Source organism: Natrix helvetica, assembly GCF_964273705.1.
Source record: "Natrix helvetica genome assembly, chromosome: 2".
NCBI classification, from domain to species: Eukaryota; Metazoa; Chordata; class Lepidosauria; order Squamata; family Natricidae; genus Natrix; species Natrix helvetica.
In genome coordinates, this window is record NC_138552.1 from 113,250,286 (window position 1) to 113,466,447 (window position 216,162).

At 39.7% G+C, this 216,162-nt stretch overlaps 5 protein-coding genes across 9 annotated transcripts; 3 read left to right on the forward strand and 2 right to left on the reverse strand.

The window, feature by feature from the left end:
- Positions 1-3,085: 3,085 nt before the first annotated feature.
- NAA50 (N-alpha-acetyltransferase 50, NatE catalytic subunit) lies at positions 3,086-14,045 on the reverse strand. 2 transcript variants are annotated; one of them, XM_081940521.1, is made up of 5 exons: positions 13,862-14,045; positions 6,478-6,611; positions 5,287-5,406; positions 4,812-4,878; positions 3,086-3,407 (listed from the first exon to the last, which is right to left on the reverse strand). In XM_081940521.1, exons 1-5 carry the CDS (start codon positions 13,867-13,869, stop codon positions 3,227-3,229), a joined length of 510 nt encoding a protein of 169 aa, XP_081796647.1. In that variant the 5' UTR covers positions 13,870-14,045; the 3' UTR covers positions 3,086-3,226. The 2 variants fall into 2 exon arrangements, with proteins under 2 accessions (XP_081796647.1, XP_081796646.1); XM_081940520.1 differs by having other exon boundaries at positions 6,478-6,614; positions 13,862-14,042.
- Positions 14,046-14,199: 154 nt separating this feature from the next.
- Positions 14,200-57,527, forward strand: ATP6V1A (ATPase H+ transporting V1 subunit A). 2 transcript variants are annotated; one of them, XM_081940518.1, is made up of 16 exons: positions 14,200-14,219; positions 15,067-15,226; positions 26,108-26,206; positions 28,265-28,393; positions 28,733-28,947; positions 37,336-37,473; positions 38,579-38,730; positions 39,831-39,993; positions 44,919-45,027; positions 46,979-47,101; positions 47,210-47,324; positions 47,953-48,016; positions 49,348-49,551; positions 52,754-52,848; positions 53,858-54,029; positions 55,839-57,527. In XM_081940518.1, the coding sequence occupies exons 3-16, from the start codon at positions 26,125-26,127 to the stop codon at positions 55,929-55,931; spliced, it is 1,854 nt and encodes a 617-aa protein (XP_081796644.1). In that variant the 5' UTR covers positions 14,200-14,219; positions 15,067-15,226; positions 26,108-26,124; the 3' UTR covers positions 55,932-57,527. The 2 variants fall into 2 exon arrangements, with proteins under 2 accessions (XP_081796644.1, XP_081796643.1); XM_081940517.1 differs by lacking the exons at positions 14,200-14,219; positions 15,067-15,226 and adding an exon at positions 16,190-16,445.
- An 824-nt stretch (positions 57,528-58,351) lies between these two features.
- On the reverse strand, positions 58,352-93,144 carry CTC1 (CST telomere replication complex component 1). Of its 2 annotated transcripts, none has more exons than XM_081940514.1 (23): positions 93,052-93,144; positions 90,378-90,621; positions 89,499-89,698; positions 86,166-86,310; positions 85,070-85,372; positions 84,819-84,947; positions 84,275-84,498; positions 81,060-81,234; positions 80,782-80,985; positions 73,193-73,316; positions 68,754-68,865; positions 67,706-68,165; positions 66,984-67,073; positions 66,674-66,799; positions 66,417-66,481; positions 64,809-64,915; positions 64,459-64,624; positions 61,553-61,630; positions 61,301-61,457; positions 61,025-61,089; positions 60,143-60,308; positions 59,923-60,037; positions 58,352-58,621 (listed from the first exon to the last, which is right to left on the reverse strand). In XM_081940514.1, the coding sequence occupies exons 2-23, from the start codon at positions 90,477-90,479 to the stop codon at positions 58,518-58,520; spliced, it is 3,417 nt and encodes a 1,138-aa protein (XP_081796640.1). In that variant the 5' UTR covers positions 90,480-90,621; positions 93,052-93,144; the 3' UTR covers positions 58,352-58,517. The 2 variants fall into 2 exon arrangements, with proteins under 2 accessions (XP_081796640.1, XP_081796639.1); XM_081940513.1 differs by lacking the exon at positions 93,052-93,144 and adding an exon at positions 91,946-92,449.
- Positions 93,145-94,617: 1,473 nt separating this feature from the next.
- LOC309385796 (tumor necrosis factor receptor superfamily member 1A-like) lies at positions 94,618-145,107 on the forward strand. The gene is made up of 10 exons (XM_081940519.1): positions 94,618-94,852; positions 104,810-105,011; positions 121,281-121,409; positions 126,789-126,935; positions 128,196-128,280; positions 129,676-129,746; positions 129,905-130,018; positions 131,557-131,594; positions 141,817-141,961; positions 144,151-145,107. Exons 1-10 carry the CDS (start codon positions 94,640-94,642, stop codon positions 144,414-144,416), a joined length of 1,410 nt encoding a protein of 469 aa, XP_081796645.1. The 5' UTR covers positions 94,618-94,639; the 3' UTR covers positions 144,417-145,107.
- A 12,397-nt stretch (positions 145,108-157,504) lies between these two features.
- On the forward strand, positions 157,505-212,700 carry POLQ (DNA polymerase theta). 2 transcript variants are annotated; one of them, XM_081941356.1, is made up of 30 exons: positions 157,505-157,718; positions 159,279-159,461; positions 161,202-161,332; positions 161,682-161,838; positions 164,228-164,336; positions 166,688-166,904; positions 168,643-168,784; positions 168,863-169,009; positions 170,521-170,733; positions 172,473-172,615; positions 173,378-173,576; positions 176,376-176,515; positions 177,296-177,489; positions 177,803-177,927; positions 178,751-178,994; positions 180,211-182,525; positions 185,858-186,004; positions 186,482-186,675; positions 188,953-189,193; positions 189,746-189,939; positions 194,785-194,922; positions 196,101-196,275; positions 196,624-196,744; positions 200,535-200,650; positions 203,179-203,363; positions 205,990-206,101; positions 207,185-207,309; positions 208,582-208,735; positions 210,768-210,883; positions 211,779-212,700. In XM_081941356.1, exons 1-30 carry the CDS (start codon positions 157,562-157,564, stop codon positions 211,890-211,892), a joined length of 6,948 nt encoding a protein of 2,315 aa, XP_081797482.1. In that variant the 5' UTR covers positions 157,505-157,561; the 3' UTR covers positions 211,893-212,700. The 2 variants fall into 2 exon arrangements, with proteins under 2 accessions (XP_081797482.1, XP_081797483.1); XM_081941357.1 differs by lacking the exons at positions 157,505-157,718; positions 159,279-159,461; positions 161,202-161,332; positions 164,228-164,336 and having other exon boundaries at positions 161,736-161,838; positions 211,779-212,699.
- Positions 212,701-216,162: the final 3,462 nt, after the last annotated feature.

Consider the following 216,162-nt stretch of genomic DNA (forward strand, 5'->3'; position numbering starts at 1 on the left):
TATATATTCATTAAATTTATAATCCACCCATCTCACTATCAAAGGGATTTTTTTTAAAAAAATAGTATCTAAAATTAACACTCTACAAATGTTTGCAAGGGCTAAGAAGAAATGTTAAGGGCAATGCTTAAGTTTAAAGAGAATTCAAAAACACATTAAACTTTGTTCCTATGCTCAATTCCAGGCTGGAATCATTGCATCAGATGGAGAGAGCAGCCCAAATGGAACAGACCGGGATAAACCACAGCTGGTTCTTTCAGCAATGTCAATGCTGGAGGGTTCTTTCCCACAGAAGGACCTAAAGACGTGAAGATTGTTCTGCTGGGTCTTCTTGGTGAATCTTAGTAGATGAGGGTGATCTTTAGCGAGGCACAAGAGGAAATATCCATTTGCAGACAGCAATTTAATTCCGTAGTTTGAATGCTGTGTTTATAAATCTTGAAGCCTGACACAGTAACAAGGAAAAGGAACAGGTGTTGCAGAGAGATTATGACAAGGAAGACTGCCTTCTGATACCACAGGGCAGGGTCTTTCCCAGACTAGCAGATCTCCTATGCTCAAAGTATAATTTTAAAAGGCCATTAAGGCATCTTAAAGATAAACGCTTTTATGGTTATTGTGGAGAAGACAACAGATTTCCTCCAAGGCCAAAGTCTTTTTATAAATTTAATTAATTCAAATTTATAATAAAGAAACTGGACTGGAAGATGTTTTAGATAAATCTTGCAATTCAGATGAAAAGTTACCCATGTAAAGTGGGTGGATTGTTCAAATTTAGTAGGCATCACAGGGCCAAGTTAATTAAAACATAGCTAGAATTTATTTAGGCTGTAATAGCATGTCATCTTTAATGGACATAATTAACGAAATACTTTTTATCTATACAAAAATATTCCCTTTCCTGACATGTACAGATGCTTTCTTCCTTCTTCCATGCCATGGTTATCCATATATCAAAATGTATTTTTATGAAGTTCACTTTCACAGTTGTGCTATCTATGAGAAACTATTCTGTGCTAAACTCCTTTAAGGTCATCCAGCTATAGCTATGAATTAATGTCACATATATTCCTTACACATGTCTAAATAGAAGTGAAGATGATTGAACGGTATTCCCCAACTGATTAGTATAACTGTACATATGCTGAAAGGCAAGAGTGGAAAATTTCCTGCTTACCCTGTGAGGTATTAAAAAGCATCTATTCCTTAGATACTCCCACATTTGATTATTTCAAAAGGCAAGGCATTTCCCATAATTGGCAAATTTCTGCAGCATACCAAGATAATCAAGCAATCTGCTACTCTTTGCTATAGTTAGGCAGGGAGAAAACAATTCAGGGAGCTAGGAACTCAATCCTCTGTTTTTCTAAGTAAGGACCAGCCAATGATTGGCAGAACTAAGTCACTGAAGTATAATTTCATTTTCTGATTTCTTTCAGCTTCTACAGCGCATAGTTACTGCATAAATGAATTATCTCCAAGAAATACTGAAAAATACATTTACAGAATGACAGTGACTGAAAACATGTTTTAAAAATTGGATTTTCTTGAAATTACAAAGGTAAACTGCCTGAAAAACAAGCAATTCATAGATCAAGAGAACCATTTCAAATCTCAACTTTCAATTCTGGAATAGGGATATACCTTTTCCTTAGCACCAGAAGGCAGTTATGAACTAATACTAATTTGTCTCCAACCTTCTTCAAACGATTTGCCTTACCTACCACTAATAAGGGAAGATGTGCTGGCACATAAGCTCAAGATGCACTTCAACCTCTTTGTAAAAGGAAGACAATTTCTGAGAAACTAAAATATAAAACTTTGTAAACTATGACCAAAACATCAGTATGAAAATCTTTCCAATTCAAGGCCTCTACAGGAAAATCTTAATATTTGTTTTAACTGGAATTATGTAGCTTGGAGAAAGTTTGTTTGTAATGTATTGATCTCATTCGGGATCTTCTGCTAGGATTGTAAGGAATGATGAAAGATTCTAGTTTTTCCAGTTCCTTTGCAGTTAAATGCTTCATAATGCAACTTAATTGAATTTTCCCAATTTTGATTTCCTTTGCTTCCAATTCAATATCACAATGAAATTAAAACATCCAATCACAAGATTACACTATAACCACACAATCCCCAAAAAATCTTTTTCAAAGCAGAAAAAATCAAAATACAGCTCAGGTTCAAAAACAGAAAAGAAATACATTTTAATATTGATTTAAGTGATAGGGTAGAATCTTCCCACTGCCACTGGCTACATTTCCCCAAATGAAAAGAATAAACTGAATCTGACATTGTAGTACTGAATGCCAGCTAAAATTGAAGTTGCAAACAAGAGCATAACAAAATACAAAGCAAGAGCTCAGCAAAGTAGGCTACAGTTCTCATATGTTGTTAGGAGAAAGCCAGGTATTTGCTGAATCTTTACAATGCTCCCCCAATAAGCCATGCTTCTTGGTGTTTTACAACACTCCTTTTTTAAAGATGAAAGTCATATCTTTAAATGTGTAAGAAAAATACAGTTTTAACCATCTTCTGTCTTAAGTAACTAATTTCAGCAAACCAGCAGAGCCGTTTTCAGAACAAAGCTTATTTTTTTTAAATAGTCACCTTCTTTAACAACATTAAATGTTTTGTTCCTCCACTATGCCAGAGCCAAGGCATGTTCACCTTTCCCCATGAAATGTATATAATCAGAGGATGAGAGAAAGATGGTATAATCCATTTGGATTGTCACCTACACCTGTCAAGGAACATCAGCTGGCCAAACTTAGTACAAATAAACCACTTTTTCATAAGACTGATGTCTGTGTACGTTCCAAAGATCAACAAGGCCAAACCTACTAAATCAAGTTCAGAACTAGAGAGAAATAACCTCCAAATTGGAAAAGCAATATGGCACTGATGCAAGGTATTGCTTAAACTTTGTCCTTCATCAGAAAAGCAAAAGGATCACACATGCTGAAGAAAATTTTGACCTTTGGAAGACCATATGAAGCCTCCTCTCCCTCCCTCCATTAAAACAGAGTACTAGTTTCATCCCAAAGAATGCAAAGTAGAGATATAAAATAAAAACACACAATTTGACAATCCTTAGGAAGTTATTAATTTGTTGGACAGGTACAGCATGTATTAGGAAAAAGGAAACAAAAAACCAAAACTCCAGGCCTTCTTTCCTTATTTGGTGACAAGAAAGTGCAAGAAAGGGTTTCCTGGGTTTTGCTCAGTTGTCAGATTTTTGCATATCTGTGTTCTGGCCAAGACAGGGGACTTTGAGGCTTTTCTGCAGCACATGCGCATCTGCTGGTTCTATCCTTTTGTAGTAGTTCTTCTTTGTTTCGATGATTTCAAATCCAAATTTTCGGTAGAAATCAATTGCTGACTCATTGCTAATCTGAACATGCCTAGGATAGAAAAAGAAACAAGATACTAGAATTTGGTTCCACACATTAGCAAAATATACATTTAGGCATCAGAAAAAATAAATGAAAAGACCGATATAGAAAATAGGTATTACCAAACAGGTTATGCCAATACTCTGGTAAATATAATGAATAAAAAGCTTTTTTCCCCAACACTAAAACCGCATAACAAAAAAGTAGATCTTTTTGACAGTTGATGGTGATATCTGTCTTGTCTGCAATGGCAATTTTGGAAGAAGAATGATTAGACAACAATCTCTGTCCAGCAGTAGAGGAGGAAAGTTCCTGCTTTGCCTCCATAGTTGGTCTTTGTCTTCTTGCTCTCACTGACACATGCCCAGCCTGACTGCTGAGGTGGCTGGGGCTAGGCTGAGCTGGGCTTTTTGCAGCCCCTGAGATGCAACGTACCAAAAAGCCCCTTTGTGCCATGCTCCTGGGCCAGGCTGGGGCTGGCCTTCATGCTGGGGGGGGGGGGGGGGGAGGGGACGACACAAAAAGAAGTCCCAGAGCTAAGACTTGACAAAGTCTTGGCATTTTGCTTTTCTCCTCCAAATGTGGTCCGGGAGTATAGCACAAGAGGGTCTGGGCCTGCTTTTTTCTTTTCTTTTTGCAGCCAAAGGACAGCCCTGGCTTGAACCTGCAGCTAAGACAGGTGTGCCTCATTACAATTTGTTGTCAAGGACTACCTGCAAGCCTACAAAGGAAAGGAAATTTATCAGTTAGGCTCAATCCTCCCCTTTCTTTGATTCCTAACCATGACCAAACTGACAATGGATCTTTCTTTGCAGCATCCCCATGATCAAAATTCAGTGGGTTGGCAACTGTTTCATACTTATGACCATTGCAGTGTCCTGGGGTCATGTAATCACCTTTTGTGACCTTCTGACAAGCAATGGGGAAGTCAGATTCACTTAACCATTGCGTTACTAATTTAATAACCAGTGACAAGAAAAGTCATAAAATGGGGCATAACTCACTTAACAAATTTCTCACTTAGCAACATAAATTTGAGACTCAATTGTGGTGGTAAGTCAAGGATTACCTGTTTAGCTATTTCTATGGAAAGCCCGCAGATAATAATGGTAATCAAAATAATAGGTAATCAATGTATAAGTGGGCCATGTTGACACCAGAGGTGGAAGAAGACTAGAACAATGCCTACGCTAATGGCTGCAATAGTCTTTGGCCTATAGATGTGCCAAGTGTACCTACAGAGGAAGGTGGGAATCTGTCCCTTTACAGAAAAAGTTGGGTAACTCTTGATCTAAGTTTATTGTTCTTTGAACAATTGATTTTTTATGTCTCAGTATTAAATAGAATTAAAAATGAACACAAATAATTAAATCCCCTATGCTTAAATTGAATAAATCAACAATATTTACTTACAGATAGATATTATCAAAGGTGCCATCTTTTTCACAGATATTTAACACATGATTCAACATTTTAGTTCCTGAAAAAGAATTGAGGGGAAAAAATGTTATTTCTAGTCTTTTTCAAGTTTTGTAAGTTCATATCCCAAGACCAGCAACACTGCCTCTGAAATCAAAATCTCAACTCCAATATTTGAGATTGGGCTCATTAGTTTAATGAAAAAATTAAGAATGCTTTTAGAAAATAGCATCGTATGGAAATGCATTGTTAAATTACTGAATTTATTAGCTAAGTTGATAGTTTGATAAATAACCCTAATAAGTAACTGCTTCCATTCTAAAAGCTTATTCTCCACAAGATATATGAAGTTTGACTTTTCACTGTATGCCGCGTACTATTTTATTCTTGGAACGAGTACAGCAATAAGTACACTTTAAAGCTCAAGAGTCAAATAAAGGCCACTGAGTATTTGCTGCCTATTCCTTACCTATTCCTAACCGTCGATAAGGGGCCAGACATCCAAGTGTCATGATGTACAGTCTTTTCTGATTCTGAGAATGATCTACTCTACAGCACACTGCGCCCACAGCAATATCATTGAAATAGGCTGTCAAAAAGAGATGGGAACAGAAAGAAAGCATATTTATTTTAGTTTCATGTGTATACATTATTCCTTTATTCTTTGCAACAGATCCTGATTTTAAAAAATGTGCATGAATAAGATACAAGACTTTTTAAATTTTCATATATTACATTTTAAATCAATTCAAATTTTGATTTGAATCAGTTCAAACAAGGCCTAAAACTCAATGAAACATATGCTAGTTAGAAAGGTGGCATAGTTATTTTGAGGGAAAAAATCAATTCTGGACATCAAAAACAAGCAGATTAAATGAATACTAGGATAGATTTCCATAACAGCTTTTTATGTGCAGAAAATACATTTTGTAAAGGAGGATTCAAGAGCATCAACATAGAGCACAGTGGTATAATCAATGGGACAATTTCCAAAGATATAGACAGAGATACAGATATTCGTTTGTATGTGTGTGTGTGTGCCTTTGACCCAATGTTGATGGCAGGTGAACCCCTGGACAAAGTTCCTGAAGAAGGCAAGATTTAATTAGATGTTTGCTCTGGCCTCCTTCCTAGAGTTGAGAGACAGCTACTGACCTAAAGTCACCCAGCTAAGATAGGAGCTCCTGGTTTATATGTTTTCAGTTTAATATACTAAAAATCAATCAAAAATATGTGATGAAAAGCTAAACATGGAATGATGTTTTCAATCATTTGAATGTTAGCTGGACTAGTCAATCATAGCAACTGAGAGTATATTGCAATAGTCTACCTTAGAGATTGTAAAGGCTTGGGTGGAATCTAATTACTCGCTATGGCTTCAAAAGAGTACCTGAAGAGATATTGAAGACGACAGGAGAAGGGTATTACATATTCTCGAATTGTTCGAGTCCAGGACATGGAATAACAGTCTCAGGTTAAATGAAATACAGATTCCAAAGATTGGGAAAACAGTTCAAAAATATAAAGTATCACATGCACCAATATTGTGTCCAGCTCACGTGATATACAACTAAGAAATACATGAAAAATATGTTCAATAACATACATAGCTTTAGATTATTTAGCACCAACACACTAAATAAAGATCAAGAAATTATACCTAGTTTGGCAAGCTCGCCGACCTCTAACACATCCTTGTAGAACTTGTCGTTGTAGCTGACAGGAAAGATGACTTGGTTTAACCTCTTCAACTGCTTAATGTTGTGTGGTGTCACATCACCCAGCTCAATCCGGCTACTGGAACAAATCAAAACATGCTCAATACCTCTAGGAATTCCATTTTTATTAAATTACACATGATTTAATAGGAAAGACCACTTCAACATACCTCAAATGTTAAATTCTCAGTTCAAATACTTTGCAATTTTATATAGAACAAATCTGAACTATTATTCAGCAAACAATTGTGGCAATTCTGATTAGCAAGAACAGAACCTAGTTACTCACAGTTACTGTTATTTATTTGACTTTTATCTGGTCTTTATTACTTTATAAATAACTCAAGGTGGCAAACCTATCTAAATACTCCTTTTTTCTTCTACTTGCCCCATAACAACAACTCTGTGAGGTGAGTTGCATTGAGAGAGTGACTGGCCCAAAGCTACCCAGCCGGCTTTCATATCTAAGGCAAGATAATACTGTTAATTCTTGTGACATTTACCATTAACACATTAAAAAGAATCCAACTATCCCATTTCTAGCTCACTAGTTCCAAGTTTCTTTTCATTTGGCAAATACGTAAGTCCCCCAATCCTAAACGGCTTTGGAGCCTATTAACATCATGATCAGCTTGCTATAAACTATCAACAGCATAACAATTCTGGCTAAAAAAAAATCACTCTTCCTGCACTATATTAATGCCTCAATTCCAATGACAGTTTGTTCTACAATAAAGGATCTGCAATAGAAATGGTAGATGTTTTTAAATAAATGTATGCATTCTGCCATCAGAGTTGCAAAAGATCCCAACATAAGCGTAACTTTTTGTGCATGTCCAGCATCATCCCAGGAGGACCCTTGAACTGTGAACCTGTTCCTTTTAGGGCCATGAACCTCATGCAGAAGTCATCTATTCAATGAAGTTCAGCTATCAGAATAAACCTTAATAAACCTTGTCCCAAATCAGCTTCAACTTATATTCCTCAATCATGTCCTTTAATAGTCAGGAAACATCCAGAAGTTGCTGAGACATTCAATTCTGAGCTTTCAGAAAGAGTAAGTTCTTCAAACCCATACATGATCATTTCTTGTTGCATTAATATAGGTATTCAATTACATGGAACACAAGCTGCAACTTTGAGGAACACCCCACTACCTCTGTAAATTAAACAAATAATCTTCATTTCCCAAAAGCATTAGGAGAAATAACAGTAGAATCAGAATAAAACATTTTTTTCAATGCTCAGCTATTCAAATACACTAAAGGTATACCATGGATGATAGCAGCAAAGGTAGTGAAGGATTCTACAGTATCACTAGAATTACATTAGTCCTTTGACAATTTTGGATCTGAACCCAGTTCTCTAAACTGAAAAACAGAGATAGTGACCTGATTTTCATCAGTTCAGAAGAGTAAACCAAGATCCAGCTCCTCTTTCCCAACCTTCTCTGAAACAAAATTAAAGATTCTGTTCCACCACAATTGGATGGCATGCACACAAATTTCACTTTGAAGAAAATTTATTGCTAACCAAAATAATAATAAAATGTCACTTTACAAAGAAAGCTAAATACTTTTCAGAATAATATGAAGCAATATTAACAGTATTTTATGGAACTGCTGATTGAATTAAATGTCTAAGTTTACATGATAAATTTTAATCATTATACAAACCCCATTAGAGATGAAGTTCTTTAATGGGGGGGGGGGGGAGTTTGGTACAAAATCTAGTATGTCTAGGATAGATCATCTAGATTCTGTGAGCACTCAGAAGTGTTTATGCCTTTCTGAAGTCTCCCGCTTCCATCCTCATCATTCAGCCTGCCTTTTCTGTTAATATCATCATATTATTGCAGCACTTGGGGAATGCAGCACTTGGCGAGATTAATATCTGTTCCTTCCAATGACACGCACTGCTATTTTATTTAGTAGAATATTATCCAGTAAGTCAGAATCAAGTTTACAATTGATTTGTAAAAACACAAAATAAAAAGTTGGGATGAAACAATGTGACTATACGTCATTAAATATTATTTATGATAATTATATTTGCCCTTAAGTTGTTGTAAGATCATTTGCTGGTTTTGTTTCAACAGGCTTCTATCTCTCTGAAAGCTGTTACACTGAAAATCAACGAAGACAAATTTCTAGATCATATTACACTTTCAGCTAAAAATGGAAGTCAGCAACATAAATGGTAAGATGAAGAAATGATACACGCTGAACATTTTTCCTTTCACCCAATAATACACCCCTCTTTCCCTCCCTGAAAACCTCCTATCCTCAGGGAAAAGCAGGGATTCTAATTTCTGATAAGCAGCTGATTTCCGGTAATATTCAGAAGTTTCTGACTGCAGCTCTCTAAAGGATTTCTTTTTTAAAAAAATATATTTTTATTATTTTTACATTTAAAACAATGCAGTACTGTGAAGTCGAAGTGACCATACATTCACATTATATACAGCTAGTCTCAACCATTAACAATTAGCCTACTTAATACATTGTCTATCCTTCTGTCCAATCACAATATATACAGTTTGTTCCAGTCTTGTCACCTTGTCTTATACCAATCATAAAATCTGTTCCAGACTTCAAAATATTCAGATTCCCTTTAAGTTCAAGAGTGAGCCTATCTGCTTCCGCACAGGCCAACACTTTTCTGATTATATCTAGCTCTGATGGTGTATTTTCTTTTTACCAATATTGTGCATAAGTTATGCACGCCGTAGTTAGTACATGTAAAATTAGATAAAGTGTATCTTTCTTAAACCCCTCCGGTATTATACTGAGGAGAAAAATTTCTGGTTTAAACAAGATTTGGTCTCCCACCATTTGTTCTAACCATGATTGAATCATTTCCCAATATTTTTGCCTCATTGCACGTCCGCCACATATGATAAAAAGTGCCTGGTGTTTTTTTACACTTCCAACAATTTGGGGCCAGATTTTTAAACATTTTGGAGAGCCGTGCTGGGGGGAGAGGCCATCTGTAAAACATCTTATAAAGATTTTATTTATATGCCGTAGCCAGTTAGTTTCTGATTAAGTATCCAAAGTTTTCCCCACTTAACCAATTCCACATTATAACCGAATTTTTTCGCCCAGGCCACCAGTTTCTTTGACATGTTCCTCCTCTAGCTTATATTCCAACAAAAATCTATACAACACTTTGATCAGCCTGTTTTCTGTCTGTATCAAAAGTTTATCTAATATTGTGTAATCTTTGGCAATTCCTTCCTTCTTCCTATCCTGTGCAAACCTTGATTGTATCTGTAAGTAGGACCACCATTCTACTTGTACCCCCTGTGATGCCAATTCTAATCTAGTTTTGATCTCCCCCTTTCTGTTCAATAACTCTTTATATGTAACTATATTTTCCATATTAATTAAATTTGGGTGTATATATGCTTCCATCGTAGATAGCCAAATGGGTGTTTTGGTATAGAGGTCGTGTTTAATTTTGTTCCATATTAATAACAGGGACTGTCTGATGTAGTGTCTATTGAAATATTTGTGTGCAGCTTATTTCAGGTAATATTCAGAAGTTTCTGACTGCAACTCTCTAAAGGATTTCTTAAAGTTATAGTAGACTAAACTCTTTTACTTAAAAATATATTGAAGGACCTATAGATAGGGTGTGGCCCTATTCCCAGTGCAATCTTCTTTGCCTCCAAAGTACAGCCACCCAAACATTGCCCACTTCATGAGGCATCAAAGGACTTTTGGAAATGAGTATTATTCTGGACACTAATTCTCTCACCCCCTCCCAGCTTACTATGTCCTTTTTAAAACTGAATTTTAAAAAAGTAGACAGACTCAAGAGTTCTGAAAAGTGTTAAGGAAGAAGTGCTTATGGGCCAAGTGGTCCCCAGAACGCTATGTCAGGGATCATACCTCTGCTGGGTATCACTTTATAGCTAGGATAGGCAGTTTCTGGGGGTTGTATCTCTGCCAGCATATACAATAACAAATCTGCATCTATAATCTCCTTTCAGATGCTTAAAAAATACAAGTACAGATACATATGCACACATGGAAGCAAGTATAGCACTAAATACTACGTAGTATGGAACAGAACTATACTTTTCAATAAAAATCAATAATTAGTGGATTTCTTCCATATGTAATTGTACAGTGTTAAACTACAGCTTTTAAAATCTCATTTCAAATACCAATAATAATAATAATTGTAAGACAAAAGATAGAACAGAAGAAATAAAAAGTATGAAGAAAGATAAAATGCATTAAAAAGCCTACTTTTCATTTCTCACTCAAAAATAATTTATAAATTGAGGAGTCCTTGATACTCTTGAGCTTGGTTGTTTTCTTGCAGATGTTTCATTATTCAAACTAGTTAACATCATCAAACAACCAAGCTCAGAGATCATCAAGGACCCCTCATTTCAACCCTGAGTTACAAATATTTTCATTTATTGGCAACTTATAAATTACATATGCCAGATACAGTACAATGCTGGTGTACCTAACTATAGCCTACTTTCATTGCAGTAATCATATTCATTACAAAATATCGCAGAACATAGCATCTTCCCCATACAGACATGGAAATTTCCATCAGTAATGGAACATGTTATCAATGACATGTTCATTAGACATGCAAGGACCACAATGAATGGTGAAACACCTACATGAACTAGCCAGACATACTATCCTCACTAAATCAATCACTATGTTGCAGACAGCAGGAATAGATACCTGAAAACAAAGAAGATAATCTAATCATGTAAGTGACATATGAAATTTGTAATTATTGTTTACTGCCTAGGATTCTATACAACGAAAGTTTGAAGCTTCAACAGATCTTATGAAATTAATTGAAAACTGTGGATAAGGAAGTCAGCTTGCAGAACAGTATTTCATGAAAGCACTGTATATGAATTTGAAAGGCAGTATTGAAAAAGGTTTTAATTTACAAAATGATCAGTATTTTTGTAGCTATTTAATCCATGAACTTTTAAACAATTTCTATAGTCTGATGTGATACAATAATATACCATGTTTGTTGTTGTCAAAATTTATATCATAACATCTGTATACATATCATCGGATAATATACATTAGAATAAAAACCTTTTCTTTGCAACCTGTTATTCCCTTAAGAAACCAGAGTTCAAATACCATATTTATTTATGAATATTTACATATGTATGTAAGACAGAATAAAAATAGCTAAATAAGATTAGAAATGACATCTTAATTATAATAGTTACTTCTAGATCCACCATAATCTCAAACTTCTGAATGGTCAAGCCCTTCTGGGCATGATTTCTTCTGATCATGCACACCTATCACTTTTCCAGATCAAAATTAGCAGGTCTGGCTATTATTCAGATAAAAAGCTATTTTCTGCTAGGTTCAATTTCCATAAATATTTGGTGCATTTTCTCCTCAGATCAGGGTCTCTCTTGTGTTGTAAGATCCAGTATCATTATAATTTATGAAAAATTATTTGGAAAGTGCAGATAAAATTGAATTATTTGGTATGCATTATAGTGCCATGAAGTCAATACATGCTGTCCTCTTTGAGCAAATCCTGTGCCAAATTTAAATGTCCCTTCCTTATCTAGTTTTTTTCACATTAAAACTGTAATCTCTCAAAAATTCTGTATTTATAAGCTACTTCAGAAACATCTGAGCTGAATTTTCTCATCCAAATATGTCAGTAACTTCCAGTTTGAGAACTGTATTTTACTCAGTATTCAACAAAACTTTAAAAGCTGTATTTGTTACTTTCTTATTCAAATAAGGGACATTAATCATTGCTCAGACACAGTTCTATAAAAAAAGGATCTTTGATTTAATGCCCCAGGGACTATGCTCACCTGACAAATTGAATAAATCAAGCCAATTTAGCCCATGTCCTTACGTTGCAGCTTACTGTTAAAAAAATAAACTACAGCTAAGATAAGTAAGCATGGTGTGTAATCTCAGTGATGATGTCAGTTTTTGAAGTATGACATAAAGCTGAAGGTAGGTGCTATCCACCTACACGTTGTTTATTCTTTTGCACTGCTGCTGGAAAGTGCCAGAAGCCTGTGTCAATATAACATGAAAGCTCTGCCAAATGAATCTTCATCTATCTCAATTTTTTTTTTACCAAAGTTTCAAGGAATGTAGTTAGTTTCTTCTCAAGGATATGATTCCAAAAGATGCCTTTTGAAAGAAAGAAAAGACCAGCTTCTTCTCTACTTGTTGTGATACCAGACTGAGCTTTAAAGATTTAACCTTTGAATTGTTGGAAAGACTAGTAACCTCTTTTCAACCATCTGGCCTTGATGACTTGAAAATGAAATAGCTGGATGGTACCAAAAGATTCTATCGCAAAGATCTATTTGGCCATATAACTCAGGGGAAATGACACATTTTTCTCAGGTTTTGAATGAGGTCTACACTATTATACCCGTTGAAACAGGACGATTGTTTAAATTATGAAGTTGGTGGGGGAGGGTGGCTGTAGAATCAAAACTGAGTGTTCAAGATAAATAAAGTTCAAACATTTGAGAGGTGCCCTGATTTCCAATCTGAAGATATAATATGCACACAAAACCTTAATTTGCCTTATGAATTAAAGTTGCCTCCCTAGGAAACACTGGTGCTCTGGATATTGTTTAAGCCACAACAAGCCAAAGTAAAAGAAGAGATACACACAGAGGCATTCCACCAAACCAATTTTATTTCCATAATATTTCAACTTACTTTCAATCTTTATCCCCTTTTTATCTCATATTATGATCTTAAGCTTCTCTCCAGGGCAGCCAAATACAAAGAGGACTATGTTATATAACTAAAAATAGCTACACAGATTATTGAAAACTGACTGCTCAGCACCTGGGATGGCACAACATTATTTGAAGTACAGGGACTCTGCGTTTTCAGGGCTTTCTTTGGACCTACCATCGTTGTTAAAGGAGGCTATGATTTCATTTGTACTGGTGCGATACACCTTTAATTGGGAAGTGATTCACTTTATGGTGCAATTCCGCGCGCACTTCCTCGGGGCCGAATTTAAAAAAACTCGCCTTCCCCTCCCCCGCCACAGCGCCTCACTTCTCTCCCAGAATCTAAGGTTACATACTCTCTGAGCCAAGACCAGCTACACGGCCCGCTTCGTTTTCATTCCCCTAAGAAGGCAGGTGAACGACTCCCAGCAGTTGCTAGGCCATAGAAACAAAGAGATGCCGCCGCCGCCGCCAAAAGCCCGAGATAATAAGCCGGGGATCCCCCATTCGCTTACAGACGATCCCTCGAAGCCACCCCACGGATGTCAGAGAGGAAGAAGACGCGGCGCCGGTCCCGCACTCACCCCTTCATAGCTGCTGAGGGCCCAAGATCTCGATCCAGACGTGGCAGTCAGGCTGCTTCTGCTGCCACTCCACATGGGCCTCAGACCGTTCCGACCGTCCGCGCGAGTGTGCGCGTAGCCCCACCTCTTTTCCTGGCTCAACCTTTCACCCAACCGACGTACGGTGACGCAACGTGACGTGCGAGGGCCACCCGCTTCAGACGTAGACCAGCTCTGCTTCTACGCTAGGCGTCACGCAGGCGCGGGACCGCCCCTAAAAGTGCGAATCGCGTTCATTCACCTGGTTCGCTTCCGGGTTCAATATGCGATAGGTCCCTTCTGGCGAAATAGAGCATATTCTTTTCTCTTTTTCGAAAGGGTAAGCAAAAAGATAAAAACCAAAATGGGTTTTTCATTAAAAAAAAGGTTTTAATGAAGTAGATGTACCATAATTATTCTATAAATATTCGGCCACGAACCCGTACTTTAGTTTAATGTGTGTTGTTGTATTTGTACAGTAAGAAATCAATCTCTGTGATATTTTACGATGTTTAGGCTGACTTTTTGAATTTAAGGCAGGGGTATCCAAACTTGGAAACTTTAAGACTTGTGGACTTCAACTCCCAGAATTCCCCAGCCAGGCTGGCTGGGGAATTCTGGGAGTTGAAGTCCACAAGTCTTAAAGTTCCCAAGTTTGGACACCCCTGATTTAAGGCATCGTCTGAACCTGAAGTACTGGCTATTTTGGATTTATAGAAAATCATTTGTAGCTTATAATAAAGTTTACAAATTTATACAAAAGTATTGTAGTTTTCCAGACTTGCTAATCTAGCATGTGACTAGGTCATGATTTACAAACCATAGTGAATGAGCAATATATTAAAGAAACATACTTAGGCCTGAATCCAGGCATATTTTAAATTAAACATATGCCTTATCCATTATTTGTATCCATGGTTTCTTAAAATAATCTTAAACCCTGGATACAAATTAGATCGCTGTATATTTAATAAACAAATAAGATTGCTGTACAATCAAGCCAGGAATGTATTAACAAGAGAGATCAGGACAGCAAAGAAAAGCTACTCTAAAAAGCTGAGGAATCAGCTATCAACAAATGAACCAGCAAATGTGTGGAACAGTCTTAAAAATATTACTGGTTTCAGCAAACCTTCCCTTGCTGAAGGGAATCAACTGACAGATGACCTGAATGTGTTTTACTGTAGGTTTGAGAGGAATTCACTGCCAGATACACCGACAACAGCCAAGTCGCTTACACCTGACTCGGCATTCAACACCATCATTCCAGAAAGCCTCTCTAAACTGACTCAACAAGCTGTGCCTGACCACACTTACAGATGGATTATAACTGATAGGAAGCAGCAGGTATAGCTAAGTAAAATCACATTGAATGCCTGTTTAATTAGCATAAGAACCCCCCAAGGCTGTGTGCTCTCTCCATTCCTTTTTTCTCTATATATTAATGACTGTATTTCAAAGGATTCCTCTGTTAAAGTACTGAAGTTTGCAGAAGACACAACAGTTATTGGTCTCATTCAGAACAATAATGAGTCTGCATATAGAGGGAGGTAGATCAACTGGCCCTGTGGTTCAGCTGGAACAATCTGGAGCTGAACAATCTTAAAACTGTAAAGATAGTAGATTTTAGAAGAAGCTCTCGTATTCTACTACCTTTTACAATATTAGGCACACAGCAGCGGTGAGTTCCGGATTCCATTGCAACCGGTAAGGTGCAATGGGGCCCAGCGTCCACCACATGAATACTCCACTATAATGCAACGAATGAATAACACCATATATAAACACAATGCATGTTATAATTGCAGACATTACAGCCACAACATGCAAACTGTAGACTTATTTGCCGCCCTTGATTTTTCTTAAAACAAAGAATTCTGGACACATTGTACCTTTTGTGACATTTGGATTAATTAAACGATTGTCCACCTCTGCACTGTCATTCGTTTTCTTTGTAGGACTAAATTGCATTCACGCGATATTTTAAGCCACACGCTGCTTTAATTTGAGCCTTGCTACGATTTGCAAATCAAATTTAGCGTGCTGTACAGAGTCATGGAATTCCGGTTTATTTTATTTTTTAAAAAAGGGTGCACGCGGGAACTCTTCTCACTCTTTTCCATTCCTGTGCTCTGCCTGTCGACAAGGGACGATGGTAACGATGTACCGGCGTTAACAGCTTTGTCGTTATTATGCAAAACACGGGCGCAACCTACAGGCTCCGCAGACCAAAGCAAACGAAAAGTACGCGACGTCACTTCCTGTGGCGCAAGCGCGTTGGGCTTACCAGGAAAGGTCGTTCTTAAGGGTGGGGGAAGTGGGAGGTCGCTGCGATTGGTTGGCGCGTCGATCAGCTGCTGCCGGCGCTGCGGAACGGGCGTGTGTCTTGGCGGGGGCTGTGCTTTCTTCCCCGGAGGGCAATTCCGTCGAGGGAGGGGAGCTTTCTTGGCGCAGCAGGTTTCTCTTCCTTCCATTCACTCTTTGGTCTGCCGTCTCCGGGCGGAGCTGACATCTGCGCTCGGCCGAAAGATTTCCCCCCCTCCTCGGAGAGCAAATTGCTGTTTCGGTGAGCCTCTTGGTGATCAAAAGGGTTCTGGTTCATTCATCCCTTTAAGCCCGTTCCTCCGCAGTGTGTCGTTGCCTTTGCAATCAAAGATGGGGAATAATGCCGGCTAGTTCCTTCCTTTCCCATTGATTCCGTTGGTTTCTGTGTTGTGTTATTTCAGCTTTATTCATATTAACCCAAGCGACGTTCAACTGATTCTATTAAGCTTTCTGTGTGTTTTCCTAAGGCTACAATTACAAAAATATGTATATCGTTAATAGTCTTGAGATTTATTCATTGGCTGTTCTTGCCTTTAATTTAGAATAAAGCTGCATTTAGATATTTATATTCTGTCCAGGAAATTTTTCCTTGATAATTTTTTTAATTGCTGAGATTTATCTGTCATTATAATAAGAGAGAAACAAAAAGAGAGATTAAATGGTCAAAGGAGCGATTCAGATAGTCTATTTTGTTCTTGTCCTTTAAGTTTCCTTTGCGTCAAGTTCTGTTTTGCCTCTTTTGGCTTTAATATGGGTAATCTTGACATGCAGATTTTCTACCATTTTGTTCAGATTTCCAATTAAGGTTTTCCACAATGATTTGTTGAAAATATTTGTGTGTGGTGTTAACCTATCTTAAAAAGTAATAAATATAAAATTCATCAGTGTGAGGCTCAGATTTGGAGGTGATTGGGCAAATCAGAGTACATGTTGGGTGGGATACCATATGAGGACATGAGCAAGAGTTTCTACCTCACTGCATCAATAAGGGCAAAGTCTCTGCAAATAGAGTCCCATGAAATTTTCCCGCCAGTTGATTTACCAGATTACTGAGTGATACAATCAAATGAACAGAATGCTGTCCTTGTGAGACTGGAGATGGCTCTGTCAAATAGGATCTGAGTCACTTGAATAATTGAGCAGGTTTGAAATGATAGTTTATATTAAAATGCTTATCTTTTATTAGGTAACCCATTTTCATACTGTTACCAGGTTTCCAAACAGTACTCCTTCTTCCCAAACCCCATATGTTTTTTGGCATGTTCTTAGTGTAGTTGCTGTAAGTACAGGAACAGAAAGCGGGAACTAAAACTAACCAAGTCACATCATGACAAAGCATGCCGTATGAGCAAGACCAATAATTCTTTTTCTGTATCTTAGAACCTTTCTGTCTGGGTTCCCATATCATACATTTTTAACAGGACAAAGACCAAGCTCCAAAGTATAGGATGCTTTTTATTTTTTCCTTAACTATATTTTCACATATTATGCATTAATATTTTATTAGTTTCCTAGAATAGAAAAATTAATTCCCTGCCAAAAATAAAACCTAATTCTACCTCTTTGTTTTTTCCTTCATAATCATGATACAGGGTTTTTTTCAGCATTTTATTCATTTAGTAGCCATTTGAAGTTACAACAGTATTGAAAAAAGTGACTTATGACTTGTCTTATGACTATTGTAGCATCCCTATATTCAAAATTCGGACGCTTGGCAACTGGCATAGATTTATGATAGTTGTAGTGTCCTGAAGTCATGTGATCTTTTGCAACCCCCTTTTCCTTCCTGCTTAACTTGAAAGTCTAGATCAGTATTTGCATAATTGTAAAACTAAGCCAAGATTTATTATAACACACTGTTATTGAACAAGTCTGTGAGATTTAGCTTTACAGTGCTATGTGTATCAACCAACTGGAGTCAATTTACTCAATCATTTAATAAACCATGAGTCCAGAGGCTCACTTCACAGAACATCTTAAGCTAAAATGTGGTTTATTAATATGTATAAATCTAGATAATTAATTTATATTCCATATTCTGTGCAAACCTCAGCGTTACCTCTAAAGTAGTAAACAATGGCTATATTAACCATTGGGTAGTCACTGGTGTTATAATGTGTTGCGTAACCCTTGTAGATGACTATAATCATCTTACAAATTCAAAAAATCAATTCTAGGTTTATTTTATTTTAGTTTATTTTGTTAATATCCAGAGGATATCCTCTCAAATCCAGCATTGTCAAAATACATTTTTTTTGTATTTGTGAGTGTGCTTTTGGTTTGTTGAGGGATTTGTTGAGCTTTGTAAACAATACTGTATGGCTTAGTATGCTTTATGAATTAAGCCATTTATATTCTTTCAGTAAACCATGACTTAGCATGGTATATCAACATTGTTTAGAATTTCTGAGTTTCTTTAATGGACTGGGAGTTCGGGTTTATCATTTTTGTTTATGTGCAGTATTGTGTTCATGTCTTTTTGGTGGAGACTGTACTTATATAAATGTCCTTATGAAGAGTCATGTTATCCATATGTTGGTTTTAATGGGCTGTATATTCTTGATTCTTTAAAATGCCGACATATAAAGCTGGCTTTTTCTGCACGTTTATTGTGCACAGAGATGGTTATATGTTTCAACAGTTTTTGTATTGAACTTTCATAGTGTCTGTGGGTTAATAAAGATCCATGTTTTGCCCGTGTTGAATATTTTTGAGCATCAGTGGTTTCCTTTCTGTGACTTGGGTATTTTGTTACCTTTTGTGGAATATTTGGAAATTCCAAATGCCATTGAAATCTAAGGAGCAGCAATTTTCATCCTTTCTAGTTTTTAAGATATGTGGACTTCAGCATGCTGGCTGGGGAAATCTGGAAGTTGGTCCACACATCTTACACTTGCTTAAGTTGAAACTATGGAGTACCAGGTAGCTTTGTTGAATATCAGAGAGGCTGTTGCTGGGTTTAGAAATGGCAACTTCACTTCCATGTTCCGCTTATTTAATTTAGTTCCAAAGATACTGGTACTTATTAGATTATGGACAATTTTGTTATAAAATCCATAAACTCTTCTTTTAATTTAGCTTTGGAAAACTGACCTTGATGGTAGTTTATCATTTAGTGGAATGGAACAATTCAGTCACAGCATCAGACTGATCGAGATCATGCATGGATGTTTCACTATTAATCATTTTGCCTCTTTTAACTAATTTGTCTGTGTCAGAGGTGGGAAGAATGAATAAATCAACATGATTATTTCTGTTCTCTTGAGAGACAGCTGTTAAGTATCTAATACTGTACTGTAAATGTTTTTTTAATGTGAACATTAGAATTTCAGCAATACACATGGTATGAAATTCAAACAATCCATTGCACTAGAAAAAAATAATTCTGAAGAAATTCTAGTATAGTAAAACATATTTAACCCATATCTTTACTAAACACAGTGCATATCAAAACTGTGTCATCCAAAATGCCCAAAACACAGCAGTACCAATTTTGTTTTTTTTTTTGTTTTTTTCCCCCAGAGGAGCACAGTATATTCCAGGATCACCAAAGTTATATTTAGCAAAGGCTCATGCATAATAACTCTGTGGTGTTCAGCTGGGACTTTACTCCTCTGGAAAGGGTGCAATCCAACTTCCTAATAAGAGCTATATTTCACTGTGTCCCAAATGTAATACTAAGGAAAGAGGCAAGACTAGCCAAAATTGAAACAGGTACATTGATTTAAACTATTCTTTTTTGAGGTTTTTCCTTATAGAAGACAATTTTGAATCAACCTGAACCACGGACCATCTCAAACAAACTCCAGGATCTTGGTTTCTCCAGGCAAGTGCTTTTGATGATGGGATATGAGGGTACACTTAGCGTACTTAAACGAAGTATTAAAGATCTGGAAATCCAACAAGATTGGGCTGTTCTTCCCACAAATGTTTATTTGAGCAAATTCCCCCTTTAAAGCAGTGAGATATTTATATCAAACTGTCCCCAAAATACAAAGGGCATTAACCTTAGCGTGCTGCAACACCTTTCTCACAGCAGTTTGGGAGGGCCAGTACAAAAAGAATACCATATGAGCTGCCCCTGTGCCCCTGTGGACAAGAAGCCATTGAAACTACAGCTCACATCCGGCTATACTGCATTTTCCCTTAGGGGCTCAGGAACATCTTACCTAATAAAATATCCAGGAAATACTGATCTTTTTTACAGGGCAACTACTGTTATAAGATCAGTATGAAGTAGTTTCTCGGAATGTGGCCAAATTCTGTTATGCTGTATGTAAAATTAGACAAACTTTAACTGCCTACTGTTAAACCATCACCAAAAGCAATACATTATTCTGCCTGTCTTTTATTTTTATTTTTTACTATTAGTATTGTTTTAATGCTTTGATTTGTAATGCTAGTCTGTGACTGTGGCCGTAATAAAAATTGATTGATCTCCTTTAAACATGCCAGGTAATCCGCTTTTTAATCTTTTTGATGGATGTCTGGTATTTCAAAGTATTTCTCATTTCTATTTAATATAAGATGATTTTTGAAAGAAGTTTCTAAATTTGAATTTTGCTGCAATTATTTTAAGTAGCAACAATCCACAGTTACCTTCTAACAACTTTAAAAAGTTCATATCACATGACTGTCAGAAAACTGGATTTTTTTTACAATTGTAAATTTTAATAAAGAAATAGTATAAAATATACTGTGTCAATGTATTCTAAACACATAGAATTACCAATAAGTAAAATTCTGAGAGAATGAAGCCAAGACCCAAGAACTTGAAATGGAAAAAAATGCTTATATATTTTTATATTGCAGTTCCTAAGCTTAAACTTTTGTTTCAGTTTTAACAGTACATTATATAGATTTCCTATATCAAAGCAAGGATTTATATTAATTACAAAATTTTAATTTATAAATATCAGTATTTAAATGGAAAGCTTATCAAATATCATCTATATGGCATTTAAAAATCCCTGATGGGCATTCTGGTCCATTGAACACAAGCATTATGTAAGCATATAACATCTGTTGCAAATTTCAGTTCTATGTTCTAAAGAATTGAGCAGCATGATTAGTGAAATATCAGCACATACCAGTAGTTGTTTCCCAGAGGTAGCAACTTTAGAACAGAATTTCATAATTTTAGCTCTATCATATTGAAAACTAGAATGGCAACATCTGCGAGAGTAGGCTGAATTAGTTTATAACAATTGACTTTGAATTTTCAAAATCCGTGCAAAAACACACTTGATTCCAGGTATGTCCAAAAGCATGGAATATTGCTAATCATTTGGTCTTACTTGATATAGTGTCATTTGCTACAATGTTCATATCTCTTGTGCACCTGAAATATATTTTCTTATGTGAAAATGTGGGTCTAATTTTATCATAGCTGGATTACCATTTTATACTGATGTCATTGGACCATCCCAACATAACTAAATACAGTAAGCATTGCTAAGAAGTAGATAGATGCCTTCTCAAAGTGAAAAAATTATCTTATTCAGCTATTAACTCTTACCTGTGAAGAAGAAAGGTTCAGCAAATAACTTTGTATGATCTGAAAACCTCTTTGTACTCTAATCAAGGTAACAAAAGATGTGGCCTGTATAGTAAAACACTTATTAAATTCTTATTGAGTTTATGACAGATGTATCCTGTTTTTGATAGGTAGATCTTATTAGTGTACAGATAGTCCTAGGCTTACAACTGGTCGGTTAGTGACCATTGAGAGATATGACAGACTTCCTAAAAGGTATTTACGACTCTGTTTCAAAGTTATGGCTGTTGCCATGCCCCGGTGATCATTCACTTTTACAACCAATTGCAGGGATGTAACAGTGACCCACCACTTACTTTCTTCTACCATCCTGCTCTGCCGGGTCCCTACAAGCATTGTGCCTGCTGTTCCCTCCCACTGGGTCCCCATCCCCTTACACCCATCGTGTACTTATCTTCTAAAGATCTCCAGAGCTGCCAATCTCATATTGAGGAAGGAAGGCCATTCCATCTCTTAGTGTCCCTAAACCTTACAGCCCAGGAATGGAATAATCTACTCTGCTTCCCTAAGACTGTGTTATTGCAATGGTATTGGGGCGGGCAGGGCAGGGGGCCCAAGCCCTGTGAGGACCTGGTGCAGGAGGAAGTCTTTCAGTGATCTATTGAGAGGAAAACAGACCCAAGACCTATGGGGAGCCTGAGGGGAGGGAAGTGGAGTATTTCAGGGGTTGGGAGAGGCCTTGAGAGGGTAGAGGAAGGTGGGTCTGTGCCTGTGCTAGGCCACCTGGGACTTCCTCCACCTCTAAAGCATCCCAAGCTGTGCTTCACAGCTCACACAGTGTTTAACAACCAGATCAGAGAGAGGGGGTCAGGCTCCATTAAGGTTGTAGGTTGAGGACTACATACTGTATAATGTACTGAAAATCTTACAAACCTTGAAGCTAGTTGTTTTCTAACAATATATTTGCAACTGCAACAGTCTAGTGGAGAATTGATGAGTCATCGTCAAGTGATTATTTCTCAGCTGCATGTGTGTAAACTCTTTTTTGACATATTTGTGAGAGTTTCAGACAAAGCAAATTATTTCCATTTTCTAATTACTTAAGGGGCTCTTTTTATAACTTTATAATCTTGGTGGATATTTTTTTCATTATTTAAGGTAAGATCCAGCTTGTATTTTTACTGTAAAATTCTTTGGAAGAGATTGATTTTGAAGTGAATTATAATTGAGAAATATAATTTCACTACTATAAAAGCTTCAGTCTCTTAAAATATCAGATCAAATGATGTTAGGTATCACAATATTATCCCACAATAATATCTAAACGAAGTGATACTTTTAACCTTGAGATAGGAAAATCCTAAATAGAGAATAGTTTATATTGGTATGCTTCTTAGAGCATTGCATTATAAATTGGTTATTTAATATACTTAAAATAGACCTGGAGCAATCAGCATGTCATGTTATACATTGCATTCTCTGAATGTAAAATTTCTAGTTTCTTTTTTCTGTCTCCTTCACAACCACCCTTTAAACTTCTTTTTCGTGGCTTGCGTGGTTTTTCCCCACCATCCCTTCACCTTTTCATTGCCTCTTGATCCTTTCTCCCCCATTCAGAACCTCTGTGCCTTGTCTTCCTTCTGTCCTTGAACACCATTCTAATCAACAAGAACTATTTTCCATTTCCCTTTTCTCTTTCCTTGATTGGCTGAGAATGTTACATACGGTATATGTTATATTTACTATAATGTGGAAATTAAGCTGCTTAATTTCTTCAGCATCAGTCTGAAATAATTCCGGTTGCTGGAAGGTTTTTGAGGTTTTTAAAAAATTCATAGATGTTAGGTATTTTAACTGGTGCAGTACAAATTTGTGGGAAGATACCGATGCCAGTAATCAACATCTTGCCATCCTCTAGTCTACTAAATAGTGCAGAAATGTGTTTAAAAACTAGCAGTTCTTTTAATGTTGAATTGTCATTATTCAAAATAATGGGGAGTGTACTTTTATGGCTGTTCAGAGTTGAACAAATTCAAATACAAGATACTGAACACTTGTTTATGGCAGATTAGTAGTTGGCAATTGAAATCTAGAAATCAGGCAGAATGTTCTGGCTCAGTGTAAATAATACTTCAGAAACTACATGTGTAATGTTATCCATGATATATATGTATTTCAGGGTGGAATTCACTTACCTTCCCTACTGGTTCGCAAATGTGAGCACGCATTTATTATGTATGAGATTGAGATTGGATGGTGTGTGATATGGAATGGCGGAAAGATTGCAGAAGGTGTTAAATTACTCTATAGATAGAATACCTTGTTACAAACAATCAATTTAATTCTTAATTGTTTTTAGTACTGGCCTTGTTCTTTTTTGGAATGTAGCTTTTTGTATGGGAAGAGAAAATTGTGTAGAATTGGTTGGATTTGACAAGCATATGTTGACAGGGAATCTGGATATCCAAGAATACTTGTTTGTTTTATCTTTTTCCGGGGGAGCATCTTAAATTTAGGATCATCTTCCTGTATTTCTGCCTTTTATTTTTTTTCCAGGTGCAGGACGTTATTAGTACTTCTTTCTTCAAATATGTTTGATTCTTTGATTCTTTTTCTAGGGCTTCATTCGCATTTCCCTTACTGATGCCTCACAAAGGACTAGGACATGGGTGTCAAACTCAATCGCGTTACATGACGGATTGAGACATATTCCAACATTTTTTGCCCTTGTGGAGCCAGCGTGGGCGTGGCCTGCACATGATGCATCTGCCCACAGGCCGCCAGTTTTACAGGCCTGGACTAGGATGTCCCCTGTGGCATTTTTCACATAAGGGGCTAGTAGCATGATGCCAGAGCCATTTCATAGCAGAATTCTAGATTTGTGGCTCCTTTCAAAGTTCTTCAAGGATTCAGAATACTGCTTCAAGGACATACAATTCAAATAATTGCAAACAACACAAAAGAGAATCTGTTTCCTCATATTTCTTGATCAGTAATTGAACATTTGAAATTGATGCACCTGCTTGTATAGATAGTCCTTGACTAGCACCAAAAATTGAGCCCAAAATTTTGTTTAAGTGGGACAGTTGTTAAGTGAGTTTTGCCCCATTTTACAGCCTTTCTTGCCACAGTTGTTAAGTGAATCACTGCAGTTGATAAGTTAGTTATACAGTTGTTAAGCGAATCTGGTTTCCCCACTGACTTTGCTTGCCAGAAGGTCACAAAAGCTGATCACCTGACCTTCCACCTGATTTTCCATCAGAAGATAGTCAGATGCTGACCTATTTATAGGGCTGTGCAAACAATGGAAAAGGAATGTTTTGCAGAATCTGTTCAGATAGTTAAAGCATCATCATCATTTTAAGGCTTGCATCAGACAATGCAGTCTTTTCTGGTTGTCAGCAGTAATACTATGTCTGTGATGGCGAACCTATGGCATGGGTTCCACGCAGAGCCATAGTTACCGGCACGGCAGCCCACATGTGCGCACCAGGCTGCTGATTTTTGGTCTTCCAGAGGGCCAGGGGAGACCATTTTCACCCTCCCCAGGCTTCAGGAAAGCCTCCAGAGCCTAAAGAGTGCAAAAAAACAGGCACAACGGCCCAAGTGAGTTAGGGAACAAACTTCCAGTTGGCCTGTGGGCCTGTTGTTTGCCCTCCCCAGGCTCCGGAGGCTTTCCTGAAGCCTGGGGAGGGTGGAAAATGGCCCAATGGGCAAACTGGAAGTTTGTTCCCGAATTTCCGATTGGGCTGTTTTCTACCCACCCCAGGCTTCAGGAAAGCCTCCAGAACCTAGGGAGGGTGAATATCCCCCCCACCGTGCACGGGAGTGGCTCGTGCATGCACAGGTGGGTGGGCACGTGCACGCAATACACAGTTTTGCCACACCTTTATAAAAAGTTTAGCCATCACTGCCCTATGCATTTGCTTTCTCCACTTCTGAGAAGGGTAATTGCTGTGGTTCAGAAATAAATGCTAATAATTCGTTGAGGGCCTCAACAGATATATGTCCATAGGCAATGCTATAATTGGTTATCTATACTTTCATCTATTTTGTTAGGATGCATTGCCTCACACTTCATATAATACTCAGATGTGTAATTTGTAAGACTGCAGATCTGAGAGGATGCAGGTACAGATATAAATACTTTTGCATTTAAATAGTCATATCGTATTCCATACATGTCAAGGAGAACATAGGAAAAGAATGCAAATTCATTAATTTACAGTATCACAAATAAGGAAAGTAACATTTGTTGCAACACAAGTAAGTTATGCTCAGAAACTCTAATGGTGGTAATGATTAATGGTATTCATTCTGCTTTGTTAGATACTGACCAAGATAATTTGATTTAATTTGACTTTCTCTTCCTCCCCCGTGTCCTATTATCTGCATTCATTTTCCAGATTATTGAAGATTTAAGATGGATTTCTCTAAACTCCCCAAAATCCGTGATGAAGATAGAGAAGACTTGTTTGGCTTTGTCTATGGAGTCTCGGGACCCGGTAAGTGGTGCTTTGTTCTCTTTGAGAAATCTCTGCCTTCCTCTTTTACATAGCAAACATTATGAGAGTTTCTCACTATGATGGAGAGATTTTTAAATTTGGTACTATTAACTCTGTGGACATGAACAGAATAAAACACAATTCTGTCCTAAATGTTTGCCTTTTGCTGTTCTGAGCCTTCTAGAATGATGGTGTTCACAAGTGTTTTTGCCAGATTTGAGGTCCATTCCTCCAGCACATGGGAAGATTTTCCTTCCCTACATGGAAGGAAAGGGGAATTCCTTGGTGCACTTGGCCACAAATCCAACATCGCCTCTATTTGCAATCTTCCCTGCCAACTTCCCCATTGACTTTCGGATAAAGCTGGCAGAAAAGATTGCAAATGAATAAATGATTGGAATCAGTTGGCAATCACATAATTATAAGGCACTGGGCAACAATTTTAAATGTGAACAGATTGTCAAGCACTCAAAATGGGATAATGTGATGGGGAGGTGCAACATTTTATGATTACATTTACATTAAACGACCGGTCATAAATTGAGGACTACTTATATGCTTCAGAGCATGTGTAAAATCCTGATTCCTATCCTATGCATACATAAAATACACTTGCATAAAATTCTTTTTCAGATTATTAGATATTTGCTTTAATGGGTATCTCCTAGTCTCAGTACTGGTATTTCATTTGTAGGCCTTACCTTTCCCAGAAGTTCTTCGTTCCTTCTTCCAATTAAAGACTCATTTGCTGCTTCCAAGCTACAGTACAGCACAACCTTTCTTCCCATCCTGTTATGATGACGTAATTCCTTTTGAACTGTTATTGGAACAGAACTGAGAACTTACATTGTTCTATGTGAAAATATACAAATTATATAGGGAGTTCAGTTTTGAAACCTTCTGGCATAATGATCTGGTAAAGCAGATTCACAAATGGCAGCAAACCAATGTTACAGATAGAGTATATTGTTCTAAAGAGACTAATACCGTTCTACGCATGTTTACTCATGTTCATATTAATATGTATAGGATAACAGCTTAGCAAATTATTTTCATCAATATTACAATAATTGGAAGTGAGAAGATAGTGGTGATGTACTAAATAAAATATAAAATTTGAAACATAGGATGTTTCAGAAAGCAACATCAAAGAACTGTCACGTAAACTGAGATATATATTTATTTTATTGTTTAGTGTAGTTTACTCTAGCCATACATTTCTCAGATTAAAAAAACATTATTTTTTTTCTTACTGTTACTAGTTCTTTTCCTCCTTTTCTTTCACCTGCTTTTAATTATCTCAGGTAGTTGTGATTTTGTTGTATGGCTGGTGTACCTTATCTTTGTCGATCACTTGTTTATATTATACTATTGAAGAAAAAGAATATGGAAATATTCTTGGTAGTTCTCTCCAGAATTTTTAGGTACAATGATGCATGTTACTAAAGCTCATACTGATGTATTTTCATGAAAGTTTTTTAGTATACTCTCTCTCAAACATGCATCATTCAAGTCCTTGGCTACAAAAGCAAGCCAGTCAGGATCCAGTCTGACACGTTTCAGAAGTTCTTCTCTTCACTGAAGGATTCTATCCAATTTCTATGATAAATGACAAATAAATGACTTTATCAGTTCAGAAGATAGATGTGGTTCCCTTAGTAGCCCATTTAGATCTATCTTGTGGAAAGTTGCATTACTGTAAAGAGTTCAATAGGGCTCTTAGTGAGCTTAATTGAACTTAATTAAATAATTGAGCTAGCCGCTGAGCAGAGAGGTGAAATTTCTTGTCCATTACTGTTCCAAAGGAAGAACACTAGAGTTTCTGTACTTCAATGTGACTTCATCTTTTTTCTGACATTATTATTTTTGCATGTCTAATAATATTAGTTGAGCTCATGTTCAGAAAACACTAGATGTGAATCCTATCCTCACATTTATTAAAAATAATGCTTAGTTCTTTCAGGCCAAATGATAAAATTTATAGTTAAGAAAATACAAAGCTACTATCAGCTAGAATCATAATTCAACCTATATAATCCTTTTCTTTGTTTTTCTTAGTGGTCATTGCTTGCAACATGGCAGGAGCTGCTATGTATGAACTGGTACGAGTTGGCAATAGTGAGCTTGTAGGAGAGATTATCCGGTTGGAGGGTGACATGGCTACTATCCAGGTGTATGAGGAAACCTGTATCCTTTTAGCTGATATGCAACTTATATATTTTTAGCTTAAACTATGAGTTTAGAGTGTATAAAGTAATGGAAAGATAAAATATGGTGTGGTTTAGCAATTACAGTTAAGCGACAAGCATTTAATAATATTCTTATGTATAATATCAATTAACAAAAATTAAAATTCTTTAGCTGGAGAATTTAGAAAAGTATAAGTGCAAACATGAATTATGTATGAAATGTTTGGTTTAGATTGTTAATAATGAATCTTTGACTCATCATCAGACTAAAATTTACACCAACGCAGGTTGTATTTGGCACTGTTTTCCAGAGTAATTTCCTCAACAAATTTTTTAGCTGGTGTTTCAGTTGGAGATCCTGTGCTTCGCACTGGCAAACCTCTCTCTGTGGAACTTGGCCCAGGTATCATGGGAGCCATTTTTGATGGTATCCAAAGACCTTTGACAGACATTAGTAATCGGACTCAAAGTATATACATTCCCAGAGGAGTAAATGTCACAGCTTTGAGTAGAGATATCAAATGGGATTTCACTCCTATAAAAAACCTGCGGGTAAGTTATGTTGGGTTCTTTGAAATATTTCAGTAGATGTTTGGCACATATTTGAACAAGGATTTTCCACCAAAATGGAAAACAAGATACTAGCATCCATCAGCTGTTATATTTCTTGATTACGTTAAGTTAAACATTGCATCTTGAGTTTGAAATACTTTCAAAATCATCAGTGACTGTTCTGAATTTCAAACCGGATGGTTCAAATCTACATGGTTTGGATTCAAATATTTTGCACATTCCTATACGACTTCAACAAATTAGCTTCAGATGAGATGGGAAATTCCCCAAACTCATTCAGGAAACATTTGGATCTATCTGTTCATTTTAACTGATCTTTCACCCTTTGCAAGTTTGTAACTGAGACTGAGTTTCCATGTCAATCCAATCGAAAAGAACTCCCCTCATCTTCAGACTATCGCATTTAGCATGTGGCATGTTTTCTGGTAGACTTGAGGGAGGGGCAACTCCTGGGATATTCTCACAGCCTAATTGGTCCAGAAGACTGAGGGAAATCTCTTTTAACCTCCTTCTTTCCCTATGGTTCCCAGTTCCTCAGTCTTTGGTCCAAGCACTGTATGAGTTCCCAGAGTGAGTAAAAATTTATATTAATTAGATATATATTGGCTATTCTAAATTCCAAATTGTCTGAGCTGCCACTTGCAGGGACAGGGTCCTCCGTCTCGCAGCAAGCCGGGGGGGGGGGGGGGGAAGAGAACAAAATTGGCTCCGCTCTCCTCTTGTGGTCTTCAGGAGCTCTGACCGATCCATGGAACTATGGGGGGGGGTTCAGGCTCTCCTTTCGCAGCTCCGTGGGAAGGGCTGCTGGCTAGAGGCTACGATCAGGCTGCGGGCTATTAATTTCAGCTTTGCAAAGCCGCGCCAGGTCGCAGCGAGCTGCGGCAAGCCTTTTCAAGCTGCGGCTAAAGAAAAAAAGCCATTTGCAGCACGCGGAGTCCTCCGTCAACCAATTTGGCTGCGCGCATGTGGGGGCGGCCATTTTGGAGTCACGCATGTGGAAGAGGCCATTTGTAAGCCCCAAAAATTACTACTTGCATCGTGGCCAGTATCCAGCCGGCAAGTTTAGCCTCAGCAGCCCAATCCTTCCTCCCGCAAGGTCCTTGCACCAGCTGTGACTTTGGGCAGCAGTACCCTCAGGACACGTGAGTGGCTTCAATGGCGGAGAGCAGGCAGACCACTTCGATGGGCCCATGGGGGCGCCCAGAACGTGCCTGAGGAGAGGGAAGGGCCTAGAACCAGGGCAGCAGCGGTCAAACCTACAATGACCCTGCAGAACTACCCAGAGGGATGAGACCAGGTGCCAGAAGGCTCTGGAAAAAGTAGTTGCTAGGGCAGAACAACAAGCCAACAAGCCCTCTTTTCCGTCCAGATCTAGGTCTACATTAAAGCTGGTATCTGCTCATTCAGCTTCTCCCCCCAGGGGATTCAGTCCTCCTTCCCCTTCTATCTCTCCTGTTGGGGCACGCAGGCAATCAAGCCTGGATATTTTCCCCTCTCCTCCTGTCTCACCCCATGGCTCGAGGGAGGTGGTTGAGGATCAATTGGAGGGTTCATCTAGGGGATTTCTTCCTCCCTGCACCCTAGCTCCACAGGGCCCCGATCTGGGACACTCTGAGGATGAGTTTGAGGATCTGGAATTGCTCCCTGAGAGCATTAAGAGGCTTATTTCCTCTGCAATTTCAAAAGGGGTTGCCTCTGCAGTTTCCTTGAGGGATCGGCAATCCTATAGGGAGCCTAGGCCCCAGGGGCCTCCTCAGGCCAGAAGCTGATCTTAGACTCCAGTCTGTGAGGCCTTCTCCCTCAGTAGTTAGTGAGGGTCCAGTGCTAGGGGAGGATCCGCACCAGAACATGGGGTTCTCAGAGAATGAGGACACTGTTCTCCTGGATCTTCCGGCCTTCCCCAATCTCTTTGATCCCCCCATGTTTAATCTTTTATTGCACAAGGCAAAGAAGACCACTAAGGTCGGTACAGGGGATCCTGCCATTACCCTCCCAGAGACCCTAACTTAGTCATGTTCCCTAATAAAGCGGCCAATAAGGAGGAGGTTCCTGCTCCTCCCCTTTTTCTAGATGTGGTAAAGAATCAGTGGGCTCGCCCCTCTACCTTTCCCAATCCCGGGAGCAACGACCGCCGCTTCTACAATATGGAGAAGGCCTTCTCCCAGTTGCCTAACGTCGACCCTCCTATAGCCTCCCTCGCTAATGCTTCCTCAGTAGTGACAGGGGATGTGGCTGATAAGTTGAAACCGGAGGACAAGCGGGCAGAACTTACACTTTGTAAAAATTTCAACGCCTCTGCATGGGCAATAAAGTCCGCTGCAGCTGCCTCCTATTTCAACTGATCAGCTGTCATGTGGCTTCGTCAGTTGCAGGATCGCATTCTGATCCAGGATGAGAGACTTCATCAGGATATTACAAAGATCATTGCTGCCATGCAGTTCTCTGCAGATGCCACCCTAGACACTGTAAAGTACTCATCCTGAGCCCTGGCCACCTCGGTGACTTCTAGGCGGTTGTTATGGTTGCGCAATTGACAGATGGACAATAAGTCCAAGTGGGGCTTAGCGGCTGCGCCCTACTCTGAACCCAATCTTTTTGGTGAATGTTTGGATCCCCTTCTCATAGAGAATAGGGACAAAAAAAAGGTCTTGCCAACCAACACCAAGAAGACGGACAATTGTCCGTCCTCGTACTGCAGGCAGTCCTTCAGGGCCCCTGAACCAGAGAATCAATAACAGAGATATGCCCCTTATAGATCAGATAGGTTTTTCCAGAGACCCTACTACCAGGACAGAGGCAGGTTCCAGGTCATTCCAGACAGCCCAATCTGAGCATTCCCATAGGAGGCCGCCTGGAACTGTTTGCCGATCTGTGGGATTGCGTGACTTCAGATGCCTGGGTTCGGTCCACTATCCGGAACAGACTCCGCTTGGAATTCCTTTCCATGCCCCCGACCTTCTTCAAAACCTTTCCGCCACCCCAGTATCCGGAATGTCGTCGTCAGATTTCCCTAGCCATCCAACATCTGCTGGACATCTGGGCAGTGGAACCGGTCCCAGTAGGGGAAAATGGACAGGGTTACTATCCCAACCTTTTTCTTGTTCCAAAGAGCTCGGGGGGCTGGAGAGTGATACTGGACCTCAAGCGTCTCAACCATTTTCTGGTGTACAGGCGCTTCAAGATGTCCTCCCTCAGATCCATTCTGCAGGGCATCAGGCAGGGGGACTTCCTAGCATCAGTGGACCTGACAGAAGCCTATCTCCACATCCCTATCCTTCCCGCTCAATGCAGGTTCGTTCGTTCTCCCACAACAGGCTCCACATTCCAATACAGGGCCCTCCCCTTCGGGTTGTCCTTGGCCTCACGCACGTTTGCGAAGGTCCTGGTGGCATTGGCAGCTCACCTGCGCTTGGTTCTGGTGAGACTACAATGTTACCTCAACGATATGCTCGTGCAAGCCCCCTCTTACGCTCAGGCTTTTCTAGACCTAAAGCTAACCATCCGAACACTGCAGACCCTGGGGTTTTCTGTCAACTTTCCCAAAAGCCACCTCTCACCCACAACAAAGATCTTACATCTGGAGGCGGTGATAGATTCCATAGAGGGCATGGTTCATCTATCCTCAGACCGGCTGGTCAACCTCCAGGCCCTGGCAAGACAGGTTCGTGCAAGGTGGTCAGTTTCCATCCTGACCTTATCCTGCCTTTTGGGCAAGATGGTGTCGTGCATAGGGATTGTCCCCTAGGCACGGCTTCATTCACGGACTCTGCAGTGGGCCCTCATCCCGTTCCAGCGAAAACGCCTGAGCAACTCCCCGTGCCTCATCCATCTGTCAGTGGATGTGCGGCTATCTCTGTGGTGGTGGCTGTCCCCGGCCCTTCAATGCGGATCAGAGTTCTGGGAGCCAGATCGAGTGACTATTACTACAGATGCAAGCCTGTTCGGTTGGGGAGCGCTCATGGACTCCGAGATGGCGCAGGGCCATTCGACCCGGTCAGACCCTCACCACAATATAAACTGGCTGGAGCTGAAGGCCGCCAGACTGGCTCTCCACCAGTTCAGAGACACAATAGAGGGCTGTCACATTTTTCTGCTGACAGATAATGTGGCCACAAAGGCCCACATAAACCGCCAAGGTGGGACTCACTCCAGAGCCCTTTGGCTGGAGGCACTGAAATTAGGCTCCTGGGCGGAGAGACATCTTGCGTCAGTGGTGTCAGAGCACATTTTGGGCACGGCCAACCACCAGGCTGATTGGTTGAGCCGTGTGACTGTCGACCATGGGGAGTGGGAGCTTCTACCAGACCTTTTCCAGAGGATTTGCCAGAGATTCGACGATCCGTTGGTGGACTTGTTAGCGACCCTGTCGAATGCCCAGCTTCCGAGATTCTTCACCCATTTTCCAGCCCGGGCCACAGAAGGGATGGACGCTCTCCGGAGCAGATGGCCTCTGGGCCTGTTGTATGTCTTCCCCCCTCTCCCTCTGATCCCGGGGACCCTGAGGAAGGTAGTGGTAGAGAGGGCAGACATTATTCTGATCGCCCCTTACTGGCCCAGACGGCCTTGGTTTGTGGACCTCGTCCAGCTCTCCAGCTTTCCCCCATGGAGGATTCGCTGGGAGGAGCTTTCCCTACGCCAGGGGGTCTTAATCCATCCGGAGCCCCAGTGGCTCCACTTGACGGCTTGGCGCTTGAGCAGGGCCTCCTGAAAAGTACCAACTTTTCCTCCCGAGTTATAGCAACTATCGAGGTGTCAAGACGCCCCTCCACCACTCGGATATACAACTCCACGTGGGCTGTGTTTGTTAAGTGGTGCGGCCCATTCAGCATTTGTCCAACGGAGTGGTGTGGCCCATTCAGCATTTGTCCAACGGAGGCCTCAGTCGCCCAAATTCTGGATTTCCTACAAAAAGGCCTGGATGGGGGTGATCTCCCATAACACTCTACGGCGGCAGGTAGCGGACCTGGCCTCAATCCTGCCGGGGGAAGGTCACTCATCTTTGCCTCAACACCCCTTTGTCAAGAGGTTCCTAATTTACGGCCTCCCCCTGTTCATAGGTTCCCAATCTGGGACATGCCTCTTGTACTTAGGGTCCTGACGGGGGCTCCCTTTGAGCCCTTGCGCACAGTTCACCTTAGGTTTCTATCTCTCAAGGTGGCGTTCCTGGTCGCCGTGACCTCGGCCAGATGTATCTCCGAGTTAGGGGCCCTGTCATCTAGGGACGACCTCTGCCAGTTCCACCAGGCTAGAGTAGTTCTGTGATTGGATCCTACTTTTCTCCCTAAAGTCAATTCGCACTTCCATCTAGCGCAGGAGGTCATCCTACCCAATTTTTGCCCGACTCCCTCCCGTGAGAGGGAGCGACTTTGGCACAGGCTGGGCGTGTGTCGCGCCTTGCTCATTTATATCCAACGCACGTCTTCCTTCCGTAGATCTGAGACTCTCTTCATTTCATTCCATCCGGGCTCCTTGGGTGCCAGGGTTTCCTCGGCCACCATTGGCAGGTGGTTACGACAGGCCATCTCTATGGCCATTCCTCGAGCTGGCCTCCCCCCTCAGGGATTACGGCCCACTCCACACGGAGTGCCGCTACTACAGCAGCGTGGGCCACGAGAGCTCCATTCAAAGACATTTGCCGGGTGGCCACTTGGGCCTCCCCAACTCTGTTTATCCGCCACTACCGGCTGGATGCCTTTGCATCGGCTGAGACGTCCTTCGGGCGTAGGGTCCTACAATGGGTAGCGACAGTCCTTTCCCCTGAGTCTTAGTTTCCTTCCCAGGGATTGAGCTTGGGTACGTCCCAGGAGTCGCCCCTCCCTCTCGTCTACCGAAAAAAAACGTTCAGGTAAGGACCAACGTTCTTTCTATTTGAATGGATGAAAACTATATTTAGGCAGATCTATGGTCACCAGAATGGCCATGCAATTCTGAGTTGCTCATGACTGAGCAATCTCAGTAGACATATTTGTGATACACACCATCCCTACATTGTCGTCACCATCCAGACATTACAGTAACATACAATGCCAGACCCTTGGATGGAACTCCTAGTCAACAAGATGGAATTTGTATAAATCATTGTCATCATCTTCCTGCCTTCTGCTACACCAATGACAGATAGAACTGGAAGAGACAAATTTTCTCTCTTTTATCAACAAGCCTGATTGGTGCTTTCATCCAGAATTAATTTTAGAAGCTAAACATTTCACTATGAATTAATTTCATTAAAAGTATAACCTTTATGTCAGAAGAACTACCTTCTTTGTCATAATGTAATTGCATAGAGTACAACCTGAAATGAAGGAAGGCCAAAGAACATCCTGATCTTCTTTCCCTGCAAGCTCTTATTTACAACAGCCTATAACAGTGACGGCTAACCTTTTCGGCACCGAGTGCCAAAATTGGTGTGCACGCATGTGCGCACGCTGAAGCACTGGAACCTGGAAGAGAGCAGCTAGCTAGTGCACATGTGCACTGTTGCCAACTGCTCTTCTGGGTTCCAGTGCGCGTGTCTGCACTGGACAGCTGGTCCAGCGCACTTGTGTGCTAGCTAGCTGCTCTCTTCCAGGTTCCGCCATGTGCATACGCGCCAGCCAGCTGGTCTTCATGCGACGTGCATGCGAAGGCTGGCACACATGCATGCAACGGAACCCGGAAGAGCAGCTGGCCGATGGCGCACGTGCCCACAGAGAGTGCTCTGCATGCCACCTCTGGCACACGTGCTATAGGTTTGCCATCATGGCCCTATAACTTTAATGCTCTTTCCCATGCCATGGCCATTCCTCCCTGTCCTCCATCACTTCATAGAAGTCTTGAACTAACAAATATGTCCCTTTAAAAAAAAATCCCCCTCCTTATGACTCAATTGCACATAAACAGACATATCAGAAGGGACATACTGTTGTCTCTCAAAATTATAAACCATTTTGGTAATGAACAATCTAAGGGACTTCTCTTTAAACTGCACCTGCTTCAGGAAATTTGTTCAAGGTCTTGGGGTAGCCAGCATCTAATGGAGAATATGTCAGGTTGTGTGTTCAGGGATACCAAGAACATCATATGGTAGAAATTGTAAGTCAAGAATAAACAAACAAGAAGCACGATGATAATAGTGCACTGTGTTTCTCCCAGTTTACTTGTGATTGCAGTTTTCACCCAGTGTCAGAAATTTATCAGAACTGTAGTGTGGGACATGTTCCTGAAAGCCTCATGCTGTTCTGAGGGAGGCTGAACCTTCAGAGCCCTAAAAGATTTTTGATGTAACTATCTGAGGTTTCAGCTGACCCACAAATATCTCTCAGGCATCCTAAGATCTAGAAGAGTAGCCCTTCTGCCAAAAACCTATCCTCTGATATACTATAGGACAGGGTCTTCTCCTGTGCAGCTCCCAGTTGTTTGGGAGTTTTATTGCCCCCTTCTTTGTTTTAGAGCATTAATGACTTTAATTTTATTTATGCTTTACTTTGATCTCAAATGCTTTTTGTTTATTATGAAGAAGTCTGATTGTGTTATAATCATTTATTACTGGAACAGGAGATTATTGTTTTGTTTATTGAACTTATATTGAAATACTAAGATATTTCTTGATATATAAGGTAACTTTACCATTAGTGTAAGTCAAAGCTATGTATCACCAAAACAAGGATTTGTCTTAATGGATTATAGAGCTACATTAGCATATGTTCAGTATTGTGTGTATGTTTTCACTGTTTATATATGTACTATATATTCTTTATATTATATCTCCACACTTGTGATGATACATTTTTAAGATATTCATCATCTGTATTAAGGGAATGCTCTATGTCAGGGGTGTCAAACAAGATTTCATTGAGGGCCACATCTGGGTTATGTTTGACCTTGGGGGGTGGGAGATAGACATGGCTGGGGTGGGCATGGCCAGTTCAACATCACTCATGTTGGGGGTACTCCTGAGCTCTATTTTTGATGGCAGAGAGCTGCAGGAGGCCATCACGGCCAAAAATTGGGACCATCAGCAGTCCACCTGAGCTCCATTTTCTCTGTAGAGGGTTAGCAAAACAAACAAAACAAAAGGAGAAACTCCATTTTCACTGGCAGAGGCACTGCGGGTTAGTCGTTTGCTGTTTCCAGGGCAGCCCCATGGGCCAGATCTAAGTATCCCATGGGCTGGATCCAGCTCGCAGGCCTTGAGTTTGACACCCCTGCTCTACATTGTGTTATTAGAGAAAGAGAAACAGCATTTGCTGATTCTGTCAATATAAGGTTCTCAATCACTTTTTCCAAAGGAATGTGGTGTTTGACTTTCAATGTGTCACTCATCTTTATAGTAGACATTCATATACATAGAGCATGTATTTGTAATTTAAGTATTTCTTTTAATTGCAGGTTGGTAGCCACATTACAGGTGGCGATATCTATGGCCTAGTGAATGAGAATTCCCTTATCAAACACAAAATCATGTTGCCTCCAAGAAACAGAGGTACAATAACGTACATCGCTCCACCTGGAAATTATGATGCATCTGTAAGTTTTTCTTTTAATTAAGTTTGCTAGTCTGTTGCCTGTTCTAAATAATATGTGGGTTTTGTTGCTTTAGACTGGTGCCAAATTGGAGGAAAACACCTCCCATTATTTGCATTTTCTCATTATAAATCCTTGCTTAAATTGTAGGGTTGCTACAAGTTTGAGATAGAAAGAATTAGAGAAATGTATAGATAACAACCTTCCTCTCTAATTTCCCTGACAGTCATGTGTGTGTTTGTGTGTGTGTATCTGTATCTGTTTCTATCTATAAACCCCAATTCTGAGGAGAAACAACATGACTGTGAGGAATCCTACAGTATTAATGAGCCAATAGCTTTAAATTATTTGTACTTTATAGATAGCCTTCATGGTGCCCTGAATTGCTATGGTGAACATAGCTTTATGAAAATATACCATATTTTTCGGTGTATAAGATGCACCCAAGTATAAGACGCACCAAGGTTTTGAAGAGGCAAATTAAAAAAAAAGTTTTTGCACTCTGCAAACCTCCCAAAAACAGCCCGGGTTTTTTTTTCCCAAAAAGGGGCATGAATAGCCTTTAGGAGGCTTGTAGAGTCCGGGGGGGGGGGGGGGGGGATGAGCAAAAAACAGCCCATTTTTCACAAAAACAGGCCCGGTTTTTGTCAAATGAAAGGGCATGGGTAGCCTTTAGGAGGCTTATAAAGTGCTCCTGGGGGCAGGGGGGGGGGAAACGAGCAAAGAATGGCCCATTTTTTGCTCATTTCTGCCCTTCCCACCCCCCAGAGTACTCTGAAAGCCTCCTAAAACCTATGCACGGCCATTTTGGTGAAGGGGCAGGGTTTTGGGAGGCAAAAAATGCTGTATGCAGTGTATAAGACGCACCCAGATTTTCAGCCTCTTTTTTTTTTTTGAGGGAAAAAGGTGCGACTTATAATCCGAAAAATATGGTACATCTTTGTTTCTGTGCCCTCCTACCTCTGCTCAACATAAATTCTTGACTACCCATTTTACTAACATAGTTCTCATTTGACTAGTGAAGTTAGCTTTAGTCTTGTATTTACAAGGTTTGTTTGTTTCAGTCACTGTCATTTGCATTGATCTTTATTTTGCTGCTTTCATTTAGGATATTGTATTGGAGCTGGAGTTTGAGGATGTGAAGGAGAAATTTTCAATGGTCCAGGTCTGGCCTGTACGTCAGGTCCGTCCTGTCACAGAAAAGTTACCTGCAAATCACCCTCTTTTAACTGGTCAGAGAGTCCTTGATGCACTGTTTCCGTAAGTGCCCCTTGTTTCTGGCTGCTTTTTTTGTTGAAAGTGATCATTAGTGCTTCTTCTTTTTCATAAATCACACTTATTTTATAACACAATGTGATTTCTTCTCAGACTGAAAGCTCACTGAGTAAGCTATTTCTCAGAGCCATTTCTCATTTCCAGGCTGCCTCACACTGTAGTTGCAGTGAAAAAAGGAAGCACAAACTGATGAGGCAGGAAAAACAATGAGCAAGCCAAAAATAAACAGGCATATTCTTTCAGCATTGAAATATGAAACAAATTCCCACTGTAGAATTGGCATCTTGGTAAATTTTAGTTTCAGAGAAAACATTGACTTTCAGAGAAAAGGGTGACTTTATGTTTTAAATGGAGTGTATTTCTTTCTTTTTACCCCAGACCAATATAGAGCAAAGAATTTTCTGGGTTTTTTTCTCTAAGCACTCTGTCACTAAGTATTCAGCTGATATGTGAAATCTTTTATAGATTTACAAATAGCAATAGTACTTAGACTTTTATATTGCTTCATAGTGCTTTACAGCACTCTCTGAATTGTTTACAAATGTAGCATATTGCCCCCAACAAAATCCGAGTCCTCATTTTACCAACTTGGGAAAGATAAGAACTTCTTAAACACATATACATGCATATAGAAAGATGTAATACTTCTTTTATTCAATATCTTATTTGCATCTGCCCTCAGGGCTGTAATAAATTTCAATTTTCGGGAACTCCCCTATCCAGAAGTAAGGGTTCCCTTCCAACTTTCTTCTGAACCCAAATAAAAGGAATTTAGGAGTGTGTTAAGCTCCTTACATTGACAAAGATAGAATTTGCTCACTTTTTATAGGCCCAGGTTATTTATCTTCTATCCTGGAGAGAGAAGATTTTTGGGATGGAGTGGACTCAGTTGAGTCACTACAGCAGTTTTCTCTGGAATGGGAAGAACTAGAATGTCTTCCAAAACATGGGAAAGAAATGGGCTGGAATGAGATTATAGAGTTGCTGATTGTTTTACAAAGCTCTCTGTTACACAGCACATCCATGATGTTTTCATCCATGATGTTTTCTTCTGATTTAATATGAACTTTGTTTTTAAAATCTAGGTGTGTTCAAGGAGGTACTACTGCTATTCCTGGGGCGTTTGGTTGTGGAAAGACTGTTATTTCCCAATCCCTTTCCAAGTATTCCAATAGTGATGTTATTGTCTATGTAGGCTGTGGTGAACGGGGAAATGAAATGTCAGAAGTGCTCAGAGATTTTCCAGAGGTTGGTACTGGGAGTTGGTAATACTGTGCAAATTAGAGTTCAGGAGGGAGGTTTTGGCTCCATGTTGCAATTTAATTGTGTGGATTTCCTGGGGGAAAAAATCAAAAACATTTTTGAAAGCTTCCCAAAAATATATTGGGGTTTTAGTTCCCTTAAAAAGATAATTGAAATATCCATATTTGTTTTATGAGCTGTACAAACATGTTTGTTTCTGGTACTTGAAGTTGGTTGATTAAATAATAAGACTTGGTGAAAAATTAAATAAAAAAATTAACCCAAAATATTCTATTTAAAATCTTTTAAATAGACAAATTCCTGGATGTATCTAATCAGACTTGACCAAATAAAGCTATTCTATTCTATTCCATTCCACTCCACTCCACTCCATACTATTCTTATCTTATTCTACCCTATCCCATTTTAGCAGATTTAGAATGTAAAAATTTTAACTGTATTTCATTACTGTTTTTATGGAGCTATTGCTACCCACTTAATATGAGCAGAGTTGCCTTAAGAACCTGTTTTCACAGAAACATTTTTTTAAGAATTTTTTTTATTGTTTTAATTAAACAAAAATACAAAAAAAACATTCATTACATCTTGTAGAAAGCATGTCGATTGGTTACAAATGAATTTTATGCGTTACTATACATCCTTCATATTTTTAATTTACATTTTAAAATCGAAGATCTTTATGTATTTTACCATCAATGTACCATCATTCTCATTTAGCTATAATTATTTAGATATGCTTTTTTCTAGAATCATTTGCACTTGAAGACACAACCACCTACTGGCATTCATTAGCTATTCCTATAAACCTCCAATAATTACCCTTTTATAGCATATTCCCTTTTTTCCCCCAACTCACTATCTAAGGCTTATATCTAATTGCTTTTACCAATGCCAAGACATATAAAAATCATTAAACATTATCCATTAACATTTTCTTATTGTTATTATAGTTATCTAAAGAAAAAAAAACAGAATTTTTTTTGGTCATTTATATCACATCTTCTCCCCACCGACCCAAGAAAAATTACATCTTTATAATAAAGTCTAAACAAAAGTTTATTAGTAAAGTTTATAAGTGCCCAAGAAAAATTAATCTTTATAATAAAATCTAAACAAAAATATATTAGTGAAATTGATACATCTTTTCCCCAGGTCGCAATTTACAGTTTATATCCAAATTATTTTTACTAATTGAGATTATTACTTCATTATTATTATCATAATGAGTTATTAATTAACAAATAAACTTTTTAAAGAAAACATTCTAAAAGTGTCTAAGAAATCCTACTTATTAATCACCAAAGGTTAACTAAGTTTTGAGTTATCAGCCTGTGTCTTTCCAGGATCAAAACTGTCTTATCTATTTAGCCAGTTGTTGTGTCAATTCTCTTATAAACTTCTTTATAAAGTTTTTAAAAACTTCTCTCCGCACTTTTTTGCTTGAAAGATCTCTCATATAGTCTTGTTGCCCTTGAACTGGTATTAAAATTAACATGTCTTTAATTATCCGATGTCTTTCTAAAGCTGTTTCTCTTCTTAATTCCATCGTCAAATCCATATCTTGACAGGAGGGGTAGAGCTCCAGATCATCAAGTATATAATAATAATCAGATTCACTTTTCCATGTTCCCTCCTTTCCACTTTCACTCATAGGTGCTCCATTATTAGGTTCATCTGTTATCTTGTCTTTATCTTCTATATCTTCACTCTCTTCTTTAATTTTTGTGGCTCCAGTCCCTTCATCTTTTATTGAGCCAGACAATAATCTATCTAACTTCTTATCAAACCTCTCAAATCCTTCCAATATCTTTAGAATTTCATCCAAAAAATCCTGGTAGCTTAGGGTTTCTTCATCTGTATATGAATGCATATTTCCCAGAAGAAAAAAAAAGTTTAAAATCTACTGCCACCCTCGCCTTCAATATCTCTTTTATGTATAAAAAAATTTTTGTTTTAAGTTTGCTTAAACATAAGATCCTTTTAATTTTTTCAAAAGAAAAATGAGGGTTCTATCTTTTCTTTTCTTTCCCTTCCCTTATCCAAAATATTCCACAAAGACACCTGCAAGAAAACAGTTCGTGTCCTTGAGCCAGTATCAGTCTCTACAGACAAGCTGCAAACCCTCTAGTTACAATGTCAACAAACTCAGAGAAAATAGAGCAAATGATACTTTATTTCAAAAAGAGACAAAAACCAAGTTCTGGCTTTTGAATGGCAGATTCAACTTTCCCTTATTCGTATCAAGCTTAAGGAAAACAAAAATCTCTAAGTGTCTTTAATAAAATTTAATAATCAGTAAGAGGAAGGATTATTAAAGTGAAAAAAGTTTTAGATCAGCCAAAAAATAAAAGTAGCACAGATTAGGAGAAAAAATCAATTCATTCACTTAAGAGGAGAAACAGGAAGCATTCTAATCACTTCAATCCACAAAACGCTGTTACATAGAAGAGGAAAAAAAAACCTTTCTAAGGCAGTCCAATAAAGATAAATTTTGCCCCTTTATTCTTTTGCTTAAAGGACTAATTTATCTTTTTTTAAAAAATTCTTTGGGCAATCATTCTCAAAGAAAAAAAAATCTCACCAGCTGGACTCACTTTCACTGCCTTCTTTCTGGAGCCGTCTCCAACCTTGTTAGCCTGGGGGCTGTCTGTTTACTGCCTGCTTGGAGAACTTCCCTTGGGTCAATCAGGGACTTTGCGGTGTCCCTGAGACCAGCAAGGATTTGTCTCTCTATTACCGTCTCGGTTTAGGTCCATATGGACTGTGCAGCTGGTAAAAGAATCAACGGCTGTCTCGGACTATCGAGACCGCACGTTGTGTCGTTGCAACGTCTGGCTCGTTCTCCCCTTTACAGAAACATTTTAATGGGCAATCTGTAGGCTAGCTAGATGTAATCCCACCTTATTTTAGTGGAGCCCCCAACCCAATTTTAATGGCTCTTGGATACCACCACATTCACTCCCATCCTCTATAGTTGCATGGTTGTATACTTTATAATCTTTATAAATCCAAAACTGTTAAGCAGATGTGCAGTCCCCAGGTCCAGGAAAAGTTCCCAACTTGATTCAAAATGTGACAGTTTTAAAAATGGCTGGTTTAAAAAAATGGTAAAAAATACAGAATCATTTTGGTGTATTTTTGTTTTTTTAATTTTTCTGCTTTGTATCTCGACTTGAGATTATTGATAAAAGGAGGGTTAAATATTAAAATCTAGTAGTCATCTAAATTTACAGAAATTCAGAAACAGAAGCAGCAGTTCTGTTCTTAGAATTGAATTTAAATGAAATTAATTTAAAGATAATTACTAATCTTATTGCATTCTTTGACAAAGTGACAAAATTAGTGGACCAGAGGAATGCTGTCGATATAGTTTACTTGGACTTCAGTAAGGCATTTGATAAGGTAGACAATAACCTACTACTAGATAAAGTAGAAGAATGTGGGTTGGACAGCATCACCACCAGATGGATTCATAACTGGCTGACTAACCGCACTCAATGTGTAGTCCTCAATGGAACTGCATCTACATGGAGGGAGGTATGCAGTGGAGTACCCCAAGGCTCTGTTTTAGACCCAGTACTCTTCAACATCTTCATCAATGATTTGGATGAGGGAATAAATGGGGAACTCATCAAATTTGCAGATGACACCAAGCTGGCAGGAATAGCCAACATTCCAGAAGATAGGCTAAAGATACAGAAGGATTCATTAATAAAATGAAATTCAATGGTGAAAAGTGTAAGGTTCTACATTTAGGCAACAAAAACGAAATGCACAGGTACAGTATAGGTGGTACCTTGCTCAACGGTAGTAACTGTGAAAGGGATCTTGGAGTCCTAGTGGACAACCATTTAAATATGAGCCAGCAGTGTGCAGCACCTGCCAAAAAAGCCAACACAGTTCTAGGCTGCATCAACAGAGGGATAGAATCAAGATCCCGTGAAGTGTTAATACCATTTATAATGCCTTGGTAAGGCCACACTTGGAATACTGCATTCAGTTTTGGTCACCACGATGTGGAAAAGATGTGGAGACTCTAGAAAGAGTGCAGAGAAGAGCAACAAAGATGATTAGGGGTCTGGAGACTGAAACATATGAAGAACGGTTGCAGGAACTGGGTATGTCTAGTTTAATAGAAAGAAGGACTGGGGAGACATGATAGCAGTGTTCCAATAACTCAGGGGTTGCCACAAAGAAGAGGGAGTCAAACTATTTTCCAAGGCACTTGAGGGTAGAACAAGAAGCAATGGGTGGAAACTAATCAAGGAGAGAAGCAACTTAGAACTGAGGAGAAATTTCCTGAGTTAGAACAATTAATCAGTGGAACAGCTTGCCTCCAGAAGTTGTGAATGCCCCAACACTGGAAGTCTTTAAGAAGATGTTGGATAGCCATTTGTCTGAAACGGTATAGGGTTTCCTGCCTAGGCAGGGGGTTGGACTAAAGACCTCCAAGGTCCCTTCCAACTCTGCTATTGTATTGTATTATAACTCTTATTTAAGAAAAGAAAGAGTGTTATTACACCTTAAATGCTAACAAACTCATTTTAACAGAATCTTAAATAGACTATGGTTCATTTCATGTAGTTCCTCTGAATTTCTATACATCCTGCATTGAAATTTTAGGCAGTTATCAAAATGGTTTTAGGGCTATTTGGCTGAGTTCAGTTTTTGAGGATAGATTCACTATTATCATAATTGAACCTGCTATATTTCCATGATTCAGGATCTTAAATTTGGCATATCAACCCTTTTTAAAAAAAATCTGTGCAAAAATATTGTAGCTTTTGCATTGTAATAGGATAATGATATTGTTTGGGGGTCAAAATTTGTGAATCATTCCAGTATCTACTTTTATTTTTCCTTCACAAAACTAATACCCTTTTGTTTCCATTTTTCTTTTGTCTTTGTAGCTGACTATGGAAGTTGATGGTAAGATAGAAAGTATAATGAAGAGAACAGCTCTAGTAGCAAACACTTCCAATATGCCTGTTGCTGCCAGAGAAGCCTCTATCTACACAGGTAAGAAATGTGGAAACAAAGGTGGTATTGACTTAATGCTTGTTTCTTGGTCTTTTAGCCATTGTTGGCTTTCTCCAATTCAAAAGGTGCTTATAACAATTTGCCTGTAAATTTACCTTTGACCTGTGTCACTAAAGATTACAATCAAGAACTGCCATTAATGTAGAATAAAAACAGAACTGTAATAATAGTGTCTTGCTGCCAAGTGAAGTTGATTGGGCAAGCAAGGGAACCTTATAGAGATCTAATTTGCTATCTCTCTTGTAGCGGCCCCTAAAGACACTGAGATCATTAGTTATAGATTTGACAGCCTTACCAGGTAGACCAGACAGGAAAAGCAAGCAGAAAATTCTTCTTTATTGTAAACCAATTTCGTTGTATTTAAGTACAATGACAATAAAGATTATACTTACACTTTAAAAAAAACTACCTTAATAGAATCTTGCAAGTCTGAAAGTATAATTCTCCTCCTGTCACCTTTACAGCCCAAGACTTAAGGAAGGTCACTTCTGGACTTCTTGCTCTGCCCATTTTATAGCTGTGGACTATGCTGTCTCTTTTCTGCCTGTTCCCTAGGCAGCATCTCTTTGCCCTGTCTCCCACAGACTTTCCCGCATACCATTATAATAGATACTGAGTCAGATTTAAATTGTTTGTTATTGCGTATAAATCCCTTATAGGGATTTTTTTTTCACTCAAAGCCAAACCTAAGCGAATAGGCATCTAAAAATCATGACTAAAGAGGACCTCTTTAAGAGTTTTTGTGTTGTACAAAACAATACAAAGGAAAATCAAGGAAAATGCAAACTAAGGAAAGCTAATTCTAAGATACAGTGCAATGGTTGGTGAGAAGACGTAAATCATGAAACATCCCCAAGCACTACAGTATTTTAGACAAAATGAGGGCAGCCAGCAGATCACATGTCACCTTCAGATCCAATATACCAGTGATGGCGAACCTATGGCACACGTGCCATAGGTGGCACACGGAGCCATTTGTCAGGGCACGCGAGGCCAGCATGTGTGCGCTGGCCAGCTGAGTGCACCCTTTTTAAAAGCCATTTTTCGCCCTCCCCAGGCTCCAGAGTCTTTATAGGAGCCTGGGGAGGGCGAAAAAAGCCTCCCCTGCCCCCCCCCCCGAAGACCCTCCGGAGGCTTCATGAGCTTCCCTGAAGCCTCCGAAGCGCAAAAACCCCGCCCTATGGGCAAACCGGAAGTTCGGAAACGGACTTCTGGTTTGCTCGGAGGGTCGTTTTGACTGCTCCGGAGGCTTCAGGGAAGCGTCCTGAAGGTCCCTCAAGCCTTCAGAGCGCTCAAAATGACCCTCCGAGCAAACTGGAAGTCACTTCCGGTTTGCTCGGAGGTTCGTTTTCACTGCTCCGGAGGCTTCAGGGAAGCGTCCTGAAGGTCCCTCAAGCCTCCGGAGGGCTTTCGGGGGGGCAGGGGAGGCTGTTTTCGCCCTCCCCAGGCTCCTATAAAGACTCTGGAGCCTGGGGAGGGCAAAAAAAAGCATGCAAAAAATGGTGGGGAGCACCACAACCCCCCCCCCAGTGTGCACATGCACACTGGGGGGGTTGTGCATTGCATTATGGGTGCGGCACGCCCGCACACTACCCCCCTGCGCTCCCCCCCACTTATGGCACGCGAGCCAAAAAAGGTTCACCAACGCTGCAATATACGGTCCCAGGGTCTTCTGCAAACTTGACCCTTTTCTGGTTTTGAGTATGTGCAACAAAATGGGAAACACATACTTTGTTTCTAGCATTTAATTAAAATGAAGAAAAGGAAGAACTCAAAGGAGCAATTGAATATTCTTCTTATGCCTAACAATTAATTGTACATTGTGATACAAATCTTAGATTCTGGAATTCTTCTGAAAGATTTCTCATAAGTCATTACAGGTGAAGCACTGTCTATGTAATATTTGACTTGTAATTGTTATTGATCATAGGGATTACCCTATCTGAGTACTTTCGTGACATGGGCTATCATGTCAGTATGATGGCTGACTCAACTTCCCGATGGGCAGAGGCACTTCGAGAAATTTCAGGGCGGCTGGCTGAAATGCCTGCTGGTATGCATTTTCTTCTTTGTAACTTTTGAAAAAAAAAACCCTGATTCAAAAGTTTTGAATTTTCTTGTCATTAGAGAAGCTAACTTGCATTTTATTGGGTGATTGCAGATAGTGGTTATCCAGCCTACCTTGGTGCTCGCCTAGCTTCTTTCTATGAACGGGCTGGTAGAGTGAAGTGTCTGGGGAATCCAGAGAGAGAAGGAAGTGTTAGCATAGTTGGAGCGTGAGTAAATTAATGACAAGATGTTGTTTTTCTGTACGTTGTATATTATTTTGTACTATGGCCTGATATCTGACCATCTCGTATATAGAAAACATTCCCTGAAATTAAAAATGCTTGTTCATAAAGTGAAACTCAAAGAAATAATGGGGAGCATTACATAAATAAAATAAATAAGACCTGTCTTGTTTCAAGACAGCAAAATAGGCAACGGTCTGCAAATTTGTTAAGGTTGTAATTTTCTTGATACTGTACATAGTTTTTCACATTTCTGTGAATACTATACAATGTCTCTGATATACACTATATTGCCAAAAGTATTCGCTCACAACTGAGTCTGATTATGTGGATGGGTGAGCGAATACCTTTGGCAATATAGTGTATTGAGGAACTACAGTCATAAATCAAATTGTTCAAGTATTTTCTCTGCCCATTGCAATGGAACATTCTCAACATTAAACTGGCAGCTCAGAGTTCTGCTTGAAAAAATGCATTTAATTAGGAAATCCAAGCCTAAAGAGTGAATTGTAAACATACTGTACAACTGATGGTCCTTCTCAGTTTGATGTAAGTATTACTACTAATTGTGATTTCCCCCTTTCTGTCTTTTCTCTCTCCTATCTCTATTCAGTGTATCTCCTCCTGGTGGTGACTTCTCTGACCCAGTTACCTCTGCTACTCTGGGTATTGTTCAGGTAGGCAATAATTCTGCTCTCTGACTAGAATGTAAGCATTAATAAAAGATTCTTGAATCTAGCTGGTGAGTCTGTTACTATGAAAAACGCGGTGTTGTTTGTCACTCTTAATCAGTTTATAAATATTTAGGCACATGAGCTTGAGTGGCCAGCCTGCAGCAAATGCATTAATTCTCTATTTGCCTTAATTAGAGGCTACTATTCTGGTTCTGAGGTACTTAGTTTGTTGTTCAGCTTTCCAGGGACTTCTTATTCCCAGCATCTGATGATTAATCCATCTAACATAGCAATGCTTCTTCTGACAATGGTCCTGTAATATTCTGGCCATCTTTTGTACCAGTTTATACTGAGACAACTAATACTCATTTTTTTAAAATTTTGGTTTAACAGACCAGATCTTATGGTAAGAATAGCACTGAGGAAAGGTGTTTTCTTCATCTTCACTTAATGGCAGAAGTTTTTGATATCGCTTATACTTAATCTGACACAATTCAATATTTATCTCAAATGCTTATTTCCTTTTTGGGGGGAGAGGGGTCAATTACTGTTCTAAACAAGTTGTGATAATTCACTCAATCTGATGACACAGCTTCATGCCTGTGCAAAAACAACTGAACTCTAATATAAATGTGAATTATGATACTTGATAATAGCTTTTTTTAAAAAAAAACATAATGCATATCATCACCTAATATGGTACACTTATACTGGGGAAGTGTAAAAAACTATGCATTTGTGAAAATGATAGAAAAGTGCTAGCTAAATAGTTTTTATTTTTTTAAAAAATATGCAGAAAGAATGGATATGGCTAACATTGGCAAAATGAAGAAGTGAACAAAACGAAATTGATATGCTTGCCAATCCTTAGCTGTAAGGAATGTGCCAAAAGAGAGGTCTGGTTTATTCAGAATGAAGTTGTTATTCGATATATCAAGCTTGAAGAACATGGAATCATTTGAAGAATTCTTGGTTTACTTGGATCTCAACCACAGAAGACAACTTGTAATAACTGAGTTTTAATTTGAGAGCTTGTCATGCAACCTTTTATGCTATGTCCTTAATGTAAAAAAAATCTTAGCTATTAGACACAAGTTAATGGTCTGCACAGAACAAAATATTCACTTTCCTTTTCAGTTTTGGCTACTCATTGGCTATTCTTAGTCAAACTGCGCTCTGAGAGTTTAACTTACAATGTCCATAGATGGCTTTTAAGGTTCAAGTGTGAAACCCTGTCCTTCTTGTGGCCTTGTCCTTCTTGAAGAAGTACTCCAAGGCAAATGCAGTTCTGTTCATTAAGGATGCTCATTGACATTTTGGTACTTTTGTGGCAGGTGTTCTGGGGCTTGGATAAGAAGCTTGCTCAACGGAAACATTTTCCATCTGTGAATTGGCTCATTAGCTACAGCAAATACACACGTGCTTTGGATGAATACTATGACAAGCATTTCCCTGAGTTTGTTCCCTTGAGGACTAAAGCAAAAGAGATACTGCAGGAAGAGGAGGATCTTGCAGAGATTGTACAGTTGGTGGGGAAGGTGAGTGAAAGAACATTGCTCTTAAAATCCTGGCACGATGCTAAAATTAGGCTGAATTCAGCATCAGAGTAACTATTTTGGGATATTTAAGAATACATATCATAGCAATCCCATTCTTTCTTAAATGTTAAATTTAAAAATACACCACCAATATTGGCCACTTCGTTGCTGAATTTCAATACAGTAGCATACTCTTACGCAACTGGAGGAGGGGGTAACAAGCAGATACCGTATTTTTCGCCCTATAAGACGCTCCGGAATGTAAGACGCACCCAATTTTAAAGGAGGAAAATCTAGAAAAAAAAGATTCTGAACCAAATACTATAGTAAAATATTTTATATCAACTGTATAAAGTTAACAGCAGTTTAAGAACAATTTTATGTCAACCATGTAACACAGGGGTGTCCAAACTTTTTTCAAAGAGGGCCAGATTGGATGAAGTGAACATGCTGGAGGGCCGAACATTTTTCCGAACATTCTTTGAACAATAACAATTAAATGCAAATGAATTATTTTATGCCAAGTTAATTGCAAATGGCATACTTTTCATTTCATAACATTAAGATCAACTGACAGCTGAGTTTTCACAATGTATCCATCTTTTCGCTGAAGACTCGTGTTTAGTACATTCAGATGCTTTCTTTCCTCTTTCCCTCTTACTTGTCTATCCTTCCTTACACCCTCCCTTCCTCCTTCCCTTCCTTCCTGCCTCCCTTCCAGTTCCCTCCTTCCTCTTTCCTCCTGCCTGCCTGCCTTCTTTCCCTCCTGCTTATCTATGCTTCCTTCCTTCCTTGCACCTCCCTGCCTTCTGCCTGCCTGCCTTCTTTCCTCTTTCCCTATCCTCCTATCCTTCCTTTCTCCCTCCCTCCTTCCCTGCCTCCCTTCCAGTTCCATCCTTCCCTCCTTCCTTCTGCCTCCTTCCTGCCTGCTTGCCTTCTTTCCTCTTTCCCTCCAGCGTGTCTGCTTTTCTTTCCTTCCTTCCACCTCCCTTCTGCCCTCCTGCTTTCTTTCCTCTTTCCCTCTTACTTATCTATCCTTCCTTCCACCCTCCCTTCCTCCTTCCCTTCCTTCCTGCCTCCCTTCCAGTTCCCTCCTTCCTCTTTCCTCCTGCCTGCCTGCCTTCTTTCCCTCCTGCTTATCTATGCTTCCTTCCTTCCTTGCACCTCCCTCCCTTCTGCCTGCCTGCCTTCTTTCCCCTTTCCCTATCCTCCTATCCTTCCTTTCTCCCTCCCTCCTTCCCTGCCTCCCTTCCAGTTCCATCCTTCCCTCCTTCCTTCTGCCTCCTTCCTGCCTGCTTGCCTTCTTTCCTCTTTCCCTCCAGCGTGTCTGCTTTTCTTTCCTTCCTTCCACCTCCCTTCTGCCCTCCTGCTTTCTTTCCTCTTTTCCTCTTACTTGTCTATCCTCACTCCCTCCACCCCTCCTTCCCTCCTTCCCTGCCTGAGCGGGCTTCTTGCATGGCCCCAGCCCTCCAGCCGGTGGCTCATCTAAAACTTTTAACTTCCCAATCTAGCGTTCTCCACCCACCCACCCCCAATCCGCCCGGATCTGTCATGCAGCAAAGAGATACAGTAGCTGGGCGCAATAGCAGCAATAGCAATAAGCAGATCCGGAGAGATTTGGGGTTGGGGGTGGAGAACGCTAGATGGGACACAATCAAACTTGATTCAAAGGCTTTGGCTCCTGAGATCGGTGCGCTGCCATCCAAAATGCTGGTACCACGATCGCTGCAGCACCCACTTTACCTGCCGCTTCCCGGGCGGTTCCAGGCGGCAGAGATCGTAGTAATAGCATTTTGGATGGCAGCGCACCGATCTCAGGAGCCAAAGCCTTTGAATCAAGTTTGATTGTGTCCCATCTAGCGTTCTCCACCCCCAACCCCAAATCTCTCCGGATCTGCTTATTGCTATTGCTGCTATTGCGCCCAGCTACTGTATCTCTTTGCCCGGATCTGTCATGCAGCAAAGAGATACAGTAGCTGGGCGCAATAGCAGCAAAGAGATACAGTAGCTGGGCGCAATAGCAGCAATAGCAATAAGCAGATCCGGAGAGATTTGGGGTTGGGGGTGGAGAACGCTAGATGGGACACAATCAAACTTGATTCAAAGGCTTTGGCTCCTGAGATCGGTGCGCTGCCATCCAAAATGCTATTACTATGATCTCTGCCGCCTGGAACCGCCCGAGAAGCGGCAGGTAAAGCGGGCGCTGCAGCGATCATGGTACCAGCATTTTGGATGGCAGCGCACCGATCTCAGGAGCCAAAGCCTTGAGGCACCTTTCGTTTGCAGGAGGAGGGCAGCTTAAAGCAGCGCCCCAGCAATGTGAGGAGCCACTGCCACCACCGCCTAAGCCCTCTCGGGAGCCCAGCCGAGCGGGAGCTCTGAAAGCGAAACCTCTCTCTTTTCCAGCCATCACGATCTCTGCAGCCCCCTCTTTGCCTGCCCCATTTTCAGATGACCCAGTGGCTACATTCGGCTTACAAGACGCACTCAGATTTTTACCCTCTTTTTTGGAGTAAAAAAGTGCGTCTTATAAGGTGAAAAATACGGTAATTAATTGCTCATTAATGATAATTAAAGAGAAGTAGTAAAGAACAGAAAGGACTGGAGACACAATTATTAGAGGCAAGAGTAATAATAAAGGTAGTCCTTGACTTACTACTACAATTGAACTCAGAATTTCTGTTACTAAGTGTGAAATTTGTTAAGTGAGTTTTTCCCCATTTTACAACTTTTCTTGTCACAGTTGTTAAGTAAATCGCTGCAGTTGTTAAATTACTAACACAGTTAATGAATCTGGCTTCCCTATTGACTGCTTGTCAAAAGACACTGCAAACGTAAATATGAGTCAGTTGCCAAACACCTGAATGTAAATCACATGACCATGGGGATGCTGCAGCAGTCAAGTGTGAAAAATGGTCATAAGTAACATTTTTCAGTGCCAAATGGTCACTAAATGAACTGTTGTAAGTTGAGGACTGCCTGTAGCATGGTTGATAAAAGTGATTTTCAGAGTTAATATTAGAGCAGCTTTTCTTCTCATGCCAACTGGAAGAGATGTCTAAGTAAGTAAAAAGCTAAGAAAATGTTTTTCTGTGAAGATATCCATGAAGTATTTATAAATAACCAATTCTTAAATTTTGATTGGCTAGTTATCTGGATCAGATCACTCTTTTAAAAGACTTTTTCTTCTCTTTCACTTTAGGCTTCTTTGGCAGAAACAGACAAAATTACACTGGAAGTTGCCAAGCTCATTAAAGATGATTTCCTGCAACAGAATGGTTATACCCCATATGACAGGTATGGCCATGGGGAATTGGATTTTTTCTGTGGGAAATTCTGTCTGCAGAGACTGCTTGGGTAGAACTTCTTCTGCCAACACTGTTTCATAGATATCAAACTCACATTTCACATGAGTAGGAGCTGATTTTTCTGTCCTAAATATTATATCAAACAGTGCTTTGATGGACAAATGCTGAAGATCCAGCTTTCTTCATCAGTTTTGCCTTCCAATTAGCTGCATTATTGAGGGTAAGAAAGGGAAAGTCCTCAATTGGTGCCATGAACACCTTGTATGTTCTCGAAGTTGCTGCTACAACATTTATATTAAAGTAACTAAGGGGAAAGAACCAAGTAGAACTAAGGGCAAAGATACAGCTTTGTTCATCCTCAATATTTATACCAAGTAGTGTGTTCATATTTCATATTTTCTGAGAATTGGCCTTTCGTTAAACTGTTTCAGTTGTAGGCTACAATCTCTTCCATTTCTTTCAGATGTTAGAACATTGTGCCTTTCTTTCTCTTTTTTTGTCAGTGGGTTCCTTTGTGCTCATTCAGGATATTATACTAGATTCATATTCTGATGATAGTCAGGAGCCGGAACATGAATTCAAACACTAATTATGGGGAAGTAACTGCTAGTCTATTCCTTCGGAAGCCTCTTCTGTTAAAAGTGTCTGAGTAGTTCCTCTACAGCTAAAGAATTACTTACAAGTAAACGAATTGTTCAATAACCTGGGTGTGCTATTCAGATTTGGGTAATTGCTGGACTAAAGATACCATGATAAAAAAACAACTATGGAAGTTGCTTATTCAGCCCATAGAAAAATCCTCTGCTTCACCTTCTGTTTCCGTATATGCATTGTCCATTATAGAAAGCGGAATTATATAGCCAACTGCTTTGCATCTGTCAATTCTTCCATACAGGTTAATCATCAAATATAAATATTTGCTAACCTGTTTATACAATTTAGTCATTAAAAAGTTCCTTAATTCTGAGAAAGATAAATTTTGCTTCTGTTTTCACTAGGTTCTGCCCATTTTATAAGACTGTGGGGGTGCTATCCAACATGATTGCATTTTATGATATGGCACGTCGAGCAGTTGAGACTACTGCCCAAAGTGACAATAAAATTACATGGTCCATTATCAAAGAGAACATGAGTGAAATCCTCTACCGACTTACCTCTATGAAATTCAAGGTATGTACCTTGCATTAGGATTATAATAAAACAATATATACAAGGGGTCCTCAATGTACGACCACAATTGGCATCGTAATTTTCATTGTTAAGTCGTTGTGACTGTAAGTTGAGTCATCATTTGATTGGATCCGATTTTAAGATCCTTTTATTGTGTCTATAAGTTGAGTCATGTGGTCTTGTGTATCCAGCTTAACCAACAATGTATTTTGCTGAAAACCGACAAAAGATGTTTCAGATTGTGATCATACGATCGTGGGACACTGCAACTAGTCATAAATATGAGCGATCATTAATTCAAACCATCAATAAGCAAAACAGTTGTAAGTTGAGGACTACCTTTGGTAAGTATATAAATTGCAAACAAAATAAAACAGTGCGAGGAAAGTGGGTGGTTTGTTTCTGATTCCCTTTTTGTGTATTTGTATTTGAACAAATGCAGAAAGTTACTGTCTACAGCTATGGTTTCTGTTCAGTACAATCAAAATAAGTGCTTTGGCATGGGCATGAGTGCAGATACAGCACCTACTAAAAACAGAATAACAATTGGAAGGGACCTTGGAGGTCTTCTAATCCAATCCCCTGCTCAGGCAGGAAGCCCTATACCATTTCAGACAAATGGTATAGGTCTCTTCTTAAAAATTTCCAGTGTTGGAGCATTCACAACTTCTGAAGGCAAGCTGTTCCACTGGTTAATTCTCAGTCAGGAAATTTCTCCTCCTAGGTTCTCGTTCTAGGTTGCCTCTCTCCTTGATTAGTTTCTATCCCTTGCTTCTTGTCCTACCCTCGGGTGCTTTGGAGAATAAGTTGACCCCCTAGTCTTTGTGACAGCTCCTCAAATATTGGAGCACTGTTATCATGTCACTCCTAGTCTTTCTTTTCACTAGATTAGACATACCCAATTGCAGCAATGAGGTGACTGATTTCAAGACTTGTGCAACAGCTAAACTTGTGTGGAGACCTGATCATGTTTTAGATCATATTTAGACAGAAATATTTAAAATTAATTGGGGTTCACAAACTATATATCAAGCAATTTCTTAATCTTTTAGATTGCCCTTGTTCATATCCCAAATCAAACAAATATAAGATTGTTGTTCCTTTAATATTCTGTTAATCTAACTGCTGTTTATAAAAAAGCATGGTTGACAAGTGTTTAATCTAGCAATGAGGTGACTGATTTCAAGACTGTGTTAGGGATAATCACATTGATATATTAATACAGGGGTGTCCAAACTTGGGAACTTTAAGACTTGTGGACTTCAACTCCCAGAATTGGCTGGCTGGGGAATTCTGGGAGTTGAAGTCCACAAGTCTTAAAGTTCCCAAGTTTGGACACCCCTGTATTAATAGGAAGCAAGAGGTAAGTCTAAGTAGTTCCAATCTTATAATGTTGATTTAGCAAGAATTGTAGAACACACCTGCTTTTCTATAACTTGAGCTGCTGATAAAAAAAAGTGGATGGCTTTGGTCTCTTATCATGGATGGAGCATTTCACAATTCCAATTTCTTTTTGAATATGAAGCTTAGTACACATGCAGATTGCTATTTGATGTTACTGTTGTAGCAGGAGTGAAAGAGAAAATAGTAACTCTGGTGCATGATGCAGTATTTATCAGTCGGGGGTATCTGTTCTATTTTGTTCTACAACATGGAACAGGTGGATCTCATCAGGCCTATCAAAGGACCAGTTCCCTCTGCACCATTAGGAGGAATTCTGCAATGTTAAGATATTCATGACATCTTCTGACGTATTGCTCATTCTAAACCTTTTGAGTGATTATCCAGTTTTGCTCTGTTGAATTTCAGGACCCAGTGAAAGATGGAGAGGCAAAGATCAAAGCAGACTATGCCCAGCTGTTTGAAGACATGCAGAATGCATTCCGCAGTTTGGAGGACTAGAAATTCCCATTTCAGTGTTTCTCATTTCAATCTTCTCTTTTTCTAGTAGAAGATGAAGATATACATTGTGAAGAAGATTACTTATAACTGGAAAAACATTCCAATTTAGTTTGATAGTTGCGTGTGTCTTTGTGCAAAAGTAAAGCAGACTTTGCTTAGGTGCCAGTAAGGCTTGAAGTCTTCTCACCAAATTTAACCCTTCAACTGTTTCTTTTTCTGGAAGAGGATTAAGGTTGTCAAAGTATAGATTTATTCAGGGAGGAAAAAGGCAGTTAAATCAGTTTTCTACTGCATGTGGTCATGCATGATGCTTCAAAGATAGTTTTGCTTATTCTTTAATGCTGCTGTTGTGTCTATAATCAATAGGGTTGATCAGAATTATAGATCACAATATTTTGATGCAAAAGTTCTTCCCCATTCTTCTTAATGTGCTGAAAAATCTTCAGGATTAGAATTGATGGGCAAAAATGATTCCCAATAGCAGTCTATCTCAGCCATTATTATTTGAGGAAATGTATGCTTTTTGAATGTACATGCAACTTGTTAAATTATTTTTCTATGCTTTTTATGCTTGGAAATTATGGACCAGAAAAGATCAACCCTTCTTTTATTTCTGGCAATGTTTGCTATTTTCTTGAGCAAATGTAACACTATAAACTTATAAAAATGAAAAACCATATAACAGTTGTACAAAAGTTTCTAAATTTGCTGAAGAAGAGAATATTAAGAACCCTAAGTTTTAATTATTAAAAAGCTGCTAATCCTTTCTCTCACCTCCCCTTGTAAAGTCCATTATGTCTAGTGCTTTCTTATAGCATGTTAACAGCAGGCCTTGATGCTCATACATAATTACAATTTAAATAATGTGAAAGATAATCTTAATAGGTTTTCTTGATTGAACTTCCTAATGTCATTGTGACATTACTGCAAAATTTGTGTAAATCCGCTCTGGAATTCTGTTTCCTTGCACATTTGTAAATGTATTATAATATGAAGTATGATTATAAATATGATACAATGAAAACTGGAAACAAGGTTGCTAAATACTATAATCAAGTAATAACGTATTTCCTCTTCCTGACTACTTTAACTATAGAGATCACCCTTCTGTTTCTGGTGTGTCACTCAATATCAGTTTGAACCTTTCAGAAACGTGCTTTTTCCTCATTTAGGCAATGCTAATTAAATTTAATAACTGCATTTTCAATTCTTTTGAGTTCTATATTCAGAAAGCTAATTTCATTTATGCTGTGTTTGCAGAACATAATATTTGATTAGCACAAAGCAGTTTTGATTCTTTTGCTGAAATCCTTATTGACTATTATGTTGTAGCATTCTATGCCTAGGAAACTGATTAACTACTATAACTTTACATACAGTGTATTATGCTGCTTTGTTCTGTATTTCCCTCACTGTGCAATTTATTTTTGGATAAAAATAAAAAATTCTCTTTGTGTCAGTGTTAGAAAAATGATGTTCATGTCATGATATTACAAACTCAATGGTTCCAAAAGAGGAATTGATGAGAAGAACGGATTGTATCTAAGGCTTTGTGTATATTTGTTCAAATCTTAAAGAATAAAATTATGTTGATAATATGGTATTCTTGTCTATCATAGAGTAAACGTTTCTAGCCTTTTAACAGGTGCTTTGGGTCAATAAGACATTACAGAATTTAGTAATATAAAATGAGTAAACTTACGTTACTTAATCACTTCAACACACTATATTCAACCAATGTCTTAAAGCTGATTGGAAATAATAGATATTGAGATTCAGGATTATATATATTTAAATACATGCTTCTAAATATTCAGAAGTGTCTACTCTCAAGCTTTAGGATATTGTTAGTCTATATAACTTGGAATTGGAATCTGCGGGACTATTGGAAATGCTTTTTTATTGAGTGATTAGGGCCAGCATTTTTCTAATTCCCTTCTCTAGAATGAAAGCTTTTTTTCTTCTTGAAAGTTCATTCTATAGTGATGGCCTCACGAAACTACCATACAAATTAGGCTGTATTTGGTCCTAACTTCTGTGAACTGGGATGTAATAAACCTAGATGGATTCCTGGCTGTCCTGGGGAATTTTATTAATAATATAGTGCAAGAAATAGCGCATTAGGAAAACATTACTGCAAAGGCAATTGGAATAAATGCTTATTTGGTGTAAGCAGATGTGAAATGATGAATGGAAAATTATCTGTCTCTTGTTTGATCATCTGTTATACCTTTCCTAAATTCTAGTATGTGCAAAAAGTAGTCATTGTTTTATATTAAGATGCACTTTTCTCAGTACAGAAAGAATAAAATCATGGCAACAAAATATGCTTTAATCAAATGTTAAAATAACAAAACCTTTAGTTATAAGACAACACTGATTTGTATTTTACTGAAAAGAATGAAAGAAGCAAAAAAATGAGATTGATTTTTTTTATATAAAAATATTTTCACATTTTAATGTTTGTAACAATACTCTTCACATTTGGGCTTATGAATGATAATATATCAAAATCTGAAATATGTACACAAATTGGAATTACACAAATTCCTCCAGAGTAATTAGACTTTCTCCTCCTCCTGTTCTTCAGATTGTTTCTTGGATATTAAGACATACCAAGTTTGGTCGATTCCTCATTCGGCTTAAGAACTCTAATTCATTACAGAAAAACCTCCTCAATTGTCCTGACCCTATTAAAAAATAGAGAACTTTATAATCCATCTCTTTCACACTAAAAATAACACCAACACACTGTATATCTCAGCCGGTTCCTAGGTATGTCTTTTCTAATTTAGGGAGAAGGGTGCAGAGAAGCTATGATGGAGAGACTCTTTTCATTTTTAAAACGAGTCATTACTGTCACAAGGAAGTCAGTACAAGTTGAGGAACAATCAAGTGCAGTAGTTGGCATATTTATATTTCATATTTCTTAGCCCATCTCCCTCGTATTTATGCTTGCCCAATTAAGAAGATGTGCAATGGAATTCCATTTATCATTGCCTTTATTAAAATATCTTTTTAAGAAAAATCTGGAAATGTGTTTGCCTACATCTGAACAGAAGCATACAGTATTTTTTACAATATACCAGTAGTCCCCATTTGCATAAATCAGCCTTCTGCCCTTCATCAGATTAGATTTCAACTCCATAAAACTCAAAACACAGTGATCAATATTCTCCACCTCTAACTGCTGATGTTCCAATTAATATAAGAACAATTTTCTTGAGCCATTTTGTAATACAGATCAGCCTCTCAGGTTCCTAGAATTTTTCTTTAGAAATTTGCTCTCAATTTAATTGCTAGCAGGTATCTGCTTTAGGTATGGAACATCTGGCATACTGAAGTAAATTTAGCACCTTCATTGGGTGTTTTATTCATCTATTTTGAAGCTTCTGGGATTTGTAAGCAGTAAGTTAAGGAATATAGTGAGGCATCAGGATCACTATATTGTTAACAAGTAATTTCTGTATTGATTATAGCAAAGCAACATATCACAGGAATAGTAAGTTGAATAGCTGCCATCGTTTTAAAAGTTTCTTTAGCACTGAAAGTGTTGTGAGGTTGAAGGCATATACCATATTTTTCAGAGTATAAGACGCACCTTTTTCCCTCAAAAAAGAGGGTGAAAATCTGGGTGCGTCTTATACACTGAATACAGCATTTTTTAGCCTCCCGAAACCCCTCCCCCTTTGCAAAAACGGCCATGCATAGCCTTTAGGAGGCTCCAGAGTGCTTCTGGGGGCTGGGGAGGGGAAGAACGAGTGAAAAACTGGCCTTTTTTTGGCTCGTTTTAGCGCCCCCCCCCCGCCCTCAGGAGCACTCTACAAACCTCCTAAAGGCTATGCATGCCCTTTTTATTGACAAAAAAAGGCCAATTTTCTCAAAAAACGGGCTGTTTTTGGAAGGTCTGACGAGTGCAAAAACTTTTTTTTTTAATTTGCCTCTTCAAAATCTTGGTGCATCTTATACTCCAAAAAATATGGTAACATACCTGTCTTAAAAGATTTTCTATCCATTCTGAAGGCCAACACTATGGATCGACAGACAACTGGACTTCTGCATAAGTTTCTCAAATACTGTGTGAGCAGATCTTGTTCTTCCAGTATCTGTCAAAATCGGATAAATTAGCCTTGATCTACCCTCAAAATCATTAGGTAAAATTCCTAATTCAAGTAATTAGCAAATATCCTAATTCAATATAAGCCACTTACCCTAGCTCCTGTGCTAATTTCATTATGCTGAATGCTGATACTTCCCTTAATCCGAATATGATTTTGTATGACCTCCCATTCCTTGGGGCTCAAACCCAACACTTGTTGCACCTGTTGGTTTTTGCAAAATACCATAACCTCGCTTGTTCCATCTTCTACTAGGATTCTGTGATAATGTGGGGTTTGAAATAAATATATCACATTCTCATTCAGAATAATGGATATCTGTAATTCTATTCTGTATGTCATAAAATAATTTCAGTAGTGGGTAGTCCTTGAATTACAATTGGATACTTAGCAACTGTTCAAAATTATGACAGAGGCCCCTCCCACAGCTACTTATGGCTCAGTTGCAATAGCCATCCCTCCTCCAGTCATGTGACCACATCAGGCGCACAACCTGCATTTATGGCTGCTTAGAGTCCCTTGCAGGCATGTGAAGATTTTGTGAAGATTTTGCTAAAATCCAGCATTTACTTCTAATTTTCGGCAAAATCCTCCCATTGTAAACAATGGGTTCAATTTACGGCCACAGAGGTTGCTTTACATGGCAGCCTTTTTTATAACCATCATGACTTATGATTAAGTTGAGGATTACCCTGTACTCATTTTGATTTTAAATATATTTGATCAAAAAATAATTTTAGTTCAGCAAAACATTGTCAGATTGAGGATTAAATACGTACTGGTATGGACAAAATGAGCAAACTATTCAACATTCTATATTATATAATTTTAACATTCATTATTGCTTTTTCCTGTATGCTATTCATATAGGGACAATAAAAATGTATTATTAGCAGTTATAGATAACATTCTTTTTATGATCAGTTGAGATGCTTTTTTCCTAGATAAATGTATACATTTTTTCCAAGCACTTACTTAGCTGTAGCTTTAATCATTCCTGTACGTGACGAGCAAGAATTGTTACATTCGTTGGGCCTTCCCTGGGAAGGGAAGAAATATGTTGATAAAATCGTGCTAGTTATCATGTTTAGTATAAAAATTTATACGGCACTGTTATTTCAGATTACAGGTGTGAAGTTTGAATGACCATATGTTATTTCATACAAAATAATAAAACAATACAATACAGCAATTATGACACAAGGAAAGGAGATTAGGGATTCCCACATTCAAGTATGACTGACTAGATACCTCTGTGGAGATGTTGCAGAGATCACAGAACCATTGCATGGATAAAGATAAGATACATGTCAAATGGCAAGTGACTTGTGCTTGGCCCAGATTAAGAGGATGAAGTAGTATATTGGATAAATAACCTATTGAAAATTTAGCAGTGGAATCCATATGTCTGCAAATAAAAAAGAAAAAAGGAGCTTTCATCAAATTCTATAGTTGGATGAAAGGCAAAAAAATTTCAAGTTAACTCCTGAGGTTGATACTCACTTTGGAGAATTGTGAGGTGGGGGAGTCAGAATACACACATCACTAGAGGCAATAAAAACACAATAGATATTCCCAAATCTGTAATGAAAAAAGATGGCTTTTGGATACTAGTGCAGTTAAATGAGATAAAGAGCTAATGAGAATGGTCGTGGAGAAGCAAAAAAAAAAGTATGTACAAATAGTACTGAGCTAACAACAGGTTTGCTTCCCTAACTCTGTCTTTAATTCATACTTACAAACAGGCTGCCTATTAAAAATGACAGATGGCATTGTCCTTCCTTGAGCCACCAAGAGCTGAAGTTATGCATTATTTTTAGGAACTGATGAAAATGGTGCATATTAAAAATGTGTGGCTCAGTGGTTCCTGAAAATACTGTGTGGCTTCAGTGTTTTGGCAGTTCAAGGAAAACACCATTTTTAGTAACCGGCAGCCCATTCATATCTTATCAGTAATGTAATCAATAATCCAGGGACCTTCCAGTGATATTAACAAAGTGTCACTGAGAAGGGCAGAGAAAGGAGCTGTGGCCTGGCATTTTGGTACACTGCACCTGAAGAAGCATGGCAGTTCTGGAGAAGAAATGGGCTGAGAAGACTGCCAAGGGGAGCAAGTGAGAAGATCAGGCACACCACACTTAAATGAGAGAATGATAATGGCAGCCAAGAGAAGATAGGCAGGAGGAAGGAAGGAGTCCTGATAGGTTTGGACAGAGTAGAGCAGACTGTGAAAGGAAGGGAGAAAAAGATGAAATGCATTAGTCTTGCTTGATTCATCCTGTAAGACCTCTCCAGACTGTCTCTTTGCTTTATCTTAACTAGATTTCTAAGTCAAAGTATATTTTGTGTGTGAAACAAAACACATTTTCTATTCTGTGGATATCCCAAATGGTGGCCAATACAAGACATTAGTAAAAACTGCAGCATGACAGTCACCAAAAACCAAAGCCTTTTCGCTAATAGCAGTGAAGCAAATCCTATAAATTTGCTTTCTATACTCCCTTGTTCATCACTGGTATCATTTTGAACAGTTGCTGAACAAATTGTCACCTTCTTGCCACATTGCTAGGAGAAAGTGGCAAGAAGGTGACAAGCAACAGGGAGAAAGCAGAACTATTTAACTCATGTTTTGCATCTGTCTTTACACAAAGGGATAAAACAGTCCAACCTATCAAAAGCAGCACCACAAAATTAGGAACACAAATTGAAATAGGGAAGAAAATGGTAAGTGAGCACCTGTCTACCCTAGATGAGTTCAAATCACCAGGACCGGATGGATTACACCCCAGAGTTCTGAAGGAACTAGCAGACGAGATCTCAGAACCACTGAATTATATCTTTCAGAGATCCTGGAACACCGGGGAACTACCAGAGGACTGGAAAAGAGCTGATGTGGTTCCCATCTTCAAAAAAGGGAAAAAATTAGATCCAGGAAACTACAGACCTATCAGCCTAACCTCAATACCAGGAAAGATTCTGGAAAAAATAATCAAGCAACGAATTTGCGAACACCTAGAAGCAAACAAAGTAATAGCCAAAAGCCAACACGGATTTGTCAAAAACAGATCATGCCAGACTAATCTTATTGCATTCTTTGATAATGTGACAAAATTAGTGGACCAGAGGAATGCCGTTGATATAGTTTACTTGGACTTCAGTAAGGCTTTTGATAAGGTAGACCATAACCTACTACTAGATAAAGTAGAAGAATGTGGGTTAGACAGCATCACCACCAGATGGATTGGTAACTGGCTGACCAACCGCACTCAACGTGTAGTTCTCAATGGAACTGCATCTACATGGAGGGAAGTATGCAGTGGAGTACCCCAAGGCTCTGTTTTAGGCCCAGTACTCTTCAACATCTTCATCAATGATTTGGATGAGGGTATAAATGGGGAACTCATCAAATTTGCAGATGATACCAAGCTGGCAGGAATAGCCAACACTCCAGAAGATAGGCTTAAGATACAGAAGGATCTTGACAAACTTGAACATTGGGCACTATCTAATAAAATGAAATTCAATGGTGAAAAGAGTAAGGTTCTACATTTAGGCAACAAAAACGGAATGCACAGGTACAGTATAGGTGATACCATACTCAGTAGTAGTAACTGTGAAAGGGATCTTGGAGTCCTAGTGGACAACCATTTAAATATGAGCCAGCAGTGTGCAGCAGCTGCCAAAAAAGCCAACACAGTTCTAGGCTGCATCAACAGAGGGATAGAATCAAGATCACGTGAAGTGTTAATACCACTTTATAATGCCTTGGTAAGGCCACACTTGGAATACTGCATTCAGTTCTGGTCGCCACGATGTAAAAAAGATGTGGAGACTCTAGAAAGAGTGCAGAGAAGAGCAACAAAGATGATTAGGGGACTGGAGACTAAAACATATGAAGAACGGTTGCAGGAACTGGGTATGTTTAGCTTAAGAGAAAGAAGGACTAGGGGAGACATGATAGCATTATTCCAATATCTCAGAGGTTGCCACAAAGAAGAGGGAGTCAAACTATTCTCCAAAGCACCTGAGGGTAGAACAAGAAGCAATGGGTGGAAACTAATCAAGGAGAGAAGCAATTTAGAACTGAGGAGGAATTTCCTGACAGTGAGAACAATTAATCAGTGGAACAGCTTGCCTCCAGAAGTTGTGAATGCCCCAACACTGGAAGTCTTTAAGAAGATGTTGGATAGCCATTTGTCTGGAACGGTATAGGGTTTCCTGCCTAGGCAGGGGGTTGGACTAGAAGACCTCCAAGGTCCCTTCCAACTCTACTATTGTATTGTATTGTATTGTAAATGATTGTAAGTTGAAAACTACCTGCATTAGCACAGGCAAGCAGATATCAATAATGCCATGATATACGATGAATAATAACATGATGCTTCAGTATTTCTGGGCTCAAGGCGTACCTGGAAAGTTTGCACTGTAGATCCCGAAACAAAATCCTAGCTCCAGGCAACAAACCCCAAAGATATGGCACAAAAGCGGCTTGAATATAGACATCCAGAAGAATTGAAGAATCATGTGCAGGTGCTATGCTCAGTTTCACAGTATAATTCCAGGGCAAGAGGCCACCTAAATAGGTAGAAGACAGTTTGCTCTCAAGTTGATCCTAACACCATTTTAGCTCTAGGTTATAAAAAAATCATTTTTCCTCTTGCAGAATAATTCTCACTAATATATTCTGAATAGTCTGACTAATGTACGCATGTTGTCTCAGCAATGCTTATAAATGCTTATACATTTTCCAAATAGTTACCTTTTTTCTGAGCACAGGCATCTGTTTCCGTCTTCTTTCCAGAATGAGAGTCACACAAAGTTCTTTCTCTTATTTCCCCAGAAAAAGAGACCAGGGAACCTTTGGAGCTGATGAGAAACATTTAATTTACCACATTTCCTGCTTTTCATCCAAAACAGAGATTAAGGTAATCTGGTCAATTTAAACTTTAGTTTTAAACATAACTCTAGATTAAAAACACTAACCCTAGATTAAAAATAACAAATAAAATCAGTAAGATAGCAGCATCTTCTAAATTAAAATTCAGTTCAACAACAAATTTAAAAGATTTTTCAAGGTACTGTCTGCATTCAGTGTTTTAAACACTGAAAAAAGAACAGATACAGTTAAATAATTGATACATTAAGTTTAAATTTGCTGCCAATCTCATTCATTCACTAGAAGTGCTAAATTTTGGCTTCTTAAATACTAGCACTATCTGAAGAAAAGTGACTGCCTGCCAAATGTTTACCTGATGCCCGTACATTTAAAATCATTTTCATCATTTCTATTGCAAAACTATGTTTTAAAAGGGGAGATCTGCAGCGATTTCTGGAATCAACTTGTTAGTAAGAGATCCCTCAGCAGCCAATTGCAAAATCCAGAAATACACAGTGAAAATGCCTGCTCTTTTCCCAGCAAGCAGATCTCAATTGTTACCAGACACAACACAGCCTCCGAAAACAGCCTCAATAATTAGACATGTTCATTAAACAAGTAGATTTTTAAATACTGTTAGCAAAACTATCGGGAACTTTGAAGATTCTAAACAGAAACAGTTTTTTTTCCTGAAAGGAGCACAAACTCAAGCCTCCTCTAAGGAAAGCCATAATAAATGCAAATGAAATGCATACTCAAATGGAAACCCATCCTGGAGATACTATTTCCTTATCCAATATATTTTTTAATGTCATATGTATATGCATGTTTATGTATGCGTTAGAAGCCACACACCAAGAAAAGACAGGATCCAAGAAATAGTAACTTAAAAACTACCATATTTTTTGCACTAAGACACACTTAATTCCCTGTAAAATAAGAAAACGGGTGCATATTCTCTCATATACACAGATCACACTCACATGAAAACATGTGCATGTATGCACGCATTCAAAGAGTCTTCTCTCCTTCCAGCCGAAACAATAAAAAGAAAGGGAAAATGGTTGGGAGTAGGCTAGCACTTAATTTGGGTTTGCTTATTTTTAGCTGAGTGTTTCAGTTGTAGTCTTTGCAAAGACTTCATTTGTCTGTCAGAATACACAAGAATCCCATTATGTCCTAGCTGTAAATGATAGCTAAATCTTAAATTATGATTTTATGCACTCAAAAAGAAAGAAAAATTTTGCTTTAAAGCAAACTAGGTTTAGTGTGAACAAGCAGCCTGGATATGCCTTGTGTCTCTCTCCAACTCTTTTCTATCTTGTGCTTCAAAATTAGTTTATATTGTATTGTTAGCCAAGATAACAATGCAGACCAGAAGAATATGATTTTTTTTAAATGGATACCTGTATGCCATTTCATTTCCCTAAAGACCATAATTACAATTTCCACAGTAAATCTCTCAGTAAACAAAAAGAAAATACATTTTACCTCAAATTGAGTATTTCTGCAATGGAAAACATTTTTTGTTCCCTTTTTAACATGTCTGACATGGGCTGAAAAAGAAAAAAGAAATATATTCATTCATTGCTCTTCCCCTTCACATCGTGAACCTACTGTACTGTCATTACAATTGTTCACTTCTACTCACACATAGGACTCTCTGTATTAGCCTTTTAGTTCATTTTCTTCCCAAATCAAAATAGAAACACGACTGGTAGAAACTCAAAAGTAGCAGATTAACTTACCTGAGAAATTTGTCTCACATGATGCACATAGGCCCCATCTGGGAAGGGCAGAAAAAAGGAACAGCTCAAGTTTGATTTGTTTCCTGGAGCCAGTGAGGAGCACTTTTTATCAAAAATATCCAAATCCTGAAAAAAACATAGTGAACTGTGACCTACCATAGAATCAAACAGTATTCAGACACCTCCACTACAAGAATCTTGAAATTTGAAAGACAAAAAATTGGACTAGAAGGCCCAATCACTGATTTTTATTCTTCCTGAGTAAATCAGCAAAAGTCCAACAATAAATTTTAGTTCCGGTTAGTCTTACCGTGCACTGAGGTAGAATGAGCTGATACAAATGGTCAACATGTAGAAATGGGAACCAGTGCAGAGAGTTCTTCAGAAACAGTAACAATACCTGAAGAATAATTTGAGAAGTTCTTAACAATAGAAACCCAAATTTTACCATAAGAGTGTTGGTGGTGAGATATAAGCCACAGTATGCTGTTTGGCAAGATTAAGTTCTAGAGTTCCTAGCTTGCATAGAGCAGCATGTACGGTCTTGGGGGTAAAACTGGGCTTGTGTTATAGTGGCCAAATTGTGCCAAAACTGATTGGCACTATTTTTACTATTCGTAGGGAATGCTGTATGGGCACAACAAAGGCTGATAACTTAGTATTTAACTAAAACACCTTTTGTGAAACCATGACAAGCAGCAAAGGATAATGTCCATGGGTCCATTTAAGGACAACCACAATATATGACTTAAAACAGATAATTTAAAAAATGATAAAGAAGGTAAATTATTATACATTTCCGGAACTAAGAGCAAGAGCAAATTAATAGATCTGACTGAAGATAGTCCGATCGTGAGCTAATTAATAAGTATAAAAGAAAAAGCATGAATTGATGTCATTCAGTTTGTTCTGGATCTCACGAACTGATGATAACTACACATTACACAATTATGATTATGGAAGAACAACAGAAATACAACATTCTCAATGAATGCAATCATGTGCCATTTCTCCACTTTGCTTTACCCTTACTTTCTGCTGGGCTTCTCTGGTCTCTTCAAAAGCAATAATCTTGAGCTCCTCCTGTTCTTCACTTTCTCCAAGACTGTGGCATAGCTTAGGTTTGCCCATCCACAAAACTGTGGTCTGAAAGCAGAGTTGCATTGCCTGCCCATTTTCAGACATGCTTTTTGAACTATGGAGGTAGTTGCGCCATGCAAGTCCTTCCTTTTGAATCAGCAAAAACAGACGAGATACACAGGTGATCTTCTCGGTACTATTCCTGAAATGTTCTGGCTCTCTGGTATTTGGTTCTTCTACTTCCTCTCCTTTCCTTTTAGCTTTCCTTACTGGGACCCTCAGATCAGTTGTTGAACTGCCACTGTCTTTAACATCACAGGTTGTCTGTTGATAGATAGGAGGACTTTTTTTGGCTCTCTTTTCAGGAATATGAAGAACTTTCACATCTTCAAAATAAAACTGTGCATAAAGTCTGAGAAGATAAGAGCAGAAAAGTGCAGCTGTAGAGATGTTATAGGGAGAAAGAAATACAAACTGCAGAATTAGGACACTAATTATAATGATTTTTCTCTAATGGACAGTGTTTCCTATAATGGGTTGCTCCTCCATTTTCATTCTCGGTTCTACTGTAAAACACCTGCAATGTGTTGGGCCTTCAAGGTAGACCAGACTAGAAAACCAGAGTTATGAATCTAATACTACTTTCATTAAAAAGTTAAGAGAAACAGAATGGGTGGAAGTTCGTCAGATGGAGATCCAGTTGAGAATGGAACTTCGGTGCTAAGAGATTCACTCATAAGATGCAATGTCACATGACCACACCAAACTCCAAACATAGAGAGAATAACTGGTATGGAACTTTTATTTTAATCAAGAGAAAATCAGAGTAAAGGAAAATATTCAAAATTCTAAACATGAGTCATAGTACAACATTTTCATATTAGACTTCTTCATAGTTCTAAAACAATATTTTACATTTGGCTTTTTCATCTGCATCTTTGACTTGTTCTATGAGTCTGCTGTTCTTAAACTTTGTAAGTTTAAACAAATGGATACCTGCCTTTTCTTTTTCTTTATATGATTGGCTGTAATTGGCTGTTGTGAAGAAGAAAAGTCATTTTGAGGAAATTGCTCTGTAATAAGCTGAAAAATATTCACCTGGAGGAGGCACCCTGTAGTTGAAAAAAATGAAATCAGTTAATAAGCAAAGTTGACTACTATACAAAACATAGCAGAGAAAGCAAAAGAAACAATTTCTCCTCAAGACCCACCTTAGCAAAAGTGATATAGGACATGACCGGGTCAAATGCATCATCCGTCATGAGTTCCTTCATGCCCACAAGGGATCTAAGTCCAGTCCACGTTGAATTCCGCCTACTCTTATATCCTCTAATTTCCCTCAGCCGTTAATAGTTCAGTTTCTTGTAGCAAACTTAAGCTTGCAATAAATCTTTTTATCCATTTGAACCATCTGGATCTCCGGATTTGTTTGGTACTTAACAGGTGCCTCTGACCAATTCTAGCTTCAGGTATAATGAGATACTAAGCTTCAATTCCTTATTTTTCTCTCATTACACCTGAAACTAGAATTGATCATAGGCATCTCTGCTAAAGTAAAAAAGAAGAAAAATAGTTTGTTCCTCGCAAATAATGAATAATTTACTTATTACTTTTCTTGCTATTTCTTTAATACACACTATTATAAGCTCTGCAATCTCCCTATCTCCACTGAAGATAAAGACAGACATCTGTTTTCTAAAGGACAGAATGGTATAAAGGATAAGTATAAATACTCTCATTTAAAAGAAATGAGGAGTTGGAGGATAGAAGAGTCATCATCCATATTAGAAAGGATGAACACTTCACTGAACTTCAGATCCAAACAGTCAAGGGTTATTTATCAAATTTATATTCCAACTTTCTCAAGATAATGCGCAGCACTTCCTTTCTCTAATATTTTCCTTACATCTCTATCGCTATGATAGATGTGGCTAAAAAATACATCCTATTTCAGGAACAACTTGCACCTAAACTAGCAAATGTATTGTGTTACAAGTGTTTCAAATTTGTTCAAATTTCTTTTAAAAAATCACTTTGTTTATGTAGTTTATTTCTGAATTACACTGTTTAAAGATATTGAAACCAATTAAAATATTTCTGACCATTTTAGGGAAAAAGTCTCAAAAGATCTTATTTTTAATAAATGTTAAATTTCCCCATACTTTTAATAGGCTATTTATAATTGAATGGGATTTTTATGCCATAGAAACAATTCTACTTATGTCACACCAGAAATATTTATGCTGAGAGTCCTGCTCCTTTCATTGTAGCCTGATCATATGGTGACACAATACAATCTGTATTTCAGATCATACAGCTAGCTTGATAGTATAATTTAACACAACCAGTATATTCTGCCAATAGGTTTCCAAGCGCAACTCAAGATGCTGATTATTACCTTTAAAGTCCTTCATGGCATAGGGCATGATTATCTGAAGAAATGCCTACCTCCTATTATTTCTGCCTATCCAGAGTTAATATGGGTATGATCTATTGGTGGACCTTTTGTATTTTTCTATGTGTGATTCTAATTTTTCTACTGTGTCTCATTCTAGTTGTTTTAGACAGGGCTATGTTTCAATAGTTTTAAATGTTTTACTTTTTGTGGATTTTCTAAGCACAATAGTTTTTTTGAAGTGGGTGGTAATATCAAATCAAATAAATTAAATTAAATGTTGTATCTTTCAGAATTGTGAGTTTGATTCTAGGATTTTAATTTGAGCATCTAAAGTTATTTATCTTTGTCACTCATCAATATCCCAACATTAATTAGAATAATTTCAAATAAATAATTAAAACTTTTGTAGGAACCTCTTTTTACTACCAAAATTCTTTCTAACCAAGATAGGCTTAACTTTCTCCATCTTAAAATATCAGCTGTTATATTTTTCCAGATTGGTAAAGATTTTTGAATAAATATTTTGTTCTATTTCAGTAAATTTCCAAGTACTTCACTGGTTTAATATTAACATTAAACCCTGCTACTGTTTTAGATGTTTTTGCTCTTCAAATAGGTTAATTTCATCATCTGATTGTTATCCTGATATTGAACTACACTGTTGTATATATTTCACCACTGATTCTAAAGGGGGCAAGATTTTTAGATCCTTCATCATCAGCATTTATCTTTAATTTATGTTTTTATTTTTTTCTGAAATCTTACTCTCTTGATATTGTTAGCTAATGCCAACAAAAGGAAAGGAGAAAAAGGCCAGTGTTGTCATGTCCCTATTGTAGCAATAGTAGTAAGACTTATATACCGCTTCCAAGTGCTTTACACCCCTCTCTAAGCAGTTTAGAGTCCCCAACAATCTGAGTCCTCATTTTATCCCTCTCGGAAAGATTGAAGTCTGAATCAACCTTGAGCCTGGTGAGATTTGAACTGCCAAATTGCAGGCACCTGGCAGCAAAAGTAGCCTACAGTACTGCACTCTAACCACTGCACCTCCATGGCTCATTGTAATAAGTTTGGGGTTGTTTTTGGCCAGTGAGCATATGTATTAGAAGCATCTTTTGTTTTTATTAGAGAAAACAAGCCAACTTCATCAGATGAAAATATTCATTTTGTACTATTGGAGAATATCTCCAATATTCTGAGGGAGAGGGATCTTGGAGTTCTAGTGGACTACCATTTAAATATGAGCCAGCAGTGTGCAGCAGCTGCCAAAAAAGCCAACACAGTTCTAGGCTGCATCAACAGAGGGATAGAATCAAGATCACCTGAAGTGTTAATACCACTTTATAATGCCTTGGTAAGGCCACACCTGGAATACTGCATTCAGTTCTGGTCGCCACGATGTAAAAAAGATGTGGAGACTCTAGAAAGAGTGCAGAGAAGAGCAACAAAGATGATTAGGGGACTGGAGACTAAAACATATGAAGAACGGTTGCAGGAACTAGGTATGTCTAGCTTAAGAGAAAGAAGGACTAGGGGAGACATGATAGCAGTGTTCCAATATCTCAGGGGTTGCCACAAAGAAGAGGGAGTCAAGCTATTCTCCAAGGCACCTGAGGACAGAACAAGAAGCAACGGGTGGAAACTAATCAAGGAGAGAAGCAACTTAGAACTGAGGAGAAACTTCCTGACAGTGAGAACAATTAATCAGTGGAACAGCTTGCCTCCAGAAGTTGTGAATGCCCCAACACTGGAAGTCTTTAAGAAGATGTTGGATAGCCATTTGTCTGGAACGGTATAGGGTTTCCTACCTAGGCAGGGGGTTGGACTAGAAGACCTCCAAGGTCCCTTCCAACTCTACTATTGTATTGTATCTTTCCTTGAAATGCTGGATTTAAGGGAATATCAGCAATGCTTCATTTCAACAATGTGATACAGAATTTTAGCATTTGTAGTAAAACAAGTGCTATACTGAGTTAACTGTTAGGGCCATTTGTGCTCTGCCTCTTGTTTCTGGATTCACCCAGAGATGAAAAGTGCACAGTGGGTCTCCCACAACCCTGAGATTCAGCAATGACTGGAAACTTCTCTTCTGCACATGCCGTTGGTGCAATTGCCCAAATAACTTCCTCTGTCTCTCCTTCCCTCTTCATCAGTGTTTAGAAGCAGCTACTTTCACTTCCATATAAGCATGCTGTGCAAATAGCACACTGCTTGCAGAAGAACTATTTTCACTCTGCTGATGGTTGGGCATCAAAATTAAAAAGATGGTAAAATTTTTATGTATATGCACCATGAGAGGCTTTCAACTGTCAAGTAAAATTTATCTTTAAAATGTCTTTAAATAAAATCTCAGGCTTGTGTAGATCCCTAGATCACAAGAGAAGCTCTCTTTTTCTCTAAAATCATTATCAAAATAGAAAGAGAATACTTTCATTTTATTTATGGACGAGCTAGTTAAAATGATTTCCTTAAAAACAATTTTCTACACTTCTGCAAACTTGTATTTCCTTAAGTCTGCTGATACTTTCCTCTTTTCCAGCTACATAAACATATCACTCAAATAACTAAATAGGAATAGAAAAAATAAGATTATCAGCTAAAATTGCATGGACCACCACGGGGGTCCCCAACCCCCAGCTCATGAACTGGCACCGGTCTGCAGCATGCCAGCAACCGGGTTGTGTAAACAAGAGAAGCTCCATCCATGGCATGGAGGCAGACCACAAAACCCCACCCCCTCCAGTCCATGGAGAAACCTTTCTCTCTGGAACTGGTCCCTGGAGCTCAAAGGGTTGGGGCCGTTGGACTACCAGTCAACCTGATGGGTAGATTCATTTTCTATAGCAATAGTGTAGTATTTCTTTCAAAACTCTGTCTTTTGTAACCAATGATGGATACTATCTTTAATTTGTACAAGAACTGACAGTTTCTACTTTACTATTCTGTAAAATCTCAAAATATAGTTGCTATTAATATTAAGGGGCCATTATTTTATATTTCCCCCAGATTATAAATAAAAGTGAAATAAATACTGAACATACCTATTAGTGATGTGTCAGTGAATGGTCTACAATCCTTGTGGAATATTATACAAGGAAGACTGTTACTTCTGTCTCGTAATTGGAGGGAACCATTATTGGAATATTCCAGCACTCCAAGCAACAGCTATCCTCCCACCCCAAAAATAAAAGGTGATTATTAGCCATTAACAGGAAAAGAACAAAACTATTCACTAATTATGTTACATGTTTGTAAGAATATTCTTTTGCCTATTTTTCTATGAGTATCTGAATAATGAAACTTTTAACAGTACTAGAGAACTAGTGTCAGATCTGCCATCTTTGGCTTGATGCTTCACTGGCATTCTGCCATCAGGCATTGGAGGGGACGGGGGAGAGGAAATATGCAATTGGCATGTGAGGTGATCAAAAGGGAGAGTGGATGACAGACTTGACAGAAACCAAGAGTGGTGAGTACCATCTTGTTCCAGGCTTCAATGACATAGAGCCTGAGAAAGGAATGTGAATTGCACCAAACATCCAAGTGGTTCCCAAAACACCTATGGGCACACCATTGGCCAAAGATGAATTGGTCAAGTAAGAAGGGCTGGGAGGAAGGGGGGAATTTTGCCATCTTTTCTGCAGGAACTTTAGTTCTAGCCTGCTTTGTTTACAACCACTGATCCTTAGTAAACGAACCTATCACTTCAATCAAATGGAATGTCCCTTGGTCTTACCTGAACTCCATGTCTCAAAGGTCCTGTGGGATGAGTCACTGATGGGTATTCTCATGTCCAATCTGCCCAGACACTGAGGTTAAATTTGAGGCCACTCCTCTCTACTTCCTCTCCCTGGCTCTCCAGTTTAATCGAAGGTCAATGTCCCAAAGAAGAACCTGTGAAGGAAGGGTATAGGAAAGACAACACCAACACACACATACGGTCCCTGACTGACCAAAAAACACTAACCTGGCTCAGGACCCTAGGTGCTAGCTAGCGCACTACACGGGTGGGAAGTGACTCATCCCACAGGACCTTTGAGTTCAGGTAAGACAAACTGACAGTCTCCAAAGTGACCTGTGGGAGGAGTCACTGATGGGACATACCAAAGCTAGATGTTCATGGGAGGGAATCATTGATTCCCTCCCATGGACATTGAATCATTCCCTGAGCCCCCCGACTGTCCAGCACTCCCTGCAGTACCCTCCTACCAAAAGATGCCTCCGCAGAAGCATCCAGCCAGTAATGCCTGATGAAAGGAGAGGGCGAAGGTGACACCTTTGCCCCTCGATAGAGGGCTGGAAGGAGACGAAGAGCACCTCCAACCTCCTGAATGCAGAGGTGCGTTTCAGGTAGATACGCAGTGCCCTTCTCACATCCAGGAGATGCCAGGACCGTTCCCTTTCCCTGGAAGGCTCTGGACAGAAGTCCGGAAGCACCACCTCCTGAGCCCTATGTAAAGGAGGATTAACCTTGGGCAGGAAAGAAGGGTCAAGCCTGACAATGACCCTGTTGTAAAAAGTGCACAGATCCACCCTCGATGACAACGCATTGATCTCGGATACACACCTGGCAGAGTTAATCGCCACCAGGAACACCACCTTGAGGGTCAGGAACTGAAGGCTCACCTCCCTCAGAGGCTCTAAAAGGGCCTCAGTCAGTGCCTGGAGCACCATGGGAAGGTCACATATGGGAAACGGGTGAACCACAGGGGGCTGGAGATTAGCTACCCCTCTGAGGAACCTCTTTGACTGGGTGCTGAGACAGGGATCGAGAGCCCCCCGCCCCGCCCCGCTCCCCAAAGGACTGTAGGTAAGGCCGAGACCTGTCTCCTGAGGGTATTGTGGGCTAGACCCTTCTCCAGGCCATCCTGGAGAAATTCCAGCACCTGTGGTGCCGAAGCCAACCAGAATCACCTCTGCCCTCTCTAGCACTAAATTCCTCAGAACCCCGGAAAGGAGAGGAAGAGGGGGAAAGGCGTAGAGGAGGCCTGCTAGCAATCTACAATGCAGGGCATCGACATCCACTGCCCCTTGAGCTGGGAACCATGAAATCAAGTTAGGGACCTGGGCGTTCGATGGGGTGGTGAAGAGGTCCACTGTCGGCCGACCGAATCTCCAACAAATCTGCTCGAAAATGCTGGGATGTAGCTGCTACTCTCCATGGTCCACCGTCTCCCTGCTGAGCCAATCTGCCCGCTGGTTCTCCACCCCGGAAATGTGTTATGCTCAAATCGACAGAAGATTGCTTTCTGCCCAGTTTTCCAGCCTCACTGCTTCGTCTCACAGCGCCAAGTGAGTGCTCCCTTGTTTGTTTACATGGGCCTTGGCAGCAACATTGTCTGTCAGGACCAGGACATGTTGACCTTTGACTGTTCCCTTGAAGTGGAGGAGTGCCAGGTGTACTGTTCTGAGCTCCAGCCAGTTAATGTTCTTTCGTAGATCTGAGGGCGTCCACTGGCTTTGAACTAACTGGGCTTCTAGCTGTGCCCCCCAACTGAAAAGACTCGTGTCATCATTAGGACCAACCTATCTGGTTCCCTGAACAGGGAACCCTTGGCCAGAGCCGGGGACATCCACCAACGGAATGATAGAAACACCTGGGGTGGCACGAGGATCTTGAAGAGGGCGTCACTTGTCCCGTCCCTCTAGTGTGGAAGCAGCAACCACTGCAGTTCTCTGGCGTGGAGGCATGCCCATGCACAAAATGAACTTGCCCAGAAGCCAGGAGAGAAGAACTACGGGAACAGAACGTGCCTTGCAAATTTCTTTAATCAATCCCACTATACTGTCTCTGCGCTCCTGTGATAGAAACACCTCACACTCCACAGTATCGATAATGATCCCTAAATCCTGGAATCTAGTGGTGAAGGTCCTGAGGGCTGATGCCAAACCAGAGGGGAGGGCCCTGTATTGATAGTGGACCTCCCGTATGAAAACCTGAGGAACTTGCAGTGATCTGGGGCAATCATGATATGGAGGTATGCCCCTGTGAGGTCAATGGATGCCATGAAATCCCCCTGCCTAATCCCCTCCAGGATGGATTTGAGGGATGCCATTTTGAATTTGCGATAGACCAGTCTAGAATTTAACAGCTTTAGGTCCAGGATCGCAAACCCCCCTGAACTTTTAGGAACAACAAACAGGTTTGAATAAAACCCCAATTCCTTCTCTCCCTCACTTGGATATCCAGCAGATGCCTTATGGCCTTGCACATGCGTTTGTGCTTGACCGGGTTCCTAGAGGGGGAAGAGAGACGGAATCTATTCAGAGGAACGGAACTCTAACTTCAACCCAAATCTAACTGTTTGAAGGATCCAAGCATCAGTGCTGATGTGGTCCCAGCGATCCACAAACAAGACGGCCGCCAATCGGGTGATCTGAGCCCGAATCACTTGTTTCTGCGGTAGGGACGGCCACCCCCTCCTCGAAAGGGATGCTTACTGGGCTGCTGGTCCTTGTACCTGTCCCTATGGTACTGCCTGTCCCACTGTCTGGGGTATCTGGGGGCAGAATACCTTGGCTGCTGGAAGTCCTGATCAGGAGGCTGATAGTGGACCTCCTGGGGTAAGGTGCCGGGCGTTGATCTGAGCGCTTGGTCGTGGAAGGGAAGACCTTGCGCTTATTCTTGTCTTCCACTCAGGTGCTTCCCCTCGACCTTCTCCTTGAAATGACGGAGGGCTAGGTGGATCGCCCTGAGCTCCAGCCAGTTGATGTTTTGATGCAAGTCAGAGGCCGACCAACGTCCCTGGGCCAGCTGGGAGTCGAGATGCGCCCCCCAACCAAAGAGACTCGCGTCGGTCGTCAACACCAACCTGTCTGGCTCTCTGAATGGAGCCCCTTTGTACATGGTGGGAGACATCCACCAGTGCAGACACAGCCAGACTTGGGGTGGAACGGGAATCTGGAATGTCGCATTGCTGGCACCATCCCTCTTTTACAGAAGCAGCATCATTGCAGCTCTCTGGAGTGAAGTCGAGCCCACGGGACAATCGCTATGCAGGAGATACACTTCCCCAGCAGATGCGAGAGCAACATTACGGGGACAGAGTGTGCCCTAAGGATCTGCTGGACCAGTTGGCAGATACTGTCCATACGATCTTGTGAGAGGTACATCCTACTCTCCACCGTGTCAATGACCGCCCCCAGGTGTTGCAAGTGTGTAGAGGGATCTAAATGGCTCTTCTAGAAATTTACGGAGAAGCCCAAGGACTGCAAGGTCCTAATGGTGAACTGAAGGTCCTTTTTTGCAGTCTTCCCAGGACTGCACCCCTGAACTAGGACATCATCTAAATAAATTTGAATTTGAATCGGGCAGACCTGAGGTAACCCGCGACCACTGCCAACACCTTAGTAATGGTCCTGGGGGCTGAAGCCAGACCAAAGGGAAGGGCCTTGTACTGATAATGGACACCCCCCCCCCCCAATATGAAAATCTAAGGAACCTTCTATGGTCCGATGCAATCAGGATATGGACATAGGCCTCCGTAAGATCGATGGAGGCCCGGAAATCCCCAACCCTGATCCTTTCAAGGATAGACTTTAAGGAGGCCATTTTAAACTTCCGGTAAACCAGCCTGGAGTTAAGCAACTTTAGATCTAGGATGGCTCTCCAGCCCCCTGAACTCTTCAGAACTACAAAAAGGTTGGAATAGAAACCAGAACCTCTCTGGACCTCTGGAACCAGTTCCACAACCTATATGTCCAGCAGGTGCTGTATGGCCTTGCGCATAAGCTCGCGCTTCACCAGGTTCTGAGAGGAGAAGATCCAGAAACGAGAAGAGGGGTGAGAACGAAACTCCAAATGCAAGCCACAATGAACAGTGTGGAGGATCCATTCATCAGAGGTGATGCGGTACCACCAGTCCGCAAAGTGAGCAAGGCGACCGCCAATTAGAAGATCCGAGCCCGGATCATTTATTCCTGCGGTAGGAACAGCCCGTCCCCACCCGAAAGCGCCGCTTGTTGGGCTGTTGGTATCAATTCCTATCTCTATAATATTGCCTATCCCCTTGGCGAGGGTACCTAGGGGGAGGGTATCTCTGTTGCTGCTGGTAGTCCTGCTCTGGAGGCCGATATGCAGGCCTCCTCTGGTAGGGCGTCGACTTTTGCTCTGCCCGCTTGGAAGAAGAAGGAAAGATCTTACGTTTGTTCTTATCCTCCACCAGCAGCGGGTCCAGGGATGCTCCAAATAGCTTGTCGCTGAAATACTCTGGTGCCGCTAAGGTCCACTTGGACCGGGCTTCCCCCTACCAACTACAGAGCCAAAGCAGTCTCCTGAACGCCACCAACATGGTGAGCGCTTTGGACACGTATTTGACCGCATCAAGTGTGGCATCGCTGAGAACTGGGCAGCCACAGCGAGCTTTGCGATGTCCTGCAAGAGACATACCTCCGTAGCTGGAACCCTCTCCTGCATCTGGGTCAGCCAGAGAAGGGTAGACCTATTGAAGAAGGAGGCCGCAGCCGCTGCCTTGATTGCCCACGTGGCCACCTGGAAGTTCTTGCGCAGAGTCAGTTCAGCTCTCCTATCTTTCGCTTTAAGGTTGTTGCAATGTCCCCAGCCACCAGAGAGGAGGACGCCAAAGCCGCCACAGGTGGGTCCACTGTCGGAATCTGTAAAGCCTGAGAAAAACTAGGATCAAGGTAATAAAACCGGTGATTGTTGCCACCTGGGGTAGGAAAGGGTGTGGGCTTCACCCACTGGTACTTGAGAACCTCTATGAACATAGGGAGAATAGGGATCTCCTCCTTTGCTACTGGGGGCTTGTGGAATGGCCCCTTTTTGTGCCCCCACCAGCGGGAGCCACCTCCAAATCCGCAATAGCCTTGCGAAGAAGGGAACCAAATTGGGAAGGGGGGGAAATAAACCAGTGAACACAGAAGCCTCCGGAACAGGTTCTTCATCATCAGAGAAACCAACCTCCTTCTGACCCCCTTCATCTAATACAGAATCCTCACTAGCTGTAGACAGGGAGCTGTGCCTATGCTCATGAGCAGAAGTTGTGGGTTGGTTTGGATGACCTCCCGGTGTACCACAAGAACTCCTCCTAGAGGATCTAGATTTTTTCTGCATGCCTGTGGCAATACCTTCAGAAATTGCCTGGGCAATAATCTGCTGAAACCTCTCTGGAAGCTCAGGAAATGTTGGGGAAAGAATGGGAGGCCCCAAAACCGGCTCAGCCTCAATAGATTGAGGAGCCAGCCTAGGTCTGCCCAGCCCAGCAACAGGCCTGCCGAAATGATCCCCTCTCTGGGTCCCAGGGTGCTCACGGGTGATAGGGGGGGGGGGGGGCATGGAAACACTCCCACTGAAAGATCCCCAGGATCTAATGGGTTATTCAGCCACAGGCGTGAGCCTAAGGGGGGAACAGGACCTGGAGGGGGAAAGGCTAATGCAGTCCCTGGCTCTTTGAGAGGAAGTCCTGGTGGCAACTCCTTCATGCCCCCTGTGAGAGCCACTGCTGCGGCAGACTTAGATGTTGGCCTCTTGCCCAAGGCCCTCTCTCTGGATGTAGAGGGGCCTCTGGAGGTCCCCTCGCCAGGCTCAGGATCCACAGGGGAATCCGGTGCTGCCTCCCCTGGTCACCTCATGGCACATGCCATTAAGAACAGCTTCCCCAAAAGCCTCAGGTACTCACAGCTCCTCAGATGGCTCACAAGGCTCTTTACAGCCTCCTCCGCTCCTCACAGAAGATCCTGAAGGGCCCCGTGCCTCCGTGCACATAGCCCCAATGCCACTGATCCGTGGCTCGATTGTGGAACGAACGTTGGAAGGAGCAGCTGGAGGTGGTTCCCCAGTTCACGTGGAGAGTGCCTCTGCACGTGGCCTTTGCAGAGCTCTAATGGTTGCCCTGGCCATGTGCGTCTTCCCGGAAGCCGGCAGGGATCCAAGATGGCAGCTGCCGACCATGTGGCCTGATTCCTCCAGGAGCTCTGCCTCAACAACGCCACCCAGAGGCGCTCCAGCAGCCCCCAATTGGGGTGGAAATGCACTTCCTCTTCTGATCTCCTGAGGCCGGCTTCGGAGGCTCCCCAGAGACTGCAAGCAGTCTTGGAGCCTGAGGCGCTCCAGCAAAGCCCAGCTATTGCCCAGCGCAGCCACAATCACTCAGGGAAGACAAGGGAGGAAGTGGGGAAGGCAAGGATGGAAAATTCTCACACCAAATTGAATAAAGTCAGGAGCCAAGAAAAAAATCTCCTATTAGGCCGAAAGACTGAGATTAAACTGGGAGCCAGGAAGTAAGGCAGAGGGGAGTGGCCTCAATTTAACTTCAGTCTCAAGGCAAATGGGGTCTGAGAATATCCCATCAATGACTCCTTCCACAGGATCACCTAGGAGACAAAGGCAAAATAAAAATATTCCCAAGTCCAATCAAAGAGCCAGTAAAAAACAGTACTCTTTCAGTCCAGACTGAGATTAAACTGGGGAGCCAGGAAGAGGAAGTAGAGAAGAGTGGCCTCGAATTTAAATTTCACAAGAAACAGGGATTTGTTTTTGCATTTGCCAGGAGTCAACACACATGGACAGTACAGAGGGAGCGAGTACATTCATGTTTATTCTCTGAGTTTCCTATACAACAAAAAAACTATTCTTTCTCTCAAACTTTCAGAAGATAAATGTCATACTTACCAATGGAGGATGAAAACATTCAGCTGATAAAATGCAGTAGTTCTGGGCCAATCTGCAATTTAATTCTTGGATATTTAGATTGCAGATCTTTGAGGCAGAATGCAACTGCTGCAATGGATCACAGCTTTCCCAGCAGCTCCTCTCAACCATACTATACAGTTGAACAAAATGTGGAATCTGACATGGTGGCTCCAGAATCTGGTACTAGGAAAAGGTTTAGGAGTTAAGTTATGTCCACATAGAAGTTAAGTACACAGGATTGTGGGGAAAGGTATTACCTGGTCTAGAAGACAACTGTGCTTTTCTGCCAGGATCTCTGCATGGAAGTTTCTTTCCTGCTTCTTGGGTAGCAGCAGGGAATTCAGAATAGAAACAATGAACTTCTCTATTAGTCTTTGAGAATGATGACTAAAACAAAGCATCAACTTTTGGTGCTGAGTAAAACCATAGAACCTAGAAAGATTTAAGATAACATTACAATGTTAAGAGATATAATGAGGGGAAATGAATTTCAAGCGAAGAAAATTTAGAAGGGAAAATCTGAAGAACATAAAACAGGACAAAGAACAAATTCAAAGTAACTTTCAACATAATTTCTTGAGCCTATTTAGTCCTTGTACTCAAAAAAACCTGGTGCTCCTCAGATGTTCTATATTTCAACTTTCAGCCAATATTGCCCGTGACCATGAGCCCAAAATAATGTTAAAATCAAACAAATTTAGAGATTTGATAATGCTCAAAATTTATCTCAATATTTGTACTGTGTATAATAATCACTTTCCTATAATTTAGACTAATTTAGACATTGCTATTCACCAATATATGAGAAAAATGCTTCTCTGGAAGTATACAATGTAGGGAAGTTCTAGACCTTGGACAGTTTCAATAGGATCGGACTTGGAAAGGGTCACAATGGCTCTGAAATCCAACCATCTGCTCAGAGGAATCCAGATATAAAACATCCACAAATAAGGTTTGCCTTATGCTTGGACACAACTAATAAAAGGAAGTCCCTTTGGGTAATTTGTTTTGCTACCAAACTGCTCTAGGAGGGCTTTCTTAAGGTTCAGCTGGAGTCTACTGCCATGTAATTTAAATCAACTTTTTATATTCTGCATACTAGAACAATAGATCTTTGCTTCTGTAGCTCAGGTTTAAATTGTGGCATCCTTGGCTGTATTTCTGTACCAAACTAGGTAACATCAGATAACTAGCACTAATGATGTTACCTAGTTCAATAATGAAATATCTGCAAATAGGCTCAGAGAAGTTTAAGAAGGTTCCACACTCATTTGCACTATTCAGGTGACCCTGAGACAGTGGTGGGTTCTGGATCCCGTTCCAGCCCGGCATGGACACACACAGAGCGTGTGCACATGCATCTTACTGCTTCCGTGAATCTCCGTGACGCTCCAGCTGTTCAGCGGAGTGTCACACAGGCGCTTTACCCACCGTGCATGTGCACGGAAGCGCCGAAGACTTAAAAGACTGGTAAGAAGCTCGGGTGGGGGGGTGGGGCCTCTGCAGCACCGTACCGGAACGGTATCCATTGCTCCGGGTAGGCTCCGGTATGCCCATACCGGGGCGTACCGCCTGCAACCCACCACTGCCCTGAGAGCACAGATAAACCTACAAGTGGCCTCAACGACTTTCAGAAACATCGACCAGATGACTGCAAGGAATTTACATCCTTCCATCCTCCGCCATTCAGTAAGAATTTTGTCTTGGATTAGAAGTGAAACGTGTACCATGTTTCCCCGAAAATACGACAGGGTCTTATATTTTTTTGACCCACGAAAAATGGCCTTGGGCTTATTAAAGGGGAGGCCTTATTGTTTTTGGGTTGTCGGGCGGCTGCTCCTTTGCGACCGGGCTCCCGAAGAGCCGGGCACAGCCTCAGGATCGAATGGCTGTGTTGCACTGTCGCAGCAGCAACACAGCAGCCATGAGATGACCATGCTCGTGAGCAGCCACCCAGCAACCCCCCTTTCCAGCCGGGCATAGCGCCACTGACCAACCTAGCGGTACCTGAAAAGCACCAAGCAACGCGAGCGCCTGTTCACTGCCCTCCACCTCCCGCGGCTCAGCGCTTCCTAGGTGAGTGAATGGGGCTCTGCATGGCTGGAGAGGGGGGGTTGCGCAAGCGGCTTTTCTGCTCCCCGCTCGCACAACTCGCAGACTCACGATGCCCTTGGCTAATTCTACAGTACCTGCAGAGCCAGGGTATCTCGACTGCTGGCACCGCCCGCCGCTTGGTTGGTTTTTTTTTTTTTTTGCGGCTTCCAAAGCACGGAGGACGGATGCCGCTCTGGGAGTACGCTCTATGGTAACGTACAATCATAGAGCATACTCCCAGAGCGGTATCCTACTTCCGTGCTTTGGAAGCCGCAACAGAGGACGGATGCCGCTCTGGGAGTACGCTCTATGGTTGTACGCTCTGCAGCCCACAACCATAGAGTGTACTCCCAGAGCAGCATCCGTCCGCCATGCTTTGAAAGCCGCAAAAAAAAAAAAAAAAAAACTAGCAGCGGGCAGCGCCATCAGCCGAGATGCCCTGGCTCTGCAGGTACTGTAGAGTTAGCCAAGGGTATTGTGAGCCTGCGAATCGCGCAAGCGGGGAGCAGAAAAGCTGCTCGTGCCACCCCCCTCTCCAGCCATGCAGAGCCCCATTCACTCACCTAGGAAGCGCCGAGCCGCGGGAGGTGGAGGGCAGTGAACAGGCGCTCGCATTGCTTGGTGCTTTTCGGGTACCGCTAGGTCGGTCAGCGGTGCTGTGCCCGGCTGGAAGCGGGGGTTGCCAGGCGGCTGCTCGCGAGCGTGGTCACCTCATGGCTGCTGTGTTGCTGCTGCGACAGCGCAACACAGCCATTCGATCCTGAGGCTGTGCCCGGCTCTTCGGGAGCCCGGTCGCAAAGGAGCAGCTGCCCGGCAACCCCCCCCCCTTCAACTAGGCACAGTGCTGCTGACCGACCTAGCAGTACCCCGAAAGCACCAAGCAACACGAGCACCTTTGCCCCCCACCTCGTTCCTGCGACTTGGCGCCTTGGGGATACCACTAGGTCGGCGAGCGGTGCTCTGCCTGGCCGGAGGAGGGGAATTGTGTAGGGGGCTTATTTTCGGGGGGGCTAATATTTTTGCCCACCTGAAATATGTGCCAAGGCTTTAGTTTCAGGACAGGTTGTATTTTCGGGGAAACATGGTAAGAATTTTGTTTTGGATTAAAAGTGAAACGTCTTCAAGGAAAAACAAAGTCCAATTGCCTTTTGAAAAAACACCATTGGATGTTTTATGAATTGAAGTGTAAACAAAAAAAAAATCCCTTGTCTCCTTCTCAGAGCTTTAAATTCTCTTAAGTGCAACATGTTCTCTGGCAAAAATCATTATAAAATCATCATAAAAATTATATTATAGAAAACTAGAACCAATCCTTAAATGTTTGCCTGAAGAAAGGTTATACATATTATCATATGCCATCGGTTTTAATCACACACACCTTTGTTCAAATATTTCCAGCAAGTTGACCAGATAAAGATAGAGTGGCAGGCTTAAATTATAACGCAAGAGTAGTTGCAGATAATAATTTCCAAAGCAGTTTACAGGTTGATGTAATATGCTGTATGCTGAAAAACTCTTTAGCACAATGGTAGTATGTAGACAAGCTCCAAAAGCAGCAGGAATAGAAGGTAAAGGCATCTCCAGAAGATGGACATCTCGAAGCTAACATGTAAAACATAAAAAAGATTTGAAGATTTTTAAACTATTTCCAACAATTTTCACATAGCAGTTATTCTATTTTGGCTTTACAGTCAGCCAGGAAACTACACTGGTCAACATAATACACAATCCTCATCAGAATACAGCCTTCTTCAGTAAGAATTTCTTGCTTTTAAATCAGAAAGCTCTAACTTTCAGGTCATAACTATACTTCAGCTGGAAACAGAAGGACAACGCCAACTTCCTGCCTTCTTTTCAAACAGTCTACTTTCTTTAAAATCGCATTTCTAATGGAGACTGTAAACTACTCCAAGCCAACTCACCTCTATGCATGCTCCTGGTCGGAATCCGCAGCCAGTATTCAACATCTGCCAATAAGCAAGACAAAGTACGTTTTTGTGATCTAGTTTATAGAGGCCAGCTTGGGCATTTAACACCTGAGTGATAGTACCCTGAAAAATGAATAATGAAAGGTTATGCAATCGTTTGTACTGCTTGCTGAAGTCACGTCTGAAGAAATTTTCAAATGTAGGTTCAAAACATTTTCTTTGTATAGGTGTCACAATTTACTTACTGTATATGAGATGAGCTCAGATTTTCTAAGAGGACCAAATATCATTTCTTCCTTCTGCACTTTAAATAAGCTCTTAGGCTGTATAGAAGGCATAATGGAAACTGGTACCATTGATCTTCCTTGTGAAGTTACATCCAGACAGTGTTCCTTTGTTTGTTCTTTGCAGTAAGGCAGAAGGCAAGAGGAAAAGCTGGTTATGAAAACACTCTGCCCAGCACTTTTGAGGCAAGATATCTTCAAGTCAGTTAGGACATATCTGTGCCCCAGTTGTAGTGCATGATGCCAAACCAAGTGGGGAGTCTTCTAGGAAAAAGCGATAAGAACATCAAAATTCAGCACCTATAAGAACAGTCACTTGAAGTAATATGACTCAGTCGTAGGTTGCGGATCCTGTTGCAACCAGTACGGTTGCAACGGGGCCCAGCATCCTCCACATGAACACGTGCAGCGTGCGCATGCGTCTTACCCTCCAGCAACACCTCAGCTGCTCGGCGGAGCGTCGCGCAGGCACTGTACACGCTGTGCATGTAAGCAATGAAGAGTTTAAGACAGGTAAGGACAACGGGCAGGCAGGTGGGCCCTCCTGAGCACTGTACCAGAATGGTACCCGGTGCTCCAGGCAGGCACCGGTACGCCCGTACCGGGGTGTACCGCCTGCAACCCACCATTGATACGACTTCAGAATCAATGAAGGCCTATTCCACACTGTCACTGGAGACTGCTTTATTGTTTTTCCTTCCAATATATTCTAAGGATTCCTTTAAGGGAAAGAGCACAGTAGTCTACAAGCAGTACTATTAGGCAATCCATGTATAATTAGATGCTACCTTTACTATTCCCAAGCCCAATCATGAAGAAAACCAACCCGCACTGGTTGTGATGCATGATTAACAAAATCATAATCCTCCTCCAAACATCCTAGCAGATCAACTCAACTTCTACTTCCTCAAAAATACGTACAACATATCTTAGCCTATGAACCTCATAATTGGTCATAGTGGTTGTTCATCAACTAACTTTTCTGTAGTAATTTAAGAAAAGACATTGCTCTTTATTTGAATAAAGGATAAAATAAACATACAGTGAAGATACATACTTGTATTACCACTGGAACACAAGCAGAAGAACTAAAACACTTCAGGAAGAGGAAGAAGAAACTCTTTTGGTTGAAATAGAGAATAGTAGTCAACTTGTCTAGTTCCCCTGCCACATTCACTTTTGCTGTATTCTTATTCTGAGGCCTAAAAAAGGAAAAAGAGAGACCTGGCAGATAAGCAAAATGTACATTTCATAAGGCATTATTTTTAATCACGACCAACTAGATGCTGCAAAATGGCACAAAGAGGACATGAACGCAATCTCCTTCTTTCTCTGTAACCCAACTTACGATTTATGAATGTTAGTAACCAGTATTACCATTTCATTATCAAATTCCAGGCCTGACCTTCCTCAGTTGAGACCTACCTCCCAAATATAGGGTGAATGTAGATGTTTAGTGGTTATTCCCAAATTATATGGCATAAAATCAATCCCTTGGCTGATACAAATCAAATTCTACTACCGATGAAAAGAAACTACAAAACACTGTTTTACAAAGGAGCAGCCTTCTGAAAACCTGAGGGGGAACTAATGGTGCACCGTCTCTGCAGCAGCCTGTCTCTTGAAGCACCAATGGCAGCCAACCTCATAGTCTTTTGGAAGAGAAAAACATGGTTCTTCTAGAAAACCTTTGGTGTTCAATTGTAGCCAGAGCACCTTTCCCCATATTTTAGTCTGTTAATTAATTGAGAATTTAAATGGAATTGTTTTATTTCATCCTTATTCTGATTTTGTATTGCATTTTTATTATGTTTTGTAAGCTATCAAGAATAGGATTGGTTTCAAGCAATAGACAAATTTCATAATTAAATAAATTATATCTGATTCACATTGATCCAATGCACTCTAACTTTTATCAATATTACTTAATCAGCAGACTAGAATATCAATCCTAACTCATCTTATTTGGGGGATAATCAAAAGTTCATCCATTATTCACCAATGTGTAGATTATTTCAAAAAGTTACACAAAAGTGAATACCTGCAGATAGGGATGTGCAGCTATTCAATGGAATATAATGCTTTCTCAAGTGCAAAAAGCGTTTCAACAATTGTTATAAAGTTTTTTTATTTTTTCATTTTCATAACATAATCACATGTATACTATTACATAGCCAATATCATATTGTATTATTAAACGTTTACATCAAGTCGACAAGAAGTTCTCCAGCTGGTCAGATGTGAGGAATGTGAGTTCTGAAGAGCCTCACATGAACCCTGTCTGACAAACTTACTCCAGTGATCCTTTTTTGGATCAGAACCCCCCTGGAGGTGGGACGAAGAAGGGCAGTATCTCACCAGACCCAGAGGGAGGCAACAGGTCCCTCACAGGTTGGAGATTTGCCTTATTAATCAGAGTGGGGGCGGCAGCCTGCAATATGGCTGACAAGATGCTGACTTCCTATCTAAGCAAACAGGAGGGTGAGGAAGAGATGAAAGACCGCTAAGAAAATTTCTCTAACCCACAGCCATAAATCAAACCTGGTAAAGGCAAATAAATCTTGAGAGCATAAATAATATTGATGGTCAGATCAGGATTTTCTCCAAAAGAAAGAAAAGGAAAATGGAGGATTGAAACATCAGCAGCTGAAGTAAATAAATTTAAGGTGGATCAGAACTCTGAAAGAACTGTATAACTAACTGTAACTTTGGAACTGGACATCATGGAAAGCTGGGAATTTGAAGAACTATGTGAAATTATAAAAAATATGCATAAATCATTAAAATCAAGCCTAAATAGGATTCTGAACCCAGAGAAGCAGATATCCAAAGAACAATCCAAAGAAGAAGGGGGGCAAGACAACGAAGGAGTAGAAATGGAGGGAAATAATAGCAGACAAAAAAGTGCATTAGTCTTGGCAGTGGTATAGGGAAAACTGTAAAAAAAGGCGGTATCCTAACAAAAGGGAATAAAAAGCAGACAAAAGAGGTTGAGGTTGTTAATGGCATAAAGAAAATTGAAGTAGGAGGTTTTGCCCCACCAAAGAGAAATAAAAAATATCCTTGGGCCTGGGGAAAATTGAAGCGAGTGGATGTGTCAAAACAAAGAAAAGGGAAAAGACAGGAACAGAGAAGTGCGACAAAAGACTTACTAGGAAAAAACCAGACAACTAGAAACGTTTATATGGGAAAATATAAAGCTAAGATAAGGGTTTTATTCCTAAATATGAACAATAAAATGGAGTTGCTAATTGGTTGAATATAATAATGGAAAGATAATTTTAAAAAGGTTAAAATATATGGAATAAGGAGAAATATGATACTGATATGGGTAGGTTGTAAAGCAGAGGTTTGTGATTCACTTTTATACATAATTAAACTGAGTTGTGAATTGACTGAATATGAAAATAGAAGGAAAACTAAGCAAGGGTTAACATATATGAAACATGGACATATATAGAATTTTTAAGTTGATGAATAAAGTGAGATGTTTACTGCTGTTATTCTATATAATAGATTAAAGGAATTGTAATAAACAATTGAACACCGAGGATTGCCATTTATAGACAATTAAGGGTAATATAATCTAAGCTATGGAAAATGGAGAGGGAACATGAAATACACCTACAATGGGAAACTATTAAAATTTAAAGACAGAATCACTAACTGGGGGCATGTAAGGATGTATAATTATATAAAGATAATGATGAGAATAGCTGGGAATTGTAACCAGGTCTACATCTTGGCCAAAAGGGAGGGTTTTAAAAGTACAATGACTATATATGTATACTTTTTCTATTTTTTTAAGGAGAATACATATTAAAATTAAATATGTATATTGAAAAGGAATTATAAATACCATCAACATAAAAGGAGCTTGCTCAGAAGCTGAAATACACCAAGTAAATGAGATGAAGAGTGGGAAACAGAGGAGAGATAAGGGAAGAAGAGAGACATAGGAGAGAGGGCAAGGTGGGGTAAGAGGAGGAGAGAAATGAGGAGTGGAAAGGGGAGAGAGGAGAAGGAGAGAGGAAGGGGAAGTAGAGAAGGGAAGGATGACAGAGGAAAGGAGGTAGGGAGGGGGAGGAGAAAGGGAGAAGAAAGTGATGGATAAGGTACAAATATGGTGTATGGAGAGCAGAAGAGTCAATAATTGTTTTTGGGAGTTGATGGTAAGATGAATCAGTGTTTCAACAATTGTGAGTGGCACAAGTTGCACTCATCTGTATCTCTTTAAAGAAGACACACCTTTTCCTAGAAAATGTGCATTTAAATAAGAAGATTGCCTCCATCACTTTCTTAATAATTAAGGAAAATGGATAAGATTAGGGAAATAAAAGGAGTGATCAAGAAGCCTAAATAATAGCAAATAATAATAGCAAATCTTTACCTGGCACTGAGTAGGTTTGCAGCTGTCCCAGGGTACAAAACAGAGATAGTGCTAAGATTTTTCTCTGGTCCAGATAGTACTTGAATTGGATCTTCTAGGATCTCCAAATATCCAGTAGTGCCCTCACCTATCTGGGGAACATATATCCAACTAGGGAAGAGTGACAGATGTTCTAGCCACTCAAGCTCAAAATGCAGGAACTGCCCAAAAGAGAAAAAGTGACATTAGCTATACAAAAGCAATAGCCTTTTATTTGAAAATTGTAGTAACATATAGAAATACCTATCATGCTAATCCCATTCAGATTTAATGCACATTAACTCTACTAGACTGTGATTTACTTGCCCCTCTCCAAAACAACATATTGAGGGTTTCCAGCTAAATCCTATTGGATAGGAAGGAAGGGAAATTTAGCTTCCTTCATTTGAATATGAGTTTTAGTATTTACTAGCAGCATGAATGAACCAAGCAGAAGAAAACAAGTGAATAAACAGTCTAGCAAACTGCACCATGACTATATGTGATAACTAGAATTGTATTTGATCCTCCAAACTGCTGCTTTATATGTTTTTTTTAAAACATACTATATTTGGCTTGTAATCAATGTCACTTCAAAAATCAGTTAAGCATGGAGGGGTATGTCCTGTTTGTGACCATACCAGAGTTAGTGGATGATTGCAAGAAATTAAAAGACTTGGTCTTCATCCAGCTGCACTATTATATTTAAACTGGATACCCAGTATGTATCCTAGGACACAATGAGAAAGATTTTAAAGGCCCACAATCTTCACATTTAAATTTATTATTTTCTGCTAAGAGCTATATCTCTCTCCTAAACAGCACTGGATGTATAAACAGCAGAACATCTTAATGCCATACCACACAGGGAAGTGCTCCAGTGTTATCTTGCAAATAAACACTTCCATCCATCATCTTCTCTTTTTTTCCTGGTGTTTCATTTCTCAAGTAACCTATGAGCATCAAGCGAGTTTGTTCAAAATATTTCTGGTCAGGCAAAATAGTTTCATTTTGGTGGGTCCATTCTCTGAATTCATCAGAACTTGAGGTTAAACGACTACAGCAAGGTAGATGCTGGGATTGAAGATCAGAGATAGAAATAATGCTGGAAAAGATGAAGAATGAAGACATAAATGTTGCTGTTGCACAATTAAAACAAAGACCTCCATATAAATTGTTTTGACCTTTGAAAATAAAACAAGATATATCTGTAAAATATTAATGATAAACAATGGGTTTATTAAACTGTCATAGCAAGTGGCAGAATCTACCCATTACTGATCTTAGAAAAGCTAAGTAGAGTCAGATCTACTTAGTGTTTGGATGAAAGAATACTGGAAACTCTAGAACTCAGGAATGCAGTTGAAAAAAATTCCCAGAAGAGGGTAATATCAGACCATTACTATTACTAAGAAACCAACATGGACTTGTCCATGCATTCTCAGGGAATTCAAATTGAAAGAAACTTTATTTTTTACTTTTATTGCTATACTGGCTGTTGTATTTTCACTTTATTTCTTAATGAGCAGCATATCTGTTCTAGCAATAGCAATATTGCAAAACGAATCTACTAGCTCTTTTCCCAAGTATCTCTAATAAAGCACACCTTAACGGTTAAGGCTTAACCTGTTCACCAAACAATTTTATTTGTAGTTTCACACTATTCTATAGCAAGCTTATAGGGCCAAGTTTATTCATTATATTAATATCAAACTTTCACCGAGGAGCTTAAGGCAGTTTTCCATTTTTCTGCAGAAAAGTCATCCTGTAAAATAGTTACGCTGGTCAAGATACCCTATGACAGTGGGTCTCAACCTTCCTAATGCTTTAATACAGTTCCTCATGTTGCGGTGACCCCCAACCATAAAATTATTTTATGTTTTCTGTATTTTTTCAAACATATGTGTTTTCTGATGGTCTTAGGCAACCCCTGTGAAAGGGTCGTTTGACCTCCAAAGGGGTCCCGACCCACAGGTTGAGAACCACTGCCCTATGAACTTCTCTAAATGAGGGTAAAGAAGAACCCGCTTCTCTCCCCATCTTGTCCAACACTTGAACTATCATCACCATCCCACCCTGTCAAGGGAGGCTTAACTAAGTTTAGCTGGGGCTGAAGGCGATTTTCGCTTTCAAGTGCCTTGCTGGAGCGGGACGTCAAACCACTAATCACGTTTACTGGATTAAATTGACTGACACCCCCCCCCCCCCCCATATGCAGTACGCAACCTTAAACTAATTACCCCAGACGTGTTTGCACAATAAACTAAACCACACAAACTAGCCCTAACGTTTTTAGTACAGCAAACTAACTCCTCTCGGAATATTGGTAAATAAAGAGCAGCAGAGGCGGAAGGAAAAATAAAAATAAAAAGATGGATGACCGAATAAAATTTCACGCGGGCAAGCCCGCTCTCTTCTGTGCCCCCCACCTGTTGGAAGGAGCGGCAATGCCGCAATCGGGGCTCCAGGGACGTTTCAAAGGGTGCCGGTTGCCTCCCGCCATCTCGTTAGTCTCGCGAGGGCGTCTGAACGGAGACTTGGGGCGGGGATTTCTCGAAGCAGGAGCGACCATTTCACCGCCTGCCCCTTCTGGGTGTCGGCAGAGGGCGTCACGGATGTTATTCCGCGCGGATGCTTCTGCCCACGACTTCCTTGCTAAACCAGAGTCAGCAAAAACGACATTTGCAAGGCGCGGCGTATGCCAAAACCAGATATAATTTGGCTAAGCCTATTTGAGCTACCTGGAACAACTGAACTTTTTAATATACTATTCTATCCATCTCTGCCCCTCCAGATATTTTGTGTAAAATATTACTTTTGCTTCATGTTTCAATGTTTAAAAAATAGCTGTTAGGAAATTCCAGGGCGCAGGCAATTCATTCGCCTTCACAAAGTGAAGGAGGCTGCAGCCCGGATGTCGTCACTCACGACAGGTCTGCGAAAAATCAGAGGGAGCACGGCTGGGCTATCGGGCCGAGGGCAAGCCAATTGCTTATTAAGACGCCTACCGCGGGACCTAAGTTGCCTTTGCATTTTGAACAGCGGCTATCTTGCACCCTGAGACGCTGTGCACGCCTACATTGGCTTCATAGACTATGGTTGCTCAAATCAAATTTGCATCTAAAGGTAGTATTTGATACAGAAAAATATGAGAAAAAATTATCTTTCACAACTCAAAATCGATTATAAGTTGAAAATCGATGCATGGAATTAATTTGTCTTAGAAAAACAGGGTCTTTCTCAAGTTTCAGCTTTCACTTTCACCCGAATAAGAAGGTGGAGAGCACTCCAATCTAAATAGAATTGTTGTCTCTACATTTTCATTATTCTATGGGCAAGTTAACGTCAAAGAAACGGAAGAAGCAATTGGTTTCAGCTTTTCGAGTACAGAAATACACGTGTCGTCAGTTTACACTATCACAGAACCCTCTAAGGGTCCTCTTATCTATCCTCTGCATAGATTCATGTCAGACTTCTTAGTTTCCTTTTCCCCTATTTACATATATATATATTTTAAGATGGAACTGATTACTACCTCTAAAACTGATTGCAAAGTTTAGAATTTTGCCGCATCTGCAGTTTCCCAGGAAATTCTGAAAGAGCCTGTGGGGAGAGGGAAGAAAAATTGGGAATTCAGGGTCTATCTAAATTATTTTCTAGAGAGATTAAATTATTTTCCATCAAGATCTTTTTATTAAAACTACCAATTAAATAGAAAATATTGTTAGTCCTAGACTGAGTCATAAAAACAAAGGATTTAAACATTTTAAAATTCTAATTTAAAGCTATGCATTGTTTTTGAGAATGTATTACTATAATCCACTATGAATATTGTAAGTGTGAAATAAAACTAAAGCTACATACATGTTGCAAAAATTCAGTGTAATCAGATTTTTATGTTGAGGGTTTTTTTTAAGGCAGCAGCCAGCCCATTTTGCTGATATAGAAGATAAGCAGTGGTAAGCCACTTCCTAATCATTGTCAAAATCCCTGCCTGTTGTATCTATGTAATTGGCCCAGAGTCCAGTTCAACACAAAGGCAACTTCGCTTTGTTAACTTTTCTGAGGAGCAGAGAAATTAAGTTTTTCTTCTCCTGTTATCAAAATTGCTAATGACAATATGTTCTCTTTCCTCCTTTATAGCTGATAAATTGCAGGTTGAGGTTACAAAAAACAATGAAATTATTCTCTTCAAGAATGTGATACTTTCAGACTTTTCTGTTAGTGCAGGTTCCCCTATTTATATATGTACTCATTAGATTTTTATGCTACCTGTATTACTTTATAAGTAACTCAAGGCAGTGGGCATTCCTAATATTCCTCCTTCCTATTTTCCCCACAACAACAACTCTGTAAGTGCATTGGGCTGAGAGAGAGTGACTGACTCAAAGTCACAAAGTCAACCAGGTTTCATATTTAAGGCACAATCTCCTGGTTTCTAGGCCAGCATTTTCACTGCTGCACCAAATTGGCTCTTTTAAAGCAAGTAGCATTGATTGTTTAAAAGTGTTTAAAATGCTAGTGGAAATTATCTTCTGCCAGCTCCACCCCACACGTCCCTGATAGTCGACTTGAATTTCCTGCAAAAGTTTTTAGGGGGAACAGCCAAATGCAACATTTAGTTACATGTGGACATGGATTGCACTGAGCCATTTGGTTTGTTGTTTGTTGATTATGCAATCGTGCTACAGTTGGCATGTTGTATGAATGTTATGTATAGGTGACTTTTCATACGCCACTATGCCATAGTTAACGACGGTTGTGGAATAAACCTAAATTGCCTGGATTAACACCACACTCAAACACCAAATCTAAAATCAGATATACAAACCAGGTATTAACATGCTAAATCACAGTCTAACCTGATTTTTCTTCTAAATCTATCTTACTATCGACATTTTATAATGAATTTGGGGGAAAAGAGGAAAGCTAGGATGAAATTAGTTAAATGAATGTTTACTCTGAAGTATTTTATTAGGCAGTCTTTTGAAAATAAAATCTACCCTTCTTCCATGGGATTCTGAGCAGGACTTAGTTTACTGAGAATGAATGGGTTAACTGCCTTGCTCACACGCTATGAGTAGATTCCTCTGAACACTGCAGGGTGGATGGACTAATATTTGATGTGGGTGGGAATTTATGTCTCCACCCTTTCCTTACTTTTTGGCTTCCTGTTTTATAAGGAACTTGGATTACTAGGCACAGAAGTTTTACTCTCTTCCCTTTTCGGAAGAGCTGCCAAAGGTCACGCAGCCAGGGGCCCACTCTGCAAATGTAAGGGGCAAGCTGGCCAAACTATGATCCCACTGGGGTTCTTTCAAGTTTTAGTAATTCCGGTAAGTGGAAATTTAAGGAAAATGGCTGAAGGAGAAAATGAAACTCGGGGGAATATGTTCATAAAGGCCAAAGGAGAACATTAGTTACTACTATATTTTATTTTAATTATATTGTATTTGTTAATTGAATTGGGCGGTTTCTGTGGGCCTGACATGATATAGGAGAGAATATTGATGTTTGATCAGTCAATTTGTCCTTGTTTGTCTTTCTCTGTTGATTTATTCTTCTTCTCATGAAGATTTGACAACAATCTTCATACAACGTTGCTGTATGCACCTCTTTTAGTTGGTGAGGTCTTTTTGATGAGTATACAGGATTTTATTTGCTTGGATAATGTGTGTTTTCATTCTCTAATTTTATGTTAATATATTACTTCAAGGAAGTGACTGTGTTAGAGATAAATGAGAATGATTTTTAGCCCTTTCATTACTATTAACAATTCCCTTAACATCCAGGAGATACTCAAAATAGAGCAGAATGGCTGTGAATGTTTACTTCCAAATAGGGAACACTTCCAAAAAAAATCAAATCAAATCAGTCACACAAATAAATGGAAAATTATTTTAAACCAATGTTCCATAGGAATCATATTTGGTTGTTCATCCAGAGGGAAAAAAGCATTTAATTTTTTTGAAGAGCCCAAAATATAGATTTCCAATTGCTAGCCAGCTAAACTTATTAATCAGTCACATAGGAATGAAGGGACTTGTTACATTAAGACCTAAAAGCATTAATAGCAGCAGCCCATACTCTGGAAAACTGCCCATTAACTTTCCATAGTACAGATTTCTTAAACTCCAATTGTGGACCTATTGTATACTCTTGATCGAAGATTGGTACACTCCTATCTGGAATCCTATCCTCAGTGAGGGAAAAAGGGAATACCTGCCTAGGCAGCCAGATCAGCCTAATCAACACTGGTGGTCAATGAGGTTACAGATGTTACAACCAGATACCCCTTACTTACATCCAAAATAAAGCATTTGAAAGGTTTTCATTTGAAATGTATGAATATAATAATGCTTTCCTTAAGAAGTAGCAGTTTGATATTGAAAGATTTAAAATCCAGACTAATCTAATTTGGTAGTATGTTTCCATATTGTTTTACAAAATGTTTAAATATATTTGTGTTTTTAATAATAGTCTATAGAATTTAACAAAAATATCAGGGAAAAGTGAATTTACATATCAGTGCAAATGTAAAAAGGAAGACCTTTTGTTATGAAAATATGATGCATATTTCATTATCCTAACATCATTGTGGTTAGAAATGGACACCTAATTTAATAAAGTTCATGTTCCTTACCTGGTTTTAGTATATTGTAATTGATATTTTTGTTGTCTACCGGATGCTGAATTTCTTCATCATTCAATATACAACTAGACAAAATATCTGGAGAATTAAAACATCTTTATTTTTAATAACATTTTGCTTTGTATCCATGCTGTTATAATGATTTGCTACACTGTCCTGCATTTACCAGTTTGATGTAGTGATTGAGGTGCTGGCCTAGAAATCAGGAACTGTGAGTTCAAGTCCCACTTTAGGCATGAACGCCAACTGGATGACTGTGGGCCAGTCACTTTTTCTCAACTCCATACACCTAATAGGGTTGTTGTTGTTGGGAAAATATACAGGTGAAACTCGAAAAATTAGAATATTGTGCAAAAGTTCATTTATTTCAGTAATGCAACTTAAAAGGTGAAACTAATATATGAGATAAGACTCATTACATGCAAAGCAAGATAGTTCCAGCCGTGATTTGTCATAATTGTGATGATTATGGCTTACAGCTCATGATGGTTTTCTGCACAACTGTCAGGTCAACAGTCTTTCCCATGATTGTGATTCCTACTGAACCAAACTGGGAGACCATTTAAAGGCTCAGAAACTCTTTGCAGGTGCTATGGCTTAATTAGCTGATTAGAGTGAGACACTTTGAGCCTAGAATATTGCACCTTTTCACAATATTCTAATTTTCTGAGATTGTGGATTTGGAATTTTCATGAGCTGTAAGCCATAATCATCCCAATTATGACAAATCACGGCTTGAACTATCTTGCTTTGCATGTAATGAGTCTACTTCATATATTAGTTTCACCTTTTAAGTTGCATTACTGAAATAAATGAACTTTTGCACGATATTCTAATTTTTTGAGTTTCACCTGTAAGTAAGAAGAGTATTAGGTATGTTCTCCACCTTGAGTTATTTATAAAAAATTTAAAAGGAGGGGGGAAATAAAATAAATAATAAATGTACCTCCTATTTGGTGGCATAGGGATAGCAATACATTGGGTTTCAAGGCAGACCCATTTTAGAGATTCTGTCTTGAATGCAATCATATGAGCATGCTTTGAATAAAACTGCCTTCTGCCATACTTGCCAAAAAGTACAACTTAATGAATGTTTTCCAAGAGACAAACATGATTGTACTGTTGGAGATGAAATTAATGAAAATTGTGATTGCTTGAAACAATCAAGACTTTTCTAATCTAAGCAAAAATTCAAAAATGGGGTTAAAAGCGAAGTATATGTATACTGTAGATAAAAAGCATGATTGTGATTAAAAATTGCACTTATTTCTATTTTACATTTATTTAAAATATTTCTTTGTTGATCCTATCAACAAGGATTCTGCATATAATATGGCAAAATCATACTAAAAAGTGTGACATACACATTCTTATTTTTAAAAAACTCATAGGTGTTCCTTAACTTAAACTACCTCAAGGTAGTCCATTGGTGTATCTGCATGGATGCATACAGAAACAGCAAAGCTTTGACTCATTTACAAAATGTAAACAGCATAGGGGCCATCTGTATTAAAGAATAGAGGCTGTTACTAAGAAAGCGTATCCCAGTACCGTTTGAGGAGGGAGACGTCTCCAGTAGCCCCTCTCTTGATGACCATTTGGACAGTCAATAAAAAATTGAGGCAATTAGTAAAGGATACAAGAGTGATAATTGCGGTGAGCCAGGCGTCGCGACGACACAATGTGCGGTCTCGATAGTCCGAGACTGCCGTTGATTCTTTTACTGCTGTAACGGTCCATATGGACCTAAGCTGTCCCGGAGAGACGGTGAAAGGGAGACAAATCCTTGGTGGTCACAGGGATATCGCAAAGTCCCTGTTTGACCCAAGGGAAGCTCTCCAAATCGGCGGTAAATAGACAGCCCCCGGGCTGACAAAGTCGGAGATGGCTCCGGAAGAAAGGCAGTGAAAATGAAAGTGAGTCGATCGGGTGAGATTTTTTTTTCTTTGAGAATGACTGCCCAAGGGAAAAAACTTTTTTTAAAGATAAATTAGTCCTTTAAGCTAAGAACAAAGCGGCGAAATTTATCTTCATTGGACTGCCTTAGAAAGTTTTTCTTCTTCTTTTTCTATGTAACAACGTTTTGTGGATTGAAGTGATTGTTTGCTTCCTGTTTCTCCTCTCAAGTGAATGAATTGATTTTTTTTTCTACTTCTTGTTACTTTATTTTTTGGCTGAATTAAAACTCTTTTTTTATCTTAACAACTCTTCCTCCTACTGTTTATTAAATTCTATTAAAGACACTTAGAGATTTTTGTTTTGTTCTTTAAGCCTGAAACAAATAAGAAAAAGTTGAATCTGCCACTCCGAAGCCAGAACTTGGTTTTTTTTCTTCTTCTGAAACAATGTATACCTTGTCTTACTTTTTTTTGATTTTACTGAAGTTGGAGGGTTTGCAGCTTGTTTATGGAAACTGATAACAACTCAAGGACATGGACTATCTCTCTACAGTGTCTGTGAGAAATATTTTGGGCAAGGAAAGGCAAAGAAAAGATAGAACCCCCCCTCTTCTGAAAAAACTAGAAGAAACTTGTGCTTAAGTAAATTCAAAATAAAGGCATTTTTATACATTAAAGAGATATTGAAGGCGAGAGTGACAGTGGAGTTTAGATCTTTTTTTCTCCTTTTGGAAATATGTATCCATATACAGATGAGAAAACCCCAAGCTTACAAGATGTTTGGGATGGACTTCAAAATATATTGGAAGGATTCGAGAGATTTGGAAAGAAGCTGGATAAATTATTGCTATGCGCAGAAAAAGGGGAAGAGATTGGAGCTCCCAAAACTAAAGAAGAGAATAAAGATATAGAAGATATAGAAGATAAAGGCAAGATAATAGATGAACTTACTAATGAAGCACCTATGAGTGAAAATGGAAAGATATGGAAAAGTGAATTTGATTATTTGGAGCTCTATCCCTCTTCTCAATATATGGATTTGATGATGGAACTAGGAGGAGAAGCAGCTTTGGAAAGACGTCTGATAATCAAAGATATGTTAATGTCAATTCCAGTTGAAGGGCAACGAGACTACTTGAGAGATTTTTTGAGCAAAAAAGTGTGGAGAGAAGTCTTTAAGAACTCTATAAAGAAATTAATAAGAGAATTGACGCAATAACTGGCTAAAGAGATAAGAGTGTTTTGTTACTGGATAGACACAGGTTGACAATGAATGCTGATAATTAAAAACTTAGTTAATCTTTGGTGATTAATAAGTAGGATTTTGTAGATGCTTATAGAATGTTCTTGTTCTTTTTAAAATGTTTATTCATTAACATAATTCATTATGATAATAATAGTGAAATAACTCTAATTAGTGAAAACAATTTGGATATAAACTGTAAATTGGGACCTGGGAAAAAGACTTATCAATTTTATTAATACTTTTTAGTTTGGATTTTGTTATGAAGATGTAATTCTTTCTGGGTACCTATAAATTTTACTACAATTTAGATATAAACTATAATATGGGACCTGGGGAAAAGATTCATTAATTATATTTGTTTAGATTTTGTTATAAAGATGTAATCTTTCCTGGGTACTTATAAATTCTAGTAATAAATTTTTGTCTAGATTTATTATGAAGATGTTAGATAACTACAATAATAATAACAAAATGTTAATGGATAATGTTTAATGATTTTATATGGGTTGGCATTGGTGAAAGCAATTGGATATAAGCCTGAAATTTATAGAAATAGCTAACGAATGCCAGTATGTGGTTGTGTCCTTAAATACAAATGATTCTAGATAAAAGCACGTTTAAACAAATATAGTTAAATGAGAGTGATGGTACATTGATGGTATATAAAGATTTTTCATTTAAAATATATAATCCAATATGAATGAAGTATAAAGAATGATTGTGGTAATGCACGAAATTTATTTGTAACCAATCGACATGCTTTCTGGAAGATGTAATGAAGAATGTTTTGTGTGTGTGTGTGTTTAATTAAAACAATAAAAAAAACTTTTAAAAAAGAGTGATAATTGCAACAAACCTTTATTTTTTAAAACTAATAGACATGGAAGAAAAGGAAGCATGAAAACATGATAGTTGAAATCATGTGATATATGAGGGGAAAAAATCCAAGATAAAGCTGGTTGCAAACATGAGGCTAGGAGGAATCTAGTAAATAATTTTCTCTGTTGACTTCAGATTATAGTTCAAACTAATTAGAAACACCAGGACCTGGTTTAAAGGTTGAGTGTGGTGGTGTGCAAGATTAATATAGTTTAAAGTACTTAACTGAGTGTCATCTGAACACTTTTTTACTATTTTGTATGAATCGAGCCCATCATGTCTTATTCAACAAATTATAGTTTGAATAGGTATCTATTTCTTAGCATGAATTGGGAACCCAGTTATAATTTCTAAGTAAATATGGAACTGAAGGTAACAGAACAGAATAGAATGAGCTGGAAGGGACCTTGGAGGTCTTCTAGGCCAGCCCCCTGCTCAAGGAGGAGAACCTATGCTGTTTCAGATAAGTGACTGTCTAGAGCAGGGGTGTCCAAATTTGGGAACTTTAAGACTTGTGGACTTCAACTCCCAGAATTCCCCAGCCAGCCATGCCATGAATTCTGGGAGTTGAAGTCCACAAGTCTTAAAGTTCCCAAGTTTGGACACCCCTGCTCTAGAGCAAGGGTGTCAAACTCGCAGACCACGGGCCAGATGTATCACATGCTGGCCACTCCCCCCCCCCCGATTTAGCAAAGGGGAAAAAGTTGCGATATGTCACGTGACAACGACATGACAACGGGAGTTTGACACCCCTAGTCTAGAGAATCTTCTTAAAAACATCCAGTAATGGAGGGCCCACGATTTCTGAAGGCAAGCTGGTGAATTGTTTAATTGTCCTCACTGTTAGGAAGTTTCTCCTTAATTACAGGTTGCTTCTCTCTTTGATTAGTTTCCAATCATTGTTTCTTGTCCTGCCCTCCGGTACTCTGGAGAATAATTTGACTCCCTCTTCTTTGTGGCAGCCCCTCAAGTACTGGAATACTGCTATCATGTCACCCCTAATTCTTCTTTTCTTTAGACTAGTCGAACTCAAATCCTTCAGCCGTTCTTCAAATGTTTTAGTCGCCAGGCCTTTGATCATCTTAGTTGCTCTTCTCTGAACTTTTTCCAAAGTCTCAACATCTTTTTTTTAGTGTGGTGACCAAAATTGGTTGCAATATTCCAGGTGTGGTCTTAACAGAGTTTTATAAAGCGGTGCTAATACTTTATTTGATCCTGATTCTATGCCTCTGTTTATGCAACCCAGGATTGTATTAGCTTCTTTAGCTACTGTTCCACTCTGCTGGCTGATATCAAGTGATCATCCACTAAGATTCCAAGGTCCCTCTCACAGTTACTTTTTTTGAGCCATGTCTCATCTAATCTGTACAGTACTTACACATTTGATTTTTCCTGCCTAAATATTAATTTTGTTGGATAGGGCCCATTGTTCAAGGTTGTCAATATCTTTTTCGATCTTGAGCTTCTCTTCTGAGGGTTGGCTATTCCTACCAGTTTAGTGTCATCTGCAAATTTGATGAATTCCCCTTCTATTCCCTAATCTAAGTCATTTACGAAGATATTGAAGAGTACTGGACATAAGACAGAACTTTGTGGTACCCACTGCTTTATTCTCTCCATGTGGATTTAGTACCATTAAGGATTACTTGTTGAGTATGGTTTGTCAGCCAGCTACAAATCCATCTGGTGGTGATGTTGCCTATTCCATATTTTTCTAGCTTATCAAGAAATCGGTTGTGGTCTACTTTGTCAGATGCCTTGCTGAAATCTAAGTATACTATGTCCACAGCATTTTGCTGCTCTACTAATTTAGTGACTTTATCGAAGAATGAGATAAGATTACTTTGGCATGATCTATTTTTAACAAACTCATACTGGCTACTAGTTACAACATTTTACTGACTAATGCTGAGAAATATTTAGAGTCAATTCAGACACTGTTGTGTTGTTATTGTCAAATTTCCTCTCTCTAAGCCTTGATGTTGAGATTTGTTCAGAAACACAATTACAAAATATAAGTAGAAAAGCAATTGAAACTTTGTCCTATATTGCTTTATATCTTTAAGTAGCTCTGTAAGCTGCTTGAACTTTTTCAGAAACTGCATTGGAAGAGACCACAGTTCTTGGCCTCTTTAAATGGTGACCTCTGGCACATCCATTATACTTTTATTTCTACTTACTACAAAAAATGTTTGTGGGGTTCTATTTCCCTCCCCCCAAAGTATTCAGAACATGATTGCACCTGGATGAGGAGAATTCCAGAAGTTTTTAGGAGGGTCTTCAATTTTACGTCCATTGGTAGCAGAACTGAGTTCTTGACAGTTTTACTTCACTTATTCCCATTTTAACAGAAAGATACTTGATATAACCCAGATCCCACAGTATGAGGCTGGCAGGGAAGTTAGAAGTTAGAGAAAAAAGAACACAACTTATAGAAGCTATCTTCCATATTAATACTGTTACTAAGAATAGACAGAACAAATTGTTTTATGTTGGCATTTGGGAGCAAGGTTTTTTTTAATGAAGCTTTTAAATTGCACAAGAATTTCCAAACTGCTGGTAAGTCAGTAAAATAACAAGAAACTTCCTGAAAGAGGAATGTTTTCTATTTCTCTGTAGAGGACCAATGTAGGCGTCAGATGTTTTCTTCAGCTCATTAATTGTTAATTTTAATTAATTTAATAATTGTTAATTGCTCAAACAAGGCTGTTACAATCTCAGCAGCTAAAAGACAGTTCAAAAGTGATCTGGCCAGAAAAAAAATGAACAAGATTTTGGCAGTTAGAATGTTATTTTAACTTTTTCAAAATAATTATTATTGCTTTTAAAATAACACAAATAGAACAGAACAAAAGGAACAAAACACAAAAATACATACATTATAAAAACATCCTTTTCCCATGCTACATTATTTTATGGGGAAATTCAACATTAAAAATTGGGAAAAAGATGGTGATATGGAAAAATTGGATGAAAGCAGAAATATTGACTTGGTAGATAATGAGAACGAATTTTTAACATGTTGCACTGAGACAAATACCATGTTCTATCTGTCTTCATTCTATGTATCTCAGTGACTTCAGCTACAATATTTGTTAACATTGTATGGAACAGCAGTGTTTCTGCTTCTGAGATGGTGCAAGTGTGAAAAACAGTCATAAGTCACTTTTTTAAAGTGTAAATTTTTAAATTTTAGAGTTTTAATTTCAAACGGTGATTAAATGACCTATGTAACCTATATTATTTCTTATATATTGAATTTATTTTTTTCTGTTGTATCTTTTTCACTTATTTCTAAGCACTAGTATGTATGTATGTGTGTATGTATGTATGTATGTATATGAGAATGTTATTTTAACTTTCCAGCTGGATATTGTTATAAGCAAAGCTATTTATGCTATATTTTCAGAGAAAATAACATGCTTACTAGAATCAATGTTTCCTTGACTAGAAGAAAATAAGAAGTTGAGTGGTTTATGTATAGGTAGTGTGTGACTTACAACCACAATTGAGCCCAACATTTCTGTTACCGAGATATTTGTTAAATGAGTTTTGTCCCATTTTACAACCTTTCTTGTCAGAGTTGTTAAGAGAATCACTGCAGTTATTAAGTTAGTAACATGGTTGTTAAGTGAATCTGGCTTCCCCATTGACTGCTTGTCAGAAGGTTGCAAAAGATGGTCACATGACCATGGGACACTGCACCTGTCATAAATATGAATCAGGTGCCAAGTGTCTGAATTTTGATCACATGACCATGAAGATGCCCCAGTGGCCGTAAGTGTGAAAAATGGTTATACGTCACTTTTTTCAGTGCAATTGTCACTAAATGAATTGTTGTAAGTTGAGGACTACCTGTACCATGCTAAATAGTAATTTGGTTCTTTTACTTTGGATTTAATAGGTTGTGTGGACTAATTCAACAAAACCTGGTTTAAATCATGGCTTATTATGAGCCACATATGAATTTAATTATCTTATGGGATATGAACTGAAAACCCATATAAATAAAACAGATGAGGAAGTGTTTTTACAAAATTTACGATCCTAGTGCTCTTGCCCTGGTCCATACGAAACTTACTGTAATTGATTTTCCTATTCCTCCACAGATGATACTTTTGCAGCCTAGGGCACCATACAACCTGCAAGACATTTGCCCATATTTTGTTGTGTAGTGCTGATAGATTCACTTTTTGTTATATTGGGTTAATTATAGAATATTAAGACATATTAATTAGAGGAGTGTTCTAGGTTTAATAGTCCCTTTTTTCCAAATTGAATTGAATTTGTACTGGTCAGTCAGAATAGCTTATATGCTAATTGTTGCAATGGAGTAACCAGATTTGCCAGTTGGAAAATGGAGAATCCTGTGCAATTCAACAAAAAAGAATAAAATGTAAAATGGCTGCTTATTTTTTAATTCTCCTTTTTATAATGTTCCATCCCTTAATTGAATGATCAACAATCTGAATAATATTATTACTCTCACTTTGATAATATGTATTCTAGAATCTTAAGAATATGCCTTAAAGAATATGTCTTTGTGGAGGGTCTAAATGATTAGGAGATCATCAGCCTTTGATGAAAATTGTCTTATCTGCACTGTTATTCTTCACAGGTAAATTTAATTCTGATTCAGTTAAGAATTGGGGAATCCTTGGCAATACCGCTCATTTCTGAGCGCATGCAAATCCATGAGGTTTTAGCAGAGAAGAATACCTTCGTTCACTCAAATGGAAGAGACAGGAGAGCTATTCAGTGCCAAGTTGGGCACTATCCTCATCCAAATGGAACTCATTGCTGTATTAAGTGCCACAAAGGTATTACTCTAATTTATATTCTATTCATTTGTTTGCATTTCAGTATTTTCAGGATTCTTACCCCTGAAAAATGTTATATGGCACTTCTTCTTTTAAACTTCAACTCACATGTATAATATTGGGAAATCTTTTGTAGCAACTGACAGCTTTCCAGTGAAGAAGGAATAGTGGAATCCCTCTTGTGTATGTATATCATATAAGAGAAAATATTAAGCTATACATCTATGACAAAGTTCACACATTCTCCTGAGCGCTGCTGGGAGAGTCCAAGCATAGGTTAAATTCCACCTTCTGCCCAAGAACTGAATTGAATTTCTTTGGCCACGCCCACTGTTGCTTGCTCTAGCCAGTTTTTCAATTCAGTCTATTGCCCAGTGGACATAATCAAAGAAGCTCCAGCAGTTCTTGAACAGATAATCTTGGACTCTCTTTTAATATCTACTATTTCCTTTCTATTTCTTAGCAGTATTGTTTTTATTCATAGTTTAATTTTTGTGTGAAGTTTTTTTCCTTGTATTTTGCTTTGGGGCAGGTGGGGAGACTTTTAAAGGCCTTTTTTCCTTTCCTCTCCTTCCTTTCTTCGCCGCGGTGTTCTGGGTCCGCTCGGACGCCGCAGCAGTCAGCAGGACATTTCTCTCAGTCAGCATCCCAAGGTGTATAGCTTCCTGAAGGGAGCCACCAATCTCCACCCCCTGGTCATCCATCGCTTTCCATCTTAGGAGCTTTCCATTGTACTCCGGGTCCTTACCTGCGCTCCCTTTGAGCCAATCTGCACCTCTAGCTTCAGACGTCTTCCTCATAGCCACTACGTCAGCTAGGAGGATATCGGAGCTGGCAGCCCTATCAGTCAGGGAGGACTTATGCATCATTCACCCTGACAGGGTCGTCCTCCGACTGGAACCTTCATTTATCCCAAAAATCAACTCCTGGTTCCATCGGGCCCAGGAGGTCATATTGCCGGACTTTTGCCGAAAGCCGCAGCATCCCAGGGAATGACGTTGGCATACCCTGGATGTCCGAAGAGCTCTGAAGAGATATATCAAAAGGACAGCCTCCTTTAGGAGATCCGAAGCACTCTTCATCTCCTTTCAGCCAGCCTCGATGGGCTGCAAAGTCACCTTTTCTACCGTCGGTCGCTGGCTCAGAACTTGTATTGCCCTAGCCTATGAACACCAGGCCAAGCCATTGCCAGGTCACATAACCACAAGGAGCGTAGCTACCACCGCGGCCTGGGCGACACACGCTTCAATTGAGGAGATCTGCAGGGCGGCCACTTGGGCCTCACCCTCACTCTTCAGACGCAATTATAAATTAGACAAGTTGGCATCTGCTGAAGCAGCATTCGGGAGACAAGTGTTACAGAGGTTTCACTCCAGCACCTCCAGCACATCAGATTCCCGCCCTAGGGACAATTAGGTTGGGTATGTCCCATGCTTGGACTCTCCAAACAGCGCTCAGGAGAATGATTGTTGGCTTACCTGAATGATCATTCTCTGGGCCCTGCGGGAGAGTCCAATCCCTCCCTAGGGTCTCCGGAGACTTGAACTCCTTTCGGTGAATTTTCCTGACTAACAGCAGGTTGCAAGAGACATTGACTATCATCTCAACTGAAGCACGCCTTAATTGAAAAACTGGCTAGAGCAAGCAACAGTGGTCATGGCCAAAGTAATTCAATTCAGTCCTTGGGCAGAAAGCAGAATTTAACCCATGCTTGGACTCTTCCGCAGTGTCCAGAGAACAATCATTCAGGTAAGCCAACAACCATTACAGTACATTTAAGTATAGCGTGGTTATCTGGTTAAAACAATAGGAAAAGTGACAACCTGTCCTATGTGGTTTGTATGCAGTGTGTTTATGGCTTAATGTAATGTATGAACTATTAATTTTGTGTTTATTCAACAAAACATTACTATTTTTTTATTTTGTACAATTGCATCTTTGGACATGCTATGAGTTTGTGCTAGTATACTATATGTTATGGGGATGGGGCAAAGGTATGTTAGCTTGTACAGAATAGCAGAAACATCCTCAGGGTAAACTTGGGGTATGTTTATGCTTGTGGCATTGCTACCCCAAATATGCCAAAACTGACAGGTTACTTTAAATGAGAAATGCTGTATTTGCCATGGTGTGACTAACCTACAAGTTCTCTTTCTTATTCATGAATATTCTGTGAAAATATCCATTCTAGTAGGTAAGAACATTTCATTTTGAATATTGCATTAAGATTGATACAAATCTGAAAGCACTGCATGTTGTTTGCATGTAATTATTTTATCCAGAGTTGAACATTTAATATATTAAACTTTTATAGACGGAAGAAACATCAAGAAAATTGCTGTCCAACTTATAGCTCTTATATGGCAATGCTGGTTTTAATTTTCCCAATTATAAAGAATATAATTGACTCAATGTTAAATATAATTTAACTTCAATTATGCATTGGAACAAAACTGATTCTATTGGACTGGGCTCAACTTAAAATTTTTATTTAGCATGTTTCAGCTCTTGGAAAGTTTTTGGTCCAAACAATAGTTGGTGTATAATCAATTTTTCAGCTTTATTGAGCAGAATATTAAAAACTGTTGATAATTCTTATAAGAAAATAACATTTTGAGGTAATTTTAAAAACAAGCAAAAAAGGAATTCTTACTCTTGATCGCATGATAAGTGATAATATTTCTGGAAAATTGGATGGATCAGTTGACTTCTAAGTTGAATAAATAAATAAAATTTATAAATGCTGAATAAAGTTTTTGGTCCAAACAATAGTTGGTGTATAATCAATTTTTCAGCTTTATTGAGCAGAATATTAAAAACTGTTGATAATTCTTATAAGAAAATAACATTTTGAGGTAATTTTAAAAACAAGCAAAAAAGGAATTCTTACTCTTGATCGCATGATAAGTGATAATATTTCTGGAAAATTGGATGGATCAGTTGACTTCTAAGTTGAATAAATAAATAAAATTTATAAATGCTGAATAATAATATATGCACTTTGGTATGCCCACCATTTGGCCACAATCGTTTCTAAAACCCCAGAGGTACAGACTGTGTTTGAAAAAGAATTCACTGAACACTGAAAACATAATTTATTAGTATAATAATTTTTTTAAATATACAAAAATAATTTTGGACACTATACTAGAAATTTGGTATAATGAATTGGAATATTCTGCATTGCTCAGTGTTTAACTTCAATAATATAGTGGAAGAAAAATTATATCATTTGCTTTTTAAAGATTTTAAGAATTATAAGGAACATTTCATAAGATTTATAAATTTAGTCAAGTTTTTTCAGATTTATTGGGTCCTTCTGAAAATGTATTTAAAAAAAGGTTATCGATATTCATCTCAATCTTTTTTAACTGGCTTTATAGTGAAGGAATGCCCATGTTTGGATCAACATTGTCTAAGTTCAATTAATTATTTAGAAATTGAATAGAAACAATTTGTATTAATATAAAATCAAAACTCTGAAACTATGCAATGGCAGTGGAATTTAGAAATTAGAATAACTGATGTTTGTGTTTTTTCTTTGTTTTTTCCTTTTTAGTTCTTTTGTTCTTTTTCAATTTCTTTTTTTTCCTTTTTAAGCTTTTGCTTATTGTATCAAAGTTATACTTTGTATGTCTGTGTACCTGTCTGTTTGTGTGTGGTGTTAAGAAAACTACAGTGCTTTAAAATTGAACAAAAATATTTTCTAGAATGAAACAAAAAGCAGGAAAGATTTAATAAACCTAAATAAAGATGGTCTGAACTTATGGTGTGAAGGATACATACAGGAAAGTGAAGATATAGGTGTAATTATGAATGTAAAGGCTAAAATGGATGTCAGGAAACATGAATTGATTTCATATAGAGTGTTAGTTTTTATGGAAGGAGGAATTCATAAATATGTTACAGTTCAATTAATGGCAGTAATGAAAGAGCCAGAATGAATTTTGGGGGAAATTGTGCAACATTTTAGGAAAAAAAATGGTTTTTTTTTTGTTATTGTTAGGTGGGACAGGAATAGGTATAGAGAGAACAAAGAAAAGAGAACCAGAGGAAAAGACCAGGCTGTTGAAAATACTAGAATGAATGAGAATAGTGACTATTGACATGTTTAGAAAAAGCATAATCATTTTGGAATATTTTTAAAGTGTGCATACATACTATAAGGAAGAGAAATGAATATAACTCCAGCAGGAATTGACAAATTTAAAAAAATGATAAGTCTATAAACACAAAAAACACAAGATATAAGGATGACGAAAGATTCTGAACTCAGTACTGGATCTTGTGGGAAGAAATAGAAGTAGAGCAACTGCAGAAAAAAATGTATGTAGGAAAAAGCATAAGAAGACAGAATGAATGGAAATGAAATGTTAAAGCATCAGGACTTGAATACTGCTTAGAAAAGACAAAAATGAAGTGCCACAGAAGTGTTACTCCAAAGGAAAAAGTGACAGGATACTTGAGACAGAGGATTACTATAAAAAAACAAGTATGAAAGATACAGGTGGTTCTTGACCTATGACCACAATTGAACCTAACATTTCTGTTGCTAGGTATGACAATTGTTAAGTGACTTTCTTGCCAAAGTAGTTAAGTGAGTCACTGTAGTTGTTAAATTAGTAACATGATTGTTAAGTGAAAATGACTTGCCCATTGACATTGCTTGTCATAAGGTCGTAAAAAGGTGATCACATGACCTTGGAACACTGCAACCATCATAAATATAAGCCAGTTGCCAAATGTTTGAATTTTGATTCCATGATGATTCATAAGCATGAAAAATGATCATGTCACATTTTTTCAGTGTCATCATAACTTCAAATGGCCACTAAATAAAGGGTTATAAGTCGAGGATTACCTAAATAATTTTTATGCAGAGGAAAAATATTTGCAAAGAATGCAGTCAAAGACAGCAGAAAAATATTGAGATTAAAGGAGGGTGAGAAAATGTGGAATAGTTTTAATAAAAATAAAAATGGTTTTTATAATTTGTAAAAATGAGGAAAGTCATAGAAACAACTTTGGAGAAACTGTGGTGACATACAAACAATGTTTTAATGCTGAGCAATGTAGAAAACATTAAAAAGAAACTGAAACTGATTCCTTCTTAGTTCCCTGGGCTGTAATAAACTCAGAGAAAGGGGAAAACACAGAGAGGCTTTCAGGTTTCTGTGACGTTAGCCAATACCTGTATAGTACAATGATGCCTAACCTTTTTGTCATTGCATGCTGAAAGCGCATGTCCGTGTGTGCCTGCACCCATAATGCAATGTGCGTGTGACACTCCCTGCCCCACCTCCACGTGCATGCGCCCCTCTACCCCATTTTGGGCCTAGCAGGCCTCCATGCAGCCTCCTGGGACCAAAAGCACCCCCCTGTGCTGCCTTCCCCCCCCATGCACATGCAACCCCCTCGCCCCGGCCACATATGTACACACATCTTCCGCATGCGTCCTGCCCCCCGTGCAGGTGCAGCAGAGATGTGAAAATTAGCTGGCTAGCAGGAGTTGTATGCGCTGGTATGCCTGCAGAGAGGGCTCTGTGTGCCACCTGTGGCATACGTGCCATTGGTTCGCCATCATGAATATAGTAGTATACTACCATTCTTGTGCAGTTTGTTTCCTGATTCAGTCTACCTCAAATAATTAATAGTAAAGAGCCTTAAGAGGAGCCTCCAGAAGAAAATAAAAATAAAACTGTCCAACTAGTGAACCCAAAACAAGAAAACACTCTCAGGAGATTTGAATTCCCAAAAGTAAAACTTTATTGGAGACACCATACTGGTACTGAAGAAACAAAACCAGCTCTGGCTTTACCGTGCAAATGCTTGCCTAGTTAAACAATAGCTTCCCCTTCTCCCCACCCCTGGGTGATCATGTTGTCCAATTATGAGGTGTCCTTTTGTAAAGGGAACAGTTCATCTCTTTCTCAAGCACCTGCAATTGTGATTTTGGCTTCCATGCTCTGACGATCTCCGCATACATTCGCCACATTCCATTTCCCCCTTCCCGTCCCCCAGTTCATTGACAAGTTGAAACGCATTAAGGTTTGAAAGAAGCAAAGTGGTTCAATTTTGACATTCTGGTCCCCTGAAGGAAAAGGGAACCAGAAAAAATTAAATATAGATCAATTATTGTCATTTAGGTGGTCTTAGCTTTCACTAATCTTTTCAGTCACTGAGGATATTTTGCATGGAACCTTTTTACTAACTTGACTGTGCTAACATTGTAGCATTAGCTGAGGGATATCCCTTCCAGTGTAATTTCCCCTTAAAATACTTTAAGTCCAGTATCTTCTTTATCTCATAATGTTTTCCTCCCCCCGCCACACCCCTACATCCCAACATGGGAGGCAAAGGCTTCTCCTCAACTGGCCTTAACATGGAGCTTGGAAGGGCTTCAATAAGCTATGGTGGAATACTGGGTGAATTCGTCTTTTAGGTAAATGCAATTCCACTGTAACTGAATTTATAATTTGAACAATTGGTGGAACCCAATTTCTTACAAGGTTGGTTCAGCTTCAAGCATTTAGTAGACAGATATACTTTCTCCCCAATCCTGAACTCCTTCTGGTGGGCTCTCTTCCGATCTGCCTGTTTCTTTTGTAACCCCCTGGTTTTATTCAGGGCTTTCATCACATTTCCCCAAGCAGCTTTCAAGGTATCCATCCATTTAGCTATCATTACTGAGGCAGGGTATTCCCTCCAAAATTCTGGCTTTGATACAAACTCAAATCCTGTGGTCATTTTAAAAGGGGTGAATCCAGTGCTATTACACACCAAATTATTATAAGAACTTCTATGAAAGATAGGAGCTCTGCCCAGTTGGTTTGCTGCAGTGACGTGCGGTCATTGGAGGCAGGGGAGGCAGAGCCTCACCTCTCATCATGAAATAATAATATAATAATAATAATATCCACAAGGGAGTTTCATATATATAAGAGGAAGAGGAGGGAGGAGGAGGAGCACGTGTGGGGCGGTGCCAGCTGGGCAACCGGCGGAGGCAGGAGGGTTCTCGGAAGCGCCAATAACCTTCCTGCCTCCGCTGTACTTTGTGCGCTCCCCGTGACTGCAATAGACATCCAGAAGTGGCAGGGGCTTGATGATGTCACCGCAGCTGCCATGCACGGACGGACGGAGGTAGCGAGTGGCGCCGATCCTCCATCGCTCGCTCACTCACTCTCTTCCGCACGGACACCTCGGCGCCACTCTGGTTACCTCCGGCCGGCCGCGCCCAGCAGCGACGTCGGCGACGTCATCAAGACGAAGTGGCTTGGAGGCAAAGTGCTTTTCAGTGCTTTTCTGTGCGTCTGGCATTTAGGAGATAGCCGGATGTCCTAAACACCAGACGCACAGAAAAGCAGCTGCTGTTGGGGATCGCAGAACGCGAGCCGGTGAAGCGCGCTCAGGAAGGCGGGGAATGGGATCACGATCCCATTCGCCGCCTTCCTGAGCGCGCTCCGCCGGCGAAGCGCTCCGCAATCCTTTTCTGTGCGTCTGGCGTTTAGGTAGATAGCCGGATGTCCTAAACGCCAGACGCACAGAAAAGCAGCTGCTGTTGGGGATCGCGGAACGTGAGCCGGTGAAGCGCACTCAGGAAGGCAGGGAATGGGATCACGATCCCATTCGCTGCCTTCCTGAGCACGCTCCGCCGGCGAAGCGCTCCACAATCCTTTTCTGTGCGTCTGGCGTTTAGGTCGGCGTCGCTGTGGCTACATCCGGCCGGCCGGACGAAAGAGCGAGCAAGGCAGCCTGATCGTTGGTCGCTCGCCCGCCGGACTGCCTCGGCGCCATTCTGGCTACCTCTGTCCAGGCGCGCCCGGGAGCTGCGGAGGGCGGAGGCAGAAATGTCGGCGCTGCCAGAGGACAAAGGCACGAAAGCGCAGCCGCTTGAATGGGAAAGCAACGAAAGGGGCTGCGCTTTCACCCCGCTCAAGCCTTGCTGCCTGCATGGGAAAGCAACGAAAGGGGCAGCGAGGGCGGGTGGGAAAGCAACGAAAGGGGCAGCGAGGGCGGGCGGTGGCTGCAGGCAGCAAGGCTTGAGCGGGGTGAAAGCGCAGCCCCTTTCGTTGCTTTCCCATTCACCCCGCTCAAGCCTTGCCCAAGGGAGCTGGAGATCAGGCTTTGGGTTGGTGGGAGACCTTGAAGGAGTGGGGGGGGAGGGACTGGCGCCAGTGGAGGAAGCAATGCTACGCCGATCAGTGCACTCCGCGGTTCCCTTAATGTTCACTCAGGAAGGCGGAGAATGGGACCACGTGTGCTGGAGGCTGAGGCTGCCTCAGCCTCCTGTACACGTCCCATTCCCCGCCTTCCTGATGACGTCACCAGCCTCCCCAGCCATAACCCTCACCGCACGTCACTGGTTTGCTGATAGTTTATGTAGCAACGTAGATATTACTCCACTATTGCATTAGTTCATTCTGCCCTTCGTGCTTGGATGGAACCCCGAACTAAGTCCCTGAGCTGACCCTATTTGCTTTTAGGAACTCCTGCCAGAACATTGCTGAAAACTGCACCTCCTGCCTGAAATTATACGCATTGGGATTCCTTGCAGCTGGTAGCTGTGTTGCACAAACATTTTGGCCAGACTCCAGTCTGAGGGAAGTTTCAGACACATGAAGTGTGCTTGTTTTGAAAACAAGTCAACCACAGTCCAAATTACGATGCCCCATTACTCTCCGGCAATTCCACTAAATGAAATCCGTGGCAATTTCCTCCCATGGACTGCTGGGGTTGGCCACCAACTGTAAAGAACCCAGGAGTCTTCCCTGGCAATTGCTTCATGGATGCACACACTGGGCAGCTGTTTATGTAGTTTTCCATGTCTTCCTTCATCATAAGTCACCAGAACTGTTTTTTTGCCAAGCAAAGGGTCTTTACAAACACAAAGTGACCAGCCAGCGTTACGTCGTGACTTCTTTGTAGGAGATGGGCTCTCTGGCTGGCTGGAACATACAGTTTATCTCCCTTCCAGTTCCTCCCTCATCATCAGTGTTGCAGAAAAACAAGCCATACTTCAGTCCTTATTTCAATTTTTTCATCTTCTCTACATAATATTGACTTGGTCTGTTATGAATCCGTTTCCAACAAATTACCCACAAGAAGACTTGTCTCTTTTGTCAATCTATTACTCCACTGTACTGTATGTGTTTTATTGCATTAAAAATCTTGCCAACTTTCTAGCAAATTGGATAATTCTGAAAAGACTTGGATAATTACAAAGTTGCCAGCAGTACCGACATTGATGTCTCATTAATTTCAGAAACCCTGGACTTAGCAAATAAAGTAGAAACTACTCTTACTCAGATACAGACTATAACAAATAATAATGCTGCCTTATTATTCCAAACAAGATGATTGCTGCAGACAGTGGAACAAAGACTTTTGGAGACATTCCTCTTTATTAGAAAATGAGTCACGGTACCTCCCTTCCTCTCTAGGATCCTATACAAGACATTGGTACAAGACATTGCAAAATGATTCTCATCTCAGCACCATCTTAGCATGCATTTCATGGTCTTGAGGATTCTTTGTGTGTTATATATTAATAATTACAATTTGCTGTTTTTACAAGGGACTTGGCTGCCTGAAGCTCTTACTCTTAATGGTTTTGTGGCATTTTTATTAAGAGTGCTCATGGATCCTGGGAAAAACAGGCTCCCAGGTAGCTTCAGAATCTCCAGCCAGAAGTAGGAGCCAACATTGCGACGATACAGATGTGCAGTCTCAATGCTCCGAGACCGCAGCCGATACTTTTGCTGCTGGGTGGTCCAATCGGACCTAAGCTGTCCCGCAGAGACGATGAACAGGAAGAATACGTCTTGCTGATCTCAGGGACATCGCAAAGTCCCTGATTGATGCAAGAGAAGTTCTTCAAGCCGGTGACAAAAAATCCAGCCAAGGCTGATGAAGTCGGGGCAGCTCCAAAATGGAAGGATACGGAAAGAGAAAGTGTTTCCAGCTGGTGAGGAATTTTTACCGTTTTAAAATAGACTGCCTATAAAAAACTTAAAATTAATTTAAATTGGAGAACAGAAGAAATAAGTGGCGGAATTAAGTTTGGAATGGTTTTGGACAGTGGGTTATCTTACTTTTTAAATGCTATGTTCATGGATGGAATTCATGCAAGCCTTTTAAAACGAATGGATTAAGTTTTCTTGTTCTATTTTTTTCTTTTATTATTCTTTGTAACCTATGGACTAAAATTCTCCTCTTTCATTACTGTGGGTATTTTTCTAACCCATTCAAGAATCGGACCTTTTTTTAACTTTAAATACAAAAAGATACAAAAAGAAACAAAGAAAATTGCAACAATAACACTGCTACTCGGAGGCTGGAGGTTTGTATATTGGAAATGAAACACTTTTATTTTTCTTACTGATTATCCTGGCTTGGCACTCCAAGGTCTCACTGCTTGTTTATAGAGAGTGATAAGAAGAAAAGCATACATATGTCCCTTTGAAGTATATCTTTAACCAAAGAAAAGTGAAAATAAAACTTTATTGTGAATCTATGCTTAATCTTGTAAAAACCTTCCAAGCTAGAGCAGCAGTGTTTGTTATCTGGAGATAATGGCACAACTTCAACAGCAGAAAGAAACTTTAAACTTGCAAAATATATTCTTAGAAATTCAGAAATTATCAAACACATTTGAGAGGATGGAGAAGAAGTTGGAAGACTTAGAGCATCTAACAGTAAAATATGATGAAGAAGTTGGAGATGTTTATCAAGTGGAAAAAGTGGAGGTTAGAATCCTAAAAACCGAAGAGGAAAATGACCATAAAGAAATTAAATCTGCTGATATTTATGGTGATTGGTTTGTTTCTGGAAATGGAAAGAGTGGAATACTGAAAGAGGAATTAAATGGAGGGGAACTCTACCCCAGATGGCAAGACACAGAAGAAGAAAAAACAAAATAATGTATGGATTTTAAAAGAGAAATTTTATTAGCAATAACATTGATAAAATTACTGACTATTAAAGATAAGCTGATTAAGGAAACAGAAGAAGGGCATCAAAATTACATAAGAAATTTTATAAGCAAGGAGTTGCTAAGAGGAGTCCATACAAATTTGATTAAGGAGATGATTAGAGGTCTGACACCACAAATGGCAGAAGACATGAGACTGTTTTACTACTGGAAAGATACAGGTTGATAGATGGAAGTGTATAATTTAAAACTAGTTAAACTTAGTGAAATTTAGTGACAATAGATATAGTTAAATAAATAATTGATAATGGTAATAATATATACAATGTGTAGTGTTATGATAAGTAATAATTGGATATGAATATTGAATGGTACCCATGAAAGGAAGATTAGAAATCCTTTTGGATTATATATAAAGGTTAATAAAAAAGAACTAAGTTAGATTCAATTAAGTCTTGATTATTAGGGGGGGAAAGTTATGATACAGGATATAGTCAAATAAAGGAGGGATAATGATTACTATATATATATATATATATATATATATATATATATATATATATATATATATATATATATATATATATATATATATGTACAACATAAGGAAACTGGATGTAAATTGTAAACAGTAATTTGGAAAGGAGGATTAGAAAATTTTGTTACTAAATATTATGGATGTTTAGCTAGAATAGGACATAAGGATTCAGTGTTATAGGAGGATTTTAGAAATAGTAAATGAAATGCCAGTATGTGGTTATGTATTAAATCTTGGTATACTTTATGATGAAGGACGTTTAAACAATTATAATCAAATGAAAATGGAGGTATGATGATGGTAACATGTATAAATATCTGAGTTAAAATACTTGAGTTAATATGAATTATGCTTGATGACTGTGGAAGAGATGCACGAAAGTCTTTTGTAACCAACTGATACACTTTCTACAGTATGTAAAGAAGGAAGATTTTTTGTGTTGTGTTTGTTTTGAAAATTTAAAAAAAAATTTTTTTAAAAAAAAGAATCTCCAGCCAGGCATCGAGGGAGATGCGGGAAGGTATTTATATAACTCTTGGCTTGCAATAGTAACAGAAATGGAAGGGATCTTGAGGTCATCTAGTCTAACCCACTGCTGTCACAAGAGTATTGCTGATAAATGCCTGTACAGTCTCTTCTTAACAGCCTCCAGTGATGGGGTACCCACAACTTCTGGAGGCAATTTAGATTTAAAACTTCTTTTAAAAAAGCACTGCCCTGATCAGCACAAGCCTCTCCAGCAAAATCCAAAATGGGGTGGGGTGAGGAAATTGCAGAACTCTCCGACTGCAATTACTTTTTTAAAAAAACACCACTTGCTACTAATTAGCTTAACGGTCTCCAGCCAGCCACCCAGAGGGAGATGGGGAAGGGATTTACAAAACTCTTGGTTTGCAATGCTGTCTTTCCCTGAAAATAAGACCCGGTCTTATTTTCTTTTGTGCCCCAAAATAAGCACTTGGGCATCATCCTATGCACTTCAGATCAGCTGCAGGCTGCCATGGAGAGCATAGCTGGTGCCACCACCGTGAGGTGAGAGAGTGAGATAATGATCTGCTCTCTTTCTCCCTCTCACTGCAACAGCAGTGGTGGCTCTTCAGTGCCTGGCAGCCAGGATGCCCCACTTTTCCTCTTCCTTCTGCCTGCTCCTCCTCTTCCTTCCCTTGCTCCACTTTTTGTCTGTCCATTGTAGCGCAGCGCCCAGGATCTACTTTGACAGTGGTGGGGCTGGTCAAACTCCATTTGTGGCATGGCTGCAGACTACCATGGCGAGGAAGGTGGAAGGCAATCCCACCCACCAGACCAGCCTAGCGGGGGTTGGTTGAGGAACTGAGCAATGCTGAAAATAGCTGGAAGTGTGGCGTTGGAAGTCCTGGAAGATTGTGGGAAGCGCATGCTTAGAAGCAATGATTAATGAGAATTGCAGGCAACGCTGTGCCTTTAAAGTACCGTATCTTCCAGGGCTTGAACGCCACTCTGTTTTCAGCATCGCTTGATTTCCCACCCCTACCACAGCAATGGGGAAAGCAGAAGGCAATCTCCCCCACCAAGACCAGCCTGGTGGGGGTGGGAGGTGGGAAACAGTGTGGCACCAAAAGCATTGCTTCAATCTTCCAGGCCTTGATTACACAAAGGCCATTTGCTCTGGAAGAGAAAAAGAGAAGTTTCTGGGTTCTGCCCAGCAGTCAAAACTTCAGTGCCACACTTCAGCTGCTTTTGGCATCACTCATACTCCCACCCCACCCCTACCAGGCTGGTCTGGTGAGCGGGATTGTCTTCCGCCTTCCCTACTGTTGTGGTCTGTGGTCACACCATGAACGGGGATTCCCCTCAAACCCCACTGCTGTCAAAGTAAATCCTAGGCACTGTGTTGCAGTGGACAGACAAAAAGATAAGCTTTTATCTAAAGGAGGAGGGGGAGTGGGGAGAAAAAAGAGGGAAAGCAGCTGAGTGAGAAGTGCCTCACTAGCCAGGCACTGCCACTGCCGCTGCCACAGCGAGCAAGAGAGAGAGAGAGCAATCCGATCCAACGTGTGTGTGTGAGAGAGAGAGAAAAAAAGAGAGAGCAAGAGAGCAATCCGATCCAACATGTGTGTGTGTGTGTGTGTGTGTGTGTGTGAGAGAGAGAGAGAGAGAGAGAGAGATCCAATCCAGTCTCAGAGAGTTATACCAAGGCTGACGGCAGTGTGCTCTCTCTCTCTCTCTCACACACACTCACATACAGAGGTTTGATCAGATCATTCTTACTCTTTCACCTCACCTTATGGTGGCGGCATCAGCCATGCTCTCCACAGTGGCCTGCACTGTTTGTTTCATCTTACACACACCCCCACTGCCTCGCTTCATTCATCTTCATTCACCACTTCTTCTCCTTGCTTGCCACCACAACGGAGCAGGAGGCTGAGCGATGCACCGATGTGGCATCACAAAGTCAGGCAGGGTGGGTGGGTGGAGGACAAAGCTGCCTCACACACCTCACACTGCTCTTCAGCCAGGCCATCCTTGCCAAACCCCCACCCCACCCCACCCCAGGGCAGCAACATCTCCACACTAGCCTCCTTTCCAGCTCCGTTCTCTGCCGCTGCATGCAGGGCAACAAAAGTAGTTTGTGGGACTATGGTAAAAAAAAAGTTCAATCAGACCTTCCAACTTCTCACACACAAGAAAAGATCTTGCGAAGTTGGAAGATCTCATTGAAATTTTAACCAGCAGGTTAGTGAAGGGATGTGGCTGCCCTGCACTGGAGTGTGGTAGGATAGGGTTAGGGTTTGGCATGAATGGCCTAGCTGAAGGACACTCAGGTAAGCCATTGCAGAACATGTAGGGCAGTTTTTATGCCTGTGCCTTGCTCTACCTCCTACAACCAGATGGTGGGCCTTAACTAGGCCTTATTTTGTGGGTAGGGCTTATTTTATGCTCAAGCGTTAAAATTGGGCCAGGACTTGTTTTTCATGGTAGGTCGTATTTTTGGGAAAGCAAATGTATTTGGTTCTGATTTGCATATAACGTTATATAAACCCTGCCTCATGATTTGTAAATTATAGTTTGTAGCTTAATACATTGAATAAATCCAGACAAGTCTGGTTTGTTGAATAAGCAATAGTTAAATACACTTATTGCAATGTGTTAACCCAGTCTGAGTAAGGATTCAGCTGGGACTGTTTGTAAGAATAGATGTATGGATGAGAGCTTATGTGGGAACATATGCTTATAGATGTACTCATAACAACTAAAGCCTTCCAAAATCTGCCAGTTTTAGGTTAGGGGAAACTATTAATCCCTGGCACTGTTCTGCTGGAGGAGAGTTATATATTTGCTAGAAGCCTTACATAGGAATTTTCTACTGGCTTGTTCTGATCTCTTGTCAGGAAATTGGAAAATACACTGGCCTCAGAGCTGGGTATCTACACAGTTCAGTTCTCTCCTGATCGTACCTTGTTCAGCTGATATTGAAATATAATGACAGCAATTCCAAGAACGAAAAATGGCAGTCTACAGAGGAAACATGTTTGAGTGTATAAGAAATATAGTAAACAACAACCCTGTGAGGTGGGCTGGGCTGAAAGAGAGTCCTCAGTTCAGATTTAGTCCAACTAATTTTATGGTCAGAAAGGACTGCCAAAGGTTCAATTTATTTTGTTTAATCTTTGTATGAAAGACTCAGGTTTGTCAGTAAATATTAGCGTATCTTTTTCAATTAAGGCTACCTCCATACTTCTTTCCTCCATTTATCAAACAATAGCTTTTTCTGTTTCCAACTTCAAAGTAGTTGTACGCGACTATTGATTATGAACTACTATGTTTTGAAGGGGTTCCAAGAGCCACAAAAGATGCCTGGGGGATGCTCGAGAGTATTTGATTGATAGCACTAGCTATTAGCTTCTATATTTTGCCTCACAACAGTAGTTCATGCAGTCATCACTACCTACGTGATCTATTGGGGTTGCCTGGAAAATCACTCAAAACGCTCTTGGTGTAGAATGTGGTACCATTCTTGGTGGGTTTGACATACAAAAAGCACCTAACACTTGTGCTGTGAGCTGGAATAGATTGCCAATATGTTTCCAGGCATACTGTAATTCCAACAGCTGGTTTTGAACTATCGCTCCCTTGCACAGCTTGGCCCCAGAGCAGGATCACCCATTCCAACCAGAATCAATTTACTTGGCATGTTCATCAAGGGAGAAAAACTTGGTTGTTCATAATTTCTGTGAAGTCAGGGCACTAGTGCTGTTAGAATCTTGGTTTTATGGCAGGGGTGTCCAAACTTGGGAACTTTAAGACTTGTGGACTTCAACTCCCAGAATTCCCCAGCCAGCCATGCTGGCTGGGGAATTCTGGGAGTTGAAGTCCACAAGTCTTAAAAGTTTCCAAGTTTGGACACCCCTGTTTTATGGCATGCCCCCCCTCCCCCTGAAATTACATTGCCTTCTCTTATAATAGCATTCCAGAAAATGGCCAAAGCAGAGTTCTTCCTGACATGTGTTTGCTGTGGGGGTGGTTTAGATGTATTTCTTTTCTATTATAAAACCTTGGTCAATTTATAATTGTCCATTTATCATGATTTTTGACAGTATTTAGTACATTTATTTTAAATTCGCCATAAACATTTTATTTTTGCTGCTATTATTATTGTGAAATTTTTAATTTTTGGATTGTAGTAAAATATCTTTGATAGATTTAGTATGTCTAAATATAATAAATAATAAACAGTTATAATACATCCTCCATTTTTAGATCATTTCAAAGTTTCAGTATCAGTAGTTTTCTTATTCACTGGTGATTTCCTTTCATTTTCTAGGAACTTATCTTTCAGAACATTGTTCTGGGCCAGATAAGGCACCTACATGCCGCGAGTGTCCCGAAGGTGCATATATGCCTACAGAAAATTTTTCACAAAAGTGTCTTGCGTGCCAACCATGTCGCACAAGTAAGTTTAATTTTCTATATGGTTAGATTAAAAATGAGCACTAATGAACAAAGTAAGCATTAGAACTTTATGTATGTATTTGTGTACATATATTTGTATTCTTATTAACGTTATTCATTAGGTTTACTGTGTTTTATTATAATATGTGCATCCTTATGTTCTGTTCTTGATACAGAGTCTTGTACAATAAAACCAAATTATAAATTACATTTATACATCGGGAAAGGGGAGGGGAGGGCTAAAGCTGGAGTCAAATGATGGATAAAGATAAAGTGGTCAGGAATCATGTTTAACAACAGTGTGTTAAAAATGTTGTCAGTGGGGGCTCATTGGCACAGATTTTTGGAGGAGGAACCATTATATGGAGCTTTAGGGATCTTTTTTTATAAATTCAAACATGTTTTTATATTATTTATTTATTATTTTATTAGTTTTTATTCCACCTTAATTATTTTTATAAATGACTAGACGGTTGAATACCAATGGTTCGCTATGGGACTGGAAAAGCGGTAGGTAGCATTCTTCGCCATCATGCTCCATTATCCTGTAGCTGTAAAAGGCAGCAGCAGACATGGTCTTCTCGAGAGGAACCTTGGTGTTTGGGTCGCACTGAGGTATATTGATGTAATAGCCATCTTCTCCATGGCAGAACATCAGAGGGTACTGGAGAGCGTCATAGGCACAGTGCATCTCACCGATTCGTAATAACCTGTTGTCTCTGCTATGGAAAATGATATCTCTCATCTCAAAATCCTGGCTGACAATGAGAAAAGCCACTTAATCGTGGAGGCATTGAAAGGACGGTGCTCTCCAGAAGGCTTCCTATTGGAGTGGAGACGCCCATGGTGAGTCTTGAGGTTCCGATCTGGGAGGAGTTTGACTTGGTTGCCATCGAGGATTTGGACAGATTGCGTGGACGACTGCGACCCACCACATGTTTATTGGACCCGTGTCCCTCCTGGCTTGTACTGGCATCCTGGGAGGTTACACGAGACTGGCTCCTGGGCCTAGTGAATGCTTCGTTGGGCGAGGGGTCTCTCCCGGCCGCCTTGAAAGAGGCGGTGGTGAGACCCTTGCTCAAGAAGCCTTCCCTGGACCCTTTGGAGCTGGCCAATTATCGTTCTGTCTCCAACCTTCCCTTTTTGGCAAAGGTTGTAGAGAGTGTGGTGGCCCACCAGTTCCCACGACATCTGGAGGAAAATGATTATCTAGACCCGCGCCAGTCCGGTTTCCGCCCCGGTCACAGCACGGAGACGGCCTTGGTCGCGTTGGTGGATGATCTCTGGAGGGCCAGAGATAGAGGTTGTTCCTCTATCCTGGTCCTATTAGACCTCTCGGCGGCTTTTGATACCATCGACCATGGTATCCTGCTGCGCCGGCTGGAGGGGTTGGGGGTCCGGGGCACCGTCTTGCGGTGGTTCGGCTCCTACCTTTCTGACCGGACGCAGCGTGTGTTGACAGGAGAAGAGAGGTCGACCCTATGCCCCCTTACTTGCGGGGTACCACAGGGGTCGGTCCTCTCGCCACTCCTGTTCAACACATATATGAAGCCGCTGGGTGAGATCATCCGTGGTTTCGGGGTGGGATACCTTCTGTACGCTGATGATACTCAGCTGTACTTTTCCACCCCGAACCACCCCAACGAGGCCATCGAAGTGATGTCCCGGTGTGTGGAAGCCGTACGGATCTGGATGGATGACAACCGACTCAAGCTCAACCCTTCCAAGACGGAGTGGCTGTGGGTACCAGCCCCCCGGTTCAGCCAATTAATTCCATCATTGGCCATTGGGGGCATTCATCTTGCCCCCGTGGAGCGGGCGCGCAATTTGGGCGTCCTCCTGGATGCCCGGCTGTCCATGGATGACCATGTGATAGCCGTGGCAAGGGGGGCGTTCCACCAGGTTCGCCTGGTGTGCCAATTGCGTCCCCTACTGGACCGGGACGCCTTGCGCACAGTCACTCATGCGCTGGTGACGTCTCGCTTGGACTACTGTAACGCTCTCTACATGGGGCTTCCCTTGAAATGCACCCGGAGGCTACAGTTGGTCCAGAACGCAGCCGCGCGGGTAATTATGGGGAGTACTAGGTACTCCCATGTGACACCGTTCCTGCGCGAGCTGCACTGGCTTCCTGTGGTCTATCGGGTGCGTTTCAAGGTTTTGATAACTATCTTTAAAGTGCTCCATGGCTTAGGACCTAGTTACTTGTGGGATCGTATTCTGCCCCATACATCCCTGCGACCAATTCGCTCGCACAGAGAGGGGCTCCTCCAGGTGCCGTCCGCTAGACAATGTCGTGGGGCGGCGCCTAGGAGTAGAGCCTTCTCTGTAGCGGGCCCAGCCCTGTGGAATGACCTCCCTCCGGATATTAGGAATACCTCTGACCTCCGCTCCTTCCGTATTAAGCTTAAGACCCACCTATTCCAAGCAGCTGGCCTGGCTCAACTTTGATCTAACCATATCGCTCCTGACGGGTTTTTAACTGGGTATTTTAATTATATTTAATTTCTAGGGGGTTTTAAATACTGTATTTTAATTGTTTTTATCAGCCGACCTCCTCCTTTTGTATGTTTCAGTGTATGTCTTTGTTATATGTTTGTTTTGTTCACATATTTATTTCGTATGTTTCATTGTACGCCGCCCCGAGTCCTTCGGGAGAGGGTGCGGCTAAGAAATAAATAAATATATTATTATTATTATTATTATTATTATTATTATTATTATTATTATTATTATTATTGGCGTTAATTATCACGTGGAAGTCCTTGTGACCCTTAGGAACAGAATCAACAGCAGCCTAGAGTTCCAGAATATACTTCTTGTGTTCACACAGGAACCTCTACAGTTGGCTAACCAGTTGTAGATTAACACCTGGGTACATTCCACAACAGATGTCCCTCTCATTGTCATCATCACCAACAGAGTATATTTGGAGAAATGAAGGCTGCTGCTGAGGCCTCACCATGATACTTCCTATCCTGTGTACACCTTGCCCCTGCACTTTGAATGTTGGCATAAAATTTCCCTCCTTCACCTCTCTGGCTCCAAAAGATGTCATTTGGAAGCATTCGTTGTACTTCCGGACAGCAGAAAGAAAGTGCTTTGCCATTGGATACCAATGGGTGAGAAGGCTGTGTAAGCCTTCAGGGTAGAGCTTAAGTGGAGGGAGGTGGACTTTACCGCCACTGTAGCAGATCCGGGGACTCTCAGCCACTTTAGAGCATGGCATGTACAGGTAACCAGGGTCCGAGATCAACAACCTTGTCTATGGAGTAATCAATCTGATGTTCATATTTAAAACCAGACAAATACTAATTAGTCCAAGGCATTGATCTCATTTGTGACTGATTAACGTAGGGGTTATTAGGTTTATACTTTTTTACAGCCTGTCTACTGACTTGGGGATGAGTTTGACGATACTTGTGTGCAGCTTCCCTTACTTGTGTTTTCCTAATCACATCTGTAAATCTTTTTATGTGTTTTTTGCCTCTTTTCCCTTTAACTGGTGACAGTAGACGGAACAGATTTGTCTGAACTGAGGAAGAAAATAAAGGGGTGTGGGGAATCTGCTTCTGCCTGCCAGCATCCATCGGTATTCATTTGGCTAGCGTCCTGTCCGTGTGTGAGAGAGTTGAGGGGTGTTTGGAAACTCAAACAGTATTTGCTGTGTGAGCAAGAAGGACACAAGAAGGAGCCTGGGCGTGGCTTAGCTCAACTGTTCTGTAGTAAAGCTACTTGCTCCTGTGAAAATAAAACTGAAACTCCTCTCCTCTCTTCTGCTTATATTTTGCATTTGGAACAGATTTCTTTTGAGGTGGGGCAGGGGAGTAGAACTCCTTAGCATCAGAGGCTGTTTTGAAAGTGAAACAGTATTTGCTGTGCCTGTGTTTTGCATTTGGAACAGATTTCTTTTCAGGTTGGAAGGGGGAGTAGAACTCCTTAGCATAAGAATGTGTTAATAATAATATAGGAAATACTAATGCTCTGATGGTCATTTCAAAAAATCCTTTCTTAACGAACACCTAGAAGCCAAAAGGAGCATACATGGCGAATTTGAAGTTTGTAGGCTTTTTATTATATGTATATATGTTACGGTGAAAGACCGAAATCTGGTGAATGTCGACATTCACCGGTGAAAGACCGAATATTTCATTACATTGTTTTACATTCGGACCTTCACCGGTGAATGTCGACATTCACATAGTCGCTTGGTGTATGTCCGAAAATACCCTTATCCTCTCGACACCCTTACCCTAATCCCCTTACCCTAATACCTCGGCTCCTCGCTTCCTTTTAAGCGTCTTCTTAAGGATCGCAGCTTAAAAAAAAAAAACTCCGCGAATAGAAGACGCTTAAAAGGAAGCGAGGAGCCGAGGTATTAGGGTAAGGGGATTAGGGTAAGGGTGTCGAGAGGATAAGGGTAATCCTCTCGACACCCTTACCCTAATCCCCTTACCCTAATACCTCGGCTCCTCGCTTCCTTTTAAGCGTCTTCTTAAGGATCGCAGGTTTTTAAAAAAAAAACTCCGCGAATAGAAGACGCTTAAAAGGAAGCGAGGAGCCGAGGTATTAGGGTAAGGGGATTAGGGTAAGGGTGTCGAGAGGATAAGGGTAATCCTCTCGACACCCTTACCCTAATCCCCTTACCCTAATACCTCGGCTCCTCGCTTCCTTTTAAGCGTCTTCTTAAGGATCACAGGTTTAAAAAAAAAACAACTCCGCGAATAGAAGACGCTTAAAAGGAAGCGAGGAGCCGAGGTATTAGGGTAAGGGGATTAGGGTAAGGGTGTCGAGAGGATAAGGGTATTTTCGGACATACACCAAGCGACTGTGAATGTCGACATTCACCGGTGAAGGTCCGAATGTAAAACATTGTAATGAAATATTCGGTCTTTCACCGGTGAATGTCGACATTCACCAGATTTCGGTCTTTCACCGTAACATATATATACATACCGTATTTTATATATGTGTGTGTGTGTGTGTGTGTGTACATACGTACATATATGTGTTCAAGGCAGAGAACACACATAATATCCCTTCCTCTTTCTACTTTGCCCACAACAACAACCCTGTGAGGTAGACTGGACTGAAAGCGAGTGACTCGCCCAAGGTCACCCATCCATTTTTCATGCCTTAAGGCAGGACTAGAACTCATTGTCTTGGTTTCTAGGCCAACACTTTGATCACTACACCAAACTGGCTTGTAAATTTATATTTTTAATGCTATGAAATGTAAGCAATAGAACTGTTTTACAAATTAATCTTTGCATACAGAAATAAAAGCCTTCCAGTTTAGTTTAATGTTCAGACTATTCTGCTATCATTAAAAGCAGTATGATCTCAGTAGAAATACTCAGCTTTTCCTCACTCTTCCCAGGCTTTCAGCAGATAATAAAGCACGGTTGTACCAAGTGGGAAAACACTGTGTGTGGTTGTAACAGTAACCAATATAAGACTACCAGAAGTGCGGAATTCTTATGCCAGAATTGCAGCGACTGTCATAATGGAAAAATCAGACAAGTCTGTAAGTATAAACTCGAAAAATCAATATAACTGTTTAAACCTGACTCCATCTTCATTCATGTCATCTATGATAATACAGTATGTTTTTATTCAGTGTATGTATTTGCATTTTGTCAGAACTGATCTTTTCCCATTTCCTTCTTATTTTTGTTTGGTTATCTGTGACCCAACTTTTACCACTTAACATGCATTGTATGGTACCACATGCTGAATTAAAAGCAACATTCATCAGAGAAAGTGATATAGAAAAAGAGATAACTTCAAATTATGTGTAATTAGTAAGGAATGAGAGTGGAGCTATACAGAAACAAAAACATGCGTCAGAACCTCTGGAGGTTCTTATGTAGCATCTGTCTGCAACCCTTTAAATCAAAGGAATCTTTTTCTGGGATCATGTTGCAGCTATGAAATTCTGGGAGAAGAGGCAGCTGATTTAAAGCACTGGAGAGCTCAAGTCTTGTGCACTCCTTCATTTTCTTGGTAACAATACTACTACCACTGCCCTCTTCAGGGATGTTTTTTGACTTTGCAATGATGGAATTCTTTGGTAGTCTTCCATCCTAGCCCTGATAATTAATTTTTAATCTTAACTATGAAAGCCAAATGCTATCATTAGCTGCAGAAAAGAAGTATTAATTTTTTCTTTCTGTTACATTGAAGGAGGAAGACCCCCTTCCTTTTTTATAATTTTTAGTAAATATTAAGTTCATCCTAAATTTCAGCATTCTTATATTATCTAATTTTGGACCATCTGTGCTTCATTGTTTCTCAACACCATTCTCATATCATTGCTAGTCTTTTCATCTGGTTTTGCCCCCATCTCATAATTAATTTTAAACTGTTTCTTCAAGTTGTCTGTCTTTCCAAACATCTTCTAGCAAGGTCCCTGTATAGTACCCATCACCTTAGTTCAAACTTCTTTCATCCAGAAAACAAAGAGTATGACCCCATAAATTAAAGCTATCATGAATATACCGATTGTTAGATTTTAATAGAAATATTAATATTTCTTCCACTTAATCAAATGCTCCTACTATTTTCTCCTGAAAACTATTTCCAATTTTCTTTGGAAATGTTATTTCTCATGTTACTACTTCCCAATTTAGCCTACACCTTGTTTCTTGGTTCATCTCATGCAAATGTTAATCAAAACCCTCTGTTTAACTTTTTGGGACCATCCCGGGTTGACTGTTTATTTGGATTTAAAAGACCTGAGCTTATTATCACCTAATAATTATTTGCTTTTTCTGCTATTTTCTAGGCACTTCTGATAGTGATACAATATGCGAATGTCACCCAGGATTTTTTTTTCAGGAAGATCAGAACAAATGTCTTCCCTGCAGCAGGTTGGGGAAATGTTATTTATCTTGTAATACATATGGGAGTAACTCTTGGGTTAGATGTAATTGTAGGCCTTGTCTGTGCACTCCCAGCTGATTCATCCTTCTCTTCCATTCTCATTTCCAGTAGGTCTCTACTTATCTTTGTGCTTCCTAGCTGATCTCTGCTCTAATCCTTTGTACAGTGGGATGGATGTGTCATCATGTGCTTACCAGTTAACAGAATAATATAATTGGAAGGGACCTTTGAGGTCTTCTAGTCCAATTCTCTGCTCAAGTAGGAGACCGTATACTAGACATGTCAAACACGTGGTTCAAGAGCCAGATCCGGCCTGTGATAGGCCCAAGTTGTCCCGCGGGGCTGTCTCAGAGACAGTGAGGGACTGGCCCATGCTGCCCTGGCCCACCCCAGCCACACGTACCCAGTCAGCCGTGATGTCTAGGCCACTCCCACCCCAGCTCCCAAAGGGCAAAATCCTGGTACAGCCCTCAATGGAATCAAGTTTTACACCCCTGCCCTATCATTTCAGACAAGTGGTTGTCCAGTCTCTTCTGAAAAAATATCCAGTTGTCCCAGAGTAGTAGTGCTAAAAATAATTGGGGAGCTTCATGCTTCTCCGTTGTTTTTCATCCTAATTTGTTGTGAAGTTGTGAAAATGCACATTATGGAATTATTGAATTCCATTCTTGAATTTCCCTCCTCTGTACTGCCCAGCTGTTTCAATGTACACTATTTTAGTTTACTGGGTCAACTATAATTTAAACTTGCCAACCCCAAAATAGGGGACAAAAGTATGACAGAAAAAAGCCTGTCTTTTTGCATGCAAACAAATGTGAAACAGACACAGAGGAGTCTGAAGCCTTAACTCTACTGTTGCCAATTGCCATACACATTCCTGTTAAAAGCGGGATTACATTCCTATAGCATAATCGCTCTCAACTAGTGGGTTTTCTTCTGGGTCTAGCTACACATAATGAAGGAAATATGGGTTCCTAATTCTAAATGCAAACCTGGAGAGCAATACTTGCTGAGTGGAACTAGCAATCCTGACTAGAATTCTTAGCTTTTCTTAGCGTTCACGCACAATCTCACACACAAATTACTTTTTACTCTTATTTTAATATTTTTTTCATCTGACATTACTTTAATGGAAGCCAAATCTAGCGGGACTGGAGAACAATTAATTATTCTCTTTTGCTCTTGCTTTCAGAAACATGTGCTTGCAAGATTATCCACATTTCCACTCACTCTTTATATTTTAAGGGTCAGTTGAATGATTTAATTTGAGTAATTTAATTCCCCTTATTTGCTAATTCTGGGTATAGATTCAAAGGATAATAAAATAAGAAATGCTGTTGAATGTTATCAGTAAGTACAGAAATTTCTGATTCATCTTCTAGCTGTGATAAGGAAGATTGCAAGAAACACTGTGAACCAGTAATGGTAATTAAAAATCAATCGAACTCCACAGGTAAGATTTGAAATAAATTATTTAATATTTTAACTTGATTACCACCATTTCCTTTGTATCACATGTTCATCTTTGCTCTAATATTCTGTTTTTACATTAACATTTCTTTTTGTATCTTTTCAAACCAACAATATCCAACATGTTTTTTTTTCCTTTAGAACTCATATCTGTCCTCAGTTTCCTGACTGTCATCTTTGCAGTTGGTTTTCTTGCCTTAACATTCAAAGCCATCAAGAAGTATTTCCCAGAAAGACAGTACTTCTCTTCCTGTAGTAAGTATCATTAATTGCCTGTTAAGTGCAAAGTGACTGATTTCATTAAATAATTGCAGATCTAAAGCAGTGAATCAGAACTGAGCACAGCGAAAGGCTAGCAACACAACTATTTTTCATATTTGTCCCATTAATTTAAGATTGCAAAGACTCTGAGTTTTTGAATGAGAAATTGCAATGTGTAGTGTCACCCGATACATATTTGTATTGAACTTTAACAGGTGATTCAGACTCCAGAGAGGTAAATAAAAATATAGCCATCTAGTTAGATTCTTGTGGTATTGATGAATATATGCAAGAAAGTGAAGGTTTAATCATGAATGAAATGGCTATGTCAAAAAGTATGGGTTTTTATCATATAGATTGTTATGGTTGCCTATGAAAGTAATAATTTGTGTTTATTTAAGTATTGAAGGTACATGCTACTTCAATCACTTAATTCTAAGTGGCTTATATGTTAAAAATAATCATGGAAATTGGGAAAAGTAACGAGAGCATAAAACTGCAATGAGATTTACAATGTGATTGCTAAAGTGTTTGAGAAGGTGTTTGGCAGAATTCTGATTGTCACATCACAGCTAGATAGCAAGTATTCAGACCGTTTTAAAAAACCTTTCAATAGGTTATTAATATTTCAAAATTTATATGTTATCTGATTTAAAGAAAGAATATGCAAAGTGCATTGTTGTGAGAGTTGATAGGAGTGACAGTTTTCAAAAGAGTGAGCAGATGAGGATTGTCCATCTTTTATAAAGAAGGATACATCCAGCCCTCTATTAAGGAAATGTGAGAGAAAATGGACAACAGATATATTGCCCTAAATTACTTATACGGAAAGATTTGCCTTTGGAAATACAGCACTAATAAATAATATTACCCAAATCGCTTGGATTAACTGTTTCTAGTCCAGACTGCAAGGAGGAAAAGGACAGTACATAAGGCCCTAGGCTCCTAGTTTGGACCACTATGCTAGTCCATCTTGTGCTTGGTCTGTGACTTAGCATCTTCTTTGAATTTATGGACAGTAAGCCATGGTTTTGACGTAGCATGTTTTGTGAGTTCAGCCTTTGATGATGTGTTCCGCCAGTAAAATAAACATAGTACTGTATTTTATCTCTATTAAAATCCATATCTTATACATTAAATAATTTTAATATTAAAACACCTATTTGTTGAAAGCAGGGACAAGTCTTTACAGCTGAAAATGGAAAGGTGCTTCAGATTCAGCATTCACCATGCCTTAACCTGGATTTGCATAGCATAGTCCCAGAACAACATGTTACAACCTAGCCAGTCTGATTTGCCATGTTCTATCCATACTGTTGCAACTTTGTTAGCTAATCTAAGAACTTGTCTGTTAGGTATAGTACACTTAACAATAGCTACTAACATCCATTCATCTGTATACATTGAGAAATGTTTACTTTTAGTACAATTTCAGCTATTTATGTATTAGTTCAGCATTAACCTGGGAAAAATAATAATCAGTTTGATGGAAATGATATACATTTATTGTGTCTTTGGTTTTAATTTTTCAGCTTCGAGTCAACAATCAAAAAAGCAACTTGAATCCGAGGTAAGTCTAACATACCTACAGGTATGTCTCCACACAGATCAGGATTAATTTAATATTCCTATTGCCATTGTTGCAAAGTAAGGTAGATTAAGAGTCCTTAGATCCTCATAAATTTCTGGGTTTCTGTTTTTTAAATCACTAGGTGTTGATCCTTTTTTCCCACCAATGATTCATTTTCAACGAATATCCTACAGTATGTATTCTTCTTTAATGCTACCATTGGTTCAAACAACACTTCTCTATAAATATGCTATCTTCCCCCCCTAAATGATTTATATACAGAAATATTCCTGTATGTGAGATAAGGGAGAGAGGATTGAAGGAGAAATGAGAAGAGGTAGCTTTTAAGCTTCCTTCATAATAGACAAAAACAGTGTCAAAAACAGCCACTGAATTAGGTAATACAGTATAGCATAGCATCTTTATTTCAAATGTAATATAGGTAAAGGTTCCCCTCACACATATGTGCTAGTCATTCCCAACTCTGGGGGGTGGTGCTCATCTCCGCTTCAAAGCCAAAGAGCCAGCGCTGGCCAAAGACATCTCCAAGAACTTGCAGGCAACCACGTGGGTTATCAAGGCAGCGGCTGCAGCCTCTTTCTTCAACAGTTCCACCTCCTCTGGCTGACCCAGATGCAGGAGAGGGTTCCGGCTATGGAGGTACGTCTTTTGCAGGACATTGCAAAGCTCACAGCGGCTGCTCAGTTCTCAGCGGATGCCACACTTGATGCGATCAAGTACGCTTCCAGAGCACTCGCCACCACGTCGGTGGCGTCCAGGAGACTTCTTTGGCTCCATGGTTGGCAGGCGGATGCCTGGTCCAAGTGGAACCTAGCTGCAGCAGAGTATTCTGGCGAGGTACAGAGGTACACCCCTCCTAGGTACCCTCGACATGGGGATAGACAATATTATAGGGACAGAAATTGGTACCAACAGCCCAACAAGCGGCCCTTTCGAGCGGAGCAGGGGCGTCCGTTCTACCGCAGGAACAAATGATCCGGGCTTAGATCTTCCCATAGGCAGTCGCCTCACCCATTTTGTGGACCGCTGGGACCTCATCACCTCTGATGAATGGGTCCTTCACACTGTTTGTTTAGGGTTACATTTGGAGTTTCGTTCTCACCCCCCTTCTCATTTCAGGCTTTTTTCCTCCTCTCGGAACCCAGTGAAGCACAAGCTTATGCGCAAGGCCATTCAGCACCTGCTGGATATTCAGGCCGTGGAACTGGTTCCAGAGGACCAGAGAGGTTCTGGTTTCTATTCCAACCTTTTCGTAGTTCTGAAGAGTTCAGGGGATTGGAGAACCATTCTGGATTTAAAGTCACTAAACTCTAGACTGGTTTACCGGATGTTTAAAATAGCTTCCTTGAAGTCTATCTTCGAGGCAATCAGGATGGGGATTTTCTGGCCTCCACTGATCTTACAGAGGCCTATCTCCATATTCTGATTGCACCGGACCATAGGAGGTTCCTTAGATTTTCATACGGGGAGGGGTGGGGTCCATTATCAATACAGGGCCCTTCCATTTTGACTGGCTTTGGCTCCCAGGACCTTCACCAAGGTCCTGGCGGTGGTCGCGGGTCACCTCAGATCCGTCCCGATCCAAATTCAATGTTATCTAAATGATGTCCTTGTACAGGCACGCAGCCCTAAGGCTGCGAAGAGGGACCTTCAGGTCACCATTCGGACCTTGCAGTCCTTGGGATTCTCGGTAAATTTCAACAAAAGCCATTTAGAACCCTCTACCAGGTTGCAACACCTCGGAGCGATCATTGACACCGTGGAGAATAGAGTGTTCCTATCCTAATATCGTAGGGACAGTATCTGTCAACTGGTTCAGCAGATTTGCAGGGCGCACTCTGTTCCCATAGTCTTCTGGGGAAATGCATCTCTTGCATTGCGATCCTCCCGTGGACTCGACTTCATTCCAGGGAGCTGCAGTGGCTGCTGCTCCCATACCAGAGGGACGGTTCCAGTGATGCGATGTTCAAGATTCCTGTTCTGCCCCGGGTCCAGCTGTCTCTGCGCTGGTGGACATCTCCCGCCATGGCCAAGGGTGCTCTGTTCAGAGAGCCAGACAGATTGGTGTTGATGACCGACGCAAGTCTCTTCAGTTGGGGGGCACATCTAGATTCCCACTTGGTCCAGGGCCATTGATCGGTCTCGGACTTGCATCAGAACATCAACTAGTTGTAGCTCAGGGCAATCCACCTGGCCCTCCACCATTTCAAGGAGAAGGTCTCAGGGCAGCACATCCTGGTTCTGACAGACAACATCACCGCAAAAGCGCACGTCAACAAGCAGGGGGGCACCCACTCGAAGGCCCTTCGGGACGAGGCTGCGAAGTTGGGGAATTGGGTGGAACGTCATCTCCTGTCGCTGAGGACGGAGCACATCTCAGGGGTGGACAACCTGCAAGCTGACTGGCACAGCTGAGCGACAGTGGACCACTGAGAATGGCAGCTGCTTCCAGAGGTCTTTGACAAGATTTGCCAGAGGTTTGGCAGACCGGTGGTGGATCTGTTCTCCACGCCAGCCAACGCGCAGGTTCAGAAGTTCATTGTAGAATGGGCTCAGCAATCCTCATTGCCTAGTTTTACAGTGATAGTGATGTTTCATAGAGGTATTTTCTTATGCTCTCCTCTGCAATGGCAACAACGAAAGCATTCCAACATATCAATATAAAACCTTTCTCTATTTTGGGTCTTCTGAATGCTAGAGGTACATTGCTGTTGATACTATATGCTTCCATTTCTCAAGGCACAATAGATACTCAACCTACCTTGTTCAGTATTCGGAATATGGTTCTGCAGCGCAATGCAATCCTTTTTATATCCCAAAGAATACAGGCTAATCAAGTATTATAAAACCTTAGCACAGTCACCTCAGCATTAATGCCTTCTTTCACGTACCATGGAAATTATTAAGGCAGTTAGATCATCTGAGCCAGAGGGAAATCCTTTTACTGATTTCATATCTTTTGACCATCTTATCAGAGGGAGTGCACCCATTTCAGATGTAGGAGAACAGCACACAGATTTGGCATACAGAAAGTCATAATCAAATATTTTAGTGTTAATGTTGCCATCACTATAAAGCATCCTGGAAAGCAGATAGAAGATCCAACTTCTTTCATAGATTCCCAAGTTATGAAAACCATCTATTGCAGTTGGAGAGTTGTATGCTAATTACTAAACAGATATAGTGAACGTAGACAGAAACTGACAGTGTGTATTATTTAAATGTAGATTATCAAACAGGATTTATAGTCTTATATTGGAAACCAATATCCCAAGATCTTCTTTCAGTCTTCCCCTTTCCTCCCCAGCTTCAGCTTCCAGTACACCTGAACTGAGACCATCTACCACTATCTCACTAGTGTGCCAGATTTCCTGATCATTTTGTGATCACATTTAGATGTAAAGTTGAGAAAACAACCATTCATGTTGCTGTAGCATCCTGCAACACTCCAGCTCAAGGGGAAATTCTTACACTAGATTTGTGTTAGCAATAGCAATGACACTTAGACTTACATACCACTCCATAGTGATTTACAGCACTCTCTAAGTGCTTTACAGCATATTTCCCCCAACAATCTGGGTCCTCATTTTACCGACTTTAGAAGGATGGAAGGCTTAAGTCAATCTTGAGCTGCTCAGGATTGAATTCCTGACAGTGAGCAGAATCATCCTGCAATACTGCACTCTAATCACTGCACAACCACGGCTCTCTATTCCTTAATTTGTGACTGCATTCATGAAAGCTAAGGTGGAGGTTTTTGAGATGTGCCCTACAAAGGAGGAAGATGAGATACAGAGAAAACTGAAGAGAAAAAAAGTAGTGAATATATTTAAAATACATTTAAGTGACATTATTCCAATCACTAAACCTTAAATGATATAGATATAAAATAAAGTAAATTTGCCAGTTTGGTCTAGTTTAGACCCCAGGCTAGAAAGCTGGCTCAGTGACATTGGACCAGTCACTCACTCTCAGTCCAAGCTATCTCACAGGATTGTTGTTGTGGAGAAAATGGAAGGAGAAAGGTATATCACCATATTTTCCGGTGTATAAGGCGACTGGGCGTGTTAGATTGGCATGAAAAGGAACAGGCGAGAGGCGCGAGTGAACTTCAGCACTTTTAAGGGAAAAGGGGAATGCGCTCTGCTGGCTGGATTGCTGGAGCTTGCCCTTTAAGGAGCTCCGGCAGGCCAGTTGGCCAATGACAGCAATTCAAGTTCCCTGCGGTTTGGGCAGCCAATCCACAGTTGGCATGCAAATTAATGACGTACATCCGTACGTAACACCCCTCCTCTCCCAGAATGAACAATGTACAATCTGTGGCCTACGTAAGTGACATAATCCTTCAGGTAGGTGGGGCATGACGGGTTTCTACTGGACCTGCACAGCTCACTTGTTCCTGGGACTTCGACCGAGGCGGTCGAACCTGTTGTTCCTCCAGCAGCCTGGGAGGGAACCTCTGGAGCTCCTCAGCCCGCAGTTGAGCTCCGGCCTGGTTCCCTCAGCTCCCCCCCCCTGTCTCTTCGCTGGACGCCTCTGACTTCATATCAGTGGCCACGGCTTGGGTTAGTTGGCAGCTCACCTTGGTGCCCACTGGGCTGGGCTGGCTCCCGCTCATCTGTTCTCCGGCCGACGGTTGAGCATACTCCTCAGGGCGGAGGCCTTGGTTGCTCGGGAAGTTGTTCCAAAACGACGGTGGCAGCCCAATCACCTTGGTTCCTTAGCTCGGTGTCCCCCAGGCAGTGTCGGAGCTGGTCTATGTGCCTCCTCTAGATTCTTCCATCTTCTAGTTCCACCTTGTACGATTTAGGACCAGTGACAGCCACAAGGCGGGCCACCAGCCAGGTCAGGTACCCGGCATAGTTGAGGGCAAATACCTTATCGTTTATGCTAAAAGCTCGGGTTGGCTAAGCTGAGTCCAGGGGAGTCTCTGGAAGATAGTCCGGGTGGTACCGATTGAGCCGGGACCACAGTTTCCTCCCCATCAACAGTTCGGCCAGGCTCTTTTGGGTGGTTGCATGTGGGGTGATGTGTTGTGCAAGGAGGAATTGGTCAACCTTCTCCTGCCAGTGGCTGGGGCCCATTCGGGTGAGGGCTTCTTTGGTTAATCTCACCATCCGTTTGGCCTGTCCGTTGCTTGGCGGGTTGAATCTTGTGATGAGCACATGCCGGATGCCCTGCTCAGGGAGGAAGGTCTCCATGGACTTGGTGGTCAGTTGTGGGCCATTGTTGGAAATCAGGACGTCCGGTAGGACATGGGTAGTGAACAGGCACCGGAGGGCTCAGATGGTAGCTTCTGCCATAGTGGTGGACATAATGATAACTTCCAACCGTTTAGAGTAGGTGTCCACAACAATAAGGAACGTCTGCCCCTCCACTGGTCCCATAAAGTAATGTGTATGCGGAGGGGCCCTTGGCTGCCTCCCATTCCTGAGTGGGTGCCCATGGTGGGGCTGGTCGCATCTCCTGGCACAGTTGGCAAGTGGCCACCCACTCCATAATATCTTTGTCCATGTTCAGCCACCAGATGTAGCTCCGGACTAATGCCTTCATCCGCACAATTCCGGGGTGACCCACATGGAGGGCGTCCATGACTCGCCTCTGAAGCTTCTGGGGAATGATGACCCTTTCTCTCCACAGCAAGTAGCCCTTGATAGTGGACAGCTCGGCTTTCTTACTGTGGTAGCTCAATAACTCACCTCCTGGCTTCTCCTGTGGCCAGCCCCTCAACACCCAGTTCAAAACCTTCCGTAGAGTCTGATCTTTGTGTGTGTGCTCTGCAATGTCCCTGGCAGTGACCGGGCTGGCAGGGTCAATGTCTATCAGGAGAACTTGGGCTATGGGCGCGAGGTTTTCTACGAACTCTGGTAATGGGCAGCGGCTGAGGGCATTGGCCTGACTGATGTCTTTCCCGGATCAATGTACCAGCTTATAATCGTATGCGGTGAGGAAGAAAGCCCATCTGGTCATCCTCGGGGATATGTATGGAGAGGTCTATTGGTCTCTGGCGAGAAGCCCCAGCAGGAGTTTGTGGTCAATTACAAGTTCAAAGCGCCTGCCATAGACATATTTGTGGAACCGCTTGATCCCTGCCACTGCGGCCAAGGCTTCCTTATCTATCTGGCTGTAGTTGCGCTCCGCTGGTGACTTAGGGTCTTAGAATAATAGCGATTGGTGCTTCCATCCCGTCTGGCAGGTGATGGCTGAGGACTGCTCCAACTCCGAAGGGGGAGGCGCCACAGGTGATCTGAACCGGCAAGGTGTAGTTGTATTGGATGAGGATGCTGTCTGAGGAGAGGAGGTGTTTCACAGCTGTAAATGCTCCATCTGTCCCCAGGTCCATGGTGCCATCTTCCCCAGGAGCTTGTGGAGTGGCTCAGCAACAGTGGCCTTCTGTTGTAAGAAAATACTGTAAAAATTCAATAGTCCCAAGAAGGCTTGTAATTCTGCCCTGTTTTTTTTTTTGGGTAGGAGCATTTTTAATGGCCTTCACCTTGCTGACGGTGGGGTGTATGCCTGACCCATCTATTAAGTAACCTAAGAAGTCGACCTGTCTGATGCCGATTTTGCATTTCTTAGGGTTCACTTTGAATCCCTTTTCCTGAAACCTCCCGATGTCTTGCGCATGCATTCCATCAATTGATCTATAGAGTTCCCTGAGATGAACACATCATCAAAGTATGGCACCACCCTCGGAATTCCCTGTAGCAGCCACTCCATCAAGCACTGAAAAAGTCCTGGGACTACACTGACCCCAAACTGCAGCCTCGTGCATTTGAATATCCCCCTGTGGGTCACTATGGTATGGGCTTTGGCGGTGGCTTCATCCACTGGCAACTGCTGGTATTCTTGAGCGAGGTCCAGTTTGGTGAATACCTTCCCGCTTCCTAGGGAATGCAACAGATATTACACCACTGGCACTGGGTACGTGCTCTGTTGGAGGGCGTGCACTTGTAATCCGCACAGAGGCCGATTGAACCACCTGGCTTCACGGAGGTGACTATGGGGGTTTCCTATGCCAAGTGATCGGTTGGCACAAGGATTCCCTGGGCAATTAACTTATCTAATTGCTCATCCACCTTGGGCCGCAGAGCAAAGGGAACCCTTCGGGGTTTGAGCCTGATGGGGGTTATATGGGGGTCTAAATTAAATGAAGTGGGTTTCCCCATATATTTACCTAGTACCTTGTCGAAAACATCTGCAAATTCCGCCAATAGCCGGTCCAGGTCGTGGGTGGTAATTCAGTGCGGCCAGTGACGTCCAGCCACAGGGGCTGGAACCATTCCACTCCCAGCAGGGACGGTCAGTGGCTGGCGATGACTGTGAGGGATAGGCAGCCCTGGAACTCATGGAACATCACTTCAACTTCCATTCTGCCCAGCACTTGGATCCGGTTCCCTTGATAGTCGTTTAACTGGATGTTTGATGGCTTTAGCAGTTTTTTGCTTGCGGCTGGGTTCAGCTTCTTGATGTCTGCCAGGACACAATGTGTCCAGCTCCATCTTACATGGTCCCCCTTCAATGGTGATATTTCTCCCCCTCGTACGCATCTGAGTGGCTGACGGTAGTGTGATGGGTCTGTCTTGGGGGTTGGTAGTGTTCTTCCCTCCATCTCTTTCGCTGCTGGCTGGTTCTTGGGTTGGTTGCTCTTCCTGGTGGTGCCTGTGGCTTTGTCTGGCATGGAATGGGTTGGGACACCCTGCAGGCCTCTGCGATGTGGCCCTTCCTTTGGCAGCAGCGGCATGTTGCGTCTCGGAAATGGCAAACTGCTTTTGCATGGAACCCCATGCAACCCGGGCACCGCGGCTGTCTCTTGTTCGCATCTCTGGGGTTTTGGTGTCTCTCGGGGAATGTGCGGTGGACGGCATCATTGGTGTCATCCCAGTCATCGTCATACTTTGGGACTTCCGTTGCCCACTCGGGTTTCCTGTATGCGTGATGCACCCTGCTGGTCTTCCTCACATTTGCTGCACATTGGCCGCTCTGGCTTCCTTGACCACGTCCTTAAATGAGAGCCCTCTCCTGATCAACTGTTTCTTTTGAAAGGAGAGGTCTCTCATTCCCAGGATGATCCGATCCTTCATCATCTCCTTGGGGTTGATGAATTCACATATGGTGGCGATTTCCTGGAGGCTGGCAACGAAGTCGTTCACGGTCTCCCCCTCTCGTTAGCGTTGGTGGTAGAACTCGTTTCGGCTCACCATGGGAGCGGCAGATGGGGCGTTATGGTCTTCCAAGGCATGCTGTAGGGTGGTCCAGGCAATGGTTTCCACATCTGCTGGGACAATCAGCATCTGTGCCATCTTGTAAATTTTGATGCCGCAATATGTTAGGAACAGTGCATGTTTCCTGTTGTCCGGCCAGTCTTAGTATTCATTGGTTTCCAGAAACATCCTGAAAAGTCCCATGTATGTGTACCAGTCCTCCATTTGCGGGTCGAAGATCGCCGGTGTGGGGGATGCTTGCGATGCCATGTTGTGCTAGTGGTCGAAGTTCTTTGTTCTGGTGCAAGATGGCTGTGTGGTGCACGAGGAGTTTCTCAGGTCCCTTTGTCCTTCGTCGCCAGTTTTAGATCGGCGCGAAAAGGAACAGGCAAGAGGCGCAAGTGAACTTCAGCACTTTTATTCAAGGGGAAAGGGGAATGCGCTCTGCCGGCTGGGCTGCCAGAGCTTGCCATTTAAGGAGCTCCGGCAGGCCAGCTGGCCAATGACAGCGATTCAAGTTCTCCATGGCTTGGGCGGCCAATCCGCTGTCGGCATGGAAATTAAAGACGTACATCCGTACATACGTAACAGGGCGTATAAGACAACTCCCTACTAACTCCCTTTAGCCGACCAAAGGCCTCCGCACTGCCAGGCTTTCGTAGTTTGAGCTCAGTGCCTTCCTCCTACAGACCGCTATCCCAATACTCATCCATCCATGTGCCCAGGTGAGGAGCGCCGAAGTTATCGATTGAAAAGCCGGTGTCTGCGCTGGTGGCGGAATGGCTTTTTGCTTGCCGGTGTTGCTTTTTCTTTTGTTTTGGTTTTTTGGTATGGCCTTTCTTATACCTGGCATATAAGACGACCCCAGGTTTTTGAAATAACTTTTTTGGGTTAAAAAGTCATCTTATACGCCGGAAAATACGGTAGGTATGATCACTGCTTTGAGTTATTTATAAAAAAAATAAGGATGGGATAAAATAAATAAAATAATAAACACAACCAGCATGGGTATCACTTTCTTAATATTCAATAAGCCATTTTAAACATTAAGGCTATTAGTGGTAAGACTTCAATGAAGAGATCACAATGAATTTTGAAAAAAAAAAACCCAGAAAGATATTAACCATAATTACTACTAAATTTGGACAAAGTTTAATTAAATCTGACAGTTCCTAATGAGATGGCATATGTTCTAATAATGCTAGTGCAATAATTTTCCTGTGAATGTATTCATTGCAATGCCAATGAATTATGTTCAGTTATCAATATTGTATATTGCTTAGTGCATAGGGATAGTGTATCATTTCATTATTTATAAATAAAAGGGAATATATGTAGCACTCTTTTTTAAAATGCCTACAATAACATCCTGTGGGGTGGGGGAATCATATTGGTCTGTGAAAGAAAGTGGCTGATCCAAAGTCATCCAGTGTGCTTTCAGGGTTGAGGGTGGTATTTAATCATGGTGTAATTTAACATCTTAACATGACATCATACTGGCTCTCCAGGAGGAAGGGCTGATTCAGACTCAGTTATCTCCTCCATTTCAGGCTAAAAATAATAAATACAACAAATTTGTGTTGAAACTCTTTTTGAAGCAAACCCCCTGAATTTAGAGGAACTCGGATGTAAAGAAATTTATGACAAGCAAAGATGTATCTTGACAAAGATTCTCTGCAGACTGCCCAAGGTCTGCTCCTGCAGGTCCTGTACCTCATCACTTTGATTTCTAGCTGCCTCATGATTAATGGATTGCATAATACCATAGATTGGGCCCATTACTTTCTAGGAAGGGCCAGGAAACAAGTGAGGCAAAATAAATGCTGTTTTCTTCTACCTTGCTCTTTTATTACACCACTCCATTACAGTACATAGTTATGGAATTCCAGGCATCTTCACCATTCCTATAATCCAGCCTTCCACAAGCAGCAACAGGGTTATCTACATGATGTTAGTTATTCCTTCTAACAGGGTATGTGTGTCCCTCTTGTTCTTAGACTGCAGATAAGACAAAAAATTCTCTTTTGGACATTAAAGAAGAAGTGATCTCGAGTACCATGCAAGTGTTACCACTAAGTCAAGCCCAAGGTCAAGAACTGCCAGACTGCATAAAATCTGCAAGAGAGACACGGATATCTGACAGTAAGTGCAATTTCCTTTAAGAAACCGGCGTGGATGACAGGTGCTATTAAAAATATTTATGCAGTATATCTACCAAGATGACATATGTAATATGTGGAATATGGCTGCCAATCAAAAGACCAAAAAGCAGGGGTAAAGAAATACTTCAACATTAAAAAGTACAGAGAATCTTAAATATAGGTAGTGTCAGGCCCAAGAACCAAGGATGACACATGGAGTTACTTCTTAGTAACTTTATTAGTTACTAAGTTATTAGTTTCTTTATTGTTGTTCACCTGCAGACAGAATCTTTCCAGGTGAAAGTAACTATTATCCATATAACTATAGGTATATTCTGTAAACTGTTAGGAAGGATTGTCTTTGCCCTCTTCCTGCCTCCAAGTCATCAAAGCTGTGCTCCTTCTTAGCTCTCTTGTAGGCAGTCCCTCCCTCCTAGGATTCCAGACTACAGTGCCTCAGGTTTACAGAGGGATCTCATATTTTGATTCAAAAGAAAAGAGAAAACATTACTCATGCTATGCCAGTGATGGCGAACCTATGGCACGCGTGCCACAGGTGGCAACTGGAGCCATTTGTCAGGGCATGCGAGGCACTGCCCTGTTAACTGGCCAGTGCGCATACATGTGCTGGCCAGCTGAGTTCACCCTTTTTTAAAGCCATTTTTCACCCTCCCCAGGCTCCAGAGGCTTTATAGGAGCCTGGGGAGGGCGAAAAGAGCCCCCCCCCGGAGGCCTCATGAGATTCCCTGAAGCCTCCGGAGCGCAAAAAACCGGCCCAACGGGCAAACCGGAAGTTCGGGAACGGACTTCCTGTTTGCTCAGAGGGTCGTTTTGACTGCTCCGGAGGCTTCAGAGAAGCCCCCTGAAGGTCCCTGAGGCCTTCGGAGCGCTCAAAACGACCCTCCAAGCAAACCGGAAGTGACTTTTGGTTTGCTCGGAGGGTCATTTTGACTGCTCTCGAGGCTTCAGAGAAGCCTCCTGAAAGTCCCTGAAGCCTTTGGAGTGCTCAAAACGACCCTCCGAGCAAACTGGAAGTTCGGTTTGCTCTGAGGGTCATTTTGACTGCTTCGGAGGCTTCAGGGAAGCCTCCTGAAGGTCCCCGAAGCCTCTGGAGGACTTCCAGAAGGGCGGGGGAGGCTGTTTTCGCCCACCCCATGCTCCTATAAAGCCTCTGGAGCCTGGGGAGGGTGAAGAAAGCATGCAAAATGGGGGGGTGTTTCACACCTGTAGTGCGCGCATGCGCACGGGGTATGTGTCGCACATTGCATTATGGGTGCAGCACGCCTGCACACGACCCCCCCTTGCGCTCCCCCCACTTATGGCACACAAGCCAAAAAAGGTTCGCCATCGCTACACTAGGCACTTATATATTTTATGCTATTTGATCATTATGGGAATATCTGTGGCTACAAAACTGATAAATCTGAGGTCCCTAACCCACGGCCCACTACTGGATTGTGGCCCATCAGAATCAGACCACAAAAGTATCCCCTCTCCCTTCCCAACTACCAGCCACCAAGCTGGAAAGATTGGGAATCGCTTTGATAAATAACTAATCAACATAGAGGATGTTCCCACAAATATCTGTCAGTGCTAGAATTTAAGCACATGGGAAGCCTTTTTCTGCGCTAGGCTAGGTTAGACTAAACTAGACTTGAATTGAATTCTATTCTTTATCGGCCAAATGTGACTAGACACACAAAGAATTTGTCTCTGGTGCATAAACTCACAGTGTATATAGTTAAAATCCATTGCCCCAAATTTAAGCTTCAAGCTCCTCTTTGAAATTACTTTTTATTCATTTTAAACACATGGATAAATGTGTCCAATACAATGAGAGGAATGATGAAGAACTTTAGTTTTTCAATATTTTTTATTGTAATTTTGCAGTTGTGAAAAGAAACAAATTTCTCAATCATGTCTTTAATCCTATAAAGTTCTTCATCATCCCATCTCATTGCGTTGAACGCATTTATGCAAGTATTTATTTCTTGAATGAATGGTATTTAAATGTAAAAATTGCATTGCTAAAAAACTGACAGAACCTGGACCTTGAGGAATCCTACAACAGTCAAATATAATGGACATTTTTTAGTTAATAATATTTCTTACCAATAAGAATCTGGTACTGAGGAAAGAATAAAAATGCTAGATGCATTTTTTCAAGTATGTTTCTCCCCCCACCCCCAGGTCCTGTGGTTTTATATGCTGTGGTGGATTCTGTACCAATATTTCGATGGAAAGAATTTATAAGGCGCCTGGGACTGAGTGAAAATAGAATTGACAGCATTTTTTTTGACCATCGGAATGCGCGGAGTGCACAATATGAGACACTAAAAGAATGGAGACGAGTGGCAAACCATAATGCTACTATGGAGAGCATCAATCAGGTTCTCAGTAAAATGGACCTAAATGGATGTATTGAGGATATTCAGGAAGCACTGGCCAAACAATGAGAGACATTGTATTATTTGCTTCCTTTCCAAAGAGAACTCACTGATGCAGTTATTGCATCTTCTAGTTTGTTTTCCCATTGTAACATAAATAAAAATTTTAAAATATACTGTGCATCTCTAACATATAGAATCATCCAATTTTAATGAATTAAGGAGTGTGTGTGTGTGTGAGAGAGAGGGTGTGTGTGTCTTTTTTCCAGAGATGGATTTTGACGTTCCTTTGTTAGCTTTCTATGTTTTTAAGTCCTTTTGTATACGCCACAGGGAAAATATAGGCAATTTCATCAGATGCTTTGTAGTTTATACTTTACAATATAAATTATACTTTGTAATATAAGAATTACCTATTAAGTATTCATCCACCATAAAGCCAAACTTGTATATTTCATTTTTTTAATGGACATCATTATTTTGTGTACTATTTACTGTATATATTTTATGTACCCAGTATACCTATGAAGTAATATAGATCTTTATATTATAGAACTTAAACTGGGAAGGAATGAACATATTAAGGTGGGGGGGGGGACTTTCAGAAAAGATTATTCAGTTTTAAGTAAGTGGAAAGTATAAGAAATAAACTTGAAACAACACCTTGATTTTGGATCATGTAAGATGGGTTAAAGAGAAACTCTGCCAAGTTTCAAGATTTTACTTTTCTTCCCTACAACAATAAAGAACATTCCTGGAATTCCACTGTGCCTGTTTCTTGATCTTGCTTATCTTGAATAGCTGCATGCACACTGTTTATATTAGGAAAGCTTAATTTGTATACTAACTATAAGGTACACAATAATGTTTGGTATCTAGGATTTTTCAGACTAGAGAGACTTTACAAATCAGCATATACAATTAGTATTAAATCCACAAGAGAGAGACAGAGATATATTATAAATATATAAAATATATAATATATAATATATAGTATGAATATTGATACTTACACTTCAACAGTACTGTTTTATATCAAAAGCTGCATTGATGTTGTCACTACCACCAGACAAGTATGGGTGTTCTCTAACAACAAGCCCTGGATATATAGAGAAGTGTGTCTTTTATTAAGAGCTAGAAATGCTGCTTTCCATTCTGGTGATGTGCTACAGTATACCAAAGCAAGAGCTAAATTGAAAAAGGGTGTCAGGGACGGTAAAGCTATGTACAGATGGAGGATTGAACATCTTTTTGAGAACTCGGAGTCTTGTCGGGTATGGCAAGATCTGCGACAAATCACGGGGCAGAGCAATAAAAATAGTTTGTCTAGCAGTAATGATTCTTTGGCTGAGCAGCTAAATCAATTTTTCAGCCGTTTTGAGGTGGAAACCGGAACGACCATCATTCCAGCATCTACCACTGATAGTACACCACTAACATCTACCATCGATAGACAACCATTTCTACTGCAGACCTCTGATACGAGATGCGCTTTCCAGAATGTTAACATCCGGAAGTCAGCTGGGCCTTATGGAATCATAAGATGAGTTGTTAGGGCTTGCACTGCAGAGTTAGCTGGAGTGTTCATGGATATTTTCAATCTGTCCCTGTTGCAATGCTCCATCCCTACCTGTCTGAAGATGTCAATTATAGTGCCAGTCCCTGAACAGATAGTATGGTAGTTAGTAGTAGTAGTAATCTCTTAATGATTATAGACCAGTAGCTAATCTGTTGTCATGAAATATTTTGAGAGACTGGTGTTGAACCATATTAAGGCTAGTCTTCCATCTACTTTGGAAGGCTAGTCTTCCATCTACTTTGGACCCGTACCAATTTGCATATAGGAGTAATAGATCAACTGATGATGCTACGTCTATTGTTGTCAATAGTGTATTGAATCATTTGGATCAACAGGGAACATATGTAAGGTTGTTATTTGTGGATTATAGCTCTGCCTTCAGTACCATTCTACCCAACAGGTTGTTTCTTAAAATGTCCAATTTGGGTATAAATCAGAGGATTTGTTTGTGGATAAAGGATTTTCAGATAGGCCACAGTCAGTAAGGATGGGATCTCACCATTCTTCTACTCTGATACTAAGCACACGGTTGTGTACTAAGCCCCTTCCTTTATTCTCTGTACACACATGACTGCACTCCATTGTATAACACCAACGCAATTATTAAATTTGCAGATGACAGGACAGTGGGGGGCTCATTAATAAGAACAATGAGTCTGTTTATAGAAAGGAAGTACAAGGGCTGACATTGTGGTGTAAAAAAAATAATCTTACACTTAATACCAAAAAAACTAAAGAACTTAAAATTGACTTCAGGAGGAAGAGAGATGTACATTTACCATTGTACATAAATGGCGAGGAGGTGGAGAGGGTTGGTAGTTTTAAATTTCTGGGCATCTATATCTCGGAGGACCTCTCATGGACTACAAATGCTAACATGCTTGCGAGGAAGGCACAGAAGAGGCTGTACTTCCTGAAAATGCTCAGGAAGATAAATGTGTCCCAGCATCTACTTCTGTCCTACTATTGCAGCACCATTGAGAGTGTCCTGACATACGGCATTTTTAAATGGTATGGGAGCAGCTCTTCAGTGAACAAAAAAGCTCTACAATCATTAAAACTGCCCAGAATATCATTGGGCTCCAGCTACCAGCCCTGGATGATATCTTCGCATCTCGCTGTTTGAGAAAGTTGCACAACATTCTCAAGAGACTCTTCCTATCCTGCTTACAATCTTTTTGGACTGTTGCCTTCTGGCAGAAGATACAGAACAACTAAAACTTGGACCACATCTTTTGAATAGTTTTTATCCCAGAGCTATAATTGCACTCAACAATGAATTAAGGAGTCACCATCACTGAGCTGTTGGACAGCATTATTTGGTCTGTTGTGTGGATGCTTGGGTGGTTTAGGGGTGGGAAAGATTGGAGGGTGGGGGGTGTTTAAGGATTGTCATATGTGTTGGGCCTGGTATCTTGGTGTTATGTGAATTTCATTGTATGGGTATACTGGGTATATATAGAATCAAGATCACACTTCCGGTTCCTGCTGCTGATCGCGACGGGCAGGCTCTGCTCGCCCCACGCTCTCCTGGTGGGCCCCTCACTCCTTGGGGGGCACAGGACGCCCCATAGAGGCTCCTGCCAAGGGGGCAGCACCGCAGGGGATCCCCTGAGTCGGCGGCGGCTGGGGGGGCCCGCATCGCTCTAGGCACCAGGAGGCATGATGGGGAGGCGTTCCGGCGCCTTCGTGAGGAGGCAGCAGGAAGAACGAACAATTTGAAGGACGCGGTTGCTGTGCGGTGAGGTGGAAACTTTCCCCCATTCCTTTTGCCTGCTTATAAAGAAACTGTCAGCTATATTAGAACTGCTTTCAACTTGTTTGGAGAAGTGCGGCTGGAGGGAGGGGGATTCCCCCCCCCTCGGACAGGCGGCTGTAAACTGTTTTCGCTCTCAGCCCTAGAGGTGGAGGAAGGGAGAGAGCCTTTTAATGATTCCATGCTCATAGCAAAGGCGAATTTTGGACTATAACCTTACAAATGAAGTGATGATCTGAAAACCTCAGAAATTTTGAAAACTTTCGGTTATGTCTCTTAACTCCGAAGCTGGCAGGGCAAGATGGCACACTTCCGTCGTCTTTATAAACATTGAAAATTGAGTCCACCTATAGAACTTCAGGCTTCCTGTCTTTGTCTCCGTGACACTCAGACAAATCTCTTGTTGATTTGGATTCCCTGGAACAAAGGATTCATCACTCTATAGCCAGAGATTGTAATTAGAAAAAATCTCCTCCTGCCTGGACCTTTAGTCTCCTGAACTCTCTTGGTGGTTTTCCCTCTCTGACTGATTTCTCTCTGTATTGACTTTGAACTCTTTATTGCTCAACACAATGCCACCTACAAGACCACCCCCGGGGAAGCCGAGCTTTGCTGTCTCCGCCCCGACATCCACAGCATCTAGTCCTAGTCAACAAACGATAACATCTTTGATGCAGCCCAAACCTGTTGAGACGGACTTTCAACAAATGTTTCAATAAATTTTAAAGGGACAGGAGGATATAAAAACTCAACTAAAGGAGATGAAAGAAGAGCTTAAAGAGAACAAAGACCAGACGAGCAAAAATTCACAGAGACTGGATCTTTTGGAGGGGGGGGACGGCTGAGATGAGGGGGAGATGGAAGGGGTGCAGAAGGGGAACAAAGAACTTGAGATCCACCAGATGAAAACAGAATTTGAAAGAATGTCCTTTTTTCTTAGTTTTCAAAATGTGGTTGAGGCAGATGATGAAGATTTAAGGGACATCATGACGAACATATTGGCTGAATATATTCAGAAAGAGAAGCAACAGATGGGGTGGGAACTAGATCTGGTCTATAGAGTAAATTCAGCATATGCTAGAACACACAATGTACCCAGGGAGGTACACATTAAATTTCTCAGAAAGACCACAAGAGATGAAATTCTGAGTGCACAAAGGGGGCAAGTTCTGAAATACCAAGATAGAGAGATAACCATTCTGAAACAGATCCCCAAGAAAGTGAGAGAGAAAAGGAAAAATTATTCGCAATTAGCGAAGAAACTTTACCAGAAAGGGGGTGTGGTTTAGATGGCTGATGCCTGAAGGTATGTTAATATTCTGGGAGGATACAAGAGTTAGAATTAATACAACCATAGAGGCTCAGGCCTTTATGGAAAAAAACAAAGCACTCCTAGATAAACCAGATGATTTCACAACAGATACACAGGACACGGGAGGGGCTGGAGCTCTGCTGGCAGGGGGAGAAGGGGCAACACCAAGAAAGCTCAGATCACAAAAATGAGTAAGAAAATTTGCTTGATATAAACTGATTGAAATTATCATTTGAATTTACATGCTGACTAAATATTGCTATTTTGTATTGAATTTTGTTTAAATGTATACTATGAGTATGGGGGGAGGGGACACCTGCCACATATTGCAACTGCCAAAATTTGTAACCCTTTCCATCACCCCTTTCCTTTTTATTTCTTAAAAACCAATAAAACTTTGTTTTTTAAAAAAAGATCACACTAAGTGTTAATACACTTTATAATGCTTAAAACCTGATCAGTCCTCTCTTTATTCTAAAGTCAACTGATTCCGTTGAAATAGCAGTTCTGAATCTCTTCAATTTCTTTGAGTGGCCACAGGGGAATTCTTGTCATTCAAAGGATTCCTCTGAAGAATATGAAAACATCTTAGAGAATTGAATTAGAAATTCAAGTAAATGAGGGCAGATATGATATTGTTGCCATTGCAGAAACTTGGTGGGATGAAACCCACAAATGGAACATACAGCTAGAAGGATTTAAACTATTTAAAAGAAATAGACCAAATAAAAGAGGAGGTGGAGTTGCACTATATATAAGAAATAACTACATCTCTACAGAAATAGAGCACAACAATGATGAGAACTATCTTGAATGTATTTGGGTTAATATTAAAGGGAGGGGGAATGACATTGCCATAGGTCTATACTACAGGCCATCCAACCAAGCAGAGGAAGTAGATGTACTTTTTGCTAGTCAGCTAACTAAGGTATATAGGAAGCACACCACAATAGTAATGGGGGATTTTAACTACCCTGACATCAACTGGGAAACAAACTCTGCACCAAGTGGAACATCCAACAGGTTCCTAACAAACCTAGCAGCCAACTTTGTTTCCCAAATAGTAGAGAAAGGAACAAGGGGATCAGGCATATTGGACTTAATTCTCACTAACGGAGAGGAAATGATAGAAGGTGCTGAAGCTACTGAACCTTGGGGGTTAGTGACCATGCAAATTGGAATTCAACATTATGCAAACACAAATAGTAGAACAAAGCCAAACTAGAGTCTTGGATTTTAAGAGAGCTAATTTCAATAAACCTAGAGACAGCTTGGGAAGAATTCCATGGATGAGAATCCTCAAGGGGAAAACAACTCAAGAAGCTTGGGAAATTTTGAAAAATGAGATTACAAAAGCCCAGTCTAGCACAATACCAATGAAGAAGAAAAATAACAGCTCCCAAAAGAAACCAGCATGGCTGCATAAAGAACTCTCTGACAAATTGAAAGACAAAAAGGATAAGTATAAAAAGTGGAAAGAGTGGTCATAACTAAGCAAATAGCTCGAGCCTTTAAAGATGAAGTGAGGAAAGCTAAGGCTCACAATGAAGAAAGGCTTGCCACAAAAGCAAAAAAGAAGAAAAAAAGCTTCTTCCAACATGTTAAAAACAGGAAAAAAGTTAAGGAAACAATTGGTCCATTGCTGGGAGAAAGTGGCAAGAAGGTGACAAGCAACAGGGAGAAAGCAGAACTATTTAACTTAATTTTTGCATCTGTCTTTACACAAAGGGAAAAAAACAGTCCAATCTATCAAAAACAGCACCACAAAAGTCAGATTAGGAACACAAATTGAAATAGGGAAGAAAATGGTAAGTGAGCACCTGTCTACCTTAGACGAGTTCAAATCACCAGGACCAGATGGATTACATACCAGGGTTCTGAAGGAACTGGCAGACGAGATCTCAGAACCACTGAATTATATCTTTCAGAGATCCTGGAGCATCGGGGAACTGCCAGAGGACTGAAAAAGAGCTGATGTGGTTCCCATCTTCAAAAAAAGGAAAAAAATAGATCCATGAAAGTACAGACCTATCAGCCTGACCTACCAGAAAAGATTCTGGAAAAGATAATCAAGCAACAAATTAGTGAACACCTAGAAGTAAACAAAGTAATAGACAAAAGCCAACATGGGTTTGTCAAAAACAGATCATGCCAGACTAATCTTACTGTATTCTTCAACAAAGTGACAAAATTAGTGGACCAGAGGAATGCCGTCGATATAATTTACTTGGACTTCAGTAAGGCATTTGATAAAGTAGACCATAACCTATTACTAGATAAAGTAGAAAAATGTGGGTTAGACAGCATCACCACCAGATGGATTCGTAACTGGCTGACCAACCGCAATCAACATGTAGTCGTCAAAGGAACTGCATCTACATGGAGGGAAGTATGCAGTGGAGTACCCCAAGGATCTGATTTAGGCCCAGTACTCTTCAACATCTTCATCAATGATTTGGATGAGGGAATAAATGGGGAACTCATCAAATTTGCAGATGACATCAAGCTAGCAGGAATAGCTAACACTCCAGAAGATAGGCTTAAGATACAGAAGGATCTTGATAAACTTGAACATTGGGCACTATCTAACAAAATGAAATTCAATGGTGAGGGGCAGGGTTTGATGTTGCAACAACACATCATGCAATCTTGGGGCTCCAGGATTGCTGTCGATATCTCTGTTGCTGGACGGTCCTTTTTGGATCTGAAGGAACGGTATAGAGAAGAGCATGTCCTGCTGATCTCAGGAACATCGCAAAGTCTCTGATTGATCCAGGAGAAAGCTCTTTTTGCTGGCTACAAGAGAAGCAGCCAAAATGGCTGCAGAAGCTTGGGACAGTCTCCTGAAACAGAAGCAGAACAGGAGAGACTGTGTGTCGAAATGGTGAGAAAAATCCTTATTATTAGAGAAGAGAAAACCCAAAAGATTTAGAGTTAAAATAAAATTGAAGACAGAAGTAAGTAAGCGGCGATGTTTCCTATGGATGGACTTTTTACAAATGCCTCTTACTTTTAAACTGGACTGGTCTTTTTTTCCCCTTCTTCCTCTATACTTTTTCCATTTTTGTATTTGTGGAATAAAAGTTTCTTTCCTCGCAAGGCTTGGCCGGATTGTAATCTTTAAACATTTTTTTTCTTCTCTTCCGGAGTTCAGAGCTTAGAAAGAGAGGCAAAAAGAGAGGGAAAGGATGTAACACTGACATCTAGAGGCTAGAGGCTTGGCAACATATGATATTACAAAACTATCGGCTTTGTTTATTGAAAGGGTCAGTGGAAAATGTCTTGTTTATACAGATGTTTCTTTGAAGGAAAGAGAAAGTTTTGACCTGAAAAACTTTACTGAATTTGTTTGAAACCTAGCAAAAGCCTTGGATGTTTTAGTGGCAGCGTTTATAATCTGGAAAAATGGCCCAATATGAAGAAGAAAAGGGACTAACATTGCAAAGAATTATGCTAGAAATTCAAAAAGTCTTAATAATCACAGAGAGAATTGAAAAGGGACTTGAAATTATAGATCAAAATAGAGAAAGTACAGAGGGAAGAGTTGAGAATACTTATAAAACAATGATGAAATTTGAGGACAGAGTTCAAAAAACCACAGAGTCATATGAAAGTGATAAGAAAATTGTTGACACTGACAGCAAATCGAGAGTGGAGGGAAATGATAAGTGCGAAATACGGAAAGGAGAGATCGATGAACTGGAACTCTATCTCAGATGTCAAAATATAGATGAAGAAAGGGGAGAAAATTTGGCAGAAACAATGAGAGTAATTTCAGCAGAAGCACCAGTAATAACAAAAGTCAAGCTGATGAAAGGAACAGATAGAGGGTTTCGAATCTTTATAAGATATGCAATGAATAACAAGTTGTCAAGAGAAGTCCACATAAGACTTATCAAGAAAACACTTAGAATACAGATTCTACAAATGGCAAGAGATATTGGACTGCACTATTTCTGGAAGGATACAGGATGATGAAATGAAATGTCACAATAAAATTTAGTTAAATGTAGTTAAATTTTGAGAACTATGTATAAGACAAAGTAATAATAGCTATAGTCAAATAAATGATTAATAATGATAATAAAGCATTTATATATACTAGATTGATAATATGAAACTTTATACAAACTGTAAGTGAGGATGATGGAGATGATGTTGTAAAACCTTTTTATAAAAGATAAATAATTCTATATAGAATAGAATATAGAGATGTAATATCATTGGATGATTTCAGGATGATGTAAATGAAATGCCATAATATAAATTTACTTCAAATTTAATATCTTTCATTTAAAAAGGATGTAATAATAGCTATGCTTAATGGATGTTTAATAATTATAACAATGTGTATATATGTATATTAGATTGATGATACTAATAAAGGAAAAAACATGGAATTGAAAATTATTAGAGAATGTTATCAATGCTAAAATAATAGAATGACTTAGAATAGGATATAAAAAATATTTATTATTGGATATATTGAAGATGATATAATGAATCATTATAATATAAATGGATACATATTTAGAATACCTTATTTAAAATGGAGAAACAATGGTGATAAACAAATGAAGTGTAATAATAACGTATACAAAGGTATTTGATTGACAATATGTGAATTTTGATAAAGCTCAAGTGATGACTATGGAAAGGACGCAGAAAGACCTTGTAACCAATCGACACACTATATGTAGTTGAAGAGGTTTTTATGTTATATGTTTTGTGTGTTTGTGTTTGTTTGAAAATAAAAGTTTTATTTTAAAAAAATGAAATTCAATGGTGAAAAAAAGCAAAGTTCTACATTTAGGCAAGAAAAACAAAATGTACAGGTACAGTATAGGTGGTACTTTGCTCAATAGTAGTAACTGTGAGAGGTTCTTGGAATCCTAGTGGACAACCATTTAAATATGAGCCAGCAGTGTGCAGCAGCTGCCAAAAAAACCAACACAGTTCTAGGCTGCATAAACAGAGGGATAGAATCAAGATCACGTGAAGTGTTAATACCACTTTATAATCCCTTGGTAAGGCCACACTGGGAATACTGCATTCAGTTTGGTTGCCACAATGTAAAAAAGATGTGGAGACTCTAGAAAGAGTGCAGAGAAGAGTAACAAAGATGATTAGGGGACTGGAGACTGAAACATATGAAGAACGGTTGCAGGAACTGGGTATGTCTAGTTTAATGAAAAGAAGGACTAGGGGAGACATGATAGCAGTGTTTCAATATCTCAGGGGTTGCCGCAAAGAAGAGGGAGTCAAACTATTCTCCAAAGCACCTGAGGGTAGAACAAGAAGCAATGGGTGGAAACTAATTAAGGAGAGAAGCAACTTAGAACTGAGGATAAATTTCCTAACAGTTAGAACAATTAATCAGTGGAACAGCTTGCCTCCAGAAGTTGTGAATGCCCCAACACTGGAAGTCTTTAAGAAGATGTTGGATAGCCATTTGTCTGAAATGGTATAGGTTTCCTGCCTAGGCAGGGGGTTGGACTAGAAGACCTCCTAGGTCCCTTTCAACTCTGCTATTATATTGTATTGTATTGTATTGTAACTTCAGCATCTTGAAGGAGAGGGCCTGGGATCCCGGTGAAATTTCAAAGAGGTCCCCTGTTTTTATCTGTATTACTATTGAAGAACTGTCACTTTTTTCCCAGAACACACAGCTGAAAGGCATGGTAGTGCAAGTTGGTGGCTATTACGGATAGAAACACAGTGAAAGACCTACAGGGAAGCTAGAGAACTGCAGGTAGGAGACAAAATGGCATCTGACCAGGCAATGCCAGAGAGCTCTACTTCACTGTCCTCCTCCAGAAACTTAATTTCAGATTACTCCTTTTCCACAAATTGGCCCCTAATGTAGGTCTAATCATCCTGTATCTCTCCACTCAACAGTAGAACCCCAGAAGGCGGCTTCACTATAACCAGAACTGGACCTGGATCTAATCAACCTTGGGAGAATGTGTGGTAAGACTTGACACCCAAGGTTAAACTGAAAACTTAAAAAAACAAAAGCCTATTCCTGCAACCTCTAATTCAGTTCTCACTTGGGGAAATTGGCCTTTAGCTGTTCCCTTCCATTTCCTCTTTCTTGCCATTCTGGTTATATAGGAAGTGTGAGATGCCACTCCATCTTTTGAACTGAGTCAGATTATACCTTCCCCACATGTCATGACCCAGAAAAACATGCTCACATGTTGCACCTTAGAACTCCTGTGTAGGTAGGCAGAGCCACAGGTTCTTCTTCCTCCTTGACTTCTCAGGAAGTCTAATAGCAGGCTGACTCTTACATATTTCTCCCTCTGGACCTGGGACAGGCAGAATGATCCAACATGGTCTCTTCATGATATTCTTTCCAGCATCTTTGACAAGCTGCTCTGGTCCATCATCATTTTGCTATACTGCAGTTAGGATGTTCACCTGTCTCTGCTGACCAGTGGTGGGATTCAAACATTTTTACTACCCGTTCTGTGGATGTGGCTTGGTGGGCATGGTGTGGCTTGGTGGGCGTGGCAAGGGAAGATACTGTAAAATCTCCATTCCCTCCCAATCAGCTGGGACTCGGGAGGCAGAGAATAGATGGGGCGGGGCCAGTCAGAGGTGGTATTTACTGGTTCTCTGAATTACTCAAAATGTCTGCTACCGGTTCTCCAGAACTGGTCAGAACCTGCTGAATACCACATCTGCTGCTGACCAAAGTGAAGTTGGGCTCTTAGCTGCCTAAATGAGCACAGGAACATCCCAGTCCTCCTTGTCCTGCAGCTGCAGGAGATGGTATAGATTGGATGGCTGTACTGCATGTGCAGATTTTAACATCTCTCTTGGATTAATGTCTATCATGTTGCCTGTGAGAGCAATTATGCAAAGAAAACCATGTTTGGAAGAACAACAGGTAATAGAAAAAGAAGCCACCAGGACTGGAAGCTAAAATGTAAGAATGGTTGCAGGAATTAGATATTTCTAGTTTAATGAAAAGGACAATTAGGGATGACATGACAGCAGTGCTCCAATATCTAGCAGAGTGTCACAAAGAAGAGGTGGTCAACCAAAGCACCTGAAGGCAGAATAAGAAGCAATGGAGTGAAACTAATTGAGAGAATTTTCCTGACTGTTAGAACAATTAATTAGTTGAACGATTTGCTTCCAGAAAATGTGGGGGTGCTCCAACATTGGAGGTTTTTAAGAAGAAATTGGACAACCATTTGTCTGAAATGGTATAGGGCTTCTTGCTTGAGCAGGGAGTTGGACTACAAGACCTCCAAGGTCCCTTCCAATTGTTATTGTTAGATACGTTCAGTGATAACAGATTGTAGAATGTTAAGCACCTACCCCTTTCCTAGAAGAATGAAATATTTTGAGAAATATTAAAAAGGCACAATTTTCCTGGATGAGAAATGGAGAAACATGCTCTTGGAAAGCAGCCCCCACCTTTCTTAATAGCCCTCAGCACGTAAGCGATAAAGAGATTGATAGCTCAATTCATAAGCAAATACCCTCACTCAAGATCCAGCAAAGGTAAGATTAGCCCTCAGCTGCAATAGGAATTGCTCAACGCCCCTTCATGGCATCATCCTCAGAAACTTCAACCAAATCTGAGAGCTCAGACAACCTACAGAGCCAGCTATGACCGTACATGGCCCCATGGGAGTCTGTCAACAGCCAATAAGATACATGTTCTTGTGCAGAAACAGGAAGTTCAAGTGCAAAGCCCAAGAGAAAGTATAAAAGCCACCCACTCTCGACTCCAGATGTCAGCTGCCAAAGACCTCAAACCCATGTGGTTCTGCTTCATCATTAAACCATCTTTCCAATTAGCCTCCATGTTTCTAGTGTCTTCCTCCCGGCTCGGAACTGAACCAGATGGATATTTCTTCCAACAAATTCATTAACATTTATGTATAGCATTTGTTGAACTTCCTTTTATATGTAAGCAAATGAATACATTTGAAACAACATAGCCCATGTCCCCTGCTTTAATTAATTTTGCCCTGTAATCCCAAATGCTTACACGAAATACCAGTATTTTCTGCGCCCTGCGAGGAAGGCGAAATTTTAATGTCAATCCGTTAGGAAGAAAGGAATGGACCATTACAGGCCTGCTAAAACCGCAGAGTGAGTGCTTCGGAAGTAGCTTGAGAAACACTGCTCCCTTCTCAGCAACTTTAACAAGTGTGGACTTAAACCAGAGGCCTTCAAACTTGGCGACTTTAAAACTTGTGGACTTCAACTCCCAGAACTCTCCAACCAGCTCTGCTGGCTGAAGAATTCTGGGAGTTGAAGTCCACACCTGTTAAAAGTTGTTGAGATGGAGAAACACTGGGATAAAGGCAGGCATTCACGCTTTTGAATCCGAATTTATGTCAGCGCCAAAGTTTAAGATGAGACAAAAGTCGCGGATTCAATCCAATGGCGAATCCCCTCGGATATCCCTATGGATGCTAGGACATGCGTAGCTGCGAATGAGACGCGCGTCCGCAGTTCCCGGAGTAGCTGGGCGAGGCTTTTATGGGGAGTAGCCAATAAAGGACGACACTTCCGGGCGCTTTGAACGGTTTGGCGGGAGGATGGCGGCGGAGGGCCGCCGCCTGCAAGAATCGAGGCCGTGGCTCCTGGAGGCCGCCACGGCCCCCTTTTCCCCCCGTGAAGAGGCCACGAGGGGTCCAGTGCTCACCCCACCTGCCGGTTTAGAGAGCTCCAGAAGCCGGACTCGCGGCTTACAAGGTAAGTAGGTTTTGAACCCGTAGCCAGGCGGGTTCAGTTCAGTCTCAAAGCGATGAGAAATATAAGAAATATATTTGTGAGCTGAACGCCTGGGAAAAATAATGACTAGAAAGGTAAGGCTTCATTGCAGGCGATGCATGTTAAGCCTGAGCTGCAAATAAAGCATGCAGTGGCCAGAGATGAATTTTTGGGTTACAACTTTTGCTGACTTATTAAAATGTCAAATGGTCATTGTGGTACAGGACTGCAGAAACATGTTCTGGAGCACTGGTTGCGTAAAAGGGAACTCAAAACTATTACTGTTTTCTACAGATGAGAATTCTTAGATAAATCCAATAAATGATAGTTATTAATTTTTATTTAATTTTTATTTTATTAATTTTATTTTTCTTACTGTATCACACATTTTCCTGAATAGTCATAAGGCAGAAGATTTATCTTTGAAACTAATGTTTATGGCAAATTTCTAACCATTAAATAAGATTTCTGCTCTAACTATGTTTCTCCTTAAGATGGCTTAAAATGGAATTTTTAAAAAATCATTATTGCAGTATTTCAGGAGACATATTTATGTTATCGCATCTGAAAAGACACTTCAATTCAAAATGAATTGCAGTACTTAAGCCTCTAATAATTTCTGAATTCTGCTTTATCAAACTAATTCATACTTTGGAAAACATTTTGTTCTATAGCTGATAAACAAAAGCATTATATGATACATTTATCTGTCAGATTTATTTTGCAACTTCGCATCCCTCTGACAACTGGTTATCATACATTCAGAATAGGCACTTTTGTCAAAACTAAAGAATACAGTATATGAAGTGCCTTGTGAGTTAGGGATTGCATATTTACATGTGCATACATAGAAAAATAAATGCACACAAGAATCCCATACCTTGATGCAACTGTAGTTGCTCAGAAGATACAGATGCTACCTAGTTCAACTGTAGTAGAATCTTTGGAGAAAGATTTTTTTTTCACAACAGAATTAACCAGGATCAATGTTATAATACATTGATAAAATCACCATCAGTCAATTGCAAATGGCAGCTTTATTTGGAACAGCTTTACATCCTGTGATGACACCATTAACACTATCAAGATCTGCCTACCCCAGGTCCTGGGAGGAACTTGATGGGTGGATAAACATGCAAAATCTAATCTATATGCTTGGTTGCCTGCACGACCAACAAGAATATTGTCCCTCTAAAACCTCTGATATTTATTCATATTAAATATTTCCAAAAGTGCATAAATTTCTGTGAAAAACAATTAATTAAATGTGGTTATCTGTATCATATCAGTAACACACTAATTACCAGGAAGCCTTGTCATCTAAGTACTATTGTAATTCTCACCTCCCGTTATTTTCTGTGGATATTTATGACTATCTTATCCAGGGAGCAAAAGTCAGTTCTTATTGATCTTGCAACTATAAACTATAATTGATTAGTTTTCAAATCACTACTACTTTTTCATGTTCGTTAATCCCCTATACTGTATGTCCCATCTACCACCATTAGCAAAGTGCTAATGTAATGCTGGATTTCCACTTAGAATCATGTCAACATGTGGATGTTCCTGATGACAATAGTGACAAACTATTGTTAGCAAACTGGGGGCTTCCCAAAACAGTCCTGGAGAAATATCATGGTTTGGGAGTAGTTTGTATGTTCCAATGGCAAGCAGAGTGCTTGATGGCTGATCAAGTATTGGAGGGAAGGAACTTGGTCTACTCAGGTAAGAACTACTAATAAAAACATTTACTGTTTTTTTCCCCCATTTCCTACAGGTTTTTTTTTAATTTTTCAGGATTTAAGGGAGAACAATTTAGACTATTTTTACTGAAGTATTTAGATATTGAATTGGATAGTGCACTTCCCTTTTCTGTTTTTATTATAAATTAATTTTAATGACAATTTCTTTAGTAATGTCAAATGACATGGATTTGAATTACATTTTAATCATGGGAAAGTGGGAAAAAACATGAACAAAATTTATTTCTTAAATGATACTAATATTCTAACCTTTGAATAACTCTTACAGAAAGTTTGAGGACAAGATGTATGTAAATACCCTATAATCGGGATGGCGAACCTATAGCACGCGTGCCACAGGTGGCATGCGGAACCATTTGTCAGGGCACGCGAGGCGCTGCCCGGTCAGTTGGACAGCGTGCACGAGCACGCTGGCCAGCTGAGTTCACCCCTTTTAAAGCATTTTTCGCCCTCCCCAGGCTCCAGAGGCTTTATAGGAGCCTGGGGAGGGCGAAAAGAGCCTCCCCCCCGCCCCCGGAGGCCTCCGGAGGCTTCATGAGCTTCCCTGAGGCCTCCAGAGTACAAAAAAGTGGCCCTATAGGCAAACCGGAAGTTTGGAAAGGACTTCCGGTTTCCTCGGAAGGTCGTTTTAAGTGCTCCGGGGGCTTCAGGGAAGCCTCCTGAAGGTCCCTGAAGTCTCAGGAGCGCTCAAAACGACCCTCCAAGTAAACCAGAAGTCACTTCTGGTTTGCTCGGAGGGTCTTTTTTTGCCCTCTGGAGGCTTTAGGGAAGCCTCCTGAAAGTCCCTGAAGCCTCTGGAGGGCCTCGGGAGGGGGAGGCTTTTTTCGCCCTCCTCAGGCTCCTATAAAGCCTCTGGAGCCTGGAGAGGGAGAAAAAAGGATGCAAAAAATGGGGGGTCGCACATTGCATTATGGGTGCGGCACGCCCGCACATGACCCCCCCTGCTGTCCCCCCACTTATGGCATATGAGCCAAAAAAGGTTCGCCATCGCTGCTCTATAACATAACTTTGTTGCTTAATAAATTTTCCAAACTAGTGGGTGTAGAAAAAAATATTGTATTAGATAAAGAGAAATGCTCCAATGGACATTCTTGGGGACATCAGTCCTTCAACCAAGGGAGAACAAAAAACAGAAATTCTTGTTTTATGGTATTTATTCTCTCAAAGGTGCTTTTTTTCAAAGACAATTGGATTCTTTGTTTTTCCTTGAAGATGTTTTATTTCTCATCCAAGAAGCTTCCTCAGTTCTGGGTCATTGTTGTTCTTGGTCAGAACTGAAGAAGCTTTTTGGATGAGAACAAAACGTCTTCAAAGAAAAACAAAGGCCTTTGGAAAAAAAGCACCTTTGGGGCAACCATGACCTGGAGACTGGGAATCTCCATAGACGTATTAATTCATCAAGCTTGCTGTCCAACTCTGGGAAGCTATAATACTATAATAATGTAATCTTGAAAGCTTCTTTGTTCAAAGAATAGGACTTAGTATATCTAAGTGAAATTCTATTCTGGATCCCTATATCAATTTTCCATACAAATTAATCTGCTGTAGTCTTTAATGAAACCACAATTATATAAGTTATGAGTCAGTGTGTTCTGTGAACAGTCTATAATTTTAGAAGTTCTTGAATGAAAAAAAAAGTCTTAGCTGTGAATCTTTTTTTTTTTTTTTTGTAAATTGATGCCTCTTTTTCAATGGCTTTCAGCTCCTACCAGTGCAGGGAAAACACTTGTTGCTGAATTACTCATATTGAAGAGAGTTTTAGAAACACGGAAGAAAGCATTGTTCATTCTCCCTTTTATCTCTGTGGCAAAAGAGAAGAAATATTACCTACAGGTATGATTTAAAATTGCAGTGGGAATTTGTTGAGTGGCTATGGATTGCATATTATTTTTAAAAACTGGAACAGGGCAATGATCTTAATGTTGTGATATCAAGTAATCTTGGAGCAACATAGATCACATATATTATTGGCATGATCATTTGAGGGTTAAGGAAAATAATTATTTAATGAGGTTTATTGTCTACTTACTTGCCAAAGAATGGGCAACTTATAAGTATCAACATTGAAACAAATCCATCTTAACATTCTATTAATAGGTTGTAAATCATTTTAAAATTAAATGTAGGACTGATTTTGAACACTACCTGTATATATATATATATGCTTCTTTCTGAAAAATAGGCTATGTTCCAAGAAGAGGGCGTGCAAGTGGAAGGTTATATAGGCAGTGTTTCTCCTTCAGTCCCTTTTTCTGCACTGGATGTTGCCGTCTGTACTATTGAGAGAGCCAACGGTCTAGTCAATAGACTCATAGATGAGAAAACTCTCGACTCTCTGGGTAAGTTGACAAATATTAATTCAAAGAAAAATAATGAGAAACAAATTGTTTACTTGGGTACATCAATTTTTTCTGCATGATAGCCATTTCTGTAAAACATTTTGTTTACAATCAAAAGATTTGGCTTTTAAAAAAGTATACACCATATATATGTATGTATGTACGTACGTACATACATACATACATACATACATATATATGCATGCATACGCACACACACACACATACATACGCATTTTATCTTTAACCTTTCTACTTTACACACACGCACACCATTTTTTCCTCTCACAATAGAAAGACAGAATACATATATTCACATACATTCCCTACCCCCTAGCAAAGACAAAAATATGAAAAAGAATAATGTAGAAGAAGTATGAATAAGGGATAGCTAGATTGTAAAGGAGATAAAATTAAAACTTTTTGCTGAATGTTTGGCAGAAAATGATTTGGAATAAACCTGTGCATGCCTGCTCTCTGTACAGAAATGTGAAAAAGCAAGAATGTTCCATGTAAAGATTTTTTTTTAACATGTGGACATGTCATTATTTTATCTTCATTCAAACTATGTATAAAGATAAAGAAGATGCAACTGAACAAATAAAGTCAATTTTTCACTTTCCAATCATATTTTCAAGAAAAAAAACATATATCATTTCCTCTGTGGAAAAAGTAAGTACCCCCTTGGATCTTATATCTAGCATTGTCCCCTTTGTCATAAAAAAATCTTTGAAAAAATTATTATAATTGTCTCCCAGTCTCTGATGTTGACTGGGAGAAATTTGTTCCTACTGTTTCAGAATTTTTTCATCTGTGCAACGTTAAAGGTGTTTCTTACAGCCACAGCCCATTTCAAATTATCCTGCAGTATCTCAATGGGATTAAGATCTGGGGTTTGTCTTGGTCATTCCAGAACTTTCCATTGTAGGGTTTTGTTTTGTTTTAATTATTCTTTAGTGGATTTACAGTATTATTTAAGGTCATTGTGGTGTTGCAAGGGCCTCAGTTGAGCTTCTATCTTCTGACATATTACATTATCCTCAAGTATCCTCTTGTACAATGAAGAATTCATAATGGAATCTGTAGTGGTGAATTGCTCAGGCCATGATGCAGCAGAGCAGCCTCAGATCATAACATTTCCATCACCATGTTTTACATTTGGTATCAGGTTCTTCTGGTGAAATGCTGTCTTTGGTTTTCAGCAACTGTGTCTTGGGCTCTGGCAAAAAACTATCTGCCTTGTTGCCCAGAGCACATTGTTCAGAAGTCCTGGTCCTAGGTATTCCGAGTGAACTTTAGTGTTGCCCTGATGTTCTTTCATGACAGCAAAGGTTTTCCCCCTACCATAACCTCCATGTAGATCTACTTTCTAATAGTAGACTCAAGCATTTTAACATCAGCAGTAATGAGAGCTACCTGTAAATCACACATGAAGTTCTGTAGTTCCCAGAGCCTTTTTTTCAGTACTTTATAAATCCATTTCATCTATGATGAAATGGTAACTCTACGTCCCTCCACAACACAGAGAAAATTAAACTAAATACCTGACACTTCAATAAGACAGGTTCCTTCAAGAACCTCTCTAATAACATTCTAATTATTTGTATCTAGTGTGGTATGTCTTATTCTTATTTTAGGTATTTCAGATGATGATAAATGTAGGGACGTATTTACTTTTTCCACGAGAAAATTGTATTTGTTTATTTAAATTACACAATGAACTACAAAATGTATACTGTGCATGATACTATTGTTGAAAGATGTTTATCTTGAAAAAGTCAAATTTTTAAAATGGAAAGTAGTTCATTTTTTACATGAAAATAAGATTATTTTCAAGACATCTTGTGAATTCTAGCCTATTTTTCTAGAAATTCTGCCATAGACCACAGCATAATCATTGAAGAAGGAAATAGAATGCAATTTACTAGCCCCATTCCATCTTTTTACTTTCCATGCATATGAATGGAGGAAGAATGAAGCTTCTACACAACTTCTAGCTTTTATAAAGGGGCATTTTAAAAGATGAGGGTCTTCATTTTCAGTAGGATGAAAAGAACTGAAGATGTTTGTATTTTCCTTATGTCTGCCTGTCAACTACTTGCATTATTTGCATCTTACTTGCTACCCTTGTTTACAATAATATAATGCTTACATTATTGTTTACAATAATATTTTATTTTTGGCGAGTGCAATCCAAGTATTTCTCCTTATTTAGGAGAGTTACTTATTAACTTGAATACAGTTCATATAGTTTGTTTTAAGGTTATTGATAGTTTATTTTTCCTTTTATAATTGATGCTGTTTTGGAATCTACTTTGACAAAGGGTGGTATGGAGCCTAATTAAAATATGCATATTCCATTCTTCCCTCTCTTCATCCCTTTTTATAGGAATAGTTGTTGTGGATGAATTGCACATGTTAGGAGATTCTCAAAGAGGATATTTATTAGAACTTCTGCTGGCAAAGATTTGTTTTTTGACTAAAAGAATGAAGAACAAGTAGGTAGCATGAAAAATCATGATTTCTTAACTGTTTAATCTTTTAAAACAAGCATATTTGGGCCTTAAGCATTTTGTTAAAATGTTAAATAATTTGCTTGGCAACCATAAACACTTTTTAATGATCATTTCTAATTAGACTTATTTTGGTATGGATATCTAAATCATGGATACAACATTGTTTAGTTATACCCTTAATGTGTTTAACTTGGGTTCTGGGAAAGCTGTTAAGTATATACATTTGTTTAAGAGGAATTGTCCCTAATACATTTTATTTTATTGTTTATTATTTGAAGGATTGTTTGACTCACTTAAAATGCCTCTTCACTTTATATAAATAAGTATTCAATAAGTAACAATCCACTTTTATTTTTATTTATATCTACCCCCTGAAAGAACCTGATGATGTTCCACCCAGTCTTAATTAGGCAATCCTGTTTCGTCTCCAAAGTGAGGCGTGGGAGGAGTCACATATGGGTATTGTCACAGCCCTTTTTTTAGCCAGGTAGTAACACCTGCTGAGGCTAATGATAAAATACTATATATAGGTAGTCCTCATCTAGTGACCATAATCAAAATCTGCTTTCTTATTTTAACTGATATCTTTCACCTCCTTTTACCAGTAATATGGGCAGTTTGATTTTTGTGTACTTCGTCTGCTGATGTTTGCATTGCTTTGTTTCTTTATTAGAAATAAAGAGGTTGACAGAAACTGATAAGTCATCCTCCTGCTTCATTTCTAGGCTATGCAGTCCAATTACACTTTCTTCTTTTCTGTTTCTAACTTTGGCATTGTAGACTCCAGCCATAGACATCGTTCTTACACCATTCCTTTGGGGTATTTTGTGTCTTGAGTAATAAACAGTATATGATTGACTGAAAATGTCCAATTCCAATCTTTTCAATTTGCTGTTACTTAAAATGTCAATTTTTTTCAGTTTTCACCATATCAAGCCTTTCCATCTTTTTTATGTTTCTTACAATATGTTCCATGTTCCCACTTTAGTTCCATCTTTGCAGCTTCAGATTTTCTTTTCTTGCATGGCAACATCAGCAACTGAAGGACTTTAGCTACCTCATAACATCATTAGTACTCCAACCTTCGCTCTCCTTCAATAGCATGTTGATTGCCATCTAACCCGAAAGGCTTATTGTCCAACTCTATATTGTTAATTGCTTTATCTTATCTACTGAAGTAGTTTTCCTAGTAAACTAGAAGTACTGCTTCTAGTTACTGCTGCCTTCTCCCAAGCAGTATGAAATGACTTTGCCATTTTCATGAAAATGATCTGCTTCCAACATCTTTCTGTATCACTGCTGCCCAATATAGAAGGCTGTGTGCTTTAGCATACAATCTAATATTCTTTGCAAATCCCTCCTAGGAAACCTCTGCACCACATGAGGACCTGTGGCGGGGAAAGTATCCCTCTAATCCAGCCTTGCTAAAAATTGTTTTGTTTTCTCTTACATCAGGGTTAGGGAAAAGATGCCAAAAGAGTTGTACTGTGGAAGTTGTGTAATGGTAAAGGAAACTGCTAAACTATTAAGTAGGCTGGTAGAAAGCTTTTGGGAGAAGTTTTAAGACTTCAGGTTTTGCACCCTATGGTCACTCTACAAAGGGCTATCTTGGAAGATCACTCAAAAGTTGCAACCTATCCAGAACAGGCAGTTGCTTCCATGTTACACTGCTGCTCCACAAGTTGCATTGGTTTTCATTGGGCTTCTGAGTAAAATTCAAGGTACTGTCTTAGCTCTTTGTGATAGGAACCAAGTTGTTTTCAGAATCAACTCTCCATGATAGTTTCTGTCCATTATGTCCAGTAGATTGGACATTGCTTCCAGCCCTCTCTATTAACCAAAGCCTTTTGGAGACGGACTCAGGTAGCATTCTATCTCTGTTACAATGTGTGCCCTCTGAGATTTGCAGGGCCATGACCCTGGTAGCATTTCTTAAGTCCTTGAAGACCAGATGTTCCCTTGCCATGAGTTCTGAGGTTAGGAGATTGTATCAGTATGGTTCAGTGTTCTTTATGGTTGAGTTGGACTTGTGCCTGAACAATATTATTTTATTAGTAATTGCTGATTTTGTTTTTTAACACAATGCATACCAACCAGTGTTGTAATTACAGGATAGGCAGCAATATAAATTGATAATACTGGTATATAAATCCATCTCCACTATCCATGCTCCCCTTTCAGTAGGAAGTAATAATTGTTGATAGACACAGAGTTCATTTTATAAAACTATTGACCATCACATCAATGTGATTTAATATGTTAATCAATTCTATAAATAATTATGCAGTGGAATCCGTTTTCAAAATTCAAAATAGGTTTGTTTATTCTTGCAGACAAAAAATTGAAGAAACTTTTTATAACAAAATACAAATCATAGGAATGAGTGCCACTCTTCCTAACTTGGATCTTCTGGCTTCCTGGCTAAATGCAGAGTTGTACCACTCAAACTTCCGTCCAGTACCCCTTCTGGAACAAGTAAAAATTGGCAACAAGATTTATGATTCTTCAAATGCAGTTGTGAGAGAAATTCAACCTGTAGTGAATATTAAGGTAATTGCCTATACTAAAAATTAGTTCGATACAATGCCACTTTTCTATATAAAATTATGGCAATATTTTATGGATGTAGTATATGCCTATACTATTATAAAAGAAGTTCTGGTTTCATCTGAATGTTTGTCTTTAAAATTCTTTGTATGTACAAATATGTATTTGTATTCTTTTTTTTAACTTTTGCACAAGTCCTACATGTATCTATGGTAAAATAACCTTGTGTGTTTTTTACATTTCCAATACTGACATATATACACCTTAGATAATTTCTCTGGTGTCATATGCCAACAGCACATTATTATGTAAGCGCTCTCTTTTAAATATTGTCACAATGTGAATTTCAGTCCTTTTAACATTCTCTCCCATTCATATCTATATACTATATATACTCGTGTGATCGTCATTTCCATTGCTCCCTGACAGCTTCCTCCTGTTAGTGGAGAAATTGGCATGAAGTGTAAACTTAAATCATGATTGCTGATAGCTGTTCACTGTCAGCTTCCCAGAATCAAAGATTCCTCCACCTAAAGAATCCCCCCAATCCCTTCTGTGCTTGCACCATACTGCCACTTCCACGTTACTGTGTACTTTCTTCACCCATACTGCACTTGCCTGCATGTGAAGCACCTCTCACACACACCCATACACCCAACCCATATCACACTCCATGTAGTCTCCAACTCAGATTGCACCATACATGCACCCTTCCTGCTCTGCTCCACACCCCTCCACATCATTTCCATCCCAACAGCCCCTCTGTACAACTTCCCTGTCTCACATGGCAATTCATGGACTTCCATACGGCTTCCTAACCTGTGCAGTATCTCCTACACAAGTTGGGAGAGTGTGCACGGTGCAGCATTGGCCAGGAAGAGTGTATGGATAAGGAAATATATGTGAGGGACTGTATGAGAAACACCAGTGAGTCAGAAAGTTTTCAGGGAGCTGCAAGCAAGGAGCATGAAGGATCACGACTTAGTTTGGGGAGTACAAGGTAGGTAAGCAAATATCTCTGAAACAATGACCAAACAACTTACAAGTTATATTTATAACCAATATTCTTAACCATTTTATCATGCACTCTTTAACTTTTTCTCCTTTCAAATATCAGCAAATATTTATACATCCTAGCAATAATATATTCACCATTTGCAAACAAATCAATTTCAAATGTTGTTTTATGTTGTTAAATCCCAGCTATTTTTTATCTACATTGAATCTTTTTCTTCATTTTATGTATATGAAAACCATTGACAACTAACTCCTGCTGTAGTGAACTATACTTTGACTTAATCTTAAGTTCTACATAGTCCGTTACGAGCAAATCTTGATATGTTAACCATTTGTCTTTGCTCACTGTTTCTTTTCTATAAAATGCTTCTTGTGCTGAAATCAATAAAGACATTTTTGGACATAGCCTGAGTTTACCGGTATATCTATTCCATGTTCTTAGTATGGCATTCGTAGTATAATTTTTAAAATCAACATTTACTTTAACCTTCTTGTACATTAAAAAGCAAAACCATCCAAACCTCAGATTGTGTTCTTCTCATTATAATATTCTTTTACTTCTCAACAGCACTCTCTAGTCAAATATCAGGGTGAAAAATACAATTTACAAATACAGCTCAGGCAATCCTAATCCTCTTTCTTTCGCGCCTTGAAGAATTTCATATTTAAACCTTCCATTTTATTTTCAGAGCCCTAATACGTACCTGTCACTTTTTACAATTAGGGAGATGAGGACCACATGGTGACTCTGTGTTATGAGACAATTCAGGATGGCCATTCAGTTCTTGTATTTTGCCCAACAAAGAATTGGTGTGAGAAATTATCAGACATCATTGCCAGGGAATTCTGCAATATTCAACAAAAGTGTAAGTCAAGAGGGATTGAAGAAGAGAAGGGATTTGGAGAGAAAGTATAAAGTTTTAACACTGTTTTCCTTTCTGAAGATCTGCAAAAGATGTCAACCCTTTCACCAGTCACACTGTGCCAGGAAGGGATAGAAAAGTTGCTGATTCAGTTAAAGCGGTCTCCTTCTGGTTTGGACAGTGTGCTTCACCGGACCATCAAATGGGGAGTTGCTTTTCACCACGCAGGTACACTTTTTGTTATTATCATACTTCTCAATATGTGCATAGATAGAGTGAAAATTCAAGCATGGTTGTGATCAAGTAGAGATGGAGAAGAATGTCTTAAACACATTGAGTTTGATCTGTAGGCCTTAAACTGCTGATGATTGGAAATAAAACTAGAGGTAAAAAGTTTCAGAAAAACTCCTGTTCAGGTAGAAAGAAATGAAGTAGTAATTATGTTGAGATTATGAAGCCACTAAATTAATATAGGAAAAAATGTTGACATAAATTGTGGCTATTGTAATCTATATAATAAAATAATAAAATATAATATATAGTTATATTTTAATAATGAATAATAAAACTATGGACATCAAATAAGATGAATTGAACATAATCGGAAGATTCTTATGATTACTGTAGAATAGAATAACTGAAGGAATGGACTTATTCAAATACTACAGAAGTAATGGAAATTGAGGAAGACTTGCCTTGTATGTTAAAAATAATTCATGTTGAAGAGAAATCCAAGGAAATGAACTTGGTAGCACTGTTAAGAGGATCTGTATTAAATTAACCAGAAGAACTAATAAAAGTATCAACACTGGTGCCTTTTATTTTAATGCCACCTGGTCTTCAGGAGATTAACTACTACTAGATAGTTAATCATAGATTTCAGGCAGAGAATCTATGTCTCAGCAGAATCACATGGGTTTTGGCATGAACACAATAAATAGTTCATAACATTTTAAGAATTTTAAGCAAGAAGGCGCATGTAATATTGGAATCGTCAATATATTAACAGGGATTGTGCATGTACTGGTATGTACCTTGAGACTATACACCTTAATTATGTTACAGCATTATAGTAGGAGACCATGTAGCCAAAGTTGTTTGTAAAAGGAACAAAAAAATAGATGGCTACAAAAAAGGAGAGATAATAAAGCCACAAAAGAATATCCTAAAAGGAAAGAAAATGGAGGATAGTAAAAACCAATGTGGTTAGAAAAATCATTAAGTGAATATCTACAAATTGTAAAGAACAACACATAAAAAAGGAAAGAGGAGAATGTCACTAAAGAAAGTACATAGAAGTAAATCTGAAAGTATAGAAGGTATCAGAAAAGCAAAACCTCAGAATGAGTTGAAGTTAGTGAGGGATGTTAAGAACAGTACATATTTTTCAAGTAAGTTTGAAATTAAAGGCAGGAAGAAGTTGGGCTTTTGACTGTAACAGTGAGCAAAGCTATTCTGTTGCGGATGTCAAGAGTTGCCATTCCTCAGGTAGGAATTGTACAGATTCAATTGTACAAATCTTTTTTGGAATGATCTCGTGATCAAGAGCAGGGATGCTTCCAGTCAGGCTAGGATATTTTTGTTTCCTCTACCACTATTATTAATTCTTTTAATGTTTAATTAATACATTTAATTATCATTTTTACCATTTTATTGTAAACTAATTGAAATTTTTAATGAAAATGAAAAGTGGTATATATTAAACTTATAAAGCATATTGATCTTAAACTATTTTTCAGGTTTGACATTTGATGAACGAGACATAATTGAAGTAGCTTTCCGTCAAGGTGTCCTACGAGTTTTAATAGCAACTTCTACACTTTCTTCGGGGGTAAATCTGCCTGCACGTCGGGTAATTATCCGAACTCCTATATTTGGTAGCAGATTGTTGGATATCTTGACATACAAACAAATGGCTGGAAGAGCTGGAAGGAAAGGAGTAGATACTATAGGTAAATGCATTTAGAGCCCTTTATCTGTTTATGTTTGCAAATAGAACAACAGCGAGTCTTATGATACTTTAAAATCCAAAACATTTCTTGTAGAATAAATTATCCGAGGATGCAATCTATAAGATATATCAATGATCTAGATAGTTGCAGAAAGATAGAATTTTTCTACAATTTTTACAATTCTATAATGGTTCAGAGACAAAAAAAAGTGAATCATCTATAGTAGAAAACACATTTTTATTAGCATATATAGACTATTAGAAGGGTCCTTCCCCCTTTCCCTCGTAGAGTGAAGACCCGAAGTTGAAGGCAGAGCCTTACCAGTCATGATGTCTCCCCATAGAGGGCCCCCCTCTGAATGGCTAACCCATTCACTAACTGATTCCTCTTTCGATTCTGGAATTGAATCCAGTCCTGGGAGCATGAAAGGTCTTATTTTGTCTGGGAAGGCTATTCATTTTGGAGCATTCATATACCTTGCATTTTCCCATGAATCGGGTAGCCCTTCCATTGAATCAAATTCTGTATTCCTTTCTCCTGCCTCCTTGACTCCAATTATTTCTTCCACCTTGAAATCCTTTTTGCCTTCAACAATCACGGGGAGTGGGGGGTGGGTGGCGTAGATGCTGTTGTGATTTCGAAGTGCTGAGTGGCGCTTCCTTCATCAGCAAAGAATGTTGAAAACTGGGTGCATTGTCATAGACTGTGGCAATTACAAATGAAAGGCCACAATATTGACCTGTCATAGGGCCTTAACAGAGCAAGGAAAAGGCTAAACATTTGGTAGGCAGCCACACATTATCTCCCTCTGCATTTGTCAGCCCCTATTGCCAATGGAAGTCTGCAAACTTTTTGAAAAAATTGTTTAGCTTGGCCTAGCTATTCTTTCAACAGTGCTTGAGCAGGGCATTGCTCCTGTAGAAAAAATGTATGACTCCAGGGATGAGAACCTGTTGTGAGGTTGCAGGTGAAACCCTTGGGTGCCTCCCGTGTAAGGCCTGAAACAGTCATTTCAATTGATTCATGGATAGCATTACATGCAAATTCAGCTAATGGTGCAAGTGACAGCCAGTTGTCCTGGCTGTATGTACAATAAGACCTTAAATAGTGTTGCAACATCTGGTCAGTCTTAGCCTTCCTGTTTGTAACAGGGTGGTGGGCTGATGGCAAACTGATTTGTACCTTCAAAAGCTGGAATAATGCCTTCCATCTGTGATCTGAAAGCGCTCCAAAAACCATTCATCTGTAACAGAAGGCATCCAGATGAAATGTGCTATCTTGCTGAAAAGATCCTCCACCACCACCATCAATATGGATGGGCCCCCTGTTCTTCAGCTGGTGGGCCCCCTGAGGAAAGGGGAGGTATCATTTTAAAAATAATACATCGGCATGAGTAATATGTGGTCTTCTGGTTGTTGCTGAACTGCAGTTTCCATTATTTCTCACCATCCACCATGATGATAGAATAAATAAATGAGAGATGCAGTTTAGTACCTGCTCACCCCTGTCCTAAAAACAAAACAAAATCAAAATTATTTTCCACGAGCAAGTCTTTGAGAGGATTAGTTGCCATTGATAGCCCTTTCATGTGATTCTTCCTCAGCTAAGTCCTCCTTGAGCCTGATGGCCAGGTCCTGGATAAATTGCTTGCAGCCTAGGTAGTCAAATATTATTTATGCATGAGAATGCTGTTAAACCGGTATAATTTTTTTCCTAATTTATGACATTGTATGTAACAGGTGAGAGTATTTTGGTATGTAAGCCCTCTGAAAAATCAAAAGGAATTACTCTTCTCCATGGTGGTATGAAGCCACTATGTAGCTGTTTGCTTAGCCTCAATGGGGAAGGAATCACCTCCAGTATGTTACGGGCAATTCTTGAGGTATGTAATGCAATGAATAAGTGAAACTTTCATAATATAAATATTATTTGTTAACAAGATTTTGTACTATTTTTATGAAGCTGCTAAATGCATTTGTAGGAATTTTCAAATTGCCGTAAACATAAATTCAATCTCAAATTATCTACCAATATAATCTCCGTGACAGTAACCGCTCATGTAAAAAAAAGGATGATGAGATTCTGAAAAGTGGAATGATCTTTTTTTTAAAAAGGGATGGTGGTATTAGTAGTTTCCAGAGATTAGGGGATATAGGCCAGCAAGCATCATTTTTCTGTGGTGGTGCCAGAACTTAAATGTCCCCTGAAATCTAATCAGATCCTACTGTGTTAGGATTTAGGAAATTATTAAAGCAGATATTTTTTAAAGGGCCTGGATGTTAATTTCTAATTTTATCACTTTTTGGTTGTTTTATTTTATCCATTCTACATTTATTGCTTATTGTTATAAAAACATAGACATTTCATGGCTAAGACATAGCCAAACAATTTCAAGATTAGGGAGGTATAAAAAAATTAAATGTCAGCACATGTATGTATGTTTGTTTATCCTAAGGGAATATTGATTTACAGTTACAGAGATCTATACAGTTATAGAGATCTCTACATGTTTGAAGACATGTCAGTGTTTGAAATGTATGCAATATACAAAACTATTCCTGATATGTACACAGACCTAAAAAGATAACTTTCAAACGTAATGTATATTTTTTCAAGTATGTTTATTACCCTTCTATTCTGATAGATCATAGTAAGTGGAATAGCTAGCTCTTCGGAAGACATCCAGAGTTACTCATCCTGCACACTCCTTGCAGCTAGTTTGAGAGACTTCCAGGACTGTAGGAGAGAGCAGGAGAAAATATGTGATGGATCTATTGAGTCTTGTGTGAAGTGGCTGCTTGAGAAGGAATTCATCATGATTTCAGTATCAGATGCTGGCAAAGGTAACAGTGCTAATTGCTGAATTGCAGAGAGGCTGAAGCACGCCCACCTATCTCTTCCCACCCTCCATCCTTGCCCTGGCAGGTTCCCAAAGGTACTGGGCCTGCTTTGTCCCCCTGTTCCACCCCTCACAGTTCTTGCTTACCTTCCGGAGATCTGCAGAACTCAGTATTGTGGGCTGTTCTTACTGGCCACATGGAGCAGCCGTTTGCAAACTGACCTCAGTAAAGCAGCATTTCTCACACTTTCTGTCTTTCTGCATGGCCCCTTTAACTCCAAACAAGATAATAAGCCACAGTTTGTGCTTTGCAGTTTCTATATTTCCTCATGAAAAAAGTTTTTAAAGGAAATGGGAGAAACAGGAGCAGGGTTCAGTGAGCCGGGGAACAGACAATGAAGGATTAAGTGTTAAAAGGGTGATGCAGAGGGTTAGGGTTGGCGAAAGAGTATCTTTGCCTTCCAGGTCAGGTTTCAAACAAGGCAAAGCAGCTCCCCCTGCATTGCCCTTTTAACACTTAACCCAGTGATGGCTAACCTTTTCCGGACCGAGTGCCCAAAGCACAAGTGAATGTCCATGTGCCCGAACCCCCAAAATGCAATGTGCGTGGCACCCCCTGCGCATGTGTCCCCCCCTGCATGTGCCCCTTGCATGTGCACGTGGCCCTCCATGCGCTGTGCATGTACGGCAGAGACCCTGCGAGTAGCTGGCCTGCGGGAGGCACACACACATGGGTGGCGAAGCTGAACTGGGATGACGGCTCGCGTGCCCACAGAGAGGGTGCTATGTGCCACCTCTGGCACAGGTGCCATAGCTTCGCCATCACAGACTTAACCCTTCATTGCGTGTTCTCTGTCTCACTGAACCATGCTCTTCTTTCTCCCTCTTTTAAAACTTTTTTTATTTATTTAGTATTGTATTTATTTTTATCCCATTTTATTATTTTTGTAAGGCAGTGAACTATGCCACACACCTTTCTACACACCTTTCTCGTCTTATTTTCCCCACAACAACAACCCTGTGAGGTGGGTTGGGCTAAGAGAAAGGGACTCTGAACCCAAAGTCACCCAACCAGTTTTTATGGCTAAGGTGGGACCAGAACTCACAGTCTCCTGTTTTCTAGCATGGTGTCATAACTACTAGACCAACCTAGCTCTCAAACTCTGAAACTGGCTTTCATATTGATCTGTCCTAGTTTATGAAAATTGTCTTCCATAGGAAGTATGACGACATGTATTCATGGCCGCCTTGCGTCTCATAAAACTGCTGGATGATGTGGGTCCTCTATTTGTTAAACAGTTGAAATGAAATGAAATTTAATTTGTTAGCCGCACCCTCTCCAAAAGGACTCGGGGCGGCGTACAATAAAACACATACAATATACATATATATACAATACATATACAAATACAAATAAACACATACACGTACATGTACATGGAGGAGGTAACACTCATAAAATATATATAAAATAGAATTAAAATAACTATTGGTTTTACTCTCACATATGTTTGCATTGACCCCACAAAAAGAAAAAAATATTTACCTGTATAGATAGTCCTTGAACTATTATGGCAATTTGGACTGGAATTGCTATCTCTAAGCAATGCAGCTGTAAAGCATGTTGTCAGTGACAGCAGTCCTGCAGTCCTGGTTGCCGCTATAACCCCAAAATGTGCAAGTGTTTAATTAGGAAGCAGGAGCAGGAGCCCCAAATAAAGACCATAGCGGGGTAGGGGAGCCCCATGCAGGCCACACCCAAGTTGGAAACAGGGTGCTATGGATGAGAGGAGAGAGGCGGAGGAAAGAAGGATGCAAATCTTCGTCAGAGCAGGGAGGCTCAGGGTAGGAGTCCCAGTGCATGATCTGTGTATACACTACAGACACTGCAATCATCATAAGTGTTGGCTGGGTTACCAAGAGCCCAAATTTTGTTAATGTGACTATAAGGGTTCTATGAGAGCCAGAACCTGTGTAAGTACCATTCATTCTGTTGGAGAAGGAGTGGCAGAACTTGAGGGTAGAGTTAAAAATCCCTACATAGCCAATTTCAAGCAAGTGCTAACCGTTAGTTGAACATTAATATTCTCAGCTAATGGTTGGCACCTGCATGGGTCACCAGAATAAAGGTCAACAGAATTCAAGGAAGGTTGGACTTAGACTGCTTATGGCTCCTAGAGAGTCTAAGTTGACCTCTCTTTTAACTCTGCCCCCAGTTCTGTCACTCCTTCCCCTACACATTTAGTGCCTTCACAACTTTGAAGGATCACTGAACAAATAATCAGTAAGCAAGGACTATCTGTAATATTACCCTTTTAATAACCATACAGTTTGCTTTCTACTGTGAAACAGGTTGCTGTCTTCTAAAAGCAACAGAAGAGTGAGCCCGCTTCTTCTAATTGGAGGTATTGGCAGAATGTCTTTGCTAGCATGTTGTGAGATAAACCAATTTTCTGACTTGGCACTGAGCTATTGTTTGGACTTTATTTGCCTAAATGACTGTAGTTCTATACAAGGTGGCTAGATCTATTCTTATTAAATCATAATAAACCATATACTTCGTCGCTATTAGGTCAAAAAGTAATCAAGGACTCTGTTATCTTAGATTCCTGGCCTATACAGGTACGTACGTACATACATACATACATACATACATACATACATACATACATACATACATTTTCCAATTAAATACAACTTTCAAAGGATGAACAACAATTGGTTGCAGCAAAATCAATATTCTGACTCTAAAACTAGGCTGTGGTTGCATTGCATATAAGTGCTTTATTTTTTTTCTTGGCAGAAATATATCGTCCAACACATCTTGGCTCTGCTACACTGTTTTCCTCCTTTTCCCCAACAGCAGCACTAGAAATTTTTGCTGATCTCCAGAGAGCAATGAAGAGTTTTGTTCTAGAGAATGATCTGCACAGTCTTTATTTGGTAGGAATGTGTGTGTGTGTGTGTTTGTGTATGTGTGCATGTGTTTATGACAGTACTGGATTAGATTTAATGTATGTATCAAACATATTTTGTTTGATAGTCAAGATGCAACATAGAGAAATAAAGTGAATTCTCCATTATATTCACCATTCCAAAGAAGAACAGGGGAGTATAAAGTAATCCTTAACCTTAAAGGCACTGAGATGTAGGTACAGAAGGACACGAAAACCAGATGTGAAAGCCATCTAACCAGGCAACATGTAGGTGTTAAGGATTTATCGGAAGAATATATGTACTTGCACACTGGAGATTCCTCAGATTCACTTACACAACATGATTCCAGATCATGGTTCCTATTTGGCCTTGCATCAGCTACATGGATATTCTGCAAAGTTATTTGTCCTAGTGTGCAAATTTATTTAATTTCTATGTCTAGATTATCTCTTGATAATCAGAGCCTTCATCAAGTACATGGCTGCAGATACACTTCCCAGTAAACGCAGTGTTCACTCACTGTAAGTGGAGTACAAAAATCTTTCTTCCCCCTCCAACTCAGGTCCCAATATGCTAGCAGACCGATGAATTAAAAAGCAAATGGCAATCTCATATGAATATTATGTAATACCATCCTAGAGCTAAATTAGGACTCATGTTAGTAAAACATAATTTCAGTCAGCATAAGACCCATTTCTTTTTATTCTGAAAAATGTTCAACATTTCTCCGAAGAAATTAAATCTTGTAATTTGAAAACTAACTCAGTTTGGGTGGATTTTTTGCAGGTCACACCTGTTTATGAAGATTGGACCAAAATCGATTGGTACCAATTCTTTTGCTTGTGGGAGAAGTTGCCTGCCTCATTGAGAAGAGTAGCACAACTTGTGGGGATTGAAGAAAGTTTTTTAGCCTGTTCCGTCAAAGGCAACATCATTGCTAAAACAGAGAAGCAATATAGGCAAATGGCCATCCACAAAAGGTAATAAGAATTTTTTATTTATTGATGTATATAGTATAACAGTGCCACAAAATTTTCCTATTATTTCAAGCCATTTCTGCTTGTTTAGCAGGAAACAATTATTACTTATGAGTTATTTTTTAGCACCTTTATAATCTCTTTTTCTCATGACATAGAAAAGTCACCTAGGATATAGTTGTCTACCTTTTTTCTTCCAGTTTTATCAATTTTTCTTTCTTTTTATCAAATATCTGTTTGTTTGCTTGCTTGCTCTGCTTTTTTCACAGAAAGAAATAATCACATCATTGTATCTTAATTAATTTTATTAATACAGATTTTTTACAAGCTTGGCTCTTCTGGATTTAATAAATGAAGTTCCTTTAAAGGATGTTGCTAAGAAATATGGCTGCAGTCGTGGACAGCTTCAGTCTTTACAACAGTCTGCCGCTACATATGCAGGTAAGAAGTTACTGATAAAGTTGGTATGTAATGAACAGCAAATTAAGTGACTGGTTTAATAAATCAATTTCCATTTTTCCAATTCAATTTACTGGTATTAAGTAAGTACTTTATGCATGCACTTTCTCGACAAGCAAAACTGAAAAGATGACAAATTTCCATACCTACCTCACTACATTCATTCTCATTCTTCCGTTATGGAGCCCTGGTAAAGATTAAAGTAGGGCAAGGGCCAATTGTACAACAAAATCAAGGTAGAATGTTCCATTCACAACATACCAGTAGCTGTGACTGAGCAAGATTTACTGAACATGTTTTTATGATGGCATTGATTGGCAATGAACATTCTTGTCCCAATTGTCATCTTAACCCAAGAAATGCTTGTAGAAAAAAATAGAAAATATATATTGAGGATTTACAAAGCAGAAAGTAGTGCTGAATTCATTAACAGGTACAATCAAACAAATGTGAAGATAAAGAGTTACACCATTAATGATTGAACATAAACACAGTGTATAAGTTATTTTTAGATCATTTGATTCTTCGCATAGCCAGACAATATGAAAGTTCAATATTTGTTAAGTTGTTCAAAAGACATCCATTCTTGTGGCTTAAAGCTTTAAAGTTTTTTTCTTGACTTGAGTTGGGCTGCATTTGCTGATACAGCCCAACTCAATGATTTAAACACAGATTATTTCATGTGAGAGAACATAGACCAAGAGAGTCTGAGAATTTTCAGACAGACCCTTCACTAATATGGAATGGCAGATTCGATCTTTTTCCTCTTCTATTTATATTTTTAATGTATATTTCTATATTCCAGGGATGATTACTATTTTCTGCAACCGGCTGGGATGGCACAACATGGAACAATTGCTGTCTCAGTTTCAGAGTCGCCTTAACTTTGGAATTCAGAGAGAACTCTGTGATCTTGTCCGGATATCTTTGCTAAATGCACAGTGTGCTAGAGCTCTTTATAATGCTGGTTTTATCACAGTGGCTGATGTAGCTAAAGGGACTCTTGAGGAGGTGGAAAATGTTTTCAGAAATGCAGCACCATTCAGAAGGTAGGAAAACATTTCAGTATTGCTTTTTCTGCAGTGTAACTTGAGGAAATTTAAGTTACTGGATAATAGTTTGCTTGGATACAGCTCAAAAACTCTTGGATTCCCCATCAATGAGAGATTACAGCAAGCAGGGAAAGTACAAAAGATGCTGAAGTCCCTCTTCTTGCCTAGTTAAGCATAATTGCAATCCCCACCTTAGGTGCAAAGCCATCTGGGTGACCCTTGGCCAGTCACCCTCCATCTTCTCAAGAAAACTGCAGGAACTTATCCAGGCAATCACCAGAAGTCAGCATTAATTCTAAAGCTCCAAAATATCCACACCTTAATTCCGTGATGGCAAATCTATGGCATGTGTGCCACGGCTGGCACACAGAGCCATATTTGCCAGCAGCCCTCAGCTCCAGTGCCTCCGGAGCCTAAGGAGGGCAAAAACTCCCCCCCCCTGCATGCTGGGGGTGTGTCATGCACGCATGTGCAGGGGGGCATTTGTGCGCGTATGATAGCATGTGCACACACAATTTTGGCACACCTTTAGAAAAAGGTTAGCCATCACTGCCTTAGTTCATCTCAAATATTTTGCCATTTTCTGTTTAAAATGTTTATATATGAAATCATTCCAAGGAGAGTTTTCTTCTATTCTGGAAGAACATAAAATTATAAAAATGTTATAAAAATTTAGAGTTAATGATTTCTTATCCAAGAAGCTTCTTATGTCCTAGCGTAAGTGGTGGGGAATGGAAGAGTCGTTGGCCACATGGGGGATTATTTGTGTCCTCAGAATCAGAGTGCAAATAGGTCTGGAATCTTCTTGGCCTGCTAAAAGGACTGCATTCCTTCCTTCCCAACTTTTTTTACTTTTGTTTGGTTGTTGCCCCATTTATTAACCCCCTTTGTCAAAAGCATCTACCTGATCATGCTTGATTGCTGAACTCATTCAATCTGTAGATACTTTAAATGTCATTCTTGCTTTATTCTATTACTTCTTTCCCTCAGCCTGCAGATACTTCCCTTGACGGCCTACCAGACCATCTTCCTCATTCCTTTTTTTACAGGTGGTCTGAAGGGAGGTATCTGTCTTCTGTCAAGTGTTCCCTTTGCCTAAAAAGATCTCCTGTGTTAGTCAAAGATAAAAGACATACTGTATGAATTCCTTAGATATATTTTAAAACGGAAGTTATTTTTTAAATAAAACTAGCTTGTGTTTTGCTTGCTTCAGCACTCGCAGAGCAGTAGATGAAGATGAGCAAGCTGCCAAGGAGCGTCTTAATACCCATTTTATGTGGATGTCTGGAATGAAGGGCTTAACTGAAGGTGAAGCAGCCCATCTGATTGTAGAGGAGGCTAAAAGACTTTTAAAGCATGACTTAGCTGTTTGGGGAGTGCAATGGAACCCCAATTCCTCAATTTTATTGGATACGTCTTATACATTTTCCACAAAGGGAAGTGTTACAGAAGGCCAACGGAAATGGAAAAATAACCACAACATGACTTTATCAGAAGCAAGTGTCAATTCACAAATTAAAAATATATCATCTGTTAAACAAAAAAATAAGAGGCAGTTGGATGGTAATTCAGCAGAAGAGATTGATAATAAGGCTCCAATAGAAGAAACTGAGGCAGAGGCAAGAAATGACATGTACTCTAGTGCCAAGAAACGAATGCATTTAAACAGAGATATGATAAATTCACATGTGAAACAGATGTTGGATGCTAAGGAAGCAGTGGAAAATGCTGAAGACATTCTGAAGAGAAGCTTGAAAGAAGGCATAAAAAAAGATGTTGCAACTGGATCTAAGTCTAACATTGAACTTCATTTCAAACAAATAATGGATAAAAATACAATTACAAATCCCAATGGGATATTGCAGGTTGTAAATATAGATGAAGTGAATACTCATACCTGCAGTTTTTCAAGCAACATAGAATGCATTAAGAATGGTTATTCTCCTGATTTGGATCCTGTGTTCAAAGAATTTGAAGAAAGCTTCCAGCTGGATACCCAAACAGATAGACTATTACAACAGCAGATGGCAGATGAAACTCTTAATAAGCAACAAATCAAAGACAAAAAACTAGTAGCCAGTCTAACACAGAAAAACTGCGTTGGTATAAATGGTACCAATATGTCAGAAACAAATTCTATATGTGTTAAAGATAAACTAGAGTGTGGAAAAGCACATTCAGCATTATTGCTTGGTAAAGTATCAGATGTGGGATGGCCTCAAACTGAGGAATACCCAGGAACATCAGTATGCTTGGAACCAGATTCCCAATTGGACAGCTTCTTACGGCACTATCAAACTCCAAACTTAACAGAACAACAGCTCACTGTTCTTCCAAACAATATTTCCTTTTCTCCCAGCCAGTTCCCATCTGGCGTGGATATAAATGAAGCAAATCTAAATGGCAGTGATAGTTTATTGTTTGATGGAGACTTTAACCACTTAGATAGCTCCCAGAGTGGTGATAACAATGAAAGGATCGTGGAGACTATTCCCCAGGAGCTGGCAATCCCTTCCTTATTCAAAAGTGCTTTAAAATATGATGCCTCCGATGAATTGAAAACAAGAGTGAATAAAGCTGTATCAAATGACACTAGGAACCAAAAATTGTCAAATGGGTGTAATTTTATAGTGTCAGATACTAGTTCTTTACATGAAGCAAAAAGATTAAATAGCATAGTTTTACCTCCTTTTCATAAAAACTGCAAGACTAAAAACCCAGGTAAGACAATAAAAAGGCTAAAAAGTAGTGAAAAGAATGTAAGTGAAATTCCACAGAAAGATTGTGCACAAGAAAATGATAACCAAATGAACAAATCTGATGTTTTATTTGATTTGAGTCCAGGAATGCAGAAAGTTTTAGATAGAGGGTTAAGCCCTTCAAATGATAAATTTGAAATGGGGCCAAACAACAAAATGAATTTAGCGTTTTCTAAGAATACTAAAGATTCAAGAACTCTTGCTCTTTTTCCTGGTCAAAGTGAATTATCCTTGCACAAAGATTTTGGCAGAAATTGTGTAACGAAAAGTAAGGCTGATCAAAAGAACAAAAATGGAAAACGTGTTTCTTGGATAGATGGGAACAAAATCCCTCCACCACCACTGAATGTCATGGAGTCCACTCCACAATGCATAGAAATACCTGTTGTGACAAAAGCAAAAAACACAATCTCTACAAATAAAGTTCCATATGTTCGGTTCTTACAGAAGAATAAATCTGATTTACACATAGAGGAACAAGTGTTACAACATCAACCAGAAAATTCAGAACACGTTGAGCTTAATCTTGAGGATAATTCAGTGATAAGTGAAGATTTTTCACTCCATTTATCTCAAGAAAAAGTTCCTCCAGCATCTTGCAGTGCTGATAATTTCTCAATAATTGATGTGGCAAATGATAAAACTCTCTTCCAAACGTTCATTAAAGAATGGAAAACACACACAAAAATTTCTATCTCTGTAGCTTGTGAAAAGACAAAAGACCCCCTTTCTTCTCACAGATCAGCTATTGGTGCAAAGTTCAAGCAAGGTGAGTAGTCTGCTGTGTTTTAGCTTGCAGATCAATATTTCCAAATTTGTATTAAGCTATTTTTTAAATAAATCAACCAATTGCAGATTAATTAGATCATTTAATTACAATTTTGGAAGGAAATCAGAATTTTAACGCTATGCAAAAGTGTATTGTCTACGGCGACAGATGCTCTCCATAATTGAGGTGTATTTCATATGAAACATCAACCAAAACTGATAGTTCTGCAGGTAGTAAAGCAGTAATTTCTATATATAAGTACATTAAACTTAATGCAGCATGTTTTGTTTATACACAGATCACTTGTACACATATGCATGACCACACAGGGCTTAAAATTGAATGATACTGCTAACATAAGGTCAGTCCTATAGTGCCAAGTGCCAGAACATTTGAAAAGTCCTAGAAAACTGGAAAAGAATTTTAGCCACATCACTTTAGCTGATAGCTTAAAAATTGTACAATAAACCTTTATGTGATAGTTGCTCAACTGTGTAGCTGTGTAGTGATACTGAGTGGCTAAGCTGAACAAAGGAAAAGAAATGTAAGTACCTTCCTTATCTTGCTAAAGACAATAGTTAAGAGCACTGTCTGAATACGTACATTTATAGATGTAAAACAGCAAAGCTCTTAACAAATCAAAGTTGCCAAATTATTGGGCAATTGAACGGCATGACACCTGGTCAGGAAGAGTTGTAAGCACTTCTAAACTGCATTGATCTCACTTCCTTTAAGACTGTCTCACCAGATCCTAGAAGAAAGTACTGTATGGAAGTTAAATGTGTGACTACGATAAATTTATCTGCTGGTGATCGCTCAATGAGTTTATAGTTTGGTACTATGCTCTTATCACTATTATTTTACTTAACAAATACTTTTCAGAGATGGACTTTTCAGTATTAACATAAGTTAATTTTTTTAAAAAAGATGAGTGCTACAGCTAAGTAGGAAGAGACTATATTGGGATTGTTACAATCTAATTTCTTTTCAACCAATTAAATTGTTCAAAAAATATTTAAACGTGGTGAGGATCCTGTCTATCAACATAATTATTCTCTGAAAGCAAAATAGAATAGGACCAAATTTTGTTTGAAAGCTGCAAAAGAAAGATTGAATTAAAAAACTGGCTTGATCAGGCCAGGGGCTACAGAAAAAATAAATAAATCTGCCCCCTCTGCCAAATCCCCAGTGCTTTTCAACGGAGAGACATTTGGGCAACTGCTAAAAATGTTTCTAGCTCCTCCATTTTAAGCCCATTTTCTCTTTCTTAGAAATGTAATCCAGAGTAAGGATAGATGGAAAGATCTGAAATTTTAAAGAATTGAAGACATAACTCCCCTTCCTACTTGTTTTTACTTCCATTTGTCTTCATTACACAAATAATGAATACAAATTATGAACCCCGGTGGCACAGTGGTTAGAGTGCAGTACTGCAGGCTACTTCTGCTGACTGACTGCTGCCTGCAATTTGGCAGTTCAAGTCTCATGGGCTATTAGTGTGCAGAATTATTAAGCAACTAAAAAAACAAAAAAATGCTCTTCTCACTTGTTTATTTCCATCTTTTAAAGTGGGAATAATAACTCAAAATTTATAAATAAACATTTCTGTCAGTTAAAAAAAAATCAGTGACCAATATAGCCACTCTTTCTCAATAACAGTCATAGGTCTTCCATTCATGGAATCTGTCAGTTTCCTGATTTGTTGACGATCAACTTTTTGTGCAGCAGCAACCACAGCCTCCCAGACACTGTTCAGAGATGTGCACTGTTTTCCTTCACCGTAAATCTCTTAAGAAGGGCCCACAAGTTCTCAATGGGGTTTAGGTCAGGTGAGCAAGGGGCCATGTCATCATTCTGTCATCTTTAAGGCCATTGCTGGCTAGCCATGCAGTGGAGAACTCCAATCATGCTCTTCATGAAAGATGCAGACCTTTCCGGTACAACTGCTTAAAGAAAGTGTCTAAAAAAACTGGCAGTAGGTTTGGAGGTTGATTTTGAGTCCATCTTCAATCCTAAAAGGTCCAACTAGCTCATCTTTAATAATACCGTCCCATACCAGTATTCCACCTCCACCTAGCTGGCATGTGAGTTGAAATGGAGCTCTGTGCCCATTACTGATCCAGCCATAGGCCTATCGATCTGGTCCATTAAAAGTCACTCATCTCATCAGACCATAAAACCTTTGAAAAATCTGTCGTCAGATATTTCTTGCCCCAGTCTTGCCGATTCAATTTATGTGTCTTGTTCAGTGGTGGTTGGATTTCAGCTTTCCTTACCTTGGCCATGTCTCTGAGCACTGAACACCTTGTACTTCTGGGCACTCCAAATAGGTTGCTGTTCTGGAATATGGACTGGAGGATAGTGGGTTCCTGGTAGCTTCACGTTTGATTCTTCTCAAATCTTTGGCAATTAATATGTGTCTTTTTTCTCAACATGTTTCTTGCGACCCTGTTGATAATTTGCAACAAAATACTTGACGTTTCTGTGATCACACCCCAATATCTTAGCAAATTTCAAGAATGCTGCAGCCCTCTGAAAGACTTTTTACAATTTTTGACTTTTCAGAATCAGTTAAATCTCTTTTTTGGCCCATTTTGCCTGAGGAAAAGATGCTGCCTAATAATTATGCACACCTTGATATAGGGTGCTGATATGCTTAGGCCACACCCTCCCTCATTACACAAATGCACATCTCCTGATCTGCTTATATCCACTAAGCATTCAAGTTTAATACAGCTTGGAGGTAGAAAATATGCATTAAAATGATGATATGGTCAAAATACTCACTTGCCTAATATTTGTGCATCCTATTTAGCACGGCAAAAACACTATTCCTTGATGCTATCAATGTTCTTGAAATTCATCGTTTTACGTTAGAATGCTCTGAATGTAATAGTTTATCTATAGCAGGGGTGTCAAACTCAAGGCGGGGTGGGGGGTGCTTTAGATCTGGCCCATGTGGGGGGGGGGCTGAAAACAGCAAAGGACCGTCCCACGGTGCCTCTGCCAGCAAAAGCGGAGCGCCGTTTTTGCTGGCAGAGGGTTGCAGAAGGCCGTCGTAACATGAAAATGGAGCTCCAAAAGAGCGCTTGGACCACCACAGGCGCCCCTGACGTGAGTGACATTGATTTGGCCAATCCCACCCTGGCCCCAAGGTCAAACACAATCCTGATGGCTGCCCTCAATAAAATCAACTTTGACACCCCTGATCTATACATTTAAAAGGCTAAACAATACCAAAATAGAAAGACTGCTTTCTACATGGCTGATTAAAACTTGTAAAGGTTAAAATTATTGTAGCCTGCTTCTGTGTGTCTATGATTGCTCTGTAGGAGGTACATCTCATAAAATTCTCTGTGAGAATGATGGATTTCCTGTTCATGCCTGCGAAGACTTGCTGGTAGTTGGCGTAGCCGTGTGCTGGGGTAGAAAGGATGCTTACTACATATCATTGCAGCAGAACCCTCAAAGCCAGATTGGTAAGAATGTATTTATTGTGTATTTCCAAGGAGGCAATAAATGTAGTATATGCATGCGGTACTGTAGTAACTCCACATTAATGAATTAAGTTAAAGTTAGTAGCATTTGTGGAAAAGAATTTGGGTTTTGTTTTTAATTTACATGGAACAATTCTTTTTTATAGAATGCCTGTAAATTATGCAGTTTTTAAAACGTAATTAGGAAATGGTTTGCCTGGGCCCAAAAGCCCAGACCCAGCATGGACCTCCTTGACCTAAATAATGAGAGGAAAATATCTTTGTGAGGCACTTCTGAGTCAGGTGACAAAAAAGGTATATGTAGAAATGAAAGAGAAATACTTTCAATACAGTTTGCAATAGAAAGAGGCAAGGAAGATTTCTGCTTTTGTATAACAAAGCACATTTATATACAAACACATACCGTCATGGTTTCTTCCTTTCTCTTGTCTTTAATGTATGTATTTCATGTCTCTTTAGAGGTAAGTCCCAGTTTGGCACAGCCTCCATTGGATGAAGACCTGTCTGTAGCAGAAAGATTACAACAGCTTAAGCTATGTCTGCAGGAGTCTGAGAGAGCATTTTCACTTGTTATATATGATTTTATTCAGCACTACAAGATTCTCCTGAAGGCCTGTGGCATCTCATTGGCAGGTTGTTTTGAGGACCCAAAGGTTTGCTAACATCATTTCCTATAATTCTTCTATTTCTATAATGGCACTCAATAAACTAAAGATGGGAAAGGATGAGGATAGCCTCAAAAGGAAGATGTTTTGGGGAGGAGAGACTTTTCTTATACTAATTGTTGCATGTTTAGATTCTTTGTCAAGATTCCATCTAGTTCTCACTTCTTACAACTGCATGTAAGAATGCAAGTTCAAACATGCACTTCCAAGATGACTTGGACAACCACACGTTCATAGAGCTTATCTTAGATGGAAGAAAGGTTATCATTAAAGCCTTGGTGGTTAGAATGCAGTACTGCAAGCTACTTCTGCTGATTGCCTGCTGCTAACAGTTCGGGAGTTTGATTCTCACTAGCTCATGGTTGACTCAGCCTTCCATCCTTCTGAGGTCGGTAAAATGAGGACCCAGATTGTTGTTGGGGTCAATATGATGACTCTAAACTGCTTAGAGAGGACTGTAAAGTACTGGGAAGCGATGTTATGTCTAAGTGCTATTGCTATTATCAGAGGAACCCAATGAAGAGTTTACATACACATTCCCATAATAGTACTGTGCCCTAAACTGACAGATGACTTCTGTTAACAACTTCATATGCACATTAAAAAACAGGTGGAAAATAATCAATGTTTGTGGCAGTCCACAAGGAAGCATTCCCTGGATCAGTCATTTCTTCAATAATGTCATTGACTGAATCTCTCACTAAGGAAGATTAAACTATCAAAAAATAGTGCTTCCAATCCCCAATACTTGCAGATAACCCAAAAGGTTGCTGTGATCAGTGGTCCCAAAGGCTGCCAAGAAATGTAAAAAGATTGGGAAAAGCACCCTCTCATCTAGGCTTGACAAATGTCATCAACAAAAGCAACCAATGTTGTCTCCAAAGCAACCAATGCAATTACAATCTTAAAGCTTGTAGGAAGTGTGGTTGATTTTAACAGCAAATGGTTGTGCAGTGATCAAAGCAGCCAGGCAGGAAACCTGTTCCCCAGGAAGGATTTGGACCGCCCACCAGTACTATACAGGACACGAAGTAATGATGTCTCATATTTGTGATCGTCACAGTGTAGGTATGAGCTTGTGCCCATGTTCATTTTTCCTTTGCCTTCCCTGTGCTCTAAGTGTTTCTTCAGTTGCTTCATCTTCCAGAGTTTTTTTGTGAGTCAGGGAACCATCCAAAGTTAACCACAGAGAAGCCATTCAGGAGCAGTAATGCCCAGTACCTGATTTACCTCTCATTGCCAGTAGCTACTGGGGCACTCAGCCAAACTACCTGCAATATTGCTGGAGAAATCTCCAAGCATCTGCAAGAAGCCATGCAGATCCATGAGGTGCCTAATGTAGAATACCTTGACCGTTATGTTTAGAAATCACAAGTGGAAGTTAATACCACCTGGATCTGAAAGTGATTTGTCCATAGTAATAAGCTAAGAGAAATGCTGTCCATGTCCAGATGATTCATCAACTGCTCCAAGGGTAGAGGTCAAGCATTGGCTGCCTACACATGTCAGAATCAGGAGTACTTGGGTCAATCACTCTGAAAGCCATGAATTCCTTTGCCACTTACAAAGACCTGGATATTGAATATCATTAATATGAACAGGCTGATACACCAACACAAGTCTTGAGATGAAGCCAATTAGCTTGTATAGTGATCCAGCAGAACAGCCAGTACACCAAGAGCATATTTAGTTACTTCACATAATTATCAGGCACCAGCAATACAGCCACTCATATTGGCACCCTCATTAGAACATTAACACATGAATAAATATTGTTTAAAAGATGAATACTGTGGCCCATGGCAGTGATGGCTAACCTTTTCCAGACCGAGTGCCCAGAATGCATGCATGCACAGCCCCCCGCACGCAGCCGTCATGTATGTGCCCGACTCCTGCATGTGCCCTGCCCCCTGTGCACGCATGCGCAGTGGAGCTGAACTAGGGCAATGGCTCATGTGCCCACAGAGGGCGCTGAGTGCCACCTGTGGCATGTGTGTGCCATAGGTTCGCCATCACGGGTCCATGGTATTAGCACTGAATAGCTGCTAAGTGCAAAGATCTGTAAAACAGAGTGACCATTGGAACTCATGGTTCTACTATTGAATTCTGGGAACCAGTAATCCTATAAATCTGACTTCTGAAGTGGGATATAGATATGTGAACAACATATTTGCATTTTGGCAAATCTTGTCTGTTGCATTTTTGTAAGAAATGTGCTTTTTCCATATTATCTTGTGAATGCTGAACATTTTTTTCTTACTCTAGGTAGCATGCTGGTTAATGGACCCTGAATCAAAAGAAGATTCCTTTTACAACATGGTTGCCAATTTCCTTCCTCAGGACTTATTCTTGCTAGACAAAATTGGAGCAGGTCAGGGAAATCAGAGCCTGGGTCTCAGTGCCAGTACAGATCAGTCTGGACGTTACAGGGCATCTGTAGAGTCTGTCCTTGTCTTCCATATCATGGAAAAGCTCCACATTATACTGCAAAAGGATAATTTGCAAGGTAAAAAGGCTATAGATTGACACTATCATTTAATGATAGGCATTAAATGATTAAAATTCAGCCTGAGCTTCAAACTAATACATATAAATGTTGTAGACTGTTGTGTCACAATGTTATATTTTGCTATCATATAGGTGTCAGACAATCATGTTTTTGATTTTGGAGCATCAGAACACTATAAGCATCAACAGAAAATTTTAAAAAATGAATTGGGTGACATAGCAATTAAGCCAATTGTTCTTTATGGTCAGTGTAGATTTAGACCTTGTTATTTATTAATTAGCTTTTAACTTTCAAGTTTATTTCCTGATTACTTTTTTTTTTTGAGATTGAAATAATGTTTTAGCATTCCATTCTTTGGAACTTAAGTTCATTCTGCATTGTACACATGCTCTGCAGAATACATGATTGAGAGCAAGTTGATGGGTGATGAAGGGGCAGGACAAAAATATAAGCAAGTATCAGCTTTCATTCAAAAGTTCTAAAACGCTAATATAATATATTTTGTAGAATAACTAAAATTATTTTTTGCTTCTTTTGTCATTATTATAGATATTTTTCATAAAGTGGAGATGCCGAATCAGTATTGCCTGGCCTTGCTGGAGCTCAATGGAATGGGTTTTAGCACAGTAGAATGTGAGGCCCAGAAACATGTTATGGAAGCAAAACTGAATGAGATTGAGAATCGGATATATCAGCTGGCAGGTCACAGTTTCTCCTTGACCTGTCCCGATGATGTTGCTGAGGTATTGTGATGAACTTACATGAACAAATTATGTTTTGATCCAGACATCATCAATGAAATTTTGATGGGAAGAAGTCTGTTGCCTCTGTTCAACCAGTAAAAATTCTAATTGCTTCTGGAAAAAAAAATGTTTTCTCAATGTTAGTTTTAAAATTGCTTTTTTAAATGTTTCCTCACATTTTTCTATCAATCTTGTAGTGTCTAAAGTAGAATAAATATTGCCTGAAGTCACCGTTTGTGACAACCTTTTAATAAAACACTTCATGGAATGCTCATAGCTTATAATATCTTATAATTATAAGCTTAATTGCTTGTCCCAAAATTTATTGACTATTGTTGGCATGTGCCCATTAATTCATTCCATAGATTATATCATTAAAAAATGTAAGCACCCAATTAGAAGAGTTCATTCAATTCTACACACATTTGCACTGATGTTACCTAGTTAGGCAATGAAATATCTGCAAGCAGACAATGAAGCTTAGGGAGCACTAAGAACTTCACAGTTCAACCCTGAGCTATTAATATTCTCTTCTATTCATTCTTCAGTTCATTAATTTGCAGTATGTAATCCTAGATAAATATGTAAATAATGAATCTAGTAAGCATCATTCAATGATGTTTGTTGTTTTTATCTTCTTGTTGTTGGCTGCTCAGAGTTGCCTTCAGTGATATGGTTTGACTATACAAATTTGCTAAATTAAAAAAAAAACAGATTCATCTGTATATTCTTGGGGGGATGGGACAGGAATCAGAAGCATCTTTGGTTTATTTTGGTGTAGGTACCCATTTCATATTGTCTCAATTAGTATATCTGCCACCACAGAGCACATTTGTCATTTGCTGATTTATTTCATGGCTCTGTTTTATTGTCATATTCAGAGACTAAGTGTCGTTTTATTTTTTAGCTTAACTCAGCCATAATTTGGTCTGGTGCCAGTGTCTTTCCAAAATGCTTTTTGCTATCTGAGCTATTTTTTCTCTTATTATTTTACATTCATATTCTGCATTTTAAAAACAGTGATGTAGTTCATTTAGACAACATTTAAAGCCTAAAATGTAATTATTAAAATTACTTCTCTAGACTTCCGGCGGATGCCACCAGGGCAATGGACGCTCCCTTTAGAGCGTCCGATCTACAGCTGATTGTTTCGCCGGGAATCGCGGACATCGGCGATCCCCAGGGGCGAAAATCCTCTGCCTCGGGCAAAGAGGCGGAGGAGAGCTTTTTCGGGCTGGGTTGAGCCCGTTTGGACCCTCCAGGAAGGAATTCCTGGAGGTAGAAGCGGTGCTCCCCAGGTGGCCCGAGAGGAAGCTCCAACAGCTGGATCCCCCTGCTTTGCAGGGCAAGCTCTGGAAGGCACGTCTCCGTTTACATTGTTGATTGGTGCTGAATTGTAACGGTCAGACTGAGACTGAAGCGGTGGCTGCAAGTATTTTTGGGTTTTTTTTTCTGCTTTCTCTTATTATTCTACAGCTTTATAACAAAGACTTTCACTTTGGGGAAAAAAAACAATGGAGAACTTTTTCCTTTTAAAATGGCTACTTTTCTTTCTCTGCTTGTTCCCCTTAATTGACTCTTACTGAAACCTTATACAACAGTGCCATCTGGTGGTTGGAATTGAAAAAGAGGGGGGGGGGAAACGCCTTGGCAAGTTATGGCTGCACAGAGAGGTATCAAGCCCAAGGGCACCTCCTCTCCTTTACAACAATCTCAGCTGTCCTTGTTGGCACAATGTCAATCTCAATCCCAAAATCCACCACCTGCAGCAATTACCAATAAAGAAATATTGGAGACTTTGAACATTAAGTTTGGTGATATGGAGAAAAATATGTTGGATTTGAAACAACAAATGAGAAGCCAACAGGATCAAATGGATCAAATGAACCAAACTATGGAAGAGATGAGGGATCAGGCAGCTCGGGCTAATCGAGATATTAGAAAAGATGTAGTTTCTGCCCTTTCTAGACTGGTTGTAAATTTGGAATTCCTGGATGATGTGGTTAAAGATACTCAGAAGGATGTTGGAAAATTGGAATACCGGGCAGACAAGTTGGAAGAGAGGGCGGATAGAATTGAGCTTGAGCAGTTGCTATTCCAGTATAAGCAGTTAGAGGCTGTTCTGCGGGTAAGGGGTCTGCCAGAGGATAAAGACAGTGGGAAAGGAGAAGATTTGAGGGTGATTTGCGCGGAGGCTTTTGCCCCCCTTCTACAAGTGGATCCAAAAGAGATTCTCCAACAGATTGAGAAAGCCTACAGAGTTAACTCCTGGTATGCAAGACAGCGAAACTTGCCAAGAGATGTGGTGGTTCATTTGGAAAGGAGATACCTGCGTAATGAGATTGTACAGGCTGCATATCATCAGAGATGTACTGTGCGAGATCAGGAGGTGAAAGTTTTGAAAGAAATACCATTGAAAATGCTTAGGCTGCGCAAAGAGTTTAAATTTTTGACGGATGAGCTGAAGAAACGTAACCTGCAATTTAGATGGGAGGTGCCAATTGGCGTTACTTTGATTTACTCTGGGAAAAGATATCGATTGGATTCTACTCAGAAGGCCAGAGATTTTTATTCCAAGGTTCTGAATGCTGACGAGCCAGGATTGGAATCGGAAAAGACCCAACCTGTTCAGCAGGAGCCAATAGAGATAGCAGCCTCGGCACTTGCGTCAGTTGATAAACAGCTTGTGGAGAGACTGGAAGAAGCAGTAGGCTTGGGACTGGAATTTAAAGAACAGAGAATTACTAGAGCAACGGCAAAGAAAATGGAGAAGACTATACAGCAAATTTCGAGTATCTCTGTTGATGTACCTACACAATCTGAAGCCGTGGGAGGAGCAAGGCCTAAGAGATTTCCTACTGATATGAGGGCTATGTTTCAGAAGCTTCAAACTAAGCTTGACAATGGTCAGGCTGCGGACCTGGAATGTTAATGGACTCAATTCCCCACAAAAAAGAAGAAAGGTTTTCTATTATTTGAAACAGCATAAAAATGATGTAATTTGCCTGTAGATTTATGAAAGTTAAGGCTTTATGGATTAAAATATGGTGGATAATGCAGAAGAAGATTCTTAAAAGAAAAATTAAATTTGCTCCCCAATTTTTTTCTATTGGGCATAGTACCTGACTGCACTGTTGCTGAAATTAAATTAATATTGTATATGATTACAGCAGCTAGACTGCTGGTAGCACAATATTGGAAGAAAGCAGAATTATGCTCTATAGAAGAATGGATACTTAAGGTAGCAAATCTTGCCGAAATGGATAAAATTTCTGTATATCTAAAAGATCACTCTTACGATAAGTATATTATAGATTGTTATCCCTGGATTGATTTTGTAAAATTAAGGTACGGTTCAAAGGAAGTGTCTATGGGATTTGGTTGAGAAATGTTTCATAAATATGTAGTAATGGTTTTGGAAAGGAGGTTATGATGGTTTTTTTTTTCCTTTTTTGTCTTTTTTGTATTATCCTGTTCTTATTCTGATATATGCATATTATTATTGGGATATTTGTTTTTCAGATTTGCTGGTAACTGTGCTTCTGTCTCTATCTGGGAAGTCAGGGGTTGGGTTAGGGAGGGTTAGGGTGGGGAAACGGGGTGGGGGGAGGGGGAGGGGAGGGAGAAAATGTTTTTTTTAAAAAAAAATTGTTTTGTGTAAAACTTTTCAATTAAAAAAAAAAAATTACTTCTCTAAAATATGTCTAAAACTATCAGTTCCTTAAAATTCTTGATGCAAAACCTCAATATTAACTTAAAACAGATTGTAATTCTGTCTCTTGATTTTTGAAAGGCCCTGGAAGGACATCAGGTGACATTCTAATATCTCCCCGAAGTGTGTGTGCGTGTGTGTGTGTGTGTTGGATTTTTTTTAGCCCAGTTTTGGACACATGATAGTGGGAAGCCTTGGGAGGCAAATCACTCAATTTCTATTCTTTACAACTTCCACAAATAGCTTAAATATTTTCATAGCACAAATATGTAAAAGAAAAATAGAAAAAGAACAAAGAAAAAAACAGGTACAGTGAGAAAAAAAAGAATCAGCTTTGATCTTCTTTACAGCAGTTACAAACAATTTAAATAATTTTAATTATTTCTCCCATTCTAGAACTATATTGTGTACCTTCGTTGCATATTCAACTGCTTTTAATCAGCAAATCTAGAAATCACCAGTTCATTTTTATCCATTTTTCCAAAAACATAAAATGCTTCCAGTCTTATAACAAAGTACTTATTGTTGTGCCAAAGTAGTCTAAAATCTTCAGCCATTTGTGATGGCATGATTTTAACACGTGGGAAGCTTACAAGGACTCCTTCCCAAAGCTAACCTAAAGTAAAGAGATTCATCTTAGTCTGTTTCAGCATTGTATATCGTAGAAGTAAAACAGATTTACAATAATGCATAACTAGAACTTTTAGTAAAAATTAAGAAAGCAACTCATTATTATTTTCTGTATTATCTATCATCTATCTATCATCTATCTATCATCTATCTATCTATCTATCTATCTGTCTGTCTGTCTATCTATCTATCTATCTATCTATATCTTTGCATTTTAGTGATGATAACCTATTTAAACCTGAACGTGTTTAAATAGCTGGTGAAGTGCTGGACTAGGGCTAAGAAGAGTTCTGAGTGTTCAAGAGCACACTTCCCTGAATGACTTTGGACAGAGCAGAAAACTAAATAATCTACTCAGAAATTTTTAAAGTGGAGATTAAAACTGGAGGATAAAGTATTAGGCACTGTTTTCTGCTCCTTGAGGGATAAGATATAAATATTTTTTGAAAAGTTGTGTTGAGCATTAAGATAAATTGCAATTGCATTGCTGTGTTCTCTTTCAGGTATTATTTCTGGAGCAAAAGTTGCCATCCGACGGAGAACTAAAAATGCAAAGAGGCAAGAAAGTGTTGGGTTGTACTAGAAAAGCAACAACAAATAAGAATCGGGCCAGGCTGAGTAAACAGTTCAGTACAACAAAGGTATAGTTTTTGTGTGATTTAACTTTGTGGAATGACCATTTTACCTCAAAAGAGGAACTATATTTCTGCTTTGTTAATAATTTCTAGCTTACATTATCATTCATCAGCCAGAATTCTTGGAAGATCAGGTTCTTCAAAATCATGTGGAGGAATTCTGTTTCTTAACAAAAGAACAGTCCTTAAGATTTCCATAAGCAATCCAATTGCCTATTTCAATTCTAGTGGATTACAGTAATACCTTCCTACCTTTTTGTAAAGACATGGCTCTGCCATTTGGCTTAGGGCCCCAGTGGGGGCTTAGCGTGATGAGGGTGGTTGATTAAGTAAACAGATCCCAAATCTGCCCCTGCCATCCGCCATATGTTTTTGGTTTTAATGTTTGTTTTTAACTTTTCATGTTCTAGATTTTATGTAACTAAAAGTCACCCAAAATTGCCCTATGGTAAGATGGGCGGCCAGTAACATTCTTTATTTGTTTGTTTGCAAAGTGCTTGATTTATAAATAAACAAATGAATAGCTTGATTCATCATTTACTTAAAAATTCAGGTGTCTTACATGTAAATATTCTCAATCATCTATTTTCAAACTTTCCTATTATTATCCCCAAGTTTAATTCATCAGTGGACTGTTCCTATTACATGAAATGTTTTTTTTCTTTCTTTTCAATAAGCATTTCACATAACTACTAAGAGAATTGCCAGCTCTGTTAGTATTTCCTATAGTTGGCTTGCAAAAGGGAGATGCATATATTATAGAAAAGAGTTATTATATATGTAGAAAATATTAAAAGTTCCCTCAGTGAACAGACTGACAGATCTGTTGTGGTGCATTTGTTGTGCTTTTTACTGTATCAGGAAGCCTAGGTCAGAACAGTGTTAAAGCATTCTGTAGAGGGAATAGATCCTCCAAGAGAGAAAAGTATAATTTATTTTACCATTTGCTAATTTAAAAGGGGCATTTTTATTACTTAGCAATAAATAAAATGACAACGCTTCAATCTTGACTGGTAGGTATGTTCCGTAGAAATAAAGAATATGCATTTCCTCAAGTTATCTGGTAATTTAGAAAAATAGTATTCTAATGATTGTCCCAAGTGGGACAATGGTAGTGAAATCTTCAAATAATCTTGTAAACCGAAAAACATTTAATTGGTTTAACTTATTATTTATTTCTATAGGAAGTTTTAGAAAAATTGAAGAAATTGCACCCTTTACCTGGCCTGATTTTAGAATGGAGAAGGATAACTAATGCAATAACCAAAGTGATATTTCCACTACAAAGGGAGAAACGTTTCAACCCTGTCCTAGGAATGGAAAGGATCTATCCTGTTTCTCAATTTCAAAGTGCTACAGGTAGCAAGTTATTATCTTGGCAAATATAACCATTATTTGTGGAGTATGCATCCCCCCAACTTTAGTTGCTGAAGACTGATAGCATGGTTTCCTGTAATTTTGAGGCAAGAAATGTTTGAAAATGCATAAAATGTTGAACGATCTCTAAAATAGACATATAAAAGTTTTAAAATACAAAATCTTTCACCTCTTGCCCTCAAAGTTTTAACGAAATCTCTTTGCACTATGCAAGCCTGCAATCCATACATCCATCATAAACTTGCTTTTTTTATATTTCTATGTATGACACAACCATGGCACTATCTTTCATCTTCCAAGCCTACATTTATCTTTGCTCTATGTTTGTAGGTCGCATAAGCTTCAGAGAACCCAATATACAGAATGTACCTAAAGACTTCGAGATTGAAATGCCAACAATGGTGGAAGAGAGCCCACCTTTTCAAAAACAACACCGTATTTTAAGAAGCAGGTAAAAATATAGTGCATTATTTCTACTTCTTTAAATTTTAATTTCAGTTCTCAGATGTTGTGGGGGTCACATTCCTGAAAAGACATGAGGTATCAGATTTACTATGACATTAGAAACACATTCTGCTTCCATTTTGCAGAAGAAGAAGAAGCCCAGTAGATAAGGACCTCTGGGAAGGGAAGCTTCATGAAAAGAGCTCTGATGACACCAACCCTCCAGCTGAGGTTGTGACTTCATGAGCCAAGAAAGAAGGCTAGCAAGTACTAATTTTCAGTACCCTGAAAATCAGAGAGTTTAAGGAAAGCCCTGGCTAATAAATCCATTTAAAAATCCCTCTAAATTTGGAGAGGCACTTATTTGAACCCTTAAATCAGCGATGGCGAACCTTTTTTGGCTCGCGTGCCACAAATGGGAGCGCAGGGGGGTTGTGTGCGGGCGTGCCGCACCCATAATGCAACGCGCGACCCCCCCAGTGCGCAGGCACGCACAACACGCGATCCCCATTTTTACATGCTTTTTTCGCCCTCCCCAGGCTCCTGAGGCTTTATAGGAGCCTGGGGAGGGCGAAAAGAGCCTCCCCCGCCCCCCCGAGGCCCTACGGAGGCTTCCGTGATGCCTTCGGAATGCTTAAAACGACCCTCCGAGCAACCCGGAAGTCACTTCTGGTGTGCTCGGAGGGTGGTTTTAAGCGCTCTGAAGGTGTCAGGGAAGCCTCCGGACGGTCCCTGTAGCCTTCGGAATGCTTAAAACGACCCTCCGAGCAACCCGGAAGTCACTTCTGGTTTGCTCGGAGGATCGTTTTAAGCGCTCTGAAGGCGTCAGGAAAGCCTCTGGACGGTCCCTGAAGCCTCAGGGGGGCGGGGGGGTGTCTTTTCGCCCTCCCCAGGCTCCTATAAAACCTCTGAAGCCTGGGGAAGGCGAAAAATAGCTTTTAAAAAGGTGAACTCACCATCACTGCCTTAAATCATCTCAAAACCAAAGAAAAATTCTATTCTCCAGTGCGCTGCTTAAGAATCCAAAGGAATGGGTTAATTTTGGTCTGGTTGCCTAGAGACTGAATTGAATAAAAGAAAAACTTTATTTATGGTCACAGACCAAAACATGACCACTACAAAAGAGACACAGCAGCCAGTCACCAAAAGCCCAACTAAGGGAGGTTACATGTCTCTCCTCTAATGGTCACAGCTCTCAAGAAAAACCTGGAAACCTGAGAGGTGATGTACGAGGAGACATCCCCAAGGCAATGCACAAACAAATCACAGCCATCAGGACCAGAAGGGACGATTTCAGGAAGAGACAGTAACCTAGATCTGTCCGCGCTATACATAGGGCAAAATAGAAGGACATGCTCCGCTGTCTCAACCTCGGCTCTGTCACAAGGGCACAGCCGCTTATTAATCGGGAGCCTCTTGTAACGACCATCCAGAAGTGCTGAGGGCAAGACATTGAAGGAAAAAGCTCTTCTATACTTGGGAATGGTTAGGGTATAAAAATAGGAAGCCATCCTCAATCCATAGTTATTAACTTGGTTGAGAGTCAGGGGGGAGCAAGTTTTATTGGCTCTGGCTCTTAGATATTGTAAATCAATGTCCACAAGCCGTTGGACTATCCTAAATTGGGCATCCTTGAAGTCGTAGTTTCCCAAGGCATCCTCCATGAAACCTAGCAGATGAAGTTTCTTCAGCAGCTCTTTCTCCCAGCGAGAAATATGGGAGTCCATGAACACCAGGGAGAGGTAGCTGCCAGGAACTGCCAGAAAGAGCACCCGAAACCACCATTTAAAGGTGTTTATCCAGGCCACACATTCCACCGATCGAATGCCTAGTTCCAGGTATATCGGGGCAAAACCAACACAAGGGGGAAGACCCAGAAGTTTTCTAAGGAAAGCAGCCTGGGTTCTTTCAATGCAATAACTGAATTGAATAAACTTGGCCACACCTCTCTTTTTCACTCGGCTCATCAGTTTTTTCAATTCAGTCTGCCTAAAGCAGTGATGGTGAACCTATGGCACTCGTGCCACAGGTGGCACGCAGAGCCATTTGTCAGGGCACGCGAGGCGCTGCCCTGTCAGCTGGCCAGCTGAGTTCACCCTTTTTTAAAGTCATTTTTTGCCCTCCCCAGGCTCCAGAGGCTTTATAGGAGCCTGGGGAGGGCGAAAAGAGCCTCCCCCTCCCCGGAGGCCCTCCAAAAGCTTCATGAGCTTCCCTGAAGTCTCCGGAGCGCAAAAAACCAGCCCTACGGGCAAACCAGAGGTTCAGGAATGGACTTCCGGTTTGCTCGGAGGTTTGTTGTGACTGATCCGGAGGCTTCAGGGAAGTGTCCTGAAGGTCCCTGAAGCCTTCGGAGCACTCAAAACGACCCTCCGAGCAAACCGGAAGTGACTTCCGGTTTGCTTGGAAGTTCATTTTGACTGCTCCGGAGGATTCAGGGAAGCGTCCTGAAGGTCCCTGAAGCCTCCGGAGGGCTTGCGGGAGAGGCTGTTTTCGCCTTCCTCAGGCTCCTATAAAACCTCTGGAGCCTGGGAAGGGCAAAAAAGCATGCAAAAAATGGGGGGGCGTGCCTGTAGTGTTCGCATGCGCACTGGGGGGGTAGCGCATTGCATTATGGGTGCGGCATGCCCGCACACGACCCCCCTGCGCTTCCCCCACTAATTGCACTCGAGCCAAAAAAGGTTCACCATCACTGGCCTAAAGAGACATATCCACATTTTCTCCTGTACTTTTAAGGAGGTTTTCCTTTGGATTCTTCTAAGCAGTCTCAGGTATTAAAGTTCTTTATTTATTTAGGTTAATCTGTAATGTTGCTTGTTTGGCGGGCGCGCTGTTTAGCCCAGTCTGCCGGCAAGAACCGCCGCCGAGGTTTTTCCCCTCCAGGGGAGAGCGTACGCCCTCAGCCGCTTCTGCCTGATCGTTCAGGCTAGTCCATTCTTGATTGCTGCCTGGTTCTGAGGGCCGTGAGTTCGATGCGCTGTTTTCGAGCCCCTCTGTCTGCGCTTGGAGGCTTGGTGCGCCATCCTCCCATCGCTGCTGCCTTTACAGTTTCGGACTTGCGGAGCCGCCATTTTGGTCTGGATTTCAAATTGAATGCGTGTGGGCCGCGCCTCGAAATACGGATCTCTGATTGGCTGTATTTGATTGGCTGGCCAATCGGGTACTGCAGGCGGTTCACTCTGGCTCTGGCTCCCTGGACCGGTCATCTACCCACCCTTAGGTCAGTATGCTTAGGCATATCCCATTCCTTTGGATTCTCTAAGCAGCGCACTGGAGAAAGACCATTGTACTTACCTGAACAGTTGTTCTCGGTGCGCTGTGGTGAGAATCCAATTCCACCTATTCATGTTTCGGCCCAGGGTCGCAGGTGGCAAGTGAGTGTCGCAGTTAGCTGGACATCTAATGTGTTCTCATCTCTTGAAATAGCCATGCCTTCCATTGAAAAAACTGATGAGCTGAGTGTAATAAACGAGAGGCATGGCCAAGTTTATTCAATTCAGTCTCTAGGCAACCAGACTGAAATTAACCCATTCCTTTGGATTCTCACGCAGTGCACCAAGAACGACCGTTCAGGTAAGTACAACAGTCTTTTTATCCATCCAGAGAAATGATGCAATATGCTCCATAGGGCTATGGCTACCAGGGAGGACAAGCTGAAGAGATTTGCTACTGCTGATTTGTATGTTAATGACAGTAATCAGCAAATATATTTTGCATTTATTCACTACACATTAATTTACTTGTTGAATCATATAGAAATAAATAATAAGCCATGTTTTAATTTAAAACATATTTTACAGATCTGGAAAACATTCTGTGTTACCATGTGGACCTAAGAATCTAACTGAAGAAATATCAAACAGGAAGAAAATACTATTTTCTGTTAGCATGAGACATTCCTTTGTACCATTTCCAGGTAATGCCTTAAAATTGTTTTGACTTCATTGCACTTAATGACCATGCAGGATTTGCTTAACAACAGCAACTGCCATCTGCTTGAATCACTGAACCTTTTTCTGTTTCATTCAATTAATATTATTTTCAAACACATCTTGTCTTCTTTGAAAACTTTCCCTCTCTGTCAGACTTTAACAGCCCTTCCCCTTCAACATTAGAAAAGAAGAAACGTAATTTTTCTGGCAATCACATTATTCTGTTTTTGTACATTTATTAAAAAAAGATTGCATTTGTTCATGATTTTAATAAAATTTCAATGCTTAGAATTCCACAACAGAAATCCCATCAAGAATTTTTTCATAAAATAGATACCCATAGGCCTTCGGTAGACAAGAAAATCGGCTGTGTGAGTTTGGGCAAGTCATGCTCTCGTGGAGGAGTCAGGAGGATTAGATATGTTTGCCACCTTGAATTATAACTATTAAAAAAGCAAGATAAAAATCTAATAATAATATAATCAGAACATGGGCTGCACACGACAATCACTAAGATCTTATTGTAACTGAATCATGTGGAAAGCCATTTTTTTCAGAAACAGGGTGATAAGTTTTTCAGGAATGTCACCATTCGTTATCTTTTATCTACAAATGGTGTTGGTATTATTTATCCAACTTCTAAGGATCAATTTCCCCAATAAAATGTTTGTACTCGTAATAATACTATTAATAGTACACTATAAAAACTATCAATAATACAATGAAAATTATATTATTAATGACATTTTATTAGTAGTTATATTTAATATATTAATGCCTATGCCACATGTTGATGTTTCACAATATAAAATTTTGGATTAATAATAACACATGTAGGGCCTTTTCTGAAATATATATTTACTAAAAAAAATTCTTAGTGTGAAATACAAATAAAAATAAAGAATGGAAAAAAGGGAAAGCAAAGAAGATGGAGGGGATAGAATAAGGGGAGGAGAAATAAAAAAGAAAAAGCAATGACTTTTCCAGTGCCGAAAGATAGATAATGAAGTTATAATATCAGCTTTTTAGTTATACCAAATAGTAACTATTAGCCATTTCTATAGCAATAACTCACTTAATTGTCAAAACCCAGAGTCAAAATTTTATTTTATTTTCTCTTTCACACAGAAAGTCCAAAAGTGGTTTCGAAATTACAACAGAACTATTTTTATTCTTGTCCCTAATTAGTGCAGTCAACTTCTCTATTTCCATTTCAATCCATTCGTCCATTGTGGGAGTTGACGCTTCTTTCCATTTCTGGATGTGTAAAATTATTGTGTAGCAACAAGGTTCTAATTTTGTCCCATATCTTAATCTAATAGTCCAAAAAGAAAGTTTCTATTGTAGGTCCATTTTTAAAATGTTCTGAATTAAAACATGGATTTCTACCCAATATTTCTTTGCATTGTCACATGCCCACCATATATCATAAAAAGTACTCTTACACTTGCATTTCCAACAACTATTTGAAACACTCTTATACATCTTTGCTGGTTTATCTGGCATTAAATACAACCAGTATATCATTTTATGGAAATTCTCTTTTAAGATTATAATTCAATATGAATTACATTCAATTTTGACCTAGCAGTCCCCAACCTTTCCAATTTGAAAGGCGGGGTGTGGGAATGGTTCTGTGTGAATGGTGGGCGCACACCCGCCCTCCACTCGCACGAATGGAGCTTTGCCTGCTTGCGCATGTGCCCACCATTCACACAAGTGGACCTGCACATGTACGCTTGCCCACGTCTTGCACAGCCCAGTTCCAAATGAACCACGGCCCAAAGGTTGGGGACCCTTGCTTTAACCCACATATTTTTCCATGGCTCTAGTTATATATTGTAACCAAAACTTCTTGCCCACTGAATCAGACAATGTTTAACGTATTCAATTTCTAGGTTTAATTGTAGCAACCTTTTATAAACCTTGTCTATAAGATGTTCATCATTAGTACAGAGTATCATTTCAAATTTATTTTTAGCAGCTTCAAAATCGCAATTTTTGTTATACAAAGTAAATCTTTCTTTCAATTGTAGATAGATGAATGAGGAATATGTATGACTTTCTAGCTTGAAATTAGCACAGCACATGCAGGCTTTTAAGAGGTTTATGTGCTTGGTATTTTCCTTACTTAGGATGCCTGTACATAAACAACTGTCATCGTTCGGGAAAAGCCAGACTTCAAATTTTTCTTCTTTACCATCCTCTACATAGAACACTATTGAGGAAGACTTATAATTGAGCTTTTTTTCTATGTGTGCACAGAGACTTCATTCTGGGGGGAAATGTAAACATATGATACTCAGCCTTTTCTGAATTGTATTTTACTGCATTATCACAATATATCAAATATCAACTACATCATGGGATAAACCTGTTGAAACTGAAGTGGGAACTTGCCCATATCCATATATCTTTCACTGAAAGATTAGTAAGGGAGAGAAAGAAGCCCTTATTTGTGATTTGAAGGAAACCAGTTAATTTAGAAATTGTTTTGCATGATTGACCATAGGTGGCTTGATCTTGGCTGCTGATTACTCTCAGCTTGAGTTAAGAATCCTTGCACATTTTTGTTCCGACAATCGGCTACTTCGGGCCTTTGGTAACAACGTTGATGTCTTTAGAAGCATTGCAGCTGAGTGGAAGAAGGTTAACCCTGAAGAGGTTGGGAATGATTTAAGGCAACAAGCTAAGCAGGTAGTTTTGAAAATATACATCTTTCCTGAGATACCAATTCGGTTGAACATTTTTTTTTTACCTTTCTCTATGCCCATGATTAAATATCTAATATTTAATCAGGTATATAATATAAATTTTGTATCATGTTTAATGTATATGAAATTTCTAGTAAGTTGAAAATTTAGAATATCATAGTTGAAAATTAAAGCATCATGGTATTCCATTTAATATTTAATGTAATTAAAAAACAGCTTTACTACAAAATAGAACTGTGAAATAGACATTTTACTTTGGCCACTAAGCTGGGAGCGTATTTCATTAACTAGAACACCACTATTGTATTTCATTACTGAGTTGATCTGTAATATTTTTTAAGATCATATTTAGGAAATCTAGCGAACCTATCCCATTAAGAACTGCCCAATTCCTAATGCAGATAATCCTTGACTATTATTTATTCAGCTATCATTCAGCATTATGGTGGCAATAAATAAGGGAGCTATCAACTGATGGAATTCAGTAAACAACAGTAAAATTGAATGCCAGGATTGCCATTGCTAGGCAATGCAGTCACATGATGATGGTTTACCACCAAATTGCTTAATGATCAAAATTCTGTTCCCAGTTGTGGTTATAAGTTGAGTACTATCAATACCTTTCTCTTTCCTCCTCGTCTTGTTTGCTTTCCTTATCTCTTCTGTCTTCTCAGCTGGCAGAGTCCCTCCTTTCCTTAAACAGAAAAACCTTGCTTGCTGGCTGATAATCTTTCTCAGTCACTGAAAGCAGAGAAATCTTCATGACAGAGTGGCCAGGTCCAACTCTTCTCTTTCACCATGTTCCCCTGCTTGAAAAGCCTGGTGTTGTGGAACCTATTTGATTATTTCAATAATCCTAAAATAGTTGAATAAATGCCAGTTGAGATTGGTCTGAAATTTTGCAGAAAACTAGACTAGAGCTGAAGATGTAAGCTGTACAATTAGGGTAAGACTATAATATGAATCGGGACGCTGTGGCTCAGTGGCTAAGACACTGAGCTTCTCGATCAGAAAGGTTGATAGTTTGGCGGTTCGAATCCCTAGTGCCGCTTAATGGAGTGAGCTCCCATTACTTGTCCCAGCTTCTGCCAACCTAGCAGTTCGAAAGCATGTAAAAATGCAAGTAGAAAAATGGGAACCACCTTTGGTGGGAAGGTAACAGCGTTCCGTGCGACTTCGGTGTTTAGTCATGCCAGCCACATGACCACGAAGATGTCTCCGGACAGCGCTGGCTCTTCGGCTTTGAAATGGAGATGAGCACTGCCCCCTAGAGTCGGAACAACTAGCACATATGTGCTAGGGGAACCTTTACCTTATAATATGAATCATGGATTCAACATCACTGTGAAAAAGGAAATATTGATAAGGGATATTATAGCAATTTCCCATTATTACCAGATGGGCAATTGATTCATGCTGATGTAAATGCCCTATATTGAGTATGAAGTATATTATAAAAATAACTGGTTTTTACCATAGTCAACACTTTTATGTTTGTTAGGTATTTATCATATGTACCAAGAGTGTAAAGTTTAGAAATTTCAACATCTTTTGAAGAGGCTGACAGAAGGCAGACGAAATGAAGAGGGAAGAATGTAAATAATATTTGAATCTTACAAGTAATTAGATTCCAAAATAAGATGTGTGGATTGAGATTGTAAATGCCAAGAATGTTTGACAAGTTGTCCCAGTTCTGTCTCATATATTTCTTGGCATATGAATTGAATGAATGAACCCTAACATTCTACCACATCGAAAGGAGAGCTGCCTATGTAAGTCCCCAAAGAGACAATGTAGGCATTTTTCTGCTTCTCTTCTAATTATTGTATTAGGTGGATTTATAAAAAACATTGCAGTCTTCTGCAGCATTAATAAAGTTGTTTACCTCTCTTCTGTGTTTGGCAGTTTTGTTTCTGCTTCTATTATCTTAAAATGTAATATAGCATGCTGTCCAAAATCTTTTGTTTGTATGATGGATGGCTATGTAAATTGGTTTAATAAATAACGGTAAATAAATAAATAATCACCCTTCTTCTGCTTTTCTGAATCGGTACCCCCCCCCCCCGCCCCCCGTCATATGAAACTACACTTTTAAATTGTGATGTCACAGTTTAGTGAGCCAGCCATTGCCTCAGATCATAACCTCAATTTGTGGCAGGAAAATTATTCTCCATAAGCCATTTTGCTTCCCTTCCCTTCAATCTTTTGATGCAAAAGTAAACATTGTGAAAGAACTCAGTTGGAAGGAATTTGTCTTCCCTTTTATAAAAACTTTTAAGGAAAGCAGAGTTAAACAACAATTCACTGTATTTAATAAATAACGGTAAATAAATAAATAAATAATCACCCTTCTTCTGCTTTTCTGAATCGGTACCCCCCCCCCCGCCCCCCGTCATATGAAACTACACTTTTAAATTGTGATCTCACAGTTTAGTGAGCCAGCCATTTGAAATATTAGAGCTTTGTTATTTTAAGGGCAGTTTAGTGACCCTTAAAATAACAAAGCTCTAATATTTCAAATGAAATAGCAGTTTTGTACCAGCAAAATGTCTTATTCTTTAATCTTGTTGGTTATTCACTAGTGAATTAGAAATTTTTCATTTTTCTAGATTTGCTATGGAATAATCTATGGAATTGGAGCTAAATCCTTAGGGGAGCAGATGGGTGTTCAAGAAACTGATGCTTTGTGCTTCATTGAGTCCTTCAAATCCAGATATCCAGGTAAAGATTGCCGGTGATCTATATTTCTTGACATCCTTGTTCTGTAGTTTACTAAACACAATGCTGGTTCAATGATATTCATGGACAAATAGTCCTCACTTAATTGGAACTGGAATTTCCATTGGTAAGTGATGTTGCAAGGTAGACTATGTATACCGATGAAGCTGTCTTTCCTGATATCTGTTTGTGCATGTGCATGTTAAAAAGAGAATGAGAATCTGAAAGTGTTATAAATAAAACTGCATTGTGAAACTCCAAACTATTTGGTTCACAGATTTCCTTCCTAGGTAGTGGAAGCATAAAGGCTTGATACCTTTTCCTTTTTTTTTGGGGGGGGGGGGGGGAGAATCCCTCAGCCTGAAATTCATTTATGCATGTGTGAATGAACTAAGGGCATGCAATGATAGGACACTTTGTATGGAAGAGTTCTGAAGGGAGATGTGTTTTGGTTAACTTTCTTCATTTTTGGGAAAACAAGTTATTGCTGCTGCTATTTAGTAAACAATTACTGGAAATTTGAGATATATCAACAGATTTAGATCTTCATGGCAGTTTGGAATCAGCTCTGGAACCATTTGTTTTCACTATGTTACAAAGTCTAGAACATGTCTCTTTATTAGTAGGGTTTGTGTGTGTGTAAATGCAGCACATTTAATCTTTTCTGTTGAAATGTAAGAACTCTAGAAAGCTTCTGGTCAGGCTATTCCTCCATTGGAAAAACCTCTTGCCTCCTTCCTCTTGTCAGAGCATTGTTTCCCATGTTTGGGAGACAGTGGCCATGAAAACAATGCAGTGTTTTTTTTTTTGAAAGATCAGCACATTGAAACAGTAAGAATGCGATAGTGCCCTTTGTCTAGTAATAATAGTAATAATAGTAAGGAGACCTAAGCATGAAGCAGTATAATGTAAGACATTCCTTAGATCTATGAAGTCTGAGTGTTGAATAACAGTTGCTAAGATAAGGAAGTTAGATATTGTTAGTAAAAATTAGCAGTATATGTGTGGACTCAACCAGGGATTTATATGTGATGAACATGATAGCTGACCCCAGAAATGAGATAATGTTATTTCATGTTTTTGTAGGTATTCAGAAATTCCTGAAAGAGACAGTGAAGAAGTGTACCCAGGATGGATTTGTGCAGACAATCATGGGAAGGCATAGATACCTTCCAGCAATTAAGGAAACAAATCCTTACAAGAAGGCTCAGGTATAATGAGAAACGTTATGTTAAACCGCTACATCTCTTTAGGGAAATAAAATGCCTACACCCATGCAGTATTCAACCTTCCTAGTGCTACTATTCTTGTTCTCTGGATACCTGTGTGTGAGCTTACCATTAATTTTCAAAAATTGGTTGTTATATTTCTCATTTCTTCTCCCTGTTGACCTGTGATTGCTGTAATCAAATTGCAGCAACACAAACCATTTCTACCCACTCAGGATCCACATCTTGATCTATTTTGTAGCTTTCTTGCAACTCACACTGATTTCAGTGAAGTCCAGGCGTATCAATAGTAATTCTCAGATCTCATTCTTCCGTAGAGATGTAGAAGTAACTCTCTTTGTTTCTAGTACTCAGCCTTGTTAATTATTTCAGTGCATCCCCTCCAAAATGATGCATGTAAACTCCAGAATGAAAAAACTGGTGGCTTTGCGTTGTCTTGGAAAGAAGAGCAATCCTAGATATGTCAGTTGCCTAATTCTTATATGCTGAAGGAGGGTCTTCCAATCAACAATTGTGAGCCACCTGTTTTTTTATTCAAAATCAGTCCAGGCTTCTGATTCTAATATATTTCATTTTGTTTATTTCTTGCTCACTTTAACAAACAAATTATCTGCATTCTTTGTTTTTGATGCACACTTTAAAAAAATCTTCCCAACTTTAAGTTTTAAGATTACACCAACCCAAACGTATGGATTTTAATGCCAACTGTATGTATTGTTTTGAATTGTCTTTAATATGATGAGCTCACCAAATTTATTTTTTTAAAAACTCATATCCTAAAATGTATTAAATTGCATGCTTATATGCAATGCCACAGGTCTCACTAGTAAAAGTACTACATAGAGGAGTTGTGTTGCTTTACTACTGAACTATTCTTTTAACTGCCAAACCACTATTTCAAACTATTTCTTCAACACTATTTCTTTATTGTTCTTCTTTCTCTTTTTTAGTTTAAGATTCCATCCTTATTTATTTGTTTGCTTGCTTACTTGACTATTAATATTTGTACTCACCTAATACTGTAGGTATTAGTTCTTTAGATTTGTTTGTTTTCATCTGTACTACAAAACACAGAAATGCTGCAGGAACTATTATTATTTCAGGCTGTTGTTATAAAAAAAGAGACACACACACAGAAAGAGAGAGAGAGTTCCAAGAAAAAAATTAACATTCTCGGTTGAATATGGATTCTGTTACCTATTTATAGCAATTAATTTGTTTGCACTTCTGCACATTGATTTTGATGAACTTTAGGCAGAGAGGCAAGCTGTAAACACCATTATCCAGGGCTCTGCTGCAGATATTGTCAAGGTGGCTACAGTGAATATACAGACACAGCTTGAAGCTTTACCTTCAATAGTAAAATCTTTTGGACATTTGGAGAGCTCATTCCCCAAAATATTGTCAGGTCAGTCTTTTTTTTTAATTCCTTTGTCTTTTTTATTTAGTATCAAATGTTCTACATTTTAAAACTATGGGAAACACCTACTTTCATATAAGAAGGACATAAAATGTTTGTTCCTTTTTCAGAGCTTTTGCCATATACAGGTGAAACTCAAAAAAATTAGAATATCGTGCAAAAGTTCATTTATTTCAGTAATGCAACTTAAAAGTTGAAACTAATATATGAGATAGACTCATTACATGCAAAGCAAGATAGTTCAAGCCGTGATTTGTCATAATTGTGATGATTATGGCTTACAGCTCATGAAAACCCCAAATCCACCATCTCAGAAAATTAGAATATTACATGCAATCAATAAACCAAGGATTGTACATAGAACAATATCGGACCTCTGAAAAGTATAAGCATGCATGTGTACTCAGTACTTGGTTTGGGCCCCTTTTGCAGCAATTACTGCCTCAATGCGGCATGGCATGGTATTTATAATGCAACCTGGCTGATTTTCTGTACCTTGTGCTAGGCCAGAAACATTGTACCTAGTGTTTCATCTGTCCCTCAAGTCCTGGACTTCCTCCAGGACGGGCTGGAAAAAGGGTTATCCCCTAACACTATTAGGAGGCAGGAGGCGGCTTTGAGTACCATACTTACCTGGGAGGGAGGCCAGTCCTTATCACAGCACCCAATTTTGCGGTGGTTCTTGAAAGGGGCCACCAATCTCAGATCACCAGCGGTGCACCGATACTCAACATGAGATCTGACTAAGGTTCTGGAGGCACTCATCGATCTACCATTCGAGCCCCTTCGTACGGTTCCTACGCAGTTCCTTACCTGGAAGGTAGCTTTCCTGGTAGCCGTAACCTCTGTGAGGAGGATATCTGAACTGCATGCTCTGTCTGTGCGGGAGGACCTATGTACCTTCCAGACTGACAGGGTGGTGCTCAGGCTAGATTCCTCGTTTCTACCAAAAGTTGGGTCTTGGTTCCACCAAGCCCAGGAGGTGGTCCTTCCCAACATCTGCCCCTCCCCAACCCATCAGTTGGAAAAACAATGGCATAAGCTAGATATATGTCGAGCACTTAAGATATATATCAACTGCACATCAGACATTCGACGATCAGAGACGCTCTTTGTCTCCTTCCAGACTGCCTCCCTGGGCAGGAAGGTCTCGGTGTCCACCATAGATAGATGGGTCAGACGATGCATATCTACAGCGTATGAATCAAAACAGGAAATGGCCCCTAGAGGCATCACTGCCCACTCTATGAGAAGCGCTGCCACCACCACGGCGTGGGCCACGCAGGCTTCTCTTGAGGAAATATGCAAGGCGGTGGCATGGGCGTCTCCGTCACCCTTTGTTAAAAATTATACATTAGATAAATTTGTCTCTGCGGACGTGGCCTTTGGCCGTAGAGTATTACAGGCGGTTCATGCCGACAGAACTCATTCAGAACAGTCTTTGTCCCACCCTTGAGGACAGTATATCCCATGCATGGATGCTATCTCCACCTTATTGAGAAAGGGCATTGGTAATTACTTGATATGCCTCTTCTAATAAGGTAGAGATAGCATCCAGCCCCGCTCTGTGGATGACTGTTCCTCCTTTCTGTATTCATGAGTTATTTGTTGATGGTTGATTTTGCACTGAGGGTTAAGATGGATTACTACAGATCTGAGATTCTTGGTTACTAAAGTTTAACAATTTGGCTAACATGTTAAGTCTGTCTTTTTCTTCACCAAAAGCTGAGTGAAGCCACTCACAAGGGTGGGTTATAAAGGATACTAATTAGTTAGTAATCAAACTCAGTTCAATCAGAGAACGGACAGTGTCAACCCATGCATGGATGCTATCTCCCCCTTATTAGAAGAGGCGTATCAGGTAAGTACCAACACCCTTTTTCTTCACTAAGCACTACCACTTTTTTCCTTTGGAGGGCAATATCTTTCCATTCATGTAGCAATAATGACAGTTTTATAACTGTAATGTCCTTTGAAACTGTTCTTTTAATGTTTAAATATGCATCGTTTATTCTTCTAGGAAAATCGCAGAGGATGAGAAAGAGGGAGATTATGCATCCCAAACATGGAGGATTCTTCATACTCCAATTGCATGATGAACTTCTCTATGAAGTTGCAGAAGACAACATAATTCAGGTATGAGGGTGAGGGTTCATTCTCCAAGCTTGCGGGTCGGTTCCCGAATATTTCATTTCCAGGCTAAGTAACATCTTCATGAGGTTTAGGGGATGTCAGTGTTCCTCTGTTCAAGTGTGGGTGTGTCAAGCAAGGGTCTTGTGATGAGTCTTGTGATAAAGAGATTACATCAGTTCCCGATCATTGGGAGGTGAATTGCTGAGGGGGGCGGGGGTTGCATGGGTTGGTTGAGGTCATAATTCAGGTATGATTGTAGAGTTTCCCTGAAATCCTTACAGATGGTTGTTATCGGTATGGTTATCAAGTTGACTGCAAAGAATACAATAAAAACCCAAAGGGAAGTTGCAACTTCAGAATTGTTACTGGACTCCAATCCAGTTTTGTCCTTATATTTAGTTCTACATCTTATAGAAGTCACTTTAGACAGAAATTGCATTCAGAGCTTATAGGGAATGAAGTGCAAATTGGCTGAATGTCTAATGGAGATTTCTCGGTCATCCAGATCATGATTGTCTCAAAGATGCTTTTTCAAGAGGCAACTGGATGTTCAGTTTTTTTCTTTAAAGACATTTCGCTTCTCATCCAAGAAGCTTCTTCAGCTCTGAAATTAGTTGATTTCTCAGGCTGCAAAATGCCATTCATGTATGCTTGGGCTGAGTTTCATGAGTAAATAGTTCTGCAATTTTTTAAAAATGATAAAATTGATTGATGCTTTGAAGGTCAGTTGTCTAATTACTTTTTCAGATTGTCTGAATCATTATTCCTGCCCAGATACTCTGACCCACTTTAAAGATTTATTCAACTTTGATAACTAGTAAAAAAGAAAGTTTGATGAATCTCATGGTAACCATGCACTTCAGCTATTTTTCTAACCCAACTTTGTTGTTGTTTTCAGGTGGCACAGATTGTTAAACATGAAATGGAAAATGCTGTGAAACTCTCAGTAAAGCTTTCAGTAAGGATCAAAATTGGGCCTAGCTGGGGAGATCTCCAAGACTTGGAATTCTGAATGATGAACAGACGTTTGTAACGCACAATTCTCTGAGGAAATGTATGGGCTGGACACTTAGGCATCTTTCTTGCTTTCTTTCTTTCGCACTGATACATCCCTTAATATCTCAGAAAAAAAAATCTAAACCCCCTGCACTTAATTCTGTTAAGAAAATAATTCAAATGTCATGATATAACTAAAAACCACTATGAAATTATTTCACCAAATAGTATTAATTCCTGGTAATATCTTAGTGATTTGAAAGTCCATATTTAACTGTTAAAATATGAATATAAGATTATTTTTAAATGCAATGCAGTTAGGAACAGCTAGAATAATGAGATATTTTACTAGTATAACATTTTTATGAAGAATATATATTTAACTTATTTCAAGTACATGATGAAATATATGAATAATAAAATGCAATTAATCTATTTTGCTATGTGTGTAATTTGAATATAAGGAGTATTTGTATCTCAGGTTTCTGTAATAATTCCATGATTTTTTATATGCCAGGTAATAACCATATATGTATATGATGTTTATGAGTTTTCTTATGTGTAAAGGGGAGTACAAAATATGAAATACATGCATGAAATATCTGTCTATTATAGGGCATGGTGGGTGATTGGAATGTTCCTTGATATAATAGAATACAGTTTTATATTTAAAATTTTGCAATCCATTTCTTTCTTGTTTTATCTTTCATCTGACAAATCCTATGTAGTGTAGCTTACTATTCTGCTTTATCTTTTCTATGCAATGTGAAATCCGTCAATGAATTTGCTTCATAATATAATATACTTCACTTACTATAAAAGAAATAGAGGCATGTTTCTTCTCTGGAGCTGCATTTGAAAATTAACTCTGCATTTGGAATTTTTATTTTCATCATCAAAAAGTCAGTATAGAAGATAATTACACAGAAAAAAGAAATGAAAACATCATATAAATAAAAAATCTGATTACAGGTAAGTCACAATTAAGTGCAGATTGTAAATTGAGACCAAGTCACATTTAATGCAACCCAAAATTTAGTTAATGCAAAGTTAACGTGTGCATATTTGATGTTAGAACATATGCAATTGTGATTAAGATTTTAGACATTGCTAATCTTCACGCAAAATGGACAAAAATAAAATTCTATCAGAGAATATCTGCAAGTTTGAAATATTACACTAAAGCAAAATTTCGATATAATTGAATAAGACAGGTCCTAGCAATACTAAAACTGGAGATGTTGGAATTCCTGGATTTCTGGCAGATTTTTTAACTTTCATTTTACTTTCTATAACTATTCTGTGAACCATAAATTGAAATCATTAATATATTCTTTTTATCCCTTATTGCAATATTTACAGTTAGGTTTAATTTTTTCTCTCTGACTTTCCATTGAACTGGAAACAATTACCACATTTTCTATAAAAATACGACTTTGAATAGTAAGAATTTGAATAATGGTACCATTTTGTGGGATTCTTATTCACACTAATTGCGATCTACTGTACCTGCAAAGCAAAAGTGGGGAACAGAATTTATAATATAAGCTGGTATGAAGGAAGACAACACCACTGGCTCAGGTATCAGCATCAAGTAAAAAAAGTGGCTGTCCATTAGGATTCCTAGATCCCTCTAAGTTACTATTGTTGAACCAGGTGTCACCTATTTTATACCTGTACATTTGGCTTTTCCTACCTAAGTGCAGGACCTTACTTTTCTCACCACTGAACTGCATTTTGTTGGATAAGGCCAATGCTCAAGTCTGTAAAGATCCTTTTGACTCTTGAGCCTCTCTTCTAAAGTGTTAGCAATTCCCTCCAGCTTGCTGTCATCTGCAAATTTGATGAGTTCTATACCCTCGCAGATCACTTATGAAGATGTTGGAGGGTTCTGGCCCCACAACAGAAGCTTAGAATACCTGACTGCATGCTTCCCTCCATATACTGCAGATGTAGTTCCATTGAGGACAATATGCTGAGTAGTTGGTCAGCAAGGGCAAATCCATCTCATGATTTACATTAGTCAAAATAGTTCACCAGCGCAATCGCAAAAGCTGCAATCTTCACTACCTCCGGTGGAAACACAAACACAAACCTTGACACTGGAGGCTCTACAAAATAATTTACAAAATGCATTAAAAGAACAGGCAGTTGTCTTGGAGGGGAAAATTGCAAGTGCCTTTAAAGATGTCTCTGATGAAATATCTGGAATTAAGGATTTAATCCAAACGCGTAACCAAGAGATAAGGGAGGATATAGTTGAAGCATTTAAAGGATTATTTGGTTATGTAACATCTCTCGACGAGAAGGTGGAAGAAATTAATGAGTCTAATATAAAGTTGGACAATAAACTTATGGAGGGCACAAAGTAAAATTGATAAGTCGGAGGCGGAGTTTACAATGATACAATATAGAACAATGGAATTTGTCCTGAGGATAAGAGGTTTGAAATAACATAACCAAGAAAATTTAAGAGAGATTTTTGCAGACACTTTCGCTCAATTAACTGGGGAACCAAAGGCCTAATGTGCCTGGCAAATTGACAAAATTTACCGTGTTAATTCATGGATTGCCAGACAGACAACTGCCAAGAGATATTGTAATTTATTTTGTCACCAGGAAAATTAGGAATGAAATATTGCAAGCAACCTATAAAAACAAACTGCAAGTGGCAGGTCAAGATGTGATACTATTGAAGGAAATCCCCCCCAAAATGTTGACACCTAGAAAGGACTATGCATTTCTAGTGGATGAACTTAGAAATCGCCTGATTTAATACAGATGGGAGACCCCAGCCGGATTGGTGGTGAACTACCTGGGAGAAAGACATCGTCTCAACTCTGTCTGGAAGGCAAAAGATTTTTATAGCATAGTATTAAAGGCAGGATGCCCCCCCATCCCCAGGTCCCAAAGAAAGAAAAGAGACAGAGGACCCCAGGCAGCAAGATAATCAAGCACAAACTGGGGTTGTGAGTTTATTGCAGGAAACAGAAGAAATTATGGAACAAAGACAAACCCGTGCGGCTACTAAACGTAAAGACCAAGAATTAAAGTTGCAACAAGCCCAGATGATAGTCCAATAAAATATAAATACGAGCACAGAAGCAGTGGGAGGAGCTAGACCGAAGGTGAAGTCCCAACAAGATTTCCAGGCAGCTCTTAGAAAGCTTCAGCGTGCTGAAGATGACAATTAAATTTCTAACTTGAAACGTTAATAGCTTAAACTCACTACAAAAAAGGGGAAAAAAATTCACTATTTGAAACAATTTAAAAATGATGTAATTTGCTTTCAAGAAACACACATTAGAATACAGGATCAGAAATACTTGATGAACGCAAGACTGGGACTACACTTCGTAGCATCTGCTCTGGAGAAGAAAAATGGTATAGTCATATATTTAAGAAAAGACTTAAAGGCTGAATTAATTGAAGCAGATCCTCAAGGTAGATATATTGCAATTGAACTATTAATAGAAGGAAAGAAAATACTCCTAACAGGAGTATATGCTCCCAATCAACAACAAGAAACATTTTATAAGTTGCTTCACACTAAATTAACACAATGGGGTTATAGATCCTGCGTTTTACTGGGCGACTGGAATGGAATACTGGATCCCGTTCAAGACAAGAAGAGGCTTTTGCAGAATACCCAAACACGACCAAGATTACCTAAATCCTTTTTTGATATGATGGATGACTTTGAACTGAGAGATATCTGGAGAGAACGGAATGTTAAAGAACGGGATTTCACTTTCTTTTCTGATCGGCACCAATCCTTTTCTAGAATTGATTTTATACTAATTACAAATGACTTTTTTTCCAGGGTGAAGAAACTAAGATATGCTCGAGAACTTTAACAGATCACAACCCGGTTTGGATGGAATTTGAATATGGAGACCGACCTAGGTGGTCTTGGAGAGTAAATGAAAATCTATTTAGATATGAGAAAAATGTTACAGAATGTAAAAAAACAATTGAAAGAATATTTTGCTTTTAATATGCATAAGGGGATATCTATGGAAATGGTTTGGGACGCAAGTAAAGAGGTATAAATTTGAATAATATTTATAGGCGCAGACAAAGGGAGAAACAAAAGGAATTCGAGGAAGAGATTATTAAAACAAAAGAGCAGGAGTTAATGTCTAAACCAGATGATGAGGACAAAAGAGATAATTACTTTATTGCGAGGGCAGTTTAATATGTTAATGTCGGACCAGATAGCCACTAATCTTCTATATGCTAAACATAACACTTTTTGCAATGCCAATAAACCAGGTAGATGGTTG

What these genes read in the sequence shown, in the direction of transcription:
- NAA50 (XM_081940520.1), bottom strand. An exon ending in TTATCGACGGTTAGGAATAG is followed by an intron (nt 4,879 to 5,286) that starts GTAAGGAATAGG and finishes ATTCTTTTTCAG; the next exon opens with GAACTAAAATGTTGAATCAT. An exon ending in ACCTTTGATAATATCTATCT is followed by an intron (nt 3,408 to 4,811) that starts GTAAGTAAATAT and finishes TTTCTATCCTAG; the next exon opens with GCATGTTCAGATTAGCAATG.
- ATP6V1A (XM_081940518.1), top strand. Translation starts at nt 26,125, where the DNA reads ATGGATTTCTCTAAACTCCCCAAAATCCGTGATGAAGATAGAGAAGAC. An exon ending in TTGTACAGTTGGTGGGGAAG is followed by an intron (nt 49,552 to 52,753) that starts GTGAGTGAAAGA and finishes CTTTCACTTTAG; the next exon opens with GCTTCTTTGGCAGAAACAGA. An exon ending in GGTTATACCCCATATGACAG is followed by an intron (nt 52,849 to 53,857) that starts GTATGGCCATGG and finishes TGTTTTCACTAG; the next exon opens with GTTCTGCCCATTTTATAAGA.
- CTC1 (XM_081940513.1), bottom strand. Translation starts at nt 92,088, where the DNA reads ATGGTCGCTCCTGCTTCGAGAAATCCCCGCCCCAAGTCTCCGTTCAGA. An exon ending in ACAGTTGTCTTCTAGACCAG is followed by an intron (nt 80,986 to 81,059) that starts GTAATACCTTTC and finishes ACCTTTTCCTAG; the next exon opens with TACCAGATTCTGGAGCCACC. An exon ending in AATGTTTTCATCCTCCATTG is followed by an intron (nt 73,317 to 80,781) that starts GTAAGTATGACA and finishes GTGGGAGGATAG; the next exon opens with CTGTTGCTTGGAGTGCTGGA.
- LOC309385796 (XM_081940519.1), top strand. Translation starts at nt 94,640, where the DNA reads ATGTGGGTGGGAATTTATGTCTCCACCCTTTCCTTACTTTTTGGCTTC. An exon ending in AAAAGCAACTTGAATCCGAG is followed by an intron (nt 131,595 to 141,816) that starts GTAAGTCTAACA and finishes TCTTGTTCTTAG; the next exon opens with ACTGCAGATAAGACAAAAAA. An exon ending in AGAGACACGGATATCTGACA is followed by an intron (nt 141,962 to 144,150) that starts GTAAGTGCAATT and finishes CCCCACCCCCAG; the next exon opens with GTCCTGTGGTTTTATATGCT.
- POLQ (XM_081941356.1), top strand. Translation starts at nt 157,562, where the DNA reads ATGGCGGCGGAGGGCCGCCGCCTGCAAGAATCGAGGCCGTGGCTCCTG. An exon ending in CACCGTATTTTAAGAAGCAG is followed by an intron (nt 196,745 to 200,534) that starts GTAAAAATATAG and finishes CATATTTTACAG; the next exon opens with ATCTGGAAAACATTCTGTGT. An exon ending in CTTCAAATCCAGATATCCAG is followed by an intron (nt 206,102 to 207,184) that starts GTAAAGATTGCC and finishes ATGTTTTTGTAG; the next exon opens with GTATTCAGAAATTCCTGAAA.